Source organism: Aquarana catesbeiana, linkage group LG09, assembly GCF_042186555.1.
Source record: "Aquarana catesbeiana isolate 2022-GZ linkage group LG09, ASM4218655v1, whole genome shotgun sequence".
NCBI classification, from domain to species: Eukaryota; Metazoa; Chordata; class Amphibia; order Anura; family Ranidae; genus Aquarana; species Aquarana catesbeiana.
The window spans coordinates 237,546,690-237,835,047 of record NC_133332.1 but is presented as its reverse complement, the minus strand read 5'-3'; the positions used below and the strand labels follow the sequence as shown (position 1 = coordinate 237,835,047).

At 46.5% G+C, this 288,358-nt stretch overlaps 1 protein-coding gene across 3 annotated transcripts; it reads left to right on the top strand.

Moving 5' to 3' along the window:
* Nucleotides 1-83,781: 83,781 nt before the first annotated feature.
* On the top strand, nt 83,782-263,916 carry LOC141108404 (phospholipase A and acyltransferase 2-like). Of its 3 annotated transcripts, none has more exons than XM_073599994.1 (6): nt 83,782-83,891; nt 123,326-123,389; nt 138,811-138,828; nt 168,806-168,905; nt 210,258-210,535; nt 263,087-263,916. In XM_073599994.1, exons 4-6 carry the CDS (start codon nt 168,830-168,832, stop codon nt 263,225-263,227), a joined length of 495 nt encoding a protein of 164 aa, XP_073456095.1. In that variant the 5' UTR covers nt 83,782-83,891; nt 123,326-123,389; nt 138,811-138,828; nt 168,806-168,829; the 3' UTR covers nt 263,228-263,916. The 3 variants fall into 3 exon arrangements, with proteins under 3 accessions (XP_073456095.1, XP_073456093.1, XP_073456094.1); XM_073599992.1 differs by having other exon boundaries at nt 138,811-139,096; XM_073599993.1 differs by lacking the exon at nt 138,811-138,828.
* Nucleotides 263,917-288,358: the final 24,442 nt, after the last annotated feature.

Below are 288,358 nucleotides of genomic sequence, written 5' to 3'. Positions count from 1 at the left end.
CTATGTGCAATAGTCGTGGTCTTAACAAGAGTCATGGTTTGGGTGCTATTTGTTTTCAGGAAGCTATAGTAAATTCGTTTTTGAGAGTATTTTTAGCATTAGCGCTATAGTGAACACCATTTTAGCGCTAATTATTGTGATTAGCGCTAATTAGTGGTAATTAGCGTGCGGCGCTACAGTAAATGACCTCCTATTTCTCCTGGTGGCACCAATGATGGGACACTACTCCTCCCACTGACACCAATGATGGGGTAGTTATCCTACCACTGACACCAATGACGGGGTGCTATTTGCCCCTTTTATACCAATGATGGGGCACTATTCCTCCCACTGACACCAACAATCGGACACTATTCCCTGTACTGTGACACCAAGAACGGGGCGCTATTCCTCCTCCTAATATCAAAGCTGCATCATTTACTCCTAATGAGGCCAGGATAATATCTTTTCCCACTGGCCCCAGTCCGGCCCCCCTAAAGTCTGAAGAATGGTAAACTGGTCCTTTGTTTAGAAAGTTTGAAGATTCCTGCTCTATAGCAAAGGTGCCCATACTTTCTAAACAAAGGGCCAGTTTACTCTCCTTCAGACTTGTGGGTGTAAAGAATAGTGCCTCATTAGTGGTGTCAGTGGAAGGAATGGTGCCTTATTGTTGGTGTAGCACTTTGGTGTTTAGGCAGGGTTGCTCCTAAATGTATCTGCCAGGTATAGTTACCTTGGCTCATTGTTAGGGATCAATTGAGTTCACCCTAAGTCTGGAATTGCTGCACTCCTCTCTCCTGCCACTAGGTGGCCGGGTACCTGGTGGTATTAGATATGTGAAGGGCAAAGGAAGGACAGATTAGGAGTATATGGGGTATCTCAACCAATGGGCAGGGGTTTTCTTGGATCCCTTGGCCTGCTGGGAGAACCTATATATTTGGACGGAGTCGGGTGATCACTGTTCTGTGACACTTGGACAGCTGTCTGGGTGGACATGTGTTGTATCGCCTGGGCTGCTAGGCCATAATTTGGGCCTATCCTGGGAACATCTGGCTGCTAGTCTGTCTGAGGGCCTATCCAGAAGCAAGAGAGCAGTGCAGGGTTGGGATTGCGGCTTGCAGTCCAACCAGAATTGAAGGTTCTGCCGGCCGGAGAACCTGTCATGGTGGGAGGTAGAGGGGAAGCTGTCGCCACTAAGAGACCAACTACCTTATTACCAGGGACCACAGTGAGTAGCTGAAGCAAGTACTGGAGCAGAGTTCTCGCCAACTGGGGATGGTGAAGAATCGGGAAAATTCAGCAGGTATCAAGCCAGGGACCCAGCCAGCGGAGGTGACTCTTGCAGAGCAGCCTTGTGTGTCAAGCCAGGGACTGAGCAGGCCAGTGGGGTGAAACTTGAGAAGTATCTGGAGTGCCAAGCTAGGGACCCAGCAGAGAAGCGGGGGTGACGCTTGAGGAAGATACTACAGTGAAGATTGGAGGAGCTCAAGGAATTCAGTGGCAGTGAATCATCTAGTCTAGTGAGAGAGACTGGCAGCTTAGTGGGTTGAAGAACTACAAGAAGTGATTGTAGTGGAAGTGAAGGAACTGTTACACTTTGTGTTAGAAACTGCTAAAGACTGTTGCCATATGAGACACAATTCCTACACATGCCTATGTGGTGTCTTGCTGGATGCCTTTCCCTGCATGGCTGTCCTCCTGTAGAAGTCTCAGAGTCTGACAATTGATATTGCAACTGCTTAAGGGTGTCCTGGCCCTAGCCCCCACCCCCAAGTTTTGTTTAAGAGAAATAAAATCTCTTTGCATTTAAGAAGTGCCTGGCGCCCATTAATCTATCTTGCATTACACCCACATTGCCTCACAACCCACTCTGTATGGAAGAATGTCAGCAGTTCTTTGCTTTAAAGGTTCTCATTAGACTAGAGGAGGCCTGGGACCTTGCTACATTTGCGCCCAACGTGGGGCAAAGGCGTTATCCTTGCTGCAGTCATCCCTAGCAACCGGCTACAGCTTCATCAGGATTTCGTCTGGCTCCGTGGGAAGGTGGCAAGTAACATTTGTACTTCTCATAGACTGTGTTGTCGTGCATGCTAACAATATGGGAAAGAACCAAAAGTCTCATTGCTCATGGGAGAGGATCAGCCTGGTCTCACTTCCCGCCAGCACTGTGAAGGTTAAAATAGACTCCAAAATAGACTCTATTACAGTTTTGCTGCTCCGCAGCATGAAGAAGGCGGGCATTACAGTTCCCAGAAAGTATCTGCACCAATCCGATGGCAGGGGGAGGAGTTCCCGCTCTGCAGAGGAGGATAAAGATGTGCTGCCAGGTGTGCCTGGTTGTGAGTTGGAGAGAAAAAAGTACGCTCCGGGTGTTTGTTTTGGTCCGAGCAATGCGAAACCTGTCATGACGGACACCGGAGTGCGGTATACACCGAAGGGTAAGCCTGCCCTGTATTCGGCTGGAGGCTATGAGGCCTTGGAACTGATTTCTGAGAAATGTTCCAGCCTGGTGACGCAATTGAGGCCTTGGATCGTCTGTAGATGCTGCGGAGAGCACCTATTTGAAGTTGTCTCCCCAACTCAACCTCTGCAGATACTACAGGTCGATTGGGATAAGAATGTCGCTATCCCAACTGGAAGTGATATCCAGAGCCCACCAGCCATCACCAGAGTCGTGCAGGAAGCTGCTACCCCTGCCTCAACGGCCACCCCAGGACCCAGAGCATCAGTCGCTCCTCGAGGCCGCGGTCGGGCCCAACTGCTCACCTTAATGTCTACGCCACAGGAAAAAAGAGTACCGGATCCGTGTAAGCCAGCGAGGAGTGAAAGCAGTGTGCCTGTAGGGGAGGTGATGTCTGGCAATTAAGGGGGATAACACAGTTGTGCCAGTTAAGGCAAGCACAACTATATTCTGGCCGAAGAGTGTTCTACAATTACAGATTCAGACATTACGTCTGACGGTCTATCTGAACTATTTTCGGATACTTTATCCTGTACTGGGAAGTGGAGTGACAGTGAGGAGGAGCGGATGAGTGATGTTCAGGAGGATAAAGTTCCCTCTATTACTGCCGCTGTTGTGCAAATTAAGTTGTCTGCCAGTGCGGCTCCGCTGATAAGAATTACTAGGTCCTTTCAGGAGGATCGTTAGGCTTGATGAGTATCTAAGGTTCGCCCTACCAAACCAATGCCTGTAACCATGCCTGATTATAAGCCAGATGTTGTTGCTGGGTGCTTGGTTCAGCGTGCCCCAGAGGCTCGGGTCCTACCCGGGTATGGAGACCCTAAGATCCTGTCTCAGCTGCCCAAGGTACAGCGGATCATAATAAAGAAAGTGGCAGAAGAATATGGGTACCTATATCCCTAAAAACCTGCTCACCTGGAAGAGGAAATCTTGGAGAAAGAAACCCAATGGGTGAATGAAGCTGTGTTTCCTCCAGATCCCTCTCCAAATAGACTTTCTGAAGTTGTCGTCCAAGGTGGCTGAAAGATAGACCTTTGTGCTACACACTGGGAGCTTCGGCCGTAAGATTAATATAGACAGTGTAGTTATCCGAGGGCCATACCAGAAGGACATCAAACGCTTTGTCACTATGGTGAATGCAAATGGAGAGTCCTCGATCTTGCCTGATCCCGGGTATTACTGGTAAATGCCATAAAGATGCACGTTTATTTTTCCCTGTGGATTACAAATGTGTCTGGTGTAATGTCAAGAACACTATACTGAGAGCCACTTCACACTCACATACAAGTTGTTGCTAGTGGAGAACATTTCAGAGGGCTGTACTGCCAGGATTGTGCTGGATTGAATGCTACCGGCAGATACAGGGAGTGCCCACCTGAGTCACGTTGGCTAGTATTAAAGTTGTTGGGGTGCCCCACCCTGAAAAGTGACCTGTGATCTTTTGAAGGTTGTTGTTCCTCAAATGATGAGGAAAATCTTCTTAGTCCCTGGCTGTCAAATGGACAGAATGAGGACGTCATTGCAAGGGGACCTATGTCCTTAAGTGCGTTCCCTTGCATCATGGCCTAGCTGCTTGTAATTTGAAATACAGCTGGGCTTCCTTGTCCCTGGAGTTGTCTCTAAAGAAGAAGGGAAACTGGTGGGAAATGTTGTCCACCCCAAGTTAAATTGATGGACAGTGACATGTCATGGACACTGGGTGTGTAGTTAGATAGAATAGGCTGTGGCAAAAGGGGCAAATTCTTACTTTTCTTCGATTAATGGACCCATCCATGCACTAGGACTGTTACTTGATGAAACCTGTGACAGACCTAGCCGGGACAGAGGCTTTTGGAGGGGACTGAATGCTAGCCTCCTGCCTACTGACTATGGGCCCATTTGAGGAAGCTACAAGCATTTAGTAAGATATTCTGTTATTTAATGCAAAAGAACATTATTAAGGAGGTCATGATGGTCTCTGCATGCTTGGGACTCATATAGCAGATGTATGGGAAAGGAATGCTGATTAATGAGATCTGGAAAGCCCTGGGTCTCCTGTTGTCTACTTCTAAGAGTATTTCGCCCATTGTTGTTTGTGCTAATTAACCTTGCTATTGTTTGAAGGAGTTCTGTGTTGATAATGTTGATTGTGTCTTCTGAGCTAAAAGATGACAAGTCTATCCTAAAGGTTATGTCTTTTAGTCCCTTAGGCTGTCTAAAGGATTAAATAATTAGCTCATGTTAATTAGGTTTCTGGTTACAGTTTGTCATCCTGCTGTATATATTTGTGTGAAATCTCAAAAAAAAGGCTATTCCTGATGTACTCCAAGACTGGTGTGGTCTGATGTTTTACCCTACACTGAGCTACGACTAGTGAATGGGAAAGCTAAGGGGTCTTAGATTGTGTGGTACCGGACAAAGGAAGCATTTACGGCGGACATCTTGAGTACGGGTCCGTCACAATTGGCTGGCAGCGGTGGGATCGTGCTTCCTTGCCGTGAACACATCCAAACCATCACCTGGATCCAAGATCCAGATAGCAGGAGAGGAGAGGTACAGATACGTCGTCATGGAAGAGGAATTCCAAAGGAGGTTGCGAGAGATGCGGATACAGCACAGAGGACCAGTATCAGTGCAGGTCCTGCTGGGATGGTATGATTCTGTCTGCCTACAACTCTGGAAGAAAGCGCTAGCTCTCTAGCAGCGACACCCGGGAAAAGTTCTTTCCTTCATCCATGTAAGGTACTGGTCACAGTATGAAGTAGGAATGCTGTTATTGGGGGAACAACCGAACCAGGAGTGGACAGCTGAGTTAAGAAGGCTGATCTGGGCAGAAATGAGGTTGGACGAGAGCTACAGAGCCCTCCAGTGGTATGTAGCCCAAGTATGGCCGTGGACAGCGGATGACACCCCCACGGAAGGCTTTGACTACGATGGCCTGTAAAAGGGGAGTTTTTTTACTTTAAATGAGGCACGGATTAGCGCCTCCATCCCTATTAAGGTACATATCAAAGGAAAGGAAATTGGGACTTTAAAATGAAGCAGTTGGAATGCGGAGGTATAGATAAATGATTTTTATTCATAGCGTAGTATAGGCAGAAAATTATTTCATATTCCATATTTCATATATGTACATGAATGGGATATGCACAAAATATAGCATATTGAGTAAAATACACATCAGTAAATACATATCATAGGTGGTTAAATAGCGCACATAACATAATAGCATGGCCTACAGGTGCCAGGGGTGGCATGCCCGATAACTGCATCCGTGATCACATGATAAAAGGGATAAAACATGATTAATCATATAAATATGGCATCAGAGATTGCTTAAGCTTGACGCGTTTCGTGAATACGTTCACTCATCAGGAGCAGATGCGACAATTGCCTGTAGAATATATAGATAAATAAACCAACTCTGTATTAGAGAAGGATAAAAATAAAGGATATTTCATATATAAATGGTTAGCCAAGCACACTTACCAGGGCGAACAGTGAAAGTGGCATGTGGTAACCGGCACAGGATGCGCAGGGGGTACAGACCTCGCTGCGGGGGGCTGAGGTTATTTTCTGCCTATACTACGCTGTGAATAAAAATCTTTTATCTTTACCTCCACATTCCAACTGCTTCATTTTAAAGTCCCAATTTCCTTTCCTTTGATATATACCTTAATAGGGATGGAGGCGCTAACCCGCGCCTCATTTAAAGTCCTAAAACTCCCCTTTTACAGAATTTACAGGGATGGAAGCGGTTGGATTAGCAGTGTTCCCCTGCTATCCACGTGTGAGGTTGCTCTTAGATGCTCATGCTTTGATGGGATTTGCACATTTGGGATAGCTAACCATTATGTTTACCTTTATGTAAGCAATTATTAGTTCTATAGTTATATATCATTAATAGATGGCATTCCCGGCACTGGTACTGTGTTTTCACATGCATATTAGGTTTTATTCCATACACGCTTTTCCTCTTCCCAGTGTCATGTGCCTTTGTTGGATAACTAAGCCTCTCGGTGCTGCTTAGGGGTTTCTCCTTGATGCAAGGGCTGCGATGCGCTCTGTGGGTCCTCCCCTCCTCCCCTTACACTTAGATGTTTGGGAGGTGCGGGTGGACGCCCCTCAGTGCATCGGCGTCACAACATCTGTGTCGTGCATATGACGTCACTTGTTGGCGCCACTGCACTGATGCCTTGAGCATCATCTACGTGCTTCTAGTGAGAGAATTTCGGCGCCAACCGCTGAGCAACTAGTTAGCTCAGGTGCAGATGCCGTCCCTCCTCACACGCACGCATGTGGCGTTGGTGGCGGGTACACATATACCCCACTTGGAGCAAACTGTCCTGGCGGTCGGTCTCCTCCTGGGGTTCCTTGTGTACCAGCGGATTGTTCCGCTGGTATTGCATGCATACAGCCCATGGGTAAGTGTTTCTTGTTTTAGTTTTTGGTTTTGTTTTGGTTCACTTTGGTGTATATGTCACATTTACACCACACTATTTTTATTTTTTTTTCTGGCACCAGCATGCACATATCTAAGCAATTGACAACCATGTCCCACACACAGATTGGTTCATTCCATTCAAATTCCTCTACACCAGCACTCCTCATGGAACCTATTGGGTTTATTTACACATCACTACACACCAGCTCATTCCCATTACATACACACACCACCATTATCCACATGGAACCATACAGGGTTCATTTTTTACACACCACTCACTATTAATCTAAGATTGTCCTATTATTTACACTTATCACAACATTTGTCTCTAGATAATTTGTGTGATGAGCCACACACCATCACTATTTGTTATATGGATACCATTCATGCACCCACGCGCTTCCCACTACCACCTGAAGCTGCAATTTGTTTACACGCCACCTCAGCCCCCAAGGCGAGGTCTGTACCCCCTGTGCATCCTGTGCCGGTTACCACATGCCACTTTCACTGTTTGCCCTGGTAAGTGTGCTTGGCTAACCATTTATATATGAAATATCCTTTATTTTTATCCTTCTCTAATACAGAGTTGGTTTATTTATCTATATATTCTACAGGCAATTGTCGCATCTGCTCCTGATGAGTGAACGTATTCACGAAATGCATCAAGCTTAAGCCATCTCTGATGCCACATTTATATGATTAATCGTGTTTTATCCCTTTAATCATGTGATCACGGATGCAGTTATCGGGCATGCCACCCCTGGCACCTGTAGGCCATGCTATTATGTTATGTGCGCTATTTAACCACCTACCATATGAGTTTACTGATATGTATTTTACTCAATATGCTATATTTTGTGCATATCCCATTCATGTACATATATGAAATATGGAATATGAAATAATTTTCTGCCTATACTACGCTATGAATAAAAATCTTTTATCTATACCTCCGCATTCCAACTGCTTCATTTTAAAGTCCTAATTTCCTTTCCTTTGACTACGATGGCCTGGGACTGTTGTATCTGAAGCTGACAGGGGACCCTGACTTTGGGAGTGATCTGGAGTGGCGTTTGGAGGAAATAATGGAGCACAGAGAGCAAAGACTGAATGTCTCGGAAGTGCTCTGAGCACAGGAAGATTTGGAGTTTCTGGCAGTTCAGGAATGGGAGCTGGAGATCGCTTACAGACAGCTGCTAGACTCTGCTCAGCAGCAGGGTGGGGCTCCCTTTGCCTGGGACTATCAGGAAATACCAGTTGACAACTCTGAAATCCTGGAGAGTAGGGATGAGCTTTGAGTTCGAGTCGAACTCATGTTCAACTCGAACATCGGCTGTTCGCAAGTTCGCCGAACAGCGAACAATTTGGGGTGTTAGCGGCAAATTAGAATGCTGCGGAACACCCTTTAAAAGTCTATGGGAGAAATCAAAAGTGCTAATTTTAAAGGCTTATATTCATGGTATTGTCATAAAAAGTGTTTGGGGACCTGGGTCCTGCCCCAGGAGACATGGGTCAATGCAAAAAAAAGTTTTTAAAACGGCTGTTTTTTCGGGAGCAGTGATTTTAATAATGCTTAAAGTGAAACAATAAAAGTGTAATATCCCTTTAAATTTCGTACCTGGGGGTGTCTATAATATGCCTGTAAAGGGGCGCATGTTTCCCATGTTTAGAACAGTCTGGCAGCAAAATGACATTTCAGAGGAATAAAAGTCATTTAAACTACTTGCGGCTATTAATGAATTGCCGGTCCGACAATACACATAAAAGTTCATTGATAAAAACAGCATGGGAATTCCCCACAGGGGAACCCCGAACCAAAATTTAATAAAAAAATGACGTGGGGGGTCCCCCTAAATTCCATACCAGGCCCTTCAGGTCTGGTATGGATATTAAGGGGAACCCTGGCCAAAATTTAAAAAAAAATGGCACAGGGTCCCCCTCAAAATCTATACCAGACCCTTCAGATCTGGTATGGATTTTAAGGGGAACCCCATGCCAAAATTAAAAAAAAAAACGGTGTGGGGTCCCCCCAAAGATCCATACCAGACCCTTATCTGAGCATGCAACCTGGCAGGCCGCAGGAAAAGAGGGGGGGACGATAGAGCGCCCCCCCTGAACCGTACCAGGCCACATGCCCTCAACATTGGGAGGGTGCTTTGGGGTAGCCACCCAAAACACCTTGTCCCCATGTTGATGAGGACAAGGGCCTCATCCCCACAACCCTGGCCTGTGGTTGTGGGGGTCTGCGGGCGGAGGGCTTATCAGAATCTGGAAGCCCCCTTTAACAAGGGGACCCCCAGATCCCGGCCCTCCCCCCTGTGTGAAATGGTAAGGGGGTACTTGTACCCCTACCATTTCACTAAAAAAGTGTCAAAAATGTTAAAAATGACAAGAGACAGTTTTTGACAATTCCTTTATTTAAATGCTTTTTCTTTCTTCTATCTTCTTTCTTCTTTCTTCCTTCGGTTTCTTCCTCCATCTTCTTCTTCTTCTGGTTCTTCTGGTTCTTCAGGTTCTTCCTCCGGAGTTCCAATCTGGCATCTTCCTCCGCGGCGTCGGCATCTTCTTCCCTTCTTCTCCGGGCCGCTCCGCATCCATGATGGCATGAAGGGAGGCTCCTGCTGTGTGGCGCTTCTCTCTTCATCTTCTTCTCTTCATCTTCTTCTCTTCATCTTCTTGTCTTCATCTTCTTTTTGGGCCGCTCCGCATCCATAATGGCATGGAGGGAGGCTCCCGCTGTGTGACGCTTCTCCTCTTCTGACGGTTCTTAAATAACGGGGGCGGGGCCACCCGGTGACCCCGCCCCCTCTGACGCACGGGGACTTGACAGGACTTCCCTGTGGCATTCCCCGAAAAAAACTGACATTTTTAAAAAATTTTTTTGCATTGATCCTTGTTCCCTGGGGCAGGACCCAGGTCCCCAAACACTTTTTATGACAATTACTTGCATATAAGCCTTTAAAATTAGCACTTTTGATTATTCATGTTCGTGTCCCATAGACTTTAATGGTGTTCGAATGAATTTTTTGCCTGAGTTCTGAGTTCGCAAGTTCTGGAGCGAACCGAACAGGGGGGTGTTCGGCTCATCCCTACTGGAGAGTAACAGTGTGCTTTGCCAACCTGCCCCCGCAGCTATGGACGCGGAGGTCTTATGGCGGATGAAGCAAGTGCTGACTGACCTTGATGACCCTGTTTCTGCAAAAGATGAAGTTGGATGGAGGAATGTGCCTGTTCAGCAGCATGCATGAGAATTGGTAGTGGAAAATCTAGAGATTGCCATCCCCAAAGTTGAAGTGCTGACAACAAGGCAGAGCTCTGCTAACTTCTGCCCAGCACCGATAGCATGTTCTGAGTTCCACGGACAGATGGTGAACCTCTATCCCCAGACACCAGTTGCAGAAATAGGGGATTTGATAGACTTTTCTGCTGAGGAAGAACAACCTGGCAAGCACCCAGCAGAAGAGCTGGTATTAGGGCCAAACTTCACTGTGCTCTGCCCAGCACCAACAGCAGTATCTGTGGAGTTACAAGGAACTTCCCCAGCTGAAGCGCTGGCCACTGGACAGAGGGTCTATGGCCTCTGCCCCACATCTGTGGCAGTTCCGGAGGCTCAGGGTGAGAAGGTGGTGGTCACTTCCCAGCAGAAGATCAGGATACAGGGGAGAAGGGAGTCGAGGTGTTTGTCGTTCCTCCCCAACAGTTGGCCAGGGTGGAGGAAGCGGTCTTTCCTCCCCAGCAAAGATCCGTGCACCTGGGAGACAGTACCACAGACAAGTCATCCCAGCAGCCAGGGAGGGAATGGAAAAGGAAGCAGCCGGCTCACCTCCCCAATGGCAGCTACACAGTTTGGGAGTGGAGGAAGCCAGCCTCCTGCCCCAACGGTTATCTGGAGCGGAGGATGTGATGTTCCCAGCAGAAGTGCTGGCATCAAGGCAGAGTGCCACCAACCTCTGCCCAGCACTTGCAACAACTGTGGAGTTACAGGGAGCCAGGGCAGTTGGCCCCTCTCTCCATTGACAGGCTGAGGTAGTAAAGCTTCCACTCCCAGCTGAATCACTGGCAACAGGGCAGAGTGCCACTGGCCTCTGCCTAGCACCTACAGTGTCTCTACGGCTTCAGGAAGCTGGGGCGATCGGCCTCACTGTCCAGCAGCAGATGGCGCCCCAGAATGATGACACCAACCCAGATAAAGCACTGGCACCTGGACAGAGGGTCCAAGACCTCTGCCCCACGCCTGTGGCAGTTCTGGAGGCTCAGGGTGAGGAGGTGGTGGTCACTCCCGAGCAGCAGATCAGGACCCAAGGAGAGAATGCAATGCACCTCACAACTGCAGCTTGAGCTGATATCCCGGTAGATGGGACTGCTGTCTCCACTCGCAGGAGCCCAGCAGAAGGGCTGGCAACTGGGCAGAGTGCTGCTGGACTCTGCCCTCAACTAACATAAGAGGGAGTTCCTGTGGTAGTGGATGGGACTTCGTTCTCCACTGACACAACCCCAGAAAATGGTGCGGCACTGAGATAGGAGAATGTCAGCAATGCTTTGCAAGCACTAGGGGGTTTTCACCTACTAAAAGTGGATGGGACTTCAGTCCCCGCTTGTATACCCCAGGGATGCTGGGCAGTCGGCCCAGATCCCCAACAGCATGACGGAGTGAGCCCAGTCACCCTGTCTTCTCTCCAGCGGCGGGCATGTTCTCTGAGAGAGGCAGAGGTTGGCTGGGTAAGTAATGCTATGTTTGGGACAATTTGTTTGAGGTACTGTGTGGGTACAGGCATTAGGGGACTGGAACTATGGACTTACTTCGGAGTCAACTCGTCTGGGGTCTCTTCCTGCATTAGTCTCTTGCTGAAAGGGGAGATGTGTGGCAGACCTAGCCGGGACAGAGGCTTTTGGAGGGGACTGAATGCTAGCCTCCTGTCCACCGACTATGGGCCCTGGCATTTGAGGAAGCTACAAGTATTTAGTAAGATATTCTGTTATGTAATGCAAAAGGACATTATTAAGGAGGCCATGATGGTCTCTGCATGCTTGGGACTCATATAGCAGGTGTATGGGAAAGGAATGCTGATTAATGAGATCTGGAAAGCCCTGGGTTTCCTGTTGTCTACTTCTAATGCCACGTACAAACGGCCGGACTTCCCCACAGAAAAAGTCAGATGGGAGCTTTTGGTCAGACATTCCGACCGTGTGTATGCCCCATCTGACTTTTTCTGTCAGCATTTCTGACGGACTCAGATTTAGAACATGTTCGATATGAGACGAAGTTTAGCCCGTTGGCAAGTCCGCTCGTGTGTACGTAAGAGTATGTCACCCATTGTTGTTTGTGTTAATTAACCTTGCTATTGTATGAAGGAGTTCTGTGTTGATAATGTTGATTGTGTCTTCTGAGCTAAAAGACAACAAGTCTGTCCTAAAGGTCATGTCTCTTAGTCACTTAGGCTGTCTAAAGGATTAGATAATTAGCTCATGTTAATTAGGTTTCTGGTTACAGTTTGTCATCCTGCTGTATATATTTGTGTGAAATCTCAAATAAAAGGCTATTCCTCATGTACTCCAAGACTGGTGTTGTCTGATGTTTTCCCCTACACTAAGCTATGACTAGTGAATGGGAAAGCTAAGGGGTCTTGGATCGTGTGGTACCGGACAGAGGAAGCATTTACAGCGGACATCTTGAGTACGGGTCCGTCACAAAACCCTAACAAAGTTTATGTTTGATTAGGAAAGGCATAGGCAAACTGCCATTCTATCTCTATACCTAATGATCAGCAGGTGCTGGCAGACAGTCTGTGGTACCCGTTCATCAGCTCCCGCTGTGAAAAATCACAGCAGGAGCGAGTCGGCGGCCGTGTGCATTCAAGCCCGCTACCCGGAAGTGCGGGATGACGTATATATATCCTGCACAGCAGCCGCCCTGTAGCAGTAAATCTGCTAAAGGGAGGTTGCTAACTGGTTTTAAAGAAGAACTTCATCCACCCCTACCCTAATCCTTCAACCTCCTAGGATATATGACCGGGTCATCCCACAAGGCTGCAGAAGCAGGGACATGCCAATTTTGCCTAGGAAAGAATGGAGGCAGGGGGTGGGCTGCAGGAAAAACATATAAACAAATATAGGCTTCTTCAAATAGCAATAGGAGAGGGTTGCAGTGAGGAAAAGCGGAGCTCCACCCAAAAAGAGAAACTGTTTCTCTGCCTCCTCCCCTCCCCATCCGCTGCCACATTTGGCACCTTTTGGAGGGGACCAGGTACCTGGTTTTAATGGGTACCCGCTCCCACTTCTGGCAGAACTGAGCGAACTCAGTCAGAAGCTCCCCTCCTCCTTCCCCGCAGCCGGGCCATTCACAAAGCGCAGCGCGCTTTGCACATGCACAGTAGGGAACGGGCTGTGAAGCCGCAAGGCATTTACTGCTGGTTTCCATTAGCCGAGATGATGGTGGCAGCACCCAAGAGCTGATTGAAAAATCAGCTCGGGTGAGGACATCGCTCAATTTGTGAACAGGTAAGTGCCCTAATATTAAAAGTCAGCAGCTACAGATGTGGATACTCTCTGTCCTTTAATGTCCCGTACACACGGTCGGACTTTCCGACGTAAAATGTTCGATCAGTGCTTGTAGTCGGAAATTCCGGCCGTGTGCAGGCCCCATCGGACAGTTTCCATCGGAATTTCCGTTGCACAAAATTTGAGATCTGGTTCTTCAATTTTCCGACAACAAAATCCGTTCGTGCGAATTCCGATCGTGTGTACACAATTCCGACGTAGAAGGTGCCACGCATGTTTAGAATAAATTACAAGACGGAAGCGCTCGGTCTGGTAAAACTACTGTTCGTAATGGAGGTAGCACATTCGTCACGCTGAAAATTTTAAAATCTTTTAATGCAGCGCATTCTCTTCTTCTTTATAATGCTAGAAGAATTAAGTTGTTTTGCTGCATATATTCACACAAACTGATTTCTTTATTATTTCTCGTGATTTTATGAATATATATTTTTTTATTTTCGTCGAATCTCCAGAAGAATTCGTTTTTTTGGTTTTTATAGTGAATATTTTTTTTTTGTTGTCTTTTTAATCAAGATATCCTGTTTTATTTTTATTTTTTAATTTTTTTGGTGATCTCCCTAATTTTTTTTGGTGGGTTTTATGTGTCAAGTTACCACAACACCATTATTATCTTGTATTTTTTAACCTCAAGGAGGTTGCTTGGTGTTGGTGTCCCTTGTTAAGACTTTGTATTTTTTAAATGTACCTGCCTACTCACAAACAAACTGTCCTTTTTGAAGAAAAATACACATAAAAATCCCTTTATTAGGGGTCATAACCAAATTAAGAGGAAGGCAACGCTGGAGAAACTGCTGAATTTGGCAAAGCCTTTGTACCCCAGGGCACAGATCAATTATTTGCCAGCCAAAATTGGTGGGCTGAGTCCTTATAATAGTGAGCACAATTCGATCCCAGACTACAAGAGATCAGGAACAGCAGCAGATGACATATATGTCCCCAGGCTGTGGTCATACCACAGCCTGCGCCTTTTGTCAGACCAGACTGAACCCAGGCCATCACTTTCTTGTCTTCCTTCCACTCTTCCTTCCAGGCTTACATCCAGGCTGTGGCTGAGGTGTTGGAGGTGTGGCAGGAGGAGGATGAGAGGAGGATGGTCCAACTCACACAGGTGGGTTTTGTTGGTGATTTCGCCCCTCAAACCTTTATTTAGTGTGAGGTACATGATTTCCTCACACAAGAGGCATTGGCCCTTCTCCATTTCCTGCAGTTTGCATGCAGCCATGGAGGCAAAGGCCTCTTGAAGAGTGGGGGTGGTTCTGAGGGCAGCAGAAGCCTCCTCAATCAGCCTGAGTGCTGACTCCTCCACGTTCCTCCCCTTCCTGGGCCTTTTTGGTGGAAGGCTGAGGGGAGGGACCTGTGATTCTGCCAGGCTACTGGGCCCGGCCACCTCCTGGCTGCCACTAACCCCTGCCTTCTCGTGGCTGCCACATTCCACAGCCTCCTCCTGGCTGCCACATTCCACGCCCTCCTCCTGGCTGAGGCTTTCCTGTGTATGAAAAAGGGACATAGTTTTAGTTTTTTGGTCATCAACCACACACAATTTTCAGCTCATGACTGTTGCAAATTAAATGTTAACAAATAGAAAAGACTATCATTCTGACCCCAGCATTTTTCATTCTTGTCACAATCATTTTTGGACACTACTGTCTATTGATATGTAAAACACTTTATTAAATCAGCAATTAGTGATCAATAATAACATCTAGTTAACATCATTAATTTTTTGACAAGAAATATGTTAAACAATGCTATACCTGGCTCAAGCTGGGCTCCTCCACTTCTTCCTGGCTGGAAGGCCCAGGTTGGGTGTCGGAAGCCTCAGCTGAGGTGGAAGGTAGCGTGGAAGGAAGGGTGGAAGGAAGAGTGGAGAGTGATTGCCTGACTTCAGTCTGGTCTGACAGAAAATTCAGTCTCTCATAGTACCACAGCCTGGGTACATAAATGTCATCTGCTGCTGCTCCTGATCTCTGGGAATCCTGGACCTTCTTGCGCTCTCTAAGATATTGTCAGGGCTGGGCTCAGCCCTTCCTTCTCTGAGCTGGCCGCTCAGCTGTTGACTAATTGCCAGCTTCCATCTCTCTCCACAGCTACCCAATTATCTCTGACATTTGCTTGGCTGACTGCCCGATCCGGTTACTGAACTCTGGCTTGTTTTGACTACGCTTACTCTGTTTACCTTATTATTATTATTATTATTAAACAAGTGTGATTTAACTTTACTTCTGTCTCGGGCCATTAATTCAGAAGATACAGTCAATCCACTTGTTGGTAATATTTTTTCCAGATTGGATGAGCAAGATCACCGCATGGATCAGTTTGCTATAGCTACAAACGCTCCTGAGTCACACGGCTCACCTGGAAACTCCCACTGTGGCTGCCCCGGTACAACCTGAGTTGCAGGCCATCCCATCTGCTGCGCCAGTCTCTGTGCAGGCACCAGCCTTGAGTGGGCGTTTCCCACGGACAGAAGCAAAGTAGGTTTTATGATATCTTTGTTTTCTGAGAGAGCCTTGGCCTGGGCAAACCCTCTATGGGAGACGCAAAAACCTGTTGTCTTGAGTTACCCTGACTTTGTGGCCTCCTTTAAAAGGGTATTTGATGTTCCCGCATGTTCCGCTTCTGCTGCCAAGTGCCTCATGTCCATCAAACAGAGTACAAGAACTGTTGCCGACTACGCCATTGAATTCCGTACTCTGGCAACAGAGGTTGCTTGGAACAACGAGGCCCTCGTGGCTGCTTTTTCTCATGGTCTCTCAGATTCCATCAAGGATGAGATAGCAGCCCGAGATATACCCACTGAGCTGGAGAGGTTGATCACGTTTGCCATCCTCATTGACTCCATACTCAGAGAAAGACTCTCTTTTAAGGAGCACTTGCGGAAGCCTTCTCTATGTTTGCCTCCGAGCTTTGCAGTCCCACCCGTGCCTCCCTCACCTTCCATGCCTCCTGGTACCGAGTCGGTCAGTGAAGATGAACCCATGCACTTGGGCTTCACACGTCTCTCTGCAGATGAGAGAGCCTTTAGGAGGAGGGAGAGATTGTGCCTTTATTGTGGCCAGCCAGGTCACTTTTTGAAGTCCTGTCACACCCGTCCAGGGAACGCCCGAACCTTAAGGTCCTGTCATGGACAGACCTTAGGTGGCGTTGTTTCGTCCCCAGTTATCCTGAAGGATAAGCCCCTGGTTTCGGTCACCCTTTCTTGGGCTGAGTCGTCCATCAAGATACAGGCTCTAATCGACTCTGGGGCTGCAGGCCTGTTCATTGATGCTGCCTTTATATCGTAGCATTCTATTCCACTGCAGCTGCGTGGCATTCCACTTGCCATTGAGGCTCTTGACGGGAGACCTCTACAGCCTCATGAGACTGTTCCATTGTCCATGGCCGTAGGGGCTCTTCACCATGAGATAATCCAATTCCAAGTTATTTCCTCACCTAGGTTTGGGCTGGTTATTGGTTATTCTTGGTTACAGAGGCACAACCCCTCTTTTGATTGGCTCTGTGCTGAGGTTCTCTCTTGGTCTCCACAATGCAGTAAGACGTACTACCAGAAGGTAGCCAAGGTCCTGTGCACCTCTTCACTCTCCTCCCTGCCAGAGGAGTACCACGATTTTAGCGATGTCTTTGACAAAGGTCAAGCCGATAGTTTGCCTCCACAACGGCCTTATGATTGTGCAATTGACCTTCAACCTGATGCCATACCCCCTTGTGGCTAGGTTTACCCTTTGTTGGTCTTGGAGGATAAGGCCATGGAGGAGTATGTTGCAAACGCACTTTCTCGAGGTTTCATCTGCAAATTCTCATCTCCTGCTGGTGCTGGTTTCTTCTTTGTGAAGAAGAAGAGCGGTGAACTGAGACCTTGTATTGATTATAGGGGTCTCAATTGTTTCATGATTAAGAATGTCTACCCGATTCCGTTGATTACAGAGTTATTTGACCGCCTCAAGGGAGCAACGGTTTTCACGAAGCTTGATTTGAGAGGGGCATACAATCTCATGTGGATTAAGGAAGGCGACGAGTGGAAAACTGCATTTAATACCAGAACAGGCCATTATGAGTATCTCATAATGCCTTTTGGCCTTTGTAACGCACCAGCAGTTTTCCAGGAATTTATTAACGATGTCCTCCGAGATTTGTTGCAGTTATGTGTGTTGGTTTATCTGGATGATATCCTCATATTTCCCAAGTCCCTGGAGAGCCACCACACAGATGTCTGTCGTGTGCTTCTGAAACTAAGAGAGAACAATCTCTATTGTAAACTGGAGAAGTGCGAGTTCCATCGTGAACAGGTTAAATTCCTGGGCTATGTCATTTCCACTGCTGGTTTTTCGATGGACCCAGAGAAACTTTCGGCAGTCCTACAGTGGCCTCGATCCGTGGGTTTACATCCTCTGCAGCGTTTCCTGGGCTTTGCCAACTATTATCAGAAGTTTATTCGTAACTTCTCGTCTCTGGTCAAGCCCCTGACTGAAATGACCAGAAAGGACGGTAACCCACAGAGTTGGTCTCCAGGGTCCATTAAGGCCTTTGAGACTCTCAAGGCTGCCTTTGTTTGTGCTCCTGTGTTGGCACATCCTGATCCTACGTTGCCTTTTATCCTAAAAGTTGAATCTTCTGAGACTGGAGTTGGCGCCCTTCTGTCTCAGCGTCCTAACTCTGAGAGCTATGCATCCGTGTGGCTACTTTTCCAAGAAATTGTCACCTGCAGAGTGCAATTACGAGATTGGTGATAGAGAGCTGTTGGCGATCATTTTAGCCCTGAAAGAATTGAGACATCTCCTTGAAGGTACCACTGTGCCGGTTCTCATTCTTACTGACCATAAGAATCTCGCATTCTTGTCTGAGGTGCCTCTCTCCCAGAGGGGCAGGATGAGCTCTTTTCTTGTTGAGTTTTAATTACATTGTCTCATTCTTACCTGGTACTAAGAATGCAAGGGCTGACGCCTTGTCACGACAATTTTCCTCCACTTTCAAGTTGGAGTCGGTTCCAGTTCCTGTGATTCCTCCTGATCTTATCGTGGCTACGGTTCGCACCAGTCTTACTTTTCCTTTGGGTGACAAAATTCTTGCTGCTCAGGTCTATGCTCCTCCTGAGAAACCTTGTGACCACTGCTTTGTCCCAGAGAGTCTTCGTACTGCCGTGCTCCAGACTTACCATTCTCCCAAGGCAGCTGGCCACCCTGGCAGGAATCAACTCGTTTGGGCCATTTCCCAACAATTCTGGTGGCCTAGTCTACGGGCTGATGTAACTGCCTTTGTAGCTGCCTGTTCCGTGTGTGCTTAGAGTAAGACTCCACGACACCTTCCAGTGGGCCTCCTACAACCCATACCCAATTGAGAGAGGCCCTGGACCCACCTGTCTATGGATTTCATTGTGGAGTTACCCAACTCCCAAGGAAACACTGTTATCCTTATGGTGGTTGACCGGTTCTCAAAGATGTGTCATTGTATACCACTTAAGAAGCTGCCCACTTTTAAGGAACTGGCTTCCATTTTTGCTCGGGAGATCTTTCGATTACATGGACTACCCAAGGTGATTTTCTCGGACAGGGGTAGTCAGTTTTTCTCCCGGTTCTGGTGATCCTTTTGTGCACAGTTGGGAATTCAGCTTGCTTTCTCCTCTGCGTATCACCCGCAGTCTAATGGGGCCACAGAACGAGCCAATCAGTCCTTGGAGCAATTCTTACGTTGCTATATTTCTGACCATCATAACAACTGGTCAGACCTATTACCATGGGCAGAGTTTGCTCACAACAGTGCCTTGAATTCTGCTTCCCGATTGTCCCCGTTTATGACGAATTATGGCTTCCAACCTTCTATGTTGCCTGACTTGTTTATTACGCAGAGTATTCCTGCGTTAGAGGTGCATCTCTGTGGTCTTCGTTCCACTTGGGCACAAGTTCAGGAGGCTTTGCAACATGCTAACGATAGGTACAGACTCCATGCTGACCGCAGATGCCTGCCTGCACCTTCCTACCAGGTTGGGGACAGAGTCTGGCTGTCGTCTCCCAACCTCCGACTTCATGTTCCTTCTTTGAAGTTCGCACCTCGTTTTATTGGGCCTTTCCGTATCCTTCGCAGGATTGACCCAGTGGCTTACGCCTTGGACCTTCCTCCTAGTATGCGCATCTCAAATGTGTTTCATGTCTCATTATTGAAACCTTTGGTCTGCAATCGCTTTACCACCTCGGTGCCATGTCCTCACCTTATACAGGTTGAGAACCATGAGGAGTATGAAGTACAATCCATTGTTGACTCCCGTAGGCTCCGTGGGGGCATACAGTACCTGGTGCATTGGAAGGGGTACGGTCCAGAGGAACGCTCTTGGGCCTCGTCCTCAGACGTACATACCCCTGTCCTCCTCTGTGATTTCCATAGACATTTTCCCCTCAAGCACGGTGGTCCTCCGAGGGGGAGGGGTCATTGAGGAAGGGGTACAGTCAGGGCTGGGCTCAGCCCTTCCTTCTCTGAGCTGGCCGCTCAGCTGTTGGCTAATTGCCAGCTCCCATTGCTCTCCACAGTTACCCAGCTGTTGTTGATTCTGCTCGTCAGTCCTGCCTACTTAAAGTCATCCAGCTCACTTGATCTCTGCCTTCGCCTTTGTCAACATCACAGAAACTTTCTCCTGCGTTCCTGTTGAAGACTTGCTCAGCTGACGTTCCTTCTGGCTCCTGATCCTGCTTGCTGTACTACTATGTTTATCTCTGGCCCTCTGGCATTTGCTTGGCTGACTACCCGATCCGGTTACTGAACTCTGGCTTGTTTTGACTACGCTTACTCTGTTTACCTTATTATTGTTATTATTATTATTAAACAAGTGTGATTTAACTTTACTTCTGTCTCGGTCTGATTCATGGTTTCTGATAGATATGTGCTCCTCAGGCCACCAATTTTTGTTTTTAAATAGGGGATATTTGCCGTGGGGACACCAACTCCAGCAGTTTCTCCATCGCTGCCTGTCTCTTTATTTTGTTATTATATTGTGGATGTTTCACCTACCACAGATAGGACAGCTCCCTGTACTTGTCTATGAAGATTGGGAGAAAGCTGTGGTCTTTGAACCCATTCATTTTCTCTGCAAGACACAACACAAGACAAACCCTAATGTCAGGCTAAACTCTCCTAATCTTGACCCAATATAGGCCTCAATCTATAAGTAGTAGAGGGCCAGTGATGCACCAAGTTAAAATTGTACCTTCGTTAGAATGATTGTCGCTTCCGTTACTTCATCCTCCACTCACAGATTGTACGTATGACGCACGCCTGTTACACTTTATATACACTGCACATGCGTGAAACTCTGCCCACCCCTGAAGTTCTTTCTAGTCTATTCCCTGCCCCTTGTCTTAGCGGCACAGTGGGGAGAGAGAGCACATGGTGGAGACACAGCAAGTGCATGATAATCTCAGCAATGAGTACAAAGAAAGCCTGGAGCCACGAACGTCCTGATCCCAGAGGAGATTGAAGGCCTCAAATATGTTCTTTGTAGAGATGGTGGAGATGGTGGACATCTTGAAGAGGGCCGACTATGACGGGAAGTATGGACCGTACCTAAGCCCAAATGTGAGAAAGGCCAACTACAACTTTACAACTAAAGTTGTAAAGAGTCTGCAGAGGAATTTTGGGGTACGATGATCCAAGGATCAACTGAGGTCAGACCTCAAATTGAGGGAGCACGATCAGTACAGAAGAATCAAGAGAGTGCTTCTAAAAAGTAAGTAGTTGTCCTGTGTTCCTATTATTATTACTATTATTATTACTTGCATGCTGCTCCATGTGCTTTTCTTTACTGTTGTACAGTTTAAAATGGCAACTTTCATGGTCATGGGCACATTAATCGGTCGTAGGAAACATCGTTCGTTCACCCACTAAATTACGATGTTTTGGGCACATGGGGGTTAACTACATTTGTTCAGGCCTATTTGTATTAAAAGAAGTTTGTTGTCTAGATGGGTTTGTAACACTCGGTAGCTGTTTACACATCTGGACGCAGGAGCACTAGTGTGGGTCACCAGAACAAACTTTTTAGGGTGTCCCACACCCTAAAGGGGGCTCCCGGGTTCCAATAAGCCCTCAGCCCGCAGACCCCGACAACCAACGGCCAGGGTTGTCGGGAAGAGGCTCTTTTCCTCAGGGCAGGGCACCCCCCCGCCGCAAAGCGCCCACCCCCCATGTTGAGAGCATGTGGCCTGGTACAGTTCAGGAGGGGGGGCGCTCGCTCATCCCCACCCCCTTTCCTGACCGGCCGGGCTGCGTGCTCAGATAAGGGTCTGGTATGGATTTTGGGGGGGACCCCTACGCCGTTTTTTCGGCGTAGGGGTTCCCCTTAAAATCCATACCAGATCTAAGGGCCTGGTATGCCTCTGGGGGGAACCCATGCCGTTTTTTTTATTTCAAATTTGGCACGGCGTTCCCCCTCATGATTCATACCAGACAGCTGTCAGCACTGCCCGTCGCTCATCGCGAAAGGAAAAAAACAGTTTTCCTTTGCCGATGAGCGAGCCAGCTCGACATGCACAGTACCCTGTCGCCGAAAACCAGCGCGATGGGATCGCGCTGGAAACATAATCTCGCACTCAGGTACTGTATACAACAAAGATGTTGTTTTGTTCAAAAACCCTTTTATAAACACATATGTAGATGTGCTTTGAGTAAAAAGTTTTAGACTCAACAATGTGTGGCTTCTTATTTCAATGCTCAAAAGCATTTTTTGGAGTAAGATGGTGTTTACAGTGACAATGGGGGTTATTTACTAAAGGCAAATCCACTTTGCACTACAAGTGCACTTTCAGTGCAGTTTCAAGTGCACTTGTAGTGCAAAGTGGAATTTTCTTTAGTAACTAGGACCCACAGTGCTTTATAATTTCCAACAGTCACGCCATTTTCGTGACTCCCAAAAATTACTTCATGGTGCTTACAATCAGGGGCGGACTGACCAGTCGGTCCATTCGGACATGGACCGAGGGCCCGGCCACTAAAGGGGGCCCGCCAGCACCACCTGCTGGACCCTTTAGGGCTGGTGATCACACGGGCCCCAGCGCTGCCTTGGAGGGTAAGGGGAGGAGGGCAGGCGCTGCGCTGCCGGATCATCTAGAGCGGGGATTTCCTGCTTACCGCTGTCATCCGAAGTCCCGCCTCCTTTGATAGATTTCTCACTGGTCCAATGCCGGGACGCGTGACATCTAACAAAGGAGGCGGGACATCTGATGACAGCGGTCGCCAGGTGTCACAGCGGAAGTTACCCGCTCTGTGTGATCTGGCAGCTATCCCCCATGCACTGATCAGGCTGCATGGAGGGTGCACTGTAGGTGAGGCTGCATGGAGGGGCCACTCTAGGTGAGGCTGCATGGAGGGGCCACTCTAGGTGAGGCTGCATGGAGGGGGCACTGTAGGTGAGGCTGCATGGAGGGGACACTGTAGGTGAGGCTGCATGGAGGGGGCACTGTAGGTGAGGCTGCATGGAGGGGGCACTGTAGGTGAGGCTGCATGAAGGGGGCACTGTAGGTGAGGCTGCATGGAGGAGGCACTGTAGGGGAGGCTGCATGGAGGGGCCACTCTAGGTGAGGCTGCATGGAGGGGCCACTCTAGGTGAGGCTGAATGGAGGGGCCACTCTAGGTGAGGCTGCATGGAGGGGCCACTCTAGGTGAGGCTGCATGGAGGGGCCACTCTAGGTGAGGCTGCATGGAGGGGGCACTGTAGGTGAGGCTGCATGGAGGGGGCACTGTAGGTGAGGCTGCATGGAGGGGCCACTGTAGGTGAGGCTGCATGGAGGGAGCACTGTAGGTGAGGCTGCATGGAGGGAGCACTTTGGTGAGGCTGCATGGAGGGGCCACTCTAGGTGAGGCTGCATGGAGGGGCCACTCTAGGTGAGGCTGCATGGAGGGGGCACTGTAGGTGAGGCTGCATGCAGGGAGCACTCTGGTGAGGCTGCATGGAGGGGCCACTCTAGGTGAGGCTGCATGGAGGGGCCACTGTAGGTGAGGCTGCATGGAGGGGGCACTGTAGGTGAGGCTGCAAGGAGGGAGCACTCTTGTGTGGCTGCATGGAGGGAGAACTCTGGTGAGGCTGCATGGAGGGAGCACTCTGGTGAGGCTGCATGGAGGGGGCACTGTAGGTGAGGCTGCATGGAGGGAGCACTCTGGTGTGGCTGCATGGAGGGAGCACTCTGGTGAGGCTGCATGGAGGGAGCACTCTGGTGAGGCTGCATGGAGGGAGCACTCTGGTGAGGCTCCATGGAGGGGGCACTCTGGTGTGGCTGCAAGGGGGGGGCACTCTGGTGAGGCTGCATGGAGGGTGCACTCTGGTGAGGCTGCATGGAGGGGGCACTCTGGTGAGGCTGCATTGAAGGGGCACTCTGGCGAGGCTGCATTGAGGGGCACACTGGTAAAGCTGTATTGAGGGGCACTGGTGAGGCTGCATTGAGGGGCACTGGTGAGGCTGCATTGAGGGACACTGTTGAGGCTACATTGAGGGGAAATGGTGAGGCCGCATTAAGGGGCAATGGTGAGGCTGCATTGATGGGTACTGATCAGGCTGCATTGATGGACACTGATTAGGCTGCATTCACGGGCACTTGTGAAGCTGCATTCATGGGCACTGGTGAGGGTGCACTGATTGGCACTGGTGAGGCTGCATTGAGAGGCACTGGAGAGGCTGAATTGATGGGTACTGATGAGGGCTTTTTCTAACATAGACTCTCAAATGGGCACAGAACCGCACACGCAGGCAACGTCATTATGTGTTGCGCCATGTGTCTCCGCGCACAGGGTCTGCTGCAAACCTTCTAGATTTACTGTCCCGGATAGGGCAAAGGTGACCAGTTATCTCCAAGTACCTCCCTCACCTCTGCAAACAGTGCCCAAAATGGCGGAAGAGGAGAGGAAACACCAGCTAGGGTGCCAGCCAGCCACCCACCCACAGCAGGGCCAGGGTGCCAGCCAACCACCCATGGTGACCCACCCACAGCAGGGCCAGGGTGCATGCCACCCAACCATTCATGGTGACCCACCTACAGCAAGGCCAGGGTGCCAGCCACCCGCCCACGGTGACCCACCCACAGCAGGGCCAGGGTGCCAGCCAGCTAGCCACCCACGGTGACCCACCCACACCAGGGAGCCAGCCACCCACAGGAGCCAACCACAGAGGACGCGGGAACCAGCCACAGCTACAGTACCCATAATTAAGGTAAGAGGAGCTCTACACAGTGCCAATTTTATTTCTACTTTATGAGAGGTTGGGGCAGGGGTGAGAGTCATGGCACAAGGAGGGGGTCCTGTGAGGACAAGAGGGAATGAAGGTGTTCACTGTACACTCTGTTAGAAAGAGGCCCCCCTCCAGGTCCCATTATATTCCTTTGTAGTCTCTAATAGGTCTTGGAGGGGGGTCTCTCGCTCTCTAACAGAGACTCTCTAATGGACACTGTTAGAGAGAGACCCCCCTCCAGGTCCCATAAAAAAAAGGCAGAAGTTGTACTTTGTGCAAAATGTAGGGGTGAGGTCGGGGCGGGCCATGGGCGGGGTTAGGGGTGGGTCATAGGCGGGGCCTGACAGGGGGCCCTTGCTTTATTTGGTCCGGGGGCCCTGAGTGTTGTCAGTCCGCCCCTGCTTACAATTATGAATATTTTTAGCATTAATGCATTACATACATTAACAACAAAAACAAGGTGTGTGTGTAGCAGACCCACAACATAATAGTTAGCTGAAGAAGAGATTGTCACCTCATGTATCAAAGAAATTACGTTTGCACTATTGAAGAAAATGGCCAAAAAAAGCCCATTGGAGAACCTAGGAGACAGCTAAAAGAAACACAAGCAGTAAATCAAATGAAATATTATTTCAGATTCTAAAAAATATTTATTGAAAAAATGTCTCAGACATTTGCTGGCATATCAATGTCCCCCCCCCACCTGCAAAGTATTCCAGATATTTTTGTCTCACTTTGCGGGTGCTTTGGGGGGGCAAGTCAGGACGGCCAGCTTCAAGAGCCACCAGAGTTGAAGTATCAGGAAAGCCGGCCTCAGGCCCAACTGAAGCCACATAGTTTGTTGCGTTTTTTCGAAGAACATTGTGCAGAATGCAGCAGGCAAGCACAATATGGTTCAGTTTAAATTCCGCTATGCGGATTGGTGTCAGAAATAGCTGGAACTGGCTGGCCATTATTATCCCAAAAGCGTTCTCCACCACTCTTCTAGGTCTGGCCAGCCAGTAATTAAAAAACCCTCTGGTCCGGAGTGAGGGTCCTCATGGGAAATAGCCTCATCAGATGTTCACTCAGCCCAAATGCTTCATCAGTAACAAAGCATCAGTAACAAAGACAAATGGGAGTCCTTCCATGTTCTCTTCCGGAGGTGGCAATCCCAAGCCACCACTCTGGAGATGCTTGTAGAACTCCATCTGGGCGATGACTCCACCATCCGACCATTCTTCCCCACCTCCACATAGAGGAAGTCATACACCGCCAACATCACAATACTATTAAACCCCTTATAGTTATAATAGTATGACCCCAAGTTGGGGGGGGTGGAACTATGTGGACGTGTTTCCCATCAATTGCCCCTCCACAGTTGGGAAAGTCCCAACGATCGGCAAAGTGGGATGCCACAGTCTGCCATTCCTGTGGCAAACAAGAAAAAAAATTAGTAATTTTGCACAGAAACATTACCAGCAGATTAGACACAAACATTCTTGGCCAACATCAGTATAACATTTATTTGAAGGAGTTTCTAAAGACAAAAGTATAAGGTCCAATTATCAGATTACCCCCCCCCCCACCACCTCTCATGGCCCAAAATTTAAAAAATTTGAGGGGTGGGAGATGTTTTGGACAGGTAACCCTCTCCACTTCATTGAGAGCTGAATGCATACATAATGTGTGTTACTTTGGCCAGCCTCTCCTTACTTACACTATTGGCAGCCCACTGGACAGGTAAGGAGTGTCATAATACAAAAATAAAAATACACACTGTACAAATGGAAGCACATTTTTACATTCTGCAATTACCTATCAAGATAATAGGAGAAGAAAACTTTAAACAGCACCATTTGAAAGTATTCAGGCAGGCCCTTTCACTACATGCTTTGGTGAATTCATCTATAAATATGACAAAAGAGGTAGGTATAGTGTGCATGGGTTTGGCAAAGTCAGCAGATACAGGATTGGTATCGGTAGACTTAGCGGTTGGGTGAGAGAAGGTTACAAATTATTTTGGGACACCAAAAAAAGCCTCTGGCCCTCTGCATGAATTTAAGCACACAAATAACATTTGGACACATTTTAGGGGGTGTTTAGGGTAAAGCACTACAATGAATCTGCCAAAAACATTGTTAAGTGACTAGGCTAGGTGTGTATGGGCCCAGGATAGCATTCTGGGGAGGTTAGTGAAGGCAAATATGCATGAAGGACAAAAAAGGAAGTTTAAAAAATTCAAGAATGCATGAGGACAAAGGGGACATTCACAGCATATTACAATCATGGTATGGAATGATGAAAGAAATACAATACATTAGCAAACATTAAATACATAGAATGTGATGTTAAAGGATAAAACTTACCCTAATATAGTCCTTCTGCAGGACCTGAATGATGGCAGAACAGGTCTCTGGAATAATGATCCCCATGGCCTGGGGGGAGATGCCTGTCAAGAACTTGATGTCCTGCAGACTTCTCCCCGCCGCCAAGTACCGCAACATGGCGACTAGCCTCTGCTCGGGAGTGATGGCTTGCCGCATGCAGGTATCCTGCTTTGTAATATAAGGTGACAGCAAAGCCAAAAACGGTGAAAAACGGGGTCTGTCATCCGGAGATAATTACTGAAATCATCAGGATTATTCTCACGGATCTCCCGCAACAAAGGCATGTGCGAGAATTGGTCACGCTGGAGTAACTAATTCTTGGTCCATGAACTCCTCTTCCCCGCCCTGTTCATGGATTGGGCTTGGGTCAAAGTAATGACCCCAACACCAAGCCCCTGCATAGCACGAACTCTACGACCAGTATGTAACCGCAACATGGCTTCAAAACGGTCAGCTGATCAGAATGAACAGAACGCACTGAAAAACAGCAAGGCCTGCGAAGAGCGAGCTGAAAATCAAATAAGAGCGGACAAGAACGCACTGAAAAAAACAGATATGAACTGACTACACCCACTGAAAACCAGATACAAACCCACAAGCACAAACTGAAGAGCAGTAAGGGACTGAAAAGCATGAGTCTGAAAAGCGCAAATCGTCTCTCACCAAACTTCTACTAACACGAGATTAGCAGAAGGAGCCCAAAGGGCAGCGCACTTGTAATTGAACTTCCCTTTTCTAGTCCCGTCGTACGTGTTGTACGTCACCGCATTCTTGACGTTCGGAAATTCCGACAACTTTGTGTGACCGTGTGTATGCAAGACAAGTTTGAGCCAACATCCGTCGGAAAAAATCCATGGATTTTGTTGTCGGAATGTCCAATCAATGTCTGATCGTGTGCATGCGGCAGTACAGGAACAGTCCTTTCAAAAGGGGACACAGTAGGGCCCCAAAACTTGTAGGGTTCTCTGAATCCTCAGCACAGCAGCTGGACACACAGCTGTGGACTAGGGATGAGCCGAACACCCCCCTGTTCGGTTCGCACCAGAACATGCGAACAGGAAAAAAAGTTTGTTCGAACACGTGAACACCGTTAAAGTCTATGGGACACGAACATGAATAATCAAAAGTGCTAATTTTAAAGGCTTATATGCAAGTTATTGTCATAAAAAGTGTTTGGGGACCTGGGTCCTGCCCCAGGGGACATGGATCAATGCAAAAAAAAGTTTTAAAAACGGTCGTTTTTTTAAGAGCAGTGATTTTAATAATGCTTAAAGTCAAACAATAAAAGTGTAATATCCCTTTAAATTTCGTAGCTGGGGGGTGTCTATAGTATGCCTGTAAAGGGGCGCATGTTTCCCGTGTTTAGAACAGTCTGACAGCAAAATTACATTTCAAAGGAAAAAATCATTTAAAACTACTCGCGGCTATTGCATTGCCGGTCCGACAATACACATAAAAGTTCATTGATAAAAACGGCATGGGAATTCCCCACAGGGGAACCCCGAACCAAAATTTAAAAAAAAAATGATGTGGGGGTCCCCTAAATTCCATACCAGGCCCTTCAGGTCTGGTGTGGATTTTAAGGGGAACCCCTCGCCAAAATTTTTTAAAAAACGGCGTGGGGTCCCCCCAAAAATCCATACCAGATCCAAGCACGCAACCTGGCAGGCCGCAGGAAAAGAGGGGGGACGAGACAGCGCCCCCCCTCCTGAACCGTACCAGGCCACATGCTCACAACATTGGGAGGGTGCTTTGGGGTAGCCCCCAAAACACCTTGTCCCCATGTTGATGAGGACAAGGGCCTCATGCCCACAACCCTGGCCGGTGGTTGTGGGGGTCTGCGGGCGGGGGGCTTATCGGAATCTTGAAGCCCCCTTTAACAAGGGGACCCCCAGATCCCGGCCCCCCCTGTGTGAAATGGTAAGGGGGTACTTGTACCCCTACCATTTCACAAAAAAACTGTCAAAAATGTTAAAAATGACAAGAGACAGTTTTTGACAATTCCTTTATTTAAATGCTTCTTCTTTCTTCTTTCTTCTATCTTCTATCTTCCTTCATCTTCTTACATAGTTACATAGTTACATAGTAGGTGAGGTTGAAAAAAGACACAAGTCCATCAAGTCCAACCTATGTGTGTGATTATGTGTCAGTATTACATTGTATATCCCTGTATCATTCATTCAGGTGATTATCTAATAGTTTCTTGAAGCTATCAATGCTCCCCGCTGAGACCACCACCTGTGGAAGGGAATTCCACATCCTTGCTGCTCTTACAGTACAGAACCCTCTACGTAGTTTAAGGTTAAACCTATTTTCTTCTAATTGTAATGAGTGTAACTCTCTTCTGCGAAAAAGTTTTATCCCTATTGTGGGGTCACTACTACAGTATTTGTAAATTGAAATCATATCCCCTCTCAAGCGTCTCTTCTCCAGAGAGAATAAGTTCAGTGCTCGCAACCTTTCCTCATAACTAAGATCCTCCAGACCCTTTATTAGCTTTGTTGCCCTTCTTTGTACTCGCTCCATTTCCAGTACATCCTTCCTGAGGACTGGTGCCCAGAACTGGACAGCATACTCCAGGTGCGGCCGGACCAGAGCCTTGTAGAGTGGGAGAATTATTGTTTTATCTCTGGCGTTGATCCCCCTTTTAAAGCATGACAATATTCTGTTTACTTTGTTAGCAGCAGCTTGGCATTGCATGCCATTGCTGAGCCTATCATCTACTAGGACCCCCAGGTCCTTTTCCATCCTAGATTCCCCCAGAGGTTCTCCCCCCAGTGTATAGATTGCATTCATATTTTTGCCACCCAAATGCATTATTTTACATTTTTCTACATTGAACCTCATTTGCCATGTAGTCGCCCACCCCATTAATTTGTTCAGGTCTTTTTGCAAGGTTTCCACATCCTGCGGAGAAGTTATTGCCCTGCTTAGCTTAGTATTGTCTGCAAATACAGAGATTGAACTGTTTATCCCATCCTCCAGGTCGTTTATAAACAAATTAAATAGGATTGGTCCCAGCACAGAACCCTGGGGAACCCCACTACCCACCCCTGACCATTCTGAGTACTCCCCATTTATCACCACCCCCATTTATCCCCATTTTGAACTCGCCCTTGTAGCCAGTTTTCAATCCATGTACTCACCCTATGGTCCATGCCAACGGACCTTATTTTGTACAGTAAACGTTTATGGGGAACTGTGTCAAATGCTTTTGCAAAATCCAGATACACCACGTCTACGGGCCTTCCTTTATCTAGATGGCAACTCACCTCCTCATAGAAGGTTAATAGATTGGTTTGGCAAGAACGATTCTTCATGAATCCATGCTGATTACTGCTAATGATACCGTTCTTATTACTAAAATCTTGTATATAGTCCCTTATCATCCCCTCCAAGAGTTTACATACTATTGATGTTAGGATAACTGGTCTGTAATTCCCAGGGATGTATTTTGGGCCCTGTTTAAATATTGGTGCTACATTGGCTTTTCTCCAATCAGCTGGTACCATTCCAGTCAGTAGACTGTAAAAATTAGGAACAACGGTCTGGCAATCACTTGACTGAGTTCCCTAAGTACCCTCGGATGCAAGCCATCTGGTCCCGGTGATTTATTAATGTTAAGTTTCTCAAGTCTAATTTTAATTCTGTCCTCTGTTAACCATGGAGGTGCTTCCTGTGGTGTGTCATGAGGATAAACACTGCAGTTTTGGTTACTGAAGCCCCCCGATTCACTCGTGAAGACTGAGGAGAAGAATAAATTCAATACCTTTGCCATCTCCCCATCCTTTGCAACCAGATGTCCTTCCTCGTTCTTTATGGGGCCAATATGGTCTGTCCTCCCTTTTTTACTGTTTACATACTTAAAGAATTTCTTGGGATTTTTTTTGCTCTCCTCCGCTATGTGTCTTTCATGTTCTATCTTAGCTGTCCTAATTGCACCCTTACATTTCTTGTTGCATTCTTTATAAAGTCTGAATGCTGAGGATGATCCCTCAACACTGTATTTTTTGAAGGCCTTCTCCTTTGCTTTTATATGCATTTTTACATTGGAGTTAAGCCATCCAGGATTTTTGCTCGCTCTTTTAAATTTATTACCCAATGGGATACATTGGTTAATGCCCTTATTTAATATGCTCTTAAAGCAAACCCATCTCTCCTCCGTATTCTTTATTCCTAATATTTTATCCCAATTTATGCCTTTTAGCAAGGTTTGTAGTTTAGGGAAGTTGGCTCTTTTGAAATTCAGTGTCTTTGTGTTCCATTTATGTTTCCTATTTGTGTGATAATTGACCTGTGATCGCTGTTACCTAAATTGCCCCGTATTTCCACATCCGTGATCAGGTCTGTATTGTTGGTAATCAGTAGATCCAGTAATGTTTTATTTCTAGTTGGTGCGTCTACCATCTGACCCATAAAATTGTCCTGCAAGACATTAAGGAACTGGCGAGCCTTAAATGAATGCGCGGTTCCCTCCGCCCAGTCTATGTCTGGATAATTAAAATCCCCCATTATGATAACACTTCCCATCCTTCCTGCTAATCCAATTTGTGATAGGAGATCCGTCTCCACTCCCTCCCTCAGGTTAGGGGGCCTATAGCATACTCCCAGTATTATTTTCCTCTTAGCTTCATCCCTTTGGAGCTCTACCCATAAGGATTCCACCTCTTCTCTAGCTCCCTCAGTGATGTCATCTCTCACATTCGCTTGTTCATTATTCATCTTCTTCTTCTGGTTCTTCTGGCTCTTCTGGTTCTTCCTCCAGCGTTCTCGTCCAGCAACTCCTCCGCGGCATCTTCTATTTTCTTCTCCTCGGGCCGCTCCGCACCCATGTCATGACATCACGGGGAATGCCACAGGGAAGTCCCGTCATGTCCCATGCGTCAGAGGGGGCGGGGTCACCGGGTGGCCCCGCCCCCCGTTATTTAAGAACAGTCAGAAGAGGAGATGCGTCACACAGCGGGAGCCTCCCTTCATGCCAGCATGGATGCGGAGCTGCCTGGAGAAGAAAATGAAGAAGAGAAGAAGATGAAGAAGAGAAGAAGATGAAGAGAAGAGCGGGAGCCTCCCTCCATGCCATGGGTGCGGAGCGGCCCGAGAAGAAGAAGATAGAAGACGCCGCGGAGGAGATGCTGGATGAGAACGCCGGAGGAAGAACCAGAAGAAGAAGAAGAAGATGAAGGAAGATAGAAGAAAGAAGAAGCATTTAAATAAAGGAATTGTCAAAAACTGTCTCTTGTCATTTTTAACATTTTTGACAGTTTTTTTGGGAAATGGTAGGGGTACCCCCTTACAATTTCACACAGGGGTGGGCCGGGATCTGGGGGTCCCCTTGTTAAAGGGGGCTTCCAGATTCTGATAAGCCCCCCGCCTGCAGACCCCCACAACCACCGGCCAGGGTTGTGGGGATGAGGCCCTTGTCCTCATCAACATGGGGACAAGGTGTTTTGGGGGGCTACCCCAAAGCACCCTCCCAATGTTGAGGGCATGTGGCCTGGTACGGTTCAGGGGGGGGCGCTCTCTCATCCCCCCCTCTTTTCCTATGGCCTGCCAGGTTGCGTGATCGGATAAGGGTCTGGTATGGATTTTTGGGGGGACTCCACGCCATTTTTTTTTTATTTTGGCGAGGGGTTCACCTTAAAATCCATAACAGACCTGAAGGGTCTGGTATGGAATTTAGGGGGACCCCCACGTCATTTTTTTTTTTAAATTTTGGCCGGGGTTCCCCTTAATATCCATACCAGACCTGAAGGGCCTGGTATGGAATTTAGGGGGACCCCCATGTCATTTTTTTTTTTTAAATTTTGGTTCAGGGTTCCCCTGTGGGGAATTCCCATGCTGTTTTTATCAATGAACTTCTATGTGTATTGTCGGACCGGCAATGCAATAACTGCGAGTAGTTTTAAATTACTTTTTTCCTTTGAAATGTCATTTTGCTGTCAGACTGTTCTAAACACGGGAAACATGCGCCCCTTTACAGGCATACTATAGACACACACCCCCCCCCCCCCCCCCGGCTACAAAATTTAAAGGGATAATACACTTTTATTGTTTGACTTTAAGCATTATTAAAATCACTGCTCTTAAAAAAATGACCGTTTTTAAAACTTTTTTTTGCATTGATCCATGTCCCCTGGGGCAGGACCCAGGTCCCCAAACACTTTTTATGACAATAACTTGCATATAAGCCTTTAAAATTAGCACTTTTGATTTCTCCCATAGACTTTTAAAGGGTGTTCCGCTGCATTCGAATTTGCCGCGAACACCTCAAATTGTTTGCTGTTCGGCGAACTTGCGAACAGCCAATGTTTGAGTCGAACGTGAGTTTGACTCGAACTGGAAGCTCATCCCTACTGTGGACCATGTGTAGAACTTGGAATACAAAGAGGCAGCCGATTGGATGACCACACAGTCAAAATGAGATAGAAGTAGCCAGTTCTACCCTGGCTCACAGATAGAATTCCAGATTAGGGACCTGGACCATCTGTTTATCTGGGCCCCAAATGCTTATAGACTTTACTTGGTCAGGCCTGTCACATTTGTTTATTAGGACACAATCCTTAAATATTAATCTGCCCCATCTACAGTTGCATTTAATACTACAGAATTCCTCCCAAAACCCTTTGGCTCCTCTGTGATGATGAGGCTTGGGCACATGTAAAAACTCCCATATTTCAGCCTCACACCAGCCTTCTCTAAGCGTGTACACCTCGTCCATAACTTCTGGAGGCACATATGGGAATTCAAATCCATAACACTAACTAATACTAAGATACTAACAATAACTTACAAAGCCATCCACAACCTGGTCCACAGCTACATCACTAACCTGGTCTCAAAATAACAACCAAATAGTTCTCTTCGCTACTCCCAAGACCTCCTGCTCTCTAGCTCCCTTGTAACCTCATCCCATACTCGCCTTCAGGACTTCTCCTGAGCCTCTCCCATCCTCTGGAATGCTCGGAAGAAGCAGATTTCTCACAAATCTGTCCGACTATTGCCTACTTTGTCCACCTTCAGATGATCCCTGAAAATTGTGCAGAGTGCATGAATACAATGCTAATAGCACCCTGATGAATCTTCTATATATACGGTAAGTAAATTGTGACATACACAATAATGGGTGGTGATATCATAGTGCAAAGTGCAAAAATAAATTGCTAATAACACTGAGATAAGTCTACTGGGTATATGATATGTGCAAAAAATAAACTGTGCAAAATTGCAAGATTGTGCAAAATCAGCAACATAAACCTTCCTGTGAAAAGTGCAAATGGCCTGTGTAAAAATGCAATAAAGTGTGCAAAATAAACTCAAATCTAAAATTGTGCCGGCTGCAATTAGCTATGAGACGTCCAATCAAGTCCAAGGTGTGCAAAATGCAATCAAACTGTGGATGAAATCTTCTCTTCTTTGTGCAAATGAGCATTCCAATGTGCAAGTATCAAAATAAGGTGCTGGAGGAATAGATATCTCCTCTTCGTGCAAACACACACGCTAGTGGGAAGTGGCCTCTTACCTTGCGGTAATAAGGTAACCGCATATAAATATACACTTGCAGTGGCTGCTTCTCCCTTGTATTCCTGGACCAGAGTTGGTCTGTACTTGTCTTTGTCCCTCAGTGGATACAAGGAGGAGTAATAAAAGAAAGGGGGTTCTGGATAGTGTAGTAGTTTAAACAGTAAGTATTTTTTATTAATGTAGCAATGAAGGTACTCACATAACATAAAGTATTAAAAAACTTATCTCCACGAGTGGCGAGTGGCGAGCTTGTTTGCCTATGTCAGCTTTAAGTGCCTATCCCGTCCGACACGTGCACATAAATTAAAGGCCTAGTTAGGCCCCACTCCATTCTTTGTGATTAGCTACATACTGAAAAGTACAAGGGTAGGTACGTATCCTGCCATGGTTTGGCGTCAGGAAAGGAAAATTACGGTAAGTATTTGATACAATTTTCTGTTTTCCTGATGCCACTATGGCAGCATACTAGTGATAAATAACTAGCTGACAGGGTGGGTTCTACTTGTCGAATCAATTTTTAATCAGAATGGGACAGAAAACGGAACAGTCCTTCCTCTGCAGTCCACTAATGGCAATACCCCTGGATTTACTCCGTACCGCTTGAAAGGGTATCCTGGGGTGACCATGATACTTCCCCGCAGATGGATTCCATGGACGCCTTCGAATGGGCAGCCCATGAGACCAAAACCGCTCTGGGAGAGTATATATCCACTGCTGAAGGAGGTTCACGACCCCTCGCCCTATATGCACAACCAAACCTACTAAGTCCAGAAGGTAACCTCTTTTCCCTGACGAATTCCAGCTGGAAAGATGAAAGGCTTATTACATGATCTGAAAAGGGCAATTGTGGATAGGGACTTCAAGTTCTGTACACGCCCAATTTGTGTGATCCTCCTGAGTAATCCTCTGGGAAGTTAGGCAATGCCCAGATCACTGTTAGATGGAGGGCTGTCACTACCCTTGATACAAGATGATCTATCAGACACAAGACTAGTCCTTTTGGAAAGAAAATAATATCTTTTTCTGAAGCTCTCGGAGCTTGAATCTGTCAGAAACCATGAACTAGACCAAGACAGAAGTACAGTAAAATCACACTTGTTTATTATTAAAAATAAAAAGGTAAATAGAGTAAGCGTAGTCAAAGCACAGCCAGAGTCCAGTAACCGAATCGGGTAGTCAGCCAGGCCAGAGTTCAGTCACCAGATCAAGTAATCAGTCAGGCCATAAGTCAGGGATCCAAACACAGGAACAGCAAGCAGGATAAGGAGCCAGAAGGAATGTCAGCAAAGCCAGTCTTTAAACAGGAACGCAGGAGATGGTTTCTTGTGATGTGACCAAGGAGAAGGCAGGAATGAAGTGAGCTGGAGATCTTTAAGTAGGCGGGACTGACAAGCAGATCCACAACAGCTAGTTAACTGTGGAGAGAGATGAGAGCTGGCAATTAGCCGACAGCTGAGCGGCCAGCTCAGAGAAGGAAGGGCTGAGCCAGCCCTGACAGAATCTCAGACATCCTTCTGCTTGAAGATCTAGCGATAGATACTGCCTAGTAGATAATGTCAAACTGAACACTGTTCTGTTGGAGCAAATGGTCGAACTGATTTGAAATTTCAGCAACACCGATAGTTTCCACTGGGAAAGATCCTCCGTCGTGGTGGTCGAAACCTCCTGTCTTCAAAATTTGTGCAAACAAAAGAATTTCCAGCACATTTAAGCCTTGTTATTGCCAACCTAGTCGACACTTGCAATCTCAAGGACTATAGGCTAAGGCTCATGTCTAATCTGGTCTACAAGAAGTCTAGAACAGCTGTCACTGGAGGTGCATTAGTGTCAATATCTCACCCTGCTGAGAAATAATGCAAACTTGTTCCAGATTTTGGCATAGATGTTGTTAGTAGAGAAGTGCCTTCTCACACTCCACAAGGTAGAGATCATCCTGGAGCAGGCTAGGTTCTCAAGCTTCCCCTATCAGTCTTCCTGTTTGGAGCCACAGCCAGCGTATGTATCAAGGGGAATTGGCTTCTGTCTCATGAGATGAATGGCCATGAAAATTCAAGGCCCTCATTGTCAAAATGGAGGAATGGATATGACTACCATGTTCACTCTCGACAGCCTTAAGAGGAATCTCATTACAAGAAATGTTGTTGGAAAATATATAGGCTAGATTGCAGATCCATGGAAAAAATCAAGGCATTTGTCCCCTCTACCTTGGGGTGCAGAACTGATTCAGACATCCTCCTAAGTTTGAAATTGCTGTGAGAAGCAATGTAGTCTGTCTGTGGTTGGCCCCACCTGTGGACCAGCTCATAGAAGACCTACAGTGTAGGGCCCACTCGTGCTCTGGAAAGTTTGCATGATGGTCAGTCTGTCTGTGTGTTCAAGTCCCCTAGGAGGTAAACCGCTTTCGGAATTTGCAGGTGATTTCCTGACCCCAACAGCGTGGGGTTCACCTCTCTAAATAACATATTGCCACAAGTTCCTCTTTGGTGATGAATATAGGCAGCTGCTGCCATGCTGTTAAACTGCAGAGAGACTAATCTTCCCTTGATTCTGTGTAGTAAGGCAAAAGGTGCTAAAGAAGGTGCCTGGATTACTAGGGTATTTAAGACTACCCCGCTTGGCTGGGAATCTCCCATTGGACTGAACCGATGGTTTCTCGCGATGAATAGTAATTGTGATCTAGTCTAATGGTTCTAACGGGGTGACTTCATTTGATTCTCCCTCTTCAGCCACCACCATATACTCCTATTTATACTGAGTGACAGTTCATAACCGTGCCAGACTCTGTTTCCTCTATTGTGCTAAGAATCCTAGCTCAAACTGTCAAAGTCAGAGCACCCAAGGGATTATTGGTATGATAACATTGTGCTCCAAAGATTGAAGCACTGAGAAATGGTCAAACAAGTGGAGATTACTTTCTTCAGCATTCCTACTTTGACTGCCACCGTTTTCTCTGGTGGAAGCCGAGCAGAGGAATTGGCAGAGTACCTCCCAGCATACTAACTGTTAAGTTAGAGAGAGTTAATAAACCGGCCATATCCCCGCAGGTTGTTTATGAGAATCTCTTGCTGCATCAGCAATTGTTTCAGACTTCTGGATAGAAGAATAAAGTTGTCCAGATAGCGGCGCACCCGGAGAACTTGTTCTCTTAGTGGAACTAACACTGCACCGAGAACCCTTGTGAACAGTCTCGGAGACCTGCATAGACCAAAAGGCAGACTGTTAAATGTGAAATGCATCTAGTCGATCGCAAGCTTACCAATTATGAAAGAAATAAATATTTTGGGATGTTTAGACCATTGCAAAGATCCAAAAATAGCATTTTGCCATCTGGCTGCGCTGGTTTAATGGACTCCATTTTGAAGATCTCCCAAAGTTTAACGTCTTCAGATCTACAACTGGACGCTAGCCACCATCCCTTGCAAACTACATACAGGATTGAATTGAAACCTGTATATTCTTTTTGTGAATGGAATCAGGACGAAAACCCCCCTAGGTCTGATATATATGTACTATAGCAGCCCATCTGCCTAGAAGAATGGAACCTGCTGAGAGGAGGAACATTCCCTATCCCTTTGCTTACTAACTTGCGGGATCAGGACGGACTTCCTGTCACTCCTGCTATGGCTGTGTTAAGTTTCTTACCAACACAGAGATTTCCTGTTATAAGGTATCTTACACTGAACTTGCCTGAGGAAAACAAACGCAGCCCAACGTCTCAAACATTGTATCTACTGTACGCAGGGATTAAAGTGATGCTATCCAATCTCTAACAAGGATAAAACCTGACAAATAAGGGAGATTTTTTTCTCTTCGGACATTGCCGTTCTGAAGAAAGGGTGAATATGACTTTAAACACACGTTTGGCCTGCTTGACTGCCCCTGCCGAGGTGCCAGGATGCTCTACTAGTGACAGGCAACTAGGAGGGGTCTGCCTGGCCGAGATAAGTGAAATAAGTACAGCATAAAATTTCACGCCACCCTCTTCAAAAACAATGATATTTGAGTGTTACCTATCAACTGCGAACTCCTCCAGGCAGTCTTTACTCACCAGCCTATTGGGCATAGGTATTGCGCCACAGGCACTGCAGGACTTTTGCTAGGATGGTAGCGTTGCTCTAGGAAGAAGCGATAAGACATCATCCTTGGAACTCCCCTTGAATGGGAGCGACCTCTAGGGCTACATTCTTCCAAAGAACGTCCGTCTTCTGTGGCTCTTGAACTTAGAGAGTAGGGATGAGCTTCGCGTTCGAGTCAAACCCATGTTCGACTCGAACATCGGCTGTTCGATCGTTCGCCGAATTGCGAACGTTATGGGCCGTTAGCGCCAAATTAGTGTGGCGCGTCACGGCTCATAATTCACTGCGGCATCGCAGTGCATTGCTGGCTGATGATTGGCCAAGCATGCACTATGACCCGCATGCTTGGCCAATCACAGCGCCATCGGCAGAGAGAGCTGTAATTGGCCAAAGCCAGGGTGGCCCCACACTATATAAGGCCGCCTACACGGCGGCCCTGTGTAGTGTGTTCCGGCGTGCTCAGAGATAGAGAGAGAGACAGTGTCATTTCATTTGAGTTAGCTAGATTAGGCAGGACAGTCAGTGAGTTAGCTGCACTTACAGTGTATTGTGTATATATATGCATCCCAGGTGTTGCATATATATACACTGTACTCAGTTTAGCTAGATCCGTTCCTGTTATCTTCCTACTGACAGGCAGGCTTGTCTTGTTACAGTATTTACAGCTACCTGAAGAAAATTGCTGGTGTTCTTTTGATCCTATTAGTACCACAGTCAGGCAGCTAGACTATTTACAGTTAGTGTAGTGCGTCCTCCTCACAGTGTTCAGCTAAAACTACAAGTTAGTATAGTGAGACCCCTGCAAAGTGTTCAGCTAAAGCTACAAGTTAGTGTAGTGTGTCCTTCTCACAGTGTTCAGCTAAAACTACAAGTTAGTGTAGTGCGACCTCTGCACAGTGTTCAGCTAAAGCTACAAGTTAGTGTAGTGAGACCTCTGCACAGTGTTCAGCTAAAGCTACAAGTTAGTGTAGTGCGTCCTGCTCACAGTGTTCAGCTAAAACTACAAGTTAGTGTAGTGAGACCTCTGCACAGTGTTCAGCTAAAGCTACAAGTTAGTGTAGTGCGCCCTCCTCACAGTGTTCAGCTAAAACTACAAGTTAGTGTAGTGAGACCTCTGCACAGTGTTCAGCTAAAGCTACAAGTTAGTGTAGTGCGTCCTGCTCACAGTGTTCAGCTAAAACTAAAAGTTAGTGTAGTGCGACCTCTGCACAGTGTTCAGCTAAAGCTACAAGTTAGTGTAGTGAGACCTCTGCACAGTGTTCAGCTAAAGCTAAAAGTTAGTGTAGTGCGTCCTGCTCACAGTGTTCAGCTAAAACTACAAGTTAGTGTAGCGCGACCTCTGCACAGTGTTTAGCTAAAGCTACAAGTTAGTGTAGTGCGTCCTCCTCACAGTGTTCAGCTAAAACTACAAGTTAGTGTAGTGAGACCTCTGCACAGTGTTCAGCTAAAGCTACAAGTTAGTGTAGTGCGTCCTCCTCACAGTGTTCAGCTAAAGCTACAAGTTGGTGTAGTGTGTCCTCCTCACAGTATTCAGCGAAAACTACAAGTTAGTGTAGTGCGACCTCTGCACAGTATTCAGCTAAAGCTACAAGTTAGTGTAGTGCGTCCTCCTCACAGTGTTCAGCTAAAACTACAAGTTAGTGTAGTGAGACCTCTGCACAGTGTTCAGCTAAAGCTACAAGTTAGTGTAGTGCGTCCTCCTCACAGTGTTCAGCTAAAGCTACAAGTTAGTTTAGTGTGACCTCTGCACAGTGTTCAGCTAAAGCTACAAGTTAGTGTAGTGCGTCCTCCTCACAGTGTTCAGCTAAAGCTACAAGTTAGTTTAGTGTGACCTCTGCACAGTGTTCAGCTAAAGCTACAAGTTAGGGTAGTGTGTCCTCCTCACAGTGTTCAGCTAAAACTACAAGTTAGTGTAGTGCGACCTCTGCACAGTGTTCAGCTAAAGCTACAAGTTAGTGTAGTGCGTCCTCCTCACAGTGTTCAGCTAAAACTACAACTTAGTGTAGTGAGACCTCTGCACAGTGTTCAGCTAAAGCTACAAGTTAGTGTAGTGCGTCCTCCTCACAGTGTTCAGCTAAAACTACAAGTTGGTGTAGTGCGACCTCTGCACAATGTTCAGCTAAAGCTACAAGGTAGTGTAGTGAGACCTCTGCACAGTGTTCAGCTAAAGCTACAAGTTAGTGTAGTGCGTCCTGCTCACAGTGTTCAGCTAAAACTACAAGTTAGTGTAGTGCGACCTCTGCACAGTGTTCAGCTAAAGCTACAAGTTAGTGTAGTGCGTCCTCCTCACAGTGTTCAGCTAAAACTACAAGTTAGTGTAGTGCGACCTCTGCACAGTGTTCAGCTAAAGCTACAAGTTATTTTTTTGCGAGCTCTGCACAGCTTTCAGCTAAAGCTACCTGTAGAAGGTGGGTGGTGTTTTCCTGATCCTATCACAGCTAAAACTACAAGTTAGTGTAGTGCGACCTCTGCACAGTGTTCAGCTAAAGCTACAAGTTAGTGTAGTGCGTCCTCCTCACAGTGTTCAGCTAAAACTACAAGTTAGTGTAGTGAGACCTCTGCACAGTGTTCAGCTAAATCTACAAGTTAGTGTAGTGCATCCTCCTCACAGTGTTCAGCTAAAACTACAAGTTGGTGTAGTGCGACCTCTGCACAATGTTCAGCTAAAGCTACAAGGTAGCGTAGTGAGACCTCTGCACAGTGTTCAGCTAAAGCTACAAGTTAGTGTAGTGCGTCCTGCTCACAGTGTTCAGCTAAAACTACAAGTTAGTGTAGTGCGACCTCTGCACAGTGTTCAGCTAAAGCTACAAGTTAGTGTAGTGCGTCCTCCTCACAGTGTTCAGCTAAAACTACAAGTTAGTGTAGTGCGACCTCTGCACAGTGTTCAGCTAAAGCTACAAGTTATTTTTTTGCGAGCTCTGCACAGTGTTCAGCTAAAGCTACCTGTAGAAGGTGGGTGGTGTTTTCCTGATCCTATCACTACCGCAGGCAGCTAAATAAGCTACAAGTTATTTTTTGGCAAGCTCTGCACAGTGTTCACCTAAAGCTACCTGTCGAAGGTTGGTGGTGTTTTCCTGATCCTATCACTACCGGAGGCAGCTAAATAAGCTACAAGTTGGTGTAGTGCGAGCTCTGCACAGTATTCACTTAAAGCTACCTGTAGAAGGTTGGTGGTGTTTTCCTGATCCTATCACTACCGTAGGCAGCTAAAGAAGCTACAAGTTATTTTTTGGCGAGCTCTGCACAGTGTTCACCTAAAGCTACCTGTAGAAGGTTGGTGGTGTTTTCCTGATCCTATCACTACTGCAGGCAGCTAAATAAGCTACAAGTTAGTTTTTTGCGAGCTCTGCACAGTGTTCAGCTAAAGCTACAAGTTAGTGTAGTGCGTCCTGCTCACAGTGTTCAGCAAAAACTACAAGTTAGTGTAGTGCGACCTCTGCACAGTGTTCAGCTAAAGCTACAAGTTAGTGTAGTGCGTCCTCCTCACAGTGTTCAGCTAAAACTACAAGTAAGTGTAGGGAGAGCTCTGCATAGTGTTCAGCTAAAGCTACAAGTTAGCGTAGTGCATCCTCCTCACAGTGTTCAGTTAAAGCTTCAAGTTGGTGTAGTGTGTCCTCCTCACAGTGTTCAGCGAAAACTACAAGTTAGTGTAGTGCGACCTCTGCACAGTGTTCAGCTAAAGCTACAAGTTAGTGTAGTGCGTCCTCCTCACAGTGTTCAGCTAAAACTACAAGTTAGTGTAGTGAGACCTCTGCACAGTGTTCAGCTAAAGCTACAAGTTAGTGTAGTGCGTCCTCCTCACAGTGTTCAGCTAAAGCTAAAAGTTAGTTTAGTGTGACCTCTGCACAGTGTTCAGCTAAAGCTACAAGTTAGTGTAGTGCGTCCTGCTCACAGTGTTCAGCTAAAACTACAAGTTAGTGTAGTGCGACCTCTGCACAGTGTTCAGCTAAAGCTACAAGTTAGTGTAGTGAGACCTCTGCACAGTGTTCAGCTAAAGCTACAAGTTAGTGTAGTGCGTCCTCCTCACAGTGTTCAGCTAAAACTACAAGTTAGTGTAGTGCGACCTCTGCACAGTGTTCAGCTAAAGCTACAAGTTATTTTTTTGCGAGCTCTGCACAGTGTTCAGCTAAAGCTACCTGTAGAAGGTTGGTGGTGTTTTCCTGATCCTATCACTACCGCAGGCAGCTAAATAAGCTACAAGTTATTTTTTGGCAAGCTCTGCACAGTGTTCACCTAAAGCTACCTGTAGAAGGTTGGTGGTGTTTTCCTGATCCTATCACTACTGCAGGCAGCTAAATAAGCTACAAGTTAGTTTTTTGCGAGCTCTGCACAGTGTTCAGCTAAAGCTACAAGTTAGTGTAGTGCGTCCTGCTCACAGTGTTCAGCAAAAACTACAAGTTAGTGTAGTGCGACCTCTGCACAGTGTTTAGCTAAAGCTACAAGTTAGTGTAGTGCGTCCTCCTCACAGTGTTCAGCTAAAACTACAAGTTAGTGTAGTGAGACCTCTGCATAGTGTTCAGCTAAAGCTACAAGTTAATGTAGTGCATCCTCCTCACAGTGTTCAGTTAAAGCTTCAAGTTGGTGTAGTGTGTCCTCCTCACAGTGTTCAGCGAAAACTACAAGTTAGTGTAGTGCGACCTCTGCACAGTGTTCAGCTAAAGCTACAAGTTAGTGTAGTGCGTCCTCCTCACAGTGTTCAGCTAAAACTACAAGTTAGTGTAGTGAGACCTCTGCACAGTGTTCAGCTAAAGCTACAAGTTAGTGTAGTGCGTCCTCCTCACAGTGTTCAGCTAAAGCTAAAAGTTAGTTTAGTGTGACCTCTGCACAGTGTTCAGCTAAAGCTACAAGTTAGTGTAGTGCGTCCTCCTCACAGTGTTCAGCTAAAACTACAAGTTAGTGTAGTGCGACCTCTGCACAGTGTTCAGCTAAAGCTACAAGTTATTTTTTTGCGAGCTCTGCACAGTGTTCAGCTAAAGCTACCTGTAGAAGGTTGGTGGTGTTTTCCTGATCCTATCACTACCGCAGGCAGCTAAATAAGCTACAAGTTATTTTTTGGCAAGCTCTGCACAGTGTTCACCTAAAGCTACCTGTCGAAGGTTGGTGGTGTTTTCCTGATCCTATGACTACCGCAGGCAGCTAAATAAGCTACAAGTTGGTGTAGTGCGAGCTCTGCACAGTGTTCACTTAAAGCTACCTGTAGAAGGTTGGTGGTGTTTTCCTGATCCTATATCACTACCGCAGGCAGCTAAAGAAGCTACAAGTTATTTTTTTGGCGAGCTCTGCACAGTGTTCACCTAAAGCTACCTGTAGAAGGTTGGTGGTGTTTTCCTGATCCTATCACAACCGCACGCAGCTAAATAAGCTACAAGTTAGTTTTTTGCGAGCTCTGCACAGTGTTCAGCTAAAGCTACCTGTAGAAGGTTGGTGGTGTTCTCATACTACAGGCAGGCAGTTGATTTTGCTAGCTGCAGTATCAGTACACATATATATATATATATATATATATATATATATATATATATATGTCCCAGCTTAGTGCAGCTACAGGCCATTAGTATGTCTGGAAGGCCAACAAGGTGAGGCAGACAGTCACAAGCCAATAAGAGAGGGCAAGCAGGCTCTGTGTCTAGATGCAACAGTGCTGGTCGTGGGGACGGGGCATCCTCATCAGCACGTGGCCGTGGGACACACTTGGCCTTTTTTTCGGCAGCTGGCCGTGTTGAGCCGCAACATGTGAAAGACTTGGTCGAGTGGATGACCAAGCCGTCCTCACCCTCCTCATCCTCTCTCACCCTTGCTCAGGGTACTTTGTCTGGCAAAGCAGCGGCCTCTTGCCTCAGCTCAATGTCATCAGTGACTCCTTCCCTAGCCCCACCATGTCCTCCTGAGGAGTCCCTCGAACTGTTTGACCACAGTGTTGGGTACATGCTCCAGGAGGATGCCCAGCGTTTGGAAAGCTCTGATGATGATACTGAGCTAGATGAAGGCAGTAACGTGAGCACGGACAGAGGGGGTGCCCAAGAAGGACAGCAATCTGGCAGTCATGCTCCCCCTGCTGCAGCATACTGCCAGGTTTGCTCCAGTGATGAGGAGGGAGGGGATTATGAGGTCACTGACTCAACGTGGGTGCCTCATAGGAGAGAGGAGGAGGAGAAGGAGGCGGCACATCAACAACGAGGCAGGATGTCCTCCAGGGGCCAGCCTAAGGGCAGCACACTGACTGCATCACACCCCAAAGCTCCGCATGTGCAGGGCGCTGCAGTCTCTGCGCGTTATTCAAAAAGTTCTTTGGTGTGGGCCTTTTTTGAGACGAGTGCATCAGATCGCACTGCTGCTATTTGCAACATATGTCTCAAGCGTATCTCGCGTGGCCAAAACATCTCCCGCTTGGGCACCACATGCTTGACCAGACATATGTTGACCTGCCATGTAGTTTGTTGGCAAGCGTATTTAAAAGACCCACACCAAAGAACAAAGAGGACCTCTCCTTGCTCCTCATCAGCTGAGATCTCCAACCCCACTATACCTTCAGTCCTCTCTGAGACCTGCACTGAGAGGAATGAAGGTATAGAATTAAGTGTGTCACAGCCAAGTACTTGTGGGCAATCTGCTTTCGGTACACCGACGTCAGATTGTACCAGGCAAATTTCCCTGCCCCAGCTGCTGCACCGCCCAAAAAAGAAGTTCGCTCCCAGCCATCCACATGCCCAGCGGTTGAATGCTAGCTTGGCAAAATTGCTAGCACTTCAACTGCTGCCTTTTCAGTTGGTAGACTCTGTCCCCTTCCATGAGTTTGTGGAATGTGTGGTTCCTCAGTGGCAGGTACCCAAACGCCACTTTTTCTCACGGAAGGCGATTCCGGCTCTCTACCGGCATGTGGAAGGCAATGTCTTGGCCTAGCTGGACAGAGCGGTCAGTGGTAAGGTGCATATTACCGCTGACTCATGGTCCAGCAGGCATGGACAGGGCCATTACCAAAGTTTCATCGCGCGTTGGGTGACTCTGCTGGCAGCTGGGAAGGATGCAGGACAAGGTGCAGTAGTGTTGGAGGTTGTTCCACCACCACGCCTCCAAAATGCCACTACTAATGATCGTGACACACCTCTCTCCTCCACCCCCTCTTCTTCTTCTTCCTCCATGGCCTCTTCCTGTGCTTTCTCCTCGGAACCAGCGGTGCTCCGTAGCCGTTCAAGGGGCTACGCAAGTATGCAGGCCAAAAGATGCCATGCGGTGCTTGAGCTGGTGTGCTTGGGGGACAGGAGCCACACTGGGGCAGAGGTTCTGTCAGCTCTGCAGGGGCAGGGTCAGAGGTGGTTGACGCCACGCCAACTTAAGGCAGGAATGGTGGTTTGTGACAATGGCACCAACCTCCTCTCTGCCCTCCGACAGGGACAAATGACCCATGTGCCCTGTTTGGCTCACGTCCTTAACTTGGTGGTGCAGCAGTTCTTGGGCAGGTACCCGGGCTTACAGGATGACCTGAGGCAGGCCAGGAAAGTCTGTGTGCATTTCCGCCGGTCATATAATGCCAGTGCTCGGCTGGCAGACCTCCAAAAGGAGTTTAACCTGCCCAAGAACCGCCTAATCTGTGACATGTCCACCAGGTGGAACTCAATGTTGGCCATGCTGCAGCGGCTGCACACGCAGCAGAGGGCCATCAATGAGTACCTGTGCGACTATGGCACCAGGACAGGGTCAGGGGAGCTTGTTTTTTTTCCCCACGCCAGTGGGCCATGATCAGGGATGCATGCACTGTCCTGTCACCATTTGAGGAGGCCACGAGGATGGTGAGCAGTGACAGCGCATGCATCAGTGACACTGTCCCCCTTGTCCACCTGTTGGAGCACACGCTGCGTGGAATAATGGACAGGGCACTTGAGGCAGAACAGAGGCAGGAAGAGGAGGACTTCCTTAGCTCTCAAGGCCCCCTTTATCCAGACAGTGTTCCTGCGTGCCCGCCGATCACACAGGAAGAGGACAAGGACGAGGAGGAGGATTGTGTCAGTATGGAGGTGGAGCCTGGCACTCAGCATCAGCAGCAATCTTTAAGGGATCAGTCCCAAGAAACACATGGACTTGTACGTGGCTGGGAGGAGGTGGCTGCGGACCATGTCGTCCTTAGTGACCCAGAGGACTCCAGACCGAATGCCTCAGCAAACCTACGCTGCATGGCCTCCCTGATCCTGCAAAGCCTGCGTAAGGATCCTCGTATTCGTGGTATCAAGGAGAAGGACCAAAACTGGCTGGCAACCCTCCTTGATCCACATTACAAGGGTAAGGTTGCGGACCTTATCTTGCCATCGCAGACGGAGCAGAGGATGAAACATCTTCGGGAGGCCTTGCAGAAAGGTCTGTGCAACGCGTTCCCAGAGACTGGGAGGTTACAAACTCCTATTTCTGGACGTGTTGCTGAGACTTTGGTCAGTCAAAGAAGGAGCGGTGGAGAAGGTGGCTGTCTGACCGATGCGTTTAGACAATTTTTTGGTCCGCAGCCCCAAGGTATGATCGGTTCCAGCAACCATCGCCAGCATTTGTTTTACATGGTGCAGGAATACCTAGGGGCAAGATCTGACTTGGACACCTTTCCCACTGAAAATCTTCTGGGTTACTGGGTCTTGAGGATGGATCACTGGCCAGAGCTTGCACAGTATGCAATTGAGCTACTGGCCTGTCCTGCATCCAGCGTTCTTTCGGAACGCACATTCAGTGCTGCTGGAGGCTTTGTAACCCGATCACAGGGTGCGTCTGTCCACCGACTCGGTTGATCAACTGACCTTTATAAAAATGAATCAGTCTTGGATCACCACCAGCTACCAAGCACCTGATGCTGATGTAACCGAATAATTTTTTTTGAAATCTCAGATCCCTTCAAAGACTGCCTATGCTGATGCTGAGTGACTATCCTGAGTAATTACCCTCTTCCTCCTCAATGATCACGCTGATAGCTTGTAAGAACATTTTTGGTTCTTGGCGCCACCACCAATGTCTAAGGCCCAATTTTTCAGCCCCTGTTTAACAGGGGCGTGTAATTACAATTTTTGATGCAATACTTTGCAGCAGGGCTCCTTTCTGCGTTCCAACTAGAGTATCTGTGAGGGATTGCAGTGTTGTGGCACCAGCACCAGTGCCTAAGGCCCAATTTTTCAGCCCCTGTTTAACAGGGGCGTGTAATTACAATTTTTGATGCAATACTTTGCAGCAGGGCTTGTTCCTGCGTTCCAACTAGAGTATCTGTGAGGAGTTGCAGTGTTGTGGCACCAGCACCAGTGCCTAAGGCCCAATTCTTCAGCCACTGTTTAATAGGGGCGTGTAATTACAATTTTTGATGCAATACTTTGCAGCAGGGCTCGTTTCTGCGTTCCAACTAGAGTATCTGTGAGGGGTTGCAGTGTTGTGGCACCAGCACCAGTGCCTAAGGCCCAATTTTTCAGCCCCTGTTCAACAGGGGCATGTAATTACAATTCTTGATCTAATATTTCATAGCAGGGCCCGTTTCTGCGCCCACCAAGAGTGAGTGAGGACTTACAGTGTTGTGGCACTAGCACCACCACCAAAGGCCCAATTTTTCTGCCCCTGTTCAACAGGGGCATATAATTACAATTCTTGATCTAATATTTCACAGCAGGGCCCTGTGAGGGCTTACAGTGTTGTGGCCACAACAACACCTAAGGCCCAAATTTCTGCTTAGTATATAGGGCAGTCCCCTACTTTCAAACATCCAACTTACAAACGACTCCTACTTGCAAACGGAAGCAGACAACGGGAAGTGAGATGAAATCTACCCCTAGGAAGGGAAATTCTCTCCTGTAAGAGTTAATATGGGAAAAACGTTTCTCCTTTCCACTGATCCTTTATCACCAATCCTTGTTTCACAAAAAACCCAAATTTTCAAAAAACATTTGTCATTGGGACAAAAAATTAGGTTAAATCTTCTGAAGAGGAGCACAGACAGCAAAACAAATGTCACAGGGGTGATAACCCTTCCCTATGTTTTCCAAAAAGCTTAAAATAGATTTTTTGGCTGGAGCTAAACACGTTAAAATTGTACCAGTTCAAAATTACAAACAGATTCTACTTAACAACAAACCTACAGTCCCTGTCTGGTTTGCACCGCCTGTATACTGCTGTTCAGAGTATATAGGGCCCGGTGGCCCCACACCTTTCCTTTTGTTAATTTAGGTGCGGGGTTCCCCTTAATATCCATACAAGACCCAAAGGGCCTGGTAATGGACTGGGGGGTACCCATGCTGTTTGTCTCACTGATTTTCATCCATATTGCCAGGACCCGACATTACATTAAAGCCGCAAGCAGTATTAAATGACTTTTTTTCCTTTAAAGATGACATTTTGTGCAGGGACTCTTCTAAGAACGGGAAACACGCGCCACTTTACAGGCATACTATAGACACCCCCCAGGTATGATATTTAAAGGAATATTTCACTTTTTTTTTTTAACTTTAAGCATCATTAAAATCACTGCTCCCGAAAAAACGGCCATTTTTAAAAGTTTTTTTTGCATTGATACATGTCCCCTGGGGCAGGACCCAGGTCCCCAAAACCTTTTTAGGACAATACCATGCAAATTAGCCTTTAAAATGAGCTCTTTTGATTTTGAACGTTCGAGTCCCATAGACATCAATGAGGTTCTAACGTTCGTGCGAATTTTCGGTCCGTTCGCAGGTTCTGGTGCGAACCGAACCAGGGGCTGTTCGGCTCATCGGCTATTAGAGAGCATGAGAATACCCATGCAGGACAGAAAAAAAATTCAAAGCAATACACAAAGGGAGGCACTCTTTTCCTGAAACTTACCATATGATGGTCTTCCACCTTTGAATTTGAGGGTCTTTTGTATAAATGGTGACTGACTCATGGTTTGAGGACAGATAGGATGGACAGCTGAAAAGGAAAATAGCACCAGAGAGCGAAAGGTTTAGAGATGAAAGAGAAAAAAATTGGTAACAAAAAAAAATGAAAAAGTTTTTTTTTTTTAAACAAAATAAATAAATAAATTATTGCCCATACATACACATACGAATATGTGTATACACACACATATATACAAACACAGGGTTTTTTGTGCCATACCTGAAACAAACAGCAGGGGGCATTGAAGGAAAGCTCACCTGTCCCAGGAAGCAGAGGAAAGAGCGATCCAGAGCCAGGCAAAGGAGGCTCTTCCTGACCAAACCTCCAGGGCCGTTTGAGCCCCTCCAATGATCCCTGGAAATCTATAGATTTACCCTGTGATTCTGACCCTCATTATTAACAAGAGAGCAGGTTTTCCCAACAAAAAAAAAAATGGTGGCCGGTACTCCCGCCAGCCACTGTGCATGTGCAGTCCGTGCAGCCCGATGATGTCATTAAGAGCGTTCCCAGCATAGAGAAAACAGTCCAGCACAGAGAAAACAGTCCAGCACAGGATCCAAAGTCATGTTGGTAGGTTAATTGGCTCCTGTCAAAATTGTCCCCAGTATGTGTATGCATGTTAGGGACCTCAGAGTGCAAGCTCCTTGAGGGCAGGGACTGACGTGAACATACAATGTACATGCAAAGCGCTGCGTAAATTGAAGCTATATAAGTACCTGAAATAAAAAATAAATAAAACAAGCAAAAGGGCAAACATAATCAAAAAATTGAGCCAAAGAAGGCACAGAAAAGGAGAGATCAAGGTAAAAAAGGGGAAACATATAGAATAGAAAAGTAAAACAAAAAGGGATAGTCAGCCCTGTGACATACAACAGACCAAAGGAGTGAAATGAATGAACTAGCTTCCCCCCCCCAAGCCTCAGCCCGCAGACACTTACTTACTGGCAGATTTTGTTCCCTATGAGGAAACACTGCCGGACCCCATCAAGACCCACAGAAGGGGTTCACAGGCTGTTTAGCGCAATTTAGCAGCCCAAGCCCTGGGACTTCGCACTGGAAGAGGTGGGGACATTGTACTGTTTACTCTTCACTGGTACATGGAGGTATGGGGAAAAAAATAAGAAAGAATGGGTGGGGCCTAACTAGGCCTTTAATTTATGCTATTCACTGGCCCTGAGGGAGTGGAAGAGAGGCGGAGCCTATCACTAATATGCTGCCATGGTGGCATCAGCAAATAATACTTACTGAGTAGTTCCAAATGCTCCTTAATACGTAGTTTATTGCTACCTCAGCGATCATCATTTTGTCAATCTCTAAAAATTCCAAACATTTAAAGTAGAGGGCCACCCTAACATAAAATATAGCATGAAAAATCTCAAAAAAATTTGAAAAAAAATTTGAAAAAAAAATTTTTTTAAACTTACCTGAACCCTTGTTGCTAGGTAGTCTTCCTAATCTGCCTCTTCCTATTCCACGGCGTGTCCTGCTCCTCGGTGAGCGGCCCCGTTGCCTTCTGGGAACTGTGTGTGTTCCCAGAAAACCACGGGGCCATTCACAGAGCACCGCGCCACTCGCGCGTGCGCAGTAGGAAACTGGCAGTGAAGCTCCACTGCCTGTTTCCCTTAGTTAGGATGGCGGTGCCGGGACCCCAGACCCGAGGGGACCGGTTGGCCTCGGGCGGCCGACATCGCGGGCACCCAGGTCAGGTAAGTGTACTTATTTAAAGTCAGCAGCTACAGTGTTTGTAGCTGCTGACTTTAAAAAAATTTTTTGCTGGCCGGAATCCCGCTTTAAGAAACAATCTGAAACAATCTGCTCCTGCAAAGCGAAAAAAGAAAAGAAAAATAAGATTCCTTTTCTATTCCGGCGAAAACATTTTTTTTTTTTTTTTGATCCTAGTATTATTGCTAATGTAATTAAAATAAGAGTATACAATGATCTTGATATATGGTTCAAATATATAAATTCCTTACTGTAATATTTAATTCCTCCGTTTGTGCCCGTTTCCATTGTTAATGTGGGCATGTGAAGTCCAATCGATATCGCTTCCTGGAATATCTTTGGAGAGGTGCATGCTGGGTAACTAGCATGCATCTCTCGATCTCGCGCATGCACGAATCAACGGCGGCCATAGCACCGATTGTTTGTAATGTTGCCATAACAATGGGCGGCGACGGAGGAAGGTCGCGCCTCGTTGTTATGACAACATAGATAATAAAACTCAGAACAAAGTAAAAAAAGGAATACCTAACCTTCCAAGCAGCTATTTATTTGCAGCGCTTGGATAAGGTGGGTTATTCCTGTCATCATGTCATCATTGTATTTAAATAGTATTTAAATAGATAGCTATATATATAGATATAGATAGATAGATAGATAGATAGATAGATAGATAGATAGATAGATAGATAGATAGATAGATATATATATAGATATATCTATCTATCTATATATATGCAAAAGTTTAGGAACCCCTGACAATTTCCATGATTGTCATTTATAAATATTTGGTTGTTTGGATCAGCAATTTAATTTTGATCTATCAAATAACTGAAGGACACAGTAATATTTCAGTAGTGAAATGAGGTTTATTGGATTAACAGAAAATGCGCAATATGCATCAAAACGAAATTAGACAGGTGCATAAATTTGGGCACACTTGTCATTTTGTTGATTTGAATACCTTTAACTACTTAGCACTGATTAATTGGAACACGCAATAGGTTTGGTGAGCTCATTAAGCCTTGAACTTTATAGACAGGTGCATCCAATCATGAGAAAAGGTATTTAAGGTGGCCAATTGCAAGTTATTGTTCTCTTTGACTCTCTTCTGAAGAGTGGCAATATGGGTGCCTCAAAACAACTCGCAAATGACCTGAAAACAAAGATTGTTCTACATTATGGTTTAGGGAAAGGCTACAATAAGTTATCGCAGAGATATAACCTGTCAGTGTCCACTGTGAGGAACATAGTGAGGAAATGGATTCTTGTTAAGACCAGAAGTGGCAGGCCACATAAAATATTGGAGAGGCAAAAGCGAAGGATGGTGAGAATGGTCAAAAACAGCCCACGGACCACCTCCAAAGACCTACAACATCAACTTGCTGCAGATAGTGTCACTGTGCATCCTTCAACAATTCAGCGCACCTTGCACAGGGAGAAGCTGTATGGGAGAGTGATGCGAAAGAAGCCTTTTCTGCACACACACCACAAACAGAGTCGCTTGAGGTATGCAAACGCACATTTGGACAAGCAAGCTTAATTTTGGAATAAGGTGCTGTGGACTGATGAAACAAAGATTGAGTTATTTGGTCATAACAAGGGGCGTTATGCAGGGGCGGCGCCAGGTGGGTGCTTGGGTGTGCTAAAGCACCCTCAAAAATTGTTTAAGTACCCTCATAGCACCCCCAAAATGTAGACACTTGAATTTCCAATATATGTCATGAAATTTTTTTAAATACATATTTACCTGTGTGCTCTGTGTGAGAAAAAAAGTCTGGGGACTCTTTCATATAGATGAAGGATACTGCAGCTCTAGCCGCATAAGCCGCTGATCTTCAGTGAGTCCCGGCATCATTAGTGGCGGATTGATCTCAGTACTGTACAGAGGCGCTAGGTTTTGAAAGCACTGGGACATGTGGCGCCTCTGTACTTGCCAGCCGCACTAAGGAAAGGAAGGAAGGAGAAGCTCTCAGCCCAGCCGAGCCGTGGAGGAAGGAATTAGTCTCTCTCTCTCCTTGCATGGAAGCCACGCCCACCCCTCCTCCTCGTCACCACCTGGCAGACAGGAGCTGTGTGCGCTTCTATGGAGCTGCTGTGGGCTGAGCCAAGATCAGGACAAGAGGGAAGTTTCCTATCCCAGCCCCAGAGAAAGAGGGATTTCTTCTGGAAATGTAAGTAGAGTGCACCCGCCCCCTCACATCACATTATCACCTGTCTGGCCCTGATCCTTATTATGGAGCTGCTAAGCTGGGAGGGGATAGGGACAGGCAGTGTTACTCTAGTCTTAATCAATGGAGGAAGGATAAGGATTGTTTCTCTGTCAGTAAGCTGTGCCAGCCCCTCCCACACCAGGCAGTGCCAGCCCCTCCCACACCAGGCAGTGCCAGCCCCTCCCACACCAGGCAGTGCCAACCCTGCCCACACCAGGCAGTGGCAGCCCCTCCCCACACCAGGCAGTGGCAGCCCCTCCCCACACCAGGCAGTGGCAGCCCCTCCCCACACCAGGCAGTGGCAACCCTCCCCACACCAGGCAGTGCCAGCCCCTCCCCACACCAGGCAGTGGAAGCCCCTCCACACACCAGGCAGTGCCAGCCCCTCCACACACCAGGCAGTGCCAGCCCCTCCCACACCAGGCAGTGGAAGCCCCTCCCCACACCAGGCAGTGCCAGCCCCTCCCCACACCAGGCAGTAGAAGCCCCTCCACACACCAGGCAGTGCCAGCCCCTCCCCACACCAGGCAGTGCCATCCTCTCCCCACACCAGGCAGTGCCATCCTCTCCCCACACCAGGCAGTGCCAACCCTCCCCACACCAGGCAGTGCCCGTTCCTTATGGAGCACCTGAGCTGAGACAAGGGGAGTCTGGGGGGGACTCCTAATCTCCTCTATGGTGGTGGCAGACACTGATCTAGGGGCATACCCAGGGGTCAAGTCCTGGGGAAAAAAGTGTGGGAACTCACCCAAGATTCCACCCCCCCAAAAAATAAATGTATCCACATCCCTTTCCACAATGTATCCCCATCCCTGCCCAACATCATCCATCCCTCTCTACAATGTATCCCCATCCCCGCCAGAATCCTGGAGAAGGATGGATGATACTGGGCGGGGATGGGGATACATTGTAGAGAGGGATGGAGGGGGTCACTCTCCTGCTCTGGGTACACTTAGGAAGGTCACTCTCCTGCTCTGGGCACTCTGAGTGGGTCACCCTTCCGCTCTGGATACACTTAGGAGGTCACTCTCCTGCTCTGGGTACACTTAGGGGGTCACTCTCCTGCTCTGGGTACACTTAGGGGGTCACTCTCCTGCTCTGGGTACACTTAGGGGGTCACTCTCCTGCTCTGGGTACACTTAGGGGGTCACTCTCCTGCTCTGGGTACACTTAGGGGGTCACTCTCCTGCTCTGAGTACTCTGAGGGGGTCACTCACCTGCTCTGGGTACTCTGATGGGGTCACCCTCCCGCTCTGGTTACACTTAGGAGGTCACTCTCCTGTTCTGGGCACTCTGAGGGGGTCACTTTCCTGCTCTGGGTACACTTAGGGGGTCACTCTCCTGCTCTGGGAACTCTGAGGGGGTCACTCTTCTGCTCTGGGTACAATGAGGGGGTCACTCTCCTGTTCTGGCATAAAAAGGGAAAAGAGGGGCAAAAAGGGAAAATGGGACTTTGTATGAAACAAGGCACTTGGGATAGATAAATCAATCAATATAGTAAAATAACAATAATAATTTATTGGTAACACAGATATATTTCTCATAAACTGATCAGGGATGGAAACATTGCACTTATCTATCATGTTTACCTCATGGTCAATTGTGGGCTTATCATCCAGTTTAGCCAGCTTGGGTTCATGCTTTTTTTTTTTTTCTCAACAATCCTGCTTTTTATGAGGTATTATTTGCTACAAGGGGAGTGATTTCATCCACATCCAGGAGCTGCGACGCGCACCGCGGCTATCCCCCACCCCCCTGGCCGGCTGGTCATGTGGGGTGGCGGCTCGCCCTCGCTGCGCGTCGACGCCACGCCCACGCGCCTTACGTCTGGCGTCATCTGTGACGCCACACGCCGACGTGTTTGTTTTCCAACTGCGCCCAGCATGAGGGACGCCGGGTTCCTACATATGAGCGCAAGTCGCTCGGACGTAGGGGCTCTCTCCCTTTGAGCTGTGGACATCAAGCGTGACGTTGGTTACATCCTCGGCGGTGTTTGCGGGCCAATCTCTCCACTCATTTCTTTTGCAGTGTTTTTCAGTTCCTGTACACTTTTCACGTTCACACTACACACTTCCATGTGTAGCTTCAGGTAACCACTACTTATATGCTGGGTTTCCTTTTCATTCTTATGGTGGATCATCACTCTGATTTTCCAATTCTGGCTCACTCTTAGCACATTTCTCTTCACTTCTTTACTTGTGTTCTGGGCTATTGTATCCCTCACCCACTTTTCTCCTTTCCTCTCATATCCTTGTCTACCTAGTCCCTCATTTTCACATTCCACTAATACTATCCCATTATGTGTTTTTCACCAGTTCCTCGGATTCATTTCTGCCACTCCAATCTGGGTAGAGTGAACCCCACCCACTATTTGTGATCCATTCCACCAATTGGCCAGCTTGCCGACCTTTGGCTGTTACCTCAGCTCCCGGGGGATGTTAATTCCACTTCCCAGTGCTTTTTGAATTTTAGCATTACTATCATTATCTACCTGTATACTAATTGCTACCCATAGGTAAGATTTGCTAGGACCATTGCTTATGCTCCCTCTCTTTCCCCCTTTTTTACTATCAATTATCATTGATCTATATTATATTACTTACCACAGGTACCCCCAATTCATAGCTGCTCCTGATGAGTGGAAATAATCCACGAAACGCGTCGAGCTTTTTACTATTGGATGCTATGCCCCAATGACCATGATTCTACTATGGGTTTGATCTATTTAAATCATCAATTTAATTTATTGGTTTTTACTGTATACACACTTTGGAATAGTTTATTATTAATCATGTGTAACAATGCTATTGTACTATGAATTTTATTGTGTTATGTCATTATCATACCTTTTAATTCTGCCAATTACATATTGATTTACCAATAATTTATCGACTGTACTACCTCCCTCTGTGTTACCAATAAATTATTATTGTTATTTTACTATATTGATTGATTTATCTATCCCAAGTGCCTTGTTTCATACAAAGTCCCATTTTCCCTTTTTGCCCCTCTTTTCCCTTTTGTGCCAAATTATCGGGGATGGAGTCCTGTGTACCGGATGGTCACGGCTCATATAAAGTCCCACCCATATATATTTCTCATTAACACTCTCCTGTTCTGGGCACTCTGAGGGGGTCACTTTCCTGCTCTGGGTACACTTAGGGGGTCACTCTCCTGCTCTGGGTACACTTAGGGGGTCACTCTCCTGCTCTGGGTACACTTAGGGGGTCACTCTCCTGCTCTGGGTACACTTAGGGGGTCACTCTCCTGCTCTGAGTACTCTGAGGGGGTCACTCTCCTGCTCTCAGTACTCTGAGGGGGTCACTCTCCTGCTCTCGGTACTCTGAGGGGGTCACTCTCCTGCTCTGGGTACACTTAGGGGGTCACTCTCTTGCTCTGGGTACACTTACGATGTCACTCTCCTGCTCTGGGCACTCTGAGGGGCTCAATCTCCTGCTCTAGGCAGTCTGAGGGGGACACTCTCCTGCTCTGGGTACACTTAGGGGGTCACACTCCTGCTCTGGGAACTCTGAGGGGGTCACTCTCCTGCTCAGGGTACACTTAGGGGGTCACTCTCCTGCTCTGGGTACACTTAGGGGGTCACTCTCCTGCTCTGGGTACACTTAGGGGGTCACTCTTCTACTCTGGGTACACTTAGGGGGTCACTCTCCTGCTCTGGGTACTCTGAGGGGGTCACTCTCCTGCTCTGGGTTCTCTGAGGGGGTCACTCTCCTGCTCTGTGTACACTTAGGGGGTCACTCTCCTGCTCTGGGTACGCTTACGGGGTCACTCTCCTGCTCTGGGCACTCTGAGGGGGTCACTCTCCTGCTCTGGGAACTCTGAGGGGGTCACTCACCTGCTCTGGGTACTCTGATGGGGTCACCCTCCCGCTCTGGTTACACTTAGGAGGTCACTCTCCTGTTCTGGGCACTCTGAGGGGGTCACTTTCCTGCTCTGGGTACACTTAGGGGGTCACTCTCCTGCTCTGGGTACTCTGGAGCAGGGTTTTTTTTCAGGGGGAACTTGGTGGAACTCAGTTCCACCACCTCTGGCTCAGACCCTTGGGGAGGGGGGGCCTGCTCACTACAATCACTTGTAAACAAAGAAGTCCGGTTTCTGTGTTTACAAGTGACAGCTCTGCACTCTGTTTGTAATGCAATCCTGGTATTTAATGCCCCTGTAAGACCCTCCTACTGTTTGTGAAATTTGACTGACCACACCCACTATTTGATGTGATTTGGAGGGTGTGTGTGGGTGGAGGGGTTTTGGGGGGTCGTGGTTGAGTTCCAGCACCTATTGTTTGAGAAAAAAAGCCCTGCTCTGGAGTGGTCACTCTCCTGCTCTGGGCACTCTGAGGGGGTCACTCTCCTGCTCTGGGCACTCTGAGGGGGTCACTCTCCTGCTCTGGGCACTCTGAGGGGGTCACTCTCCTGCTCTGGGCACTCTGAGGGGGTCACTCTCCTGCTCTGGGCACAATAATGAGAAAGCCTGATCTATATACGCACTGTGATCTAAGGGGTCACTCCTATTCTGGGCACTCTAATCTTGACATTCTATGGGGGAAGCTCGAAAGGGGCACTCCTAATTGTGGCACTTTTAAGAGGGAAGCATGGTCTATATGGGCACTGATCTAAGGGGTCACTCCTGCTCTGGGCATTTGAAGAGGACATTCTGCTGCTCTGGGTACTCTGAGGGGACACTTTTTTTGCTCTGTACACTCTGAGTGGGCACTCCTCTTCTGGGCTTTCTAAGGAGCAAGCCTGATCTATATGGGCACTGTGATCTTAGGGTTCATTCCTGCTGTGAGCATTCTCGGGTGTCACTCCTAATCTAGGCACTTATGGTGACCACATATAGTGCTGACCTCTTCACTGTATATTCTCTGTTGTAAGTTTTACAATAAAGGGGGCTCACTGACTGCTATTATCCTGGAGGTTAATTATTGTACATTGTTGGCGGTTAATTGTGTAATTCTGGTAGTTATTTACATTATTACATTTTTACATTATTGTGCCATGCTGGGATTTAATGCTAAGGGGCTAATTATTGTGCAATATTGGAGGTTTATTGTGTCATGCTTGTGGTTTAATATTGTGTCATGCTTGTGGTTTAATATTGTGCCATGATTGTGGTTCATTTTTGTGCTATGCTGGGGGTATTTTTGTTCTGTGCCGGGGGTTAGTTATTATGTTTTGCTGGTTGTTATGGCTGGCCCTAACATGTACTGGAGATTATCTGGCCCTTATACTTACTGGGGAGCTATTGCTGACCTTGACACTTGCTGGGGGTTATCATTGTTATTCCCATTTTGGCTTGTTTTACTCCATCAATTCTGTGTGTCCAAAGGCACTATTTTGTCTATATAAAGGGGAGGGGCTGTGAAGAAACAACCAATTTTCAGTCATGCCTACCTTTGGCCACACCCACTTCTGGCCACACCCACTAGACTGTGATGCACTGCGTGCTCTGCATTAGCTCCACCACTTTTTCTCACAGCACCCACACAGCACCCCCCAAAAAAATTGTCTGGAGCCGCCCCTGGCGTTATGCATGGCGGAAATAGAACACAGCATTCCAAGAAAAACACTTGCTACCCACAGTAAAATTTGGTGGAGGTTCCATCATGCTGTGGGGCTGTGTGACCAGTGCCGGTACTGGGAATCTGGTTAAAGTTGAAGGTCGCATGGATTCCACTCAGTATCAGCAGATTCTTGAGAATAATGTTGAGGAATCAGTCACAAAGTTGAAGTTATGCAGGGGCTGGATATTTCAACAAGACAACGACCCAAAACACTGCTCAAAATCTACTCGGGCATTTATGCAGAGGAACAAGTACAATGTTCTGGAATGGCCATCCCAGTCCCCACACCTGAATATCATTGAACATCTGTGGGGTGATTTGAAGCAGGCTGTCCATGCTCAGCAACTAGGGATGAACCGAACACCCCCCGGTTCGGTTTGCACCAGAACCTGCGAACAGACCGAAAATTTGCACGAACGTTAGAACCCCATTGACGTCTATAGGACTCGAACGTTCAAAATCAAAAGTGCTCATTTTAAAGGCTAATTTGCATGGTATTGTCCTAAAAAGGGTTTGGGGACCCGGATCCTGCCCCAGGGGACATGTATCAATGCAAAAAAAACTTTTAAAAACGGCCATTTTTTCGGGAGCAGTGATTTTAATGATGCTTAAAGTTAAGTGTGGCCACAACACTGTAAGCCCTCACAGGGCCCTGCTGTGAAAATATTAGATCAAGAATTGTAATTACATGCCCCTGTTGAACAGGGGCAGAAAAATTGGGCCTTTGGTGGTGGTGGTGCTAGTGCCACAACACTGTAAGTCCTCACTCACTCTTGATGGGCGCAGAAACGGGCTCTGCTGTGAAATATTAGATCAAGAATTGTAATTACATGCCCCTGTTGAACAGGGGCTGAAAAATTGGGCCTTAGGCACTGGTGCTGGTGCCACAACACTGCAACCCCTCACAGATACTCTAGTTGGAACGCAGAAACGAGCCCTGCTGCAAAGTATTGCATCAAAAATTGTAATTACACGCCCCTGTTAAACAGGGGCTGAAAAATTGGGCCTTAGGCACTGGTGCTGTTAGGTACCTGGTAGTAGAGCCTGACTTGTAGGAGAAGACCTCTCATACAACGCTGGTTCAGGAGCCACTGGAGTGGGGACAGTGGTCTCCTGAGCACAGTGGGGTAGGAGTGCCTGTTGAGCTGAGTCTCTGATGCTGAAGTGATGAGAGATCCCACAGGGATGGCTGGACTGCAGATCAGGTGAGACTGGAGGCAGCAAACTGGAACACTTGGAGATGCAGAGGTCTCTGGAGCTGAGGCTGAAGGTGCAACAGCAAAGACTAAACAGGAACAAGCAGGGTCAGACGGTCCGGGTCAGCAAGGATATGAGACAGGCAAAAACAGCAGGCAGAGGCAGAGTCGGTAGGCAGGCAGAGATCGTCAACGGTATCAGGCAGGTAGTAGAAGAATAGTCGGACAGGCCGGGTCGGATTGGAGCAGGACGGATGGTCAGACAAGCCGGGTCAGATAGGTAGCAAGCAATCAGGTTCAAATACAAGGATCACGAAGCTGAGACGAAGCAGCAATGTGCCAGAGGCACAGGGGGACTTTTATGTGCACTTTGGCACCAAGCCGGCGCTATCGCGAACGCGCGCACGCCCGTATGCGCGCACGTGCACACGCGCGCACAAGCACCGCGCGCCCTAGCGCCACGCCGACGCCCGGGAACAACAGGGATTTGCTGAACAGCGCGCAACGGAGCGCGCCGGCGCATAGGCGTACGCCGACGCCCCGGTTCGGTGCCAATGGTACCCTGACAGGTGCTGGTGCCACAACACTGCAACCCCTCACAGATACTCTAGTTGGAACGCAGGAACAAGCCCTGCTGCAAAGTATTGCATGAAAAATTGTAATTACACGCCCCTGTTAAACAGGGGCTGAAAAATTGGGCCTTAGGCACTGGTGCTGGTGCCACAACACTGCAACCCCTCACAGATACTCTAGTTGGAACGCAGGAACGAGCCCTGCTGCAAAGTATTGCATCAAAAATTGTAATTACACACGCCTGTTAAACAGGGGCTGAAAAATTGGGTCTTAGGCACTGGTGCTGGTGCCACAACACTGCAACCCCTCACAGATACTCTAGTTGGAACACAGAAATGAGCCCTGCTGCAAAGTATTGCATGAAAAATTGTAATTACACGCCCCTGTTAAACAGGGGCTGAAAAATTGGGCCTTAGGCACTGGTGCTGGTGCCACAACACTGCAACCCCTCACAGATACTCTAGTTGAAACGCAGGAACGAGCCCTGCTGCAAAGTATTGCATCAAAAATTGTAATTACACGCGCCTGTTAAACAGGGGCTGAAAAATTGGGTCTTAGGCACTGGTGCTGGTGCCACAACACTGCAACCCCTCACAGATACTCTAGTTGGAACACAGAAATGAGCCCTGCTGCAAACCACCATTCCTGCCTTAAGTTGGCGTGGCGTCAACCACCTCTGAACCTGCCCCTGCAGAGCTGACAGAACCTCTGCCCCAGTGTAGCTCCTGTCCCCCAAGCACACCAGCTCAAGCACCACATGGCATCTTTTGGCCTGCATACTTGCGTAGCCCCTTGAACGGCTACGGAGCACCGCTGGTTCAGAGGACAAAGCACAGGAAGAGGCCATGGAGGAAAAGGAAGAGGAGGGGGTGGAGGAAAAAGGTGTGTCAGAATCACTACTAATAGCATTTTGGAGGCGTGGTGGTGGAACAACCTCTAACACTACTGCACCCTGTCCTGCATCCTTCCCAGCTGCCAGCAGAGTCACCCAGTGGGCTGTGAAAGATAGGTAATGTCCCTGTCCATGCCTGCTGGACCATGAGCCAGCGGTGATATGCACCTTACAGCTGACCGCCCTGTCCAGCGAGGCCAAGACATTGCCTTCCACATGCCGGTAGAGAGCCGGAATCGCCTTCCGTGAGAAAAAGTGGTGTTTGGGTACCTGCCACTGAGGAACCGCACATTCCACAAGTTCACGGAAGGGGGCAGAATCTACCAACTGAAAAGGCAGCAGTTGAAGTGCTAGCAATTTTGCCAAGCTAGCATTCAACCGCTGGGCATGTGGATGGCTGGGAGCGAACTTCTTTCGGCGGTGCAGCAGCTGGGGCAGGGAAATTTGCCTGGTACAATCTGATGTCGGTGTACTGAAAGCAGATTACCCACAAGTACTTGGCTGTGACACACCTAATTCTACACCTTCATTCCTCTCGGTACAGGTCTCAGAGAGGACTGAAGGTATAGTGGGGTTGGAGATCTCAGCTGATGAGGAGCAAGGAGAGGTCCTCTTTGTTCTTTGGTGTGGGTCTTTTAGATACGCTTGCCAACGAACTGCATGGCAGGTCAACATATGTCTGGTCAAGCATGTGGTGCCCAAGCGGGAGATATTTTGGCCACGCGAGATACGCTTGAGACATATGTTGCAAATAGCAGCGGTGCAATCTGATGCACTCGTCTCAAAAAAGGCCCACACCAAAGAACTTTTTGAATAACGTGCAGAGACTGCAGCGCCCTGCACATGCGGAGCTTTGGGGTGTGATGCAGTCAGTGTGCTGCCCTTAGGCTGGCCCCTGGAGGGCATCCTGCCTCATTGGTAATGTGCCGCCTCCTCCTCTCTCCTATCAGCACCCACGTTGAGTCAGTGACCTCATCATCCCTTCCCTCCTCATCACAGGAGCAAACCTGGCAGTATGCTGCAGCAGGGGGAGCATGACTGCCAGATTGCTGTCCTTCTTGGGCACCCCCTCTGTCCGTGCTCACGTTACTGCCTTCATCTAGCTCAGTATCATCATCAGAGCCTTCCAAACGCTGTGCATCCTCCTGGAGCATGTACCCAACACTGTGGTCAAACAGTTCGAGGGACTCCTCAGAAGGACATGGTGGGGCTAGGGAAGGAGTCACTGATGACATTGAGCCGAGGGAAGAGGCAGCTGCTTTGCCAGACAAAGTACCCTGAGCATGGGTGAGAGAGGATGAGGAGTATGAGGACAGCTTGGTCATCCACTCGACCAAGTCTTCCGCATGTTGCGGCTCAATACGGCCAGCTGCCGAAAAAAAGGCCAAGCGTGTCCCACGGCCACGTGCTGATGAGGATGCACCGTCTCCACGACCAGCACTGTTGCCTCTAGACACAGAGCCTGCTTGCCCTCTTTTATTGGCTTGTGACTGTCTGCCTCTCCTTGTTGGCCTTCCAGACACACTAATGGCCTGTAGCTACACTAAGCTGGGATATATATATATATATATATATATATATATATATATATATATATATATATATAGATATAGATATAGATATAGATATATCTATATCTATATCTATATCTATATATAGATATATAGATATATATCTATATATCTATATATATATATATATATATATATACTGATAATGCAGCTAGCAAAATCTGCCTGCCTGTAGTATGAGAACACTACCAACCTTCTACAGGTAGCTTTAGCTGAACACTGTGCAGAGTTCGCAAAAAACTAACTTGTAGCTTATTTAGCTGCCTGCGGTTGTGATAGGATCAGGAAAACACCACCAACCTTCTACAGGTAGCTTTAAGTGAACACTGTGCAGAGCTCGCCAAAAAATAACTTGTAGCTTCTTTAGCTGCCTGCGGTAGTGATAGGATCAGGAAAACACCACCAACCTTCTACAGGTAGCTTTAAGTGAACACTGTGCAGAGCTCGCCAAAAAATAACTTGTAGCTTCTTTAGCTGCCTGCGGTAGTGATAGGATCAGGAAAACACCACCAACCTTCTACAGGTAGCTTTAGGTGAACACTGTGCAGAGCTCGCCAAAAAATAACTTGTAGCTTATTTAGCTGCCTGTGGTAGTGATAGGATCAGGAAAACACCACCAACCTTCTACAGGTAGCTTTAGCTGAACACTGTGCAGAGCTCGCAAAAAAATAACTTGCAGGTTTAGCTGAACACTGTGAGGAGGACGCACTACACTAACTTGTAGCTTTAGCTGAACACTATGCAGAGGTCGCACTACACTAACTTGTAGTTTTAGCTGAACACTGTGAGGAGGACGCACTACACTAACTTGTAGCTTTAGCTGAACACTGTGCAGAGGTCGCACTACACTAACTTGTAGTTTTCGCTGAACACTGTGAGGAGGACACACTACACCAACTTGTAGCTTTAGCTGAACACTGTGAGGAGGACGCACTACCCTAACTTGTAACTTTAGCTGAACACTGTGCAGAGGTCACATTAAACTAACTTGTAGCTTTAGCTGAACACTGTGAGGAGGATGCACTACACTAACTTTAGCTGAACACTGTGCAGAGGTCTCACTACACTAACTTGTAGTTTTAGCTGAACACTGTGAGGAGGACGCACTACACTAACTTGTAGCTTTAGTTGAACACTGTGCAGAGGTTGCACTACACTAACTTGTAGTTTTCACTGAACACTGTGAGGAGGACACACTACACCAACTTGTAGCTTTAGCTGAACACTGTGAGGAGGACGCACTACCCTAACTTGTAGCTTTAGAGGAGGACGCACTACACTAACTTGTAGCTTTAGCTGAACACTGTGCAGAGGTCGCACTACACTAACTTGTAGTTTTCGCTGAACACTGTGAGTAGGACACACTACACCAACTTGTAGCTTTAGCTGAACACTGTGAGGAGGACGCACTACCCTAACTTGTAGCTTTAGCTGAACACTGTGCAGAGGTCACACTAAACTAACTTGTAGCTTTAGCTGAACACTGTGAGGAGAACGCACAACACTAACTTGTAGCTTTAGCTGAACAGTGTGCAGAGGTCTCACTACACTAACTTGTAGTTTAAGCTGAACACTGTGAGGAGGACGCACTAACTTGTAGCTTTAGCTGAACACTGTGCAGAGGTCGCACTACACTAACTTGTAGTTTTAGCTGAATACTGTGCAGAGGTCGCACTACACTAACTTGTAGCTTTAGCTGAACACTGTGCAGAGGTCTCACTACACTAACTTGTAGTTTTAGCTGAACACTGTGCAGAGGTCGCACTACACTAACTTGTAGTTTTAACTGAACACTGTGAGGAGGACGCACTACACTAACTTGTAGTTTTAGCTGAACACTGTGAGGAGGACGCACTACACTAATTTGTAGCTTTAGCTGAACACTGTAAGGAGGACGCACTACACTAACTTGTAGCTTTAGCTGAACACTGTGCAGAGGTCGCACTACAATAACTTGTAGTTTTAGCTGAACACTGTGAGGAGGACGCACTACCCTAACTTGTAGCTTTAGCTGAACACTGTGCAGAGGTCACACTAAACTAACAGGAACGGATCTAGCTAAACTGAATACAGTGTATATATATATATGCAACAGCTGGGATGCATATATATACACAATACACTGTAATGGCAGCTAACTCACTGACTGTCCTGCCTAATCTAGCTAACTCAAATGAAATGACACTGTCTCTCTCTCTATCTCTCAGCACGCTGGAACACACTACACAGGGCCACTGTGCAGACGGCCTTATATAGTGTGGGGCGTGTTCTAAACCCCTGAGCCATAATTGGCCAAAGCCACCCTGGCTTTGGCCAATTACAGCTCTCTCTACCGACGGCGCTGTGATTGGCCAAGCATGCGGGTCATAGTGCATGCTTGGCCAATCATCAGCCAGCAATGCACTGCGATGCCGCAGTGAATTATGGGCCGTGACGCACCACACAAATTTTAGCGCGAACGGCCCATATCATTCGCAATTCGATGAACGATTGAACAGCCGATGTTCGAGTCGAACATGGGTTCGACTCGAACATGAAGCTCATCCCTACTTTTTAATAAGAGGACAGGTCCAGAACATGTGCATGTATGTGCTATCAGAGGATTGACATCTGGGGCAGTCCGGTGACCTATTAGGGTAAATCCGGTGCAGTCTCTGTGGCGTGTAGTATACTCGATGCATAAACTTAGTTTGCAGCAACTTATCCCTAGAAGATATCACCAATTTAGCCCCGTCCTCAAAGCATTCCTCCCATGTTTCTCTGTCCAGGCTGGGAATGTCAGCATGCCACTTAGCCCAGAGGGTGTTTATTTTAGGTGAATCGATTTCTAATAGGGCAAGATATAGAGTAGAAAGGGTCTTTTTGAGAGTCTCTTGTGCCAGAATTGCTTCAATGGTGTCCGTTTTTAAGCTTATGGGGTAGGGCAATTGAGCCCTGGCTGCATGCCTCAACTGGTAGTATCTAAATAGCATTCTTTCCCGGGAGTCCATATTTCCCTGCTAAAGCCTGGAAGGAAAGCAGTGTCCCTGAATGGATGACATCCTGAAGAACCTTGATCCCAAATCGGGCCCATATCTGCGGATCCGGTATTGTCCTGAAATGAGGGAGGGAAGGGTTTCCCCATAAAGGAGAAAAGGGAGAGTATTGGTGGGGACGTATGAATCGTTTCCTGGCCACTGCCCACACTTTGAGGGTTGCTTTGGTGGGGCCTGGAAGCGAGGGATATGCAGAGGGGTCTCTGTATACTAAATTCCCTAGTTCCGTGAGGGAGCCCAAAATAGCAGCTTCCAAACATGTAGCTGCATTCGATCTGGACTGCTCAAACCACCATCTCACGGTGACTAGTACTGCTGCCCAATAGTAAACCAATAGATTAGGTAGTGCGAGACCCCCACAATGCCCCGGGAGCTGTAGGGTCGACCTAGCCAATCTGGGGGAGGACCCCTTCCATAGAAACGAGCTAATGCACACCTCCAATTCCTTAAAAAAAGAACCAGGGAGCCACACTGGGCAGTTTCTGAATACATATTTAAATCTAGGCAAATATAGAATTTTCTATATTCTAATGCGTCCTAGCAGATTAAGTGATAAGTCCTTCCATTTAGCGCAATGCTCTTTTAGCCTTGTGACAATGGGCTGAAGATTGAGACGACGAAAATTCTGGAGGTCCCTGGTTACTATAATCCCCAGATATTTAAACTCCTCCACCCATAGCAGCGGGGTCGATGGCGGCGCTGCACAGGCCTGGGGATCTATCGGAAAAATGACCGATTTGGACCAGTTAATTTTAACCCCCGAAAACCTCCCGAACTGATCAAAGATCTCCAGAGCTGTTTGCAAAGAGGTCTCGGCGTCATGCAAATACAGTAATGCGTCATCCGCATATAAGGAGATTTTCTCCTGCAGAGGGCCAACTCTGAGTCCCTGTACGCCACGGGACTCCCGTATCAGGATAGCTAACGGTTCAAGAGCCAATGCAAATAAGCTGGGTGACCTTTTCCTTATTTTAGGTTTACATAATAAAGGTCAGACCTAAACCGAAAAGATTAAACTAAGAAAAATAAAAAGGAAAAAACTTTGTCCTAGGAGGTGCACAGGAGTGATCCAACAAGTAGCATGGGGAACCGTGGGGGGGAACCCCAATTCCCTTTGTCACCTCTACTAGGTGTAACCAACTTGTTTTACTTTTAAGTGGACCCAGGGACCTCAATTGGTCCATGGACCCTCAGAGGCAAATTCTGATCGAAAGAAAAGAGAGAGGAAAGTAATAATAGAAAGAAGAGTGGAGGATATGGGGGGGGTGCACTCCGACCCTGGAGAAAAGTACTCCCGAACCATTCCCATCTCATTATGTAACCGAGAGATAATTAATCCAAGGGTCCCATATTTTGTCACACAGCTATTTTATCATTTAAAGTCGCCGAGATGCGTTCGTTTACCATTATCCATGACAGTTTAGATTTTAGCAAATAAAAAGGGTTAGTTGGCGATTTCCAAGATTTAGCTATCGCTATTCTTGCTGCAACAAATATGAAAGCGATGAGTCTCTTCATGTGTTTCGATGTCCCCTCCACTGGGCGTCCCAGCAGTGCCTGCAGGGGTGACTTAGTGAGATTCGCTTGAGTCAGTGAATATATGAAATTGTATCTGCGTATCCAGAACCTTCGCACTTTCGGACATGTCCACCATGTATGGAACATGGTGCCGTCTATAGTACATCCCCTGAAGCACTGCAGGGAGGCCCCCGGGACAAAGGTTGCTACCCTCGCTGGGACCATATACCACCTCATCAGGACTTTATAGTTTGCCTCTATCAACGAGGTATTGATATATGATCTGGACGCACATTGTGTCATTTTGCTCCATTCCTCAACTTCTAAGTTGATTTCTACATCTTGCTCCCATTTTTGCATATAAAACAGTTTTTGAAAAGTCAAGGTTAAAATACTATAAATCTGCGATATGTGACCAGTGTGTCTGTCGAGGGTCCTGCAAAAATTTTCCATTGAGATGGATGTGGTTAGATCAGAAGTGCGATTTAATGTTGCTAGGAAATGAGCTATCTGAGTATAGCGATATAGTTCTGAATTTGGGAGATGGTACTTTTCCTGGAGGACCTGTTTCGACAGAGCACCTCTATGGTCACAGAAGTCCGCTATTTGTAGTAGACCTTTGTTAGTCCACCATGCAAATTCATGAGGATGAAGACCCGGGTGAATGAAGGATTATTAAACAATGGGGCCAATGGGGTGTGTGGGAATTTAAATTTATATGTAGCTACCATTCTGTCCCATAAGTTTAAAGAGAAGGATAGAGTCGGGCACAATATTGTCGCTCTATGTCTCCCTTTCATCCACATTAAGTGGCTAATCTCTCTATTTGGGTACAGGGAGGATTCCATCATCATCCAGAGTGGTTTGGACTGTCGTGTGTGAAATTGAATCAGTTGGGACAATTGCGCTGCATGGTAGTACTTGATCAGGTCCGGTACCCCTGGGCCTCCCCTCAGTTTTGGTGTATATAATGTTCGTCTATTCACCCTGGGTCTTTTGTTTCCCCATATAAATTCCAGCAGTTTTTCTAAAACTTCCCCAGATCCGATATTGCTATTGGAAGAGTCTAGAACAGGTACAGTACCTTAGGTAAAATGGTCATTTTAACAGAGTACAATCGACCGAACCATGATGGGGGGGTTGTGTGACCACCTTTTGAGATCCTCTGATAATTTTTTAAACAGTAGAGGGTAGTTTTGTTTATATAGTGTGGAGAGGGTGGGGGTTAAAAAGATTCCCAAGTATGGAAGGGCCTCGTTCTGCCATTTAAATAAGAATGAGCTTCTTAAAGCCCGGATTATATGTGTTTGTAAAGATACGTTGAGTGCTTGGGATTTTGAATAGTTCACTTGTAGGCCTGTAATTGAAGTGAAATGTTTTAGAACTATGTTTAGAGTGGGCAAAGAGGTGACTGGGGAGGAGAACAGCGGATGTTTTTCTTACAGGAAATATATATAGGAAAAGGTTACAAATTACACTACAATATGACATACTGAAAGTGAAATCAAGATTCAAACATACAGAACAGTCCATTAGAAAGCCTTGGGGTGTGAAGCTGGTAAGTCCAGAAACATTTGCTTCATTCTTTTCTTTCTCTCCATTACTACAGTATATGACTTAATCTGAAATGACATCAAGCAGACCATATTGCCACATTTTGCTCTTGAGATATGATTTAATGAGTATTCTGCACAGTGTGTACTGTGTTCAGTGAGGACTATTAGAGAGAGAGAGAGAGAGTACATGTTTAAGCCTTATGGAAAAGCTTGTCTTGCGTTAGTTTAGTGTAGGGCTGCAACTAAAGATTATTTTCATAATCGATTAGTTGGCCGATTATTGTTTCGATTAATCGGTTAATAACCTTTAAAAAAGCGTGGTGTATAATTTAGTTAATATGTAAAGTTTTAAAAAAGGCAATTTATTCTTAAATATCTCTATGCAGTGGTAAATAAAAATAACCAACTATATGGTTAGGGAGTAAAATATCTAATCCTCTCTGAGAATAACAGACAGAAGAGATATACTGTATATACTATAAGAGGAGATATACTGTATATACTATTAGAGGAGAGATAAGAACGTTCGTTCGATTTTCTAATCGTTAGTGGGGTCAAATCGACCTTCATTTTCAACCACAGTGATGGGAAAATTTGGAAATAGAAAACTTCTTGGTGAAAGGAATTATCAGACAGTGTATGTGGTTTTCGTTCAGAAATTACAATTGTTTTAAAAACAGAATGTTAAAAACAAGTGAAAATTTCAAACATTCTTTCATTCATCGAATGTACAAAGATTTTTCGTCTGAATATTCTCATCTGAAAATTGATCGGTGTGGCCAGCATAAGGCTCGGGGCACACCTATGCAGTTTGCTTTTGATCTGTTTTTCGAGTGCTCTTTGCTGTGCGTTTTGATTTTTGCGCACTTAATTTTGCTGCGATTTGCGTTTTTGCATTTTTTTTGGCCAATTTGTTGTTAGGCAGATTAAAAAACACAAATTGCTGCAAAAATGCATTACATGCTTTTCTGCAGCTTCTCCACTGAAGTATATTGAAACAAAAAAGCACTGTTTTGCAAAAAAGTCACTGACGCTTTCCAAATACGCAGCGGCTGAAAAAGCATAGATGTGAACGTGTCCCATAGGAAACCATGTAAATGAACTGTAGTGCGTTTCTGCAAAAAGCACCAAAAAACACATAGATGTGAACCAGGTCTAAGACGATTAGTAACATAATGGGGTTAAAAAAAACTAATATTAGCCCTTTATAGTACAAAAAAAGCTAATAATCACTACTGTAAGGGGTTCATTTTTTTACTGTAGAACTGTGAGAGAAATAGTTACAGTAGCGATTATTTGCTCTTTTTGTACTATAAAGGGCTCATTTAAGTTTTTTTTTTAACCACATTATGTTACTGGCCAATTAATCTATTATGTAAATAGTAATCGATTAATTTCATAATCGATTAGTTATCGTTTAGTTGTTTCAGCCCTAGTTTAGTGTATGTCAAAGTAATTAGGAGAACACTATACAGATTTTACATAAATAAAACACAGAAAATAGCCATTTATCGGGTGATTATGTATCATTACTGCTAGGTAAAACTGTGCCCGTCAATTGCAGCTTCTCTGTGCCCACTATGAGATGCTCCCACGATTCCTGTACTGTGTTCCCAGGTCTGTACACCTGCTGTTCCCACCATCCCTTTGCTTAGTTCCCGAGTCTGTACACCTGCTGTGCCCATTATGAGGGGTTCTCACCTTCTCTGTACTATGTTCCCGGGTCCGTACACCCGCTGTTCCCATTATGAGGGGTTCCCACCATCCCCATGCTGAGCTCCCGGGTCTGTACACCTGCTGTGCCCATTATGAGGGGTTCCCACCTTCCCTGTGCTAAGTTCCTGGGTCTGTACACCCGCTGTGCCCATTATGAGGGGTTCCCACCATCCCTTAGCTGAGTTCCCGGGTCTGTACACCTACTGTGCCCATTATGAGGGGTTTCCATCATCCCTGTGCCGAGTTCCCAGGTCTATACACCTGCTGTGCCCATTATGAGGGGTTCTCACCTTCCCTGTGCTAAGTTCCTGGGTCTGTACACCCGCTGTGCCCATTATGAGGGGTTCCCACCATCCCTGTGCTGAGCTCCTGGGTCTGTACACCTGCTGTGCCCATTATAAGGGTTTTCCACCATCCCCGTGCTAAGTTCCTGGGTCTGTACACCTGCTGTGCCCATTATGAGGGGTTCCCATCATCCCTTTGCTGAGTTTCTGGGTCTGTACACCTGCTGTGCCCATTATAAGGGGTTTCCACCTTTCCTGTGCAGAGTTCCCGGGTCTGTACACCCACTGTGCCCATTATGAGGGGTTTCCATCATCCCTGTGCTGAGTTACCGGGTCTGTACACCTGCTGTGCCCATTATGAGGGGTTCCCACCATCCCTGTGCTGAGTTCCCGGGTCTGTACACCCGCTGTGCCATTATGAGGGGTTAATTTTGTTTATTGAAAAATCTTACAAACAACAACTTATATACAATAGAACCATAATAAATAAATAAAACATATTTACAAAATAATTGAATATGACTACATGAAACAGAAAGAACAAGAACAAAATAAATGGTGCAAACTCCACCACTCCACCACACTCCACTCTCGGGCAGCCCCGATCACTCATGGAAAGAAACTTCAAGTTGCCCTTCACATATAGTTTTCAATGAAAGGCAAGCCAAACCTGATCCCTAAACTTCATTGGGATTCTCTCCAAATTAATCAATCGCAAACCCACCCCCAAAACCAGGCTTGGGCAATCCCTCAAGGCCAGTGGCTCGCAAAAAGCAGAGCCCATGATCCACTTCTCAAGAAGTTTCCTTGGAAGAGATCTGACTTTTCCTGCTGTTATTAGCCACTGCCGAAACATTTTCAAACACGGGGCAACATAAGCCGGGAGCTTATCATGCTTGACCCTCAGGATTTTCACTGGCCCACTATTTTCCCAGTCCCACAGAAAGGGCCTAAACCAGGACTGGAAAGTACCATCCCACCCAGGAGGTCTCTCTGCCAACATGTTACCAAGATTGTACTTCACAAACATCAGAGAGAAAAAGACTACAGGGTTGATCATCCCTAGACCACCCTCCCGCCTAAGAAGGTAAGTCACATTCCTTTTGACAAGGTTTATTCTGTTCCCCCATAACAGCTGGAAGAAACAACTATAGACCCTGGTATTGAGAGAAACTGGCAAAACGCAAACAAAACTGACATACAGAAAAATCGGAATCAGGTATGTCTTGAGCAGATCAACCTTTTCCCTCAAGGAAAGCCACCAACCTTTCCAGCTTGCCACCTTAGCATCGGCATTCTCCAGCCTGTTCACCCAATTTGCATGACCATAGTCACCTGGGCCGAAATCAATGCCTAGAACTCTAATTTTTTGTTGGGGCTCCGGGAAGTCATCCGGGAGAACAAAGCTCTCACCTTCCACGCCCATCCAGAAAGCTTCACAATTGTCCTGGTTGACCTTTGAACCTGATGCCTCTGCATACTGCCTTATTACTGAGACTACCCCCTGCACCTCCCCAGTCCCAGAGACAAAAACAGAAACATCATCAGCATAGGCCACAACCTTCAAAGGAGGCTCACCAGCGATGCCCAAAGGTACCCCACACAATGGTCCACTCTATACCCTTCTAATGAAGGGGTTGATTGCAAACACATATAGCAGAGGACTCAATGGACACCCCTGACGCACACCCGAGCCGACCACAAAGGGCTGCCCGACCCAACCATTAACCAGAGGAAAGCTTTCAGCCCCTTTGTACAAAATCCTGAGCCAATCAATGAAACCCCCCTCCAGGCCATATTTGTCAAGAAGGAGCAACAAGTACTCATTATTAACCCGATCAAAGGCCTTAGCCTGATCCAATCTCAGCAAAAATTTACCCCAACCAGCAGCCCTACAATGCTCCAAGGCCTCCCAGACAGCTAACACCGCTGAGAAAGTGCTTCTACCTTGGACCGAGCAGTGCCGGTGGCGGGATAACAATCTGCCTGCCACTGGTGATAATCGCCAGAAAAAAATATTTGCCAGTATCTTTCTATCGACATTAAAGTGGTTGTAAACCCTTACAGACCACTTTTACCTACAGGCAAGCCTAGATTAAGGCTTACCTGTAGGTGCAAGAAATATCTACTAAACCTACATGGATTAGGAGATATTTGCAAAAGAAAGGCACCGATGTCTATGGCGCATGCGCCGTAGACAACGGCGCACAGGCGTGCCGTTTCTAACGGCAATCATGCCGTTAGTGGCGGCACCAGCGCGCATGCGCAGTAGAGATGTCATTGCGGCTCCGGCCAATCACAGCGCCGGAGCCGCGATACCCGGAAGGAAGATGGACGCTTCGTACAAGAGGGGACAGTGGTGACATCGCAGGTTCCTATGTCAGGTAAGTGACACATAATGGGCTACATCTCCTGGGGCAGAGAAGCAACTCTAGCCCCTGGTCTCTGGAAGCACAGGAGCAAAGGAACCAGCAGCCTCACACCTCACTGTCAAGGAGCAGAATGGCAGTTTCCCACCATCCCTGTGCTGAGTTCCCGGGTCTGTACACCCGCTGTGCCCATTATGAGGGTTTCCCATCATCCCTGTGCTGAGTTCTTCTTTATAAGTGTGGTCTCAGATCTGAGCATTCCTCTCTAGGGGTCCAATCACTGACTGTCTGACTGACACCCTCTCCATCCAACATTACTTTGTATCTCTTTCAAACTGTTCAGTAGCTCAGTACATTCTCTGCACTCATTTAAGATGGCCATAGATGATTCTTTTTTAATTTCATTCCTACTACGGCCACCTTAAATGAGTGCAGATAATGTACTGAGCTGCTGAACAGGTAAAAGATATAAAGTAATCTGGGAAGGAAAGGGTGGCAGCATAGGTGTGCGCAGCCTATTGCATTAGGGTGTGCACCAAATGTCAAAAGCACGTGAGTGTGTGTAGGTGTATATATCTATCTATATATATATATAGAGAGAGATATATATATATCTATAGATATCTATATATCTATAGATATCTATAGATATATCTATAGATATCTATAGATATATAGATATATATCTATATATAGATATATCTATATATATATAGATAGATATATATATATATATATATAGATATATATATATATATATAGATAGATATATATATATATATATAGATAGATATATATATATATATATATATATATATATATATATATATATATATATATATATATATATATATTTTTTCTTATAAATAAATGTAAACAAACATTTTATAATGTAAGAAGGTCTTTCCCGTCTCCCTGCCGGCACAGTGAAAGAAAAGTGCAAAATGTGGAGGGTATGACAGTGAGCACTATGTACAGGAGAGGAGTGTGGGGGGTATGACAGTGGGCGCTATGTGCAGGAGAGGAGCGTGGGAGGTATGAGAGTGAGCAGTATGTACAGGAGAGGAGCGTGGAAAGTATGAGAGTGAGCAGTATGTGCAGGATAACAGCATGGGAGGTATGAGAGTGAGCAGTATGTACAGGAGAGGAGCATGGGAGGTATGAGAGTGAGCAATATGTACAGGAGAGGAGCATGGGAGGTATGAGTGTGAGCAGTATGTACAGGAGAGGAGCATGGGAGGTATGAGAGTGAGCAATATGTACAGGAGAGGAGCATGGGAGGTATGAGAGTGAGCAATATGTACAGGAGAGGAGCACAGGAGGTATGAGAGTGAGCAATATGTACAGGAGAGGAGCGTGGGAGGGATGAGTGTGAGCAGTATGCACAGAAGAGGAGCATGGGAGGTATGAGAGTGAGCAATATGTACAGGAGAGGAGCATGGGAGGTATGAGAGTGAGCAATATGTACAGGAGAGGAGCGTGGGAGGTATGAGTGTGAGCTGTATGTACAGGAGAGGAGCGTGGGAGGTATGAGAGTGAGCAGTATGTACAGGAGAGGAGCATGGGAGGTATGAGAGTGAGCAATATGTACAGGAGAGGAGCATGGGAGGTATGAGAGTGAGCAATATGTACAGGAGAGGAGCATGGGAGGTATGAGAGTGAGCAATATGTACAGGAGAGGAGCACAGGAGGTATGAGAGTGAGCAATATGTACAGGAGAGGAGTGTGGGAGGTATTAAAGTAGCAGAATATCGGTATATGACAGTTGGACAAAACACTCTGGTATGGGAGATTTTATTCCATCTTTCTGGCCAGAAAAGAATGGAAGCTCCTGACCCGACTTGTGTCTACACGTCAAGAGTTCCAGATACCGTGAATACAGTGTAGATATAATTTTTAGCATATTACGTCACAAGCGAACAGGCGGAACACTTCTTTATACCAGACATTCTAACCTTTTAAAAATCAACATATGCATCCTAAAATCAGACAAGTTCTGCAAAAATATATATTTTTAGCTTTTTTTTACTAAACTTTTGTTTCTCTGCAGTATGCTATTGGGGTTCCCTCATCTGTCTTAAATGATGTCAGCAAGCAAGCTTTTTGCACAGAAAGAGGAATGTAGCAGATTCCTGTGATGAGGAAGTCACAAATAGCTTCAACATAAAATACAAGAAATATGATTCTTAGCTGAAATTCTAAATCAGTCTTACTACACACATAACTATGGCCATATAAACTGACCCCTGTTCCTACTTCATTCCCTCCCTTTGATCATAATCATAGCGATTAATATGAGCGAGATTAAGCATCACTAAATAGCATACAGTTTTGTTTTTTTCTATGATGACCTCACTAGCAGGCACAAAACATTCTTTTACCGAGATTATTCCCCATTGTCGGCTCCAGCTGGGTCTCTCATTAACTTATAAAACACTGGGATAGTGACCCTTGGCCCATGGTAACAATAAGAATGCAAAAAGAGTAAAAATATTAGCACTCCATACACTATAGGGAGAATCAGAAAATAATTAAAACTTGTCTCTGCAATACTTGAGTTGGTGATCAGGGTATGGTTTACCAGCTTACCGGTGGAGCTAAAGCTCCGAATGGTTAGCCAAGTTTTATAGGGAGCATAAGTAGGGTTATAACAGGTTATCTGATTTTCAACGGAGCACATTGAATAGGTAGTCCCATTATGTATGCAAGTACCAGTCTCTGTGCCCTTGCATTGATAATGAGAGTGCCATAGTAACATCTTGGTAGCTATGGATCCTACTCTGGTTGTCCTTATACAAGGGTCACATGAATTACCCTCCCCCCTTTTTAGCTCGGCCAGTATCACTGCAATGGCTATCAACAGTCTCGTTATAAAGATTTTAGTAAACATTACACTGATGAATATCCTCAAGCTTCAGCTTGTGCGTAGACCAACCAGCGTTCTGGGTGTGGTTGGAGCAGAGCTTAGTAGATATCCTTTATCTTCCACCGTGCGTTGAGCCAGCAGCTTCCAGGAGTGTGTTGGCCACAGGGCTGCAGTCTGTCTATCTTCTGCCGTGCGTAAATTCAGCAGCTTCCAGGGGTGTGCTGAACACATGGCTGGAGTTCTTCCTTCTGATTTCTCTGGTCAATCTCAATCTCAAAGGATCTTGGGGATCTACTGTACTGTGCCAGGAGTCTGTGAGGTCAGCAGCTTGTTTTACCCTGGAGTGGTGTATGCAGGGTGTCACCTCAGCTACCTTAATGGCTGTTGGGGTAGATAGCAGAACAGTGTAAGGACCTCTCCATTTTGGCCCTAGTGGGGTTAAGTTCCACTCCTTTACCCACACTGTGTCTCCTGGTTTAAAGGGGTGTACTGAGGAGAGGTCCTCTTTGTTCTTTGGTGTGGGTCTTTTAGATACCCTTGCCACTGAACTGCATGGTAGGTCAACATATGTCTGGTCAAGCATGTGGTGCCAAAGCGGGAGATATTTTGGCCACACGAGATACGCTTGAGACATAGGTTGCAAATAGCAGCGGTGCGATCTGATGCACTCATCTCAAAAAAGGCCCACACCAAAGAACTTTTTGAATAACGTGCAGAGACTGCAGCGCCCTGCACATGCGGAGCTTTGGGGTGTGATGCAGTCAGTGTGCTGCCCTTAGGCTGGCCCCTGGAGGGCATCCTGCCTCATTGGTGATGTGCCGCCTCCTCCTCCTCCTCCTCCTCCTCTCTCCTATCAGGCACCCACGTTGAGTCAGTGACCTCATCATCCCTTCCCTCCTCATCACTGGAGCAAACCTGGCAGTATGCTGCAGCAGGGGGAGCATGACTGCCAGATTGCTGTCCTTCTTGGGCACCCCCTCTGTCCGTGCTCACGTTACTGCCTTCATCTAGCTCAGTATCATCATCAGAGCCTTCCAAACGCTGGGCATCCTCCTGGAGCATGTACCCAACACTGTGGTCAAACAGTTCGAGGGACTCCTCAGGAGGACATGGTGGGGCTAGGGAAGGAGTCATTGATGACATTGAGCCGAGGGAAGAGGCAGCTGCTTTGCCAGACAAAGTACCCTGAGCATGGGTGAGAGAGGATGAGGAGGATGAGGACAGCTTGGTCATCCACTCGACCAAGTCTTCCGCATGTTGCAGCTCAATACGGCCAGCTGCCGAAAAAAAGGCCAAGCGTGTCCCACGGCCACGTGCTGATGAGGATGCACCGTCTCCACGACCAGCACTGTTGCCTCTAGACACAGAGCCTGCTTGCCCTCTTTTATTGGCTTATGACTGTCTGCCTCTCCTTGTTGGCCTTCCAGACACACTAATGGCCTGTAGCTGCACTAAGCTGGGATATATATATATATATATATATATATATATATATATATATATATATATATATATATATATATATATATATATATATATATATATTGATACTGCAGCTAGCAAAATCAACTGCCTGCATGTAGTATGAGAACACCAGCAACCTTCTACAGGTAGATTTAGATGAACACTGTGCAGAGCTCGCCAAAAAATAACTTGTAGCTTATTTAGCTGCCTGCGGTAGTGATAGGATCAGGAAAACACCACCAACCTTCTACAGGTAGCTTTAGCTGAACACTGTGCAGAGCTCGCAAAAAAATAACTTGCAGGTTTAGCTGAACACTGTGAGGAGGACGCACTACACTAACTTGTAGCTTTAGCTGAACACTGTGCAGAGGTCGCACTACACTAACTTGTAGTTTTAGCTGAACACTGTGAGGAGGACGCACTACACTAACTTGTAGCTTTAGCTGAACACTGTGCAGAGGTTGCACTACACTAACTTGTAGTTTTCGCTGAACACTGTGAGGAGGACACACTACACCAACTTGTAGCTTTAGCTGAACACTGTGCAGAGGTCACATTAAACTAACTTGTAGCTTTAGCTGAACACTGTGAGGAGGACGCACTACACTAACTTTAGTTGAACACTGTGCAGAGGTCTCACTACACTAACTTGTAGTTTTAGCTGAACACTGTGAGGAGGACGCACTACACTAACTTGTAGCTTTAGTTGAACACTGTGCAGAGGTTGCACTACACTAACTTGTAGTTTTCGCTGAACACTGTGAGGAGGACGCACTACACCAACTTGTAGCTTTAGCTGAACACTGTGAGGAGGACGCACTACCCTAACTTGTAGCTTTAGAGGAGGACGCACTACACTAACTTGTAGCTTTAGCTGAACACTGTGCAGAGGTCGCACTACACTAACTTGTAGTTTTCGCTGAACACTGTGAGGAGGACACACTACACCAACTTGTAGCTTTAGCTGAACACTGTGAGGAGGACGCACTAACTTGTAGCTTTAGCTGAACACTGTGCAGAGGTCACACTAAACTAACTTGTAGCTTTAGCTGAACACTGTGAGGAGGACGCACTACACTAACTTGTAGCTTTAGCTGAACACTGTGCAGAGGTCGCACTACACTAACTTGTAGTTTTAACTGAACACTGTGAGGAGGATGCACTACACTAACTTGTAGTTTTAGCTGAACACTGTGCAGAGGTCTCACTACACTAACTTGTAGTTTTAGCTGAACACTGTGCAGAGGTCGCACTACACTAACTTGTAGTTTTAACTGAACACTGTGAGGAGGACGCACTACACTAACTTGTAGTTTTAGCTGAACACTGTGAGGAGGACGCACTACACTAACTTGTAGCTTTAGCTGAACACTGTGCAGAGGTCTCACTACACTAACTTGTAGTTTTAGCTGAACACTGTGAGGAGGACGCACTAACTTGTAGCTTTAGCTGAACACTGTGCAGAGGTCGCACTACACTAACTTGTAGTTTTAGCTGAACACTGTGAGGAGGACGCACTACACTAACTTGTAGTTTTAGCTGAACACTGTGCAGAGGTCGCACTACACTAACTTGTAGTTTTAACTGAACACTGTGAGGAGGATGCACTACACTAACTTGTAGTTTTAGCTGAACACTGTGCAGAGGTCTCACTACACTAACTTGTAGTTTTAGCTGAACACTGTGCAGAGGTCGCACTACACTAACTTGTAGTTTTAACTGAACACTGTGAGGAGGACGCACTACACTAACTTGTAGTTTTAGCTGAACACTGTGAGGAGGACGCACTACACTAACTTGTAGCTTTAGCTGAACACTGTGAGGAGGACGCACTACACTAACTTGTAGCTTTAGCTGAACACTGTGCAGAGGTCGCACTACAATAACTTGTAGTTTTAGCTGAACACTGTGAGGAGGACGCACTACCCTAACTTGTAGCTTTAGCTGAACACTGTGCAGAGGTCACACTAAACTAACAGGAACGGATCTAGCTAAACTGAATACAGTGTATATATATATATATATGCAACACCTGGGATGCATATATATATACACAATACACTGTAAGTGCAGCTAACTCACTGACTGTCCTGCCTAATCTAGCTAACTCAAATGAAATGACACTGTCTCTCTCTCTATCTCTCAGCACACCGGAACACACTACACAGGGCCGCCGTGCAGGCGGCCTTATATAGTGTGGGGTGTGTTCTAAACCCCTGAGCCATAATTGGCCAAAGCCACCCTGGCTTTGGCTAATTACAGCTCTCTCTATCGACGGCGCTGTGATTGGCCAAGCATGCGGGTCATAGTGCATACTTGGCCAATCATCAGCCAGCAATGCACTGCGATGCCGCAGTGAATTATGGGCCGTGATGCACCACACGAATTTTAGCGCGAACGGCCCATATCGTTCGCAATTCGATGAACGATCGAACAGCCGATGTTCGAGTTGAACATGGGTTCGACTCGAACATGAAGCTCATCCCTACTTTTTAATAAGAGGACAGGTCCAGAACATGTGCATGTATGTGCTATCAGAGGATTGACATCTGGGGCAGTCGGGTGACCTATTAGGGTAAATCCGGTGCAGTCTCTGTGGCGTGTAGTATACTTGATGCATAAAATTAGTTTGCAGCAACTTATCCCTAGAAGATATCACCAATTTAGCCCCGTCCTCAAAGCATTCCTCCCATGTTTCTCTGTCCAGGCTGGGAATGTCAGCATGCCACTTAGCCCAGAGGGTGTTTATTTTAGGTGAATCGATTTCTAATAGGGCAAGATATAGAGTAGAAAGGGTCTTTTTGAGAGTCTCTTGTGCCAGAATTGCTTCAATGGTGTCCGCTTTTAAGCTTATGGGGTAGGGCAATTGAGCCCTGGCTGCATGCCTCAACTGGTAGTATCTAAATAGCATTCTTTCCCGGGAGTCCATATTTCCCTGCTAAAGCCTGGAAGGAAAGCAGTGTCCCTGAATGGATGACATCCTGAAGAACCTTGATCCCAAATCGGGCCCATATCTGCGGATCCGGTATTGTCCTGAAATGAGGGAGGGAAGGGTTTCCCCATAAAGGAGAAAAGGGAGAGTATTGGTGGGGACGTATGAATCGTTTCCTGGCCACTGCCCACACTTTGAGGGTTGCTTTGGTGGGGCCTGGAAGCAAGGGATATGCAGAGGGGCCTCTGTATACTAAATTCCCTAGTTCCGTGAGGGAGCCCAAAATAGCAGCTTCCAAACATGTAGCTGCATTCGATCTGGACTGCTCAAACCACCATCTCACGGTGACTAGTACTGCTGCCCAATAGTAAACCAATAGATTAGGTAGTGCGAGACCCCCACAATGCCACGGGAGCTGTAGGGTCGAGCTAGCCAATCTGGGGGAGGACCCCTTCCATAGAAACGAGCCAATGCACACCTCCAATTCCTTAAAAAAAGAACCGGGGAGCCACACTGGGCAGTTTCGGAATACATAATTAAATCTAGGCAAATATAGAATTTTCTATATTTTAATGAGTCCTAGCAGATTAAGTGATAAGTCCTTCCATTTAGTGCAATGCTCTTTTAGCCTTGTGACAATGGGCTGAAGATTGAGACGACTAAAATCCTGGAGGTCCCTGGTTACTATAATCCCCAGATATTTAAACTCCTCCACCCATAGCAGCGGGGTCGATGGCGGCGCTGCAAGGGCCTGGGGATCTATCGGAAAAATTACCGATTTGGACCAGTTAATTTTAACCCCCGAAAACCTCCCGAACTGATCAAAGATCTCCAGAGCTGTTTGCAAAGAGGTCTCGGCGTCATGCAAATACAGTAATGCGTCATCCGCATATAAGGAGATTTTCTCCTGCAGAGGGCCAACTCTGAGTCCCTGTACGCCACGGGACTCCCGTATCAGGATAGCTAACGGTTCAAGAGCCAATGCAAATAAGCTGGGTGACCTTTTCCTTATTTTAGGTTTACATAATAAAGGTCAGACCTAAACCGAAAAGATTAAACTAAGAAAAATAAAAAGGAAAAAACTTTGTCCTAGGAGGTGCACAGGAGTGCTCCAACAAGTAGCATGGGGAACCGTGGGGGGGAACCCCAATTCCCTTTGTCACCTCTACTAGGTGTAACCAACTTGTTTTACTTTTAAGTGGACCCAGGGGCCTCAATTGTTCCATGGACCCTCAGAGGCAAATTCTGATCGAAAGAAAAGAGAGAGGAAAGTAATAGTAGAAAGAAGAGTAGAGGATATGGGGGGGGTGCACTCCGACCCTGGGGAAAAGTACTCCCGAACCATTCCCATCTCATTATGTAACCGAGAGATAATTAATTCAAGGGTCCCATATTTTGTCACACAGCTATTTTATCATTTAAAGTCGCCGAGATGCGTTCGTTTACCATTATCCATGACAGTTTAGATTTTAGCAAATAAAAAGGGTTAGTTGGGGATTTCCAAAATTTAGCTATCGCTATTCTTGCTGCAACAAATATGAAAGCGATGAGTCTCTTCATGTGTTTCGATGTCCCCTCCACTGGGCGTCCCAGCAGTGCCTGCAGGGGTGACTTAGTGAGATTCGCTTGAGTCAGTGAATATACAAAATTGTATCTGCGTATCCAGAACCTTCGAACTTTTGGACATGTCCACCATGTATGGAACATGGTGCCGTCTATAGTACATCCCCTGAAGCACTGCAGGGAGGCCCCCGGGACAAAGGTTGCTACCCTCGCTGGGACCATATACCACCTCATCAGGACTTTATAGTTTGCCTCTATCAACGAGGTATTGATATATGATCTGGACGCACATTGTGTCATTTTGCTCCATTCCTCAACTTCTAAGTTGATTTCTACATCTTGCTCCCATTTTTGCATATAAAACAGTTTTTGAAAAGTCAAGGTTAAAATAGAGGTGTTTCGACAGAGCACCTCTATGGTCACAGAAGTCCGCTATTCGTAGTAGACCTTTGTTAGTCCACCATGCAAATTCTTGAGGATGAAGACCCGGGTGAATGAAGGATTATTAAACAATGGGGCCAATGGGGTGTGTGGGAATTTAAATTTATATGTAGCTACCATTCTGTCCCATAAGTTTAAAGAGAAGGATAGAGTCGGGCACAATATTGTCGCTCTATGTCTCCCTTTCATCCACATTAAGTGGCTAATCTCTCTATTTGGGTACAGGGAGGATTCCATCGTCATCCAGAGTGGTTTGGACTGTCGTGTGTGAAATTGAATCAGTTGGGACAATTGCGCTGCATGGTAGTACTTGATCAGGTCCGGTACCCCTGGGCCTCCCCTCAGTTTTGGTGTATATAATGTTCGTCTATTCACCCTGGGTCTTTTGTTTCCCCATATAAATTCCAGCAGTTTTTTCTAAAACTTCCCCAGATCCGATATTGCTATTGGAAGAGTCTAGAACAGGTACAGTACCTTAGGTAAAATGGTAATTTTAACAGAGTACAATTGACCGAACCATGATGGGGGGTTGTGTGACCACCTTTTGAGATCCTCTGATAATTTTTTAAACAGTGGAGGGTAGTTTTGTTTATATAGTGTGGAGAGGGTGGGGGTTAAAAGATTCCCAAGTATGGAAGGGCCTTGTTCTGCCATTTAAATAAGAATGAGCTTCTTAAAGCCCGGATTATATGTGTTTGTAAAGATACGTTGAGTGCTTGGGATTTTGAATAGTTCACTTGTAGGCCTGTAATTGAAGTGAAATGTTTTAGAACTATGTTTAGAGTGGGCAAAGAGGTGACTGGGGAGGAGAACAGCGGATGTTTTTCTTACAGGAAATATATACAGGAAAAGGTTACAAATTACACTACAATATGACATACTGAAAGTGAAATCAAGATTCAAACATACAGAACAGTCCATTAGAAAGCCTTGGGGTGTGAAGCTGGTAAATCCAGAAACATTTGCTTCATTCTTTTCTTTCTCTCCATTACTACAGTATATGACTTAGGCCTCTTTCACACGGGGCAGATCAGTCATGATCCGCCCCGTGAACATCCGCTTGCTCAGCGGGGATAGCTCCGCCGATCCCCGCTGAGCAGGAAGATGACAGGTGCATCGCTGCACACTGTGCAGCGACGGACCTGTCAGAGCGCCGCTCTCCCCTATGGGGGGATCGGATGATGACGGTCCGTAGTGTCCGTCGTCATCCGATCCGATCCGAAAACGGAGGAAAAAGTAGGTTTTTCCTCCGTTACACTTTTCGGATCGGAGCGGGTCGGATGTCAGCGGACATGTCACCGCTGACATCCGACGCTCCATAGGGATGACTGTATGTCCGTTTTTCATCCGAAAACGGATGGATGAAAAACGGACATACGGATCATCCGTGTGAAAGAGGCCTTAATCTGAAATGACATCAAGCAGACCATATTGCCACATTTTGCTCTTGAGATATGATTTAATGAGTATTCTGCATAGTGTGTACTGTGTTCAGTGAGGACTATTAGAGAGAGAGAGAGAGTACATGTTTGAGCCTTATGGAAAAGCTTGTCTTGCGTTAGTTTAGTGTAGGGCTGCAACTAACGATTATTTTCATAATCGATTAGTTGGCCGATTATTGTTTCGATTAATCGGTTAATAACCTTTAAAAAAAAAAAGCGTGGTGTATAATTTAGTTAATATGTAAAGTTTTAAAAAAGGCAATTTATTCTTAAGTATCTCTATGCAGTGGTAAATAAAAATAACCAACTATATGGTTAGGGAGTAAAATATCTAATCCTCTCTGAGAATAACAGACAGAAGAGATATACTGTATATACTATAAGAGGAGATATACTGTATATACTATTAGAGGAGAGATAAGAACGTTCGTTCGATTTTCTAATCGTTAGTGGGGTCAAATCGATCTTCATTTTCAACCACAGCGATGGGAAAATTTGGAAATAGAAAACTTCTTGGTGAAAGAAATTATCAGACAGTGTATGTGGTTTTCGTTCAGAAATTACAATTGTTTTAAAAACAGAATGTTAAAAACAAGTGAAAATTTCAAACATTCTTTCATTCATCGAATGTACAAAGATTTTTCGTCTGAATATTCTCATCTGAAAATTGATCGGTGTGGCCAGCATAAGGCTCGGGGCACACCTATGCAGTTTGCTTTTGATCTGTTTCTCGAGTGCTCTTTGCTGTGCGTTTTGATTTTTGCGCACTTGATTTTGCTGCGATTTGCGTTTTTGCATTTTTTTTGGCCAATTTGTTGTTAGGCAGATTAAAAAACACAAATTGCTGCAAAAATGCATTACATGCTTTTCTGCAGCTTCTCCATTGAAGTATATTGAAACAAAAAAGCACTGTTTTGCGTTTAAAAAAAGTCACTGACGCTTTCCAAATACGCAGCGGCTGAAAAAGCATAGATGTGAACGTGTCCCATAGGAAACCATGTAAATGAACTGTAGTGCGTTTCTGCAAAAAGCACCAAAAAACACATAGATGTGAACCAGGTCTAAGACGATTAGTAACATAATGGGGTTAAAAAAAACTAATATTAGCCCTTTATAGTACAAAAAAAGCTAATAATCACTACTGTAAGGGGTTCATTTTTTTACTGTAGAACTGTGAGAGAAATAGTTACAGTAGTGATTATTTGCTCTTTTTGTACTATAAAGGGCTCATTTAAGTTTTTTTTTTAACCACATTATGTTACTGGCCAATTAATCTATTATGTAAATAGTAATCGATTAATTTCATAATCGATTAGTTATCATTTAGTTGTTTCAGCCCTAGTTTAGTGCATGTCAAAGTAATTAGGAGAACACTATACAGATTTTACATAAATAAAACACAGAAAATAGCCATTTATCGGGTGATTATGTATCATTACTGCTAGGTAAAACTGTGCCCGTCAATTGCAGCTTCTCTGTGCCCACTATGAGATGTTCCCACGATTCCTGTACTGTGTTCCCAGGTCTGTACACCTGCTGTTCCCACCATCCCTTTGCTTAGTTCCCGAGTCTGTACACCTGCTGTGCCCATTATGAGGGGTTCTCACCTTCTCTGTACTAAGTTCCCGGGTCTGTACACCCGCTGTGCCCATTATGAGGGGTTCCCACCATCCCTATGCTGAGCTCCCGGGTCTGTACACCTACTGTGCCCATTATGAGGGGTTTCCATCATCCCTGTGCCGAGTTCCCAGGTCTATACACCTGCTGTGCCCATTATGAGGGGTTCTCACCTTCCCTGTGCTAAGTTTCCGGGTCTGTACACCCGCTGTGCCCATTATGAGGGGTTAATTTTGTTTATTGAAAATCTTACAAACAACAACTTATATACAATAAAACAATAATAAATAAATAAAACATATTTACAAAATAATTGAATTTGATAATACAAAACAAGAACATAATAAATGGTACAAACCAAATTGCGCACTACATAATCCCTATGGGAGAGCCAGACTAAGGAACATCACCGTCACCATGCATGTAGCCTTTTATCAAAAATATATTTCATCTTGAAAATCTAGGGGAGTGAATCAAGAATACAAAGAAAAGCCACACACCCCGAGATCAACAGGCAGCAGCTACAGAGTCCTGATATTCCTCCACGCCCTTATCCAGGCCTCCTGCTGCCACCTGCCTTTCTCAAGACCCCGAATCTTCCCAACCTCACCCAGAATGTCCTGCACCACTACTTCGACAGGGAGGATTTTACCCCGTAAGGATACCTGACACCGTGCACTCCACGTGAAATAACGGACTACCAGACTAACTAAAAAAAGTGTTTCCAAATCATAATCCCGACGAGTCTGGAATGCCCCATACACCCACTCTGCATAACTCATATGGGGGAGGAAGGGTATACTCAGAGCCCTCCCAACCCTCTTGTACACCTCTATATTAAAAGGGCATTGAAGTAGAAAGTGATCCATGGACTCCACCACTCCTCCACACTCCACTCTCGGGCAGCCCCGATCACTCATGGAAAGAAACTTCAAGTTGCCCTTCACATATAGTTTTCCATGAAAGGCAAGCCAAGCCTGATCCCTAAACTTCATTGGGATTCTCTCCAAATTAATCAATCGCAAACCCACCCCCAAAACCAGGCTTGGGCAATCCCTCAAGGCCAGCGGCTCGCAAAAAGCAGAGCTCATGATCCGCTTCTCAAGAAGTTTCCTTGGAAGAGATTTGACTTCTCCTGCTGTTACTTGCCACTGCCGAAGCATTTTCAAACACGGGGCAACATAAGCCGGGAGCTGTTCATGCTTGACCCTCAGGCTTTTCACTGGCCCACCATTTTCCCAGTCTCGCAGAAAGGGCCTAAACCAGGACTGGAAAATACCAACCCACCCAGGCGGTCTCTCTGCCAACATGTTACCAAGATTGTACTTCAGAAACATCAGAGAGAAAAAGACTACAGGGTTGACCATCCCTAGACCACCCTCCCGCCTAGTAAGGTAAGTCACATTCCTTTTGACAAGGTTTATTCTGTTCCCCCATAACAGCTGGAAGAAACAACTATAGATCCTGGTATAGAGAGAAACTGGCAAAATGCAAACAAAACTGACATACAAAAAAATCGGAATCAGGTAAGTCTTGATCAGATCAACCTTTTCCCTCAAGGAAAGCTGCCAACCTTTCCAGCTTGCCACCTTGGCATCGGCATTCTCCAGCCTGTTCACCCAATTTGCATGACCATAGTCACCTGGGCCGAATTCAATGCCTAGAACTCGAATTTTTTGTTGGGGCTCCGGGAAGTCATCCGGGAGAACAAAGCTCTCACCTTCCACACCCATCCAGAAAGCTTCACACTTGTCCTGGTTGACCTTTGAACCTGATGCCTCTGCATACTGCCCTATCACTGAGACCACCTCCTGCGCCTCCGCAGTCCCAGAGATAAAAACAGAAACATCATCAGCATAGGCCACAACCTTCAAAGGAGGCTCACCAGCGATGCCCAAAGGTACCCCACACAATGGTCCACTCTCTAGCCTTCTAATGAAGGGGTCGATTGCAAACACATATAGCAGAGGACTCAATGGACACCCCTGACGCACACCTGAGCCGACCGCAAAGGGCTGCCCGACCCAACCATTAACCAGAGGAAAGCTTTCAGCCCCTTTGTACAAAATCTTGAGCCAATCAATGAAACCCCCCTCCAGGCCATATTTGTCAAGAAGGAGCCACAAGTACTCATGATTAACCCGATCAAAGGCCTTAGCCTGATCCAATGTCAGCAAAAATTTACCCCAACCAGCAGCCCTACAACGCTCCAAGGCCTCCCGGACAGCTAACACCGCTGAGAAAGTGCTTCTACCTTGGACCGAACAGTGCTGGTGGCGGGATAACAAACTGCCTGCAACTGGTGATAATCGCCAGAAGAAAATCTTTGCCAGTATCTTCCTATCGACATTAAGAAGGCTAATAGGGCGCCAATTCCCAATCATGGAAGGATCTTTACCCTTTGACAGAAGGATCACTGCAGATTGCCTCATGGAGGGAGGGAGAGAACCCTCATTCAAACAGCCATTAAAAACCTCCGCAAGGTAGGGAGCCAGGATCGTCTTAAAACATTTATAGAACTCGGCTGTCAAACCATCTGGCCCTGGAGTTTTCTTGATGGCTAGTTTATCAATAGCCTGGATTACCTCATCTGCAGTGATTTCATCTGTCAAATTCATCAAAGGAACATTACTTTCCAGTCCTGGTGTAGAGTCCAAAAAACCCAACATCCTTGTCCGATCAAGGTTCCTTCCTCCCAGGAGATCGGCATAGTATGACCTGACAACCTCCAGGATCCCTGACCTAGACTTCGTCAGAGAGCCCGTACTGTCCCTCAGGCCATTGACCGTCTTAACTGCTACGCTCTGTTTACAGTTCTGGTAAGGGTCAGGCGAATGGTATTTCCCATAATCCCTCTCCTGAACCAAAGAGGCGTGCCGGTCATATTGATGTCTCCTAAGGAGGAGCTTCACCTCAGAGATCGCCCCTGAATCTCCTCCATTCGAAACAAGGCGGTCAAGTTTCCTCCGCAAACGCTGGTAGGTGATATACTTATCTTGCTGCTTCTTTCTTCCTATGGCCTTGAAAAGCCCAACAGTCCGCTGTTTAACAAGCTCCCACCATTCTGACTTGCTGTTGCAAAAGTCTAGGATCGTTACCTGTGCTTGAAAAAAATCCTCAAAGGATTGTCTTACTTTCTCGTCTTCCAGGAGGGCCGAATTCAATCTCCAGATACCCCTCCCCCTAGGTGGCATGTCTGGGGCATTCAGAGTCACAGATAGAATACAGTGATCAGAAAACTCCACTGCCCGACACACAGGTGCCGAAAAAGCGGAGTCTCCCTTTAAAAAAAAACCTATCTATCCTACTCTGACTACTACCTCGCTGAAAAGTGAACCCCGTGCTGTCTGGGCAGCGCTTAATGTGCGCATCTACTAGACCTGCTTCCCTAACTATCGCATTAAGAAAAAGGGTGTCATAGCCCAGCTTATCTCTGAAACCTCTCCTGTCTTTAGACCTAGTAATGGTGTTGAAATCACCTCCAAAGATAACCTGCTGGGCCGTAAAAAGAAAAGGCTTAATCTTTGTAAAGAGGCATTTCCTGTCCCACTTCGTCTGGGGACCATAGATGTTAATCAGGCGCAAGTCCTGCCCCTTCACAGAGACGTCTAAGACCATGCATCTCCCTATCTCTACCTCAATTACCCGCCGGCACGTTACCATACCAGAAAAAAGGACTGCAACTCCGCTGTAAGGCTCGGCCGCAAGAGACCAAAATGAGGGACCTCGTCTCCACTCCTTCTTTGCCAGATGTATATCGGCCAGACTACTCAGATGGGTCTCTTGTAAAAACAAAATGTCAGCATCAAACTCGCTGAGCAAAAATAAGGCCACATGACGAGCACTTACTGATCTTAAGCTGGCAACATTAATGGTTGCCACTTTTAACGGAGTGGGAACTACCATTAGGGTAGTTGAGGCAGCCGTTTCTTAGCCTGACTACTCCCTCTTCCTGGAGAACCAGCGCGCTTTGTTGCACCCTGGCACTCATCATCCATAGAGGATGCAGAACTGAATGAGTCCCATTCATCCTCATCATCATCATCATCATCAGACAGGACCTTAAACTTATTTTCTAAAGGCAAAAATTTAGGATTTAAGGTAACTGAACCCCCTTTTTTCCTTCTTTTGCCCCTCCTCCTCCTATCCTCCAACCACTCCATATCATCCTTAGATAAACCAGACTCAACAGCCTCCCCACCCCTATCCTCCCCTTCACCCCCCACCCCCCCCCACTCCCCCTTCCCTTATCTACCACCAGGCCAGCCTCTCCACCATCCACCCCACTCCTCTGCACCCCACGATCCTCAATAGAAACCCTGCAGCGTCAGGGGAGGGGGGTTGGCACCACACCTGACGCACCTGCCTCAGCACCTCTTGCTGCCTCTGCAATTTTAGAAGACACAGACACAGAAGGATTGGACACATTTTTGGCAACCGATACCTTACCTACAGAAGACATGGGCACACTAGGTAAACGCACAGACTGAGGAGACACAGACACATTAGGTATTGGCACAGACTGGGGCACCACAGATTGGGGAGACACATTGGGTATTGGCACAGACTCAGATGGACTCACAGGCACCCCAGCTGCTGAGCTCCGAGCATCCTCCATGTCCATGCGGAAGAACTCTCTCATGAGCTCAGGATTGTTGTGCATTGCCTCAGGACACTGACTGTAAGGATGTCCCACCGCATTGCACAGATTAGACATGTGCAGGATGAAAAAATTTGTTTAGTTTAGTTTCGTTTCGATACGTTATTTAACTTAATTCATTTAGTTAAATTCGTTGCATTCATTACATTCGTTTTCGGAATTCGTTTCGTTTCGTATTCGAATTCGAAAAAATTCGTCCGCATTCGAAAAAATTCGACCGCATTCGAAAAAAACTATCAAATTCGAAAAAATTCTAACACATTCGAAAAAAACTGTCAAATTCGAAAAAATTCTACCACATTCGAAAAAAACTGTCAAATTCGAAAAAATTCTACCACATTCGAAAAAAACTATAAAATTCGAAAAAAACAATAACTGAATTTGAAAAAGTAAACTATATATAACCATTTTGCGAAATTTGAAATTCGTATAGAATGAAATCGAATTCCAATAGAAAAGATTAGGATAGAATAGAAAGTATAAAAGAATAGCATAGAAAAACAATAGATCAGAATAGAAAAAAATATAATATATTGTATTCTAAGCTTTTCTATTTGAATTCGAATTCATTCTGTACCAAATTCCAATTTTGGAAGATGGTTAAATATATATATTATATTTTTTTTCTATTCTGTTCCATTGTTTTTCTATGCTATTCTTTTCTATTCTATTCTAAACTTTTCTATTCGAATTTGAATTAATTCTATGCGAAATTCGAATTTCGGAAGATGGCTTCTAAAATTAGAATTTCGTATAGAATGAATTCGAATTTGAATAGAAAAGATTAGAATAGAAATAGAATAGACTAGAAAAACAATAGAACAGAAGAGAATAAAATATAATATATATTTTTTTTTCTATTCTGTTTCATTGTTTTTCTATGCTATTCTTTTTTATTCTATTCTAAACATTTCTATTTGAATTTGAATTCATTCTATACGAAATTCGAATTTCGGAAGATGGCTTCTGAAATTCGAATTTCGTATAGAATGAATTTGAATTTGAATAGAAAAGAATAGACTAGAAAAACAATAGAACAGAACAGAATAAAATATAATATATATATTATATCTTATTCTATTCTGTTCTATTGTTTTTCTAGTCTATTCTTTCTTCTCTATTTTAATCTTTTCTATTCAAATTAATTTTATACGAAATTCGAATTTTGGAAGATGGTTTTATATATATATATATATATATATATATATATATATATATATATATATGTATATATATGTATGTATATATATATATGTATATATATGTATATATATGTATATATATATATATATATATATATATATATATATATATATATATATATATATATATATATATATATATATAAAAATATTTATTCTATTGTTTTTCTATTATTTTCTATTATATTCTGATCTTTTCTATTTGAATTCAAATTCATTCTATACAAAATTCGAATTTCAGAAAATAGTTATATAGAAATAGAATGAAATAAAATTCTAATAGAAAAGAATAGAATAGAAAAACAATAGAACAGAATAGAAAGAAATATTTTATATATATATAAAAATAAATAAAACCATCTTCCGAAATTGGAATTTGGTACAGAATGAATTCGAATAGAAAAGATTAGAATAGAATATTTTATATTTTTTTCTATTCTGTTCTATTGTTTTTCTATGCTATTCTTTTATATTATTTTCTGTTCTATTCTAATCTTTTCTATTTGAATTCATTCTGTACCAAATTCCAATTTCGGAAGATGTGTGTGTGTGTGTGTGTGTATATATATATATATATATATATATATATATATATATATTTTTTTTTTTTTTCTATTCTGTTCTATTGTTTTTCTGTTCTAGTCTTTTCTATTAGAATTCGATTTCATTCTATTTCATTCTGTTTCTGTATAACCATTTTCGGAAATTCAAATTTCGTATAGAATGATTTCGCATTCAAATAGAAAAAGAATAGAAAAACAATAGACCAGCATAGAAAAAAAATAAAAATAAAAAAAAATATATAAATATATATACCGTATTTATCGGCATATAACACGCACTTTTTTCTCCTTAAAATCAGGGGAAAATCATGGGTGCGTGTTATACGCCGATCCCTTGCGATCCTGAGCTGACAGATCTTCAAAATCGCCGACCGCGATTTGAAAATGGCGCCGAAATACACAGAGCCGGTCCTCGGCTCTTCTCGGCCACTTTCGGCTTCACTCGAGTGCCGCCCGAACCTAGCCGAGTGTACTCGGCTAGGTTCGGATAGCTCCGCTCACAGTCACGCCCATCCCGGGCGGGACTACGAGTGGAGCCGAAAGTGAACGAGAGCCGCCGAGAAGAGCCGAGGACCGGCTCTGTGTATTTTGGCGCCGGCGGCACCATTTTCAAATCGCGGTCGGCGATTTTGAAGCTCAGGATCGCAGGGGATCACAGGATTTTCAAACTGCGAGCTGCAAGGCTGCACTGGGGCAAGGCTGCACTGGGATAAGGCTGCAATGGACACTGGGAAGGCTGCACTGACAAGGCTGCACTGACAAGGCTGCACTGACAAGGCTGCACTGACAAGGCTGCACTGACATGGCTGCACTGGGGCAAGGCTGCACTGAGAAGGCTGCAATGATGGGCATTTAAATGTAAGTTTTTTTCCCTTAAACTTCCCTCCTAAAAGTTTTTTTGATTATGTTTTCGAATTCGATTCGAATATGTTTTCGAATTCGATTCGAATATGTTTTCGAATTCGATTCGAATATGTTTTCGAATTCGATTCGAATATGTTTTCGAATTCGATTCGAATATGTTTTCGAATTCGATTCGAATTCGTTCGTTTTTTTCGGATCCATTTAAATTCTTTACTTTTGTCATTCGGAAATTCGGATAATGAAAAATTTGTCCGAATTTCGATTCGGAACGAAACGAAATGCACATGCCTAGCACAGATTGCACCTGATGATATTACAGTCCATCGCCAAATGTCCTATACCCTGACACAGAGAGCACTTCATCACTGGACAGGAGGATGCAAGATGTCCTTTATCTCCACACTTATTGCAGAGCTTTGGCTGGCCTGGATAGAAGATGGTCAGCCTGTCCCTTCCCAGGAAAGCTGAGGATGGCAGATGCTGGACAACATTATCAACAACCTTTAATTTTAGCTGCACAGACCATCCCCCCGTCCATATTCCCCGATCGTCCACAATCTTTTTTAGGGGGCTCAGGACATCTCCATACCTCCTCAACCATACAGATAAATCCCCTTGCGGTATGGATTCATTGCGGACCAAAATTGTGACCATTTTAATGAGGGGCTGTCGTGATATAAGCTTTGGGATGAGCCCTTTCCAGTCCGGCAGGCCCCTACACACGTGTTCATACTTCTCCCAAAATATGTCCAAAGACTCCGGACGGATAAAGGACAAATCATATTCATAGGAACCTGCCGGACTGATCAGGGCGAAGATATCTGTGGGTGTAAACCCCATCTGCAGGATTTTATCCACCACTGCCCTCCTATGTGGGGGGATTCCACCGCCTTCCCATTTTAACTGCACAACATTCCTCCTTTTAAACATGGAGGAAGATAAAACATTTTCATGCTCCTTCCCTGCTTGCTGCCCCTTCCCAGATCTTGTAGCAGCAACACCAGCATAGCTTTTTCTTATACCAACAGCATTTGCAGTTTTGTCCTTAGACACAATCAAACCTGCTGGCAGAGAGTCTGAATCAGCTGGGATAGCAGTCTTCTGATTAGAGGCAGGACCCTCCCCCTCCCCCGAGCACATGGTTTCTTTTCTGGGATCAATCACAGTCATGGCTGCTGCAGACTCCTGGAAAGTTGTAGCACTACTGCACCCAGCATCTCCTCCACCATTCACAGGAACAGCCGCTGTGCCTGGTCCAGGCAAAGTCTCTGTATTGTCCATGGACCTCTCTGCAGACTGAAGCTGACAGTTATTAGCAGATGTTATTGCATGTTGTGTATTGTCTATGGGTCTGGGCTGACTGCCTGCAGCACTACAACCCTCAGCCAGAACATTGTCATTAAAGTTCACACCATCCTGCACACACATTGTACCTGCACCTTGTCTCTCCACAGGTCTTTCTTCCACAGGGCTAGGAACGGCGTCCATCTTTTCCTCATCATCCTGGGAAACCACACCTGGAGGGGATTCAAGTTTATTGATGAAATCCAGCATGGCAGAACCTTCAACCTCCTGCTCAGATGTTCCACATTGCTGGGGAGTGAAGGGGACAGAGGCCTCCACCATTGAGGGCTCAGCAGATGTCTGAGGTGTTGAAGAGCTGGGCTCATCCTCCGGGCCCACTTTCTCACTCTCTGCTGTCTGTAGCTGCATCTCCTCACTGGTCTCCTCACCCTCCATGCAGGAAGCGGCTCCTCTTCTCATTTGGCTGAATCTTTCTTCATTCTTATATTTTTCTTTAAATGCTCCACTACTCTCCTTCAGAGAACTCACCAGTTCTTTCTGCTTCTGCAGAGCTTGTTCCAGGTCTTTCAGCTCAGGCCTCAGAGCCGGTCTTTTCTTGCTGAACACTTTGGCACAAATCTGCTTTTTCTTTTTAAATTCATTTTTCAAAGCCACCAACTTCTCCTCTTCCTTCTCAATCCGCTTCAGCGTTTCAATAACCCTCCGTCTAAAGGCAGACAAGGACTCATCTTTCCTTGGGCCAGGCCCAGTGTCGTCCACAGGCTGAGGCCTATCCAGGGGGCCTCCACCAGGGTCCTCCCCAGGATCCTGCATCACTCCTGGGGCAGAGGAGCAACTCTAGTCCCTGGTCTCTGGAAGCACAGGAGCAAAGGAACTAGCAACCTCACACCTCGCTGTCAGGGAGTGGAATGGCAGTTTCCCACCAATCCTGGGCTGAGCTCCTGGGTCTGTACACCTGCTGTGCCCATTATAAGGGTTTTCCACCATCCCCGTGCTAAGTTCCTGGGTCTGTACACCTGCTGTGCCCATTATGAGGGGTTCCCATCATCCCTTTGCTGAGTTTCTGGGTCTGTACACCTGCTGTGCCCATTATAAGGGGTTTCCACCTTTCCTGTGCAGAGTTCCCAGGTCTGTACACCCGCTGTGCCCATTATGAGGGGTTTCCATCATCCTTGTGCTGAGTTACCGGGTCTGTACACCTGCTGTGCCCATTATGAGGGGTTCCCACTATCCCTGTGCTGAGTTCCCGGGTCTGTACACCCACTGTGCCATTATGAGGGGTTAATTTTGTTTATTGAAAAATCTTACAAACAACAACTTATATACAATAGAACCATAATAAATAAATAAAACATATTTACAAAATAATTGAATATGACTACACGAAACAGAAAGAACAAGAACAAAATAAAGGGTGCAAACCAAATTGCGCACAACATAATACCTACGAGAGAGCCAGACTAAGAAACATCACCGTCACCATGCATGTAGACTTTTATCAAAAATATATTTGATCTGAAAATCTAGGGGAGTGAAACAAGGATACAAAGAAAAGCCACACACCCCGAGATCAACAGGCAGCAGCTACAGAGTCCTGATATTCCTCCATGCCCTTATCCAGGCCTCCTGCCGCCATCTTTCTCAAGACCCTGAATCTTCCCAACCTCACCCAGAATGTCCTGCATCACCACTTCGACAGGGAGGATTTTACTCAGTAAGGATACCTGACACCGTGCACTCCACGTGAAATAACGGATTACTAGACTAACTAAAAAAAATGTTTCCAAATCATAATCCCGACGATTCTGGAATGCCCCATACACCCACTCTACATAACTCTTATGGGGGAGGAAGGGTATACTCAGAGCCCTCCCCACCCTCTTGTACACCTCTATATTAAAAGGGCGCTGAAGTAGAAAGTGATGCATGGACTCCACCACTCCACCACACTCCACTCTCGGGCAGCCCCGATCACTCATGAAAAGAAACTTCAAGTTGCCCTTCACATATAGTTTTCAATGAAAGGCAAGCCAAACCTGATCCCTAAACTTCATTTGGGATTCTCTCCAAATGAATCAATCGCAAACCCACCCCCAAAACCAGGCTTGGGCAATCCCTCAAGGCCAGTGGCTCGCAAAAAGCAGAGCCCATGATCCACTTCTCAAGAATGTTACTGGCCAATTAATCGAACATGAAAATAGTAATCGATTAATTTCATAATCGATTAGTTGTCGATTAAGCGATTAGTTGTTTCCGCCCTAGTTTAGTGCATGTCAAAGTAATTAGGAGAACACTATACAGATTTTACATAAATAAAACACAGAAAATAGCCATTTATCAGGTGATTATGTATCATTACTGCTAGGTAAAACTGTGCCCGTCAATTGCAGCTTCACTGTGCCCACTATGAGGTGTTCCCACGATTCCTTTACTGTGTTCCCAGGTCTGTAAACCTGCTGTGCCAATTATGAGGGGTTCCCACCATCCCTTTGCTTGGTTCCTGAGTCTGTACACCTGCTGTGCCCATTATGAGGGGTTCTCACCTTCTCAGTACTAAGTTCCCGAGTCTTTACACCCGCTGTGCCCATTATGAGGGGTTCCCACCATCCCCATGCTGAGCTCCCGGGTCTGTACACCTGCTGTGCTCATTATGAGTGGTTCCCACCTTCCCTGTGCTAAGTTCCCGGGTCTGTACACCCGCTGTGTCCATTATGAGGGGTTCCCACCATCCCTTTGCTGAGTTCCCGGGTCTGTACACCTACTGTGCCCATTATGAGGGGTTCCCATCATCCCTGTGCCGAGTTCCCAGGTCTGTACACCTGCTGTGCCCATTATGGGGGGTTCTCACCTTCCCTGTGCTAAGTTCCCGGGTCTGTACACCCGCTGTGCCAATTATGAGGGGTTCCCACCATCCCTGTGCTGAGCTCCTGGGTCTGTACACCTGCTGTGCCCATTATAAGGGGTTCCCACCATCCCTGTGCTAAGTTCCTGGGTCTGTACACCCGCTGTGCCCATTATGAGGGGTTTCCATCATCCCTTTGCTGAGTTTCTGGGTCTGTACACCCGCTGTGCCCATTATGAGGGGTTAATTTTGTTTATTGAAAAAATCTTACAAACAACAACTTATATACAATAAAACCATAATAAATAAATAAAACATATTTACAAAATAATTGAATTTGATAATACAAAACAAGAACATAATAAATGGTACAAACCAAATTGCGCACTACATAATCCCTATGGGAGAGCCAGACTAAGGAACATCACCGTCACCATGCATGGAGCCTTTTATCAAAAATATATTTCATCTTGAAAATCTAGGGGAGTGAATCAAGAATACAAAGAAAAGCCGCACACCCCGAGATCAACAGGCAGCAGCTACAGAGTCCTGATATTCCTCCACGCCCTTATCCAGGCCTCCTGCTGCCACCTGCCTTTCTCAAGACCCCGAATCTTCCCAACCTCACCCAGAATGTCCTGCACCACTACTTCGACAGGGAGGATTTTACCCCGTAAGGATACCTGACACCGTGCACTCCACGTGAAATAACGGACTACCAGACTAACTAAAAAAAGTGTTTCCAACTCATAATCCCGACGAGTCTGGAATGCCCCATACACCCACTCTGCATAACTCATATGGGGGAGGAAGGGTATACTCAGAGCCCTCCCAACCCTCTTGTACACCTCTATATTAAAAGGGCATTGAAGTAGAAAGTGATCCATGGACTCCACCACTCCTCCACACTCCACTCTCGGGCAGCCCCGATCACTCATGGAAAGAAACTTCAAGTTGCCCTTCACATATAGTTTTCCATGAAAGGCAAGCCAAGCCTGATCCCTAAACTTCATTGGGATTCTCTCCAAATTAATCAATCGCAAACCCACCCCCAAAACCAGGCTTGGGCAATCCCTCAAGGCCAGCGGCTCGCAAAAAGCAGAGCTCATGATCCGCTTCTCAAGAAGTTTCCTTGGAAGAGATTTGACTGTTACTTGCCACTGCCGAAGCATTTTCAAACACGGGGCAACATAAGCCGGGAGCTGTTCATGCTTGACCCTCAGGCTTTTCACTGGCCCACCATTTTCCCAGTCTCGCAGAAAGGGCCTAAACCAGGACTGGAAAATACCAACCCACCCAGGCGGTCTCTCTGCCAACATGTTACCAAGATTGTACTTCAGAAACATCAGAGAGAAAAAGACTACAGGGTTGACCATCCCTAGACCACCCTCCCGCCTAGGAAGGTATGTCACATTCCTTTTGACAAGGTTTATTCTGTTCCCCCATAACAGCTGGAAGAAACAACTATAGATCCTGGTATAGAGAGAAACTGGCAAAATGCAAACAAAACTGACATACAAAAAAATTGGAATCAGGTAAGTCTTGATCAGATCAACCTTTTCCCTCAAGGAAAGCTGCCAACCTTTCCAGCTTGCCACCTTGGCATCGGCATTCTCCAGCCTGTTCACCCAATTTGCATGACCATAGTCACCTGGGCCGAACTCAATGCCTAGAACTCGAATTTTTTGTTGGGGCTCCGGGAAGTCATCCGGGAGAACAAAGCTCTCACCTTCCACACCCATCCAGAAAGCTTCACACTTGTCCTGGTTGACCTTTGAACCTGATGCCTCTGCATACTGCCCTATCACTGAGACCACCTCCTGCGCCTCCGCAGTCCCAGAGATAAAAACAGAAACATCATCAGCATAGGCCACAACCTTCAAAGGAGGCTCACCAGCGATGCCCAAAGGTACCCCACACAATGGTCCACTCTCTAGCCTTCTAATGAAGGGGTCGATTGCAAACACATATAGCAGAGGACTCAATGGACACCCCTGACGCACACCTGAGCCGACCGCAAAGGGATGCCCGACCCAACCATTAACCAGAGGAAAGCTTTCAGCCCCTTTGTACAAAATCTTGAGCCAATCAATGAAACCCCCCTCCAGGTCATATTTGTCAAGAAGGAGCCACAAGTACTCATGATTAACCCGATCAAAGGCCTTAGCCTGATCCAATGTCAGCAAAAATTTACCCCAACCAGCAGCCCTACAACGCTCCAAGGCCTCCCGGACAGCTAACACCGCTGAGAAAGTGCTTCTACCTTGGACCGAACAGTGCTGGTGGCGGGATAACAAACTGCCTGCAACTGGTGATAATCGCCAGAAGAAAATCTTTGCCAGTATCTTCCTATCAACATTAAGAAGGCTAATGGGGCGCCAATTCCCAATCATGGAAGGATCTTTACCCTTTGACAGAAGGATCACTGCAGATTGCCTCATGGAGGGAGGGAGAGAACCCTCATTCAAACAGCCATTAAAAACCTCCGCAAGGTAGGGAGCCAGGATCGTCTTAAAACATTTATAGAACTTGGCTGTCAAACCATCTGGCCCTGGAGTTTTCTTGATGGCTAGTTTATCAATAGCCTGGATTACCTCATCTGCAGTGATTTCATCTGTCAAATTCATCAAAGGAACATTACTTTCCAGTCCTGGTGTAGAGTCCAAAAAACCCAACATCCTTGTCCGATCAAGGTTCCTTCCTCCCAGGAGATCGGCATAGTATGACCTGACAACCTCCAGGATTCCTGACCTAGACTTCGTCAGAGAGCCCGTACTGTCCCTCAGGCCATTGACCGTCTTAACTGCTACGCTCTGTTTACAGTTCTGGTAAGGGTCAGGCGAATGGTATTTCCCATAATCCCTCTCCTGAACCAAAGAGACGTGCCGGTCATATTGATGTCTCCTAAGGAGGAGCTTCACCTCAGAGATCGCCCCTGAATCTCCTCCATTCGAAACAAGGCGGTCAAGTTTCCTCCGCAAACGCTGGTAGGTGATATACTTATCTTGCTGCTTCTTTCTTCCTATGGCCTTGAAAAGCCCAACAGTCCGTCAAGCTCCCACCATTCTGACTTGCTGTTGCAAAAGTCTAGGATCGTTACCTGTGCTTGAAAAAAATCCTCAAAGGATTGTCTTACTTTCTCGTCTTCCAGGAGGGCCGAATTCAATCTCCAGATACCCCTCCCCCTAGGTGGCATGTCTGGGGCATTCAGAGTCACAGATAGAATACAGTGATCAGAAAACTCCACTGCCCGACACACAGGTGCCGAAAAAGCGGAGTCTCCCTTTAAAAAAAACCTATCTATCCTACTCTGACTACTACCTCGCTGAAAAGTGAACCCCGTGCTGTCTGGGCAGCGCTTAATGTGCGCATCTACCAGACCTGCTTCCCTAACTATCGCATTAAGAAAAAGGGTGTCATAGCCCAGCTTATCTCTGAAACCTCTCCTGTCTTTAGACCTAGTAATGGTGTTGAAATCACCTCCAAAGATAACCTGCTGGGCCGTAAAAAGAAAAGGCTTAATCTTTGTAAAGAGGCATTTCCTGTCCCACTTCGTCTGGGGACCATAGATGTTAATCAGGCGCAAGTCCTGCCCCTTCACAGAGACGTCTAAGACCATGCATCTCCCTATCTCTACCTCAATTACCCGCCGGCACGTTACCATACCAGAAAAAAAAAGGACTGCAACTCCGCTGTAAGGCTCGGCCGCAAGAGACCAAAATGAGGGACCACGTCTCCACTCCTTCTTTGCCAGATGTATATCGGCCAGACTACTCAGATGGGTCTCTTGTAAAAACAAAATGTCAGCATCAAACTCGCTGAGCAAAAATAAGGCCACATGACGAGCACTTACTGATCTTAAGCTGGCAACATTAATGGTTGCCACTTTTAACGGAGTGGGAACTGCCATTAGGGTAGTTGAGGCAGCCGTTTCTTAGCCTGACTACTCCCTCTTCCTGGAGAACCAGCGCGCTTTATTGCACCCTGGCACTCATCATCCATAGAGGATGCAGAACTGAATGAGTCCCATTCATCCTCATCATCATCATCATCAGACAGGACCTTAAACTTATTTTCTAAAGGCAAAAATTTAGGATTTAAGGTAACTGAACCCCCTTTTTTCCTTCTTTTGCCCCTCCTCCTCCTATCCTCCAACCACTCCATATCATCCTTAGATAAACCAGACTCAACAGCCTCCCCACCCCTATCCTCCCCTTCAACCCCCTCCCCCCCACTCCCCCTTCCCTTATCTACCACCAGGCCAGCCTCTCCACCATCCACCCCACTCCTCTGCACCCCACGATCCTCAATAGAAACCCTGCAGCGTCGGGGGAGGGGGGTTGGCACCACACCTGACGCACCTGCCTCAGCACCTCTTGCTGCCTCTGCAATTTTAGAAGACACAGACACAGAAGGATTGGACACATTTTTGGCAACCGATACCTTACCTACAGAAGACATGGGCACACTAGGTAAACGCACAGACTGGGGAGACACAGACACATTAGGTATTGGCACAGACTGGGGCACCACAGATTGGGGAGACACATTGGGTATTGGCACAGACTCAGATGGACTCACAGGCACCCTAGCTGCTGAGCTCCGAGCATCCTCCATGTCGAAGAACTCTCTCATGAGCTCAGGATTGTTGTGCATTGCCTCAGGACACTGACTGTAAGGATGTCCCACCGCATTGCACAGATTGCACCTGATGATATTACAGTCCTTCGCCAAATGTCCTATACCCTGACACAGAGAGCACTTCATCACTGGACAGGAGGATGCAAGATGTCCTTTATCTCCACACTTATTGCAGAGCTTTGGCTGGCCTGGATAGAAGATGGTCAGCCTGTCCCTTCCCAGGAAAGCTGAGGATGGCAGATGCTGGACAACATTATCAACAACCTTTAATTTTAGCTGCACAGACCATCCCCCCGTCCATATTCCCCGATCGTCCACAATCTTTTTTAGGGGGCTCAGGACATCTCCATACCTCCTCAACCATACAGATAAATCCCCTTGCGGTATGGATTCATTGCGGACCAAAATTGTGACCATTTTAATGAGGGGCTGGCGTGATATAAGCTTTGGGATGAGCCCTTTCCAGTCCGGCAGGCCCCTACACACGTGTTCATACTTCTCCCAAAATATGTCCAAAGACTCCGGACGGATAAAGGACAAATCATATTCATAGGAACCTGCCGGACTGATCAGGGCGAAGATATCTGTGGGTGTAAACCCCATCTGTAGAATCTTATCCACCACTGTCCTCCTATGTGGGGGGATTCCACCGCCTTCCCATTTTAACTGCACAACATTCCTCCTTTTAAACATGGAGGAAGATAAAACATTTTCATGCTCCTTCCCTGCTTGCTGCCCCTTCCCAGATCTTGTAGCAGCAACACCAGCATAAGTTTTTCTTATACCAGCAGCATTTGCAGTCTTGTCCTTAGACACAATCAAACCTGCTGGCAGAGAGTCTGAATCAGCTGGGATAGCAGTCTTCTGATTAGAGGCAGGACCCTCCCTCTCCCCCGAGCACATGGTTTCTTTTCTGGGATCAATCACAGTCATGGCTGCTGCAGACTCCTGGAAAGTTGCAGCACTACTGCACCCAGCATCTCCTCCACCATTCACAGGAACAGCCGCTGTGCCTGGTCCAAGCAAAGTCTCTGTATTGTCCATGGACCTCTCTGCAGACTGAAGCTGACAGTTATTAGCAGATGTTATTGCATGTTGTGTATTGTCTATGGGTCTGGGCTGACTGCCTGCAGCACTACAACCCTCAGCCAGAACATTGTCATTAAAGTTCACACCATCATCCTGCACACACATTGTACCTGCACCTTGTCTCTCCACAGGTCTTTCTTCCACAGGGCTAGGAACGGCGTCCATCTTTTCCTCATCATCCTGGGAAACCACACCTGGAGGGGATTCAAGTTTATTGATGAAATCCAGCATGGCAGAACCTTCAACCTCCTGCTCAGATGTTCCACATTGCTGGGGAGTGAAGGGGACAGAGGCCTCCACCATTGAAGGCTCAGCAGATGCCTGAGGTGTTGAAGAGCTGGGCTCATCCTCCGGGCCCACTTTCTCACTCTCTGCTGTCTGTAGCTGCATCTCCTCACTGGTCTCCTCACCCTCCATGCAGGAAGCGGCTCCTCTTCTCATTTGGCTGAATCTTTCTTCATTCTTATATTTTTCTTTAAATGCTCCACTACTCTCCTTCAGAGAACTCACCAGTTCTTTCTGCTTCCGCAGAGCTTGTTCCAGGTCTTTCAGCTCAGGCCTCAGAGCCGGTCTTTTCTTGCTGAACACTTTGGCACAAATCTGCTTTTTCTTTTTAAATTCATTTTTCAAAGCCACCAACTTCTCCTCTTCCTTCTCAATCCGCTTCAGCGTTTCAATAACCCTCCGTCTAAAGGCAGACAGGGACTCATCTTTCCTTGGGCCAGGCCCAGTGTCGTCCACAGGCTGAGGCCTATCCAGGGGGCCTCCACCAGGGTCCTCCCCTCAGGATCCTGCATCACTCCTGGGGCAGAGGAGCAACTCTAGTCCCTGGTCTCTGGAAGCACAGGAGCAAAGGAACTGGCAACCTCACACCTCGCTGTCAGGGAGTGGAATGGCAGTTTCCCACCTTTCCTGTGCCGAGTTCCCGGGTCTGTACACCCACTGTGCCCATTATGAGGGGTTCCTATCATCCCTGTGCTGAGTTCCCGGGTCTGTATACCTGCTGTGCCCATTATGAGGGGTTCCCACCATCCCTGTGCTGAGTTCCCGGGTCTGTACACCAGCTGTGCCATTATGAGGGGTTCATTTTGTTTATTGAAAAATCTTACAAACAACAACTTATATACAATAAAACCATAATAAATAAATAAAACATATTTACAAAATAATTGAATATGACTACATGAAACAGAAAGAACAAGAACATAATAAATGGTGCAAACCAAATTGCGCACAACATAATCCCTACGAGAGAGCCAGACTAAGAAACATCACCGTCACCATGCATGTAGCCTTTTATGAAAAATATATTTGATCTGAAAATCTAGGGGAGTGAAACAAGGATACAAAGAAAAGCCACACACCCCGAGATCAACAGGCAGCAGCTACAGAGTGCTGATATTCCTCCACACCCTTATCCAGGCCTCCTGCCTACTCAGTAAGGATACCTGACACCGTGCACTCCACGTGAAATAACAGACTACTAGACTAACTAAAAAAAGTGTTTCCAAATCATAGTCCCGACGAGTCTGGAATGCCCCATACACCCACTCTACATAACTCATATGGGGGAGGAAGGGTATACTCAGAGCCCTCCCCACCCTCTCGTACACCTCTATATTAAAAGGGCACTGAAGTAGAAAGTGATCCATGGACTCCACCATTCCACCACACTCCACTCTCGGGCAGCCCCCATCACTCATGGAAAGAAACTTCAAGTTGCCCTTCACATATAGTTTTCAATGAAAGGCAAGCCAAACCTGATCCCTAAACTTCATTGGGATTCTTTCCAAATTAATCAATCGCAAACCCACCCCCAAAACCAGGCTTGGGCAATCCCTCAAGGCCAGTGGCTGGCAAAAAGCAGAGCTCATGATCCGCTTCTCAAGAAGTTTCCTTGGTAGAGATCTGACTTTTCCTGCTGTTACTTGCCACTTCCAAAGCATTTTCAAACACGGGGCAACATAAGCCGGGAGTTTATCATGCTTGACCCTGAGGATTTTTACTGGCCCACTATTTTCCCAGTCCCGCAGAAAGGGCCTAAACCAGGACTGAAAAATGCCAACCCACCCAGGCGGTCTCTCTGCCAACATGTTACCAAGATTGTACTTCACAAACATCAGAGAGAAAAAGACTACAGGGTTGATCATCCCTAGACCACCCTCCCGCCTAGGAAGGTAAGTCACATTCCTTTTGACAAGGTTTATTCTGTTCCCCCATAACAGCTGGAAGAAACAACTATAGACCCTGGTATTGAGAGAAAATGGCAAAACGCAAACAAAACTGACATACAGAAAAATCAGAATCAGGTATGTCTTGATCAGTTCAACCTTTTCCCTGAAGGAAAGCCGCCAACCTTTCCAGCTTGCCACCTTGGCATCGGCATTCTCCAGCCTGTTCACCCAATTTGCATGACCATAGTCACCTGGGCCGAAATCAATGCCTAGAACTCTAATTTTTTGTTGGGGCTCCGGGAAGTCATCTGGGAGAACAAAGCTCTCACCTTCCACGCCCATCCAGAAAGCTTCACACTTGTCCCGGTTGACCTTTGAACCTGATGCCTCTGCATACTGCCTTATCACTGAGACCACCCCCTGCACCTCCCCAGTCCCAGAGACAAAAACAGAAACATCAACATAGGCCACAACCTTCAAAGGAGGCTCACCAGCGATGTCCAAAGGTACCCCACACAATGGTCCACTCTCTACCCTTCTAATGAAGGGGTTGATTGCAAACACATATAGCAGAGGACTCAATGGACACCCCTGACGCACACCTGAGCCGACCACAAAGGGCTGCCCGACCCAACCATTAACCAGAGGAAAGCTTTCAGCCCCTTTGTACAAAATCCTGAGCCAATCAATGAAACCCCCCTCCAGGCCATATTTGTCAAGAAGGAGCCACAAGTACTCATGGTTAACCCGATCAAAGGCCTTAGCCTGATCCAATGTCAGCAAAAATTTACCCCAACCAGCAGCCCTACAATGCTCCAAGGCCTCCCGGACAGCTAACACCGCTGAGAAAGTGCTTCTACCTTGGACCGAGCAGTGCCGGTGGCGGGATAAAAAACTGCCTGCCACTGGTGATAATCGCCAGAAAAAAATATTTGCCAGTATCTTTCTATCGACATTAAATTGGTTGTAAACCCTTACAGACCACTTTTACCTACAGGCAAGCCTAGATTAAGGCTTACCTGTAGGTGCAAGAAATATTTCCTAAACCTACATGGATTAGGAGACATTTGCAAAAGAAAGGCACGATGTGTATGGCGCATGCGCCGTAGACAACGGCGCGCAGGCGCACTGAGCGTGCCATTTCTAACGACAATCATGCCGTTAGTGGCGGCACCAGCGCGCATGCGCAGTAGAGACGTCTTTGCGGCTCCGGCCAATCACAGCGCCGGAGCCGTGATACCCGGAAGGAAGATGGACGCTTCATACAAGAGGGGACAGTGGTGACATTGCAGGCTCCTGTGTCAGGTAAGTGACACTTAATGGGCTATATCTCCTGGGGCAGAGAAGCAACTCTAGCCCCTGGTCTCTGGAAGCACAGGAGCAAAGGAACCAGCAGCCTCACACCTCACTGTCAAGGAGCAGAATGACAGTTTCCCACCATCCCTGTGCTGAGTTCCCGGGTCTGTACACCCGCTGTGCCCATTATGAGGGGTTCCTATCATCCCTGTGCTGAGTTCTACCCCTTCCCGCCGACCGTACGCAGATATGCGTACTCGGCTTTCCGGGGTTATACCGGGATGATGCCTGCAGCTGCAGGCATCATCCCGGTACCGTTGTTTCCAGCGGGCGATCGGCTACCCGTCTATAACAACCGATGCGGCTAAAAGCCGCTCGGTTGTTATACCGGAGGAGCGGGAGGGGACATCCCCCCCCTCCCGCCGCCTCCCGCCGCTGTTACCGGGCCTCCCGTGCGATCGGGAGGCCCGGTGTTTAATCGGGAATCTTCGGCGGCTGGGGGCGGGCTGGAACGAAGCTGTGAGCGGCTTCGTTCCAGCCTTCTTGTTGTAAACGCGGAAGCGACGTCATGACATCACTTCCCGTTTACTCGGCTGCCAATGGCGCCGAATTTTAAAAAGTACACAGTATTCAGAATCGCCGTTTTCGGCGATCTGAATACTTTGAAGTGTAAAGGAGGGATGGGGGGTCTTTTAGACCCCCCATCCCTCCATAAAGAGTACCTGTCACCACCTATTACTGTCACAAGGGATGTTTACATTCCTTGTGACAGCAATAAAAGTAAAAAAAAAAAAAAATTTTTTTTAAACACAGTTTATAAAGTAAAAAAATAAATAAATAAATAAAATTTTTTTTTTAAAGTGCCCCTGTCCCCGCAAGCTCGCGCAGCGAAGAAAACGCATACGGAAGTCGTGCCCGCATATGTAAACCGGGTGTTCAAACCACACATGTGAGGTATCGCCGCGATCGTCAGAGCGAGAGCGAGCAATAATTCTAGCCCTAGACCTCCTCTGTAGCTCAAACCTGGTAACCGTAAAAAATTTTTAAAGCGTCGCCTATGGAAATTCATAGGTACCGTAGTTTGTCGCCATTCCACGAGTGCCTGCAATTATAAAGGGTGACATGTTTGGTATCTATTTACTCGGCGTAACATCATCTTTCACATTATACAAAAAAATTGGGGTAACTTTACTGTTTGGATTTTTTAAAATTCATGAAAGTGTCCCTTTTCCAAAAATTTGCGTTTAAAACACCGCTGCACAAATACCGTGTGATAAAAAATATTGCAACAATCGCCATTTTATTCTCTGCTAAAAAAATATATATAATGTTTGGGAACTCTAAGTAATTTTCTAGCAAAAAATACGGATTTTAACTTGGAAACACCAAATTTCAAAAATAGGCTTAGTCATGAAAGGGTTATAAGTGTGGTCTCAGATCTGGGCATTCCTCTCTAGGGGTCCAATCACTGACTGTCTGACTGACACCCTCTCCATCCAACATTACTTTGTATCTCTTCTAAACTGTTCAGTAGCTCAGTACATTCTCTGCACTCATTTAAGATGGCCATAGATGATTCTTTTTTAATTTTATTCCTACTACAGCCACCTTAAATGAATGCAGAGAATGTACTGAGCTGCTGAACAGGTAAAAGAAGTAAAGTAATCTGAGAAGGAAAGGGTGGCAGCATAGGTGTGCGCAGCCTATCGCATTAGGGTGTGCACCAAATGTCAAAAGCATGTGAGTGTGTGTAGGTGTGTGTGTATATATATATATTCTTATAAATAAATGTAAACAAACATTTTATAATGTAAGAAGGTCTTTCCCATCTCTCTGCCGGCACAGTGAAAGAAAAGTGCAAAATGTGGAGGGTATGACAGTGAGCAGTATGTACAGGAGAGGAGCATGGGAGGTATGAGAGTGAGCAGTATGTACAGGAGAGGAGCGTGGGAGGAATGAGAGTGAGCAGTATGTACAGGAGTGGAGCGTGGAAGGTATGAGAGTGAGCACTATGTACAGGAGAGGAGTGTGGGGGGTATGACAGTGGGCATTATGTACAGGAGAGGAGTGTGGGGGGTATGACAGTGGGCACTATGTACAGGAGAGGAGCGTGGGAGGTATGAGAGTGAGCAGTATGTACAGGAGAGGAGCGTGGAAGGTATGAGAGTGAGCAGTATGTACAGGATAGGAGCGTGGGAGGTATGAGAGTGAGCAATATGTACAGGAGAGGAGCATGGGAGGTATGAGAGTGAGCAATATGTACAGGAGAGGAGCATGGGAGGTACGAGAGTGAGCAATATGTACAGGAGAGGAGCATAGGAGGTATGAGAGTGAGCAATATGTACAGGAGAGGAGCGTAGGAGGTATGAGTGTGAGCTGTATGTACAGGAGAGGAGCATGGGAGGTACCAGAGTGAAAGCACTCTGTGTATGTGGTTTCCAGATTATGTGAAGTTAATGTATAACCATTCAAATTTAACCCTGTGTTGATCCAAACTCTGTAAAATCCAAAGTGTAAATTCACCATATAAAAACAAAACACTCTAAGGCTAAGTTCACATCTATGCGTGTGGGTAACGCATGCAAAATTGCATGCCTTCCCAACGTGCAAAGAAATGTGCCTTCCTTATCCAGATGTGCAGCAGTGCCATTATTTGTTATTGGCATCTCCATGCATCTGCAAACATGTGGACCAAACTACAGGGTGCCGCACACTTTTGGAAAAGATTCAGGACTTCTTTTCCATGTTGCTCGTGCGTAGGGCAGCCCATTGAAATGAATGGACTGCCCTACACGTAATGCATGAAAACCATGCCTGTACGTGCGGGTGTGAAAAAAGCCTAACTGAGTAGATGCAAAATAACAATTCTCAATAAAAAAAAAATCATTATTCTCTAAATAATCAGTGTTCATACAATTGCACTACCACGTAAATAACTGTGAACACTGTGCTCTGCTCTGTTTATTGAGGACAGTTAAAGTGGGGTTCCACCCAAAAAAACAAAAATACATGAAAAATCCTAAAAAAAATAAAACATTTGGATATTTTTTTTTTTTTAACTTACCTCTAAATGCCTGTTGCTAGGGGGTCCCTCGTAGTCTGCCCCTTCCAGTGCCTGGGCTGGTGACATCACTTCCCCCTCGGCACAGGAAGGGCTCCGCTCTGCTCCCTCCCTCCTATCAATCATCTGGGACCCATTACAGGTCCCAGGTGACTGAGCGGCCAATCATGGCGCGCGGCGCTGCTCGCGCATGTGCAGTGGGTGCCAGGCTGTGAAGCCACAGCCCGGCGCCCACAGTTGCAACGTTTTCCCTGAACGGAGGGGGAAACGAGCGGGGCTTCGATCCCCCGCATCGCTGGACCCAGGGACAGGTAAGTGTCCAATTAAAAGTCAGCAGCTGCAGTATTTGTAGCTGCTGACTTTTAATTTTTTTTTTTTTCATGGGCCCCCTGGGTGGAACTCCTCTTTAACTTGTGTATAGAATGTTTAGTTTATGTGGGGAATTTACATGTTGATTTACAGAGTTTGGAGAACACAGGGTTAAATTGAATGGTTATAAAGTTTCTTCAGATTATCTGGACATACACAGAGTGTGGGGGTTGTTTATATAGTGATATGTGCTTCCAAGATATCTGTTAGCAAGGCTGAAGATTTAGCCGACTCCCCCATACACACTCTGCTCTTCCGATCCTTTGTATTAGCTTAATCATTCTCATCAAACTGCAAACAAATCCTCCTGAATAGTTCTGATGTGAAACTGCCAGCTTACCTCTCCAAATTGACTTTTCTTAGAAAGCTCCGGCGAAATTTTTTTTTTTAAAAGTCAGCAGCTACAAATACTGCAGCTGCTGACTTTTAAAACATGGACAACTACCTGTCCAGGGCGCCCGCGATGTCGGCACCCGAGGCCGAACCGTCTCTCGGTCCTTAGGTGCTGCTGCCTCCATCTTCGGTAAGGGAATCAGGAAGTGAAGGCTTGCGGCTTCACTTCCCGGTTCCCTACTGCGCATGCGCGAGTCGCGCAGCGCAATACGGATGGTCCCTGCTGTCTCTGGGACCTGTGTGTTTCCCAGCAGACAGGGGGGGGAGCAGGAAGCGGCGTAAATACCCGCAGATTCTGCAGATATCTATGCCGGAAGTGGGTGCAGATACCTGTATAATACAGGTATCTGCACCCCCCTCCCCCCTGAAAGGTGCCAATTGTGACACCAGAGGGGGGGAGGAATCCGATGAGCGGAAGTTCCACTTTTGGGTGGAGCTCCACTTTAGAACATCAGCTCAGCTCACCCCCTTCCCTGCACAGTGTCAGCAGCACCTGGCAGACATAGAATAGCAGAGCAGGCCTGGTAATCTGATCCTAGAGTGAGAGAGCTCCGCCCCTCCCTGCAACCAATCAGCTGTATCACAGCACACTGAACTGGATACAAACTTAAAGTGGAGTTCCACCCAAAAGTGGAACTTCCACTCATCAGATTCCTCCCCCCCTCCGGTGTCACAGTTGGCACCTTTCAGGGGGGAGGGGGGTGCAGATACCTGTATATTACAGGTATCTGTACCCACTTCCGGAATAGATAGCCGCAGAATCTTATTTACGCCACTTCCTGTCCCCCCCGCTGTCTGCTGGGAAACACATGGGTCCCAGAGACAGCAGGGACCAGCCGTATTGCGCTGCGTGACTCGCGCATGCACAGTAGGGAACCGGGAAGTGAAGCCGCACGGCTTCACTTCCTGATTCCCTTACCAAAGGGGGGGAGAGACGGTTAGGCCTCGGGTGCCGACATCGCAGGCGCCTTGGACAGGTAAGTGTCCATGTTTTAAAAGTCAGCAGCTGCAGTATTTGTAGCTGCTGACTTTTAAAAAAAAAATTTCGGCGGAGCTCCGCTTTAAAACAGTTCTGAGTCCACAGTACACCAAGTAAAAGAATCATATGAGTTGTTAGAAGACAGTACACTGAAAGAATCGTAAGTCCCCACCAGCAGAACAATACACTAAATCAATGATCAAGTAGGAGCAGTGATAAGGTACGGACAGCCTGAGGCCCCTTTCACACTGGTGCGATTTGTCCTGCGACTTGGGACTGCAAAGTCGCATGACAAGTTATACTCCATGATTTACAATGAGTAAGATTCATATCTGTGTGACTTCAAGCCACAGCGCCTTCAAAGTAGTCCCTGCACTACTTTAGTGTGTTTTTTATGCGACTTGAGGCAGAGACCTCAAGATTACACAGACATTGCTTCAAGTCACGGCAAAAATCGTTTTCAAAATCACGCGACTTTCAAGTCGCACAAGTGTGAAAGGAGCCTTAACGATTGGATTTTATTACCGTGGGTACTTAACCCACGGTAGTAAAATCCAATCATTATTCCTGCGCATGCGCTGTAAAGACTACGGACAAATCTGATGGCTAGCAATCAGAATGCAGTTCACATGCACAAACACCAGCTTTTCATTTAGGCTCCGTTTCCACTTTTGCAACTTGTCCTGCGACTTGGGACTGCAAAGCCGCATGACAAGTCGTACCCCATGATTTCCAATGAGAACCGTTCATATCTGTGCGATTTCAAGTCACAGCGACTTCAAAGTAGTCCCTGTACTACTTTGGTCCCACATTGATGCGACTTGAGGTCCATAGACATCAAGAATACACAGGCATTGCTTCAAGTCGCATCAAAATTATGGCAGAATCGTGCGACTTTCAGGCTGCAATAGTGGAAACATAGGCTAACATAGCTGTTTGTGTGTCACCAAAATTGATGATGCTGGCTAATCTGACAAATTGTGGTCTGACAGTCTGGCACAACAATAGACTTGTGCTTTGAGCCAATGAACTAAATCCAAGTAAACGTCCTCAGGAGGACCTGCCAACCTTCTGTGTATCAGTCTTCTGATTCTAATCATTTAATAAGGTTGAGTGAGAGCTTTGGTTTCAATTGCTTGTCAGCAGACTCAGCAAGTGAAACGAAGAATCCAAGAATTGATTCATTGAATCGGTTTATATCAGTGAGTAGTTCGAAATGAACCGATTCACTTTAAAGATCTGGACTTCCTATCACTACTGGCAGTAGGAGTGCCCCGCCTCCAGGTTCTCTGGGCAGACGGCACTGGAGATAGGGGGGAGGATCCAAGTGAATGAGGACACAGATCGAACATACATGAGACTTTGGGGGGAGATAGAAAAACGAGATTGGAAGCATCTAAATGCATACACTACCTCGATCTAGCAGCAGGCTGCAGCCACTCGTCTGCTGCTCTCCAGGCTCCGCTAGTCCACTGCTTCCATTCCAAGGGAGAGAGAGGCCGGAGGGGGGGCGGAGTGCAGATGTAGATCACTCCGCTGGCACCTGTGGAAACCTGCAGCCGGAACTAAAGAAGCTGCATCGGCAAATGCGCCTGGGTTACTCCGCGGCTGAGGTCCTAGTTCCCTGCTCAATCACCTCCCACTCGCAGCACAGCTGTTTTTACTGGCCCCAGTGGTGGTGACTGCGTTACACAGGGACAGGACAGATGTTGCAGGCATTTAGCACTGACAAAACTTGTGAAACACAGACAGGGCTGGATTATTAGGGTGTGCCTGGGCACACCCCGTGAGCATGCCTATGGGTGGCAGTCAGTGATTGGAATGGTCAGATCTGAGACCAGAGGATGCAGGATGAGAGCAGTGAAGATCTATGCAAACAGGAGATAGTGAAGGAGGGGGGAGGGGGAGGATCGATGTGATAGGGAAGAGAGAGGGGAAGTAAAGTTGAAGATTAAAAGTTTTGCTGTGGAGTCAGTCAGGACACAGTGATAATAGCCCCTTCTGCCCCCCTCCAGTCCTGGCATGTACTGTACCTGGAGATCTGTGTGATCCCTCTGTGTGCACTGCTGGATGCCGAGTCTGTGTCACAGGGAGAAGAATTAGCAGCTGCCTCTACCTCTGCACAGGCCTATCGCTCCCAGTCTGCCCTGAAGCCCGCCACCATTCTTCTGCTGGTGATTCCCCTCACTTGCTGTAGGAGACTGGCAGCATGTGAGCCAATGACACTGCAGGTCCGATAAAAGCCCCACCCTAGGGACCTGCCAATCAATTACAATAACAGGAAACCTAATGCTAGAGGTGGAGTTTTTGGGGGCGCAGAGATTATAGCCCCGAGCACACTCTAAACTACGCCAATAGAGCTTCTTAGCCCCAATCATGTGTTTACACACACGTCATGCCTCCAATAGCACCCCTGTGTCCGGCGCCCTTAACACACCCACTTAAAGGGACACTTTAAAAAATAAGTTTTTTTTTTTTGAGAATATTTTTTTTAATAAGTAGCTTTGGGGAGGGGTGGCTCCCCTGCGCCCCTTATTGACGGGCCGCCACCGATATTTACTGTATGTAGGTTCATTTGTTGGCAAAGGGTTTGACCTGTCTCCCCAACAGGACTTTATTTTGCGGAGAAGGGTCTAACCCTTTTTTTCAGAAATTTTACCACCTCTCTTATTCACTTGTTGATAAATATAATAAGCGATTACAACCTTTTGACTATATTTTGTCTCGCCAGTCTTGAATGCAGCTCTTACCATGCAGTTAATAACAAATGATAACAACTGTGCTAAAAATAAAGATTGAATTTATTTACACAGAAATAAACAAATAATTGAAGATAATAGGGGACTTTATGCGTGCTTAACTAACAAGGATACATTCATATATTCCATAAAATCATGAAACAATTTTATTCCAAATCCATTTAAAAACATAATAAAATCAGTAACATATCATGGTCTTTACTACCAGTAAGCAGTTATAGTGACATTTTCCATGCTACAATGATGTTACTTTCTCAACATGTTTCATGAGAATGGTTATTGTAGCACTTAAAACTGTACAAAAAAAACAAAAAATTATATAACAGTAAGTATAACTACAATTTTAAATGATTGTTTCTACCTTGGAACACGTCTTGGACACATACCTGTTCAATAATTAAGTAAATTTTATTCAAAAATGGAACATATATGTATTATAATTGCGTAATGAAAAATATAGTACTTAAACCAGCAAACCCCTCTAATTTAAACATTAAAGTGATATTAAAATATTATTATTTTTTTGCACAGAGCAGCCCAGACCCTCCTCTTCTCAGGTCCCTTGCCAATGATTCTGGCTCCTCCCACCTGCTGTGGCACCAGGGCTGAGCTGCTGTTCTGTGTGTCCATTCAGACACAGAGCTGTTGCCCGGCCCTGCCCCCTCTCTCTCCTCATTGGCTCACTGACTTTGATTGGGAGCCATTGGAGCCCGCTGCTTTCTCAGCCAATGAGGAGGGAGAGTGCCCGACAGCTGAGCCTCATGTGCAACATCACTGGTTGGAGATGGGGCTCAGGTAAGTATTAGGGGGCCTGAGGGGTGTGCTGCACACAGAAGTTTTTTTTATCTTTATGCATTCTATGCATAAAGATATAAAAAACCTTCTGCCTTAAAAAACCTTCTGCCTTTAGAACCATTTTAAAATAAACCAGTTCCAGCCCTATCATGGGTCCCGATGGGCCCATCGGTCCCACGCGACAGTTTGAGAGGGTCTGCAAATTGACGCCCACATTTAGGTGTCAATGTTGCCTTCCGAGCACTGCCACTAACCCTCCCTCCCAGCACTGCCACTGACCCCCCCAGCACTGCCACTGACCCCCTCTCCCTGCACTGCCTCTCCCAGCACTGACCCCCACCCCTTCCCAGCACTGCCTCCCCCAGCACTGCCTCCCCCAGCATGACCAGAAAATGTGTAGGATGGTTCCTCGATCTTTCCGGCATCTCCAACAGAGGTCAGATGTTGAGGGAAAATATTTATGTAGCTGTGATGGGGTTCTATACCATCTCGACAGAATTTTAAAATTGGTCTCCTGCGCTTTTGTACAGATGGAGGATTTGTGTGTGAAATGGAGGATATGGAGTCGCTGTTTTGGGTTGAAGCTGCGATTTAAATCTCATTCCCACCCGGTCAATCCTGGGGGTTGGAAGTCATCTGGGGGCGTATTCAACAGGTTGTATGTGAGTGATAGCGTGTGTGGGTAGAGTTCCCGTGTCCGTGCAGTATTCCTCAAAGGTCGTGAGAGGCTGGCTAGGTTCTCTAGGGTTAATGTGAAAAATTCAATAAAATCTTTGGAAATAAAAAACAAAGGGGAACTTATAGTTATTGACCGATGGCGGTATAGTCAACTAAAACATTTTATCGAAACACTCCCTCGACCCGTCAGATCTAATAAAAATGTACGCCCCTCAGAGAAACTGTGTATTGATAAAATAGGGAAGAAGGGGATTTCTAGGATCTATAGAGTGTTAATAGAATTGAAGGGAGCAGAAACACTGCCATTTATTAAGAAGTGGGAGTTGGAATTGGATTCAAAACTCAAAGAACCAGAGATCGGGATTTTATTAAAGCGGGTACACGCAACATTGGTTAATTACAAGATGTCGGAGCTAAATTACAAGTGCATGGCGAGATGGTATATTACTCCAGATAGAGCATATAAGTACCAGAGCGAAACATCGCAATATTGTTGGCGGGGATGTAAAGAGATCGGGACAATGGCGCATATTTGGTGACATTGTCCGGAAATCAAAAAATTCTGGGGTGAGATCAGGCAAATCATTAGTGAGATAACTCACATTAGAGTCCCTGACGATCCATGGGTGTGCTTATTTCATGGGTTTAGATTGCCAACTAGGACATATCTGAGAACACTATTACCACAACTCTTGAACGCAGCCAAAAGCCTTATACCCAGATACTGGCGAGAAAAAAGGTGTCCTACATTGCAGGACTGGTATAATAAAACAAACGAAATCCAAAGTCTTGAATATCTGAGGTATAGTAAGGGAATGGGAATGGAAGAGTACAAAGAAAAATGGAGGGATTGGTTAGAGTTCAAGTGTTCATCAAGGTGTGCTGAGACAATGGGAATTTAAAATAAAAACGTGGTCTTGCCCCTTAAACAGTTAGACACTTGGAGGAAGTAAAAGGAGTGTAGAAAAGAGTAGACTAGTACTGATAGGTGTCAAGGAGCGGGGTGGATGGGTAGGGTTGGGAGGGGTGACATTTGGGGGGGGGTGTAGAATCATGGATGGATTTATGGGAGCCTTTATATTCCTTGTATTAGATTTTTCGACTGTTCCTAGTGAGGAGAGGCTCCATTAAAGGAATTGGTCATATGTGCTGGGGACATCTATACTTGTAATTAAGAACAAGAGGAAAGGAAAAAGAAAAAAAAAAACAAAACAAAAAAACGCCACAATGATGTGAAAACGAGTCGGGATAAGATTGAACTGTAAAGTTGAAACATGCCCTTATGGTCACTGACGTGGTTAAAAAAAAAAAAAGGAAGGGGCCTGCAGGGTCTGTAAGTTCTGATAAGGACAGCCATCTGCCCACTGTTCGGAAGTGTGAGGCTTGGAAATGACCTGATCTGATCTTATTTTGAAAAACGACGTCACTAAGTCCGGGCATGAATTGCAGATTACCCAAAATATGGGTCAGGGGCGAATTACTAGACGAGATTGCGGTCCGGTGTAGGAGATTGGCGCAAATACATGTTGTGGGCCCAATGAGAGCGTGTCGTTTGACACATGTTGAAAGCGAAGCGTAACACCACGGTACGGGACTTTGTGCCTGTTCCAATCGAGGCCACAACTTAGCGTTGTGATGTAGGCACCAGTCTACGAGCCTACTGAGATGTGATGCATAATAGTAGGTTTGTATGTCCGGCATAGCCAGGCCACGTGGTGTTTGGGTAGTGAAAGTAACGTCCTGCTTAGCCGTGGTCGTTTACATGCCCAGATGAACTTTATAAATAGTGAGTGCGTCAGTTTAAAGTAACTCGTCGGGATATGGATAAATAAGGCCTGGAGGAGATATAAAAATTTAGGAAGGATGCTCATTTTCAGTATGTTACAGCGACCGAACCACGAGTGGAGGCCCATGTGCCAAACGTTGAGAAGAGTTTGAACCGATTTTAGAAGGGAGGGGGGGAGTTTAGGTCGAATATTTTGGGAAATTTCGGAGGAATGAAAGTGCCCAGATATTTCAGCGCGGTGTCTGTCCATTTCAAGTTGAAGTTGTAGGAGTTACGTCTGGGGTATACCAACTCCCATTGCTTCTGATTTAGTAAAATTGTTTTTTAGATTGGACAGCGCTCTGTAGATTTAAAATTCATGTAGCAGATTTGGAAGGGAAATGACAGGTTTTGTAAGTGAAAACATCATATCTGCGTATGCAGATACTTTTTGTTTGCGAGTTTCCCACACTAACACCGGTGACGTCTGGTTTGAGCCGCATATGACACAGAAAGGGCTCCAGGGACAGGGCGATTAGGAGGGGCGACAAGAGGCATCCCTGTCTAGACCCGTTGGTGATCTTGAAGGGTTCTGATAAAACCCCATTTGCCCTGACCCTAGCTGACGGGCTGGAGTAAATGGACCCCACCCAGTTCGCCATATTGCTGCCCAGTCCTAGACTGAAAACATGAAGGGCCAGTGGACTGGGTCAAAGGCCTTTTCCGCGTCCATCCATAGAAAGACACATGGAGTTTTAGTGGTGTTGGCTATATGGAGCAAATTAAGGTACTTGGTTGTATTGTCCCTGGCTTCTCTGAGTGGGACGAAGCCAACCTGGTCTAAGTGGATCAGGTCAGGGAGGTGTTGCTGTATTCTAGTTGCAATGATTTTAGTGAACAATTTAAGGTCGGTATTCAGTATGGGATATGGGCCTTTAACTCCCGCACAGGGAGGGGTCTTTACCGCCTTTTGGTATTACTGATATGTGCGCCTGGAGGGTAGTCTCGTGAAGTGGTTTCCCCGTACCCAGAGTGTTGAAAAGTTTGACCATGTGGTTTCCAAGGGCGGGGAGTAGGGTTTTGTAATATTGGAGCTGTGAGGCCGTCAGGTCCCGGTGCTTTTCTTGGTTTGGTGCTTCTTATAGCCAGTTGAAGCTCTGACAGTGTGATGGGTTCTTCCAGGTGCTCACCTGCGTCTTTTGTCATAAAAGGCATGTGGGATGAGGATATGTATTCTAATATTCACTCCTGGAAGGGGGTAGTTGTATTTAAATTATAGAGTGACTCATAGAAAAGATGGAATTCCCTAGTGATATGTTGAGGCATGGTGGTTTTACGGCCAGAGGGGGGCGTAATGTGGGGTAAGCAAGACGCTAATTTCTGTGTGCGGAGAGACTGAGCCAACAATCTACCACATTTGTTGCCCGACTCAAATGTTCTTTTGCGGCAAACCTGAATTGCCACCTTAACTCTGAAGTGTAGGAGGTCAGTAATTTGTGTTTGTAGACTGTTAAGTTCTCTTTCCAAAGATTGTGATGGGGAATGTTTATGTCAGGCTTCCACGGACTGTAGCACACATAGAAGGGAGGTCAGTTGGATGGTGCATTGATGTTTGAGCCTAGCTCCGTGTTTGAGTACCCCCTTATGACCGCCTTGTGAGCTTCCCAGACCGTGCCCATGTTGCTATCGGTTGTGTCATTTGTGTGGAAATAGTGCCCTATTTTTTTGACTACATCTGTCAGCACGTCTTGTTCTTGAAGGAGGCTCTCATTTAGCCTCCATGTCCTACGTCGAGCTGTAGGGCGATCAGATAGGGCATACAATATCATCACTGGAGCGTGGTCTGTCCATGTAATGGAACCTATAGAGGTGTCCTGGATCGTGTGCAACTGGGTGTGTGGGATCAGGAAATAATCGATATGGGAATATACTTGATGTGGAGAAAAAAGTATAGTCTCGTTCGCCGGGGTGGAATAGGCGCCAGACATCTACCAGTTGTGCGTTATGGAGGGATTTTGCTATACGCTTCTGGGTACCTGACAGGACCGAAGAGGACCCCGATGAGGCATCTTCTGTAGGGATCAATGGAATGTTAAAATTGCCACCCAGGATTAAGTGTCCCTCTGTGAACTCGAGGAGTGGTCTAAGATGTCGGCTAATGAAAAGGTCCTGTTGACTATTAGGGATGTAGAAATTCGCTAGGGTCACCTTGACGCTACCAACCATGCCTTTCAAGAATAGAAAGCATCCCTCGGGGTCTGTCCTTGTGTCAATGTGTATCCAAGGTACTCACATGGATAGTAGGATGGATACTCCTCTAGCTTTTGCTGTCGGGAATGTAGAGTGTCATAGGAAAGAATTTGTTCTTTAGTATCGGTAGTTTGTTGTATCTGAAAATGCGTTTCCTGTACTTTTTTCAGGGGCATTGAGCCCTCTCGCATTAAGTGAGACTATTCTGAGTATGTTCATGGGAGGGAACAAGGAGAGGGGGAGGGGGGGGGGGGAGGGGGGATAGAATAGAATAGAAAAAGGTAGCGAAGGTCAGGTATACCTGAGAAGAGGCCGCCACAAGAGGTAGTGACCTGAGTCTAAGCAAAAGCAGGTAGCAAAAGTTTGCTAAGACGCTCACCAGTAAACGACTGGGAATTGAGCGTATTCCTATATGGGGAAGTGTCTAGACAGAGCTGGGAAGAGATCTCCCAGCCCCCCTCACCTCCCCCGGCATCCATAGTAAAATAACATAACATAACTTATCGGCATGCAATCAACATTATTATCAATACTTGAGGTAATGTAAGGCAAATACAAAACAGAAAAATATAAAATTGAGCGGTCTGTAAGCCTCATTATATATCTGGGGTCCCCCACCAGACCACAAAAGCACCACCACCACCCACAGGTCCACCTCCAGAGTGACATAAGCTCCGTCAGCGGCGCGGCATTCCCGTCACCCACTATAAAAGAGGAATAGCTGTGGCAATATTTTACGTGTATAGGGATAGAATGATAAAACGTTCCCCCTCTATATCTAGCGACTGTCCAGGGACCTCCCCACCCATGAAAGATCCGCTCCAGGAGCTAGGTCCTCACCGTGCCCAATCCTCAAACATGTCCCCCCTATCTCAGCCCAGGGCAGACATGAGAGGGTGCCCTAGACTCCGGCTCGGCGGATCTCAGATGTACCCATGGGCTGTCAGCAAGCATCCGTATCACGGCGCGCACAAGGCGTCCCCTTCTCGAAGTGATCAGGGGAGGCCATATGAGACAATCCTACCTGTGGCTATGAGCGGGTGGAGGTGTCCCTGCGTGGAAGCCCGTGCAACCCGTATCTAATTGGAGCGTATGTTCTGAGAGTAATCCTGTTAGATTACATCCTGTTGTTCTGCATGCAGAGATAAAACATACAACATTAAGTCATTCAAGGCACATAGACTTGCAATTCAAGATACAGGAGTAATATTGTAATAAGCATGCCTTGGCGTTAGTGCTGCAAGAACAAATCCCGACATACTGTGTAGCAGGTACAGTTTATAGGTTCAGGAGTACTATCACTCATCTGGAGGTTGCGTCGCAGCAGGAGTGGAGCAGTGGGGATAAGAACAAAACAATGGGAAACAGAACCCCTACACACACACATTTAGATCACTCCACAATGTTTAGGGGTAAGAGGTGCTGGGTTCCTCGCAGAGAGTCCACAGGCTGACGTGAGGCATGGCGCTACTCGGTTCCATGGCTGCAGGCTGCTATGAGATATATGGTAGCTTTTACCACAGGGAGGGAAGTGTCAGGAGCTCCAGATGGAATGATGGGAGGGTTGGCAACCCCAGTAATGGGGCAAGAGGGGGGGATCCAAGCACAGAGGGTCCGCAGTATAGCAATTGTTACTGGACGGCAGTGGGGCGCTCATGGGTAGAATGAGCAGAGAGGGTACATGCGGTCGGGGGGGAAAAGAATACCAAAAATGGTGCTCAGCTCAGGACTCACGTGCTCCTTCTCCAGATGGCTCCAGGATCATCTCCTGGATCTGCTTGGTAGGTAGATAGGCCCTGTCTGCCGGTGGGATGCGGGAGGTATACAAGCCAGTCCGGTACCTGTATGGGGGCAGTGCAGAGGAAATAAAACAGTGCTCATAGCTCCGCTGGTGTATGCAGGGTAAAGGCAGCCGTATCTTTTCTGAAGGTAACGGCCAGCGGGTATCCCCAGCAATAGGTACAGCAACACTGTTTCACCAGCTCCAGGATGGGGCGCAGGAGAGCTCTGCGTTTCAGTGTAGCTCAGAAGCGATCCGGTAAGATCCAGATGGGAGCCCCATCAAACTCCATGTCTCCCTGTTCCCATGCTTTATGCAATATGCTCTCCTTCTGGGTGTAGCGATGCAATCTACACACCACATCTCCCGGTCTGGCAGGGTCCAGGGCTCTGTGTATCCTGTCAATAATCAGCGTCTCAGAGGGGGACTCCAAGACCCCGTGGAAGATCGCCACTGCCGTCTTTCCCAGATCCTCAGCCCCCGTGGCCCCTGGGAGGCCCCGGAGCCGTAGGTTGTTTTGGAGGCTCTGGTCCGTGATATCCTCGAGGTGGAGTTGGAGGGCGATTGTCATGTCCTGGGGAGTGTCTCGGGTCTGTTCCAGAGCTGTCACGCAGCTTGTCAGGATAGAGGAATTGGCTTTCCCTGTAGCCACCCTGTCTTTGAGTACAATCACATCCTCCCGTACCTCCTGGATGTCCCGACGGTGGGTTTCCTCCAACCGGAGGATCAGGGCTTCAATGTCCGTTCTTGTGGGGAGTGCCTGTAGTAAGGCCCGAATGTCCTGGTCCAGCTGGCTTACTCCCGGTAGTTGTGGGGTGAGGGACATCTCTGGCCAAAAGGCCGTCGGGTTTTCCGAGAAACAGTCTGGTGTAGTTGAGGGGCCGTGTCTGTGACCTGGGCCTCTTGCGGGGAGCCACGTGGAGCCGCCACTCTCATGCCTGGGGAAACTTTCTGGAGTTGCAATAAATAGTGGTTTATGTCACCCTTGGAAATGCTGGAGCAGGTCACTCGGGTAGCTGCTCTTGTCCTGTTCCGCTTAGCCAATAGCATACTGGTGTTAGGAGGGTGAATTAGCTGGGAAAGGCAGGGCCAGGCCGGGAGCTCTCACAAGATACGACTTCACCATGTCCAGGCCACGCCCCATCCACGAATGTCTAAGCCGTCCGGGACACTCCTACTGATTGGTTGAGACACAGCGGCGCCATTGGCTCCAGAGGCTGTCAATCAAAGTCACTCAGCCAATCAGGGGAGAAAGGGGGAGGGACCAGGTTGGAGCTCCTTGTCTGAATGGAAACGGAGATCTGACTCCGGTGCCCCGATAGGGAGTTGCTGACTGAGGGGGCACTCGATAGGAGGGAGGGGCCAGGAGCAGCAAAGAGACTCGAGAAGAGGAGGATCCAGGCTGCTCTGTGCAAAACCAACTGAAACAGAGGAGGTAAGTATAACATGTTTGGTATTTATTTTTTTTAAAAGAGACATTACAATCACTTTAATATCACTTTAAACATAGAAAAGTGATGGCAGAAAAAGACCGCGTAGTCCATCAAGTCTGCCCATTTATTTTATTTTTTTGCATTTTTTTCTTGGGTATAGTTCTATGTTTGTCCCAAGTATGTTTGAAGCCATTTACTGTTGACTGTCTCACTACCTCTGCTGGAAGTTTATTCCAAGCATCAACTACCCTTTCAGTAAAATAATACTTTCTAAAATTAGTTTTGAACTTTCCTCCAGTTAGTTTGAGGTCACTTCCCCATGTTTTTGATTTTGGTTTTATACTGAAAAAACTGCCCTCCTGAACCTTATTCACCCCGTTGATGTATTTAAAGGTATTAATCACATTGATTCTTTATTGGCAGAAGGCAAGAAGAGATTTACGTGGTCATAAAGTAGCTGAAGACAAGAGAGACGATGCCTCTGGTTGTAAGTGTAAAACTTACCTTTTTAACATATAATACAATTTAGCAATGATATTTAGGTGTGGTAACTAACTTGCAACATCTAAATTGTATAAAAAGTAATATGTATATATCTTTATTAATATGCAGACCTCTAATAGGATTGGTTGCATCCAGGGACATTTTATGAAATCAGCGGGCCTGTGTGTAGGATAATAAAACTGGAGTAAAGAAGTCTGTGCAAAGGGTAACAATGTAAAAGTGGCAAAGAATGGATAAAGGTCGTTGTCTTCCGAGCAGGAACTCGTGTAGCGACGTGAAGCTTGTCACACACACCGTTAGGCAGGCGACAGGAGTGGTACTGGAAAGGATGTCTGACTGCGAACAGAGCTAGGTCCCTCAGGCCACGGGTTGGAAGTAAGACTCTGCATGGTAGGCCAAGACCTCTCTCTCCCTGCTGCAGAGAGGTCTGACTTGCGTCAGGCCCAAGAGGAAGAGAGCTATGCGCGGGCCTCTGCTGCTTTTATAGCTACTCCCAGCAATCTTCAGGTGGCAGCAAAGATCCCTGGGATATATAGTCCTGGCACACAATCGTCTGACGGGAGGACTATTCATCTCACAATCCTTTTATTTGGCACACAGATATTTGGCACACAGATATGATGTCACTGGATGCACTGATCACTAGAGGGACAAGTGATACTTTGAAGGGCTAAAAGGTACGGTGCTTTATACTTGTAGTCCATATTGCTACATCCTCCCCCCACTTGAAAGTCTTTGGTCCCTAAAGACACAGCACCTGGAATCACTTTACTGCATTGTGAAAGCTAAACAATTAACTATCTAATAGACTAGAAGTGGCAACAGCTAATAACTGACTTAGTGAAGGGTCCTCTGATAACAAATAATATACATCAACAGGAGGAAGTCATATTAAAGCGGAGTTCCACACAAAAATGGAACTTCCGCTTTTCAGAACCCTCCCCCCCTCCGGTGTCACATTTGGCGCCTTTCAGGGGGGAGGGGGGTGCAGATATCTGTCTAAGACAGGTATTTGCACCCACTTCCGGCATAGACTCCCATATGAGTCTACGCCACTTCCCGTCCCTCCACGCTGTCTCCTGGGAATCACACAGCTCCCAGGAGAGAGCGGGGACCACTTGGGACGCGCAGCCCGACTCGCGCATGCGCAGTAGGGAACTGGGAAGTGAAGCCGCAACGCTTCACTTCCTGATTCCCTCACCTAGGATGGCGGTGGCAGCTGCCGAGAACCAAGCAGGTTCTCGGCGTCCTCTGCCAACATCGCTGGACCCTGGGACAGGTAAGTGGCCATGTATTAAAAGTCAGCAGCTGCAGTATTTGTAGCTGCTGGCTTTTGATATTTTTTTTTTTGCGGTGTGGGTGGACCCCCGCTTTAAGTTCATGACAGGCCAGTAATAAATTAGTGGCCCACCCAGTAGTGCCAGGGGGTGGATCAAGGTCATCCTTTACTAAAGACTCGGTAAAGGAGGCAAGTGCTTGACTGGGACGTTGCGATGTGGGTATGAGTTCATCGGAATTTTCTCCAAGAGTGTCATAAGTCAATCTCTTTGAGGGACATATCTTTTGTCTCAACCGAGAATGTATGTCTTTCAGTGACTCAGGTCCCCGTTCAGCTTCCCAAAAACTGCATCCAGCTTCCTGTTCGGGTTCTACTTCAGGCTCTTACCCCGGCTCTGAGACTGTCTCTCTCCTTGTTGTATTAGTAGGAGGGATGAGTGTATCAGCTGCATTGGACATTTCATGGGGTTCCAAATTGACTTCTTTATTTCCCTTAAATGTGTAGGGGGCTACCACGTCAGTGTTGGGCAAGTGGGAGCCTGTCCCTTGACCAGTGTAGGAACTAATGTCCCCAACTTCCACTACCCACTCTTTATTTACTACTCCCCTTTCCCTTTCTTATCTATAATAATTAGATAACGCACACAGGAGTTGTTTTGGAGTAAAACCGGCCATAGCAGCCTCCTTTATTATAAAATATAAAACCAACTTTTAAATAACTTTAAATAACTCTTTTAATGAACATTTTGTACAACTATGTATAACCTTTAACCGACAGTTCTTACACCTCCCAATCTTTGGTCTTCTGATGGCACTCTTAACTTCATCTCCTCCATTTTAACAACTTCACCAAACACCATACACTGCGGTACATAATTTTTACCATACCAGGCCACCAGCCGTATTTAAAAAACAGCTCAGTGACAACACCCTTCCCGCAGTGTAACATCTGTCTTCCAGCCTCGCCTTCCGCTGTAAGAACAGAACACACCAGAGGGGCCCAGAATACTGAAAGCCCCCCACCATTTACCATCACCTCTTTGCATTTTTACCACCATCAGAGACCAAAGATGCCGCCGATAAATTGCTGCTATGACGACCACGATCCATTCACCTGTAATAAAGAAAAACAGAAACAGCAAACCAGAAAATACCCACAACAAACCAAAAAAGGGAGGGTGGGTGGGCAACTTCCCCTTTGTCTGTCTCCTCACACTGCTCCTGCTTAAACCCCGCCTATTCCTTTTATATCTCCCCACCCCTAAAGTTAACTTCAATCCCCTCCCTCTTACTTCCTTTCCATTTTAACCCTCCGTTGTCTCCTGTTCCACCTTGTCATGCCCAGCCCTTCATTACCATTCCATATTTCCATTACCATTCCGGGCTTCCCTTGACCAGTGTAGGAACTAATGTCCCCAACTTCCACTACCCACTCTTTATTTACTACTCCCCTTTCCCTTTCTTATCTATAATAATTAGATAACGCACACAGGAGTTGTTTTGGAGTAAAACCGGCCATAGCAGCCTCCTTTATTATAAAATATAAAACCAACTTTTAAATAACTTTAAATAACTCTTTTAATGAACATTTTGTACAACTATGTATAACTTTTAACCGATAGTTCTTACACCTCCCAATCTTTGGTCTTCTGATGGCACTCTTAACTTCATCTCCTCCATTTTAACAACTTCACCAAACACCATACACTGCGGTACATAATTTTTACCATACCAGGCCACCAGCCGTATTTAAAAAACAGCTCGGTGACAACACCCTTCCCGCAGTGTAACATCTGTCTTCCAGCCTCGCCTTCCGCTGTAAGAACAGAACACACCAGAGGGGCCCAGAATACTGAAAGCCCCCCACCATTTACCATCACCTCTTTGCATTTTTACCACCATCAGAGACCAAAGATGCCGCCACAGCCCGCAAGGATGACCCCTTAGCCTTAAGGGCACCTCCACACCCGCAATGCCCTCTCAATGCCATCTTGAAGCCCGAGAGCCCAAAGATCAATGCCTACTGCGGTAAGGTGCACCCCATCTCCCCTTAGATACATCCCCACATTAACCTCCAACTCCGTGTGCCTCACCACCAATCCCCCCTTATTAACCACAAACTTTCCAATTGCCTTGTTTACTTTAATTCTCGCTTTGTTGATCCTAGGTACCGATTTAGCCATGCGCCATGACGTCCTTGCCACTATGTCAGACCAAACTATGATCATGCCCGGGAAGGCCACCCGAAGTGCCAAAAAATCGCACTTGACGGCCGACACCAGTTCCCTGGTAGATCGGACCCCCAGATCATTCCCTCCTGCATGTATCACTAAAACATCCGGGGGTCTATCGAGTCGAGTGTATCGTTCAAATTCCTGAACCACTCTACCCCACCCCATGCCTGGAAAGCCCAACCAGCGAATACATGCCTCCCTCCTGGAAATCCCCAGTTGCCTGCCTTCTGGTCTGACGTCCCCCCTTTTTGCACCCCAGAAAACATAGGAGTGCCCCAAGATCCAAACGAGGCGTGGTTGACCCCCATCTGCAAAGACATAACACAACAAAAGACAAATTGAAACATGTGAACTTCCCCTACCCCTGTCCTCAAATGCATGTAATCATAAAATATCTATGTATATTATTATTTTTTTTTTTTTTTATATCGCATCTGATGACAATTGAGGGCGCACATAAGACTGGAACCTCCTGGATTCCCACCTCCCAATCCTCTTGATTGCTGCCTCATCCAACCCACACCTGGCAGCTTCAGTAGCCGCCCCGATACGGAAGGAGTGTGAGGCGAATTGCCTACTATCCAACCCTGCAGCCCCAATGCATTTTCTAAACACTGCAATGAATTGAAACCTAGATAAGAAAGTTCTATCTTCATGCACAAACAACGGCCCTTCCCCGACCGGGCGAATTAGCAGAAATTCCTCAACTACTTGAACCGGGCAAATTCCCGACCCTGGTAACCTGAACAGTTGCACTTTTACCCCTTTTCCGGCTTGGTCTGTTTTTGACCTGCCCAGTTTCAGCAACACCCTATCCCGTTTTACTTCCACATCCTGCATCTTCAAACCCCCTGCTACTTGTTTTGCTGGACTCACCAACTCGCCAACCCAAAACGCTCCAAAAAACGCGATAGAAAAAACCGCCTTGAACAAAATCACTTCATAACCCGACTTACATACCCCACCTAACTTATTACACAATACCTGCAATAATGAAAAAGATACCGGCCTCCTCGAATCCTTCTTCGCATGGCTCTTCCTATAACCTTTTAAGGCCTGTTTTACCCAGAAATCCTTGGTAAAATCAGTCAGGCCCTGTAACTTGAATAAAAAGGCCAACCCCGCCAATTTCCGCTCAATTGCGGACACTGAACCACCCCCTTCCATGTGTCGTGACACAAAATACACTACCAACAACCTCAAGTCCTGTTCTCCCAGCCCGGCGTCCGCCAGCCGTGTAAACGTGGCCCATTCCGACCATACTTTTCTATATGCCGCCCATGTCGACCCACTCACCAATTTCCTGATCCATCCTGCGGCGATTCCAATACCGTCTCCCAAAGCCACCCCGGACAAGGAATCCCCTCTGTTTCCGCGGCGGGCGCCAGCTCCCTGAATCTGTCCCACTGGAACCGAGACAAGGAATCAGCCAAAGTATTATCTACGCCCGGGATATGCACAGCATATAGAAAAACATTAATTTGTAAGCACCTCAACACCAGGTGACGCAACAATCGTATTACCGGCGGGGATGATGCCGATAGCCGATTGATGACCTGAACTACCCCCATATTGTCACAATTTAAACGTATTTTCAAGTTCCGCCAACTCTCCCCCCACAATTCTACTGCTAATACCACCGGGAATAATTCCAATAGCACCAGATTCCGAGTAAATCCCGACTCTACCCAAAAATCAGGCCATGCCTCCGCACTCCACTGCCCTTGGAAAAAAGCCCCATACCCCGTAGATCCCGTGGCGTCCGTCACCAAATCCATGTCACAGTTACTTACCGGTCCTTCCATCCACACCGAGCGCCCGTTGTAGCTTTCCAGGAACGTGTGCCACACCTTCAAGTCCTCCCTATGTTCCCTGGTAAGCCTGATAAAGTGAGTCGGAGACTGTATCCCCGCTGTGGCAGCTGACAACCGGCGGCAAAAAACTCTACCCATTGGAATAATGCGACACGCAAAATTCAACTTACCTAAAAGGGATTGTAATTGCTGCAGCTGCACTTTCCTCTGTCCCATCAAATCCCTGACATCCCTTTTTAACCCATCCACCTTATCCCCTGGCAACCTGCACTCCATGTCTCTGGTATCTATTTCGATGCCCAAAAAACTCAAAACTGTCGTCGGGCCCTCTGTTTTATCCGCTGCCAATGGTACCCCAAACTTACCTGCAATGTGTTCCAAGGTTGCCAACAGAATCGCACACCCCTTGGACTCACGAGGCCCCACGCAGAGAAAGTCATCCAGATAATGAATCACAGAATCCATCCCTGACACATCCCTAATCACCCATTCAAGAAATGAGCTAAACAGCTCAAACTTGGCGCAAGATATCGAGCAACCCATTGGCAGGCACTGATCGACGTAGAATTCCCCCTGCCAACGGCAACCCAACAGCCAAAAGCTGTCCGGATGTACTGGAAGCAAACGGAATGCCGCCTCAATGTCTGCTTTTGCCATGAGTGCCCCCTGACCGTAATGTCTCACCCATCCCACCGCTGCATCGAACGATGTGTACGACACTGAACAATCTTCAGGATTGATACCATCATTCACAGACGCCCCTTTTGGAAACGAAAGGTGGTGAATAAGGCGAAACCTGTTTGGTTCCTTTTTAGGCACCACTCCCAACGGTGACACTACTAAATTCTGTAACGGCTTAGTTGCGAAAGGCCCACTCATTCGTCCCAACGCAACCTCCTTGGCCAGTTTTTCCGAAACCACCCCAGGATTCTGCAGTGCAGACCGCAAGTTCTTGGCCATCGGAGGTATAGCTGTCAGAGAACATGGAATTCTGAAACCCACTGAAAAACCCTCCCCCAACTCCCTCGCTGCCTCTCTGTCCGGGTACCTATTTAAAAAAGGCCGCATCCTTACCTCCTTCACTGGCGTTATCCCTCTTCTGAGCAGGTTCCCCTGTCTTCTTTCCTCTTTTGAAGCAGCGTGACAAAGCGTGGTTCCCCCCACATCCTGAGCATTCATGTTTAAAACGACAGGATCCCCCAAACTTGCAGGATCCTTCGTTAAACTGCCAACACACCCCAAATTTTTTCCCGGCCGGGAGTCCAAAGGTAGACGATCCCCCGGCCCCCCCATGAAAAGGCTGGTTTGGTGCCCTGGCGGAAGACATCAAACGCATCCATAAGCTTATATCCTTATGGTCCCACCTAAGGGCCGGCCTCACCGCCCTGCGTTGCCTAAATTGCTCATCGTATCGAAGCCACGCAGTGCCCCCATACACCCTTTGTGCCTCGCCTATGGCATCCATGTAGCAAAACAACGCAGAGCAATGCTCCGGGTTCTTTTCGCCAATTACACTCGCCATAATGGCGAACGCCTGTAACCAATTACTAAAGGTCCTAGGGATCAGACAATACCTTCGCTTCTCCTCATCCTCTTTTTTGGAATCGTCCGGCTTTACCCTATCCAAGTTGAACTTCTCTAACGGTAACAAGGAAAAAATTTCCACATACTCACCTTTTACTATTTTCTCCCGCACTTCTTGTTTTAAGTGTGCTCCCAGCGGGCCTTCATAGCAGACGTACACTTCGCATTTAGCCGCATCCGCTATCCTGACCACATCCTTCCTGACCGCCACTGCAGATTCCCCCGTGGCGGTGTTTTCCGCCACCCCTGCGTCTGAGTCGGCGACAGCCTCACCCCTTGTCCCCGTTGTTCCCCCAACACCCGACTGCTCCACCTGCCCTCCAACCCACGGCGCCACTATCGCTGGCGCCGTCTGGTTGGTTGCAAATCGTTGCACCAAATCCCTTAATCCTCCTAACAATTCCTGCAATGTTCCCCCTGTCCCAGCGGCGACAGGCTGAACGCCCGTCCCCCTTAAGCCAGGCGATCCCCCCGCCACGGCCCCTAGAACTCCCCCAGGAGCCGTCGTGTCCCCCCCATCACCCCTATCTACCCAATTACCACCATCAACATTGATAACAGAATCAGTTAAAACATGTGACTCACCAGGCTGACTGGGTCTGCTTCCCATCGCCGCTGCACTGGATCCTCCAGAAGGCGCGATGTCCTGGCGCACGTCCTCATCCGAACCCGACAGCTCTCCTTCCGACCGAACTTCCGTGGCTTGGAGCATCGGCGTGAGTAACCTCCCAGGTGAAGCTTGCCTAGGGGCTGTGGATTCCCATCTTGTGGCTGTTCTCCCCCTTTCCTTGCGACCACCTGCTGCTGTGCTCTGCTGTCCCACACTGCTGTCTCCTCTGCTGGCCCCTAGACCTCTCCTTCTGTCTTCCACTGGCTCTCTTCCGATCCTGGCTGCATAGGGGCTGCCAGCAGCGTCTGGTAGCTGACCTCCAGCCGTGCCCCTGCTCCTCCCCGTCGGATCTCCCCCCTAGCAGATGCCTGTGCTGCGGGGGGGGACCGTTCTGCTGCTGTCCTGTCTTCTGGGTGGCGAAGCCCGGGCGCCATAACGGCCCGAAGCCCCGCCCCCCGCGCTCCGCCGTTGTGGAGGATTCCGCCCGGTCCCCCCAGGGGTGACGGCGGCCACCCGTTTTGCTGGTGGGGCCGACGGGTCCGTTCCCGGGCTCCTATGAGGGCGAGCTGAGCTGGATGAGGGGCCTGGTGAAAAACGCTCAGGCGGCCTAGACCGCCTGGCGCGTGGCGTCGCTCCCCCCCCCCGCGCCGGACCCCCCCGCTTCGTCTAGCAGTAACGGTGTTACCTGAGCCTGTAGCCATTCCTGTCCCCTCGTGGCCGCCGCCGACCGCAGCCTTGCTAAGAGCAAATCTATGTCTGCCATGCTGCTGGAAAATGCTTCTCTCCCCTTGTGTCCAACTTCCCCTTTGTCTGTCTCCTCACACTGCTCCTGCTTAAACCCCGCCTATTCCTTTTATATCTCCCCACCCCTAAAGTTAACTTCAATCCCCTCCCTCTTACTTCCTTTCCATTTTAACCCTCCGTTGTCTCCTGTTCCACCTTGTCATGCCCAGCCCTTCATTACCATTCCATATTTCCATTACCATTCCGGGCTTCCCTGGACAGCCTTCTTCTTCAACATCAGGACCAATGGCATCATCTTCCAAAGAGGGAACCCACAACCAATCCAAAGGTAATTCCTCATCACTTTCCTCTTCCGGAAGTGCGGGTGGAAAGGTTTTCCTAACCCTAGGCCTCAACATTGGGGACTAGGGATGAGCTTTCTGTTCGGGTCGAACATAAGTTCAACTCGAACATTGGCTGTTCGCCCATTCGTTGAAAACCGAACATTATGGGCCGTTCGTGCCAAATTCGAGCAGCGTGTAATGGCCCATAATGCACTGCGGGAGCGCAGTGCATTGCTGTATGATTGGCCAGAGCATGCACCATGACCTGCATGCTTTGGCCAGTCACAGCGCCCTCAGCTAAGAGAGCCATAATTGGCCAAAGGCAGGGTGCCTTTTGCCAATCATGGCTCAGGGGGACTAAGTCCACGCCCCACACTATATAAGGCTGCCTGCACGTCGGCCTCGTGTAGTGTGTTGTTGGCGTGGATGGAGAGAGAGTGTCATTTAGATTGAGCAGGCAGGCAGAATATTCAGTTAGCTGCAGTGTATTTAATATATATACAGCCAGTCTCGTATAGATAGATAGCGATATCTCTCTATCTCTCGTATCCAGTTCAGCTATATCTGACTGCAGGCCTTTCCTGGTGTACTGTTTCTAATATACTTCAGGCGGTGTACACAGTATACAGTGCTGTGCACCCATAGTGCAATTGCTCATACTTTTCTGGTGGTCAATACAGTGCACCCATAGTTATTACACTTCTGTTGGTGTACACAGTACTGTGCACCCCTAGTGCAGTTGCTACTACTTTCCTGGTGGTGTACACAGTACACAATACAGTGTAGTGTTTTTTTGCTAAACAAAATTTACAGCATGTCTGGAAGGCCACCAAGGAGAGGCAGATGCTCACAGGCCACTAAAAGAGGGATAGCAGGCTCTGTGTCTACAGTCGACAGTGCTGGTCGTGGACATGGTGCATCCTCAGCACGTGCCCGTGGGGCACGCTTGTCCTTTTTCTCAAATCGCCTTTCAGGACAACCTTGGAGAGAGCATAGCTCTGCCTTCTTCACAGGAAACACATGTAGCCTTTAAATCACTCCTCTTCCACCATGGCCTCAGTTATTGTGTTTCCTCCGCCATGGTGGAAGCATGTGCAGGGAACCAAGGAGCTGCACTCTCTCCAGGGTTGGAAGGGCGTTAGGCTTACCTTTTTTACTAGTTCAGCGACCATCCCAGCACCCCTCCAGGGGTGGGGGATGTTCCTGAGCTCTTGGTCTCTCCATCTCAGGGGGCCCTCAGGTGGTGCGGCGTCTGGTGCCAGAGTCCGCTTTTTACAGGATCTAAGTAAATGGCTCCGAGGGACGAGCGGGGACGGCTGCTGGTCAGCGGCATGTCCCGCATCTCGGTTCTGGGTCCCGGCTGACGAGTGCGTCATATCCGGTGACGCGGCTGCCTGAGGGGGCGTGGCACCAGTGGTTCCAAGCGCCTGGAATGCAGGGACCAGAGAACGGGTCTATAGACCGGCGCTTCCGGCCCTCGCTGATGACGCGGGGACCGGGAAAATGAAAAAAAACCTGTGGTTTCTTTGTCACTTTGCTGCGATTTCTCTGCAAAATGGATGAGAGCAGACAGCAAAGGCAGATACAGGTGCCTTTAGCACCGGTCAAGCCCAGGTAAGAGAGGTACAGTTGTGCCTTTTTTCTGATACTTATGGGCTTTGTTGGTTTTTTGTTTGTTTCCTCCCCAAGGGAGCCTGTAGCTACACGGTCAGAGGTTACTTCTCTCGGACCCTGTAGCATGGACTTTCTTTGGCTTGGTGGTGGCTTTGCTATATACTAGTGTTGTGGATTCTTGGGACACTAGGTTTAGTTGAAATTATTTCTCTTTACAGGAAAAAGCGTTAGAAAAGACTAAACATGCAAATCCACCAAGGCAAAGGAAATGTCCTTCTTGCAAGAACCCCCTTAGAGATTCATGGCAGAAGGCATTGTGCAGATCCTGCATTAAGGACATGGTGGAGGAAGAAACGTCCCAACAATACAAGGACTTATTTTCTTCTGTAAAGGAACTTACGAACTCGCTGAGTTCTGTCAGGTCCATATTGGTACAGAACCCAGCAGCTCAGGTTGAGTCCCAGAATCCACCACCTAGTCCAAAAGCATCCTCATCCAGACTAGTTGAGACTGAGGACTCAGGTGATGAAGGGGGAAGTACTCTTCTCTCACTCAGGGATTCCGATGAGGAGGAAGAGGAAGATGATAGTAGAACCTCTCGGTACAAGTGATAAGGTCAGGGATTTAATTTAGAGTTCTCACTTAATATGATGCCTACATGTAAATCTGTTTTGAATGTAACTTTTTGGCTGTTGAACTCAATTGAAGCTGCTTTTGTTTTCTTGTAACTGTATTGCCATGGTGTTGAAGCTTGTGTTCGTAGCCCAGGTGACTCCTGTTGTTGTTTACCCTTGCCCTGTGTGGGGGGGCTGTGCTGATGCTATTGTTTGTATAATTGCCTATAAAAGGCCTTTGAAAGAAGTAAAGAGCGGCAGTCCATTATGCTCAGAACTTTGATACAGACATACCTGACTCTGTGTCTTAATTCCTATATGAAGCAATAATTTGACACAGCAATATAAACTTAAGCAACTTATTTAAAAGTTGAACCTAACATTTTGGCGCCCGAATAGCAGGGACCCACCAAGTTGCTACAAGAGGTGGCTGAGCTACGCTGACGGAACCAAAGGACAGGCATTCCGGGAACCACAGATCAAAAAACCTGGCCAGGTAAGAAAAAGCTTTATTTTTCTTATATTCTGTGCTCCCCTGATTTGTGCCTATCCGTTCTGTCAGTTACGGTTCTCCTGGTTTTAAAACACCAGCCTCTGTAGTGGTGAGTCTAGAATTACTGCATATTTTCGTTTATATTGCTGGAATTATTTGTTTGTTTTGTTATCTGTGTTTGTCTTGTCTGTCTTGTTGAGAAAGTGAATGAGCCTTGTCAAGGATGGTATGAGTTAGAAGGGGATTGCCGAACTAAGCAACGGAATGCGCCTTACCTCACACGATTGGGAACCTGAGGGCTTGTGAGCTTGGGGGTCTGACGCTTATGCTTAACCTCACATCTAACTCATAAACCATAGACGGGTTGAGAGTATAAACCCTGTCTGCTCCATAAAGCAGGGATAAGAGTGTATGAGAGGGATTCCCAGATACGGGGAGGGTAAAAAGGTCTCGACAAAAGTCCGGAGATCTAGTCGGATACCTGGCCACTTAAAGGAATGCTTGTATATGTTGTAGCCGCATTTTTTTGTATATGTTGTAGCCGCATTCTGGTTTGTTATTGGGCTAGCATATAAAGTAATTATTTGTTATTGGGCTAGCATATAAGGTAATTCGGTTTCAGAAATCTCATTCCGGAGAGGTTTTTAGAATTCTAGCACCCTAGGAGGAAGGCAACGAGGAACTAGTGTAACTTAGCTGGTTTGCTATTGGGCTAGCATATAAAGTAATTATTAATTCTTGTATATGTTGTAGCCGCATTATATTGTACACTAAGTGTCCCACACGCTACCTAGGCAGGACTGTTAGAATGGGCCAGAGGAACACAAAACCCCGTCAGGGAATTGTGGCGCACTATACGGTGCCACAGATAATTAAGAACATTTATGGGAAAACCGAAGCACAGGACTTAAAGGATGTCCTTCGTAAATTTAAGGTGAAAGGAGCAGCGGGTTTAGACCCGGATGTATGGAGTGAAATAGTGAAAAAAAAAAAAAAAGTGAAATAAAAAGGGACAGACAAGGAGAGGTGTTAGAGAAGCAATGGATGAGTCAGGTTCAATGCTTAATTAAGGTTTCAAATAGAGAAAAAAGAAGGGGGGTGGAAGTATAATCCAGACTGTGATGGTTGGGATATGAAAGACAGAAGAACAAAAAATGTTGAAATTTTAAATAATCTTAGTTCAACCATCCCACCCCCATATACTGACATAGAACGTAAACCACACAAGATATATCCTGTACTTAAGGGTAGAGAATGTTTTTTTTTTTTTCAGGTTTGTGGAGTATAAGAATTTCATTCAGAAACTGTAGCTCCCGTACGCACTGATACATGCATTATAGTAAAGCCAGCTGTTTTCTGTAGATTTGTGACACAGTTAATGAATACACATGAAGCAACCTGGCAGGATGGGGAGGATTTATGCAGACATAAAATGACTCTGACCCTGTTTAACCAGTTTATGACTGACCTGCAGACCGAGCTGAGGGGGATGGCAATACTGGAGACAGGACATGTCAGACATATAGACTCAAGGGCTCCTTTTATTGCTAGATTAGAAGCTTTTTGTCAGGCAAAACAACAGGAGAGGGGGTCAATATCACCCATGAAACAAATGCCAGGACAGACTGTATCAGAATTTTACTTGTCTATGGAAAGTATGATGGCAGATGAGAGAATGGATTTAGAGCTGCCAGTCACGATCCGAGCCTTCAATAGACAGTTTATGGAAGGATTAATTCCACAGATAAGTGAAAGACTGAAAGCTTGCACACCACCCTTAATTTGTTGCGATTTTTGGCAGAAAAAGGTTGCAAGGTTAATAAGAAAAAGTTGCGAGTGTGTCAGGAAAAAGTTATCTTTTTGGGACATTGTATATCACAGGGTACAAGACATCTCACTGAGGAGAGGGTTCAAGTGATAAAGGGAATGTTACCCCCACGGAATTTCAAACAATTGCGTATGTTTTTAGGTATCGTGTCATATTGTAGACAGTGGATACCACATGCTAGCGCTTTGATGCAGCCATTATACGATTGTTTGAAAATTGTACCGTATATGCTTACAGAAGTAGCTTATGAGTCGTTTATCACTTTGAAAAAGTTGATTTCTGCCCTGGCTATTGGTATACCAGATTACACCAAGATATTTAATCTGTACATTGCTGAGATCACTGGACATGCCACAGGTGTTCTGACACAGGCACATGTAAAACAAAGACCAGTCGCTTACTTTTCAGCAGCATTAGATCCAGTATCTAGAGGTTCACCGTCCTGTGTACGGGCGGTAGCTGCAGTGTCAATTATCATAGATAAGTCATCAGAGATTGTTCTAGACAATCCAGTCGTAGTGCATACCACACATGACATACATGCAATCTTGTCTCAGGTACAGCCCAAACACATTTCAATGGCTAGGCAATTAAGGTTACAGTGTACTTTACTTTTACCTCCAAATGTCACTTTTCAACGCTGTACAACCTTAAATTTGGCTACCTTTTTGCCTCTTCAGTCACCAGATTTGGCAAGGGGGAATGATAATGATAGTGCTAATAGTACTAGTGAGAAAGGAAATTAGGTACCTGACACTCTTTTGTTTAAAGAAGTAAATGAACATGATTGTTTTCAGCTCATGGAACAGGAGACAATGGGATTCCCACATGTTACAGATACACCGATTTTAAATGCTGAGCACACTTTGTACATAGATGGCAGTAGGTTTGCTGATGACAAGGGTAAATATCACACAGGGTATGCCGTAGTGACTGATACACAGGTGATTTAAGCATAGCCCTTACCAGCCCACATGTCAGCACAAGAAGCAGAATTAAAAGCTTTAGAACAAGCCCTAGAATACTTAAAAGGACGAGAAGGGAATATTTACACTGACTCCGCTTACGCTTATGGCGTAGCGCATGATTATGGCCATATATGGAAGGCTAGAGGTTATCTGACAGCAGCAGGTACACCTGTAAAACATGGTGAAGGGATTAAGAGAGTCCTGAACAATCTTCAAAAGGTTAAACGAGTAGCCATCATGAAGATAGCGGCACACACGAGCGCAAAAACAATTGAGGCAAAAGGAAATGCATTTGCAGATTTGACTGCAAAACAGGCAGCTCTAGGGGAAGGAAGCCCTGAGACCTTAGCAGCGGTAGAGGTGAGTATCCCAGAACCAACATGGCAGCAGCTGAGTAAATTACAGGAGCAAGCAGGAGAGAGCGAGAAAGATAAGTGGGTCAGAATGGGAGCAGCACCAGACCTTGACAATGTATGGAGGGAAGGGGGCAAAATATGCCTACCTGCCTCTCTGTACCCAGCAATGGCAGCGGCAGTTCACCTACCCACACACGTCAGTTCCAATTCCATGTATAGGATTGTGAACCAAGGATGGCTCGCCCCCGGATTCAGTAGCACTGCAAGAAACTACTGTGCAGCCTGCCAAATCTGTCTCCTGAATAACCCAGGACAGAGAGTAAAAACCCCACGAAAACACCAGGTCCGGGCCCAATACCCCTTCCAGAGACTGCAAATTGACTACATACAAATGCCCAAGAGCGGCCCCTTTGAGTTTGTCCTCGTGTGTATCGATTTATTCTCAGGTTGGCCCGAAAGTTATCCAGTAAAATCGGCTACAGCTAAAGCCACAGCTAAGAAACTGATCACTGAGTTAATACCTAGGTTTGGTCTTCCTGAAACCATAGAATCAGATAGGGGGACACACTTTACAGGAGAAATCATGCAGAATGTGATGACCATGTTAGGGGTTCAACAAAGTTTTCACACCCCTTACCACCCACAGAGTTCAGGATCAGTGGAGAGAGTAAATGGGACAATAAAGTTAAAAATACAAAAAGCCATGCAAGAGTTAAACAAGCCTTGGCCAGAATGCTTGCCTTTGGCTTTGTTCTCTATAAGGTACACTCCAACAGGAAAGACAGGATTATCCCCATATGAGATACTTTTTGGGAATGCACCTAGATTAGGTTTATACTTTCCACAGAGTATGCAATTGCAATGTGATAGTTTGACTGCATATGTGATACAATTACAACAACGTCTAACTAAGATCCACAAAAGTGTGTATTCTTCTCTTCCAGACCCTAATTCAATAACAGGTACACATACGCTGCTACCAGGGGATTATGTATATGTAAAGAAACACACCAGAAAGACATTGGAACCCAGGTTTGAAGGTCCTTACCAAGTACTCTTGACCACAGCCACCTCAGTAAAGCTGGAAGGAAAACCTACCTGGATACACGCATCACATTGCAAGAAACAACCCGAGAAAACAACATGATGAAATATCTACTTACATATTTTTTGTTGAAGATTGTTGTATTACAAATATATGCATGGACTCCTGGTATTAATGTACTTGAGGTAGAGGAAACAATGACTTTCGAATGGAGCATAGATGACCCTAAGGTGGCAAATGTATCAGGATATGAGATAAATAAGGATTACACTGTGGGTAATTATACTGTTGAAGGACATAGGCGACCGTTTCATGTAGATGTAGGTATAGCATGGATACAGGCAGACCCACTCTCAGAAGTAACTGTAACTTTCCAGTGGAACGATAATATGGGTTTCCCCTTTAACAACCATAGGTGTCATAAAATATCCCTTTCACAGACATGGAAACAAGCCCGGGAACGGGTAGTGGGACAAATGTACCAAATATTAACAGTCATGGCAGAAGGAGGGAATATAACCGAAGGGATGTTTAATCTGACAGATATTACCGTTAATCAATCCAGTACTTTCCTCTGTGCCTCTTGGTGGAGGGAAGAGAGAAATGATGGGTGGTATTGGAGTGCAGAGGCCTATGGATTTCACATACAAATGGAGGAAGACGTAACGCCAATAATTGAATCTTCCATATTAACACCCGTTAAACACTTGCATAAATGTATCAACATCACAACAGAAAACAAAAATAAAATTCAATATCACCTTTCCCTCTATACCGGAGTGTAGGTATAAGCGGGAATGGTATGATACTCTATTGGGATTAACAGGTACAGGGATGGGAATTTTAAACTCGGTCGAGATAGAAGAAATGAACAACAGATGGAAGCATGCAGGGGGACACATAGCTGACAGCTTGACTATCACAAGCAAATGGTTACCCACCACTTTTGAAACCCAACTGCAAGAAATACCCCTATTACAATTTTTGGGAGGGTTAATAAATCACACGATAGGAACAGAGCTCCAGCTGTGGAATCAAAGTCAACAGTTTGTAAATTTCACACAGTGCTCTTTTAACCTCTTATCCTATCATATACAAATAAATAGGGCCAGGACTGAACTACAGTTGGGAAATTATCATACCTGGATGAAATATTTTAAGGGTTTAACTGACGATGGTGTATGGTTCCAAGTAAAAGGGGAAAAGATAGAATGCGAGGAGAAATGGTGTGTAGGAAGGTTCGAAGCATATCGGGTAGCAGATGTAATGGAAATGTGTAAAATAGTGGTCATGCCATTAGTAATTAATGACGAGTTTTGGTATCCAGAAATATATGGGAAATATGTAGATAAAGGAAACAGAACCCATGATTTAACTCTATGTGAAGGAACTAATAAGGGAATAGTGTGTGGCAGAAGTTCCCCAGTATATGAACCTTGCTTGTTAAAATACCAAACTAGCATATGCAAAATGCAAAGAACACCAATAAATGTGAACAATAGATTCATAGAAATAGGACCCCAGCATATTTGTATCATTACTAATGACAACCGCACCATGTTAGCGTTAAATAGATCGGCGCCGTTTGCGGGATGTATAAAAAAGATTAAAATATTACAATGGGGTAATGATACCTACCTTTTTGAACCAGACGCCGATAAGGTATTCTCTTCAGTTCATGAGGTACATAATCTCACTGACACTACACCCTTTATAATTTCTTTAGACCCACTAAAACAGGTTTTGGAACAATCAGAGTTGTTAAGACAACACATAGAAACACTAGAACATACCCTACAGAATAACCTTGTATCCGCAATTATTGACAAAGGTAGACTAGTACATCTTTCCTCACAGATACAACAGGATACTGCACCACATTGGTGGGATATATTTAGTGGAATGTCCTCTACAGCAACCAATACCTTTCACTGGTTGTTAAGTCCAATGGTAATTATTATTCTAATATTAATATCACTTACAATCACGAATATATGTGTATACAGGAAAATAAATAGGAAAATTAGGAGAATAGATAGGGCATACCGATAAATGTGTATTGACATCACCCTACTCCTATAAAACTCCTCTTCTTGAATTTTAAGATGTTGGTAATACCTAGGGGGATGGGTTCTACCCCTCTGACAACTCGCGGTCAGGGAAAGGACTCTGGGGAAAAACTGACTAGAACTTATTCATGAGGACCCAGGGGGAAGGAGAGGATGATGTCAAAGGGGGAAATTGATAAGGTCAGGGATTTAATTTAGAGTTCTCACTTAATATGATGCCTACATGTAAATCTGTTTTGAATGTAACTTTTTGGCTGTTGAACTCAATTGAAGCTGCTTTTGTTTTCTTGTAACTGTATTGCCATGGTGTTGAAGCTTGTGTTCGTAGCCCAGGTGACTCCTGTTGTTGTTTACCCTTGCCCTGTGTGGGGGGGCTGTGCTGATGCTATTGTTTGTATAATTGCCTATAAAAGGCCTTTGAAAGAAGTAAAGAGCGGCAGTCCATTATGCTCAGAACTTTGATACAGACATACCTGACTCTGTGTCTTAATTCCTATATGAAGCAATAATTTGAGACAGCAATATAAACTTAAGCAACTTATTTAAAAGTTGAACCTAACACAAGCTATCCCTAGAGGAAATGGACGACCTCTTAAGAGCAATCTACACTACTCTTGAAATTCAGGAAGAAAAGGTACAACTGTCAGTACACGACAAAATGTACCAGGGTCTGGATGAATCTAAACGCAGAGTGTTTCCAGTTCATAGGGTCCAATCAGAGTCAGTCAAGAAAGAATGGAAGGACCCTGAGAGGGCCCCTTTTTTCTCCAAGACCCTTAGGAGAAGGTTTCCATTTGAAGATAAAGACTCTGAAGTTTGGAATAAGAAACCACGGGTAGATGCTGCTTTCTCACAGGTTTCTAGACGCACAGACCTTGCGTTTGAGGACATGGGGGTGCTGAAGGATCCGATGGACAAGAAGGCAGACTCCTTTCTTAAAAAAGCTTGGGATGCTACATCAGTCAGTCTCAAACCTGCTATGGCTTCCACGGTTGTGACAAGGAACCTGGAATGCTGGGTGGAAAAGCTGAGAAGCCATGTTGAAGCGGGCACACCACGTAAAGATTTATTAGAATCTTTTCCCTTAATACTAAAAGCTGTTAAGTATATGGCTGATGCATCAGCTGAATCAGTTAAATTGGTGGCAAGGTCATCAGCACTGGTGAACTCAGCCAGACGTGCGGTCTGGCTAAAGACCTGGTCTGGTGATAACAGCTTCCAAGGTCAAGCTGTGTAGTTTACCCTTTTCAGGTGATTTTCTTTTTGGTCCAGACCTTGAAACAGTCTTGGATAGGACAGCCGACAAGAAAAAGGCTTTACCTGCCAAAAAGAAACAGCCGATTAAAAAGAATTTTTGTGCTGTTCAACAGCCCCATGAGATTAAGGAGCAGGACCGTAAGAACCGTTGGGTCTCCCAAAGGGGTAAGGGAAGAGGAGGAGTTCTTTTCAGATCTCCCGAGACCAGCCCTCTAAAAGTAAGTGACAATCTCACCCCAGTAGGGGGAAGATTGTCAACTTTTCACCTACAGTTGAACATGACATCTTTAAGCCTGTTCGTGAAAAGCATCATAACTCAGGGATACAGGCTGGAAATTCTCAGAGCCACCCCCAGCAGATTTTATGTTACAGCCCTACCAGGAGATCTGGAAAAAGCTTCTGCAATGATGAGCCTACTACAGGTTCTGATTCAGCAAGAAGTAATCATCCAGGTCCAAAAAAAATCAGGAGGGCAGGGGCTTCTACTCTCATATATTCCTGGTAAAGAAGCCTTCAGGCAAGTACCGCTTGATCCTGAATTTAAAAATCCTGAACAAATCAATACGGTACAAGAATTTCAGGATGGACACAATTTTTTCAATTACGAAGTTGCTGACTCCAGGCTGTTTGATGGCATCCCTGGATCTGAGAGATGCTTATCTTCATGTTTTCCGATAAATCAGACTTCTCAACAGTTTCTACGCCTGGCAGTGGATCTGGGGAACTCGGTATGGCACCTCCAATTCAGAGCTCTACCATTCTGACTTTCATCCTCCCCCAGGATCTCCCACAAAAATTATGGCGGAAGCTCTGGAACCTCTGAAGTTGAGAGGGATTTCAGTTGTCCCCTATCTGAACGACCTGTTCTTCACAGATTCCAAAGAACAAGTCTTGTCAAATCTCCAGACGTCCCAGGATCACCTGAAGAACTTGGGGTGGCTCCTAAATTGGGAAAAATCCAATCTGGAACCCTCACAGGAGATGAAGTTTTTGGGGTACACCATAAACTCTGTGCTGCAAAAAGTTTTTCTACCGCAGGAAAAAAGGGAAAAGATCCAATCAGAGGTGAAACAGGTTCAGAACAACCTGTCAGTGTCGGCCAGATCAGCTATGGCAGTGTTGGGTCTTCGTACAGCATCGATTCCCACCATTCAGTGGGCCAGATTGCATTCAAGGCCACTCCAGTTAAACATTCTGCGCAGTTGGTGATACCAGGAACCATTAGAAAAACAGATAAACCTTTCCTTAAAGGTAAAGAAGGCTCTCTGGTGGTGGAGAAATCCATCCAACCTGACAAAAGGCCTTTCTTGGGCCTTTCCCCTGGACAAGCGTCTAACGACGGACGCGAGTTCCTGGGGCTGGGGAGCCCACCTGGACGTCAGACCTCTTAGGGGGTCTGGTCCAAGTCGGAAGCCCAAAATTCCTCAAACTGGCGGAAACTGAAGGCAATTTTTCTGGGTCTCCTAACCTTTCAAGATGTAGTGAAGGGCTATCATGTTCACGTAGTCAGACAACACAACTGCAGTAGCCTACATAATGAAACAAGGGGGAACCAGGAGCAAAAGGCTCCTGGAGTTGACCAGTCAATTACTGACCTGGGCGGAACAGAACGTGGCCTCATTATCAGCAGTCCACCTGAAAGGCTCTCAAAATCTGCTAGCAGATCTTCTAGGCAGATGGAAGTTGGTGGAAGCAGAATGGAGCTTAAATCAAGAAGTATTCCTGATGATCTCCAAAGCTTGGGGGCAACCCCAAATAGATCTGTTTGCCAACCAACAAAACTCAAAAGTTCGCAAATTCTTCTCTCTCCACCGAGGAGATCACGCAGTAGGCATAGATGCTTTCGCCCATCCGTGGCATTACCAGCTGTGCTATGCTTTTCCCCCCTTTCCTCTGATACCACTAGTCTTAAGGAAGTTCAGAGAAGAAAAGACCAATCTGATCCTGGTCACTCCCTTCTGGCCAAAAAGGCCTTGGTTCGCGGCTCTGTTAAATCTAGCCATGGAACCTCCTTGGAAGTTAACATCCAGAAAAGATCTTCTATCGCAAGGGTCAGTGAACCATCCAGAAGTGGACTATTTTCAGTTAACAGCTTGGTTTCTGAAGAAGACCTCTTGAAGGCAAAAGGACTATCTGACAAAGTAGTAAAGACCCCTTTTTCAAGTAGAAAAGAGGTCACTCGGGCCATATACATGAAGGTATGGAAAAAATTTAACTCCTGGTGTGCTCCAGGTTAAGAGTACAGTATCTGTTCTTGAATTTCTCCATGAGGGAATGGAGAAGGGACTGGCAGCCAGCACCCTGAAAACCCAGGTGGCGGCTTTATCTATTTATTTTGAAAGAACTTTATCTAAAGAAGCTTTCATTTCAAGATTCTTCAGGGCACTCACACGAAATAGGCCAGTAGCCCTTAAAGATTTTCCCAGTTGGGACTTGTCTATTTTGCAGGGTCTCTCGGGAGCTCCGTTTGAACCCTTACATGAAGTATCCTTGCAGAATTTGGTTCTCAAAACAATTTTTCTGGTGGCCATCACCTCTACAAGAAGAATCAGTAAGCTCCAAGCTTTGGCAGTTACAGACCCTTTTCTGAAAGTTTTTGCAGACAGAATTGTCCTTCAAACGGACCCAGCGTTTCTTCCTAAGTTTTCTTCTACCTTTCACCAATCACAAGAAATAATCCTGCCCACTTTCTCTTCAACTCCGACCAATCCAGGAGAAGAAGTTTTTCATACTCTGGACGTGAGGAGATGTTTGTTACACTTCCTTACAGTAACCAAAGAATTCAGAAAATCAAATGCTCTTTTTGTGGTTTTCTCAGGCTCACGCAAGGGAGAGAAAGCTTCCAAAAGTACACTGGGCAGATGGCTTAGATTGGCAATCACAGAGGCTTATAAAGCTAAAGGAGAAATACCCCCTTCAGCTATTGCTGCTCATTCTACAAGATCTATGGCAGTTTCCTGGGCTGAAAGGGCCGGTGCTACGCCTGAACAAATCTGTAAGGCTGCTACTTGGTCCAGGTATTCAACATTTCTCTGACAGTATTGGTTGGATTTACTGTCCGCCACAGATCAAGCCTTCGGCAGGAAGGTACTGCAGGCAGTAGTCCCACCCTAGGGTAAGTTTCTCGGTTATCCTCTCCAAGTTTGTCCTGAAAGGCGATTTGAGAAAGGCATAGTTAGACTTACTGGTGACGGTATTTCTAAGAGCCTTTCAGGACAACCGTTACTTCCCTCCCTTTGTTTATCTTAGAAGTGGTTTTAAGTGTCTATCATGGTTGTTTGGCGGTTATCTGTGCTTTGTTTTCCAGTTGTCGGAGACCACAATAACTGAGGCCATGGTGGAAGAGGAGGGATTTAAAGGCTGCATGTGTTTCCTGTGAAGAAGGCGGATCTACACTCTCTCCAAGGTTGTCCTGAAAGGCTCTTAGAAATACTGTCACCGGTAAGTCTAACTATGCCTTTTCCTGCAGCTGGCCGTGTTATTGAGCCACAACATGCAGAAGAGTTGGTGGAATGGATAACAAAGCCGTCCTCATCCTCCTCATCCTCTGTCACCCAGGCTCAGAGTAGTTTGCCTGCCAATGCACCTGCCAAAGCGACCTATTCCATTGACTCCATGTCAACAGTCACTCCTTTCCTAACCCCACCATCATGCACGGAGGAGTCCCCCGAACTATTTCACCACAGTGTCGGGTACATGCTGCAGGAGGATGAGCAGCGATTTGAAGGCTCTGATGATGATACCCGGGTTAAGGGTATCAGACATCAGTCTAGAGAGAGGGGGTGCCCAAGAAGGTCAAGAAATTGGCAGTCATGTTCCCCCAGCTGCAGCATACTGCCAAGTTTGCTCCAGTGATGAGATGGGAGGGGATGATGAGCTCACTGACTCAACTTGGGTGCCTGATAGAAGAGAGGAGGAGGAGGCACATCTCCAATGAGGTAGGATGCCCTCCAGGGGGCAGCTTAATGGGAGCCACCCTATTGCATCACACCACGAAGCTAAGCAGGTGCAGGGTGCTGCTGACTCCCTGCATATTTTGAAAAGTTCTTTGGTGTGGGCCTTTTTTGACCCGTGTGCAGCAGATCGCACCGTTGCTGTTTGCAACATATGTCTGAAGCGTATCAAGCGTGGCCAAAACAGCAGCCGCTTGGGAATCACATGCTTGACCAGGCATATGACGACCTCCCATGCAGTCGGTTGACAACAGCACTTACAAGACCCACATCAAAGAACAAGGCAGACCTCTCCTTGCTCCTCATAAGCTGGGATCTCCAACCCCACTATACCTCCAGTCCCCTCAGAAACCTGCACTGAGAGGAATGAATGTATCTGCTAGCGGTACACCAACATCGGATTTTAGCAGGCAAATTTCCCTACCCCAGTTGCTAAACTGTCGAAAGAAATTCGGTCCCAGCCATCCACATGCTCAGCGTCTGAATGCTAGCTTGGCCAAATGGCTAGCACTGCAACTGCTGCCTTTTTAGCTGGTAGACTCTGCCCCCTTTCGTGAATTTGTGAAATGTGTGGTACCTCAGTGGTAGGTTCCCAAACGCCATTTCTTTTCACGGAAGGCCATTCCAGCTCTCTACCAGCATGTGGAAGGCAATGTCTTGGCCTCATTGGACAGGGTGGTCAGCAGTAAGGTGCATATTACTGCTGACTCATGGTCCAGCAGGCATGGACAGGGACGTTACCTTTCTTTCATGGCGCACTGGGTAACCCTGCTGGCAGCTGGGAAGGATGCAGGAAAGGGTTCAGTATTGTTGGAGCTTGTTCCGCCACCACGCCTCCAAAATGCCAGTGGTGATTCTGCCACAGCTCTCTCCTCCACCCCTCTTCTTCTTCCTCTATGGCCTTTTCCTCTGCAGATTTCTCCTCTGAACCAGCGGTGCTCCGTAGGTATTCAAGGGGCTACGCAAGCACGCAGGCAAAAAGATGCCATGCGGTGCTTGAGTTGGTCTGCTTAGGGGGCAGGAGCCACACTGGGGCAGATTCTGGCAGCTCTGCAGGGGCAGGCTCAGAGGTGGTTGACGCCATGCCAGCTTCAGCCAGGAATGGTTGTATGCGACAATGGCACCAACCTTCTCTCTGCCCTCCAACAGGGACACTTGACCCATGTTCCCTGTTTGGCTCACGTCCTGAACTTGTTGGTGCAGCGGTTCTTGAGTAGGTACCCAGGCTTACAGGATCTCCTGAGGCAGGCCAGGAAAGTCTGTGGTCACTTCCGCCGGTCATATAATGCCAGTGCTCGGCTGGCTGACATTCAAAGAGAATGCAACCTGCCCAAGAACTGCCTCATTTGAGACATGCCCACCAGGTGGAACTCAACGTTGGCAATGCTGCAGTGGCTGCACATGCAGCATAGGGCCATCAATGAGTACCTGTGTGAGTATGGCACCAGGACAGGGTCAGGGGAGCTTGGCTTTTTTTCCCAACGCCAGCGGCTACTGATCAAGGATGCTTGCACTGTCCTGTCACCATTTGAGGAGGCCACGAGGATGGTGAGCAGTGACAGTGCATGCATCAGTGATACTGTCCTTCTTGTCTTCCTGTTGGAGCACACACTTTGTGGAATAATGGACAGGGCACTTGAGGCAGAACAGCGGGAGGAAGAGGAGGACTTCCTTACCTCTCAAGGCCCCCTTTATCCACATACTAGTATTCCTGCAGGCCCGCCGATCACACAGGAAGAAGAGGAGGAGGAGGATTGTGTCAGCATGGAGGTGGAGGATAACACTCAATTTCAGTAGCAGTCTTCAAGGGATCGTTTGCAGTCCCCAGAAACCCATCGAGTTGTACGTGGCTGGGAGGAGGTGGTTGAGGATCATGTGATCCTTAGTGTCCCAGAGGACTCAGGATCGAATGCCTCCGCAAACCTACGTTGCATGGCCTCCCTGATCCTGAAAAGCCTGCGAAAGGACCCTAGGATTCGTGGTATCAAGGAGAGGGATCATTACTGGCTGGCAACCCTTCTTGATCCACGTTACAAGGGTAAGTTTGTAGAACTTATCCAGCCTTTGCAGAGGGAGCAGAGGATTTTGTGCAATACGTTTCCAGAGCCTGGGAGGTTACAATTTCCTGATGCTGGACAACTTGTTGCTGAGGCTTCGTTCAGTCACAGAAAGAGCGGCAGAGAAGATGGCCTGCTGACCGATGCCTTCAGGCAATTCTTCAGTCCTCAGCGCCCAGGTCTGATCGGTTCCAGAAACCATCGCTAGCGTCTGAATTCCATGGTGCAGGAATATCTAGGGGCAAGATCAGACTTGGAGACCTTTCCACCAGAACGTCCACTGGGTTACTGGGTCTTGAGGATGGACCACTGGCCAGAGCTTGCTCCATATGCAATTGAGCTACTGGCCTGTCCTGCATCCAGCGTTCTTTCTGAACGCACATTCAGTGCTGCTGGAGGCTTTGTAACCGATCACAGAGTGCGCCTGTCCAGACTGTTGATCGGCTCACATTCAAAAAAATGAATCAGTCTTGGATCACCAGCTACCAAGCACCTGATGCTGATGTTACCGACTGATTTTTCTATGGATGTGGGATCCCTTGAAGACTGCATATGCTGAGTGACTATCCAAATGTTACAGGGGTGATGATAACCCTTCCCTATGTTATCCAAAAAAGCTTAAAAATATTTTTTGGCTGGAGCTACACTTACAAAATGTACCTGTTCCAAATTACAAACAGATTCAACTTAAGAACAAACCTACAGTCCCTATATTGTTTGTAACCCAGGGACTGCGTGTATACTGCTGCTGTTCAGAGTATATAGGGCCTGGGGGCCCCACACCTTTTTTTTTTTATTTGGGTGCAGGGGTTCACCTTAATATCCATACTAGACCCAAAGGACCTGGTAATGGGCTTGGGAGGGGGGGGGGCAACATTACATTACAGCCTCAAGCAGTTTTAAATGACTTTTATTCCTTTAGAAATGTCATTTTGTGAAGGGACTGTTCTAAACACAGGAAAAATGCACCACTTTACAGGCATACTATAGACACCCCCCAGGCACGATATTTAAAGTCTGGGGCAAATCCTGCCAACCCTCCTGGCTGCAGCAACTTGACTTCAATGATACCACAATCTCTCCCTCTGGCTTCACAACCAATCCTGGTATGTCCTTCCCAGAGCTTCTCACTGTGCTTCTCACTCATCGACCCTGGAATGGATCTCTCCTGAATGACTTTATAAATAAAGGACAATCAGCGCAAACAATTATTAATGTGAAAAATTTCAAGCTGGACACTACAGGCTAATCACATCACCTCAGACACATAGGAAAATAAAAATGAGTGCAGTGCAATATGATAAAATGAGTCCATATACATATATGAAAGAACTACAAGTCCCAGGATGGAAGATGAAGACACCTCGTGGGAAGATGAATTCTGAGTAGGGATGAGCCGAACACCCCCCGGTTCGGTTTCCAGCAGAACATGCAAACAGGCAAAAAGTTTGTTCGAACACGCGAACACCATTAAAGTCTATGGGACACAAACGTGAAAAATCAAAAGTGCTAATTTTAAAGGCTAATATGCAAGTTATTGCCATAAAAAAGTGTTCAGGGACCTGGGTCCTGCCCCAGGGGACATGTATCAATGCAAAAAAAAGTTTTAAAAATGGGCGTTTTTTCGGGAGCAGTGATTTTAATAATGCTTAAAGTGAAACAATAAAAATGAAATATTCCTTTAAATATCGTGCCTGGGGGGTGTCTATAGTCTGCCTGTAAAGTGGAGCAGTTTTCCCCGTGTTTAGAACAATACCACAGCAAATTGAAATTTTTAAAGGAAAAAAGTCATTTAAAACTGTTTGCGGCTGTAATGTATTGTCGGGTCCTAGCAATTATAGATGAAAATCATTGAGTAAAACGGCATGGGTCCGCCCCCCCCCCCCCCCCCCCCAGTCCATTATCAGGCCCTTTGGGTCTGGTATGGATACTAAGGGGAACCCCGCACCCAATTTTTTTTTTTAAATGGCGTGGGGGTCCCCCCAGCCCCCATAAACTTTGAACAGCAGTATATATACATTATATGGCCTGCCCTATATACTCTGCAGAAAATTGGGCCTTGGGTGTTGGTGGTACCAGAACACTGTAAGCCCTCACAGTTACTCTTGGTGGGCGCAAGAACAGGCCCTGCTGTGAAATATTATATCAAGAATTGTAATTACATGCCCCTGTTAAACAGGGGCAGAAAAATTGGGCCTTTGGTGGTGGTGCCACAACACTGTAAGCCCTCACAGATACTCTTGGTGGGCACAAGAACAGGCCCTGCTGTGAAATATTATATCAAGAATTGTAATTACACGCCCCTGTTAAACAGGGGCAGAAAAATTGGGCCTTTGGTGGTGGTGGTGGTGCCACAGCACTGTAAGCCCTTACATTTACTCTTGGTGGGTGCAGGAACGGGCCCTGCTGTGAAATATTAGATCACAAATTGTAATTACATGCAGTGGCGTATCCAGGGTATGGCAGATATGGCAAGTGCCATGGGCGCCATATGAAGGGGGCACTCCTGAGTGGCTGGGCAGCAAGGCACTTGCAGAGATCTCTTCTTAAAATGGCCCTGATATCGCCACTGTTACTCATTGTCAGCCTGGGGTGGGATCCTGGCCAGCGGAGACTGCTTTAGGTCGTTCACCACTGGCCCCTGGCTCACTGCCCAAACTGGTTGCTAGGCATGGCCCGCCTGGCGTCTAACAACCAGTGACGTCACGGAGGAGAGAGGCAGAGATCAGCATTCAGAGCAGAGATTTAACTTCCTCCTCCGCCCCCACTGCTTAGCTCCGCCCAACTCCTCCCTGCATCTTCTCTGACAGAGAAGTTTAGGCAGTGATGTCCCCCTAGGTTATTTGCAAAATAGGCTGCCTTGCAGGAGTGGGGAAAGGTGCGCTGTGTTCTCCCTCCTCTCCATCTTCACAGTCCTGACACTGCAGCTCTTCTCTCCCAGTGGCTCTCATCTTGCTTCCAGGTTCGCAGGCTCTGTGACTGGCCTGAGCCATGATGAAGTCACTCCCGTGCATGCGCGCGGGAGTCACCGTTTATGGCACAGGGTTCTAAAGGAACAGCACCAGTGGCCATTCCTTCAGAGCGCATGCGCCAGTGATGTCACTGGCTCCATGTAATGTAAATATCTTCTAAACTGTACATGTTTAGGAGATATTTACTGTACCTAGTAAGGCAGTAAAGGAAGTTTACTTCCACTTTAAGTGACGGTGGAGCCCACCCTCTGAATACCATATACTGTATATGTGGTGTCCTGTAAACCAAATATACAACTTGATATCTTTCAAACAAATAACAATATCAAAATATAAAATTGCAGCATATTAGTGACATTGACACCCCTCAAAAGATTTTTGATAACAAGTTGCAATATATAAATAATGGTAACACCCCCTCAAGAAATAAAATAACTCCACTTACAATAGGGGGTGTCACCATCACTAATATACTACAATTTTATATTTTGAAATTTTGCCTTGTCATTTTGTTAGGTGTTTTTTTTTGTTAAGGTTATCTGAAAGATGGGTTTCAAATGTTTTGACAGGGGCGCAGTTTCAGTGCTTGCCATAGGCGCCATTTTCACTAGATATGAGTCTGATTACATGCCCCTGTTAAACAGGGGCAGAAAAATTGGGCCTTTGGTAGTGGTGCCAAAACACTGTAACCCCTCACAGATACTCTTGTTGGGTGCAGCAACGGGCCCTACTGTGAAATATTGGATCAAAATTGTAATTACATGCACCTGTTAAAAATTGGGCCTTAGGCAGTGGTGGTGGTGCCCTAAACCAAAAATATTCTTAGAAGCTAGCATCATCAAGATTGAGGAGGAATAGGATAGTCACTCAGCATAGGCAGTCTTCAAGGGATCCCACATCCATAGAAATTTAAATCGGTTACATCAGCATCAGGTGCTTGGTAGCTGCTGATCCAAGACTGATTCATTTTTTATTAATGTGAGCCTATCTACGGAGTCTGTGGACAGGCGCACTCTATGATCTGTTACAAACCCTCCAGCAGCACTGAATGTGCATTCAGAAAGAACACTGAATGCAGGACAGGCCAGTAGCTCAATTACATATTGAGCAAGCTCTGACCAGTGGTCCATCCTCAAGATCCAGTAACCCAGTGGATGCTCTGTTGGAAAGGTCTCCAAGTCTGCTCTTGCCCCTAGATATTCTTGCACCATGTAATGCAGACACTGGCGATGGTTGCTTGAACTATCCTCTGCTCCCTCTGCGAAGGCAGGATGAGTTCTGCAACCCTACCCTTGTAACATGGATCAAGAAGGGTTGCCAGCCAGTAATGATCCCTCTCCTTGATACCACGAATCCTAGGGTCCTTTCGCAGGCTTTGCAGAATCAGGGAGGCCATGCAGCGTAAGTTTACAGAGGCATTCAATTCTGAGTCCTCTGGGTCACTTAGGATCACATGATCCGCAACTACCTCCTCCCAGCCACGTACAACTCCTAGAATTTCTGGGGACTGAAAACGATCCCTTGGAGAGTGCTGAGTGATATCCTCCACGTCCATGCTGACACAATCCTCCTCTTGAGAGGACTGGAGGTATAGTGGGGTTGGAGATCCCAGATGAGGAGCAAGGAGAAGTCCGCCTTGTTCTTTGATGTGGGTCTTTCAAGTGCTGTTGCCAACGGACTGCATGGGAGGCTGTCATATGTCTGGTCAAGCATGTGGTGCCCAAGCGGCTGCTGTTTTGGCCACACTTGATCCGCTTCAGACATAGGTTGCAAACAGCAATGGTGCGATCTGCTGCACACGTGTCAAAAAAGGCCCTGACCAAAGCACTTTTTAAAATCAGCAGCGAGTCAGCAGCGCCCTGCACCTGCGGAGCTCTGCAGTGTGATGCATTAGGGTGGCTGCCCTTAAGCTGCCCCCTGGAGGGCATCCTGCCTCATTGGAGATGTGCCTCCTCCTCCTCCTCTCTTCTATCTGGCACCCAAGTAGAGTCAGTGACCTCATCATCCCCTCCCTGCTCGTCACTGGAGCAAACTTGGCAGTATGCTGCAGCTGGGGGAACATGACTTCCAGTTTCTTGTCCTTCTTGGGCACCCCCTGCTCTCTAGGCTCACGTTTCTCCCTCAGCCTGGGTACCAGAGCCTTCAAATCGCTGTGCATCCTCCAGCAGCATGTACCCGTCACTGTGGTCGAATAGTTTGAGGGACTCCTCTGTGCATGATGGTGGGGCTACGGAAGGAGTGACTGTGGACAAGGAGCCGGTGGAATAGGTCACTTTGGCAGCTGCATTAGAAGGCAAACTACTCTGAGCCTGGGTGACAGAGGATGATGAGGACAGCTTTGTTATCCACTCCACCAACTCTTCTGCATGTTCTGGCTCAATAACACAGCCAGCAGCAGAAAAATAGGACAAGCGTGCCCCACGGCCACGTGCAGAGGATGCACCATGTCCACGACCAGCACTGTTGACTGTAGACACAGAGCCTGTGTGCCCGCTTTTAGTGGCATGTGAGCGTCTGCCTCTCCTTGGTGGCCTTCCGGCCATGATGTATATTTTGTTTTGCAACACCACACTACACTGTATTACATACTGTGTACACCACCAGAAAAGTAGTAGCAAGTGCAATACGGCTGCACTGTATTGTGTACTGTGTACACCACCAGTAAAGTAGTAGCAACTGCACTACGGCTGCACTGTATTTTGTACACCACCAGGAGTGTAGTAGCAACTGCACTACGGGCGTGGACTTAGTCCCCCTGAGCCATGATTGGCCAAAGGCATCCTGCCTTTGGCCAATTATGGTTCTCTTAGCAGAGGGCACTGGGATTGGCCAAAGAACGCAGGTCAGGTGCATGCTTTGGCCAATCATCATACAGCAATGCTGTAATGATCTCGCAGTGCATTTTGGGGCGTTCCGCGGCTCTCAAATGTTCCGCGAACGCCCCATAATGTTTGTTTTTCGGCGAACACCCGATGTTCAAGTCGAACTTATGTTCAACCCGAACATCGAGCTCATGCCTAATTCTGAGTGACAGTCCCTCCACCAGCAAAAGAATGCTCTTACCAAATAAGGTGAACCCCTGAGCTAACAGAAGGTCAGACACGCTTACATCCACAATGGGACGGAGATGAATCGCCAGCAAAGTAGTGAGACCGGATTATCCAAATCAAGTAGGAAAGAAATAGACACAATCAAAGTGCTCTCCATTGGGGGGAGTGGCTTGCCCCATGGAGAAGTAAGATGTGCAGTGTCTCGGCTCCTGGATTCCGTGGCTCTACAGGGCTCCTACATGGTGAAAAACTCCCATGGGGAAGGATAAGTACAAAGATCAGAAGGGGTCTCGCCAAGGGGGTGATTTGGGGCATTTTTTCACCCGAACTTTGGCCGCGGCCCAGCGCCAGCCTGTATCCAAGATGATGCCGGTGTCTCCATCCCTGGCCCGTTCTGAGTCAGCCCTGGACTCTCTGTCACATACACAGGCTTGCCATCCCCCTCCTGGAGACAAGGATCGCTCCACTAGACACACCAGGAGCCACTCTAACACCTCCCTGGGATCTGAGGACGGATGGGACATAGAATCCCTGCATGGCTATATCCGCTCTCTTCCCACAAAAGCTGATTTTGAGCAGTGTGTAAAATGGATCGAAAAGACCTACAAGCAGGAGAGCTCTGCGTGGACTGGTCCTTTATACGAGCCACCCTGGAACACATTGGCCTCCGGTCATCTATGCTGAGATGGATATTGTCTCTTTACTCTCACCCCACTGCAGTGGTCAAAGTTAATGAGACTAGGTCTGACTTCTTCAACATCCGCAATGGCACACGGCAGGGTTGCCCCCTGTCTCCCCTGATCTTTATACTGTCACTGGAGCCCCTTCTGTGCAGAATAAGTGCGGATGCGGGCATCGTTGGGTACCAAAAATCTTCAGGGTCCCACAAAGTGGGCGCATTCGCGGATGACCTAATTTTCTTCCTAACGGAACCGCTTACCTCCCTCCCAAACCTGCTTCGATCTTTTCAAGAATATGGCGCTCTCTCCCTCTTTCAAATTAATCTATCCAAATCCTCCATTCTCTAAATAACAGTGGGTAGAGACATTGTCTGCATTCGGCCTTCCCTCTGAGATGGGCGACCGACCTCATCCGTTACCTAGGAGTCGATATCACCCCAGACCCTGCTGATTTGTACTCGGCGAATTTCGCCCCGTTACTCCTTCGCCTTAAGGCGGATCTTCTTCACTGGCACTCCCTCACGTTGACGTGGTTTGGACGTTGCAATGAACTTTAGATGACTCTGCTTCCGAGGGTACAATACCTGCTGCAGGCGCTTCCTATATGTCTGCCCCTAGTATTTTTCAAGCAAATCGACTCTATGTTTTGCAATTTCGTTTGCCACGCATTAGACTTCAACTCCTCCACCTAGCAAAAAGTAGGGGCGGGGTTGGCCTCCTGGACATGAAAGCCTATTATAGGGCGGCCCACCTCACCAGGTTGGTGGACTGGCATTGCCACGATGAGGCAAAGCACTGGGTGGCCATGGAAATGGAGGATTCCGGGGACACGGCAAAGAGCTGGCCCTGGATCACCACACCTCTGCTGAGGGACCTCGCTGACCACCTGTCACGTACCTTGTGGACGAGCCCGACTTGCAGGGGATGGCCTCTCTTGCGGCGCAGACTCGAGGGCCCTGGTAGGGTGAACAGCAAGCACAGGAGTCGGGAGTGGCACGAGTGCCTGGCAGGATCAACAGCAGAAGGTGGGTCTGGAACTCAGGAAGCACTGTGCAGTAGAGCCTCAGACTGCCCCTGTTGAAGACCCCTAGGGCCCATACACCACCCTCCACGTTGCCCATTCATATTTGTTTTTATTTCTCGTGATCACGTTTTTATTTGTACACGGCTGTTTTATCAATAAAAACACCCTTTTACCTGCACTATGTGGAGGCATATCTTTTTTGTCTTTATATCCACTGCATGAGGCCCAGTACCTCCAACTGCTCCTTAAGTGCCTTTCTGGACTCTCCTGATCCACGTCGGCCGTCCCCTGTGAGGACCCATCTGGTCGTTTTCCGAGATCCATGCAGACCGCAACCTAGAGGATTTGATGGTCCAGACCTTCCACTCCACGTCATTGGTGACAAACTGCGCATGCGATTCCCTGTCGCTGACATTGGAATCCACGGGATCTGGTAAGAGTCTTTTTTGTATTTCTGTTTATCGACTCCTGCTGAGTGGTCGGTTCATGATACAAGGTGACTTCTGACAACCATCAGATTACCACCATCCCTTGAAGTACCTTCATCTCCTGTGCAGTTGGACATTCACATCCTTTCATGGACATTATGTTTAATTCACCCTTGGCTTGTTAATTTTTTTGAGCACCAATTCACAACCTTATTTATTTAGTTCCTTTGCACATGTGCTGCATTTTTTCCACATATGAGCCGGAAGTTAGACTGGAACCTGGAAGGAGCCTGATCAGCAGGCTGGTGCAGCAGACTGGAACTGGACAGCAGACTGGAACTGGACAGCAGACTTGAGCCAGATTGCAGACTGGAACTGGACAGCAGACTGGAACCAGATGACAGACTGGAACTGGATAGCAGACTGGAACCGGATTGCAGACTGGAACTGGACAGCAGACTGGAACCAGATGACAGACTGGAACTGGATAGCAGACTGGAACCAGGATACTGAGACTGGAGAATCAGGCAGGCCGGGTCGGTAATCAGGCAGACAATGGATGTACCAGAGGATCAGGCAGAAGAGTAGTCAGACAAGCCGGGGTCAGATGCAGTCAGATAACAGGGATGGTCAGAGACAAGCCGGGATCAGATGCAGGCAGACAGCAAGAATAATCAGGAATAGGGATGAGCCGAACACCCCCCGGTTCGGTTCGCACCAGAACCCGCGAACGGACCGAAAGTTCGCACGAACGTTAGAACCCCATTGACGTCTATGGGACTCGAACGTTCGAAATCAAAAGTGCTCATTTTAAAGGCTAATTTGCATGGTATTGTCCTAAAAAGGGTTTGGGGACCCGGGTCCTACCCCAGGGGACATGTATCAATGCAAAAAAAACTTTTAAAAACGTCCGTTTTTTCGGGAGCAGTGATTTTAATGATGCTTAAAGTAAAAAAAAAAAGTGAAATATTCCTTTAAATATCGTACCTGGGGGGTGTCTATAGTATGCCTGTAAAGTGACGCGTGTTTCCCATGTTTAGAACAGTCCCTGCACCAAATGTCATTTTTAAAGGAAAAAATCTCATTTAAAATTGCTTGCGGGTTTAATGTCATGTCGGGTCATGGCAATATGGATGAAAATCAGTGAGACAAACAGCATGGGTACCCCCCAGTCCATTACCAGGCCCTTTGGGTCTTGTATGGATATTAAGGGGAACCCCGCACCCAAATTAAAATAAGGAAAGGTGTGGGGCCACCAGGCCCTATATACTCTGAACAGCAGTATACAGGCGGTGCAAACAAGACAGGGACTGTAGGTTTGTTGTTAAGTAGAATCTGTTTGTAATTTTGAACATTTTTAACGTGTTTAGCTCCAGCCAAAAAATCTTTTCTAAGCTTTTTGGAAAACATAGGGAAGGGTTATCACCCCTGTGACATTTGTTTTGCTGTCTTTCCTCCTCTTCAGAAGATTTCACCTCACTTTTTTGTCCCAATGAAAAATGTTTTTTGAAAATTTGGGTTTTTTTGTGGAACAAGGATTGGAAAGCATCAGTGGAAAGGAGAAATTGTTTTCCCATATTAACTCTTACAGGAGAGAATTTCCCTTCCTAGGGGTAGATTTCATCTCACTTCCTGTTGTCTCCTTCCGTTTGCAAGTAGGAGTCGTTTGTAAGTTAGATGTTTGAAAGTAGGGTCCTGCCCTATATACTCAGCAGAAATTTGGGCCTTAGGTATTGCTGTGGCCACAACACTGTAAGCCCTCACAGGGCCCTGCTGTGAAATATTAGATCAAGAATTGTAATTACATGCCCCTGTTGAACAGGAGCTGAAAAATTAGGCCTTAGGCACTGGTGCTGGTGCCACAACACTGCAACCCCTCACAGACACTCTAGTTGGAACGCAGGAACGAGCCCTGCTGCAAAGTATTGCTTCAAAAATTGTAATTACACGCCCCTGTTAGACAGGGGCAGAAAAATTGGGCCTTAGGCACTGGTGCTGGTGCCACAACACTGCAACCCCTCACAGACACTCTAGTTGGAACGCAGGAACGAGCCCTGCTGCAAAGTATTGCTTCAAAAATTGTAATTACACGCCCCTGTTAGACAGGGGCAGAAAAATTGGGCCTTAGGCACTGGTGCTGGTGCCACAACACTGCAACCCCTCACAGACACTCTAGTTGGAATGCAGGAACGAGCCCTGCTGCAAAGTATTACATCAAAAATTGTAATTACACGCCCCTGTTAAACAGGGGCTGAAAAATTGTGCCTTAGGCACTGGTGGTGGCGCCCAGAACCAAAAATGTTCTTACAAGCTATCAGCGTGATGATTGAGGAGGAAGAGGATAATTACTCAGGGATAGTCACTCAGCATCAGCATAGGCAGTCTTTGAAGGGATCTGAGATTTCAAAAAAAATTATTCGGTTACATCAGCATCAGGTGCTTGGTAGCTGGTGGTGATCCAAGACTCATTCATTTTTATGAAGGTCAGCCGATCGACCGAGTCGGTGGACAGAAGCACCCTGTGATCGGTTACCACGCCTCCAGCAGCACTGAATGTGCGTTCCGAAAGAACGCTGGATGCAGGACAGGCCAGTAGCTAAATTGCATACTGTGCAAGCTCTGGCCAGTGATCCATCCTCAAGACCCAGTAACCCAGAGGATTTTCGGTGGGAAAGGTGTCCAAGTCTGATCTTGCCCCTAGATATTCCTGCACCATGTAAAACAGACGCTGGAGATGGTTGCTGGAACCGATCATACCTTGGGGCTGCGGACCAAAAAATTGTCTGAACGCATCGGTCAGACGGCCACCTTCTCCACCGCTCCTTCTTTGACTGACCGAAGCCTCAGCAACACGTTGTCCAGAAACAGGTGTTTGTAACCTCCCAGTCTCTGGGAACGCGTTGCACAGACCTTTCTGCAAGGCCTCCCGAAGATGTTTCATCCTCTGCTCCCTCTGCGATGGCAAGATAAGGTCCGCAACCTTACCCTTGTAACGTGGATCAAGGAGGGTTGCCAGCCAGTATTGGTCCTTCTCCTTGATACCACGAATATGAGGATCCTTACGCAGGCTTTGCAGGATCAGGGAGGCCATGCAGCGTAGGTTTGCTGAGGCATTCGGTCCGGAGTCCTCTGGGTCACTAAGGACAACAACGTCCGCAGCCACCTCCTCCCAGCCACGTACAAGTCCATGTGTTCCTTGGGACTGATCCCTTAAAGACTGCTGCTGATGCTGAGTGCCAGGCTCCACCTCCATACTGACACAATCTTCCTCCTCCTCCTCCTCCTCCTCCTCGTCCTCTTCCTGTGTGATCGGCGGGCACGCAGGAACACTGTCTGGATAAAAGGGGCCTTGAAAGCTAAGGAAGTCCTCCTCTTCCTGCCTCTGTTCTGCCTCAAGTGCCCTGTCCATTATTCCACGCAGCGTGTGCTCCAACAGGTGGACAAGGGGGACAGTGTCACTGATGCATGCACTGTCAGTGCTCACCATCCTCGTGGCCTCCTCGAATGGTGACAGGACAGTGCATGCATCCCTGATCATGGCCCACTGGCGTGGGGAAAAAAAACCAAGCTCCCCTGACCCTGTCCTGGTGCCATAGTCGCACAGGTACTCATTGATGGCCCTCTGCTGCGTGTGCAGCCGCTGCAGCATGGCCAACGTTGAGTTCCACCTGGTGGGCATGTCACAGATTAGGCGGTTCTTGGGCAGGTTAAACTCCTTTTGGAGGTCCGTTAGCCGAGCACTGGCATTATATGACCGGCGGAAATGCACACAGACTTTCCTGGCCTGCCTCAGGACATCCTGTAAGCCCGGGTACCTGCCCAAGAACCGCTGCACCACCAAGTTAAGGACGTGAGCCAAACAGGGCACATGGGTCATTTGTCCCTGTCGGAGGGCAGAGAGGAGGTTGGTGCCATTGTCGCAAACCACCATTCCTGCCTTAAGTTGGCGTGGCGTCAACCACCTCTGAACCTGCCCCTGCAGAGCTGACAGAACCTCTGCCCCAGTGTGGCTCCTGTCCCCCAAGCACACCAGCTCAAGCACCGCATGGCATCTTTTGGCCTGCGTACTTGCGTAGCCCCTTGAACGCCTACGGAGCACCGCTGGTTCCGAGGAAGAGGCCATGGAGGAAGAAGAAGAGGAGGGGGTGGAGGAGAGAGGTGTGTCACAATCAGCATTTTGGAGGCGTGGTGGCGGAACAACCTCCAACACTACTGCACCTTGTCCTGCATCCTTCCCAGCTGCCAGCAGAGTCACCCAATGCGCCGTGAAACTTAGGTAACGTCCCTGTCCATGCCTGCTGGACCATGAGTCAGCGGTAATATGCACCTTACCGCTGACCGCCCTGTCCAGCGAGGCATGGACATTGCCTTCCACATGCCGGTAGAGAGCCGGAATCGCCTTCCGTGAGAAAAAGTGGCGTTTGGGTACCTGCCACTGAGGAACCGCACATTCCACAAACTCACGGAAGGGGGCAGAGTCTACCAACTGAAAAGGCAGCAGTTGAAGTGCTAGCAATTTTGCCAAGCTAGCATTCAACCGCTGGGCATGTGGATGGCTGGGAGCAAACTTCTTTCGGCGGTGCAGCAGCTGGGGCAGGGAAATTTGCCTGGTACAATCTGACGTCGGTGTACCAAAAGCAGATTGCCCACAAGTACTTGACTGTGACACACCTAATTCTACACCTTCATTCCTCTCACTGCAGGTCTCAGAGAGGACTGAAGGTCTAGTGGGGTTAGAAATCTCAGCTGATGAGGAGCAAGGAGAGATCCTCTTTGTTCTTTGGTGTGGGTCTTTTAGATACGCTTGCCAACGAACTGCATGGCAGGTCAACATATGTCTGGTCAAGCATGTGGTACCCAAGCGGGAGATGTTTTGGCCACGCGAGATACGCTTGAGACATATGTTGCAAATAGCAGCGGTGCGATCTGATGCACTCGTCTCAAAAAAGGCCCACACCAAAGAACTTTTTGAATAACGCGCAGAGACTGCAGCGCCCTGCACATGTGGAACTTTGGGGTGTGATGCAGTCAATGTGCTGCCCTTAGGCTGGCCCCTGGAGGGCATCCTGCCTCGTTGGTGATGTGCCGCCGCCTCCTCCTCCTCCTCCTCTCTCCTATCAGGCACCCACGTTGAGTCAGTGACCTCATCATCCCCTCCCTCCTCATCACTGGAGCAAACCTGGCAGTATGCTGCAGCAGGGGGAGCATGACTGCCAGATTGCTGTCCTTCTTGGGCACCCCCTCTGTCCGTGCTCATGTTACTGCCTTCATCGAGCTCAGTATCGTCATCAGAGCCTTCCAAACGCTGGGCATCCTCCTGGAGCATGTACCCAACACTGTGGTCAAACAGTTCGAGGGAATCCTCATGAGGACATGGTGGAGCTAGGGAAGGAGTCACTGATGACATTGAGCTGAGGGAAGAGGCCGCTGCTTTGCCAGACAAAGCACCCTGGGCATGGGTGAGAGAGGATGAGGAGGATGAGGACGGCTTGGTCATCCACTCGACCAAGTCTTCCGCATGTTGCGGCTCAACACGGCCAGCTGCCGAAAAAAAGCCCTGCCCTCGCTGACGAAGTCCCGTAGGACATAATGCGTATGGGGGGAGGAGCTATCTTGCAGACATCACCCTCTGCCATCTCTGGATTTTTGTATTTTTAATCTTTCATTGGCATATCATTTTCTATATGCAGCACTAATTAGTGCTACCGCTTCAAGAGATTGTGGCTTTCTTTCCTACTTGATTTGGATGATCCAGTCTTACTACTTTGCTGGCGATTCATCTCCGTCCCATTATGGATACAAGTGTGGCTGACCTTCTGTTAGCTCAAGGGTTCACCTTATCTGGTAAGAGCTTTCTTTTGCTGGTGGAGGGTCTGTCACTCAGAATTATCAGTGGATTGGAATTCATCTTCCCACGAGGTGTCTTCATCTTCCATCCTGGGACTTGTAGTTCTTCCATATATATTGCTACACTCACCCCCCCCCCCCCCCACCAGAATACAGCTGGCCCCCAGCTGTGGAAAAAATTGAAAAATGACTCCTGGGCCAAGGAGCAAGGCTATCCATGAATAAGTTGGATGGGGGAAGGGACACAACTTGGATGGGGAACTGTACAAATAAACTGCATACAAAAATAGATATATACAATTTTAGTAGGTATTTACACTGTACATCACAACCAAACATTCCTAGCTACAGGTCCCTGCAGCTAAAACACATACAATATTTCTGAGCTGGAGCATTTCTCCCTCAGGAAAAATACTCTGTTGCAGCATTCTTGTCTTCTGGAATGGTGGGGATGGACAGCCATCCCATCCTTGAAGAACCTAAGAGAAAACATAAACCATCACATCCTACACTTACATTCTACCTATACACTGTACAGATCTCCACTGAAAGGGGGTTATTATCCTTCCAGCAAAGAAAATCAGCAACATAACGGAGCCCAAGATGCACCACCTGGCACCCGACATGGCTTGGTGACCTGCAAATACTCCCAGACCATGTCATCCTCCCATCCAGTCCAGGAGCTCTCGATGTACTTAATGATCTGAGGGGGACATATGGGAAGTCCAAGCCCCACTCCAGGGCCACTCTGTTCTGTACCATCCTCTGGAACCGAGAGAACCTAGGCAACTCCTTTGGTTTCCCCCTTCTGGGCATGACACAGGCAGTAGGAACCTGACTGACCCACTGCACTGAGAAAGTTCCCTGGTCTGGGTAGTGATGGGCTTGGGTTTTGGTAATTGCCTGTTGGTGATTGGGGTTAGTATGACCAACTTAGGTCTCACAGCTAACTCTGGTCCACCTTCTGCTTCAAGGACCTGGGATTCCCTGGTCTCCTATTCCTCTTTCACAGGGGGACAACCACTTCGTCAACCACTCAAGGGACCCAAATTCGGCCTGTACGCTGGGGGGAACCCCAATCTATGACCTAGCCCTCGCTTACCTTGTCCAGCTGACCTGGAGGAACACCTCCCTCTAGCATGGGCTCCTTACCGATGGGTGCCGCAAGGGATTTAGAGCTGGCCGGCTCTTCAGGGAAGGCATCCGGCTCCTGCACACTAGCACATGCAGTCACCAGGCCCTTGGCCAGGTCACGGCAATTTCCTTCCCGACGTCCTCGGTATGCACGGAGGGGTTTCCAGGCCGCAACACCTCTCCGCCTTTGGCTGATGATCTTTGGCCCTCTCCGGCCTTCCAAAACTTCCGTGGCTGTGGTGTACAAAGTCCTGAGAGCAGGTTGACATCATAGTACCGCAGCTCCTGCTGAACGGAAACCCAGTCTGGTAAGTGGCTCCCCACAATGGCCGCACCGGGCCCAAGCAGTCACCTCCGCCGTCGAAATCTGACACTCCGGACAGAGCAAACAGAGCCGCTCCACTCCATCAATCACTCCCAAGGCGAGCCCTCCGCGTAGCTCCAACCGGACACCAATATCCACCAGCGACTGCTCCTGCACATCAGGTAACCACTGCAATGTGGGCATCAGCCAATTGCCCTCCGCCATCTTCAGCTGCCTCATGGTGTCTGCTGCTAGCAGGAACGTGCTAATTTCCTCCAGGGTATGGGTCTGCCCTCCAACTCTCCCTCTGCACGGTGCCTGAGGAACTGATAAGCAGGCACCAATCTGCATGTGCTGCTTTAACCCCTTGTTGAACAAGCTGGAGTTTGCAGGCATGCTGATTGTAACGAGCCCCTGCTCGCTCGGTTCCACTCTCCCGACACTCCTCTGCTGCTATAGAATCAGATTGCAGATCGCAATGTCTAGCAGGATTTGCAGACATGTTGCTCAGCACGGACTGCGCCAAAGTAACTAGAGACTGATAGCAGGTGAATTGTCCAGTGGTTGCCTATGGCAACAAAAAAGTCAATAGCCAATGCCTCCCTGTAAAAAACTGACTTAATATAGTCCCGCACGCAGGCACCCCCAAGCTGCTTCCTATCACCCAGGGTAACAGTAGACGTTCTTCGGCACACTTTACTGTCTTTAACCACTTACGGACTGCCCGCCTTAGGAATACATTGCTACTTTGAAGAAGAGTACCGTTGTTATGGAAGCAGCTAGCTACCATAACCTCGGTACCCTCTTCAAGAGCGGGTGGTCCGCTTTCAAGTAAAAGTAGTCTCTGTGGCGGATTTGCAGCAAGATCACTTTTATCGGCGGCGGGAGAGGGCCACCCTCCCGCCGCTCTCTGGTGCCCTCCACCGCTTACTGGAGCTGTCGGCAGTGGCGGAGGCGAGTATGGAGACGAGTGAGGGGAAGATGGCCCCCACCCGTCTCCATATAATTGCAGGGCGGAAGCAACGTCAAAACGTCACTTCTGCCCATAGCTCTTAAAGGGACATTTTTAAAAAATGTTTTTTTAAATGACATAAAAAATAAAAATGAATTATTGCATTTTAGTCTAAATATGAGATCTGACGTCTTTTTGACCCCAGATCTCATATTTAAGAGGACCTGTCATGCTTTTTTTCTATTACAAGGGAAGGTAAAAAATAAAAGGTAATATATATAAGAATTTTTTTTTTTTTTAAAAGCGCCTGTCCCGCCAAGCTCGCGTGCAGAAGCGAACACATATGTGAGCAGCGCCCGCATGTGAAAACGGTGTTCAAACCACACATGTGAGGAATCGCCACGATCCTTAGAGTGAGAGCAATAATTCTAGCCCTAGACCTCCTCTGCAACTCAAAACAGAATTTTTTAAACGTCGCCTATGGAGATTTTTAAGGGTAAAAGTTTGTCGCCATTCCACAAGCGGGCGCAACTTTGAAGCGTGACATGTTGGGTATCAATTTACTTGGCATAACATTATCTTTCACAATATAAAAAAAAAAATGGGCTAACTTTACTGTTTTCTTATTTTTTTATTCAAAAAAGTGATTTTTTTCCAAAATGAGTGCGCTTGTAAGACCGCTGCGCAAATACGGTGTGACAAAAAGTACTGCAACGACCTCCATTTTACTTTCTAGGGTGTTAGAAAAAAAATATATAATGTTTGGGGGTTCTAAGTAATTTTCTAGCAAAAAAAACAAACAGTTTTTAACTTGTAAACACAAAATCTCAGAAAGAGACTCGGTCCTTAAGTGGTTAAGCAGGAGTTTGGAGCAAAGTTCAAGTTTCCTGTAATCCAGTGGGAAATGTCCATGCCGTACAGAACGCTGGACATATTTGTAATCCATGGGCACGATCGCCCACCGTGGTTGCTACGGGTGACGGCACACATTTTACAGTCACGGAATTGCAGGATTGGTACAAGTGTCCACCCCAGCACTGGTTTGGGGTAACTGGGTAGCAGGAAAAGCGATATTGACAATCCTGGATGGATGCTATTGACAACGGCACTTGTTAAAAGCTGAATTGCAGGCAAACCTACAAGTACTTTCACTTGAATCTTCAATGCTACAGGACAAGCAAAGTCCCCCTCTTTTGCGTTGCTAGGGGTGACGGCCAGCAGGTTAACCGTGAAGGTGGATCTCAGTGGGACCTCCAAAATGTAGCGGTGCCGCTGCGTGTAGTAGTTCCACACGTCGCCCTGCTTGGCCAGGCATTCACTTCAGACACACTTTGCCTGTCAATGAACAGTCCTTTAGCTTGTTTTTTATGTTTTTATTAGGGGGTTAAAATTGGATGGGGAAAAGGGACATGGGATGCCCAAATAATGAATCTTGCTTGTTTGATCAAAGATCGTCTAATCTATATTGACAGTCTCTAAAGCTTCACACTCCTCGAGCACACTACTTGAGATCTCTTTGCTTTCTCTCCTGCACAATCCTAGATTCCTGTCACCATTAGTACATGGTTAGGCCTCACTCTGAATAATCTCAACAGTTTACCAATAGCCATTTACTGGCAGGGATCTGCAGTCCCCTTTGTTGTAGCAACCAAATAGCGATGGAAAGGACATTTGTGCTAACAGAAACTTGGTGGACTACTGATCCCAGAAAGTCAGATGCAAATCCTGCCAACCCTCCTGACTGCAGCAACTTGACTTCAACGACACCACAGTCTCTCCTTCTGGCTTCACATCCAATCCTGGCATGTCCCTCCCAGAGCTTCTCACTGTGCTTCTCACTCATCGACCCCAGAATGGATCCCACCTGAATGACTTGCTCGGCAGTGCTCCCCACTGTCCTCCTCCTGCTCCTGTTCCAGGACACCTCTCGATGACCGTGTAAAGAGAGGCTCCCGAGCTCCAGGCCCAAGGTCACCCCCCCCCCCAGAAAGGGGGTTCCCTCAAGGGCCACAACAGTCTAACACTCCATCACTCATTTCTTCCACCCGACAACTCCTCCCACAACAGGCTGACCATGAGTATATATAGGAGGCCTGCCCCCTGCCAATCCTAGTTGGGGATTAGTCAGGGCTCCCAGATACACTCCATGCCACCCTCATGCTCTGCCCTGCCTCTTTTCCAGAACCCTCTAGAAACAGAGGAGGCGCCAGAGAGATGAAGTAAATGTCAGTCATCTGCTGCTACACTAAACCACTCCCCAGCCGCCAGATCAAAAATAACAGGCCTAGCTGCTAGGCCTGCCTAAATTTACCTGCAATGACTGTAACAAAAACACAACTACTCTACCAACCTACCTACCTAAGTAGAGGGTGCTACACAACTTTGCTGCATTTGGCTGAATTTGGGCTGACAGTATATCTCTAAACACTGTGGAGTTCATCCGACTGCTTCTGTCTTCTGTCACATCATCAATAAACCCCAATGACCCAGTGCCACTGGAAGCCATGCATGCCCATACCATCACACTGCATGCTCCACCATGTTTTACAGATGATGTTGTGTGCTTTGGATCATGAGCTGTTCCAAGCCTTCTCCACATTTTTTTTCTGGTACAGATTAAGCTTAGTTTCATCCGTCCAAAGAATCCTTTTCCAGAACTGGTCTGACTTTTTTAGAAGTTTTTAAGCAAATTCTAATCTGGCTTTTCTATTTTTCAGGCTTATGGATGGTTTGCACCTTGTGGTGAACCCTCTATATTTGTTCTCGTGAAGTCTTCTCTTGATTGTAGACTTTGACAATGATATACCCACCTCCTGGAGAGTGCCCTTCACTTGTCTGGATGTTGTGAATGGGTTTTTCTTTACCATAGAGAGAATCCTGCGATCATCCACCACTGTTGTCTTCCGTGGATGTCCAGGCCTTTTTATGTTGCTGAGCTCACCAGTGTGTTCTTCTTTCCTCAGATTGTACCAAACTGTTGGTTTGGCTACTCCTAATGTTGCTGCTATCTCTCTGATGGAATTGTTTTGTTTTTGAAGAATTACAATGGCCTGTTTCACTTGCATGGACAGCTGTTTTGAACACATGATGTAGGTTCACAGCGATAGATTCAAAATGCCAATACCACACTTAGAATCAACTCCAGACCTTTTACCTGCTTAATTGATGAAGAAGTAACGAAGGAGTAGCCCACACCTGGCCATGAAACAGCTTTTGATTCAATTGTCCAATTACTTTTTGTCCCTTTAAAAAGGGGGTGGTGGCCATTCTTAAGAGCTGTAATTCCTAAACCTTTCCTCCAATTTGGATGTACATACCCTCAAATTTAAACCTGAGAGTGTGCACAGGTGTGCACAGCCCATATCCATTATATAACTATAGCTTGAATATGTTTTGGTAAATACCTGAAAAACTAAAATTGTGCCTGCGTGCAAATATATATGGACCTAACTCATAGGTGTGTGCACGGGGTGTGCCAGGTGTTCCTGGGCACACCATAATCACCCCATATGCATTAGCATTATCCAGGGGTGGCACCAGGTGGGTGGTTGGGGTGCCGGTGGCCAGTGTAAATGCCCCCATTATATTAAAGGCTAGGTTCAACTAGGAACACATTATACCTATACTTAGGATGTAAGGTAATATGCTCCCAATCAACTGTCTCCCACCATCAGAGCCTCCTCCCTGTGACAGAAGGTGGCGTTCATGTGTGTTTGAGCTTTGCGGTGCACACCCTAATGCAATAGGCTGCGCACACCTATGACCTAACTGTATATGCGGCTTCATGAAAGTGGGTCTTTATCCATAAGCATATCTGCAAACTGTCGGCAGGGAAGGGGTTCAATAAGGGCCGGTTCACCCCATGCCCACAGGAATTTATATGCAGTTCGATTTCAGCCACATTCATTTTTAATGGGCTGAAATCGCACCGCACCAAAAGTAGTGCATGCACTACTTTTAGAAACCCACTGCACCTGGATCACATGGTATAAAAGTATGTAGTGCAGAAAAACGCACTGCGTTTGTGGCCTGCATCACATTTCAGAGGTCCGAACCACCCTGAGCAATCTCAAAGTTAATGGTAGTAGTTCAGTACAGCATAGGCCTAACTCACATTTAAGTGAAAATTGTATATAATCCAAGTTTAACCACCTCAATTCTTCACAGGGAAAAAGACCAAAGCCAGGAGACATGATTCGATTTAGGGGCAAAGTAATAGACCACTGGGGTGTATATGTTGGAGATGACTTTGTTGTACATTTAACAGGTAAGAATACATGAATGTAAGAACATACAGATTTTGTTCTGTTTGTTTTGTTTAGGCAAAAGTATTGTTTAATTACAGTGAAAAAATATATAATCAGCACAATATTCAATATAGTAATGTGAATACTAATAGGCTTAGCGTGATAGCTGCCCACACAACTTAGAGTGTATCCACATGTGACTCTCAATATATCAAACAAAACAAAATATAGTGTAGCGCAAGATCAAATCATGTCCAAATATTACAAAATGTCACTGTTTTGCAACTTTCAGTGACAGTTCATACATTTTCAGTGACCACCACCTCTAGCTGGAATGCCTGCTCACCTCCAAAAGTTGACCCCACTACAAAGTCACACACGCCTGTGATTGTGTCTCTCTGGATGCCTTGGGAAAACAACAACTCCTTCCGGTGTTCCTGGGCAAGAAGACCTCCTCCTGGATTTTCACTATGTAGACAACACTGCAGAGTCACACACGCTTGATGTAATATCTCCCAGGATTTTTCAGGAACACAAATCCTCATCACAGTGCACCTAGATAGCTCAGACCTCCTCTGGGGATCTCATTCAATCATGTGTGGCCATATAAAACAAAGGCAAACCATAATGCTCTTTGCTAATAACATTTATTGAAACTATAACTTAGGCTACTTTCACACTGGGGCGGATGGGCGCCGGCGGTAAAGCGACGCTATATTTAGCGCTGCTTTACCGTCGTTTTAGCGGCGCTGTTCGGCTGCTAGCAGGCGGTTTAAAAAAAAAAAAGGGTTAAAACCGCCCGCTTAGCGCTGCTCTTTTCAATGGGAAGGGGAGATTTAGGAGCGGTGAATAGCGCTGCAAAGATGTGGCTTGCAGGACTTTCTGTACAGTCCTGCAAGCGCACAGCTCCATTGTGAAAGCCCTCGGGCTTTCACACTGGAGACACAGGAGAGGCGCTTTACAGGCGCTATACAGGCGCTATTTTTAGCGCTGTAGCGCTTGTAAAGCGACTCAGTGTGAAAGTAGCCTTAGGGATAAAATACTCACATAAAAATGTGAAAAACATGCATATCATCAATAATGATGTAAACGGAGAAAATGTCCTGAATGGTGGCACCTCACACCTGCACCATGTTCATTCATGGGTCAATATCTTGAGGTGAGTGGCTTGTATTACTACTGGTGGTGGAGTCTACACCTGAGTTGGCTGATTTGCTTCCTCCCACTCTCTCACCACATATCGGACATCTTTTTAGTGGATGAACTTTCTAATCTGGGATTTCTGTCTTCCCTGGTCTTTGTAATCTGTTGCGCTGCACCTTGGAATCACATAACACTTTTTGTTATTTATTTTTTTTAAACCAAAGCTTTAGAATTACATTAAGGTAGGCAGACATTTACCCCACAGCTGTTTCCTTGGCTAATAGCCAAGATGTAAAACAATGCAAAACAGTCCCATTTAAGGGTTAACGATTTCACAATTAAAAAATAAAAGGAGAAGGGAAGAGCTCCAGATACTCATAGTTCCATACAGACAGCAGTTTTTAAACTCTCTGCCAAACAGAAAACTTGTATTCTATCTTGCAGTACTTTAGTGAGGGAGTTTATGGCTCTATTACTTCTCCCAGATGAGTTACCAGTCTCCCTGCAAGGTTCCAGCTTTTCACAGTTTTCCAGGACACCTCTTGCATCAAAGGCAGAGGCGGCTCTTTAATTAGGCAAATTAGGCAATTGCCTTAGGCCTCGCCTCCTTAAGGGCCTCGCGGACCGCGGCTGCCTAATTTGCCTGACATTCTGAATCTGACAAGATGGATGGGACTCGGGAGTGCAGGAAATAACCCCCCATCATTACGTGACCGTGTTGTGAACAATAGAACTGAAGCCGGCAGTGTGGGGTGAGCGAGCCTCAGCCGAGCACTGTCTGCACCGCACGAATGACGCCGCCGCTGGCGCCGCCTGTGTGAGCTGATGACTCTGAGCCAGCTCAGCCAGGCTCCGCAGACGGCTCTCGGCTCAGGCTGCAGCATCCTCCAATAGCATGCTCCACCGCCGCGGCGCCGTCCTTTTAGCCTGCCCCCCCAGTGCATGGCGGCGGGAGTTGTAGTTTTTCACAGCACAGAACAGACTTGGCTCTCTGGTGCCTGTGCTGTGCAGAGACTACAACTCCCAGATTGCACTGCAGCCTGCAGGGAGGAGCTTGAAGAAACATCACCTGTCCAGTGTCCAGCTTCTCATGCTGCCTAGTGCCTTTAGAAGGATAGGGGACCGAGGAGCAGGTATAGTGTATTGTACACACAGGAGGAGAAGTGAGCATTCAGCTGCTGCAGGAGGAATATAAAAAGTTCAATTCCACTATATGCAGCCACCCACCGCTCCTCCTATCTAACTTCTTCTGCACCCCCTGTGCTCTCCGACCCTCATTGTGCTCCCTGGCTCCTCCCCCAGTGCTCTTCATTTCCCCCTGCTTTCCCCTCGCATTCTTTCTGACTCCCCTCCTCTCAAGCTCCCCCGCACTCTCCAGCCCCCACCCAGTGCTTTCTGCCCCCACAACCCCAGTGCTCTCCAGCTCCTTCCTGTTCTTTGCCCCCTCTCCTGCTCCTGCCCAGTGCTGTCACAGACTGGGACATGGAACACAGGAGGGTCTGAAGACAGGGACAGGGCTAGGGATCTCTCTCACCCCCCCTTTCCCTCACCCTCCTTTCTCTCACCCCTCGTCTCTCTCCCTCGTACCACCCCTCTCTTTCTCACCTCCCTCCTCTGTGTCACCCTCATACTCTCTCACCCCCTCCCACCACTCACTCCCTCTCTCCCCTCTTTCTCCCCCCCTCTCTCTCCCCCCTCTCTCTCCCCCTCCCCTCTCTCTCCCCCTCCCCCCTCTCTCCCTCCCCCCTTCTCTCTCCCCCTTCTCTCTCCCCCTTCTCTCTCTCTCTCTCTCTCTCTCTCTCTCTCTCTCTCTCTCTCTCTCTCCCCCTTCTCTCTCTCCCCCTTCTCTCTCTCCCTCTTCTCTCTCTCCCTCTTCTCTCTCCCCCTCTCTCTCCCCCTCTCTCTCCCGCCTCTCTTCCCTTCTCTCCCACCCATCGTCTCTTTCTCTCTCGTGCCACCCCTCTCTTCCACAACCCTTCTCTCTCTCCCTCACCTCCTCTCTTATTCACCTCCCTCCTCTGTGTCACTCCCAGTCTCTCCCACCCTCACTCACTCCCTCTATCCCTCCCTCTCTCCCCCTCCCTTCCCCTCTCTCCCCCTCTCTCCCCACCCTACCCCTCTCTCTCTCCCCCTCTCTCTCTCTCTCTCTCTCTCTCTCCCCCCTCTCTCCCTCCCCTCCTCCCCTCTCTCTCTCCCCTCTCTCTCTCTCTCTCTCTCTCTCTCCTCTCTCTCTCTCCCCCCCCCCTCTCTCTCTCTCTCCCCCCCCTCTCTCCCCTCTCTCTCTCTCTCCCCCCTCTCTCTCTCCCCCCACTCTCTCTCTCTCCCCACTCTCTCTCTCTCCCCCTCTCTCTCTCTCCCCACTCTCTCTCTCTCCCCACTCTCTCTCTCTCCCCCTCTCTCTCTCCCCACTCTTTCTCTCTCCCCCTCTCTCCCCCTCTCTCTCTCCCCTCCTCCCCTATCTCTCTCTCTCCCTCTGCTCCCTTCTCTCCCCCTTTCCCCCTCTCTCTCCCCCTATCCCCCCCTCTCTACCCCCTCTCTTCCCTTCTTTCCCACCCCTCCCCCTCTCTCTATCCCTGTCTCTCTCCCTCCCTCCTCCCTATCTCTCTCTGCACTATGTTGGGATTCCCCCACTCTCCTTCCTCCCAAGGCATGGGAAATTCTTAGAAGGGTAGGTTGCCACCTTGCTGGGTCCCAGATGTTTTATTGGCTGCATATGTCTGATGGGTGAGGAGGGTGCCCTGGAAGTGGTGGTGATGAACTGTGTGCTAAATACGTGCATCTTTCTGCAGCCATTTTAATTGCTTGAATTTTTTTTCCCATTATGGGTGTGAGTGGGGCCTCATGTGTAAAATTCGCCTAAGGCCTCACAAAGCCTAGAGCCGCCTTTGATCAAAGGTCTTCTCCTGGTACACTATCTTCATACCATCTTCACTCCATATAGGCAGGGCCACCTTTAGGTCTAAACTGCAGACCTATCTTGTAAAGTAAGAGTATTGAATCAATCTGCTCCGTAACATTTTCTTTCAGTAGTGGTCCAAATGTCATGTTTGTTCTATGATTTAGATGCTTTACATCTCAACCTCCTGTTCATATCTCAGCCCTCCCATTTAGGGCTTGATTACCCTGGTCCTTATGGTAAAACCCAGGGTTCTGCTGTGTAAGCACCTGTTAGCTTGAAGTCCAATAAGTGGTGGTGAAATGTGCATTTAAGTGCGTTGCACTGTACTTCCTTTTCTTTCATCTTTATTGAAATATAAAAATTACATTTCATTTATTTTTACGCACTGCAGCTCAGTTATGTTGCATTGAAACAGACTGTACACACCTTCAGGTCAGTTTCAGTTCATTGCAGAAAAATGCACTCCGTATGCATTTTTTCGCACTGCACTGCTCAGCACCCAGAGGCACTATTGCAGTGCAAACACAGCACATAGAAAACAATTGTTTCTGTGTGCCCTTAGCAGGGACGCATTTTTCTAGTGCAGAAAAACATAGATCTCTGCCAAGTGTGAATGAGCCCTTACATAAGTGTGCTTAATCCCTCCTACACATCACAGTCCCCCTTTTAGATCACAGACCCCCTCCCCTTCACATCACATTCATTCATCACATTAAAGATCCTTCCTCACATCCCCCTTTCTATATCACAGTCCGCCCTTTTACATCACAAACTCTCCTTAACACCACAGCCCTCCCCCATTTATGTCAGTGCCCTCAGTCCCCCATCACATCACAGTCCCCCCATTCTTACACCACAGTCTCCCCTCCATCCTTGCATCACAATTCTCCTTTCATATAACTGCCCCCTTATATTACAGTACCCCTTTATATCACAGACCCATTTCACATCAGTCTCTCCCCTTTACATCATTGCCCTCAGGCCCCCTTTCAATCACATTTCCCCCCCTTATATATCACAGTTCCCTCATTACTTCACAGTCCTCCTTTTATATCACAGTCCCCTCTTCATATAACAGACTTCTGTCCTTATAGCACAGTCCTCCCTTCATATGATCTGAGGGCAGGAGTTTTAGGGTTGCATCCTTTTGTTTAAGCCAAACCCAAACACTTTAGCGGCACATGGCAAATTAATTTTTCAGTGTCACCCCCCCTTTTATAATACAGGGGTCAGTGTCACCCCCTCCATACCACAGCCCCCCCCCATTGAGACCCTTATTAGATCAGAGTCCCCTTATATGAGTGCCCCCCCTTAGAGAATCCCCATTACATTAGAGTCCCCTTATATCAGTGCTCCCCTTAGAAACCCCCAAAAAATGTTTAAAAATGCATATTGATACACTCCAATCTTATTCAGATATATATAATGTGCAATATTGATACACATAATACTATATGAATAGTGGTGGAAATCTCCAATCCATTCCAAAATGTGATGTGCCAATATCCAACTTATCCAACTCAAAGGGACTTTATAAGTTGGATATTAGCCACAACACATTTTGGAATGGATCGGAGATTTCCACCAACATTCATATAGTTATAAGGGGAGGTTACGCTGCATTTTTTACATTTTTAGTTCACTTACTGAGTTTTTTCTAGTTTTTTTTTTAGATCAGAGTCCGGTTATATCAGAGACCCCTCATAGAGACCAATTGCTGGGGACTCTGATCTAATGGGGGGGCTCTAAGGAGGTGCTATTATAAAGGGACTCTGATTTAATGGGGATCTGTAGCGGGGGGTGCTTATATAAGGTGATTCTGATATAATAGGGGGGCTTTAAGGGGGGCACTGATAACAGGAGACTAAACTAATGGGGGGGGTCTCTAAGGAGGGGGTGCTGACAGTGACCTCCCCATTAGCTCAGTGACCTTTTACATCAGTGCCCTCCTTAAAGACCTCCATTAGAGAGACCCCCACTTATTTTATTTATTTTTCACTAGTACAGTGGAACCTCGATTTGCGAGTAACCCAGTTAACGAGCGTTTCGCAAAACGAGCACTATTTCTAAAAATCCTAACTTGGTTTGCGAGTGTTGTCTCGCAAAACGAGCAGGATTCAGGCCAAAAGCGGTGTGCAGTACCGCTTTTGGCCTGAGGTGGGGGGGGCCGGAGCCGAGCAGAGCCGAAAGTCGCCGATCGTCGGCGTTTGGAAATGCATGGAAAGGCCCAGGGACAGTTCGGCTGACCTCGGCAAACCTCGGAAAGACTCGTGAACAGAGTCTTTCCAAGGTTTGCCGAGGTCCGCCAAAGTGTGCTTGGGCCTTTTCGGCAATTTCCGAGGCTCTCTGGTGCCCCCACCTCTGGCCGCATGCGGTATTGCATCCCATGGAAGTCAATGCGGAACAAATTATTTTCGTTTCCATTGACTTCAATGGGAAAACTCGCTTTGATATGCTTTATGGATTACGAGCATACTCCTGGAACAGATTATATAACTTCAGATCTCATCGTAACATCCCCAGCTCGCAAGTGGATAAGTATGACACAAGGTTGCACTCACATTGTATTAGTAGAAACAGTGCCTGTATGTCTGGTGCCCCGGGCGATGAGCACTCAGACAAGCCCGTCCTACTGGAAACAGCAACAGCGATGAGAGGTGACGCAAGCGCGTTGCTCCTCCCTAAGCGTTTCGTAATAGAATTACGTCATCCAGGGGCACAGGTGGCGCACTGCATCATATACCATAGTAACCCAACCAAGCCTCATTCTGAGCCTCAGTCTGCCGATGGAGATGCACGGTGGTGCTTAGGCCAGCTAAACCGTCCGTATACTACATAGCAGCGGATCCAGATCGGGATCCATAATTAAATAAATATCGCCAAATTGATGTTAATGAAAAAAAAAAAGCAGTAACACACCGGCGACTAATACCGAACTGTGAAGGCCATAACAAGAATAAATTAAAAACTAAATATAAATGAACATTCAAATTACCCATCATCGCCCATCCTGGGCGAAAGTGGGATAAGTTTGCGTACCCGTGTCACCAGTAGCCGCGAGATCGGGCGACACCCAATGGTCAAACTAGGAATGAAATAAAAAGAACTGCAAAGCTAGAGTCCATGACAGTATTTATAAAACAGGCATGGATTCATAAACCGCAGATTCCACTTCATAACCGTTTTTTCCCTCTGTCCGATTTAGAGACCCTGGGGCGTCATAGATCGGGCACTGGAGGGTATGGGTATAGTGGTCCCGAGAGAAATTCGGGTGCACACTACTCAGGCAACTCCCAACAAGTATATAACTACCCGAGATCAACACAACATTCTGGCCCCCCTGGCAATAGAAACAACCAGAATTGGGGTTTTCCCAGGAATTCTCAAGGCATCAAACGGCCCGTAGAACTAAGAGAGGATTTAGAGGGGGGAGGCGGGTCCAGTCAATTAAAAAGAAAAAGGACATAGGAACTGGCGTCTTTAATTTGAGTAAAGAATCATTAACTGACTCTGAGAAAAAGTTGTTGGATAAGGGTTTGAAGTTTGCTCTGCCCAGAAGCTTAAGCAAATTTCAAACATATATGGACGTACATAAATACGTCCGTAAGCAGAATATCAAACGTTACATGATATCCAACCCCACTAGGGTGGAGAATACAACTAGAGTAGAGTATCAACACTCTAATCTTTCTAACGCATCTCTCTTTAGCCCCCCCGGCTCTTTGGCACCAGCCATTCGGGTCTTTAGAGACATTTTCTTACGGGACCTTGACCTGATAAAAGTCAGGAAGGTGAGGATGCAGAGGGACTTGGAGGTTGGTCTAGAGTCCCTCTGCAATAACAAATCCCTAGTCATTAGACCGGCCAATAAGGGCGGGGGGATTGTTACTTTGGACCGATGCGACTACTTGAAGGAGATGCACCGGATTGTGGATGATAAAGACCTACACCACTCTGAATAGGAACCCAGTCGTTAAATATAAAAGAGAACTTGAGGTTATTGTTGATATAGGTTTTCGGAAGGGTATTTTAAATGAAAAAGAGAGGTTATTTATGGTTCCTAGTGCTTCTCACACACCAGTTATCTATTACCTTCCTAAAATACATAAGGATCAGACTTACCCCCCCGGGACGTCCCATAGTGAGTGGAATAGATTCAGTTACGTCCTGGGTGGGCAAGTATATTGACCACTATCTGCAACCTTTGGTTTGAAAAATTCCATCTTATATTAAGGATACTAAACAGGTGATCAACTTACTTACTCCCAAAAGAGGACTTTGGATGGTTACTGCGGATGTAGCTTCACTCTACACCATCATCCCCCACCACTTGAGCCTTGAGGCAGTTAAGTTATTTCTAGTTAGAGGCTCTGGTTTAGCTCTCCCCCAGATAGATTTCATTATGGAATTATTACAATATGTTGCCAGTCATAATTATTTTTGGTTCGAGCATCAATTCTATCGTCAGGACAGGGGGGTCTAAATATAAAGTGAATGTGATAGAGAGCTGGAAAACAGCTCCAGAAAGGGGCCACAAATAAAAGGAAGGTAACAATATACAAAATGGTGAACTCAAGTGTGGTGTGTATAATAAATAAGTGTGGCGATTATGATAAATGTCTCAAAAAGTAAGTATAAAATATATGGAGTTGAACAAATTTAAGTGAAAAAAACTCAACAAAACGTCCCAGTAGCTCTAGTCTCCAGACTAGCACAAATTACACCGTGATGACCAGAGGGGGGGTGGACCAAAGGAAAAGGGTACACTCACTTGTTAAAAGTGAGTGTGGCATCACAGTGTATATACACCTACCTTTTCTAATGAGCATTGCGGAGCTGGGACCAATTGAGGACATCTACTGAGGCATACGAACTCGGCGTTCGTGGATTGATGCCCACACTCACTTTTAACAGGTGAGTGCACCCTTTTCCTTTGGTCCACCCCCCCTCTGGTCGTCACGGTGTTATATTTGATATACAGCTTATGTCATTTTTATTTATCATTCTATATATCCATCATTGGAACCATTTGCAACACCGGATGGGATATCCATGTCCGCCCGTGGTCTCTAATTAAGCACATGCTGTACACCTTACAGCAGTAAGGTGAGCTGCTTAAAGACACAGAGGTGTTCACACTGAAGAGTTGCACATTGTTTGGTGGTGGGACTGTTATTTATTCACTCATATGGACTCATTGTATCCAGTCTTCATATTTATGTTAGTTAATTTGTGCTAGTCTGGAGACTAGAGCTACTGGGACGTTTTGTTGAGTTTTTTTCACTTAAATTTGTTCAACGCCATATATTGTATACTTACTTTTTGAGACATTTATCGTAATCGCCACACTTATCATTTATTATACACACCACACTTGAGTTCACCATTTTGTATATTGTTACCTTCCTTTTATTTGTGGCCCCTTTCTGGAGCTGTTTTCCACCTCTCTATCACATTCACTTTATATTTAGTCCCTCCCACTATTCCACTTCCTCTTCCCTCTTTTCATCACAGCGCAAGTACCATTCTTTTTGTTTGTTTATTTTTTGGGAACAGTCACACAGGTGTTGCAGCAGTGTCCCTTAGTATAGGTCCTTTGCGACAGTGCAAGAGTTACTCATATCGAATAGAGGGGGGTCGCTATGGGGGCTAAATATGCCCCCAGTTTGGCCAATTTATTTATGGCCAAGTGGGAGGAGGACGTCGTGGATGCCCCCAGGAGACCAGAAGTGGTCCTGTGGGCTAGGTACATCGACGACGTTCTCCTCCTATGGGATGGCAATGAGTCTGACTTACATAGTTTTATGGCAACCCTCAACAACAATAGAGGCATCAAACTGAACTTTGAAGCCAGCTTTAATGAAATTAATTTTCTTGATTTAAAGATTAAGATTGTGGAGGACAGATTTGTGACATCTACGTTTTTCAAAGCAACTGACAGGAATTCATATATTTCGTTAGACAGTTGTCACTATGAGCCGCGGTTGAGAGCAGTTCCTCAGGGCCAGTTTTTACGCCTTAGACGTAACTGCATGGAGACCAACACTTTTGAAGAACAGGCGGCCATTCTCTCCAGCAGATTTATTGAGAAGGGCTATGACCAAGGTTTTCTGTCCCAGGCGGTTAAAACAGCACGGGACAGGGATAGATCTTCACTCCTGTTAGATGTACCTCCTAATAGGGAAGACAATTCCATTATTGCACCATTTATTACAACTTTTTTGGTGCAACACCAGACTATTAAGAGACTGATCCAGAAGCACTGACATGTTTTAACTAGTGACCAAGTGCTTAATACCATTTTACCTGCTAGGCCCAGGGTTGTTTTTAAGGGGGCATCCTCTTTGGGAAGTAGGAAAATAGGTGTTTTCTTCAGAACCTTACAGGCTATTACAGATGTGGGAAGTGCCAGGTCTGTTTTCTTAATAAATGCAAAGAGAGAAGGATTCGCAACTTTGTATCTACCAGCACTTCACGATCTGATGAGGTTGAACCCTTTATTACGTGTACATCTGAAGGTGTGGTCTACCTCATACAGTGCCCTTGCGGGCTACAATATGTTGGGAGGACCAAAAGGGCACTTTGTGTTCGATTGAACGAACACATTGGCAATGTAAGGAGAAGTTATGACAAACATCCAGTATCGAGACATTATGACCAGGTACACAATAGGGATCCATCTAACACATTATTCATAGGGATTGACAAATATAGACCCCACTGGTGGGGTATCCTATTGGTCAGAGAAATTTCAAAACAAGAAATGGCCTGGATTCATAGACTCAAAACTTATGTCCCCTTTGGCCTGAATGTCGATACAGATGTGAACGCCTTCATCAACAATTCTTGATGTGGGGTTCACAGTGTATCATGTATGACCATTCTTTCGTGGTCTTTTTAGTTATTATGTTTATCCATTTTTGAATTGTGTCTTGTTGTAAGACTGTGTAATTACATGCAGACTAATTTTTACATGTATTTTTGAAACAGCCTAACACGGTTTATGATATTATTCCTAATATTTTTTTACTTCTGTCCCTTATTATAATGGTGATTTGTTTGGGGTGAATTAAATACTCAGCCTCTAAAGTTCTGAGCCTTCATCTGTTTGGATGTTTTTGTATGCACATACGTGCTCCTTTACGTTATATACTTTTTGACAAAATATAGTTTTATTTATTTTAAATGGATGATTGTGAAATTGCAATTCATAATCTATCCACTGGGGGTCTCTCATATTTATCAGCATGTCCCCTATATATTTTCTGGCGGCATTTTCGGTTTTTATATTCATACTCTGACGGCCGTGAGCAATTTTAAGTTTTTATCATTGCCATTGTGTATTTACGTTCAAGAGTTAGTGGTTTATGAATCCATGCCTGTTTTATAAATACTGTCATGGACCATGGACTCTAGCCTTGCAGTTCTTTTTTATTTTATTCCTAGTTTGACCATTGGGTGTCGCTATGGGTGACATGGGTACGCACACTTATCCCACTTCCACCCAGGATGGGCGATGATGGGTAATTTGAATGTTCATTTATATTTTGTTTTTAATGTATTCTTGTTCTGGCCTTCACAGTTCGGTATTTATTAGTCGCCGTTGTGTTACTGCTTTTATTTTTCATTAACATCAATTTGGCAATATTTATTTAATTATGGATCCCGATCTGGATCCACTGCTATGTAGTATACAGACGGTTTAGCTGGCCTAAGCACCACCACGCATGTCCGTCGGTGGACTGAGGCTCAGAATGAGGCTTGGTTGGGTTACTATGGTATAAAGGGAGGTGACGCAGCGCACCGCCCATGCCCCTGGACGACGTAATTCTATTACGAAATGCATAGGGCGGAACGACGCTCTTGCATCACCTCTAATCGCTGTTTCCAGTAGGACGGGCTTGTCTGAGTGCTCACCGGCCGGCGCACCAGACATACAGGCGCTGTTTCTACTAATACAATGTGAGTGCAACCTTGTTTTTTTAACATTTAATAAAGTCTTAAGGTTTTACATTATCGGAGCCTCTTATATCTCACATGTCATACTTATCCACTTGCGAGCTGGGGATGTTACGATGAGATCTAAAGCTATATAAGCTCCGTTGGGTGTGTTTTGGATACCACACGTATACCATCAACAAATCCAGGTTTTGGCTGTGTCTGTTATGCCCCGGAGGACAGCTTCCAATACAGGCTTTCCCTGATCCTCTGTAGTGGGGGATCATGGGTCTCTGGTAAGTGGCAAACCTATATTCTTTGGTGATGGACCAGGCACTAACTTTCCCTTCACTATCGAGGATTCCATAATTTTTGGATGGACTTTTTTGATCAATCTATCATCCAATTGCATTTTCACGTGTGATATTGCCACTATATGTTCTGGACCCACTTCTACATGTTTTAACCGTTGATTGTACCAACTATTGTTTGTTTAGTTTTGGTGCTACGACATTTTTCACAATTTGCTCACATCAATGTGATATTTATATATGGGTACTTCACTATATTATTAAGTGTATGTGTGTGTGTAGAAAAGTCATCATTCCTCCTGATATATGGGGGGGGATAATAAATGCCACTAAAGATCACTTCTACAATGGAAGAAAGCAATCTGATCTCCAGGAATCACTACAACCAGACATTCCATAATTTACACTGATTGGAATCCTGAAGTCAATGTAATCATTAGGACAACTAGGAAGCCTGGAGGACAGAAATCCACTCATGCCACCATGTGTCCGACCCTCAGGAGGAGATCACATAAGCTCCACTACAGTGATGGCCCCTCTAGGATTCCCTGTCACTGGATGAGCTGCGACTCGTTTCTGAGCATGCACACTGGCGAAGGCCGGCTAGCGTGCACTCCTATCTGAGGTTCGGCTGCTGGGGGGTAGAGATCACTACTTATCTCGGTGTGCCCACAGAGCGGGCTCTGTGTGCCAGCTGTGGCACACATGCCATTGGTTCACCATCGCAGCTATAGAGCAATATGTTTACAATCACTTTAAAGTGGATCTTCAGCTTCAAACTTTATTCCTCCATCCCACCCCTCCACTGGTCCCCTACACGATAAGCAGGCTTTTTTTTCTTTACTTTTTCTTTTTATTGAGAAAATGGTCAGCCTTGCCCCCCTTACACATCAGTCACCTAGGCGAATGACATGTTCTGTGCCCCCTTTGCCTCCTGCGATATGCATGTAACATATCCCATAGCTCAGTGGCGGCAGGTGCTCCATTAGTCGGGGGGGCAGCAGAAGGACCTGACCACGGATTCCCCCCCCCGCTGCTCCAGCCCCCCCACCGTGCACCATACACCCCCCTCCTCCATGGCCAGCTCTCTTACCCTGTACATCTCTGGATAAAGGGTGCCCACTTGCGGCGGCTTCCCCCCTCCATGTCCCAGTCTCCTTGTCTTCCCTCCGTCTTCCAGAAGCCTACCTGACAGGGGATGGGTACAGTGGGCACAGCACACAGACATCCCCGGCTTTGTACTGAGCTGCGACTGGAGGGTGATGACAGTCTATAGAGCTCTCCTCCATGGTGGCTGGTGGGTCGGGCTTCCCCTGTGTCATCTTCTCCCTCCTCCTCCTAGGCCAATAGGATCACTTCTCCTTTCGGCCAATCGGGAAATGGGTCTTAGGACCCTCTTCCTGATTGGCCAGGAGAAGAATCAGTGTGACAATAGTGAATATTCATTCGCTATTGTCACACAACTGGGTGGGCTCAGGCACAGTGCTCTGTGCCCCAAGCCCATCCTTTTTCAAAGCCTATTAGAGCCTTTTTCAAAGCCTATCACGTTCCTTTAAAAAAAATCCTTATTGGAATCCATGCATCCGGCGCCCTGCATCGAAATTAGGGGGCTGGACCCATGGATAGGGGGAGCGACACCATGCGCCCCTAATGGACAGGCTGCCACTGCCATAGCCTGTCATTGAGGAAAGGAGGACGGAATGAGCCTGTTGGTTGCCTTATCTGTAGGCGCACCAGCTGAACCCAGAACAGCCAGCAGCCTATCGATGATGTCACAGGAAAGCATGGCAGGACCAAGCACTGCCAGAAGAGAAGAGGATCTGTCAACTGGACAATGCTGGATCTACTGGGTGGGTGAGTTTCTAAAATGTGCTGAACTCACCTCCCAGGTAGGGATGGGCTGTCTGTTCGGGTCGAACATGAGTTCGACTCGAACACTGGCTGTTCGCCGGTTCGCGAACAATTTGGGGTGTTCGCGGCAAATTCGAAACACCCTTTAAAAGTCTATGGGAGAAGTCAAAAGTGCTAATTTTAAAGGTTAATATGCAAGCTATTGTCATAAAAAGTGTTTGGGGACCTGGGTCCTGCCCCAGGGGACATGTATCAATGCAAAAAAAGTTTTAAAAATGGCTGTTTTTTTCGGGAGCAGTGATTTTAATAATGCTTAAAGTGAAACAATAAAAGTGAAATATTCCTTTAAATTTCGTACCTGGGGGCTGTCTATAGTATACCTGTAAAGTGGCGCATGTCTTGTTCCATGGTACTCCCCCTCTGGTATCTGGAGGTACCACTATTACTAACTATGTGGTACAAAAACAAAACAACAGTGCATCAGACATCCCAACCTGCATTTCAGGGAGGTGGCAAACTCATTTCAGGGAGGTTTTGCGCTGCCGCTGAAACCCCCACCCCCCAATTAAATGCAGCCTTACCGTGCCCATCATTGCAGCCTTACCGTGCCCATCATTGCAGCCTCACTGTGCCCATAATTGCAGCCTTACCGTGCCCATAATCCCAGCCTCACCATGCCCATAATCCCAGCCTTACAGTGCCCATAATTGCAGCCTCACCATGCCCAAAATTGCAGCCTTAATGTGCCAATAATTGCGGCATTACCAAGCCCATAATCGCAGCCTCACCGTGCCCATAATCGCAGCCTCACCGTGCCCATAATCGCAGCCTCACCATGCCCATAATCGCAGCCTTACAGTGCCCATAATTGCAGCCTCACCATGCCCATAATCACAGCCTCACCGTGCCCATAACCGCAGCCTTACAGTGCCCATAATCGCAGCCTTACCATGCCCATAATCGCAGCCTCACTACGGTCAGTGCCTGGATTACACACAGTAGGCATCCCCAGCTGTGTCTTGGAATTCAGTGTGAAAACTTTGGCTGCACTGTGACAACAGTCCCGTCCTCCTCCTAGACCAGCTCATGTGATAGACGCAGTGTTCTGTCTATCACACAAGCTGGTCTAGGAGGAGGGCGGGACTTTTGTCACAGCGCGGCCAAAGTTTTTTTACACTCAGCTCTGACTGCTGTGTGTGACATGTAGTGGAGGAGGAGGGAGGGGAGTGCTACAGGCAGCCACAGCTTAGCCCAAAGCGGCCTCAGGACAGGCAGCCTACCGGGAAATGTCCCGGTATCCCGGTAGGCCAGTCCGGCCCTGCCTCCTGTCACTCAGCCACAGACAGAGCAGCCCGAACGGCCTTACTCCATTCGGCCGCCCGGGCTGCTCTGCCTGTGGCTGAGTGACAGGCTCAGCCGGGAGATCGCCCAGCACTCGCGGGGTACCGGGAGCCCGCACCCAAATGCAGGAGACTCCCGCGACTCACGGAAGAGTTGAGATGTCTGGTGCATAACATCATGTACACATAATAATGCAATATCAAGTCTCCAAAGTCCCTTCCAGCAATTGAGGCCAGCGGGGTGCACTGTTCAGGATGCTTGAGTGCGCCACAATGTCTTTGAAGATTCCCAGAATAGGTGTTCAGTCCTTTTCTTTGTTATAGTCTGCTTTGGCCATTAAAAGGATGGTTTCTGTAATGGGCCTTGTAAAGATTTTCACAGTCCCTTGTCTGACAATTTGTACTTTGACTTTGCGGACCTTCCCATCTGCACTAGGGATGGATTTAATGATGAGACCTGTAGGCCACTCGTTTCGCGGCACCTGCTTGTCTCTTAACAGAACGACATCTCCTTCTTGAATGTTCTGTTTGACAGCTTGCCATTTGCGACGTTCCTGAAGTGTCACAAGATATTCGCGTCTCCAACGGTCCCAAAAGGTGCTAGCGAGGCACTGCACTTGTCTCCATTGACGTTTTTTGAATTGAAGTCCCTGACTGGAGTGGGAATGTCTCCTATCTTCTGTGTGAGCAGCATTCCTGGGGTCAGAATGCTTGGTGATTCTGGATCTGTAAATACTGGAATCAAAGGCATTGCATTGACAATGGCTGACACTTCGGCCATAAATGAGGTTAGCACTTCATGGGTAAGTCGAGCTAAACTAGAAGTCATCATCATAGAGTCCAAAATGTGTCGAGTCACTCCGATCGTTCCCATGCTCCACCCATGTGAGAGGAATGAGGAGAGTTGAATATCCACATGCACCCTTGATCACGCAGATACTCTTGGATGCTGTTATCTTCAATGTCTATTTGTAATTCTTTACATGATCCAATGAAATTGGTTCAACGATCAGAACGTATTTGTTTGACTGGTCCCCTGATTGCAAAGAATCTTCTGAGGGCATTTTTAAAACTGTATGTATCCATTGATTCTATGACCTCAATGTGTATGGCCGGTGTACTCATAAAGGTGAAAAGCACCACCCATCGTTTGCAGCTAGCTTGCCCACCCCTTGTTTTACGTGAGATGATCATCCATGGTCCAAAAACATCAAGTTCTATGGAGTAAATGAGGGTTCTGTGCTAAGTCTGTCTGGTGGCAAGTCGTGGCATTCTTTGTTCTTGGCTTTTTCCCCTCAACATGGGGCACCTAATACACTTGTGGAGAAATCTGGCTATGCACCTCTTGGTGCCAATGATCCATATTCCCGATGCTCTAATAGCTCCTTCAGTAAAGTGTCGTTCCTGATTCATGACTTGTTCATGATAGTGCCGAACTAATAGAGTAGTGATGTGATGTTGACTGGGAACAATAAGAGGATTTCTTTCTTCTCTGCATAAATAGGACTTACAAAGGCGACCCCCTATTCTCATGAGGCCATCTTCGTCAATCATAGGATTTAACTTCCAAAGAGGGATTTTTTTTAGAAATGCTCCTCTCTTCGTAGATGCAACAGATCTCCTCTGCATACGTTTGTCTCTGAACGTGATGGAGCACAATTTGTTTTGCTTTCTTGACTTCCTCTACAGTGTGTAGTTTTTGGCAGATATGCCAACTGTGGCAGTTGGTTGTTTTCTCACCAAGCGTTTGGCAGAAGGAGATGGCTATGTGTCTAAGGTGCGCTATTGCTCGCAGGAGAGCCATCCACCTTGAGAAGCAATGAAAACGATAAGAACCAAATACATTTCTGGGCTGTACGTTGGCAAGTAGGACAGACACTTGGTGTCTTACTTCAAGGTCTCTTTCGGGATATACGAGATCAAAATCATTAATTAGGGTTAATGGCATACCATCTACCTGTGTTAGGAATGTTGGTCCTGTGAGCCACGACGTATCCTGTAGATGTGCTGCAGGCACTGATCTGGTCGCAATATCTGCAGGGTTTCGGTCTGTGGGCACGTAGTGCCATTGTTTTGATTGGGTAGACTTCCTGATCCTTTCCACCCGATTTGCCACACATGTATAGAATCTTCTCTTCGTATTGCATATGTAACCAAACACCACTTTACTGTCTGTGTAGAACCTGATAGCATCTAATTTACAGTCTATTTCATTTTCAATGAGTTCCGCCAACTCTACTGCCAATACTGCGCCACATAACTCAAGTCTGGGTATGGTATGGTTGGATTGTTGTGTCAGTTTAGCTTTACCTAGGATGAACCTGGTATGGTGTTTACCACTTGCATTTTTAGCTCTTAAGTAGGCAACCCAGTGCTGTGTTTTGGCCTAGGCCAACAAGGCCCAGGCCTAGGGCGGCACTTTGTGGGGGGCGGCAAAAAAGCCACCCCCCCACCAAAACGGCACCCGCTCTCCTCCCGCACAGGAGCCGTCAAGCCGCCCCGTAAAGCCGTGATTCTCTCTCTCTCTGAATGGCCCTCTGCTGTGGCCAATCATGGGGAGGGAAACAGCGGGGAGGAAGCTGGGTGGTGGCGCGGCGAAACCAATTAGAGCCGCTCTCTCTCTTCTCCGTTCAGCTGACAGAAAGGGGAGGGGGGGCGAGCGGGGGAGTTCTCTGGTAAATGGAGCAGCAGATCTGTGACAGGGAGAGGAGAGATGTGGGCTGTCAGGGGAGGGGGAGGCGAGCGGGGGAGATACACAGACAGCCCGCATCTCTCCTCTCCCTGTCACAGATCTGCTGCTCCATTTACCAGAGAACTCCTCCGCTCGCCCCCCCTCCCCTTTCTGTCAGCTGAATGGAGAAGAGAGAGAGTGGCTCTAATTGGTTTCGCCGTGCCGCCGCCCAGCTTCCTCCCCGCTGTTTACCTCCCCATGATTGGCCACAGCAGAGGGCCAATCAGAAGACTCTGGGGGCATCATAGGAAAAGTAATCCCTAAAGAATGGCGCCCCTGTGTGTATCCACAGACATCATGCTACGGCCCCCAGCATGCATGCACTCTGCTGGGGGAGGGTTACAGGAGGAGTAAAAGAGAATACTGTGCTGGGGGAAGCCAGATAGGGAGCCACACTGTACCCCTATACCCGCACCACCAGAGCGCCACGCTGTACCCGCACCACCAGAGCGCCATGCTGTACCCGCACTACCAGAGCCACGCTGTACCCGCACCACAAGAGCCACGCTGTACCCGCACCACCAGAGCCACGCTGTACCCGCACCACCAGAGCCACGCTGTACCCGCATCACCAGAGCCACACTGTACCCGCACCACCAGAGCGCCACGCTGTACCCGCACCACCAGAGCCACGTTGTACCCGCACTACCAGAGCCACGTTGTACCCACACTACCAGAGCCACGCTGTACCCGCACCACAAGAGCCACGCTGTACCCGTACCACCAGAGCCATGCTGTACCCACACCACCTGAGGGCCACGTTGTACCCGCACTACCAGAGCCACACTGTACTCACACCACCAGAGGGCCACGTTGTACCTGCACTACCAGAGCCACGCTGTACCCGCACCACCAGAGCCACACTGTACCCGCACCATCAGAGAGCCACGTTCTACCCGCACCACCAGAGCCACGCTGTACCCGCACCACCAGAGAGCCATATTGTTCCCGCACCACCAGAGAGGGAGCCACGATGTACCCGTACGACCAGAGAGGGAGCCACGATGTACCTGTACCACCAGAGAGGGAGCCACGCTGTACCCTCACCACCATTGAGGGAGCCACGCACCACCAGAGAGAGAGCCATGCTGTTCCCGCACCACCAGAGAGCCACGTTGTTCCCGCACCACCAGAGCCACGTTGTACCCGCACTACCAGAGCCACGTTGTACCCGCACTACCAGAGCCATGCTGTACCCGCACCACTAGAGCCACGCTGTACCCGCACCACTAGAGCCATGCTGTACCCACACCACCTGAGGGCCACGTTGTACCCGCACTACCAGAGCCACGCTGTACCCACACCACCAGAGGGCCACGTTGTACCTGCACTACCAGAGCCACGCTGTACCCGCACCACCAGAGCCGCGCTGTACCCGCCCCAGAGCCACACTGTACCTGCACCATCAGAGAGCCACGATGTACCCGTACCACCAGAGAGGGAGCCACGCTGTACCCTCACCACCAGAGAGGGAGTCACGCACCACCAGAGAGAGCCACGCTGTTCCCGCACCACCAGAGAGCCACGTTCCCGCACCACCAGAACCACGATGTGCCCACACCACCAGAAAGCCACGCTGTACATGCACCACCAGAGAGCCATGCTGTACACGCACCACCAGAGAGCCACGCTGTACCCGCACCACCAGAGGGGAAGAAAGATGAAGCCACTGCCAGGGTAGAGACATGCTACACCACTGACTAGAGTTGGCCTGGGCAACCCAGAGTGAGCGAACGTCCAGCCGGAGGAATCACTGTTGCAGTTTCACCGGGTCTGGTAAGAGAGCCTGTTGGCCATTATACATTACTGTTCCCAGGAACTGAGCCATTAGGAAATACCTAACCTGATATCCTCTAGGCCAACCCTAGTGACGCCACTGTCCCAGAGCCCACAAGTTACGGCACTGAGTTTCGGTAACTGGCCAGACAGGGATGCGCCAGCGTGGGCACCCATGACATCTGCCGCCCGGAGTCCCACAAGCGGCAATGGGCTTTCCGTAGCAGCCGACGCCTCTCTCCCCACTGTCAGCCACACACACTCAGTGCACAGCCAGGAGGAGGAGGAGCCACAGAGGAGGGACACGACTTCAGTGCAAGAGCCTCCCAAAGCACCCAGCACATATCCCCTTACCCCCCAAATGAAAAGATGCTGTATCGCTCACTGTCCTCCTCCCGCGGTGTCCCTCTGTCCTCCCATGAAGATGACAGGGTGGATCTTAAAAAGGAAGGGGTGTGGCCTTGACAGGAAGGGGTGGGTCATAGTTAAATTAGGGGGTGCGCGAACTTAGTCAGGCCTAGGGCAGCACAAAACCTAAATACACCACTGAGGCCACCGCTACTATTGGGGTATGAATAAGTGCAAATACAATAAAATTATTAAACCACAATATTGTTGAAGTGTAGATCAACAGTGATAGTGTATATAAAGTGCATATAGTCCATGTATGACATCAAAATGGTGACTATAAATGAGTGTGAACTGGTTGTCTGTAGATAATATTGTGGCTCAACAATACACTATCTACAGACAACCAGTTCACACTCATTTATAGTCACCATTTTGATGTCATACATGGACTATATGCATTTTATATACACTATCACTGTTGATCTACACTTCAACAATATTGTGGTTTAATAATTTTATTGTATTTGCACTTATATATACCCCAATTTTCCATTGGGATATCCTCACTGTTTTTTTCATTGCATTAGCGCTGCCCTATACTATCTTATTTGGTTTACTTTTCCACAGACCATCTGATGTGCTGGCAGCTACTATTTTTTGTTTAAGACAGCGCGGTTTCTTTCATATTTTTTTTTATACACACCGCTACTATTGCCTTGGTTGAGGCATCCGAGAATACACAAAGTTCTTTGTTGCGTACAGCGGTGAGAGATGTTGGCGAGTAGGGGCGTGGGATCTTAAGTTGTTCAAGGAACTTCAAAGAATCCTTCCATGTTTCCTATTCTTTTGGTCTTTCTGGAGGCAATGGGGAGTCCCAGCTACCCGATTTGTCTTTGTAGAGCTCCTTGTCCATCAACCTCAGGGGTTCTCTATCTTCTATCGAAGGTGCTTGTTTTTTATCGTCCCTTGTAGTCTGGAACGCTGTGCACCCTAGGTTATCGGTGTATTTCTCTAACCCAGGAATCTCTTGTTGTGCTCCGATGACATGCCTATGTCTCCCTTTGATCCCGAGCATCTCCTTAACATGAAAGTGGTTCAGACATGGCTTAAAGATAGATGCACCACTGTTTTCCAGCAAGTTTGTACATAGGGCTTCTACATTGTCAGGCCTGCGTGTCCCGTCAATGCATACTTCGCCTACTATCACCCATCCTAGATCAAGCCTTTGGGTGCATGGGTCATCATGTTCCCCATCCCGTTGTTCATGGATTTTATGAGCTCTCATGATGTCCCTACCGAGTAGGAGCAATATCTGGGCGCTTTCGTCTAGTAATGGGCTGCGGTCAGCTATTGCTTTAAGATGAGGGTGGTGGCGTGCCAAGTCGGGATTTCGCTCCTATCCTCCACCATGTGATTACACTCGATAAGTGTGGGGAGTGGCATTTTACCTTCCCATCCATTGATCATATGATGTAGCTGTGTACTCTCCTCCCTGTTGTCTCCATTCATCCAGCGCACGTTTGGAGCGTGTAAGGGGAGGCCTTATCTTGTATGTTGAATAGGTTAAAGAAATCTGATCTAACCAACAATCGATTGCTTTGATCGTTGATGATGGCATACATTCTTACAGCTCTTTCCGGTTGTCCCTCTGGGTGCACTGCCACAAGGCATATCTTCGAACAAGATCTACCTTCGCCTCTATCTCCACAAATCTCAGTACATTTAGATGTTACCGATGGGGGAGGTGTCTTAACCTCTTCTTCCTCCCCGTCCTGCCTTATTATAGGGTTAGGGGTCTTAACTGTTTTAGGCTTAAATGTCTCTGGGTGATGTCTCTGGGTGTAGAGCTGTCACATGCCTATCACTGTTACACTCAGTGCATTTTATGGCTTCTTTACATTCCTTGGATAGATGTCCTGTAGAAGCACAGCATTTAAAGCAAGCTCCTAACTCTCGTAGTAAGTTTTTGCGTTCCTCTATGGATTTCATCCTGAACCCGATGCAATTGTTAAGCGGATGTGTTTTTTTATGTATGGGACATTATTTGTTTATGTCTCTCTACTTCTGGACTCCAGCGGCCGACTGGTCAGGGTTTGTGTGGGTTGTGGGCAGGGCCGGTCCTAGACGGGGTGCACGGGGTGCAGTGCACCCAGGCGCCAGAGAGGTGGGGGCGCTGAAGCGCCAGAGTGCTCCCTTCCCTCCTCCTCCTCCTCTTGATTGCATCCGGTGGAGGCGCTCTCCGCCGGTGTTAAAAAAAGAAAGGCGCCGCCGCCGCTGTGTGTGTGCGCTGCTCAAGTCCCTCCCTCCTCCTGTCAGAGAAAGAGAGATATCGGAGGCAGAGCGGCTGGTCTCTGCGTGGAGAGAGACCAGCCGCACAGTGATGTCGCACGGGGGGGAGGGGAGCGGAGCGGAGGAGCGGTCCGTGCCCAACACATTCTGCTCTGTGTCTCCCACTCCTGCCTACTTTAAACTCCTCTGCTCTTCACCCGGGCGGCGCGGCTGGCTGCACACTGTTCTCTCCTCTTCAGCTGCCGCCCGGGTGTATATATGTACCCTAATGGAGGGGGGGCTGTACTAATGGAAGGGGCTGTACTAATGGGGGGGCTGTACTAATAATGGGAGGGGACTGTACTAATGGGGGGGTCTGTACTAATGGACAGGGGGTCTGTACTAATGGGGTCTGTACTAATGGAGGGGGGGTCTGTACTAATGGAGGGGGTTTCTGTACTAATGGAGGGGGGTTCTGTACTAATGGAGGGGGGTCTGTACTAATGGGGTCTGTACTAATGGAGGGGGGGTCTGTACTAATGGAGGGGGTTTCTGTACTAATGGAGGGGGGGTCTGTACTAATGGAGGGGGGTTCTGTACTAATGGAGGGGGATCTGTACTAATGGAGGGGGGGTCTGTACTAATGGGGTCTGTACTAATGGAGGGGGGGTCTGTACTAATGGAGGGGGGGTCTGTACTAATATGGGGGTCTCTACTAATGGAGGGGGGTCTGTCCTGGGGGGTCTGTACTAATGGGGGGTCTGTACTAATGGAGAGGGGGTCTGTCCTGGGGGTCTGTACTAATGGAGGGGGGTCTGTCCTGGGGGGTCTGTACTAATGGAGTAGGGTCTGTCCTGGGGGGGTCTGTACTAATGGAGGGGGGTCTGTACTAATGGGGTCTGTACTAATGGAGGGGGGTCTGTACTAATGGTGGGGTCTGTACTAATATGGGGGTCTCTACTAATGGAGGGGGGTCTGTACTAATGGGGGGGTCTGTACTAATGGGAGGGTCTGTACTAATGGAGGGGGGGTCTGTACTAATGGAGAGGGGGTCTGTCCTGGGGGGTCTGTACTAATGGAGGGGGGGTCTGTCCTGGGGGGTCTGTACTAATGGAGAGGGGGTCAGTACTAATGGGGTCTGTACTAATGGAGGGGGGTCTGTCCTGGGGGGTCCGTACTAATGGAGGGGGGTCTGTACTAATGGAGGGGGGTCTGTACTAATGGAGGGGGGTCTGTACTAATGGAGGGGTGGTCTGTACTAATGGAGGGGGGTCTGTACTAATGGAGGGGGGTCTGTACTAATGGAGGGGGGGGGTCTGTACTAATGGGGTCTGTACTAATGGAGGGGGGGTCTGTACTAATGGAGGGGGGGTCTGTACTAATGGTGGGGTCTGTACTAATATGGGGGTCTCTACTAATGGAGGGGGGTCTGTCCTGGGGGGTCTGTACTAATGGGGGGGTCTGTACTAATGGAGGTGGGGTCTGTACTAATGGAGGGGGGTCTGTACTAATGGGGTCTGTACTAATGGAGGGGGGTCTGTACTAATGGTGGGGTCTGTACTAATATGGGGGTCTCTACTAATGGAGGGGGGTCTGTACTAATGGGGGGGTCTGTACTAATGGGGGGTCTGTACTAATGGAGGGGGGGTCTGTACTAATGGAGAGGGGGTCTGTCCTGGGGGGTCTGTACTAATAGAGGGGGGTCTGTCCTGGGGGGTATGTACTAATGGAAAAGAAAAAAGGAGCAGAGAAGAGGATTGTGGGACATATAGTCCCGAGAACTGGCAGCCCCACTGTAACACGGAAACTGCAGCCCACACAGCATGCTCAGCTGAATGGGAAAGAGAGAGAGAGAGAGACAGGAGCCTGGGAAAGTTTTCAGGGAAGTACACCCAGGACTCCAGAGGGAGAGGACAGTGCTGAGAGAACACCATCAGAGAGAGAACCCTGCTGCCCTGCGCCACCAGAGGGAAAGCCACACAGCCTAGCGCCATCGCTGGCATTGAAAGGAATGGAGTCATTGCAGGAATACAGCGGAGTCACCATGGGCAATTCAGAGTGAGCTGACTCCTGATCAGAGGAACCGTTGCTGTATCGCTGGGTCAGGTGAGAGGGCCGATCGGCCAATATGTAGTATGTCTGCAGTCTCTGACCATCTCCTGTAGTATGTCTGCAGTCTCTGACCATCTCCTGTATTATGTCTGCAATCTCTGAGCATCTCCTGTACTATGTCTGCAGTGTCTGATCATCTCCTGTAGTATGTCTGCAGTCTCTGGCTATCTCCTGTACTATGTCTGCAGTCTCTGATCATCTCCTGTACTATGTCTGCAGTCTCTGATCATCTCCTGTACTATGTCTGCAGTCTCTGATCATCTCCTGTACTATGTCTGCAGTCTCTGATCATCTCCTGTAGTATGATTGCTTTCTCTGACCATCTCCTGTACTATGATTGCAGTCTCTGATCGTCTCTTGTATCATAACTACAGTCTCTGGGCATCTCCTGTACTATGTCTGCAGTCTCTGACCATCTCCTGTACTATGTCTGCAGTCTCTGGGCATCTCCTGTACAATATCTGCAGTCTCTGATCATCTCCTGTACCATGTCTGCAGTCTCTGACCATCTCCTGTATTATGTCTGCAGTCTCTGACCATCTCCTGTACTATGTCTGCAGTCTCTGATCGTCTCCTGTACTATGTCTGCAGTCTCTGACCATCTCCTGTTCTATGATTGCAGTCTCTGATCATCTCCTGTATTATGTCTGCAGTCTCTGACCATCTCCTGTATTATGTCTGCAGTCTCTGACCATCTCCTGTACTGTGTCTGCAGTCTCTGATCGTCTCCTGTACTATGTCTGTAGTCTCTGACCGTCTCCTGTACTATGTCTGCAGTCTCTGACCATCTCCTGTACTATGTCTGCAGTCTCTGACCATCTCCTGTATTATGTCTGCAGTCTCTGACCATCTCCTGTACTGTGTCTGCAGTCTCTGATCGTCTCCTGTACTATGTCTGTAGTCTCTGACCGTCTCCTGTAGTATGTCTGCAGTCTCTGGCTATCTCCTGTACTATGTCTGCAGTCTCTGATCATCTCCTGTACTATGTCTGCAGTCTCTGACCATCTCCTGTACTATTTCTGCAGTCTCTGACCATCTCCTGTAGTATGTCTGCAGTCTCTGATCATCTCCTGTATTATGTCTGCAGTCTCTGATCATCTCCTGTACTATGTCTGCAGTCTCTGACCATCTCCTGTACTATTTCTGCAGTCTCTGACCATCTCCTGTAGTATGTCTGCAGTCTCTGATCATCTCCTGTAGTATGTCTGCAGTCTCTGATCATCTCCTGTAGTATGTCTGCAGTCTCTGATCATCTCCTGTAGTATGTCTGCAGTCTCTGATCATCTCCTGTAGTATGTCTGCAGTCTCTGATCATCTCCTGTAGTATGTCTGCAGTCTCTGGCTATCTCCTGTACTATGTCTGTAGTCTCTGGCTATCTCCTGTACTATGTCTGCAGTCTCTGGGCATCTCCTGTACAATATCTGCAGTCTCTGATCATCTGCTGTACTATGTCTGCAGTCTCTGACCATCTCCTGTTCTATGATTGCAGTCTCTGACCATCTCCTGTATTAAGTCTGCAGTCTCTGACCGTCTCCTGTACTATGTCTGCAGTCTCTGACCGTCTCCTGTACTATGTCTGCAGTCTCTGACCATCTCCTGTACTATGTCTGCAGTCTCTGATCATCTCCTGTACTATGTCTGCAGTCTCTGACCATCTCCTGTTCTATGATTGCAGTCTCTCATCATCTCCTGTATTATGTCTGCAGTCTCTGACCATCTCCTGTTCTATGATTGCAGTCTCTGATCATCTCCTGTACTATGTCTGCAGTCTCTGACCATCTCCTGTTCTATGATTGCAGTCTCTGATCATCTCCTGTACTATGTCTGCAGTCTCTGACCATCTCCTGTTCTATGATTGCAGTCTCTGATCATCTCCTGTATTATGTCTGCAGTCTCTGACCATCTCCTGTTCTATGATTGCAGTCTCTGACCATCTCCTGTACCATGTCTGCAGTCTCTGACCATCTCCTGTACCATGTCTGCAGTCTCTGACCATCTCCTGTACTATGTCTGCAGTCTCTGATCATTTCCTGTACTATGTCTGCAGTCTCTGATCATCTCCTGTAGTATGTCTGCAGTCTCTGGCCATCTCCTGTAGAATGTCTGCAGTCTCTGGCTATCTCCTGTACTATGTCTGCAGTCTCTGATCATCTCCTGTAGTATGTCTGCAGTCTCTGATCATCTCCTGTAGTATGTCTGCAGTCTCTGGCCATCTCCTGTAGTATGTCTGCAGTCTCTGGCCATCTCCTGTAGTATGTCTGCAGTCTCTGGCCATCTCCTGTAGTATGTCTGCAGTCTCTGGCCATCTCCTGTAGTATGTCTGCAGTCTCTGGCCATCTCCTGTACTATGTCTGCAGTCTCTGGGCATCTCCTGTACAATATCTGCAGTCTCTGATCATCTGCTGTACTATGTCTGCAGTCTCTGACCATCTCCTGTTCTATGCTTGCAGTCTCTAATCATCTCCTGTATTATGTCTGCAGTCTCTGACCATCTCCTGTATTATGTCTGCAGTCTCTGACCGTCTCCTGTACTATGTCTGCAGTCTCTGACCGTCTCCTGTACTATGTCTGCAGTCTCTGACCGTCTCCTGTACTATGTCTGCAGTCTCTGACCATCTCCTGTACTATGTCTGCAGTCTCTGATCATCTCCTGTACTATGTCTGCAGTCTCTGACCATCTCCTGTTCTATGATTGCAGTCTCTGATCATCTCCTGTACTATGTCTGCAGTCTCTGTCCATCTCCTGTTCTATGATTGCAGTCTCTGATCATCTCCTGTATTATGTCTGCAGTCTCTGCCCATCTCCTGTTCTATGATTGCAGTCTCTGACCATCTCCTGTACCATGTCTGCAGTCTCTGACCATCTCCTGTAGTATGTCTGCAGTCTCTGGCCATCTCCTGTAGTATGTCTGCAGTCTCTGGCCATCTCCTGTAGTATGTCTGCAGTCTCTGGCCATCTCCTGTAGTATGTCTGCAGTCTCTGGCCATCTCCTGTACTATGTCTGCAGTCTCTGGGCATCTCCTGTACAATATCTGCAGTCTCTGATCATCTGCTGTACTATGTCTGCAGTCTCTGACCATCTCCTGTTCTATGATTGCAGTCTCTGATCATCTCCTGTATTATGTCTGCAGTCTCTGACCATCTCCTGTTCTATGATTGCAGTCTCTGATCATCTCCTGTACTATGTCTGCAGTCTCTGACCATCTCCTGTTCTATGATTGCAGTCTCTGATCATCTCCTGTATTATGTCTGCAGTCTCTGACCATCTCCTGTTCTATGATTGCAGTCTCTGACCATCTCCTGTACCATGTCTGCAGTCTCTGACCATCTCCTGTACTATGTCTGCAGTCTCTGACCATCTCCTGTACTATGTCTGCAGTCTCTGACCATCTCCTGTACTATGTCTGCAGTCTCTGACCATCTCCTGTATCATGTCTGCAGTCTCTGACCATCTCCTGTACTATGTCTGCAGTCTCTGATCATCTCCTGTATTATGTCTGCAGTCTCTGACCATCTCCTGTATCATGTCTGCAGTCTCTGACCATCTCCTGTACTATGTCTGCAGTCTCTGATCATCTCCTGTATCATGTCTGCAGTCTCTGACCATCTCCTGTACTATGTCTGCAGTCTCTGATCATCTCCTGTATTATGTCTGCAGTCTCTGACCATCTCCTGTATCATGTCTGCAGTCTCTGACCATCTCCTGTACTATGTCTGCAGTCTCTGATCATCTCCTGTGCCATGTCTGCAGTCTCTGACCATCTCCTGTATTAGGTCTGCAGTCTCTGACCATCTCCTGTATTAGGTCTGCAGTCTCTGATCATCTCCTGTATTATGTCTGCAGTCTCTGATCATCTCCTGTATTACGTCTGCAGTCTCTGACCATCTTCTGTATTATGTCTGCAGTCTCTGACCATCTCCTGTATTATGTCTGCAGTCTCTGACCATCTCCTGTATTATGTCTGCAGTCTCTGACCATCTCCTGTACTATGTCTGGGGGTTCTTTCTAACAGACTCTCTAACAGAAGCCCTCTTTGTGTGCATCAGAGAGACTCCCCTCCAGGTCTCATTAGTGTACGCTCTTCCTGTATTTTTTTTTATTGTTAAAAGATCATGGGAGGATCCTAGGGTAACAAAGAGTTCTTAGGAGAGCATCTCTGTGTTTGCGTCATTGCCATAGCAACATTTGTAAAGGGGAGGAGTTGGTAAGATGACCACGCCCATGTGGGGGCGCCAGAAATATTTCTGCACCCAGGCGCCGGTGACCTTAGGATCGGCCCTGGTTGTGGGGAACAAGTTCGTCCTGTGAACCGAGGGATGTTCTATCACTGCCAAGTCTTGCCGTTGGTCTTTCATCCTTCAGGCTACTTGTACTGAGTGTGGTCTGTGCACCCACAATGAAGCTGGGATCATTCTTTGTGCTCAAGAAAAAAGAGAAAGGGGGGTAGGTGACCTGCTTCTCCCTTTTGTATCTGGAGCCTTGCGAAATCCATTTTTCTTGGAGGTTGTAGGGTAGCTTCTCCAAGATTGGTCTTACTCCGCGAGTGGAGTCCAGGACGTTGAGGACTGTTAGGGATTGATCTGTTCTTGCAGACTCCAGTTCCTGCAGCAAGTCCCTGAGTTCTCGTAACTTCGTATAGGCTTTGGCAGTAATTCTGGGAAAATTGTCGACCCTCTTGAAGAGTGCACCTTCCACTGCCTCGGGGCTACCATAGCACTCCTCTAGCCTTTCCCATACTAAGTCCAGACCTACTTGGGGGTGGTTCACGTTGGCTACCCTGAGCCTCTTAGCATGTTCCATGGATTCTTTCCCCAGCCATTGGTCAGCAGGCTGAGTTCTTCCCTGGTGGAGAAGCCCAGACTCTTAATAGCTTCCTTGAATGTGAACTTCCATATCCTGTAATTCTCGGGACGGTCGTCGAAAATGGCGAGTCCTGTCTGCACCATGTCACGCCTGAACACATACTTCCCCATGTCGGTCAGGCCTGGTACATTGGTGTGCTGATCTTGTTCTGCCTTGGTTCCCTGGAAGGGTCTTGTGATCGCCTCTTCTTTGATGCAAGTGTTTGATGATTGCTGGCCAGTTTGTATAGCTGTATCTCTGTGTTAGCGCAGCCACATGGCGAGCCTGTGGTGGTGCATCCATGAGCACATTGGTGTGTGGATGATTTCTTTGCTGATATCCCAGGCACTTAGTACCCTTGGAGGAACAGCGTTTTCTCTCGGGTCTAGCAAGTCTTTGGTGTCATATGTGTCGCCCTCACTGCACTGAGATAGTGCACCAGTGTTGAAACGGAGAAGGCTCCTCACGTAATCTGCCGTATGACTGCCTGGACCCTCTGGCGGCGTCAGGTCGTACCTTTGCTCCCCCCCATCCAGTTGCACAGCTGCTTCCAAGACTTCAGCCTGGGCTATGGCGGCTGCTGCATCCTCTTCCTTACATAGGGCTTCTAAGATTGCATCCAATTCGGCCTTTTTACGTGCAATGGCAGCGGCTGCTCTGGCGGCTGTCTACTCCTCCTCTTCTATGCGTGCTCTCTCAGCTCTTATGACTGCCTCTTTCTGGGCATATTTGGTCATAGCATGTGCAGCCTCCGTGGTGACTCGAGCCTTGATAGCATTTGCGCTTCCACTGGATATATTTGACTGCACTGATTTGCCTGACCTTGAGGAGTGTCTGGATGTGCTAGAGCGCAGTGACACTGTCTCCAGGAGGAGCTCCTTTCTTTTTGCGCTTTTGTGATGGCGGTCTGCACAATGCCTTCTCGCTCCAGATCAATCGCTTTTTGCACATCACGTTCTTGCAGGCTGTCCTTTGTGTTCGTCTAGTCAGATAAGTGAAGTAAGTTTGTAACAACGCTGTGTAACGTCCATGACGTGACTTAATCTGAGTTATGGCTTGCATAATTTGTCCTTCTTGACTGCTAACACCCGTGGCATTACATATTTCAAATTTTGTGTCATCCCAAGCCCTCTCTAGCGTGGCGCGGTGTGCGTCAATGTTAGTTTCATAATTTTCGCGGGCCTTTTGTGTATGAGTGATTGTTCGTTTAGGCACTGCGCCTTCTTGCTTTGCTTGCAGTTGTGTAATGGTCTTGATGTCCAAGTTATCACTGTCCTGTGCGGTGTCTAGTGAGGGCCTGCGTTCTGCCATGCTGCTCGTGTGTGTAGGCCTTTAGCCAGCATGTGTGGCGTGCAGTCTGTTACCTAATCAGCGATGGGCGACAGTTTCAGATGTTGCCGTTCAGTGTCCTGCAACGGTCAGCATAGCGGTAGCTGAAATCACAGGTATCCTGGTGCTTGACCCTGATCCTGGCAGCTGAATAGTGGCATGCGTAGGGGTAGGTAAGATGGCTGCTCCTCACTGTAACACTACGCAGAGAGAGGATTCTGGAAAGACAGAATTGTTGTTTGTTTTTTTGTTCCACTTCAGCAAACTTTTCCGAGAGACATTATTTCAACTTTATAGTTCAGTTTTGTCCCATCTCATAATCACATCCTAGTAGCTTATTCAAAGTATCCTTATTAGTTATTTAATTATTAATTTATTCTAGTTAAAAAAAAGGATGAGGTATACAGGATCTAGATCTACTCTTACTGCCCTATCTATTTCCTATCTCTCTTTCTCACATCCCCTACTCTCCTTCCCACCCCCCACCCCCCCATCTATCTGGTTTGCTTTTTACTCAGGTCTCTTAGATTCCTATCTTATGGCCCTTCTCCTTCTTTCATCTTATTTAGATATGTGTCCAAGGTTTTAAATTGTTTCCAAGCCTTCCAGGTACTGATATGTTTATTGTATTGTCCACCCTCTCTACTACTCAACAAATACATCTTACAGTAATAGTCTATTTGTTCATACCACTCTCTTATATCTGGTTTTTTACTTTTTAACCATTTTTTGGGGATCAAACCCTTTGCGGCATTTAGGAGATTTGGAACCATTCAGGGGCAGATCCGGGGGGGGAGCAACAGGGCAATTGCTCCCCCCGAGTAAATAATGAGTCGGCGGTGAGTCGGCGGCTGACTGAGCAGGTCGGCGGGTGAGCGATCGGACGGGCAGGGCGGGCAGTAAACAATAATGCCGGTCGGCTGGCGTGTGACTGAGCGAGGCGAGCAGGCAGGTGTTGTCAGGAAGCCTTTCCCCTTCTGAATATGTGATTGAAGGGACGTTGCGTCGCGGCCATCTTGGTACTCCCGCACTCATCCACAGTAAGCCTAGAGTTATATGTCGGCAAGCGGACATCTTTATACACCCACCAGAGTCTTGCTTTTCACAGTTATTTCTAACAGTAAGCTCAACTGATATTTCACTAAATAAGCTGAGATTACTGTTTAACCGCTTCAATGCAGGGCATTTTCACCCCCTTCCTTCCCAGACCAATTTTCAGTTTTCAGTGCTGTCGCAGTTTAAACGACAATTGTGCGGTCGTGCGACGTTGTACCCAAACAAAATTGATGTCCTTTTTTCCCCACAAATAGAGCTTTCTTTTGGTGGTATTTGATCACCTCTGCGGTTTTTATTTTTTGCACTATAAACAAAAGAAGAGCGACAATTTTGAAAAAAAAACACAATACTTTTACTTTTACTATAATACTTTTACTTTTTGCTATAATAAATATCCCAATTTTTTAAAAAAAAAAATAAATTTTTTCCTCAGTTTCGGCCGATACGTATTCTTCTACATATATTTGGTAAAAAAAATCGCAATAAGCGTATATTGATTGGTTTGCGCAAAAGTTATAGCGTCTACAAAATACGGGATAGATTTATGGCATTTTAAAAAAAAATGTATTTATTTATTTTTTTTACTAGTAATAGCGGCGATCTGCAATTTTTTTTTTTCGTGACTGCGACATTATGTCGGACACATCGGACACTTTTGACACATTTTTGAGACCATTCACATTTATACAGCGATCAATGCTATAAAATTGCATTGATTACTGTATAAATGTGACAGGCAGGGAAGGGGTTAACCACTAGGGGGACACAAGGGGTTAATTATGTTTCCTAAGGTAGTGATTCTAACTGTAGGGGGAGGGGACGCTCAAGGAGAGGAGACCGATCAGTGTTCCTCTGTACTGGGAACACAGATCGGTCTCCTCTCAACTCACAGGACGTGGATCTGTGTGTTTACACACACAGATCCACGGTCCTGCTCGGTTAACGGTCAATCGCGGGTACCCGGCGGCAATCGCGGCCGCCGGGCACACGCACCGGGTCCCGAGCAATGCCGCGGGCACGCGCGCGCGCCCCCTAGACGGCCGGGAATCCCAGGACGTAATATGACGGCCACCCAGGTTGGGAGATCCCATCCGTGGCCGTCATTTGACTATGGTCCGGTAATGAAGTGGTTAAATAACTCTGAAAAGCAAGACTCCGGTGGGTGTATAAAGATGTCCGCTTGCCGACTTCTAACTCTAGGCTTACTGCTGACAAGTGGGCGTGTACCAAGATGGCTGCAATGCAACATCACTTTGGTTGCATATTCTGATGAGTAGCGGCTTTCTGACATCATCTCTCACCCTGCATCACCACAGCTCAGCTTCTGACAGAACACCGCCATCGGTGTGCAGGCGTAGGCAGCAGAGAGATAACATTATCTCTCACTGCCCGCCCTGACTCTGGGACACAGCCACTGGCAAGTGACAATCCGCATCTTGTGGCAGGCGACATTGGCAAGTGACAATCCACATCTTGTGGCAGGTGACATTGGCAAGTGACAATCCGCATCTTGTGGCAGGCGACATTGGCAAGTGACAAATCTCATCTGGTGACAGGGGATGTGGCAAGAGACATGGCAAGTGAATATCCGCATTTGGTGGCAGCCGACAGTGGCAAGTGACATGCTGCATCTGGTGACAGGCGACGGTAGCAAGTGACACACTCAGGGCTCCCACTGATTCAGCATTATGGTGAGTTGAACTATTTAATTCTATATTACAATGTAATAATAGAAATAATGCGCTTCAATCATCCTGACACCATATCAACCATAGTACTGTGATGATTGAAGCGCCAACACCAGCCATTGCCCCGACAAACTGCCCGCAAAATTTTCTGGCAGTGCCCCTCCCAAGACTAGGCTCTGGATCCGCCCCTGGAACCATTGTTTTCACATACTGTTTCTTTGGTCCCATATGGTCGTGAAACAAACAGGTCCAAATATTTTGTTCTATTTTCTCATCTGTTATCTCCTTTATATTGTTTACCACTTCTTGCCAGTAGTCCTTTATTATTGGACACTCCCACCATATATGTGTCATCGTTGCTATTTGATTACAGTTTCTCCAGCACAAAGGTGATTTTTCTTGTTGGTATCTATGGGTTCTCACTGGTGTCAGGTACCACCTTGCTAGAAATTTATAATTCATTTCTATGGTATTCATATCCCAAACATTGTTATATCCCATTCCAATCACCTTTTCGATTTTTTATCATCTATCTTTAAATCCAGTTCTTTTTCCCATTGTTCAATTAAATCAGGTGTTCCCTGGCCTTCTAGATCTGTCAAAGTTTTGTAAACTTTTGATATTCCATTTGATATTCCATTTTTCAGAGGCGTTCGGGTACAGCAGAGTTTTTCCAGTGGACTTAATTTCTCTTCTTCTCTAAGTGGATGTGGTAATGTGTTTACTAAGTGTCTTAGTTGATAGAAATTCCATTTGCTTATCTTCCACCCTGTGGATTTCTATTTTCATATCCAGCGAATATCTCCTTCCCTGGTGTGAAAAGATTTGTTCCCATGAGAGCTATTAGCGGTGAATTATGTATCCATTTGTTTTTTGCATGTACTGTGTCCCACATTTTAAAAATATTTTTAGTTATTTCGTGAGTTTCCACGTCCATCTCCCTGAACTTTCGTGGTATCCAAATATTTTTGTGCAGTCTTACTTAACGTGTTTTCTTTTTTCTCCGTTTCCATTTGTCTGCTCAATCATTTGTGACAAAACTATTGCTTTGTAATATCTATATATATCTGGAGTTGCTAGTCCTCCGTGTTCCCTATTCCTCATCATTTGTGCAAATTTAATTCTCGGCTTTTTATTACGCCAGATGTATTTTATCAATATTGTTTTTATTATCTTGAAAAAGCTCTGTGGAATCCCAATTGGCAACATCTGAAATTTGTATATTATTTTTGGTAGTATCGTCATTTTAAACATATTTATTCTTCCAATCCAAGATGTTGGTTGTGTACTTATTTTTTTTATGTCTTCCTTGATCTCGTTAATTAATGGAATATAATTTGCCAGGTAAATTTCTTCTACCGTTGATGTTAATTTGATTCCAAGGTATTTTAGTTCTTCTTTTACCCATGTAAATGGGAATTCTTTTTGGAGGGACTGAACTTCCCTTTTTCCTAATCCGATATTTAATATTTCTGTTTTTACCGGATTTATTTTGAAATTTGAGAGTTCCCCATATTCTTTTATTTCCTTGATTATGTTTGTCAGAGTCACTCTTGGGTTGGTTACATACATCAAGATGTTATCCTCATATGCCGCGATTTTGTGCTCTTTTTCTCCAACTCTCACTCCTATCACATCTTGGTTATTTCAGAGTGCCGCCAAGAATGGTTCCATTGCCAGTACGTATAGTAATGGGGAAAGCGGGCATCCCTGCCGTGTTCCGTTTTGCATCTTAATCACAGGCGAAAGTCTCCTGTTGACCTTCACTCTTGCTGTTGGGCCGTTGTATAAGTTTTCGATCCACTTTATAATTTTTGGTCCCAATCCCAGATGCCGCAGCGTGTCCAACATGAATCCCCAGTCTACCCTGTCAAATGCTTTTTCTGCATCTATTGACAGGAGTAGAGCTGGGGAGTCACCCGGTTTCCCCCTACGTAACATCAAGATTGTTTTTAGACTATTTTCCCTTCCCTCTCTACCCGGCACAAATCCAGTTTGGTCAGGGTTTATCCATAATGGTATTAATTTTTTCAATCGGGTGGCTAGAATCTTTGCATAAAGCTTTGTATCAGCGTTTAGGAGAGCGATCGGCCTATAACTCGAACAATTAGTTCCATCTTTCCCCTTTTTGGGTATAATTGTAATATATGCTAACAATGATTCTCGTCTTACTCCTCCTTCTCCAATGTTATTCAAATATTCATGCATCCTGGGCATCAGTTGTTCTTGGAATTTTTTATAATATTTAGTCGTGAACCCATCTGGTCCTGGGCTTTTTCCTACTGGGGTTTCTTTTAAGGCCAATTTGATCTCTTCTTGCGTTATTTTTTTTCCAGTTCTTTTAATTGCTCGCGTTGTACTTTTGGTAGTTTTGCTTTCTTTAAATAGTCTTGTATCTTCTTTTTTTTTACTTCTTCTTCTGATTGTGTTCCTTGTTTTTTTATCGCATATAGTGAGCTAAAATATTTTTGAAAGGCTATTGTGATATCCGTTGTTTTAGTTACTAATTCTCCTTTCTCGTTTTTGATCTTTTCAATATAATTTAACGACTTCTTTTTTCTTATCATTTTTGCAAGATATTTTCCTGGCTTGTTACCCAATTTAAATCTCTTCTGTAGTACTCTATTAAGTTCCCTCCTCTCTTCTTGTTCCATCCATTCCTTTAATTGTTCTCTTTTCAGGATTAGGGTCTGGTATATTTCCTTTTCTGATTGCTATTTATGCCTTTGTTCCAGTTCATATATTTCCTTTATAGTTCTCATCATATTTTCTCTTCTTTCCTTCTTTTTCCCTGCTCCAATAGATATTAATTTACCCCTAATGACGGCCTTATGCGCCTCCCAGATGATTGCTTTTGATCATTCTGGGGTGTCATTCTCCTGGAAATATTTTTGGATTTCTTCTGTTATATTTTTTTCTGTTTCCCTATCTTCAATTATATCTTCGTTTAGTCTCCATGTTCCTTTCCCAGAGGATTCTCCTTGTAGGTTGATTTTCAACATTACTGGGGAATGGTCTGAAGCTGTTATTCCTATTTTTGTTTCTATTGTTTCTTCCAAGTTTCGATGTTCTATCATGATATAATCCAACCTGGAATATGTTCCATGTACTGTTGAATAGAAGGTGTAGTCTTTTGTACTTGGTTGCTGTATTTGCCCTGGATCTATATTCGTATATTTTAGCTTCCTTAGTAATCTTATTTCTCTATCTATTGCATTGGAAGTACTTTCCAGTCTATGGTCCATGGAGAAATTGAAATCTCCTGCCAAGATTAGTTTGGCTTGTTTAAATTCCATTAGATCTTTTAATATTTCCAGGACATATTTTTTAGGATTTGTATTGGGGCAGTATACATTAGCAAGTGTATATTTTATACCCTGTATGGAACCTATAAGAAAGAGGAAGTGTCCCTCTGGGTCCACTTTTCTTTGTTCTATTGTAAAACGAATATTTTTCCCCACCCCGATAGCCACTCCTTTAGCCCTTCTTATTGGTGAGTCTCCATAAAACCATGTTGGAATAATTTCTTGAGTATATTTTAATGTTTGAGTTTTGGGTAATATGTGTCTCTTGGAGAAATATTATTTCAGCCTTACTTCTTTCCGGTTCTTGGAGTATTATGCTTCTATTTCCTGGGGAGTTTAATCCTTGTACATTGTATGACAACATTTTTATACTATTTATATTTTCCATTTCTTTCTAAACCCCCCGTGTCTTCCCCAGGACCCCCCCGGTCCAGCCAGAGGGCCGGGAGGGGGACCCCCCGGGTCGACACGCATGGGTATCTTGATTTTAATCCAGGGCACTGGGGGACTATATCTACTCATATAAACAAACCTCTTCCCTCCCTCCCCCCTCCCCCCCTATTCCCACTCCCTCCTCCCCCCCACCCCCTCTTTGGTGTTGATAGTTTGACCTCATGGTCTCGAGAGCAGAAAATAGTTTTATTTTTATTTTATGGGGTGCACCCTTGTCTCCTCTACTCTCTTTTAACCAAGGTGGAAATCTATATGGCGCGCTGAGCCCCTCTCTCTTGTATTTAAGAAAGGGTGACCCCCTGAGAACACTGTAGGTCCCAACCTCTCCTCCCACCCCCACCCCCCGCCTCTAAGTAATAAGGATAAGGTATCTCGACATCGTAAATCTATAGCTTTGTTTTGTTTTCTTAGGCTGAAATTCCATTTGATTTCAGTCTATGTTGCTATTTCATGTGGTCGGTTTCTTGAGCTCAGTTGCCATTGTGTTCCTATATTCCTAAAATCTACTGGTATCAGGATTTCTAGTTTATTGCAAAAGTCCGGGATCTCTTCTATAAATCTTAGTCTGGCACTTCTACCATTTCTCCTTGCGATCAGGCATGCAGGGAAACCCCAGTTATATTGTATTACCTGTTCTTGGAGGATTTTCAGTAAAGGTCTTAGCATCTTTCTTCTTCTTAGCGTTTCTTGCGATAAATCTTGAAAAATTTGTAGCATGTTTCCTACATATTTGATTGGTGGTTTTCTCTTCAGATTCATCCAGATTTGATTTTTTTCTTCCCATTTTTAAAACGAACAATTATATCTCTTGGTTTCTCTGTTGATAGTCCTTGGGGTCTTCTTATTCTATGAACTCTTTCTATTTTTATTATGTTGGTTTCTTCTTTCCCCAGGATAGGGTTAAAAATCTTGTTCATTATTTCTATTAAATTTTCTTCTTGTGTAGGCTCAGGAAGGCCTCGAATTCTCAAGTTTTTCCTTCATTCTCTATTTTCCTGGTCTTCTATTTTGTAGATTTGTACCTGTTGTTCTTTTTTTAATATATTTATTTCACCTCTCAGTTCTTTTATCATTCTTGAGTGAGAATCTGCTTTAACCTCCACTTCTTCCACTCTTGAGAGGATATGACTCAGATCTTTGTATTGTTGTTATCTCTACCTTCAGAGAGTTTTCCAAGGCCGCAAACATTTTTCCCATATCAGATTTTGTTGGTAATTGTGTTGCATGCTGATCTTCTTCCCCTCCCCCTTCTCTTTCACCACCTACTTCTAGATCTTGTTCCATTCTGGATTCTGAGAGTAAGCTGTTCTCAATTGCTGTCTTGTTTTGGCCCTTTTTTCCTCTCTTCTCCTTCTTTTCGTTAATGTCTGTCTGTCGGCCCTTTGTACCTTGTTGTCTCTCTCCCTCTCCGTTTCCTTGTGATAAGTATCTATTCATACGGCCAGGACTGGGGCCTAAACTAGTCCGAGGTGATTTTGCTATTGCTCCCGCGCTTTTTGCCGTTTTACCCCTCATTTAGTATAGATCAGGGACCCTCTAAAAGGGTTTTTCCAATCAATCGTTCATATATCTTCCCAATCTTAAATCAACCGTTTAAACATTTCTTATTTACAGTCTCTGGGTGGTTTTCATAGTATTTCTCTGTTAGTTATTACAAATATAACAACTATCCAACCAAGTATATCACCGCATACCCTTAACAATCATGTGTGCCTGCATTTGTGCATGTGTGCCCACATCTATGTTCCATCACATCCATGTACCATCATCTTGTAACATCTGATTTTGGTTTAGTGTTTTATATGTTTTATGTTGTTACTCTAACTTTCTCTTTTTCCTTCTTTCCTTTCCCTCTCCACCTTCACCTTTTGTCTCACTATTTCTCTCTTCTCTTTTTCTTCCTTATAGGCACTTTTTAATTCAATTATTATTAAATATTAGATATTCTCTCTTCTGTTCTTCCTCTTCTTTCTTCCCACTTTTACAGAAAGAGAAAAACGAGAAAAAGGTCATTTCTATTGGGACATGAGGCTGCATGGACACAGCCGCTGTATCCTAATATGACATACAGGTGCGGGTCCCAATAGAAGTAAATAGGAGGTTGGCACAGGGATGCACACACTGTACTGATAAGAGAGCCCTGCACAGGACACACATGTCTGCATTGCATGTGAATGGACCCTAAAGAACTCCTGTACATGGATGCTTGGTGAGCTCCCCGGCTCCCCAGGCATAAGAAAACAACAGGGATTTTACACAGGAGCTGATAAAGCTGGCCATAGATGGATGGATCTGCTCAGTTTTTTTTATTGGACATGGACAGATAAATAAAAAAAAACCTGATCCATACACTATATAAGCTGATTGTACAATATCTTTTGGATCTACCACGAACTATGTAGTACAAAGGCCTGCCTGATTGGATACTACTTAAATTAATTGTTTAGGTTTGTCCATACAGTATATTACAAAGTTTTGGTAAATCTAAAGGAGATTGTACAATGTCTGCACAATCAGATTGTATAGTGTATGCTCACCTACAGCATAGTGTTCTTGTGCATGAGTACTAAAATTGACAAATGTTTTCCCTCTTATCTTTATAACACCTATATATCGTTAACACCCTGACACATTGTATAAAGCTGGTCACACACTGGGTTTGTGCCAATACCTGTTTTGTACTGGCAATTACGAGTACCGATACGTGTGCTCAAGTACTCACTGATACCACTTATTGAAACCTTTGTGGTGAGATTTGAGCCCATACAAAATGAATGGGCTCATATCACACTGCAAAGAATCTTGTGGAATGTGGTGCGATTCCTGCGCATTTTGGCATCCTTGCCCTGGGCACTGAAATACCCTGTCCCGTCACTGCCAGGCTGTATGGGGTATCATAAGAGAAGGGGTCGTCGGATTATGACGTTGGTATGCTGAAACTTGCAGAAATGCAAAGTGGTCCAAGGAGGAGGCATTGTAAGTCTCTTTAATAGTATCGAGGGAGGACAATTGGTCATTAGTCGCTAGATCCTGAAGAGGGCTTAGGTTTAGAGAGATCTTTTTTTACATGTGGTTTCAGGCAGCGCTCCTATGTGAACCCAGGCTGAAGTCACTATGACAAGCCTAGGCTCACACAGGAACTGTGTTGGAAACCACATATGATTCGGACAGGAATCATACCGTATTGCATGCAATTCTTTACAGTGGGATTTGAGCACATTCACTTTGTATGAGCTCAAATCACAATGCAAAATATTGGTTCTAGGTATAAGAGCATTTGAATGAGTACAAGTACTCGTGCAAATACTTAGTATCAGCACCGATATCTATATCAGTGCAACCCTAGTACATGCTATTTTTTTAATTCCAGCAGGCTGAACATATCTAAGCATTCCACTCAAACAAGGTGGATGGAGGAATCCCCCCTCTGTGTCCTATGCCTGCCTACATACTTTTTCTAATAGGTGTCCCTTGTTCCCATCTCAAAAAGTTGGGAGGTATGCACTGTATATGACCCTGTTGGTGTTGGAGCAGGGCTGAACAGTGACTTCAACCAATCAGCTGCAGTCACTGTTCGGGTATTCTGACAGCCATGGGCACCAGCTGTCATAGACTACAATATCCCAGCAGAGGAGTTTCTTCGGCCTGCTCTGCTTAGAGTGGAGTAAGAAGTCAAGTGTTCTCTCTCATTCAGTCTGTACGGCCGAACAAGAAAAATCATTTACTGTTTGGCCAGCATAACCCAAATAATATAAAAATAGCTTTCACAGACACAGACATGCATGGTCCTTTTATTAGATGCCCTGTACGCTTTTCTGTCATGTGTTGACACAGTCAGTGATATGAGTACTTATTTTTCATTAAAGCAGCCATACTCAGAACATTTACATAGTGCTGCATGCACTCAAATATAAGAACATATCATACAAACTGTGCCTGTTGGATTACTCCTTTACCTTTATCCCTTTTCACTCAGCTGATGCTGGTCAGTCGAGTTTATGCTCAGGATCTGGAAGCAGTGGCTCAACAGGAATTGGAAACAGAGCTATAGTGAAAAGACAGCGTTTGGAGGAAGTTGCTGCAGGGCGTAAATATGAAGTTATGAATCTGAGCATTAATGGGAGAACACCCAGATCACCAGATGAAATTGTGAAGGCAGCGGAGAACGAAGTTGGGAAAAAGAAGAAGTATAACCTCACTAGTGATAATTGTGAGCACTTTGAGATGAGATATGGAAAGAGCGCCTGTTCTCAGGTAAGGAGACACAAATATTAAACAGAACAATGCAGTTATAGATGTAATAAAAACACCTGCATTCTTTAACTGCAAAAAGGTGGTCAATACTAGGGATGCACTGATATATTTTTTTTTTTTTTTTACAGCGGGTATGAGTTCCAATACTTTTTATGTGTACTCACCAATACCAATTAGTGATACCTGCCAGCAATTGTTTTGTTTACACTTCAACTGTCACCAGGGGAGCCCCACTGACAGCCGAATTAGTGATCGGTTGTTAAGGACACAGCTGCCCCGCTCCTTAACCACTTTGGCTCTCACACCTGTTCACCCCTTACGGACCTGTGTCCCATTGCAGAGATTTCCTATCACTTCTGTTTGGCTGTGGGACAGGAAGTGAGAGGAAATCCCTGCAAATGAAGGGAGTTTCCTGGTGCCTCCATGGCAGCATACATGTGATATAGCTCCTCCTTCAGGACTAGTGAATAGCATAAATTAAAGGGCATAGCTCCTCCCCCAATGTACCTTCATTCTCCTTTTTTCCCTCATACCTCTGGAACTGGTGAAGAGTAGCAGTATGTCCATACCTCTGCAGTCGGCAGCGTCCGCCGGGTTAAGCCTCTCCCGTGCGCAGTCCCTGTTCTTGGGCCGCTATTGGTGCTGATAAGACTGGGGACCCCTTCTGTGGATCTTTTGGGGTCTTGCAGAGTTTCCTCATAAGAAAGCAGTCTGCTGGTGTTTCAAACACAAACGAATAATTGGTGAAGGCAGCAGGAGGATCAGCTTTTTCGGTTCCTTGGTCAGGTTTGATTTTCTGTAATGTCAAAGATCAGGTATATAGAAAATCCGCCCCTTCTTACACCCAAAAACGCTGCGCTGAAGGTAAAATTAAAGCTTGAGACTAAGCTGCTGCTTAAATATTAACAACTATATATGCAAAAAAATTTTGATTCACTATAATCTCGCCCCAAGTGAACTCAAAATGGCAGCGCTAAATAAAATCCTAATCATAAAAAAGTGATAAGATAAAATAATCCACCAGTGATAAATCTATATAATCACTCCTTCCTATTCCTGTGCATCAAGAAATAATATATAAAAAAATCACAAATGTAGTGCGCATAACCAAATAAGTGAATGTTATAACTGTACACAAAGGTATATATAATTGAAAATATATATGTGTATAAACACCAGTGAATAAAAATCCACAAATGTGAAAAAAAAAGAAGAAAGTCCAAAAAAAAACGTTAATATTCCGTGACGTATAACAATGTAGATTTCCACTTTAAGTGACTCTTCCACCGCACCTCTGTGACCGTGAATCCACTCCCCTTATGTTAATGAACTCACCAGCTCCTTTTGCCCACACTCTCGTGTTGAGCCTTAAAGCCTTATCCCACACAGAAAGGGGAAAAAAAATGAACTCCAATAATTCACCTTTGCATATACAGAGTGTGATGCTAAAGAGCTCTCTCCACATGAAAAAAAGAAAATGATCCAATAGTGCAATAACGTAATGATAATTTATTAAAATCACATACTCCTCCACCATTAAACTCACATCTTTGTAATTCACTGCAAACTCAAAACAGCACAGCATAGCAAGCTGGCACAGCACAAAACTCCAAACAGCAGTAACCAGTGTATGGTGGTCGTGGTGGACCAAGGTAATGCGCTCTCCTATACCCGTCTCACCCGATCCCTGGTGTTGCTCGGACCCACTTCCACACTTCCTCGTATGGCGCTCCCTGTCACAGCGTCCTACGTCACAAGCGTTTGATTGCCGTGTAGCCACGCCCCGACATGTTTCGTCATGAAGACTTAATCATGGGATTGGCTACACGGCACGGCAATCATTCCTTTATACCCTCCGCTCCCAATATGAGCGGAAATGATCTTACTGTGCCTGCGCGCTCCCTGTGTCCCCGCTCGCAACATACACTGCCATCATAATGCAGCAGAGACAGTACAATTCTATTAACTATATTATTGATACAAATGTCAAAATATTTAATCCAACAATACCAATACTATCATTACTAATAATAAGATGAGGATTTCTCCTCCACACAAGGTTTCAAACGGGCTAATTCTCCCTTATATAAATTAAAACTAAATAAAAACTGCGGGATTTTGCATCATTTCCTTGACAAAGTGGTTAGATATAAAAAATTGAGAAAAATAAAATAAAAATAAAACATATGAATTACAATCCATTAATACTACCCTATCAACGAATTAATCTAAATCATTAACCCAGTGAGTATCTCAAAGGGACGAAGAAACGAAGGGGATGTCGAGCAGGACAACGTCGACAATCCAAAAAAAAGAATGAGGGACACATAAAAACTGGCATATACAATTTAAGTAAGGTAGAATTAAACCCGAAAGAACAGAATATATTAAATTTGGGCCTTAAATGTGCACCCAAAAAAATGCTCAACAAATTTGAAGTGTATATTGATACACATAAATTTATACAGACTTTGAACATTAAAAAATATTTCTTGAGCCATCCGCTAGCCCCCAGGAATAATGATGTATCATCTTTGAGGAAAGTGGATAGTGGCTTAAGGAATAAGTCCGTATTTAATCCCCAAAACTCTAGCAATCATTGCATAGAGGTTTTTAAGAATCTGGTGTTGAATGATATAGAAAAATTAACTGTGAAAGAAAATGTGAATCCAAAATATATCAATGAGGGAATTCGATCCTTGGAAAAAAGGAATAACATTATTATACGCCCAGCCGACAAGGGGGGGGGAGTTGTCATCATGGATAAGACCTTTTACCATGAACAACTCACTGATATGCTTGGGGACTGCTCAACATATGAGAGACTTACTAGTGACCCCACGGAGAAATATAAGGATCAACTCAGCTTACTAGTAGAGTGGGGGTATGCTATAGGCGCCCTAAATACGAGAGAAAGGAGATATCTGGTCCAGAGCGCCTGCAGGATTCCAGTAATATATACGTTGCCTAAAATCCATAAGGATGTTAAATCACCCCCAGCACGTCCTATCGTGAATGGGATAGGATCGGTAACGGCGAGGCTTGGAGAATATTTAGATAAATTTCTCCAACCCAGTGTGAAAACTACTAGGACGTATCTTAGAGATACCACTGACCTTCTCCAACATTTGAGTGAGATTCATCTTAATCCTACGGCCGAGACCTATTTGGTCACGGCCGATGTGGCCTCGCTTTACACCATCATTCAGCACGAGGATGCGTCCCTGTCGCTGAATTGGGCACTAAGTAGGAGAGAGGACATCCCCGACATGCAGAAGCGTTTTTTGGGTCATGCCTTGACCTTCTGTATGTCGCACAATTATTTTTGGTGGAATGGCCATTTTTTCTCCCAACGGGTTGGCGTGGCTATGGGAGCTAGATATGCTCCCAGCCTCGCCAACCTGTTTATGGCTGAGTGGGAGGACAGATACATATTTAGTAGGCGTCTGGCCCAACTTAAACTCTACCGAAGATTCATAGACGACCTCCTATTTGTCTGGGAGGGATCTAGGGATTCTTTGGATGAGTTTTTAGTTTATTTAAACACCAATGGAAATAACATTAGATTGGAAGCACAAGTGAGTGACTTGAGTGTCAACTTCCTGGATGTAACAATTGAGAAAAAAGGGAACTCTCTAGGAACATGTGTATTTTTTAAACCAACTGATCGAAACAGCTTTTTGTCCATCAGGAGTGGTCACCACCCTGTTTGGATAACAAATATTCCAAAGGGCCAAATGCTCAGGATCCGTCGAAATTGTTCTGAACAGGAAAAATACTACATGCAGGCCAATGTATTAAAGGAGAGGTTCCTGCAAAAGGGATATTCAGAAGGATCCCTGGATAGGGTTATAGAACAGGTGGCCAATATCCCAAGGGAAGAGTGTTTAAAAAGCAAAGAAAAAGAATTGACCACCTCCAATGAACAACACCAGTGGGGATGTATTTCTAATTATCACTACCAATACAAAGAAATCGAAGATATTTTTAAGAAATATTGGTATATTTTTTGTAGAGATCGCCATTTGGGGGAGGTTCTGCCTGAACTCCCTAGGTTTATTTATAGAAGGGCTCCCAGTTTTGGGGATAGGGTGGTGAGGAAGATTCTTGATCCACCTGCTCGCCCTTCTATAAAAGTAGACGTAAATGGTTTTTTCCCATGCAGGAAGTGTGTATGCTGCAGAACAGCTAGAACCAGCAATAGAGGGATGAAGAGCATCACTAATTATGAAAATGAGACCTTTGAAATAAGAGAGTTCATCACTTGTAACTCGACGTATGTGGTGTATCTAATGTGGTGCCCCTGTGGCCTGTTTTATGTTGGGCGCACAAAGTGACTTCTAATGCCCCATACACACGGTCGGACTTTGTTCGGACATTCCGACAACAAAATCCTAGGATTTTTTCCGACGGATGTTGGCTCAAACTTGTTTTGCCTACACACGGTCGCACAAAGTTGTCGGAATTTCCGATCGCCAACAACGCGGTGACGTACACCACGTACGACGAGACTAGAAAAGGCTGGTTCAGAACCAAGCGCGGCACCCTTTGGGCTCCTTTTGCTAATCTCGTGTTAGTAAAAGTTTGGTGAGAGACAATTCGCGCTTTTTCAGACTCGTGGCTTTCAGATCGTTTTCTGCCGTTCAGTTTGTGCTTGTGGGTTTGTATCTGCTCTTCAGTGCGTGCAGTCAGTTCGTATCGGAGTTTTCTGTGCGATCTTGCCCACTCGTTGCTGTTTTTCAGGTCGCTCTTCACAGGCCTTGCTGTTCTTCAGTGCGTTCTGTTACTTCGTTCTGAGCAGCCGACCGTTTTCTAGCCATGTTTCGTATGCGTACTCCTTACACCCCATGATCTCCCCGATCATGATCTGGGCACTTTCTGATGTGAAAGGATCTTCATCCACAACCTCACGATCACCTAAAAAGAGAGGAAACCCAAAATAAATTAGGTATAAAAAAAATGCCGCCATCCATCTCTTATCTGAGCCTGTGGTCGCAGACACTCACCTGTTGTGGTGACTACTTCCACCACGTCTTCTTCCTCCTGCTCATCTTGTGTTGGGTGGATTTCCCCTTCTTCCAGAGGGGGGGGGTCTCTGGTCTCCTCGGATGAGGGGTGTCCTCCGAGTCTTTTCTCCCCTATGTAAAACAAAAATGGTATAATTAGCACACAGATATTTGATGGCAGAACTATAAAGATGAAACATTGCTTGAAAGTGGGGTACAATGATCTATTTTCGCAGAGTTCCAAGATGTAGCATTTTTAGTGTCCTTTGTCAAGCTGCAATACTTTACCGGTTTAGTACAAGCTTCACTGATGGAGACCCCCCTATAGTATACACTGGAGCACCTGTGTGGCCCCCCTAATAAAAATGGTGTTCTTGTGTCCCACACTAGTGCTCCAGTGTCCAGATGTGAAAACAGCTGCTCAGTGTCCTCTCCTTACACAGAATCCAGTTTGCATTTCATTCTAGTAACAAAGCCATCTACACAACCCAATTCTTTGAAGACAAGTATAGGGCCTCAAAATGGTGGCCAAATGCATATGGCCTAAACAATGTTATTTTATAGTCCGAAATAAAAATGTGTGATCAGAACGAATAATGTGCCCATGAACATGCCATTTTAAACTGTACAACAGTTCCTAAAAGCACATGGAGCAGCACGAACGTAATAAACAAAAGAACAATAGGAACACAGCACAACTACTTACTTTTTTGCAGCACTTGTTCTTGTAATTTCAGGTCCGACCACCGCTTCCTGAGCTGATCTTTCAATCGTCGTACCCTGAATTTCCGGTGCAGACTCCTGACCACTTTCGCCATGATCTTGGCCTTTCGGACATTGGGGTTGGGGTAAGGCCCATACTTTCCATCATAGTCGGCCTTCTTCAGGATGTCCACCATCTCCAACATCTCCCCAAAGGACATATTTGAGTCCTTTAATCTCCTTCTGGATTGGGACGTTTCTGGCTCTGGCCTTTCCTCCTCCTCCTCCTCGTTGCTGTACTTAGCACGATCCTGCTGTCTATCCGCCATGTGCTCTTCCTCCACTGCGCCGAACGAAAAAGGGCGGTGAATAGAATAGAAAGAACGTCAGGGGCGGGCGGAGTTATACGCATGCGCAGTGTGTATAAATCGTAACGCGCGCGTCTTACGTAGATCTGTGAGCGGAGGAAGGAGCATCGGAGACGCCGATAGTGCTAACGAAGGTAGGATCTAAACTTGGGCCTATACTGCTTCGAAATGGAAGCCTATATTGTAACAAGATTAGGGGAGTTTGGCCTGACATTAGGGTTTGTCTTGTGTTGTGTCTTGCAGAGAAAATGGATGGGTTCAACGACCACAATTTCCTGCCCCTGTTTATAGACAAGTACAGGGAGCTGCCCTGTCTGTGGCAAGTGAGACACCCCCACTATAACCATAAACAAAAGAGGCAGGCAGCGCTGGAGAAACTGCTGGAGTTGGTGAAGCCGGTGGTCCCCACAGCAACCATCCCCTATTTAAAAGCTAAAATTGGTGGCCTGAGGAGCACATATCTGAGGGAGCGCAAGAAGGTCACAGATTCCCAGAGGTCCGGAGCTGCAGCAGATGACATTTATGTCCCCAGGCTGTGGTACTACGAGAGACTGTGATTTCTGTCAGACCACACTGAAGTCAGGGAATCCCTCTCCACTCTTCCTTCCACGCTTCCTTCCATACCAGCTGAGGCTTCCGATGTCCAACCTGGGCCTTCCAGCCAGGAAGAAGTGGAGGAGCCCAGCTGGAGTCAGGTATAGCATTCTTCTACAGATTTCTAGGCAATAAAGAAATGATGTTTACTATAGATGTTATTATTGATCATTAATTGCTGATTAAAAAAAGTGTTTTACATATCAATAGACAGTAGTGGGCACCCAAAATTGGGACAAGAATGCAAAATGCAGGGCTTTAAGATGTTTTATTCCCGGTCCACGCATGCGGGACCCGGGCATTGTATCCTCTTTTTCTTAAAAGCTGTATTGTACCTTCAGATTAGGGTTCCTACCGTGTCCTTAGTTTATTTCCTCTCCCCACTCGCGGTATGAGCGGTAGAGAGAGAGGGGGTACAGCAGCTTCTCTCCTGTACGATTGCAGTGTGTTCCGGGTCTCTGAGTGCCTACGCGGCTTGAATACACGGCAGCCTGCTGTTGTCAGTAGGATCGTCTGGTAGACTCTACTGCGCTTGCGTGCGCACAGGCGCACATGACTCTGAAGCCTCGGCCGCCATCTTTGTTGAGGGAAAAAGGTCTCCCTATCAGTATAGGTTGCCAGGAGGGAGTTGGTTGATTGATTAATTGATTAGGTGATTCCCACTCTCTTTCTTAAATGTTGGCTCATTTTGGAGCTCAGGGCTGCTCGTCTTAGCCAGTGTGTGCCCTGCAGCTCAGAAATTTTTTTTTTTTTCCCCAGCTAAAGGTATGGTTCATCTTTTTCATTACTTCGCTGGTATGGGATTTGTTTGATTTTTTTCTCTTTTGGGTTCTATTCTGTTTCTTTTCCTATTTCTACAGCTGATCCTCCTGCCCATTTCACCATGAGCCATTCGTGTCACAGTCAAGATCTTCTTGTATCCAATAGGTATGGGACCACCTATACGTGAGTATTTAAAAAAAAAAAAAAAGAGTGCGCCACTTTTAAGCAAACTCTGTTTGTTGCAGCCCTGTTCCCGCCAAGCGGTCCAGAAAGTCTTCAAGACGTCATAATGCCCTGTGGATTTTCCAATGGAAAAAGTGCGATCGGATTGTGTTGTCGGAAATTCCGATCGTGTGTGGGCTCCATCTGACTCTTTTCGTCAGAATTTCCAACACACAAAGTTTGAGAGCAGGCTATAAAATTTTCCGGCAACAAAATCCGATCGGTTAAATTCCGATCGTGTGTACACAAATCCGACGCACAAAGCACCATGCATGCACAGAATAAGAGACAAAAGCTATTGGCTACTGCCCCTTTTATGGTCCCGACGTACGTGTTGTACGTCACCGCGTTCAGAACGATCGGATTTTCCGACAACTTTGTGCGACCGTGTGTATGCAAGACAAGTTAGAGCCAACATCCGTTGGAAAAAATCTGTGGATTTTGTTGTCGGAATGTCCGAACAATGTCCGACCGTGTGTACAGGGCATAAGTCTTCCAGGAGATCTGGGTCTAGAAGACGTCATCACTCTCCCTCACCCCCATCTGGAGGGTTAAACAAGAAGTGTTGGGCATGTGGCGCTGTACCACTCTCTGATAAATTGGTCTGTAAGGACTGTTTCAGGGAATACGCAGCCAATCGAGAGCTAGAAAGCCGTCAGGTGGTCAATCTGCTCATGCGACTTCTGAGGCTGTTCAGGCTCAAGGCCTAGACCCCGACACTCCGGGTCCTTCATCGGGCAGTAATCTGCTACCTACTTCGGGAAGCACAGCCAGACACTCTTCCCCTGAGGATCCTTCTGGAGAGTCGTCGGCAGAAGCTGAACCATCGGCTTTCAGTTTTTAACTTGGTCCAACCATTTGTTGAGGCAATCTAGCCACAGGAGAAGTCTGCTGACCTGCCATTGCATTGACGTCTGTTTCCAACGCCATTAGGTCATGGACAGAGAACATTGAGGCAGCCCTCTGCCAGGATGTCCCCAAGGACGATATAATCAAGGTTCTGGAGGAGCTTAAGTGGGCAGTAGATTTTGTGGGTGAAGCAGCTATTGATACGGTCCGCTGTTCGGCCAACTCAATGCATCACTCAGTCATGGCAAAAAGGGCCCTATGGCTGAAGCCATGGACTGCTGATCTTGCGTCCAAAACAAAATTGGTGCAAGATTCTGTTTGGCAAATTCCTCTTCGGAGAAAGGCTGGATAAAGCAATTTCCCGAGTAACAGGAGAAAAGTCCGGCTTGCTTCCTCAGGACAGGAGGGTCAGGAGAACAAGAAATTATGCATCTCTCTTCTGGCAGTCAATCTCCAGAGATTTTAGGCAAACTCGTCCTTTTTAAGGACAACAAGAGGTCATGGCAAGGCACTCAGTCTTCCTTTCTGGGTGCCAGAAAAAAACAAGACTCTCATTGCTCCCCAGGAGGGGACGAAGTCTTTTTGACATCAAAGGGGTGGAGACACCCCCAGTAGGACCCCGGTTAAAACCTTTTTTCCCAGTCTGGGCTGCCAGGTGCCAGGACCCATGGGTCCTATCAACAGTTTGGCACAGACATTTCTGGATTTTCTGTCATCAGCCTTCACACACTTCCTTCAAGGAAACCCAGGTTCCAGCCTCCCCAGAGAAAGCTCAGGCCTTAGGTCAGTTTATGCAGTCGCTTCAGCTTCAGGGGGCCGCAGTACCCGTCCCTCCATCGGATGGAGAGATTCAACAAATACATTCATCTCAAGAGTTTCAAGATGGAGTCACTGCAGACAATCATTCAGGTCATACAACCAGAAGATTGGTTGATATCAGTAGACCTGCAGGACGCCTACTTTCATGTCCCTATCCTACCATATTTCCAAAAATATCTAAGGTTCGCAGTGTGTCATGTCCACCTGCAATTCCAGGCTCTACCTTTCAGGCTGTGCACCTCCCCTTGGATGTTTACAAAGGTGCTAATATCTGTCCTGGCCCCTCTAAGGGAGAGAGGGCTAAGAATTTGCCCCTATCTGGACAACATCCTATTGTTATCAAACAATCAGGATCAACTTATAGCCCCCAGAGAGATACTTCTACAGTCATTGTCAGATCTAGGTTGTTTGGTGAATCACCGGAAGAGCCAGCTGATCCCAACACAACAAATGGTCTACCTAGGAGCAATTTTCAATACAGATCTGGCCACAGTTTGTTTTCCTCAACAGAAGATGGAGGGCATTATTCAAAAGATGTTGAAGACTTTACAGAAGTCCCACTTGTCAGCCTTACAATGTCTGAGTCTTATAGGCACAATGTCTTCCTGTATTCCTATGGTCCCGTGTTCTCACTGGCAGCTGAGACACTTCCAGACAGGTTTTCTAGCACAATGAAAAAAGCAACATCTATCCCAGACAATTCTGTTGTCAACCCTGATGTCCAGAAGCTTGCACTAGTGGACCAGGCTGGAAAATCTCTCCCATTCTCATCATCTGGGTTCCCACTCTTGAACCACAATTACTTCAGTTGCGAGTGGTCAGGGGTGGGGTGCCTATTGCGGAGAAGTCAGGATCCAGGGGAGATTGTCCTTTCCCACCAGGGGGATAGTATCCAATGTATTGGAGATCAGAGCAGCTTTTTTAGCTTTAACTTCATTTGCACCCCAAATCAAAGGATAGAGGGCGCTTCTGCACCTGGACAACAAAGCTGCAGTTTCCTATCTTCAGAAACAGGGGGGCACCCACAGCCGGACGCTTCTATGGGAAGTGGAACCTATAATGATCTGGGCCGAAAGAAACCTGGTGGGCCTCAGAGCAATATATCTCCCAGGCAAGATGAACACAGAGGCGGACATCTTGTCGAGGAGATTTGGGGACAACAACGAGTGGTCACTCCACCCCATGTGTTCGATCATATTTCCCACCTATGGCAAGACCCCACAAGTGGACTTCTTTGCCTCCCAGGAGAATTCCAAACTCAGGAATTTGGGACTTCAAGATGGCTTACGCCTTTCCTCCTCGTCCGCTCATATCAAAGTTTCTCCTCAGACTCCTAAGGGAACCAGTATTGCCTTACTGGCCGAAGAGGCCTTGGTTTCCCCTACCCTTGCACCTCAGTGTGAATCATGCTATAAAGATTCCCCCCTTCCCGCAGTTGTTAACCCAGGGCAGGCTAATCCATCCAGACTCACAAAAGCTGGATCTTCGAGTATGGAGGTTGAAAGGAGGAGGTTTGAGCTGTTCCCAGGAAGTTACATCCACCTTGCTGAAAGCCCGGAAACCAGCAACCAATGCAATATATGCTAAGGTTTGGGACAAGTTCCTAACTTACGCCACAGGAAAGGGTTTTGATCCATTCTCTCTTCTTCTCTCTCTTATATTTTGAGTTTTCTATAAAGGTTTTGGTTTGGGCCTCAGCCAGAGTTCCCTTTAAAATTCAAGTGTCGGCAATCTCAGCAGCAACCAACACATGGTGGGCTAAAGATCCACTAATGGTCACATTTCTCAAGGGTGTACTGAAGATGCACGCCCCAACCAGGCGTTCCTTTCCAAAATGGGATCTTCCCCTGATACTAGAGGTATTATCCGCTCACCCTTTTGCACTGGTAGATAAAAATCTCAATTTGGATCCTAACCCTGAAAACAACCTTTCTCCTGACTATCACATCCGGCAGGAGGATTTCGGAGTTTCACTCCCTGGGAGTGGGAGATGAACAAATTTCTTTTCTTCCAGACAGAGTAGAACTTCACCCTCTTCGAGGATTCACGCCCAAGGTCACCTCAATGGCAAATCTATCAGAACCATGGCCATTCCCAGTCTTCTCTGACCCAGAATCAAGTTCCTGTTGTGAGTTAGATCTCTCCAAAGTTCACAGGGCCTAATTGGAAGCCACAGTGAGTTTTAGAAACTCCAACAGACTTCTCATCATCCCATGGGGCAAAAACAGAGGAAGGGAGGCTTACCCCAGAACCTTGGCCTCTTGGGTCATTAAATTAATATAGAAAGCATACAGGGTGAGGAACCTGGACCCTCCAGGTCAGGTGAATGCTCATTCAACAAGAGCGGTATCGGCATCTTGGGCAGCAAGAGCAAATGTTTTTCTTGAAACATTATGCAGAGCCGCCACTTGGTCTTCCCAGCACACGTTCGTCAAAACATTATCGTATTGATCCCGGGGCTCTTACAACCGTAGAGTTCGGGAGAAAAGCGCTTCATGCTGCTATCTCTGTGTTTGATTAAAGTTTATTTTTTGTTAAAGCATTAAACCCACCCATGTGAACTAGGTATTTATCACATGTATGCTGCCATGGAGGCACCAGGAAAACGGAAAATTGTATCATACTTACCGTAATTTTCCTTTCCTGGTGCCAATCCATGGCAGCATAAGCTCCCACCCTCTGTGTTCTATATTACGAAGCATGTTGGGGGAGGGGCTATGCCCTTTAATTTATGCTATTCACTAGTCCTGAAGGCGGAGTAGAGGCGGAGCTCTATCACATGTATGCTGCCATGGATTGGCACCAGGAAAGTAAAATTACGGTAAGTATGATACAATACCCCAAGGTCACCAAAACTAGCATCCTCATATGAAGATTTCCCCTCTATTACTTTCCTGGGGACAACACAAAATATGGGATTTCTTTTTACTTTCACACTCTATTCACACTAATGCATTTTTTGATGCATTTTGCATTTTGCAGAAATGCAGGGAAATTTTTTAACATGGGTTCCTATGGAACATGTTCACATCAATGCATTTTTGTGCCTCTGCGTTTTTGGAAAGGGTCAGGGAAATGCAGCATTTTGCATGTAATAGACTTCAGTGGACCCGCATCCAAAACACAAGTACCACGTTTTTGCCGTGATTTGGGTTTTTTTTTTACACTGTATATAGCTGGTTGTTAAGGAGGGGGCCGGGACGGCGGCCATCACATCCTTAACCACTTCAGCCCTGGAAGGATTTACCCCCTTCCTGACCAGAGCACTTTTTACAATTTGGCACTGCGTCGCTTTAACTACTAATTGCGCGGTCATGCAATGCTGTACCCAAACGGAATTTGCGTCCTTTTGTTCCCACAAATAGAGCTTTCTTTTTATGGTATTTGATCACCTCTGCGGTTTTTATTTTTTGCGCTATAAACGGAAAAAGACCGAAAGTTTTGAAAAAAAATGATGTTTTCTACTTTTTGTTATAAAAAAAATCCAATAAACTCAATTTTAGTCATACATTTAGTCCAAAATGTATTCAGCTACATGTCTTTGGTAAAAAAATGTCAATAATTGTATATTTATTGGTTTGCGCAAAAGTTATAGCGTCTACAGACTAGGGTACATTTTCTGGAATTTACACAGCTTTTAGTTTATAATGGCCTATCTCATTTCTTGAGGTGCTAAAATGGCAGGGCAGTACACCCCCCCCCCCCCCAAATGACCCCATTTTGGAAAGTAGACACCCCAAGGAAATTGCTGAGAGGCATGTTGAGCCCATTGAATATTAATTTTTTTTGTCCCAAGTGATTGAATAATGACAAAAAAAAATAAAAATTTACAAAAGTTGTCACCAAATGATATATTGCTCACACAGGCCATGGGCATATGTGGAATTGCACCCCAAAATACATTCTGCTGATTTCCCTGAGTACGGGGATACCACATGTGTGGGACTTTTTGGGAGCCTAGCTGCGTACGGGGCCCCGAAAACCAAGCACCGCCTTCAGGATTTCTAAGGGCGTAAATTTTTGATTTCACTCCTCACTACCTATGACAGTTTTGAAGGCCATAAAATGCCAAGATGGCACAAACCCCCCCAAATGACCCCATTTTGGAAAGTAGACACCCCAAGCTATTTGCTGAGAGGCATGGTGAGTATTTTGTAGCTCTCATTTGTTTTTGAAAATGAAGAAAGAAAAGAAAAATGTATTTTTTTTTTCTTTTTTCAATTTTCAATACTTTGTGACAAAAAGCGAGGTCTGCAAAATACTCACCATACCTCTCAGCAAATAGCTTGGGGTGTCTACTTTCCAAAATGGGGTCATTTGTGAGGGGTTTGTGCCATCTGGGCATTCCATGGCCACTGAAACTGTGATAGGCAGTGAGGAGTGAAATCAAAAATTTATACCCTTAGAAAGCCTGAAGGCAGTGCTTGGTTTTCGGGGTCCCGTACGTGGCTAGGCTCCCAAAAAGTCTCACATATGTGGTATCCCTGTACTCAGGAGAAGCAACAGAATGTATTTTGGGGTGTCATTCCACATATGCCCATGGCATGTTTGAGCAATATATCATTAAGTGACAACTTTGTGCAAAAAAAAAAAAAATTGTCTTTTTCCCGCAACTTGTGTCACAATATAAAATATTCCATGGACTCGACATTTTGGGGGGGTTTGAACTGTCCTGGCATTTTATGCACAACATTTAGAAGCTTATGTCACACATCACCCACTCTTCTAACCACTTGAAGACAAAACCCTTTCTGACACTATTTGTTTACATGAAAAAATATTTTTTTTTGAAAGAAAATTACTTTGAACCCCCAGACATTATATATTTTTTTTAAAGCAAAGGCCCTACAGATTAAAATGGTGGGTGTTTCATTTTTTTTTCCACGCGGTATTTGCGCAGCGATTTTTCAAACGCATTTTTTTGGGGAAAAAACACACTTTTTTTCATTTTAATGCACTAAAACACACTATATTGCTCAAATGTTTGATGAAATAAAAAAGATGATCTTAGGCCGAGTACATGGATACCAAACATGACAGAGGAGGTCTACTGCTAAAATTACTGCCCTCAATCTGACCTTTGTGGTGATACCTCACATGCATGGTGCAATTGCTGTTTACATTTGACGCCAGACCAACGATTGCGTTCGCCTTTGCGCGAGAGCAGGGGGGGACAGGGGGGCTTTTTTTTTTTTTTTTAATTATTTTTTTTGCTTTTTTATCTTATTTTTAAACTCTTCCTTTCATTTTTTTTTTTTTTATCATTTTTATTGTTATGTCAGGGAATGTAAATATCCCCTATGATAGCAATAGGTAGTGACAGGTACTCTTTTTTTATTTTTTTTTAAATGGGGTCTATTAGACCCTAGATCTCTCCTCTGCCCTCAAAGCATCTGACCACACCAAGATCAGTGTGATAAAATGCTTTCCCAATTTCCCAATGGCGCTGTTTACATCCGGCGAAATCTAAGTCATTAAATGCTCGTAGCTTCCGGTTTCTTAGGCCATAGAGATGATTGGAGCCATTCTGGTCTCTGATCAGCTATATGGTCAGCTGGCCGAATCACCGGCTGCATTCTCAGGTTCCCTGTTGGGACAGGAGAGTCAGAGAAAAACATGGAAGACGGGGGGGGCATTCCCTTCCACTGCTTGTAAAAGCAGTCTAGAGGCTAATTAGCCGCCTGCTGGCTGAAAAGAATGATACCAAGATGATACCAAAACCTGCAGTCATCATTCTGGTATAACCACTCAAAGTTCAGCAACATACCAGTACGTTGCTGGTCCTTGTTGGGCATATATTGTAATCTTTTTTTTTTATGCAGCCTGTGGGCTGAACGAAAAAAAGAGATTAGAATACCTCCCTTCATCCACCCACTTCTAATGATGGGCATACATGCACCATTTATATATGCCGAAGCATGGGGGCATCTGCCCCAAAAGTTAGGAGCAAATCGCTCCTCCGCCCCTGCTGCCCCCATGCTTCGGCATATTTTACCTCCGAGAGCGCTGGAGTCATGGCTTTATGTATCGTGGGAGCAAACATGGTTAACAATAAAACACAGTAAACAGTAAAGTATAAAAAATTTTAAAAAATTACATACCTGAAAAGCAAACAGGATAAAACATGATAACAATAAAACATTGCAGAATAGAATACAGTAAAAAAGAGCAGAACAATAGAGAGAGAGAGAACAATAAAACAACAACTATTTTTGTTTTTTTTATTATATATATATATATATAATTTTTTTTACACTTTTTTTTGTAACTGCTTTTATAACTGTAACCGGTTCCAGGTTCGGGTCTCTCAAAATGCGATGGCATCTTGGGAGACCCTGTGAAAGTGTGACTAGTCTGTGCAATGCTGTACCCTACACTAATACCCAACTAGTATATGGTAGCGTTCAAAACATTCACCAATGCAAAGACCAGGATTGTCAGGACAGGAGGGACAATAATAGCGGGTGTCACGCCTATATCCGCGCTTGCTGCAGACACGACATCTTTTTTGGGGGGGTTCGTTGGGTAGGGGTACTCGGGAGGACATAAAGAAAATGCCTCTCATGCAGCCGACTGCATTTGGTTGGGGATGTGAATGGGGGAAGTACGGGTGCTGCAGAAATGGTGGGTTCCCAATTAGGATCGGCGAATGCAGCAGGAAGGGTACTATGGGCACGACGGGCCTGTGTTTGTCTTCTTCTTGGTGACAGTGGAACACTACTTGTGCTTGCCGCCTCACCAGCTTGAAATGCACTTATGGGACTCGCCACGTCACCAAGTGTTACTGCAGTGCTGGTTTGACTATGACCGGGGTGTACTAGGTCGCTGGTGCTTGCCAGTTCACCAGAAGGAATAGCGGCACTAGTACTGCTCTGCTCCATAAGAGGGACCTGTGGTTCCTGCACCTCAACAACAGCAGAAGAAGATTGGGGTTGGGTACGCCTGACCTTGGCAGGGACCACAACTCCGTCGTCAGAGCTATCTGTCATGGAGCCGCTGTCGTCTACAGGATCGTATTCTGAGCCTGAATCTGACAGATGAGTGACTTCCTTTTCATTATCTGTCATGCTCAGAAACGTGTAGGCCTCTTCACTAGTGTACCTTCGATTTGCCATTTTGGGCTCTAGATTTAGTGGTACAGTAGTGAGACTCACAGGCAAAAAAGCTCCTGACTGTTAGCAACTGATTCAAACACTACCAAAAAAACTGTTAGCGATCGCAGGGATCAGGCCTGACTCTGCGAACGCTGCAGTTATGTGTTTAGTGTTTTGTAAGTGACAGTGATCGATCAATACTGCACTTGGGTGGGCTGGGCTGGGCCGGGCGAAGGGGCAAAACACAGGTGCTAGCAGGTATCTGGGCTGATCCCGCTAACACTGCGTTTTTGGGAACCCTAAACTGCTGGGGACGCTAGTATAGATCTGATCAGATCAGATATTGATTCGTTCAGATACTATACCACTAAGGGAGGTGTATGCTGCGTGCGTGGGTGTTAGCGCTACTGGCACTAACCTGACGCTGCCTGGGGCAACGCAGACCCTATCTGACCCTAAAACCTAACTTGTATCACCCGCCGGGTGATCAGGGGTTAAACCTTTATTAGGTAATAAACGGCGGGTGCCCTGACACTATAAAAAATAAACTAACTAACCAGCGTCACCCGTAACAGTTATACGGTTATCACTGGTGAAAGGGTTAACTAGGGGGCAATCAGGGGGTTAAAACCTTTACTAGGTAGTATATGGGGGTCCCTGACGCTATAAAACACTGACGGCGAACCTAAATACTTATCTCCCTAACTAGCGTCACCAGTGACACTAATACAGCGATCAGACAAATGATCGCTTAGTTACACTGGCGACGGGGGGTGATCACGGGGTTAAAACTTTATTAGGGGGGGTTCCCTAGACCTAAAGGGGGCCTAACACTAACTGCCCTACCACTTATAACTGTCACAAGTGCAGTAATCAGTAAAAAAAAAAAAAAAACTGCTATTGGTGTCACTGTGACAGGGGGTACAGGGGGGTGATCGGGGGTGAAATGTGTGCCTACTGTGTTTTACTGTTAGTGTAGTGTTGGTGCACTTACTTGCTGTCTTCTCTCCTCGGTGCCAGAACGAAAAAGACCGACGCGAGGAGAGGTGACATCACTTCCTCTGCCACTGTTTACATTACAGCAGCAAAGGAAGATTTTCATTTGTTGGGAGCGATCGCGAGGGGGTGGCCATGAATGAGTGGCCTCCCCCTCAGCATGGATTGCCCCCTTAATGATGCCGACTGCCTCGGGCACCGGGGGGGTGCGATGAGCCCCCCGCCCGCGGGAAGCAGATCACGTACCAGGTATGCGATTTTGCCTGCCCGTGCCATTCTGCCGCAGTATATCTGCGTTAGGCAGTCGGCAAGTGGTTAACAACCGATAAGTCGTCAGATGGCTTCCCGCTGAATGTAAAAAAAAAAAAGAATTGCCGGCTAAAAAAAAAATTGTGAAAAAAAAAAAACAGCGTGGGGCCACCCCCCCCCCAGGTCCATACCAGGCCCTTGGGTCTGGACCCCCACACCAAAATTTCAGGAAAGGGAGGGGACGAGCGAGCGCCCCCCCTCCTGAAACATACCAGGCCGCATGCCCTCAACATGGGGGGATAGGTGCTTTGGGGCAGGGGGGCAAGTTGATGTGGACAAGGGCCTCTTCCCGACAACCCTTGCCCAGTGGTTGTTGGGGTCTGCGGGTGGGGGCTTATCGGAATCTGGAAGCCCCCTTTAATAAGGGGAACTCGCAGATCCTGGCCTCCCCTACGTAAATGAGTATGGGGTACATTGTACCTCTACTCATTCACCAAAAAAAAGTAGTGTAGTGTTAAAAAATACAGTAGACAGTTTTTGGCAAGTCTCTTATTAAAAATATCTTTTTCTTCTCCGCATTTTCCTCCAGTCTTCCTCCATCTTCTTCTGCATCTTCCTCCTCTGGGCTTCGCCTTCTCCCGCTCTTCTTCTTCCGCTCTTCTTAATTTTTCTGTCTTCTTTATTCAGTGTTCTTCTTCCTCTGCCGCCGCTCAACATGGGGACAAGATGCTTTGGGGTGGGGGGTGCAGGGTGTTGAGGGCATGCAGCCTGGTATGGTTCAGGGGGAGGGCGCTTGCTCGTCCCCTCCCTTTCCTGAGGCCAGGCTGCATGCTAAGGGTCTGGTATGGATTTTGGGGGAACCCCCACGCAACTTTTTAAAAAATTTTGGTGTGGGGGGTCCCGTCTGAATCCATACTAGACCCAAGGGCCTGGTATGGACCTGGGGGGGACCCCACGCTGTGGTTTTTTTTTTTAGCCAGGAATTCTTTTTTTTTTTTTTTTAACATTCAGCGGGAAGCCAGCTGACAGCTGATGACTCATCGGTTGTTAAGGACGGCTTCAAAACGCAAATCGCTGCAAAAATGCATACACAGTGTTTTCCATGTATTCCAATGGCTCCAGTTCACACCAGTGCAGTCAGTTCCTGTCAGTTTGACCGGAAACTGACCGGAACTGACTGCACTGGGCCAGTTCACACCACAAAAATGCACTCTGGATACGTTCTGGATATGTTTTTGCTTACAGTTCACACCACACGTAGTTCCAGTGTGTTTTTGATACAATTTGCTAGGTTCCAGTACAGTTCTGTGCAGAAAAAGTTCAGCACGCTCTACTTTTTTGTCTGCACTGGAAACTGACTGCACTGGTGTAAACTAGAGCCATTGGAATACATGGAAAACATTGCATGCATTTTTAGGCTCGATTCACATCTATGCACGTTGCTTTTGAGGCTGTATTCACACCTATGCAGTTTTAGTGCTTTTTGCATTTTGGAGATTTGTACTACAGTCCATTTAACATGGTTTCCTATGGAACATGTTCTGTAGTGCAAATCTGCAAAATGCAAAAAGCACTAAAAATGCATAGGTGTGAATCAAGCCTGACTGTTTCTGCAGTGCTTTTTGTGGTGCTTGCCGTGTTTTTGGACATGCGTTTTTACAGCGATTTTGCGTTTTGCATTTTCTTTTTATCGGAATCTAAAATACAATAGGCGGTCTTCCTCCCTCCATCTTCTCACGCATCTTCCTCCTCCGGGCTTCTCTTTCTCCCGCTACTGCTTCTTCCGCTCTTCTTCTTTCTCCTGTCTTCTTTCCGACAACCCTTGCAGCGGGAGAAGGAGAAGCCTGGAGGAGGAAGATGCTAGGATAAGATGGAAGAAGACCAGAGGAAGCTTGGAGGAAGAAGCGGGGAAGAAGATATTTTTAACCGCTTTAGCCACGGAAGAATTTACCCCCTTCCTGACCGGAGCACTTTTTGCGATTCGGTACTGCGTCGCTTTAACTGACAATTGCGCGGTCGTGCGACATGGCTCCCAAACAAAATTGACCTCTTTTTTTCCCACAAATAGAGCTTTCTGTTGGGGTTATTTAATCACCACTGCGATTTTTATTTTTTGCGCTATAAACAAAATAAGAGCGACATTTTTGAAAAAACGCATTTTTTTTACATTTTGCTATAATATCGCCCAAAAATATATAAAAAACCTTTTTTTTTCCTCAGTTTAGGCCGATCGTATTCTTCTACATATTTTCGGTAAAAAAAAATCGCAATAAGTGTTTATTGATTGGCTTGCGCAAAAGTTATAGCGTTTACTAAATAGGGGATAGTTTTATGGCATTTTTATTAATAATTTTTTTTTACTAGTAATGGCGGCGATCAGCAATTTTTATTGTGACTGCGACGTTATGGCGGACATGTCGGACATTTTTGACACATTTTTGGGACCATTGTCATTTATACAGCGATCAGTGCGATTAAAAATGCACTGATTACTGTGTAAATGACACTGGCAGTGAAGGGGTTAACCACTAGGGGGCGGGGAGGGGTTAAGTGTGTCCTAGGGGAGTGATTACTAACTGTAGGGGGATGTGCTAGCAGTGTCTTTACTCTAATCACAGCTCCCGATGACAGGGAGCTGTGATCAGTGACACTTGTCACTAGGCAGAATGGGGAGATGCTATTTACATCAGCATCTCCCCGTTCCTCCTCTCTGTGAGGCGATCGCGGGTATCCCCGTGCCGTCGAGTCCGCGGGACCCGCGACCCGACTCACAGAGCTCCCGGCCGGCGGCGCGCACGCAATGGCATGGCGGGGAATTCAAATGGACGTACAGGTACGCCCATTTGCCCAGCCGTGCCATTCTGCCGACGTACATCGTCCTGCACTGGTCGGGAACCGGTTAATAAAAGACTTGTCAAAAACTGTCTACTGTATTTTTTCACACTACACTACTTTTTTTTTAGTGAATGGGTAGGGGTACAATGTACCCCTACTGACGTCATCGGCACATACGCACTAAAGAAACGGCCCACTCGTGCCATTTATTCGCATGCGCAGGAGTGATGTCATTGCAGCTCAATCACAGCACCGGAGCCTGCAAACTCCGGGAGACATGCGGTGTGTGGGGACCACTGCAACAGCATCAATCTAAGGTAAGTATTTCATAATGAGCTAGTACTACTCATACATGCTAACTCATTATGCCTTTGTCTTGCAGGTTTTGTTTTGTTTTTATTTATTTTTTTTTTACAACCACGTTAAACAATAAAATGTAACAAAACTTTAGAAAAAAACACAGCGTGTTACTGCTCATAAAACAAGTGCATTTTTTCTGTAAATTGCCCTGTTTAAAATGACACTAAAATTATGATCCTGGTAGAGAGCATTGAAAAAGGAAAATTTATTATCAAATACTTACCGTAATTTTCCTTTCCTGATGGACTCCATGGCAGCCTACGTGTGGGTTAACCCCGCCTCCTCTCCAATGCTATAGGACCCCCTACCCTATAAGAATGAGCTCACCTGTACAGACTGTGTTCCGTAACTAGCCTACTCATTGACCGATGGGTGGGAACTCCGTCTGCCATGGAGTCCATCAGGAAAGGAAAATTACGGTAAGTATTTGATAATAAATTTTCCTTTTTCCTGACAGACTCCATGGCAGCCTACGTGTGGGAAATAACTAGCCATTCCACACGGGTGGGTATGCTGAACAGCAATAATATAATTTGACCCGTCAACCGACAGGATTTATAAACCAAAGCTCACAGAAGAAAGCGAAGCAGGCTCAGTAAAGTAATCTGACATTAAGGTTTTAATAGGGGCCCTTGAGGTCGCTTGCAGATAACGCCTGAACACACGTACCGGGCTGCTGCCCATGAGGCCGCTATACCCTTGGTGGAACGTGCCGTCATCGCCTCCAGAGGAGTCAGGATCCTATCTCTATAAGGCTGATGAACAAACTGTACAGTTCTGGACGAGGCTTGATTCAGTTTGTTACTGCCGAAATGCAGGATGGACAGGTAGACAGAATGTCCAGAAGGAAGGAAGTAGCTTGCAGGTATACCTTCAGAATATCGTCTATGACCAGAGTATAGGACGATTTCCTGGATCCTATGGAACCTTGAGGTAATTCTTGGATTTGAGCCGAGCATGGGAAAAAGGACCATCTGGTCCGGGAAGAAGGACAGAAAAAAGATTCTTCGTAACCTATGGACGTGACCTCCGAGACCCTCTAGCCAAGGTAATGGCTACTATGGCATTGATTTTAGTTAAAAAGGCCTCCAATAGAAAGCGGGGAGGACCCCGTATTACTGAGTTCAGAAAGTGAGCCAATGACAAGGGGAAGGTCTCAATTGGGAAATCTTGGTTTCCTTTTGAGGGCTAAGCTTTAGCTGCCCATGGGATGGTTGGTGGACTAAAGGGTAAACAGCCCACGAAGTTCTGGAGAAGGCCAACAAGGCTGAGACTTGGACCCTAAGAGAGCTGATGGATAGAGATAAATCTAGGCCGAAAAAGCTGAAGATATCCTGAGCTTTTGGATTTCTACATGACCTGCTCAGAGAATGAGAACTCAACCGACTTGTCCTGAATTCTCCTGTCGACCTAATTCATGCTCGTCCCAGTAGAGTTCATGAGAGTGGCAATCACCCTTGAAGCGCATCCGAGCCGGACAAGGGTGCAGAACTGTCCCTTGAGAAAGAAGGACCAGCCTGAGAGGGCGAGACACCGGATCCCGGAAGCTGAGCTGGCTCAGGAGGGGGAGTCAAGGGCGATTGGCCAGTAAGGGGCTACTGCCACCACTTTGACTGCTTCCACATGAGATCTTCGTAAGAACCTGAGAATTATTGGGATTGATAGAAAAGGCGTATGCCCTCTTGAAGCTAAAAACGATCTGTCAGGGCATCCACTCCAGAGGCCTAGCTGTAATGACCCCGGGTTGTAACACCTCACCAGCTTGAGGTTGCCTGTGAAGAAAAAGAAAAAGATCCACTTCGAGATTGACTCCTAGGAACAGAATCCGCTTGAATGTCTGCACACGAGAAGACCATTCTTTAGTGTTTGCGTATAGAAATACGATCAGACGATCTAGATTCGAGGAATATAGGCCATTGAAATGCCAGTCAGGCTGGGCCCAAGATATGATGGGCTTGATCTTCCGGCATAGTGTGGAGCTTCGAGTGCCCCTATGACTCTTTACATAGAAGATCGCCATTGTGTCATTCATTCTTTATAATACTGACTCTCCCTTCCGGAGATGGGCGAGGAACTGAAGGGCACACTAGGCTTTCCGAAGATCCGGGACATTCTAGCCCGGGTTGAGAAGACGCGTACCCAACTTGCCTTAAGCCAGATCCTAACTGCAGATGGCTCCCCAACCGGAACCGCTGGCATCAGTCGTGACCTTGACCATGAGATGGGGCAATGAAGAGGCAATTGAGCAGATTTTGCGCTGAAGACACCAGAAGAGGCTGCTCCACGCCGTTGATATGTAAATAGGTTGACTGTTGCCCCTTGATCTCCCTCGCTGCAGAAAACCTGACTGGAGCGGGTATAACCTCTGCAGAGACCACTTGACCATAGGGGTCGTGAAGACCGTCGAGGCGGTAGTTCTTTTTTTTTTTTTTTTTTTAGGAGCCACCTGAAGCTGGTCAGGGTGGAGATAACCAGTTCCCTGAGAACCAGCAACTGGTCTTTGTGTTAGGATAGCAAGGCGAGGTCACCGAAATAGTGATAAAGACGTACCCCTCTAGTTTAAATGAGGGCCACTATGGCCGGAGAAATTTTAAGAAGACACGTGTGAGGTCATCAGCCCGATAAGGAAGAAGAAGAACTGTAGATGGTCTCGCCCAATTTGGAACCAGAGGTAACATCTTTTAAGTCAATTGGGATTAGCCAATGTCCTGGCCGTATAGAAGGTCGACAGAGCCTTCCAACGTATCTACAAATTTTATATACTTGTATAGGTAAGATAGATCTAATACTAGACACCAAAACTGTTACTTTTGTGTTTGGGAAGAGAGGAAAGTATACCCCTGGAATTCTACGTCCCTCGGGGCGTGTACAGTAACACCTGCTCCTGCTCTTCCAACTGAGTTAGCAGAGTGGAATAAATCTGGGGAAAGGGGTATTAGTGAAGGACCATATGTGGATCGATAAAACCATCTTGACAGACCAGTAACCAGTGATGGAGGCCACCCAGACATGCCGGAAGAGGAGCAGACGAGCCTCCCCGCCCAGGCACCCGTGGGCGGGTGTAACCCAAAAGTTTCGGCTGGTTCCCGACCAACAGACGCCCTACTCTTAGCGGGTTTTACGGAAGGATGCTTGCACTCTGCTCCAGTTCTTTATGAAGACCCAACCGGGACTTAAAACACAAGCTTCTCACGAGCGTTCGACACCTCCCGTACTGGGGATTCTTCTGACCGAGCAGACGCTTAATCTGGGGAAGACGTAACTATAAGGCCCGTTGAACCATGACCGAGGATCATTTAGTCCAGGCCAACAGGTGAAGCAGATTGTCGCCGGCTTCAGCTCCTTTACTGCTAATCTTCTGGAGAACTCTTCCGAAGCTCCCTGAGTACGAAGACTGCAATCTCCGTCCAGGCTTCCATAACCTTTGGACATAGCTGCTAGGTCAGGGTTACAAGCCATACTGGCAAACCTGTAAGCTTCCTTGAGATCTTGATCTGACTTCTCTCGAGCCTGTCCTGCAGGACACGGCATCTTCTAAGGTAGAGCAACCTGTAATGTCAGACGCAACGACGCTGCATTTATAAGGGGAGTGTTTCCCCGACACTCCACTTCTTCTGACTTGAAGGGATACACTCTGGAGGTATAGTTTGATGTGGAAGTTTTCTCGTCCACTTAGTTGCACTCCTCATCTTTTCATCCGTGAGGAGCAGAAAGAGAGAGAGAGAGAGCGCCCTTCCCCCAGGTGCTTAAAGAACTACTATGCTTAGGGGGGGAGGAAGGATCTACTCACTTAAGGGCTTCCTTAAATCGCTTTGACTCGTGAAGGAATCAGAGAGACATCAGAGCTTCCGACACATTCATCCCCTTCCAACTTGATGTCAGAAGAATCCGGAGAAGCAGCGTAGGGCTGGGTGAAACCCTTGGGCTATACCAGTCAAGGAGCCGGGTGGAATGGACAACTGGCTCCATGTGAGGGATGTCTCCCATCTCCTAGGGATTGCTTCCTCACCTCTTTCACAAGAGCCTCCATAATCTTGTTTTCTGTTTCTTATCCCCAACCGCCCAGGCACAACAGTGGACACATACAGACTCGCCCTCCGAGACTCGTGTCCCACATCTCCAGCAGGCTCTGCCATCCGAGCGGCTGATAGGGCGGTGGGTACGGTGACTGGAGGAGGAATGGCACCATCTCCTCTAGATGAAGGAGGAATGGCAACATCTCCTCTGGATGGAGGAGGAATGGCAACCTCTCCTCTGGATGGAGGAGGAATGGCAACATCTCCTCTAGATTGAGGAGGAATGGCAACATCTCCTCTGGATGGAGGAGGAATGGCAACATCTCCTCTGGATGGAGGAGGAATGGCAACCTCTCCTCTGGATGGAGGAGGAATGGCAACATCTCCTCTAGATGGAGGAGGAATGGCAACATCTCCTCTGGATGGAGGAGAAATGGCAACATCTCCTCTGGATGGAGGAGGAATGGCAACATCTCCTCTGGATGGAGGAGGAATGGCAACATCTCCTCTGGATGGAGGAGGAATGGCAACATCTCCTCTGGATGGAGGAGGAATGGCAACCTCTCCTCTGGATGGAGGAGGAATGGCAACATCTCCTCTGGATGGAGGAGGAATGGCAACATCTCCTCTAGATGGAGGAGGAATGGCAACATCTCCTCTGGATGGAGGAGGAATGGCAACATCTCCTCTGGATGGAGGAGGAATGGCAACGTCTCCTCTAGTTGTAGGAGGAATGGCAACATATCCTCTAGTTGGAGGAGGAATGGTGACATCCCCTCTTGTAAATGTTGTGGCCTGGCAAGGTCTCTGTCATCTGATCTCAAAAAGGGCTGAAAAAAAAAGAATGGGGGGGGGGAACAAAACGCAATCTCAATCCTTTGAGACTTCAACCTCGGCCCCTCCCCTCGCCTGCACGCACCTTGTGCATAAGGGCTGGCTGTATGAAGGCAGTGACCTATCCATAACCGCTGGACAGAACGTCACCATGACACTGATGGTCTACAGATGACCCGGAAATGCTACACAAACCGAGCCAACCAGAAATATTATATAAGATATATATATATTTACATACATATTTTATTTATGATTATTATTATATATATATATCTATTTTTTTTTTTTTTTTTACTCACAATCCAAACAGGAGTGTAGATACATGCTGTATAAGGTAAGGACGAGTACATAGAAGTATAAAGTCCACTTTATTTCTTTATATATTTTCTTCAATATATGCATATATGTTTATAAATTTTTATTTATTTTATCTTCAATTTTACCCTTAAGGGGAGAAAACACAGTTAGACCAACACTGACCAGGCTGGGGGAAGTTGCCGCTTACTGTCTGCGGGAAATCCCGTCCTTGACAGGCGATGACAGACAATCTAGTCCCCCGCCTGAGTGACGTCACCGCTCCTCCACCACGCGCCTGCGCCGTGGGAGACAGCCATACGGTGCCTGTGCGGCCGCCGGAAGATTCGCCACTCCGCGCATGCGCGAGCCAAGCATGCGCACGAGCCAAGGCCCCGCGCATGCGCAGAACGACTGCGGCGGCCGCTACCCGGAAGCACCGCAGCGGCCTGGAATGCAGAAGCGTTCCGAATGCCATGAGGGGACACAGAGGTACCGGGGAGTACCGCGGAGAACCGGGAGACAAACAACATAATAGTATATACAAAGAAACGACTGCCATGGAAGAAGTAAAAAATTTGCAGACCTTGCCAGCCGATAATGCGTCCACCTTCAAGCATAATGAGGCATCCACCCTCCACGAGTGGGGTATTTTGGTGCCATGAAAGCTACTCGCCCGCTCATAGCTGGGCCCTGAGCCACACCGTACCATGGTATGCTAGATTCTGGAACAATCCGACCGGACGCCAACAGGAACAATTGTGATGTAGGTCCATGGAGGAGGACAAAAAAGGAACACAGTCTGTACAGGTGAGCTCATTCTTATAGGGTAGGGGGTCCTATAGCATTGGAGAGGAGGCGGGGTTAACCCACACGTAGGCTGCCATGGAGTCTGTCAGGAAAAGTTATTTACAAATAAAATAAATATTTTTTCATTTTTTTGTGCTTTTTTTCAATGTGAAACATGTAAATATATGTTAAAGGTGTAAAAAAATTATTCACAAACAAGAAAAAGTTTGAATTATTAGTAGTTTATAAAATAGATAGGAACATTTAATTTAAAAAAAAAAAATTTTTTTTTTACTTGACCAGTTGCTTTTAACTGACTTCATCTGCAGATCAAAGTCCATCCCTTTGATCTGTAGATGAATAAACAGAAATATACAAAATTAAACAATGTTTCTTTTTAATACTTCTCCATGCAGAAGTATAATACTGTATATTATGTATGACAGACTCCCTTGACATAGGCAGGAGGCTTGATAAAAGCTCCCCGCGCCTGCTGTCACTTATGCTGGCCATACAAAAACAATGTCTTAAAATTTAAGTGACGGAATAATTCAAAGGAGCAGCATAGAAAACTTATTGGTCAAAGGAATTTTCAGACAGTGTATTGCCGCGTACACACGCTCGCACATTCCAACAACAAAATCCATGTTTTTTTTCCGACGGATGTTGGCTCAAGCTTGTCTTGCGTACACACGGTCACACAAATCTTGTCGGAAATTCAGAACGTCCAGAACGCAGTGACGTACAACACGTACGACGAGACTATAAAGAGGAAGTTCAATAGCCATTGTGCCACCCTTTGGGCTCCTTTTGCTAATCTCATGTTAGTAGAAGTTTGGTGAGAGGCGATTCGCGCTTTTCAGCCTCGTGCTTTTCAGATCGTTGCTGCTCTTCAGTTTGTGCTTGTGGGTTTGTATCTGGTTTTCAGTGCATGTAGTCAGTTTGCATTTGTTTTTATAGTACGTATTTGATTAACAGTGCATTCTTGTCCGCTCGTTTCTGATTTTCAGCTCGCTCTTCTCAGGCCTTTCTGTTTTTCAGTTCGTTCTGACCAGCCAACCGTTTTGAAGCCATGTTGTGGTTACGTACTCGTCGCAGAGTTCGTGCTGTGCAGGGGCTTGGTGTTGGGGTTCTTACTTTGACCCAAGTTCAGTCCATGAACAGGGGGGGGAGGAGTTCATGGACCAAGAATTGGTTGCACCAGCGTGACCAATTTTTGCGCATGCCTTTGTTGCAGGAGATCCAGGAGAATAATCCTGATGATTTCAGAAATTATCTCCGGATGACGGACCCCGTTTTTCTCCGTTTGTTGGCTTTGCTGTCCCCTTATATTACAAAGCAGGACACCTGCATGCGGCAAGCCATCACTCCTGAGCAGAGGCTAGTCGCCATGTTGCGGTACTTGGCGACGGGGAGAAGTCTGCAGGACATCAAGTTCTCGACAGGCATCCCCCCCCCCGGCTCTGGGAATCATTATTCCAGAGACCTGTTCTGCCATCATTCAGGTCCTGCAGAAGGACTATATTAACGTAAGATTTTTCCTTTAACATCACATTATATGTATTTAATGTTTGCTAATGTATTGTATTTCTTCCATCATTCCATAATTACCATGATTGTAATATGCTGTGAATGCCCCCTTTGTCCTCATGCATGCTGGAAGTTTTTAAAGTTCCTTTTTTGTTCTTCATGCATATTTGCCTTCACTAACCTCCCCAGCATGCTATCCTGGGCCCATACACAGCTAGCCTAGTCACTTAACAATGTATTTTGTCAACTCCTTAGTAGTGCTTTACCCTAAACACCCCTAAAATGTGTTTTGGGTAGTCCAAGGACCTGCCTGAATACTTTCAAATGGTACTGTTTAAAGTTTTGTTCTCTTATTATCTTAATAGGTAATTGCAGAATGTAAATATGTGCTTCAATTTGTACAGTGTGTATTTAATTTTTTTATTATGACACTTCTTACCTGTCCAGTGGGTTGCCAATAGTGTAAGTGAGGAAGGGCTGGCCAAAGTTAAACACATTATTTATGCATTCAGCTCTCATGGAAGTGGAGAGGGTTACCTGTTCAAAACATCTCCCCCCACCCTAAAATTTTTACAATGGGCCATCAGAAGGGGTGAGGAATCTGATAAGTGTACTTTATATATTTGTCTTTAAATACTCCTTCAAATAAATGTTAATCCTGATGTTGGCCAAGAATGTTTGTGTTTAATCTGCTTGCAATGTTTATGTGCAAAATTACTAATTTGTTTTTTGTCGTTTGACTCCACAGTTTCCTTCAATGTCACAGGAATGGCAGACTGTGGCTTCCCAGTCTTGCTAGCGGTGGGACTTTCCCAACTGCTCAGGGGCAATAGATGGTAAGCACATCCACATAGTCCCACCCCTCAACTCGGGGTCATACTATTACAACTATAAGGGGTTTAATAGTATTGTGATGTTGGAGGTGGTGTCTGCAACATATGAGTTTCTCTATGTGGACGTGGGGAAGAATGGCCGGATGTCGGATGGTGGAGTCATCGCCCAAACCGAGTCCTACACACGGCTCCAGAATGGTGGCTTGGGATTGCCACCTGCTGAAGATAACATGGAAGGACTCCTGTTTGTCTTTGTCGCTGATGAAGCGTTTGGGCTGGGTGATCACCTGATCCGGCCGTTCCCCATGAGGATCCTCACCCCGGATCACAGGGGTTTTTAGCCAGAAGAGTGGTGAACGCTTTGGGGATAATGGCCAGCCGGTTCCGCCTATTCCTTACGGCAAGCAACATGGCGGAATATAAACTGAATCACATTGTCCTTGCATGTTGCATACTCCATAATTTGTTACGGAAAAATTCGACAAACTATGTGGCCTCAGTTGTTCCTGAGGCCGGATTTCCCGAAAAAACAACAACCCTGATGGCACTTGAATCAGGCCGCCCTGGCTTGCCCCCCCCAAAGCGCATGTGAAGTGAGACAAAAATCTATGGAATACTTTGCGGGTAGGGGGGCCATTGATATGCCAGAAAATGTTTAATAAACATTTTAAAAACTATTTTTTTTTTTTTAAATGAAATAATATTTCCTTTGTTGATCCTTCAATCGCCGTACCCCAAAATTCCGGCACAGACTCTTCACAACTTTAGTCATGATCTTGGCCTTTCTCACATTTGAGTTTGGGTAAGGTCCATACTTCCCATCATAGTCAGCCCTCTTAAAGATGTCCACCATCTCCACCATCTCTACAAAGGACATACTCCACTGCACGGAAAGACAAGGGGCGGAGAATAGACTAGAAAGAACGTCAGGGGCGGGCGGAGTTTCATGCATGCGCAGTGTATATAAAGCATAACACGCGTGCGTTGTACGTACGATCTGTGAGCGGAGGAAGGCGTATTGGAAGCACCGATCGTTATAACAAAGGTACAATTTTAACTTGGTGCATCAGTGGCCTATACTGCTTATAGATTGAGGCCTATTTTGGGACAAGATTAGGAGAGTTTAGCCTGACATTAGGGTTTGTCTTGTGTTGTGTCTTGCCGGGAAAATAGATCTATTGAATGATCAGGATCAGCCCGTATTCATTGATATGTACAGGGAGCTGCCCTGTCTGTGGCAGGTAAACCACCCCTTTTATAACAATAAAACAAGGAGGAAGGCAGCGCTGGATCAATTGCTGAAATTTGTGAAGCCGGTGATCCCCACAGCAGACATCCCCTATTTAAAGGTCCTAATTGGTGGCATGAGGAGCACTTATAATAGGGAGCGCAAGAAGGTCCAGGATTCCCAGAGATCAGGAGCTGCAGCAGATGACATTTATGTACCCAGGCTGTGGTACTATGACAGACTGCATTTTCTTGCAGACCAGAGGGAACCCAGGCCCACACTCTCCAGTCATCCTTCAACGCTTCCTTTCACCTCAGCTGAGGCTTCCTGGGCCTTCCAGCCAAGAACAACTCGGGGTCATACTATTACAACTATAAGGGGTTTAATAGTATTGTGATGTTGGAGGTGGTGTCTGCAACATATGAGTTTCTCTATGTGGACGTGGGGAAGAATGGCCGGATGTCGGATGGTGGAGTCATCGCCCAGACCGAGTCCTACACACGGCTCCAGAATGGTGGCTTGGGATTGCCATCTGCTGAAGATAACATGGAAGGACTCCTGTTTGTCTTTGTCGCTGATGAAGCGTTTGGGCTGGGTGATCACCTGATCCGGCCGTTCCCCATGAGGATCCTCACCCCGGATCACAGGGGTTTTTAGCCAGAAGAGTGGTGGAGAACGCTTTGGGGATAATGGCCAGCCGGTTCCGCCTATTCCTTACGGCAAGCAACATGGCGGAATATAAACTGAATCACATTGTCCTTGCATGTTGCATACTCCATAATTTGTTACGGAAAAATTCGACAAACTATGTGGCGTCAGTTGTTCCTGAGGCCGGATTTCCCGAAAAAACAACAACCCTGACGGCACTTGAATCAGGCCGCCCTGGCTTGCCCCCCCCAAAGCGCATGTGAAGAGATTCAAAAATCTATGGAATACTTTGCGGGTAGGGGGGCCATTGATATGCCAGAAAATGTTTAATAAACATTTTAAAAACTATTTTTTTTTTTTTTAAATGAAATAATATTTCCTTTGTTTTACTGCTTCTGTTTCTTTTAGCTGTCTCCTCGGTTATCCAATGTGCTTTTCTTTTTGGCCATTTTCTTCAATAGTGCAAGCGTAATTTCTTTGATACATCAGGTGACAATCTCTTCTTCAGCGAACTATTATGTTGTGGGTCTGCCACACACACCTTCTTTTTGTTGTTAATGTATGCAATGCATTACTGATCAAAATATTCATCATTTTCAGCACTATGAATGAATTTTGGTGAGTCACGAAAATGGCATGATTGTGGCAAATTATAAAGCACTGTGGGAGTTATTTACTAAAGGAAAATCCACTTTTCACTCAAAGTGCACTTGAAACTGCACTTGAAACTGCACTGAAAGTGCACTTGTAGTGCAAAGTGAATTTGCCCTCATTGTCACTGGAAACAACAACTTACTCCAAAAACTGCTATTGAGCATTGAAATAAGAAGCCACACATTGTTGAGTTTTAAATTTTTCACTTAGTGCACATTCACATGTGCATTAGAAAAGGGTTTTTGAACAAACCAAGATATTTTAGTAATAACATTTTTGGTATAGACGGTACAAATAGAATTTTTTGTGTTAAATAGGTATGTTTAAAACCATAAAACAATACCCAACTCAGGAACTTACAAAGTTCAACTTTGAAAAAATTAAGGCAAGATCAGACATTATTATGGCCAAACTGTGTTGATCTTGCCTTCATCAGAGGGGTGATGTCACCCCTGTGAAAGCCAAATTTTGAAGATGCACACAAATTGAGACTCAAAATGGGGATTTCCCTCCTGATCCCACACCTAATGTCAACATGTGCTAGCTCCCATCATGGGGGATCAATGGACGTGTTTTAGGGGTGCAACCCCTTCCTCTCATCTACTACTTTAGTTACGAGGAAGGGGTTGCACCCCTAAAACACGTACATTGATATCCCGTGATGGCAGATAGCACATGTTGGTACACTGTGTGCATCTTCAAAATTTGGCAAAATGAAGACTTTAGGTGTGTTTTAGATTCTGCCTAAAACATCAATTATGTTTTTGAGTCTTTTTTCAACATCGATGTCTTCCTTGATCTTCTGTAAATCACGATTGCAGACCATGATCTCCCCAATGAGGATCTGTGCACTTGCACTTGTGAAATGAGTTTCTTCTTCAACAACATCCACATCACCTTAAATTAAAAAAACACACCATGTGTTATAAATATGCAGGCATACATCTATTAACTGAAGCCGTGGTCTCAGACACTCACCTGTTGTGGTCACTATTTTGCCCACTTCATAAACCTCTCCATCCTCCACATCCTCAGATTGTGTTGTTGGTATTTCCCCTTCTTTATGAGGTTGGGGGTCCTTGGTTTCCTCCGATGTCCCGTTCGAGTCTTTTATCCCCTATGTGAATCAAAAAAGGTATACTTGGCACACAGATATTTGAGTCAAGAAATAGGAATATGAAACATTGCTTGGAGGTGTCGTATAATTGTCATTATGGGCAGAGATCCAAGCTAAAGACCTTTTTTTCCCTTTCTAAAGCTGGAATACTTACATTTTTTGTACAATTTTCACACATGGAGAAACCCCTAGTATCCACTGGAGCACCTGTGTGGGACACCCTAAAAAGTTTGTTCTGGTGTCCCACACTAGTGCTCCTGCGTCCAGATGTGTAAACAGCTGCTGAGTGTCCTCTCCTTACACTGAATCAAGTTTACATTTCATTCTAGTTACAAACCCATCTAGACAACAATGTAATAAACTTCTTTTAATAAAAATAGGCCCAAACAAATGTAGTTAACCTGCATCTGCCAAAAACATCGTGTGTATTAGTGGGCGAACGAACAATGTTTAGTACGAACGATTATGTGCCCAGAAACCTGAAAGTTGCCATTTTAAACTGTACAACAGTAAAGAAAAGCACATGGAGCAGCAAGCAAGTAATAATAATAATAGGAACACATGACAACTACTTACTTTTGCAGAACTCTCTTGATCTTTCTGTACTGATCCTGCTCCTTCAGTTTCATGTCCTCAGTTGATCCTTCAATCGCCGTACCCCAAAATTCCGGCACAGACTCTTCACAACTTTAGTCATGATCTTGGCCTTTCTCACATTTGAGTTTGGGTAAGGTCCATACTTCCCATCATAGTCGGCCCTCTTCAAGATGTCCACCATCTCCACCATCTCTACAAAGGACATACTCCACTGCACGGAAAGACAAGGGGCGGAGAATAGACTAGAAAGAACGTCAGGGGCGGGCGGAGTTTCATGCATGCGCAGTGTATATAAAGCATAACACGCGTGCGTTGTACGTACGATCTGTGAGCGGAAGAAGGAGTATTGGAAGCACCGATCGTTATAACAAAGGTACAATTTTAACTTGGTGCATCAGTGGCCTATACTGCTTATAGATTGAGGCCTATTTTGGGACAAGATTAGGAGAGTTTAGCCTGACATTAGGGTTTGTCTTGTGTTGTGTCTTGCCGAGAAAATAGATCTATTGAATGATCAGGATCAGCCCGTATTCATTGATATGTACAGGGAGCTGCCCTGTCTGTGGCAGGTAAACCACCCCTTTTATAACAATAAAACAAGGAGGAAGGCAGCGCTGGATCAATTGCTGGAATTTGTGAAGCCGGTGATCCCCACAGCAGACATCCCCTATTTAAAGGTCCTAATTGGTGGCATGAGGAGCACTTATAATAGGGAGCGCAAGAAGGTCCAGGATTCCCAGAGATCAGGAGCTGCAGCAGATGACATTTATGTACCCAGGCTGTGGTACTATGACAGACTGCATTTTCTTGCAGACCAGAGGGAACCCAGGCCCACACTCTCCAGTCATCCTTCAACGCTTCCTTTCACCTCAGCTGAGGCTTCCTGGGCCTTCCAGCCAAGAACAAGTGGAGGAGCCCAGCTTGAGCCAGGTATAGCATTGTTCAACATATTTCTAGGCAAATAAATAATGATGTTAACTAGATGTTATTATTGATCATTAATTTATGATTTTACAAAGTGTTTTACATATCAATACACAGTAGTGGCCACAAATGATTGTGACAAGAATGAAAAATGCTGGGGTCAGAATGATAGTCTTTTCTATTTGTTAACATTCAATATGCAACAGTCATGAGCTGAAAATTGTGTGTGATTGATGAACCAAAAACTAAAACTATGTCCCTTTTTCATACACAGGAAGCCTCAGCCAGGCTGTGGAAAGTGGCAGACAGGAGGTGGCCGGGCCCAGTAGCCTAACCGAATCCCAGGTCCCTCCCCTCCGCATTCCAAAAAAAAGTCCCAGGAAGAGGAGTAACCTGGAGGAGGCTGCATTTGGCCTATTTCGGAAGGCTACTGCGGCCCTCAAAACCCCCAATATTCAAGACGACTATGTCTACATGGCAGCCTGCAAAATGCAGGAAATGGAGGAGGGTCAACGCCTCTTATGTGAGGAAGTTATCTTACAAGCCCTACATAAGGGGTTGAGGGCCACAGCCTGGAAGGAAGACAAGAGAGTGATGGCCTGGGTTCAGTCTGGTATGACAAAAGACGCAGGCTGTTGTAAGACCACAGCCTGGGGACAGATATGTCATCTGCTGCTGTTCATGATCTCTTGTAGTCCTGGACCGGATTGTGCTCACTATTAGGGATTAGCCAAACGCCCCCCAGTTCGGTTCGCAGCAGAACTTGCAAACAGGCAAAAAATTTGTTCGAACACACGAACACCCACAGTCTATGAGACACGAACATGAATAATCAAAAGTGCTCATTTTAAAGGCTTATATGCAAGTTATTGTCATAAAAAGTGTTTGGGGACATGGGTCCTGCCCCAGGGGACATGTATCAATGCAAAAAGAATTTTTAAAAACTGCCTTTTTTTCGGGAGCAGTGATTTTGTGAAACAATAAAAGTGTAATATTCCTTTAAATTTCATACCTGGGGGGTGTCTATATTATGCCTGTAAAGGGGCGCATGTTTCCCGTGTTTAGAACAGTCTGACAGCAAAATGACATTTCAAAGGAAAAAAAGTAATTTAAAACTACTCGCGGCTATTAATGAATTGTCGGTCCGACAAAACACATAAAAGTTCATTGATAAAAACTACAGGGGAACCCCAAACCAAATTAAAAAAAAAAAAATGGCGTGGGGGTCCCCCTAAATTCCATACCAGGCCCTTCAGGTCTGGTATCGATATTAAGAGGAACCCCGCGCCAAAATTTTTTAAAAAAATGGCGTGGGGGTCCCCCTCAAAATCCATACCAGACTGTTATCTGCCATTTTTATTAATGAACTTTTATGTGTATTGTCGGACCGACAATTCATTATAGCCGCGAGTAGTTTTAAATGACTTTTTTCCTTTGAAATGTCATTTTGTTGTCAGATTGTTCTAAACACGGGAAACATGCGCCCCTTTACAGGCATACTATAGACACCCCCCAGGTACGAAATTTAAAGGAATATTACACTTTTATTGTTTCACTTTAAGCATTAATAAAATCACTGACCCCGAAAAAACGGCTGTTTTTAATGCATTGATACATGTTCCCAGGTCCCCAAACACTTTTTATGACAATATCATGCATATAAGCCTTTAAAATTAGCACTTTTGATTTCTCCCATAGACTTTTAAAGGGTGTTCCACAGTTTTCGAATTTGCCGCGAACACCCCAAATTGTTCGCTGTTTGGCGAACAGCCGATGTTCGAGTCGAACATGAGTTTGACTCGAATTCGAAGCTCATCCCTACTCACTATTATAAGGACTCCTCAGGCCACCAATTTTGACTGTAAAATAATTGAGGTGTGCCCTGGGGTACAAAGGCTTCTCAAATTTCAGCAGTTTCTCCAGCATTGTCTTCCTCTTTATTTTGTTATGACCCGTAATAAATGGCTATTTATTTTTCAGAAATACTTGCCTATGTGTTTTACTTCAAAAGGGACAGTTTGGTTGTGAGTAGGCAGGTACATTTCAAAAATACAAGGTCAAATTAACAAGGGACACCAACACCAACCTCCTTGAGGTTAAAAAATACAAGATAAAAATGGTGTTGTGGTAACTTGACACAATACGAATAAAAAAATTATGGAGATCACTATAAATAAAATAAAAAAATAGGAGATCGGGATAAAAAAAGAAAAACACTATAAATAAAAATTTTAAACATTATTATGGAGATCTGACGAAAAAAATAAATAAAACATTTATTCATGAGATCACGAGAAATAATAAAGAGAACTCTGTGTGAATATCAGCAGCAAAAAAAAACGTGATTATTCTAGCATTCTAAAGAAGAAGAGAATGCGCTGCATTAAAAGATTTAAAAAATTGCAGCGTGACAAATGTGCTATCTACATTAGGAACGCTAGTTTTACCAGGCCGAGCGCTTCCGTCTCGTACTTGATTCTGAGCATGCGTGGAACTTTGTGCATCGGAATTGTCTACACACTCTCGGAATTTACGAGAGCGGATTTTGTTGTCGGAAAATTTGAGAACCAGATCTCAAGTTTTGTTTGTCAGAAATTCCGATGGAAAATGTCCGATGGAGACTACACAGTGTCGGAATTTCCGACAACAAGCTACCATCGAACATTTCCCATCGGAAAATCCGATCGTGTGTACGCGGCATATGTGTTTCTTGTTCCGAAATTACATTCATTTTAAAACTAATTGTTAAAAGCAAGTGAAATTTTCAAACGACATTCTTTCATTCAACAAATGTACAAAGATTTTTCGTCATAAATATTCTCATCTAATAATCGATACGTGTATGGCTAGCATAAGACTTGCAGTTTGCTTTTGATTTGTGTCTGCAGTGCTTTTTGCTGTGCGTTTTTGCACATGCAATTTTGCTGCGATTTGCGTTTTGCATTTTTTTTGCCCAATTTGTTTTTGGCAAATTAAAGAACGCAAATCGCGACAACGCACTGCATGCTTTTTTGAACATTCTCCATTGAAGTCTATTGAACCAAAAAAAAAGAAAAAAGTCCTTCAACCCTTTCCAAATATTATCATTATTTCAGGTACTTATATAGCGCCGTCATTTTACACAGCACTTTACATATATATTGTACATTCACATCAGTCCCTACTAGGGATGGGTTCGACTCGAACATCGTGTGTTTGACCGTTCGTCGAATTACGAACGTTATGGGCCGTTCGCGCCAAATTCGAGTGGCGCGTCATAGCCCATAATTCACTGCGGCATCGCAGTTCATTGCTGGCTAATGATTGGTCAAGCATGCACTATGACCCGCATGCTTGGCCAATCACAGCGCCGTGTGTACAGAGAGCCGTAATTGGCCAAATCCAGGGAGGCTTTGGCCGATTATGGCTCAGGGGGTTTAGTACATGCCCCACAATATATAAGGCTGCCTGCATGGCGGCCTTGTGTAGTGTGTTGTGGCGGCGGAGAGAATCAGACAGAGAGAGAGAGACAGTGTCATTTGATTTAAGTTAGATAGAGTAGGCAGGTCGAGTCAGTGAAGCCAAGTGCTTGTGTGCTTCTTCTGATCCTATTAAAAGCACAGGCAGGCTCTTGAAGTATTTACAGTTAGTGTACTGTGTAACCCTGCACAGTTGCACCTACAATATAGCTACCTGAAGCCAAGTGCTTGTGTGCTTCTTCTGATCCTATTAATAGCACAGGCAGGCTCTTGAAGTATTTACAGTTAGTGTACTGTATAACCCTGCACAGTTGCACCTACAGTATAGCTACCTGAAGCCAAGTACTTGTGTGCTTCTTCTGATCCTATTAATAGCACAGGCAGGCTCTTGAAGTAATTACAGTTAGTGTACTGTGTACCCTGCACAGTTGCACCTACAGTATAGCTACCTGAAGACAAGTGCTTGTGTGCTTCTTCTGATCCTATTAATAGCACAGGCAGACTCTTGAAGTACTTCCAGTTAGCGTACTGTGTACCCTGCACAGTTGCACCTACAGTATAGCTACCTGAAGACAAGTGCTTGTGTGCTTCTTCTGATCGTATTAATAGCACAGGCAGGCTCTTGAAGTATTTACAGTTAGTGTACTGTGTAACCCTGCACAGTTGCACCTACAATATAGCTACCTGAAGCCAAGTGCTTGTGTGCTTCTTCTGATCCTATTAATAGCACAGGCAGGCTCTTGAAGTATTTACAGTTAGTGTACTGTATAACCCTGCACAGTTGCACCTACAGTATAGCTACCTGAAGCCAAGTGCTTGTGTGCTTCTTCTGATCCTATTAATAGCACAGGCAGGCTCTTGAAGTATTTACAGTTAGTGTACTGTGTACCCTGCACAGTTGCACCTACAGTATAGCTACCTGAAGACAAGTGCTTGTGTGCTTCTTCTGATCCTATTATTAGCACAGGCAGGCTCTTGAAGTATTTACAGTTAGTGTACTGTGTACCCTGCACAGTTGCACCTACAGTATAGCTACCTGAAGACAGGTGCTTGTGTGCTTCTTCTGATCCTATTAATAGCACAGGCAGGCTCTTGAAGTATTTACAGTTAGTGTACTGTGTAACCCTGCACAGTTGCACCTACAGTATAGCTACCTGAAGACAAGTGCAGGTGTTCTCATACTAATAATACTACAGGCAGGCAGTTGATTCTGCTAGCTGCAGTATCGGTATATATATACATCCCAGTTTTGTGCAGCTACATCTCACTGCAGGCCATTAGTATGTCTGAAAAACCAACAACAAGGAGAGGCAGTCACAAGCCAATAAAAGAGGGCAAGCAGAGTCTGTGTCTAGAGGCAACAGTGCTGGTCATGGACACGGTGCATCCTCATCAGCACGTGGCCGTGGGACACGTTTGGCCTTTTTTTCGGCAGCTGGCCGTGTTGAGCCGCAACATGCGGAAGACTTGGTCGAGTGGATGACCAAGCTGTCCTCATCCTCCTCATCCTCTCTCACCCAGGCTCAGGGTACTTTGTCTGGCAAAGCAGCTGCCAACACAGCCTCTTCCCTCGGCTCAATGGCATCAGTCACTCCTTCCCTAGCCCCACCATGTCCTTCTGAGGAGTCCCCCGAACTGTTTGACCACAGTGTTGGGTACATGCTCCAGGAGGATGCCCAGTGTTTTGAAGGCTCTGATGATGGTACTCGGCTAGAGGAAGGCAGTAACGTGAGCCCAGACAGAGGGGGTGCCCAAGAAGGACAGCAATCTGGCAGTCATGTTCCCCCAACTGCAGCATACTGCCAGGTTTGCTCCAGTGATGAGGAGGGAGGAGATGATGAGGTCACTGACTCCACGTGGGTGCCTGATAGGAGAGAGGAGGAGGCACATCACCAACGAGGCAGGATGCCCTCCAGGGGCCATCTTAAGGGCAGCACACTGACTGCATCACACCCCAGAGTTCCGCATGTGCAGGGCGCTGCTGTCTCTGCGCATTATTCCAAAAGTTCTTTGGTGTGACCTTTTTTTGAGACGAGTGCATCAGATCGCACCGCTGCCATTTCCAACATATGTCTCAAGCGTATCTCGCGTGGCCAAAACATCACCCGCTTGGGCACCACATGCTTGACCAGACATACGTTGATCTGCAATGCAGTTCGTTGGCAAGCGTACCTAAAAGACCCACACCAAAGAACAAAGAGGACCTCTCCTTGCTCTTCATCAGCTGGGATCTCCAAACCCACTATACCTTCAGCCCTCTCTGAGACCTGCACTGAGAGGAATGAAGGTGTAGAATTAGGTGTGTCACAGCCAAGTACTTTCGGGCAATCTGCTTCCGGTACACCGGCGTCAGATTGTACCAGGCAAATTTTTCCCTGCCCCAGCAGAAAAAAGTTCGCTCCCAGCCATCCACATGCCCAGCAGTTGAATGCTAGCTTGGCAAAATTGCTAGCACTTCAACTGCTACCTTTTCAGTTAGTGGACTCTGCCCCCTTCCGTGAGTTTGTGGAATGTGTGGTTCCTCAGTGGCAGGTTCCCAAATGCCACTTTTTCTCAGGGATGGCTCTCTACCGGCATGTGGAAGGCAATCTCTTGGCCTCGCTGGACAGGGCGGTCAGCGGTAAGGTGCATATTACCGCTGACTCATGGTCCAGCAGGCATGGACAGGGACGTTACCTAAGTTTCATGGCGCATTGGGTGACTCTGCTGGCAGCTGGGAAGGATGCAGGACAAGGTGCAATAGTTTTGGAGGTTGTTACGCCACCATGCCTCCAAAATGCTACTATTGGTGATTCTGACACACCTCTCTCCTCCACCCCCTCCTCTTCTTCTTCCTCCATGGCCTCTTCCTGTGCTTTGTCCTCAGAACCAGTGGTGCTCCGTAGGCATTCAAGGGGCTACGCAAGTACGCAGGCCAAAAGATGCTATGCGGTGCTTGAGCTGGTGTGCTTGGGGGAAAGGAGCCACACTGGGGCAGAGATTCTGTCAGCTCTGCAGGGGCAGGTTCAGAGGTGGTTAACGCCACGCCAGCTTAAGCCAGGAATGGTGGTTTGCTACAATGGCACCAACCTCCTCTCCCCCCTCCGACAGGGACAACTGACCCATGTGCCCTGTTTGGCTCACGTCCTTAACTTGGTGGTGCAGCGGTTCTTGGGCAGGTACCTGGGCTTACAGGATGTCCTTAGGCAGGCCAGGAAAGTCTGTGTGCATTTCCGCCGGTCATATAATGCCAGTGCTCGGCTGGCTGACCTCCAAAAGGAATTTAACCTGCCCAAGAACCGCCTAATCTGTGACATGCCCACCAGGTAGAACTCAATGTTGGCCATGCTGCAGTGGCTGCACACGCACCAGAGGGCCATCAATGAGTACCTGCGCGACTATGGCACCAGGACAGTGTCAGGGGAGCTCGTTTTTTTTTCCCCACGCCAGTGGGCCATGATCAGGGATGCATGCACTGTCCTGTCACCATTTGAGGAGGCCACGAGGATGGTGAGCAGTGACAGTGCATGCATCAGTGACATTGTCCACCTGTTGGAGCACACACTGCGTGGAATAATGGACAGGGCACTTGAGGCAGAACAGAGGCAGGAAGAGGAGGACTTCCTTAGCTCTCAAGGCCCCCTTTATCCAGACAGTGTTCCTGCGTGCTGCCCGCCGATCACACAGGAAGAGGAGGAGAATTGTGTCAGCATGGAGGTGGAGCCTGGCACTCAGCATCAGCAGCAGTCTTTAAGGGATCATTTACATTCCTAAGAAACCCATGGACTTGTACGTAGATGGGAGGAGGTGGCTGTGGATCATGTCGTCCTTAGTGACCCAGAGGACTCCGGATGGAATGCCTCAGCAAACCTATGCTGCATGGCCTCCATGATCCTGCAAAGCCTGCGGAAGGATCCTCGTATTCGTGGTATCAAGGAGAGGGATCAATACTGGCTGGCAATCCTCCTTGATCCACGTTACAAGGGTAAGGTTGCGGACCTTATCTTGCCGTCGCAGAGGGAGCAGAGGATGGAACATCTTTGGGAGGCCTTGCAGAAAGGTCTGTGCAACGCGTCCCCAGAGACTTGGAGGTTACAAACTCCTGTTCCTGGACAACATGTTGCTGAGGCTTCGGTCAGTCAAAGAAGGAGCGCTGGAGAAGGTGGTCGTCTGACCGATGCGTTCAGACAATTTTTTAGTCCGCAGCCCCAAGGTATGATCAGTTCCAGCAATCATCGTCAGTGTCTGTTTTACATGGTGCAGGAATACCTAGGGGCAAGATCTGACTTGGACACCTTTCCCACCGAAAATCGTCTGGGTTACTGGGTCTTGAGGATGGATCACTGGCCAGAGCTTGCACAGTATGCAATTGAGCTACTGGCCTGTCCTGCATCCGTTCTTTCGGAATGCACATTCAGTGCTGTTGGAGGCTTTGTAACCGATCACAGGGTGTGCCTGTCCACTGACTCGGTCGATCGACTGACCGTCATAAAAATGAATCAGTCTTGGATCACCACCAGCTACCAAGCACCTGATGCTTATGTAACCGAATAATTTTTTTTTAAATGTCAGATCCCTTCAAGACTGCCTATGCTGATGTTGAGTGACTATCCTGTTTTGCTGAGTGATTATCCTCTTCCTCCTGAATGATCATGCTGATAGCTTGTAAGAACATTTTTGGTTCTGGGCGCCGCCCGCCACCAGTGGCTAAGGCCCAATTTTTCAGGCCCTGCTTAACAGGGGTGTGTAATTACAATTTTTGATGCAATATTTTGCAGGAGGGTTCGTTGCTGCACTCAACTAGAGTATTTGTGAGGGGTTGCAGTTTTGTGGCACCAGTGCCTAAGGCCCAATTTTTCAGCCCCTGTTTAACAGGGGTGTGTAATTACAATTTTTGATGCAATACTTTGCAGCAGGGCTCATTCCTGTGCTCCAACTAGAGTATCTGTGAGGGGTTGCAGTGTTGTGGCACCAGTGTCCAAGGCCCAATTTTTTAGCCCCTGTATCAGAGAGGTACTTACCGAGGCCGAAATGCTGAGAGCGGTTCACCCTTGCGACTAAGCGCAGTCCGCCCCCTGGAGGTGAGACAGGGAGTAAATGCACAAAGAGGCACAGGCTACCCAGGAGGCAGGGGGTCACTTGCATGTAGGCCTTGCAGGGAGGAGTAGCTGTGCAGAGACTGGCAGATGGATGATTTGTCGGAACGGGTACAAGAGAGTCCAGAACCAGGCTGAGGGTCAAACACACACAGGATCAGTATTTCCAAAACAAGCTGAGGTAGTGTGTCAGGAAGACACAAGGAAAGTCCAGGATACAAGCAGAGGTTCAAGGGCAAGGAGACAGTAGGCAGATCCGGGTCACAGGCAGAGGGTCAAACACAGGAGAGGAGCGAAATCCGTATAACAAACCAAGGGTCAGGTCCAGGAGAAAAGCAGAAGAGTTGAGGTCAATCCGGGTCACAGCAGGCAATCAGGTATCAAACAACAGGAAACAGAGAATCACAGGAAGCTGAAGACAAACCAGCAATTGGTCTGTGTGCCAGAGTCCTTTTTATAGGCCAGCCCAAGGGTCACGTAGGGCATGCACATGTGCGTGCGCCGGATTGCCTGGCCGCGAATGCGCATGCGCCGGAGCACCGCTCCGCCGCGCATGCACACAGTGACACAGCTGAAGCGCCTGGAAGCAATATTCTCCTGAGAGTGCCCCCCCCCCGAGGGGTGGCCTCTGAACACCCAAACTGGACATCAATTCAGGATGTTCCTGATGAAAGGTCTGGACCAAACGTGGGGCATGCAAATTTTTAGAAGGTTCCCAGGAATTGTTCTCAGGGGGATACCCCTTCCACTTAATTAAATACTGGAGCTGTCTTCCCCTCTTCTTCCAACTCAGTATGCTTTCCACCTTGAATTCGTCTTCTCCGTTAACTATGACTGGTGGAGGAGGTGGTTCTTCCCTGCCAGGGAAAGGGCTAGGGGTAACAGGTTTCAGAAGAGATGCGTGAAATATTGGATGCATTTTGTACGAGTTAGGTAAGGCTAATTCAAAAGCTACAGGATTGATCATCCTTTTGATCTTGAAGGGCCCTATGAATTTTGGCCCTAATTTCCGTGCTGGAACTGGCAATCTAAGGTTAACGGCTGACAGCCATACTTCTTCACCCACCCTGAAGACTGGATTCTCCTTCCTTCCTTTATTGTAATACTTGCTGTAGTCATCTTGGGCCTTTTGCATAGCTTCCTGAATCCTCCGAAAGTTCAGCTGGATGGAGATTACACGGTCTTGTACCACAGGGACAGATATGTCCGAAAGAGAATTTGGGAGAAATGAAGGACGAAAGCCAAAATTTGACCAGAAAGGTGTCTGATTAGTGGCAGAATGAATGGAATTATTGTACGCAAACTCGGCGTATGGTAGGAGAGTGGACCAGCCATCTTGGGAATCGGAACAAAAGCATCGGAGATACTGCTCCAGGGTTTGGTTCGTTCTCTCCGTCTGGCCGTTGCTCTGTGGGTGGTATGCAGAGGAGAGGCATATTTTTACTTCCAAAGATTTACAGAGTTCTTTCCAAAACTTGGATGTAAACTGGACCCCTCTGTCTGAGGTAATACTGACAGGAATGCCATGGAGTCTAACAACTTGTTTGATGAAAATATCAGCTGTAGCTGAAGCAGAGGGAGTACCCACCATGGGCAGGAAATGTGCCATTTTAGAGAGACGTTCAATGATAACCAGGATAGCGGTGAACCCTCCTGAGGGCGGTAGATCCATGATGAAATCCATGGAAATGTCTGCCCATGGACATTCAGGAATGGGTAGTGGTTTTAGTAGACCCCAAGACTTCATGTTTGACCCTTTACTGCGCTGGCATGGAATACAGGAAGCCACATAGTCCTTACGTTCTTGTCTCCAGCCCGGCCACCAAAAGGAACAGGACACTAATTCAGCAGTCTTTAGCGTTCCAAAGTGGCCTGCTAGTTTATGGTCGTGAAATGTTTTTAGGATTAGAGGTCTTGCTTCCAGCGGGACAAAGATTTTTCCCCAGGCCCAGAGAAGGTCATCATGTTTTTCCAAAGAGAGCATTTCAGGGTCAGAAAAGTGACTGGCAGCTGTAAATGCAGCTTTAATGGCGGTCAACAGGTCGGTCTGTGTGATCATACAAAAATTTTGTGGAGACAAAATGGTGCTGGTTTCAACTTCTTGAGAGGTTTCATGGAACATCCAGGATAGTGCATCTGCTTTACTGTTTTTTGAACCGGGCTTGTATGCAATGTGGAAATTAAATCTGGAGAAGAAGAGACCCACCGGGCCTGCCTGGGTCTTAAACGTTTGGCTGTCCTGAGGTACTCCAGATTTTTATGGTCTGTAAAAATCATGACAGGGTGGGATGCTCCCTCTAGCAGATACCTCCACTCTTCTAGAGCAAACTTGATGGCCAACAATTCTCTATCGCCAACATCGTAATTTTTCTCTGGTGCGCTTAACTTCCGGAAAGCAAAAGCTACAGGGTGCAGGAGGGCCTTGGGACCTTGCCTTTGAGAGAGGATGGCTCCAGTGGCCGTTTCAGAGGCATCAATTTCTAGTACAAATGGCAGGGAAGGATCAGGATGCCGTAAGATTGGTGCGGAAGAAAATAAGGCCTTTAATTTGGTAAAAGCTTCCTGAGCTTCCGAGGACCACAGAAACCGGCTACGTTGGCGTTTGAGCTGGGTGATGGGTGCTACAACTGCTGAGAAGCCAGCGATAAATCTCCAATAAAAATTTGAAAACCCTATAAATTGCTGTACTCCTTTTTTCCATGGGAGCTGGCTACTCCTGAATTGCCTTGACCTTTTGAGGGTCCATTGCGACCCCGTTGGTGGAGATGATAAATCCCAAGAACTGAACCATTGTTTTTTCAAACTCACATTTTTCTGCCTTGAGATACAATTTGTTTCTTAAGGATTGCGAGGACCAGTTTAACATGGACTTGGTGTAGTTCAATAGTGGCAGAAAAAATGAGGCTATCATCCAAGTAAACGACTAGAAAGTCATCAAGGTATTCCCGAAAGATGTCCAGGTGCTGGAAGGTATCCGGGTACCAGGTACTCGTAATGCCCGAACCTGGACCTTAAGGCAGTCTTCCACTCATCGCCAGCCCGGATCCGAATGAGATTATAGGCCCCGCGAAGATCTAACTTGGATAAGACTCTGGCAGATCGGAACTGTTGAAACAACTCCGAGATAAGAGGGAGCGGGTACTGGTTTTTAATGGTAATTTTATTTAATTCTCTGTAGTCAATGCAGGGTCTGAGAGAGCCGTTTTTTTTTCTACAAAGAAGATGCCAGCTCCGGCCGGTGATGAGGAATGACGAATGAACCCTTTTTCCAGGTTTTCGTCAATGTAAGCTTTGAGAGCCTTTAATTCGGTTTCGGATAGCGGGAAGATGCGACCAAACGGGACTTCAGAGCCTGGTAAAAGATCAATAGGGCAGTCGACCATCTACCACCCCACGACTAGTGGGGTGGTAGATGGTCAGCCTGTTGTTTGTCGAAGACATCCTTATACTCAAGGTAAGCCGAAGGTACATGCTGAATGCATTGATACAACAATGGAACAAGAGGCTGGAACTGAGAGGAAGCAGTGGTGGAAGCAGTATTTGGAGGAAAAAGAGACTTCCTTTTTTTTCCAACTGATTTGGGGTTCATGTGCCTGTAGCCAGGGAAGTCCCAATATGATGGGGAACATCGGTGACGGAATGATGTCAAAACGCAGGAACTCCTGATGACTGGAGTCTGTGGTGATAAGAATGGGTCTTGTTTCTTGGGTGATAAGTCCGGAGCGGGGGAGAGACCCATCAGCCAAGTGTACCCAGAAGCTTTGTTTCTTGGTTAACAGAGTGATATGTAGGCTAGCAGCTAGTGCAGCATCCAGGAAGCAGCTGCATGCTCCAGAGTCAATTATGGTTGGCGGGGGGTTTACTTTTCCGTTAGCTGTAGGGAAACAAAGAGGGTAACATAAGTCTGTGAAAAACCAGAGGCTTGATAGTTCATGATAACTGGTGTGTAGGACTTACTAGGTCTCACAGGGCAGGTGCGGAGAAAATGACCAGTCCCTCCACAGTAGAGGCACAGGTTGGCCTGACGCCTGCATAGTCTTTCTTCTGGGGTGAGAGGAATCCCAATTGCATGGGCTCGACCTCAGAAGTGGTGGAGGCTGGAGAAGCAGCAAAAGGTGGATGGATGGGAGTTGGTTTAGGAAGCATCCAGCTGGGACGAGGGACCTGGAGGCATTCTGAGCGCTGCTCTCGCATGCGCCTGTCCAGTTTGGTGTCCGTTTGGATCAAATCCTCCAAAGTCGCAGGAGTCTCCATCCTAGCCAACTCGTCTTTAAGGACTTCAGACAACCCTTGGCAGACTGATACTTAAAGGGGTTATAAAGGTAATTTAAAAAAAAAAATAACAAACATGTTATACTTACCTTCACTGTGCAGCTCATTCTGCACAAAGTGGCCCCGAACCTGCTCTTCTGGGGTCACCCGGTAGCTGTTTCAGCTCCTCCCTGCAAGAACTAACCACCTTAATGCGAGCTCCCTCGCATGGTGGTTAGTTATTGCGGGCGCGCTCCCATGATATAGCCGCTCGCTGTATCACTCGGCCCCGCCCCCCGGCGCGCCGCGTCATTGGATGTGATTGACAGCAGCGCGAGCCAATCCCTGCTTTCAATCCATCCACTATAGCCAATCAGCGACCAGGCTGGGCGGTGAAATGGAGGTCGGGAGCGAGCGGCTGAGTTTCGAGGTGTTAGGTAAGTAAAACGGGGGGGCTGGGGGCGGCGGTATTGTCAAAAGTTTTTTTCACCTTAATGCATAGAATGCATTAAGGTGAAAAAATGTATACCTTTACAACCCCTTTAAGGGCAGGCTCGTTCCAGCCGGTGTGAGCCGACCATTTCCGAAACTCAACCGTATAGTCCTCTACAGGCCTGCGCCCTTGGAACAAATTATGTAAAGTAGCTTCGGCTGTAGCCATGCGTTGGGGGTCATCGTAGAGTTGTCCCATACTTTCAAAGAAAGAGTTTATTGTGTTTATTACCGGGCTTCTCTGTTCCATCAGGCTGTGGGCCCAGGCTTGTGGTTCATCAGCTAGGAGAGAAATAACAAAGCCCACTTTTACCACCTCAGGGGAGAAAGTCCTGGGCTGTAAAGCCAAATACAAAGAACAGGCATTTTTGAAAGCTCGGAACTTCTTGCGATCGCCAGAAAATCGCTCGGGTATGGAGACCCTGGGTTCTGGGGTAGCCATGATTACCGTGGGGTTAGATTCAACTTGAGAGGAGCACCCGCTGACGGTTGCAGGAGCAGAGATATGTGCTGCGGATGGACCAGCAAGTTGTTGGAGACGACCATCTATTTGGGTGTAGCCATCTTGCAATTTCTGAACTGCATCCGTAAGTGCTGATGCTTGCTGGCAAAGTATCTCGAGGGGAGAAACATGGCTGGTTTGTACTATCAGAGAGGTACTTACTGAGGCCGAAATGCCGAGAGCGGTTCACCCTTACGACTAAGTGCAGTCCACCCCCTGGAGGTGAGACAGGGAGTGGATGCACAAAGAGGCACAGGCTACCCAGGAGGCAGGGGGTCACTTGCGTGTAGTCCTTGCAGGGAGGAGTAGCTGTGTAGAGACTGGCAGATGGATGATTTGCCGGAGCGGGTACAAGAGAGTCCAGAACCAGGCTGAGGGTCAAACACACACAGGATCAGTATTTCCAAAACAAGCTGAGGTAGTGTGTCAGGAAGACACAAGGAAAGTCCAGGATACAAGCAGAGGTTCAAGGGCAAGGAGACAGTAGGCAGATCCGGGTCACAGGCAGAGGGTCAAACACAGGAGAGGAGCGAAATCCATATAACAAGCCAAGGGTGAGGTCCAGGAGAAAAGCAGAAGAGTCGAGGTCAATCCGGGTCACAGCAGGCAGTCAGGTATCAAACAACAGGAAACAGAGAATCACAGGAAGCTGAAGACAAACCAGCAATTGGTCTGTGTGCCAGAGTCCTTTTTATAGGCCAGCCCAAGGGTCACGTAGGGCATGCACCAGTGCGCATGTGCATGCACCGGATCGCCGGGCCGCAAATGCACATGCGGCGTTCTGCCGCGCATGCACGCAGGGACACGGCTGAAGTGCCTGGAAGCAATATTCTCCTGACACCCTGTTTAACAGGGGCGTGTAATTACAATTTTTGAGCTCATTCCTGCGCTCCAACTATAGCATCTGTGAGGGGTTGCAGTGTTGTGGCACCAGTGCCTAAGGCCCAATTTTTCTGCCCCTGTTCAACAGGGACATGTAATTACAATTCTTGATCTAATATTTCACAGCAGGGCCCATTCCTGCGCCCACCAAGAGAAACTGTGAGGGTTTACAGTGTTGTGGAAACACCAACATCTATTTCTGCAGAGTATATAGGGAAGGCCCCTACTTTCAGACATGCAACTTACAAACGACTCCTACTTGCAAACGGAAGGAGACAACAGGAAGTGAGATGAAATATACCCCTAGGAAGGGAAATTCTCTCCTGTAAGAGTTAATATGGGAAAAACGTGTCTCCTCTTCACTGATGCTTTATCACCAATCCTTGTTTCACTAAAAACCCCATATTTTCAAAAAACATTTGTCATTGGGACAGAAAGTGAGGTGAAATCTTCTGAAGAGGTGCACAGACAGCAAGACAAATGTTACAGGGGTGATAACCCTACCCTATGTTTTCAAAAAAGCTTAAAAATAGATTTTTTGGCTGGAGCTACACTTTAAAAATGTACCAGTTCAAAATTACAAACAGATTCTACTTAACAACAAACCTACAGCCCCTGTCTTGTTTGCACCGCCTGTATACTGCTGTTCAGAGTATATAGGGCCTGGGGGCCCCACGCCTTTCCTTTTTTTAATTTGGACGCGGGGTTCCCCTTAATATCCATACAAGACCCAAAGGGCCTGGTAATGGACTGGGGGGGGGTACCCATGCCGTTTGTCTCACTGATTTTCATCCATATTGCCGGGACCCGACATTACATTAAAGCCGCAAGCAGTTTTAAATGACTTTTATTCTTTTAAAAATGTCATTTTGTGCAGGGACTGTTCTAAGCACGGGAAACACGCGCCACTTTACAGTAATACTATAGACACCCCCAGGTACGGTATTTAAAGGAATATTTCACTTTTTTTTCACTTTAAGCATCATTAAAATCACTGCTCCCGAAAAAACGGCCGTTTTTAAAACTTTTTTTTTGCATTGATACATGTCCCCTGGTGCAGGACCCGGGTCCCCAAACACTTTTTAGGACAATACCATGCATATTAGCCTTTAAAATTAGCACTTTTTATATCGAACGTTTGAGTCACATAGACTTCAATGGGGTTCTAAAGTTTGCGCGAATTTTCGGTCCGTTCGCAGGTTCTGGTGTGAACCGAACCAGGGGGTGTTCGGCTTCATCTCTAATGTATATATATACATACACACATATATACACACACCAATATAAATGGGTATGTTGTATGTGTCAAAAAAAGAAAGGGCTAAGAAAAAATGTGCATAACTTACGCGTGTATGTATCCAGTGAATGGGCTGTGTGTGCTACCTCCGGTGGTGGATTTTACTGTCAACTCCTTGTGCATGACGTTGGTCGGGGACCCACCCCACACCTGGACTACATAAGCAGGTGAGCTTGATTGCCTTACCATTTCACTATGTGGTTTACACCAGGGAGGTAGCATACACAGCCCATTCACTGGACATGCACGCAACGCACGCACACACACGCAGAATCGGGGGCTTTTCAGGTTCAGTGGTAGCTACCCTGATTAATGCAAGGAAGCCGGCTTCCAGGACCATTTATTATAGGGTCTGGAAGGCCTATATTTCTTGGTGTCAAACCAAAGGATGGTTTCCTCTGAAGTTTTTCAGGGGTAGAATTCCTGCCTTCCTACAGTTGGAGGTAGAAATAAAGCTGGCCTTGAGTACAATCAAAGGTCAGACTTCAGCCTTGTCAGTGTTTTTTTCAAAGGCCGCTTGCTTCGCATTCTTTGGTCCGGGCCCTTTATATTAGGGGTAACACATACGGCTCCACCGGTTAGGACACCCTTGTGCCCATAGGATTTGAATCTGGTTCTGTCAGTTTTACAAGGACAGCCTTTTGAGCCGATGCGCGAGATTTCCTTGGTTCTTTTGACAAGGAAGTTAGTGTGCTTAGTTGCGGTAACTTCCGCAAGAAGGGTATCAGAATTAGCAGCTTTTTCTTGTAAAGAGCCATACCTAGTTGTTCATAAGGATAAGGTGGTGTGTCCTCACCCAACCTTTCTGCCTAAGGTAGTGTCAGGTTTCCTCTGAATCAAGATGTTGCCCTGCCTTCCTTTTTTTCCAGAACCTCGTTCTGCGGAAGAAAAATTGTTACTCTCTCAGGGTAGTGAGGGCAGTAAAAGCCTATCTAAAGGCGACAGCTCAGATAAGGAAAACTGATGTTTTGTTTTAGCTGCCAGATGGCCCCAGAAAAGGGTAGGCAGCATCAAAATCGACTATTTTCAAAGTGGATTTGACAGGTTGTTATTCAGGCCTATGGTATGAAAAGAAAGGTTTCACCTTTTCGGGTTAAAGTGCACTCTACCAGGGCAGTCAGTGCATCTTGGGCAGTGCATCAGCAGTCTTCTGTGACTTAGGTATGCAAGGCAACTTGGTCGTCAGTGCATACATTCACTAAATTCTATCAGGTGGATGTAGGATGGCAAGAGGATACCGCCTTTGGGCGCAGTGTGCTGCAGGCAGCAGTATAGGTCCTCGCATCTGATGGCAGCCTGCTTTGATTTGTGGCTCCCTCCCCTCAGATGGCATTGCTTTTGGACATCCTACATAGTAATTACTATGGTGCTCTGTGTCCTGTGATGTACGATAAAGAAAAAGAAAATAGGATTTTTTATAACAGCTTACCTGTAAAATCCTTTTCTTGGAGTATATCACGGGACATAGAGGTCCCGCCCCTCTTATTGGGATATATATATATATATATATATATATATATATATATATATATATATATATATATATATATAGCTTTGCTACAAAAACTGAGGTACTCACTGTATGGGAGGAGTTATATAGGGAGGGGGACTTCCTGTCTTTTGATTGTACCAGTGTCCATTCACCTATAGGTGGCGTATAACCCACATAGTAATTACTATGGTTGCTCTGTGTCCCATGATGTACTCCAAGAAAAGAATTTTACAGGTAAGCAGTTAAAAAATCCATTTTTTTTTTTTAAATACACATAGTGTAAATACCTGAATTTAACTTGGTATCAACCTCTTGCTGACCCCAGTATAGCATTATTTAGATAGGGGGAGAGAAAGTGGCAGGTATGGAAACCAGACAAGCGTGCTACATGCAAATGACCTAACAAGGAGTGTGTCAATGTGTCAATTTGCAGGTTCTCCTTTCACTGTCCATTCACAGTCTGGAGAAGGAAGATCTATATATTTTACTCAACTGCAGCAGAAAAAAAATCCGGTCTCCCACTATTCCAAATAGAGCTGTCCTGTGTGGTAGAGCTGTGTAAATTTCAGAACTGGATGGATAGAAATATCAATCCTTTGCTTGGTAAAACAGTTCCCCTATATGTATTTCATGTATGTACTGTATTTAGCTGTATGCCTGGAGTTTAGCTTTAAATGATCATTTCACTCTATATACAGTATGTTAGTTTTACAATAAGACACAGTTGCATCTAAAATAAAATAAAGCCTATAATAAACATGTGATTACTTTTTCAACAGATGTTGAACGCAACAATAAGCGCGACTGAAGGAGTTATAAGTGCTTTTATTGTTACTACTGGTTTTGCTGTTACTGCTGCTGTGCCCGTAGGTATTGGAGTTGCTGTGGGAACCTATTTTTTAAAACGCCTTGTATTCTGATCGTCCATCGTAGATGTCCAGACACTTTTCCTTTTAATAGATGTTTATTAAAGTTCTACAATAAACAATATGGAGTACAGAAAAACAGGCAATACTGTTGTCATTTTATATTGAAATTGTGTAAAATACTGAATATGGACAGAAAGACAAAGCATATTGAAGTGCAACTCCAAGGTAGAGCTGTGCAATGTCATCTACAGTAGAGTAAAGAAAAGAAAAGGAAGAGGAGCGCGGCCTCAAAAATTCCTGGAATAAAGCTTGAGTTTTGGAGCCAAAAAAGTTTGTAAATATCCTATTGGACTGGTACAAAAAGGGACCAATTAGGAGTACAGCTCTGAGCATAAGAAGCAGATCCAAGGATTCTAGACCAGATATGTCCAGATAATTCTATCAAGCCATTGTAGAATCAAAGATCTCTGGGAGACTCTAATCAGGCAATAGCTGATAAAGTCAAACCATCCAGGGAACAAGTGAAAGGAACCTCTGAAATGCTAATGCTATTCTGGAAATATTGTCACTATTGAGAGAACAAAATTTTAAGTCCCCATTACCTTAAAGTGGTTATAAAGCCTTAGGCTGGGTTCACACTGTGTGCGGATGCGGCTCACAGCAGGGGTCTGGTGCGTCCCTGTGTTCTGTTTCAGGGTAGCTACCACTGAACCTGAATTTTCCTGAATTCGGACCTGAAACGGAGCCAAAGATGCATAGGACAATCCGCTCCATTGAGAGCCGGTCACGGTCTCCTGTCATGCATGAAGGTGAAAAACCTTCCTTCTATGCTGCAGCTGCCCCCCAGTCCCCCCTTTTCCTTATCTGAGCCCATCCACTCCAGCAATGTGCACGAGCGCAGCGACTCCCACCACTGTCTCTCTCCTCATTGGACAGATTGATAGCGATTGGCTCCCGCTGCTGTCAATCAAATCCAGTGACATGGGAGTCGGGGCGGGGCCAAGTCTAACTGTCTGTGTCAATGGGCGCAGCAGCCGGACACAGGAGCGAGAAAACATGGTGTCCCTAGGGAAAGTGGATTTCCCTGGGGGCACCCAATGAAGAGGAGAGGAAGGGCCTGAAGCGCAGGCGGGGGGCCCCAGAAAAGGAGCATCGGGGCTGCTCTGTGTAAAACCATTAAACAGAGCAGGTAAGTATAAGCATCTTCCTAATGGGGACACAAATAGCAATAAAAACTGTCAGGTATTCTAAAGCCTCTCTCCTCTATGCAAACCTTTAAAAAGAAAAGTTTGGCCTTTATTTTACTTTAAAATAACAAAATATAGAGCATTATAGTGTAATGTATCAATAAATAAATATGGTGTATCAAACGTTACAAGTTATCACAAAACATTGACTAACTATAAACACATATTTTCTAAGATCGCTAATGATATACAAAGTAAGGCCCCTTTCATACGAGCTGTCCGATCAAGTCCGCCTGTCAATTTTGCAGGCAGACCTGATCGGACCTTGCACTCTCTCCTATGGAGGGGCAGATGTCATTGGACACATGTTTTATGGTCTGTTTTCACCCGATATCCCTATAGAGGAGAGCGGGACTGTGTCCGTCTCCGCTCTGCACGGTGAGCGGAGATGGACCTGGTATCCTTCTGCTCAGCGGGGATCAGCTGATCAAGCGGAGTTGCCCAAATGGAGGTGCTTGTGTGAAAGGGGCCTTACTTTGATAAGCTCCTGATTGTACACATGCTACAGAAGGGTTGTATCACCATCTAGTGTCCTAATATGAGTATTACACAATAAACCACAATGTCTAGTTCTGTTTTGTCTAAAATACACATTTAACTACTTCAGCCCCAGAAGGATTTGCCCCCTTAATGACCAGAGCATTTTTTGCGATATGGCACTGCGTTGCTTTAACTGACAATTGCGCAGTCATGCAATGCTGTACCCAAACAAAATTGAAGTCCTTTTTTCCACAAAAAGAGCTTTCTTTTGGTGGTATTTGATCACCTCTGCAGTTTTTATTTTTTGTGGTATAAACAAAAAAAAGACTGACAATTTTGAAAAAAACATTTTTTTTACTTTCTGCTAAAATACATATCCCAAAAAAATATATAAAAAAACTAATTTATTCATCAGTTTAGGTCGATATATATTCTACATATTTATGGTAAAAAAAAAATCGCAATTGGCGGATTGATTTGCACAAAAATTATCATGTCTACAAACTACGGGATAGATTTAGGGACTTTTATTTTTTTCTATTGTTTTTACTGGTGTAGCAGTACCCCCATGGGGGCTGCTGATTGACTCTATACCCGACTGGCCCCCCGACTCTGCAGACCCTCTCTTACCTCTGACACCTTGGGTTCCATTGTGAAATACCACGTTAATAATGAAAAAATCACTGAACCAACTCAAAGAACGTTTAATATGGTAAAGAATAGCACAAAGCAATGGTATGGTTAAGCAATGAATGAACACAGGTTATGATTGGCAGAGGTATTTGTTCAATGCAATAATATCATACACTTGTACCCAGTAATAACCTCATGGGGGTATATGTGAACAGGTGCACAGGGAGATAGATCTTCAGTACTTTAAGCACATGTATTAAATACCTTCTCACTGAGGCCTCAGCACACAGACCAATGCACAAAGAGAACACACAAACAGTTAATACAGTAATACAATATAAGATCTAACTATATCTCACTAGGAGGAAATAAATGGTAAATGTTACCTAATTTCAGTTGTCTTCAGCTAGCTTAGATTATACTGGAGTGTTGAATTGTGTAATTATTTGTAATCCAAGAGAAAAAAAAGAGCAATAACTGTAGAATAGGATGCTATGACTTTCTTAGCTGAAGAACTGTTCCCACTTGTAACTTCCTCCTGTAATGGAAATTTGTAAGTTCTGTATATAATTGTATTGTATTTTGTATGTATTGCACTCTGCCCTCACTGTGCACACGGCACTAATAATGTTTTCAGTAAATGTTTACATTCTTTTGAGTCCTGATTAGAATAAGCCTGCCTATGTAACGCCCCTTGTTACGATAAACCTACAATTGTAATATTATTGTGATACCTACGTAATCATGTGCATAAAAACCTTCAATTGCGTCATAATAAAGCAGAACAGTAATTTGGATAGATGCTGAGCGTATCTTTTGTGTCTGTTCCCTACTGCAGTAGTTATTATTAATTTGGAACCACTAATCAATATGAGGATAGGAGTTGCCTATCATCAATTCAACCGAGTCAGCATGGCGAGCTTTGCCTTAGGAGGGGATTCCAGGTGACCCTGAGTATCCGAAACGAGGAGCTTGAGACGATCCGGGAATTTCTGATAATCAGCCGGCTGAGGTAAGCCTTTTGCTTACGTTTGAGTTATCAGACTTCCTTGATCGGTAAGGCATTTTCGGGACAAAGGGTACCTATTTTACTCCCCTTAATTGAACTGTATTGATTGGTGGTTATATGTTATGTTGTCCCTGTCTATTGTCCATCGGAGTGTTATAAATAAGAAAGGGAAGAATAGTACTGTTCACAGGTATATGTAGTAAATCTGCTAGATAAAGTAGTTTAGAGGCAAGAGGGTATAGGCACAAGTAGAGAAGAGATAAGACTGGCCAGTCATTATGGGCATTGAATTAAGTAAGGGAATGAAGGGTAAGAGACCCTCAAAAATGCCCAGCGCAAGAGGAGCGCTATATATGAACCGAAGGTGCGGTTCCGCCTATACTGAGCCCCTAGATTAATGGTTAGAGTGGACAGGGATCCACAATGGGTAACTGGGTTACCAAGGTCCACAGGGACTAAGAATCATGCAGAGTAAATAGCTAAAGAAACAGTTATCTATGTGAGCAGGATGGATCAAGGGTGACATTAGAACTAGACAGAAAGGGACATTTTCATGTTAAGTTGTGGGATGAATTTGGGATCAGGCACTACAACTAGTAAAAGTCAGAAACAGAGAAATGAGAGGTAAAACAGAATACTTTATATGTTGTCAGAGAGGGAAGATGGGATGAGCACTGTGGCTCCCCATCTGATCATAGAATCATAGAAGCTAGATATAAAAGTTATTTAAACAAAATAAGGAAAGTAGAATTTAGACAGGAAAATATTAATGAGAGTTAAAAGAAATTGAGAGAATGATATGCATGTGTTGTGTACAAATGGGAAAAATGTAAGCGATTTTAGAGAGATATTGGTGTGTGTGTGCGAATGCTGGGACCTTTAGTTCTATTGCTTGTGTGTGTGTCATGTACGCAGATGTGACCCCCTCCTTTGTGCTCTCATGAAAGAAATGTGGCTGGGATGAGAGGTTAGTGATAAGCTGGAAGGACATCATGCCAATTCCAGTTTTTTAGACAAAACATTTATAACAAAATGTGCCGGGTTAACGAATCTAATGGTAAACAATGTGATCACAATTATTTTGAATCTGTTTTCCAAACATGGTAAAATGAAGGTTACATTTAACCGTGTATTACACAAATTGAATATCCTTTGATAGTGGAAACAGTGCATTTAAAAAAGGGAAATTAAGTAAAATTAAGTAATAATGAGTATTAATTTCTAATATGAGTTTAACAATTTTATTAATAATATAGATATATTGAAACTGGTTTAGACAACCTTTGGTTGGAAATGAAGTCGAGGTTAATGGGGAAATTTGTAATGAATGAGATTAGATTAGATCAGCCTTTCTCAACCAGTGTGCCGCGGCACACTGGTGTGCCGTCAGAGGTTCTCAGGTGTGCCGCGGGATCAGGGGAGAGAAGGGCTGTCAGATGAGCCTGATCTCCCGATCCCCTGCCAAACTTTACATCGGCACTGTGAGAAGCTCTGTCAACCTCAGCAAAGTGAAAGTAAAGTACAGGGGAGTGTGCTCTGCTCTCTGCTTCCCCCTACAGTGCAGTACCTGGCTGAATGAGGAAACTGGAAAGGTACAGTACTGTGCTACAAGCTAGATTTGTTTTAAAAGGGCTTTATACATGTGTCTGTGTGTGTGTGCATGTGAGTGTCTGACTGTCTGTGTGTGTGTACATGTGTCTATATGTGTGTGTGTACATGTGTATATATGTGTGTGTGTACATGTGTATATATGTGTGTGTGTACATGTGTATATATGTGTGTGTGTGTGTACATGTGCATGTGTATATATGTGCATGTGTCTGTATGTGTGTGTCTGTATGTGTATGTCTGTATGTGTGTGTGCATGTGTCTGTATGTGTGTGTGTGTGTGTGTGTGTGTGCATGTGTCTGTATGTGTGTGTGTGCATGTGTCTGTATGTGCGTGAGCATGTGAGTGTCTGTCTGTCTGTATGTATGTTTGTACATGTGTGTGTGTGTGTGCATGTGAGTGTCTGTCTGTATGTGTGTCTGTATGTGTGTGCATGTGTCTGTATGTATGTGTGTGTGCATGTGTCTGTATGTGTGTGTGTGCATGTGTCTGTATGTGTGTGCATGTGTCTGTATGTGTGTGTGTGCTCATGTGTCTGTATGTGTGTGCGCATGTGTCTGTATGTGTGTGTGTTTGAATGTGTGTGTGTGTGTGTGTGTCTGTATGTGTGTGCATGTGTCTGCATGTGTGTGTGTGCACATGTCTGCATGTGCGTGTGTACAAGTGCCTGTATGTGTCTGTATGCCTGTGTACACATGTATGTGTCTGTATATATATGTGTGTGTGTGTATATATCTTACTTTTAATCCGGACACCCCCCCTCCATTCCTGTACCATCAGAACTGCTTTTGTAGGTCTTGTTTGTGATAGCAGCAAGGACTGCTTCTCCTCTGAAAAGCAACCCATGTACAGATCGCTTTTCAGAGGCATTTGACAGACGGTAAAGAGGCATTATGTTGCCTCCTCACCACCTGTTTTAATGCAGCATCAGTACACCGAAACCGTGCAATGAACACAGTTGCAGGGTAGTTGCAGTGCAGCCCCATTCACCCTGGGTATACCTCCAGCTCCAGCCACAGCATGTGTACACCCCCAGCTGCTGTCTCTGCAGCTAAAGGGGAAGAAGTTGGGGGTGGTAAAAACAGCTTAACTATGTGCTTTTACCATCCCTCCAACCTGACATGTGAACAAGCCCTTGGTTCACATCTGTGTGGCTGCGTGTAGGGCAGCCCATTCATTTCAATGGGCTTCCCTAACCACAAAAATTCAAGGAAGGAAGTCCCCGACCTTTTTTTTTTCTTTAAATTGCACGGCACCAAAAGCACATTTTCCAATGTGTGAGGTACCATTAAGAATTAATGGCACCCCTAAATAGCAGAGCATTTGTCTGTGTGTCAGGAACAAGTGCGATTTTGCGCATGTTCCGCGACACACAGTAACGTGAACTAAGCCTTGGACTGGGGTGCCTCAAGACTGAAAATACTTTTTAAGGGTGCCCCGACTGAAAAAAGGTTGAGAAACACTGGTTTAGATTAAGATAACAATTTTGTAATTTTACATTTATTCAATAAGCCCTTATTGAGAGAAAAAAAGATTAAGATGAGGTTGTTATTTTGAATAAAGCTGCCATAATATTTAACAAAGCCGAGATGGATGGAATACATAAGAAGTTTTTCTACAAAAATGATATTGTAAGGTTTTTGATGAAAACTTGATGTGCGGTCCATGATGTAAGAGTAATATTAAATAAAATTTAAATATAACAGACCCATCACATCAAGTCCACACACCCTGTTAGGATAGATGCCGCCTGCAGCCAGTTGTTTTATAGTTTTTGATGCTTTCTGGTCCATCATACAGATTGTTGGTCCTTTTTGTTTTTATTTATTTTTATTTTTGAAATCCAAAGCAGAATGTGTGGATTGTGAAATGATGTGCCCATTTTTCTTGTAAGTACAGTGGTATAAGCAGAAGAATAGTTTGGATTTATGGGCATCTCTCCATGACCGCAGGGTATTGTTATCATTTATTATAATATTGCCAGGAAGAAGTTGTCTTTTGAAACATGAAACTGGAGTTCTTACACAAACAGTGTGATAGAAAACAAGCCATTGTAATATATTTATGCAAGCTGGACCCAGTAATGAAGGGTTCACCCCGATATATCAGAGCTGTAGCTTTTATGCAAAGGTGCTATTAGACAAAGTTAGATATTGTTTTGGTCAATGGTCCGACATTCTGTGCAGCAAATTTACAGCTAACTAAATGTTTGTCTAATGAAAGGTTTAAAATATGAGTTTGTTTATGTACAAATCTAACAATGAAAAATGCGTACATTTATTCAAAAGAAAGGAAAAGACGCATGTGTTAAATTGATGACATAGGAATCAGCTGCTGTGAGCCCAGTACAGGACACACTCCCTGAAGACCCAGATATTACATTTTTTGTAGATTTGAGTATGCAGTTTATCACCCAGAAGGATACTCTGTATTCAAAGTCATTGGATCCTTTTTCCCCAGCTCAAGAAACAGAGCTCCATGTTTTAGCAAAGCCTGTGAGCTGTAAAAAGAGTGTATATTTATATAGATAGTCGAGATATAGAGAGCTTTTGGTTCCATTTAAAGGGCCAGAAGTTTGTTTTTACTTCGGCAGGTAAACCAATAAAGCATGCTAAGTTAATTTGATCGGCTGTTTTCAGCCTTCCAGGTTCTTGCTGAGGTAGCCATATTAACTTTCACACATTGAAGCAGACCAGGTGACTCTAAGGATGCTGCATTTACAGCCCCGGACACTTGATGGGTCTGTGCAACTCACAGATTCCACCCTAGTTCTGGCCCAGTATAGCTGGGATTAATAATTCAACTTTAAGGACCCCAGAACGAGAAGAACAAGTGGTCCACAGGGGGCAACTTCTTATGAAACAGGACTTTGGAAAATGTGATCATTTATGTCTGCCAGCCACTCTTTTCCCTTCAGCTTGACACATGGACCGTGTCATGAGTCACAAGCAGTTATGGCTGCCTTAGTAAATGAGCGTGGGATAGAGCCAGGGTTCTCCACAGTTGTTTTTATAACATACCACTTCTTGTTTTACCTGTTACCAAAGGTGTTACCAAAAGCTGAACATCCCTCCCAGAGATTACAAAAAGATATATCCAGATGCCCAAGTTAGGATCTTACGAGTATGCATTTTGTCTGTATGGACATGTTTTTTGGATGTCCAGTGGCAAATGCTACTGCAAAGGCCACAGTAAAAAGTGTTATCAGAAGTAGTTTGTAAGTACAGAGTGCCAGAAAGTACAGAGAGTAACAGAGGAAATCATTTTTTTATAGGAGAGTCCTTACTAGAAGTTTTGAGGTTTTATTTTTACACCCCTTACTGTCTACAATGTAGCGGACAAAGTAGAATAAGAAACTAGAAAACTTTTGCCTGAATGTTTTCTTATATTTTATGAAGCCCCTAAGGGGGATATTGGACTCTCTCCCTATGAGATTTTGTTTGGGAGTGTGTTACTCACTTGCTTATATTTTGTCTCAGCAGCTGAAGTCCTCCATTCGGATCTCACGGAGAATGCTGATGATCTTTTAAGGTTTTTTACAAACTCATTTATGTGTTTTCTCCCTAATTCCAGATCCTAAAAGTTTGGAAGGATCTAAAACTAAAGCCAGGTTACTTGTGGAGTGTTAAGAGACATTTATATATAAGGAAATGTTTGGAGACTCAATACAGCATCTATTTCATGTACAGTTTTTGCAAAACTTGAAGGAAAAGTCACCTGGATCCACACCAGACACTGCAAAAATGACTAAATTAAAGAAATCTCTGTGTTTGATTTGTTTCCCTCTTGTGATCACAGTCTAGGGTACTTTTTGATTAAATTACTTTAATTGTAAGGGATATATATATATTTGAAAAGTAGTTTAGCCATGTTGAAGTCATATCTTGTCTTTTGTATGTCTTCCATTTTATGTAGAATTGTCTGTGTTTACATATGCTGATAAGTCAGCATGCCAACAATTAAGCTAGAAGGCCATTCTGGCCACAGGAGTGTACAGCCAGTACTCTGTAAATATGTCTTATCAATCATTTGTTTTTCACAATGAAAAGTCATTTGGTAATGAAAAAGTTGCTCAGCTATTATTTTCTCCACAATGGAGTTTTTTTTTTGCCTCTTTGGCCAGGACTACCTCCACCTAAGCATGTGGAGGTTCCAGGTTAAAGGTGATAGCAGGTATGGTTAGTGATTGTAATGGAAATTTGTAAGTTCTGTATATAATTGTATTGTATTTTGTATGTATTGCACTCTGCCCTCACTGTGCACACGGCACTAATAATGTTTTCAGTAAATGTTTACATTCTTTTGAGTCCTGATTAGAATAAGCCTGCCTATGTAACGCCCCTTGTTACGATAAACCTACAATTGTAATATTAATGTGATACCTACGTAATCATGTGCATAAAAACCTTCAATTGCGTCATAATAAAGCAGAACAGTAATTTGGAAAGATGCTGAGCGTATCTTTTGTGTCTGTTCCCTACTGCAGTAGTTATTATTAATTTGGAACCACTAATCAATATGAGGATAGGAGTTGCCTATCATCAATTCAACCGAGTCACTCCTTATATGTAAGTATTATAGTACTGACCTTACAGCACAGGGGAGAAAAGCAAGGCCCCAGAGTCTGGTTGTAAGATGTTCAGGTGCAGCAGATCCACAGCCGTAGAACTACATGTCTCCCCAGCAGTCTGTAGGAAAGAAACTCACTCAGCAATACTGCAGTCACTACTTGGATGGGCAGGTACCCTTTCACCACTGTGGATCTCAGTGGGCTGGCAGACTCCATCCGGAATTTCCTTCTGGTGCTTCCGTCAGTGAAGATGGCGCTGCCGCGCCATGCTGCTGCTCCCGATGGGCAGGAAAGCAGATGGCTTCAAATGCTCTGAAGCGCAGGCCGATCCACCTGCTCGATTAGCAGGGCCGTCCACCAAAGATCCCTCTGGGGCGGATGATCCAGCTCTCCCCTGTAGGCCGCAGTCTCTCACTTTTGGTCACACACACAGACCTCCTGCTAGCAGTTAAATAGCATCCAGAGAGAGGACGAAAGCAGGCCACGCCTGTCCTTTTATCTCTCTTCCCAGCAGGCTGTTCTGTGACTTAGAATGGTGGTCTGTGACTTGGCATTGTGGGTCCTGTAGTCCCCAGACTGATTTAACAACATGAGTCACTTCCCCATTCAAACTACATATCCCGCAATGCATGACTGTTTGCTTCTTAAACAGAAGGAAAAATCCTGACAGAGTTCAGTGGTCACTAGAGGGAGCCAAACCTTTACTTAAGAAACAATAAACTACTCAACATAATAACTTTAGTAGCAACCCCTGGGCTACACTGGTAATGGCGCCGATCTGCCATTTTTTAGCAGGACTGTGACATTGCAGCAGACAAATCTGACCCCAGATTACACTTTTTGGGGACCAGTGACAATATTACATTGATCACTGCTATAAAAATGCACTGATCAATGTAAACATGACACTGGCAGGGAAGAGGTTAACACTAGGGGCGATCAAGGGGATAAGTGTGTTCTCTAGGTGTGTTCTAACTGTAGTTGGGAAGGGCTTACTGAAACATGACAGAGATCACTGTTCCCGCACACCGGGAACAGTAGATCTCTCTCATGTCACTCGGCAGAACGGGAAAATGCCAGTTCCCCGTCCTGCCTCTCCTCACCACGATCACAGGTGGACATCAAGTCCACAGGACCCGTGGGCACGCTCGCACACCGTCATGCTATACTGCTTTTACGGACTGACATACAGGTACGTCAGTTTGTGCAGGAGAGCCGCCTACTGCAGTATATCTGCGTGAGCAGGTCAGTAAGTGGTTAATACTGTAATGAAGCACATACAGGCCTAATATGCATGCATAGATACACTATACAGTGGAACCTTGGATTATGAGCATAATCCGTTCCAGGAGAATACCTGTAATCCAACACTGAAGAAATTACACTTTGCTACAATGTAAAGTAGTGAGTGTACAGCGTAAATTTGCTGTCCCCTCAAAATAACTCAACACACATTAATGTCTAAACCGCTGGCAACAAAAGTGAGTACACGCCTAAGTGAAAATGTCCAAATTGGGTCCAATTAGCCATTTCCCCTCCCCGGTGTCATGTGATTCGTTAGTGTTACAGGGTCTCCGTTGTGAATGGGGAGCAGGTGTGTCAAATTTGGTTTTAGCGCTCTCACTCTCCCATACTGGTCTCATACTGGTCACTGGAAGTTTAACATGGCACCTCATGGCAAAGAACTCTCTGAGGATTTGAAAAAAATAATTGTTGCTCTACATAAAGATGGCTTAGGCCAAGGATATGCAATTAGGGGACCTCCAGCTGTTGCAGAACTACAAGTCCCATGAGGCATAGCAAGACTCTGACAGCCACAAGCATGACACCCAGAGGCAGAGGCATGATGGGACTTGTAGTTTTGAAACAGCTGGAGGTCCACTAATTGCATATCCCTGGCCTAGGCTATAAGAAGATTGCCAAGACCCCGAAACTGAGCTGCAGCACGGTGGCCAAGACCATACAGCGGTTTAACAAGGCAGGTTACGCTCATAACAGGCCTCACCATGGTCAACCAAAGAAGTTGAGTGCACGTGCTTAGCATCATATCCAGAGGTTGTCTTTGGGAAATAGACGTATGCGTGCTGCCAGCATTGCTGCAGAGGTTGAAGGGGTGGGGGGTCAGCCTGTCAGTGCTCAGACCATACGCCGCACACTGCATAAAATTGGTCTGCATGGCTGTTGTCCCAGAAGGAAGCCTCTTCTAAAGATGATGCACAAGAAAGCCCACAAACAGTTTGCTAAAGACTAGGAGATGGATTACTGGAACCATGTCCTGTGGTCTGATGAGACCAAGATAAACTTATTTGGTTCAGGTGGTGTGAAGCGTGTGTGGCGGCAACCATGTGAGGAGTACAAAGACAAGTGTGTCTTGCCTACAGTCAAGCATGGTGGTGGGAGTGTCATGGTCTGAGCCTGCATGAGTGCTGCCGTCACTGGGGAGCTACAGTTCATTGAGGCAACCATGAATGCCAGCATGTACTGTCACATACTAAAGCACAGCATGATCCCCTCCCTTCAGAGACTGGGCCGCAGGGCAGTATTCCAACATGATAACAACCCCAAACACACCTCCAAGACGACCACTGCCTTGCTAAAGAAGCTGAGGGTAAAGGTGAATGACTGGCCAAGAATGTCTCCAGACCTCACCAGGAACAGTAGATCTCTCTCATGTCACTCGGCAGAACAGGAAAATGCCAGTTCCCCGTCCTGCCTCTCCTCACCACGATCACAGGTGGACATCAAGTCCGCAGGACCCGTGGGCACTCTCGCGCACCGTCATGCTATCCTGCTTTTACGGACTGACATACAGGTACGTCAGTTTGTGCAGGAGAGCCGCCTACTGCAGTATATCTGTGTGAGCAGGTCAGTAAGTGGTTAATACTGTAATGAAGCACATACAGGCCTAATATGCATGCATAGATACACTATACAGTGGAACCTTGGATTATGAGCATAATCCGTTCCAGGAGAATACCTGTAATCCAACACTGAAGAAATTACACTTTGCTACAATGTAAAGTAGTGAGTGTACAGCGTAAATTTGCTGTCCCCTCAAAATAACTCAACACACATTAATGTCTAAACCGCTGGCAACAAAAGTGAGTACACGCCTAAGTGAAAATGTCCAAATTGGGCCCAATTAGCCATTTTTCCTCCCCGGTGTCATGTGATTCGTTAGTGTTACAGTGTCTCCGTTGTGAATGGGGAGCAGGTGTGTTAAATTTGGTGTTATCGCTCTCACTCTCTCATACTGGTCTCATACTGGTCACTGGAAGTTCAACATGGCACCTCATGGCAAAGAACTCTCTGAGGATTTGAAAAAAAATAATTGTTGCTCCACATAAAGATGGCCTAGGCCAAGGATATGCAATTAGCGGACCTCCAGCTGTTGCAGAACTACAAGTCCCATGAGGCATAGCAAGACTCTGACAGCCACAAGCATGACACCCAGAGGCAGAGGCATGATGGGACTTGTAGTTTTGAAACAGCTGGAGGTCCGCTAATTGCATATCCCTGGCCTAGGCTATAAGAAGATTGCCAAGACCCCGAAACTGAGCTGCAGCACGGTGGCCAAGACCATACAGCGGTTTAACAGGACAGGTTACGCTCAGAACAGGCCTCACCATGGTCAACCAAAGAAGTTGAGTGCACGTGCTCAGCGTCATATCCAGAGGTTGTCTTTGGGAAATAGACGTATGCGTGCTGCCAGCATTGCTGCAGAGGTTGAAGGGGTAGGGGGGTCAGCCTGTCAGTGCTCAAACCATACGCCGCACACTGCATAAAATTGGTCTGCATGGCTGTTGTCCCAGAAGGAAGCCTCTTCTAAAGATGATGCACAAGAAAGCCCGCAAACAGTTTGCTGAAGACTAGGAGATGGATTACTGGAATCATGTCCTGTGGTCTGATGAGACCAAGATAAACTTATTTGGTTCAGATGGTGTCAAGCGTGTGTGGCCGTGAGGGGTGCAAGGAGTACAAAGACAAGTGTGTCTTTCTCTGTACTCCTTCCTTTATTTATTTCGGATACTTATACTTCATGTACTCTTACTACTTAGACCCCCACCTATTCACTCCTTTCTTATCTCTAAGGCCCCTTTTTCACAGGTTGGGCTCTGCCAGGAGTCCGCCTGCTCAGTAAAGAATCTGTCCACTGATCCCCGCTGAGCTGGCTGGTCGATGTCAACTCCACTTATGCAGAGCAGACACAGCCTGTTCTCCTCTATGGGTGGGCGGATGCCTGTTTACACCCAACTGCCATCCACCAGACAGATGGGGATCCCCATCCGTCTGTTTTTAATGGATCGGATTGGATGTCAGCAGGTGAAAACGGGCGCATTTCTGTTTACACCTGTCACTCCATAGAGGAGAATGGAGGGTCCAATTGGGTCTGCCTGAAAAACTGACATGCTGACCCAATCAGTCCACTCATGTGAAAGGGGCCTAATAGTGGACTCACATCAGTGTGCTGCAGTTTGGCCACAGTGTGATTGTATGAGCAGTTTACATGAGGTTTATGGTACACTACTAATGAATTCTTTTAGGACATGCGTTTTCATGAAAGTACATTGAATTCCTGCATGCTACATATTTGATGTGCTTTCAGAAAACACACTGCCTAATAGAATTCAATGGGAGCGCACCTAAAACCACATGTAAAACACATACAATCACATGGCGGCCAAATTGCAGCACCCTGATGTGAGCCCACTATGAGGCTAGTTTTGTACCTTTTGCATGACAGGATTGTGGACAAATTTGTGGCTTTCCTGACACACACAAACGCACTGTCCTTTGATAGACACACAGCAGTGCCATTAATTGGTAATGGCACCCCCACACATCTGCTAACACATACATTTTCATAAACATGGTGCTATAGTGATATAGTATCCTTGTATAATGTAGTGATATGATGTATAGTGGGTAGATAATTAATTAGTAGTTATTATAATGATGATGTAAGTACTCTTGCGCAGCAACCCAATTCTTCCAGAGAGATGCACTTTATTGACTTCCAACACAGAACAAAGTCCAAAGTCCACAGATGACAAAAATCCAACAGAGTAGATATAACTTAGAGTCCCATTTTTCCTAGACCTGCACCTTCATAGTCACACACAGACAAGACTGAATATAGACTGAACGCCCTGTTATATTCACTAGACACTGAATGGCTGAGCAATTTGATTGGCCGTTTCCATTTAGGCCTTCTGCCTTTCAGACAGACAATGACCCCTTGCCGTGAACAGCTGCAGTCATAAACTGCCCTAATTTGCATTCTTGCATATTAACATCAACAAGTCCTCTTTGATATGTGTAATTAGATTAACAGATACCAACATGGCCTGTTTCACTCACCCCTTCCTGGCCTGGTCAATCTTGTACTGTATGTGTACACATATACAGGGCTTTTTTTCAGCCGGAACTCACCGGAACTGCATTCCGGAACCTTTGGCGGACTTCTCAATAGTGCCCTGCGATCTCCCGGCAGGGCCAATCCTTATTGAGATTACAGGGTGGGGGGCGGTGTCAGGCTGTCTGCTGTAGTATAATCTTCTGATCCTGGTTGGTTCCTCTGCCTTCAATCCACACCCCTCCTCTCTCATTGGCTCTGGAAAAGCTCTGAATTTTCGGCGCGGAGAGAGGAGAGGAGCCGAGGATGTGAAATGTCAGCACAGCACTGACAACTAGTGCTGTCACACAGCTAAGCGAGGGAGGGAGGAGGGGAGTGTTACACCACAGCCTGGTCATGCCAATGTTCAGATAACACACCCCATCCCCTCGGGTCCATGGATAAGGAGGAGCGGCTTGAGAGCATTGCAGAGTAATGTCCAGAAAGGAGAAGCTGATTTCTGCCTGTCTTCATCGTTGTCAACAGTCCCGATTTTCCCTGGACAATACCGATTTTGGGACCCTCGTCCCGATTTAATCTTGTCCCGGGTGTTTTCCCGAATTTTTGGGATTGTCCTGAGAAAATCGTGAGTGTTTTTGTAAAAAAACGTCAATGGCTCCACAAAAATGGAGTGTGTGACAGTGTCTCGTCTTTGACGAGAAGAGAGGGGGGGCTGCTGGGGAGCAGCCACTCGTGAGTCACTGTGACAGAGAGAGAACTTACTACAGACGCTTCCTGCGCTACTCTGCATACTGGCTAGTTGGTAATGTGCCCCCTGAGGTGCCCCATGCCCTAATGTGCCATGTGCTATGTGCCCCGATGAGCCCCATAATGTGCCATGTGCCATAATGTGCCCTGATGTGATATGTGACCTGACGTGCCCCATGCCCTGATGTGCTATGTGCCCCATAATGTGCCCTGATGTGCCATGTGCTATGTGCCCCGATGAGCCCCATAATATGCCATGTGCCATAATGTGCCCTGATGTGATATGTGCCCTGACGTGCCCCGTGCCCTGACGTGCTATGTGCCCTGACGTGCTATGTGCCCTGACGTGCCATGTGCCCTGACGTGCTATATGCCCTGACGTGCTAAGTGCCCTGATGTGCCCCATAATGTGCCATGTGCCCTGACGTGCTATATGCCCTGATGTGCTATGTGCCCTGACGTGCTATGTGCCCTGATGTACCCCGTGCCCTGACGTGCCATGTGCCCTGATGTGCCCCGTGCCCTGACGTGCTATATGCCCTAATGTGCTATGTGCCCTGATGTGCTATATGCCCTGACATGCTATGTGCCCCATAATGTGCCCTGATGTGCCCCATAATGTGCCCCGTGCCCTGATGTGCTATATGCCCTGATGTGCCCCGTGCCCCATAATGTGCCCTGATGTGCCCCATAATGTGCCCTGATGTGCCCCATAATGTGCCATGTGCCCTGATTTTTCCATAATGTGCCATGTGCCCTGATGTGCCCCGTGCCCTGATGTGCCCCATAATGTGCCATGTGCCATGATGTGCCATGTGCCCTGATGTGCCCCATAATGTGCCATGTGTCCTGATTTTTCCATAATGTGCCCTGATGTGCCCCGTGGCCTGATGTGCTATGTGCCCCGTGCCCTGATGTGCCATTTGCCCCGTGCCCTGATGTGCCATGTGCCTTTATGTGCCCCATAATGTGCCGTGTGCCCTGATGTGCCCCGTGCCCTGATGTGCCATGTGCCCTGATGTGCCCCATAATGTGCCATGTGCCCTGATGTGCCATGTGCCCTGATGTGCCCCATAATGTGCCATGTGCCCTGATTTTTCCATAATGTGCCCTGATGTGCCCCGTGCCCTGATGTGCTATGTGCCCCATGCCCTGATGTGCCATGTGCCCCGTGCCCTGATGTGCCATGTGCCCCATAATGTGCCCTGATGTGCCCTGATGTGCCCCATGCCCTGATGTGCTATGTGCCCTGATGTGCCCCATAATGTGCCATGTGCCCTGATGTGCCATAATGTGCCCTGATGTGCTATGTGCCCTGATGTGCTATATGCCCTGATGTGCTATGTGCCCTGATGTGCTATATGCCCTGATGTGCCCTGATGTGTTATATGCCCTGTTGTGCTATGTGCCCTGATGTGCTATATGCCCAGATGTTCCCTGATGTGCTATGTGCTCCGTGTTCTGATGTGCTGTGCCCCGATCTCCTATGCCCTGATGTGCCCCTTGACCTAATGTGCCTTGTGGCCCGGTGCCCCATGCCCTGATGTGCCCCGATGTCCTGTGCCTCAATGTCGTGTGCCCTGATGTGCTGTGTCCTGATGTGCTGTGCCCTATACACTGATGTGCTGGGCTCTGTACCCTGATGTGCTGTGTCCTGACGTGCTGTGCCCTATACGCTGATGTGCTGGGCTCTATACCCTGATGTGCTGTGCCCTGTACCCTGATGTGGCCTGGTGTGCTGTACCCTGATATGCTGTGCACTGATGTGCCTTTGTATCCTGATGTGCCTTGGGCCCTGATGTGGCCTGATGTACTGTACCCTGATGTGTTGTGCCCTGGGCCGGTCTGGATGAAGTCCAGGGCCACATTTTTGTGCCAGTCCAGCCCTGGCCCCCTCCCCCATATCACCACCATACCTGCCCCCCCCATATCACCACCATACCTGCACCCGCCTCCCCCCCATGACAACACCATGCCTGCATCCCCCTCCCCCCATGCCTGCACCCCCTCCGGCCTAGTCACCACCATGCCTGCACCCCCTCCGGCCTAGTCACCACCATGCCTGCACCCCCTCCGGCCTAGTCACCACCATGCCTGCACCCCCTCCGGCCTAGTCACCACCATGCCTGCACCCCCTTCGGCCTAGTCACCACCATGCCTGCACCCCCCAGGTCACCATCATGCCTGCACCCCCAAATCACCACCCTGTCTCCACCCTTCCCCAAGTCAACCTGTAACACCCCAAGTCACCATGCCTCCACCCACACACCTCTCTCCCCTTGTCACCACTCTTGAGGAGATGTAGCTAGACTGTAGCCAACACTCCATCTGCAGCCAACACTCTGTTGGGGACACCTAACGTAAGAGGTACTGTACTGGGAATGCCTGATGGAAGGAGGCAATCTGCTGGGGCACCTGATGCAAGGACAGACTCTGCTGGGGGCACCTGATGTAAGGACAGACTCTGCTGGGGGCACCTGATGTAAGGACAGACTCTGCTGGGGGAACCTGATGGCATCTGGTGGCAGGCGACATAGCAGGTGACACGCTCAGTGGTCCCGCTGATTCTGCATTATGGTGAGTTGAATGATTTCATTTTATATTACAATGTAATAATATAAATAATGCGATTCAATCATCCTGACACCATAACAACCATGGTGCTGGGATGATTGAAGTGCTAACACCAGGTGTTTGGAGTATCTTTATCTGCTGATTGTTAAACTTTCTAGAATACACATATTTTTATTGTGTAGGATCTGGGGCTGCTGTCCCGTCACTCCCCTCTCCCCCTTTCCCCCTCTCCCCCTATCCCCCTTTCCCCCTCTATCTCTCATTCATCTTAAACTCTAACCACACCCTCTTGAGCCACGCCTATTTAAGCCACGCCCACTGTTCCGCATAAACTACGCCCATTTTTCAGCGCGACAAATGCCCCACCCCCTAATTATTGTACGGCTCCGCCTACAGCCAAAAAAGTGTCCCACATTTTTTTTTTTGCAATGTTGGAAACTATGTGTCTTGTGTTCCTGTCAGCACCCTCTCCTCTCCCCCCTCCTCCCCAGGGAGGACAGAGCAAGCAAAAAAACACAGTCATCGGAGCTCTCCCCAAGGTAAGATGGGACTTTTCAGGTGGATGCATTTCACAAAATCATTCTTTTTAATATATGTGTATGTAGAATATCTCTGTAGCACCTGAAAAGTCCCAGTATATTCCTAACATATTCTGGAATTTGAGCAATAACAGCAAAGGATGTGGTTCCATAATACAACCCAACTCCAGGTTTAAAAAAAATAAAAATCCAATTTGTGTGCGTTTTCAGGGTAAGTGAAAGACTATTCTTTCTGACTATGGGGTGTGACCATAATCAGTAAGACATACACAGGCACTGTGGGGAACCAGCAAGGAATTCGGTAAAGTTGAGTACACACATCAAAATTCAGTTTAGCAGGGAACGGCCAAATATTGATCTCTGTGTAGCCCTCCGTGTAGACAGAAGCCAATCATTAGACCACCTTAGTATATTTATGCCATCCCACATACTGACTCCTACCACCTTGACCACTTCAAATCACTGAAGTGGTCATTGTGGTTAGTGTTCCTTTAATATCTCTCAAGAGAAGTAAACCTGTGAATACTGATTCCATTTCATTCGATCATCCTCTAGATGTGTTAGATTGAGGGGGGGGGGGCATCGCAAAGCGCCACACCACCTCCCTGAAATTAGTTTGCCACCACCCTGAAATGAGTTTTGTCAGGTTGGGATGTCTGCTCTGGCAGCCCTCTCCTCTCCAGCCTCATTTAATACTGAAGTCAGTAGAGGAAGTTTTCTGCAGAGCTCACTTCCTCTACTGTCTTCTCTGTGCTAGCGCTGCACAATTAGGGCTGCTGCCCTCAATCACTGGCCAGGTCCCAACCTTCATCTCCTGCAGTGATTTGGGAGGAAGCTTCCATCCCTGCCTGCTTCTGCTACTCAGCCTTTGTAGTACGGAGCTGAGGAGCCCTGACACACCTCCTCAGCTCTGTGCTACAGTATGGGAGCTCTCCAGTCCACTGCACTGTGCAGAAAAAAAAAATGCACATACCATGGAGAGCGGTGACAGCAGAAGAAGTGAAGGACCTGTCACAATGAGGGAAAGCTTTGCAGAGACTGAGTTAAAGCGGGGTTCCACCCAAATTTTGAACAATATCTGTATGTATTCTCTTCCTTGCCTAGATGCTGACATGCCGTCAAATTTAAATCGCTGTAATTACCTTTTATTTTTCTATTCTTCTTTGCACTTCCTGGTTCTCCTCCCGTGGGAGTAGGCGTGTTTCTAGCCTCTCCCAGACTCCTGGGAGCTAGTCTCAGGCTTCCCAGGATGCCACTAAGCATGTGCGGGAACGAGCTGTGAATGCTGGGAGCACAGCATTCACCACATCCAGGAAATAAATGCTTGTGGGCTTCAAATGCCCACAATGAAGATGGAAACCGCCTGCAGTGAATAATATGTTATTCTTTCCGACGAAATCTGACACAGGCGGACATATTACACACAATATGTGAGTATGTAATGCTGAGAAGAAAAGTTTGTGAATGAACTCAAAAAAAAACGATAGATAGGTGGACCCCCGCTTTAATTCAGAGAGGAGTGCACTGTGAAAGTGTGTGGGGGAGGGGGATGTGGAGAGAGGTAAAGTTTGTGTTTGTTTAGTAGAGGGGAGAGCATTGTACACAGAGGAGAGCCTTGGGGGATTTGTGATGAGAGGGGAGCTGAGAAAGTATGTATGTGGAGGAGGAGGAGGGGGAGGTCAGCAGAGAGGAGAGCTGGGGGGATTTGTGATGAGAGGAGAGCTGGGGGGATTTGTACAGAGAGGGGAGCTGGGTAGATTTGTACAGAGAGGAGAGCTGGGGGGATTTGTGATGAGAGAGGAGCTGGGGGGATTTGTGATGAGAGGGTAGCTGGGGGGATTTGTGATGAGAGGGGAGCTGGGGGGATTTGTGATGAGAGGGGAGCTGGGGGGATTTGTGATGAGAGGGGAGCTGGGGGGATTTGTGATGAGACAGGAGCTGGGGGGGATTTGTGATGAGAGGGGAGCTGGGGGGATTTGTGATGAGAGGGGAGCTAGGGGGATTTGTGATGAGAGGAGAGCTGGGGGGATTTGTGATGAGAGAGGAGCTGGGGGGATTTGTGATGAGAGGGGAGCTGGGGGGATTTGTGATGAGAGAGGAGCTGGGGGGATTTGTGATGAGAGGGGAGCTGGGGGGATTTGTGATGAGAGAGGAGCTGGGGGGATTTGTGATGAGAGGGGAGCTGGGGGGATTTGTGATGAGAGGGGAGCTAGGGGGATTTGTGATGAGAGGAGAGCTGGGGGGATTTGTGATGAGAGAGGAGCTGGGGGGATTTGTGATGAGAGGGGAGCTGGGGGGATTTGTGATGAGAGGGGAGCTGGGGGGATTTGTGATGAGAGGAGCGCTGGGGGGATTTATGGAGAGGAGAGCTGGGGGGATTTGTGATGAGAGGAGAGCTAGGAGGGGATTTGTGATGAGAGGAGAGCTGGGAGGGGATTTGTGATGAGAGGAGAGCTGGGAGGGGATTTGTGATGAGAGGAGAGCTAGGGGGGATTTGTGATGAGAGGAGAGCTGGAGGGGATTTGTGATGAGAGGAGAGCTGGGAGGGGATTTGTGATGAGAGGAGAGCTAGGAGGGGATTTGTGATGAGAGGAGAACTAGAAGGGGATTTGTGATGAGAGGAGAGCTGGGAGGGGATTTGTGATGAGAGGAGAGCTGGGAGGGGATTTGTGATGAGAGGAGAGCTGGGAGGGGATTTGTCATGAACAGGTGTGACCAGAACCGTGTGATCTGCGACAGAGGACACCAAAACGTATATAAGTGAAAATATAATAATTTATTAAAGTAAGTACAACCACTTCCAATATGACACAGTACAATAACCAACCAACAGACAGAGACCCACAAATAACAACAGACAGATAAGTACAATAAATGGGAAATACCAGGATCATAAACAATTGCCAGGCCGGGGTCATACACAGCAGATGGACAGGGGATGTTCCAGAGACATAAACGTAAGCCAGGCCAAGGTCATACACAGGGAGATCAGCAGATGGGGTAAGTAACACAGGACAGGGAGAGGATGGATGGATCAGACTGCAGGCAGGGATGCAAGGTAACAGGTGGGACAGGATAGGGATCAGGACAGGGAGACAGGATCAGATACACAGGTCACAGGTTCAGGGCACAGGAACAGGTTCAGAATCAGGATCAGATCACAAGCTAGCAGGTCAGGGCGCAAAGAAGAGACCTAGGCAAACATGTGAGTGCTTGCCGAGTATTTATAGGCCTGTGATTGGCCTCAAGTGACACCTGATTGTAGGAGGTACTGTCTGCTCCACACTGCCAGGATCCATCCGCTGGTGGACGCCAGTACTGCGGCCCAAAGATGACATAGCATCAGCAGGGAAAAGCTCTCCTGACAGTTCCAAACTGCCAGGAGACACCTGCTGGTGGACCTCAGTACTGCATGCCAAATGACAGATATTACCAGCGGATGGAACATTTCCTGTCAGTATTTGTGATGAGGGGGGAGCTAGGAGTGCAATAACCAACCAACAAACAGAGACCCACAAATAACAACAGACAGATAAGTACAATAAATGGGAAATACCAGGATCATAAACAATAGCCAGGCCAGGGTCATACACAGCAGATCAGCAGATGGACAGGGGATGTTCCAGAGACATAAACGTAAGCCAGGCCAAGGTCATACACGGGGAGATCAGCAGATGGGGTAAGGAACACAGGACAGGGAGAGGATGGATGAATCAGACTGCAGGCAGGGATGCAAGGTAACAGGTGGGACAGGATAGGGATCAGGACAGGGAGACAGGATCAGATACATGGGTCACAGGTTCAGGGCACAGGAACAGGTTCACAATCAGGATCAGATCACAAGCTAGCAGGTCAGGGCGCAAGGAAGAAACCAAGGCAAACATGTGAGTGCTTGCTGAGTATTTATAGGCCTGTAATTGGCCCCAAGTGACACCTGATTGTAGGAGGTACTGTCTGCTCCACACTGCCAGAATCCATCCGCTGGTGGACGCCAGTACTGCGGCCCAAAGATGACATAACATCAGCAGGGAAAAGCTCTCCTGACAGTTCCAAACTGCCAGGAGACACCTGCTGGTTGACTTCAGTACTGCATGCCAAATGACAGATATTACCAGCGGATGGAACATTTCATGACAGTACCCCCCCTCAAAGGAGCGGCCTCCGGACGCTCTAACTGGTTGTAATTGTCCATAGTCTATGGCATCAAGCAGAACAACAGATGGGGGTACGTCAGGCTGGGCAACAGGCACTTCAGGCTGGCATCAGGCACCTCAGGGCAGACAGAGGGTGCATCAGAGCAGACAGCGGGCACATCAGAGCAGACAGCGGGCTCCGGGTCGTCGAGCTGGGCAGCAGGCTCCAGGTCGACAAGCTGGGCAGCAGGTTTCGGGTCGTCGAGCTGGGCAGCAGGCTCCGGGTCCTCGAGCTTGGCAGCAGGCTCTGGAACATTAGGCTGAACAGCGAGCACTGTAAGGGCAGGCTGGATCACAGGCACCGGCTCAGCAAGCTGGGTAACGGGCCCCGGCCCAGTGGGCTGGGTAACAGGCCCGGCTCAGCGAGCTTGACACTGGGCACTGGTCCGGCAAGCCGAATAACGGGTGCTGGCTTTACAGGCCGAGTGATGGACTCCGGTTTAGCAGACTGGATAACGGGCACTGGTTCAGCAGGCTGGGTAACGGGCACCGGTTCAGCAGACTGGGTAATGGGCACCGGTTCAGCAGACTGGGTAACGGGCACCGATTCAGCAGGCTGAGACATGGGTACCAAAACTTCAGGCTGAGACACAGGCACCGATTCAGCAGGCTGAGACACGGGCACCGAAACTTCAGGCTGAGACACGGGCACCGAATCTTCAGGCTGAGACATGGGCACTGAAACTTCAGGCTGAGATACTAATTTCAAGACATCAGGCTGGAAGGCAGGCAACGAGACACCAGGCTGGAAAGCATACACCGAGACATCAGGCTGGAAGGTGGGCACATTAGACCGGGAAGTGGGCACATCAGGCTGGAAAGCGGGCACATCAGACTGGGAAGCGGGCACATCAAACTGGGAAGCGGGCACATCAGACTGGAAGGCAGGCTCATCGGACTGGACAGCGGGTACCGAGACATCAGACCAGGCAGCAGGTACTGGAACTTCAGACTGGGCAGCAGACACAGGCGCTGGCACATCAGACAGAACAGCAGGTGCTGGCACAACAGGCTGAACAACAGGTGCATCGGACTGGATAGCAGGTACTGGAACTTCAAACTGGGCAGCCGGTACTGGAACTTCAGACTGGGCAGCAGGCCCAGGTGCTTGCACAACAGGCAGAACAGCAGGTACTGGCACAACAGGCTGAACAACAGGTACATCGGACTGGGCAGTAGTCACTGGAGCGTCAGACTGGAACATGGACACTGGGATGTCAGGCTGAGCAGCAGGCACTGGGACCTCAAACTGGACAGCGGGCACAGGCATTGGTACAACAGGCTGAGTAGCAGACACTGGCACATCAGGCTGGGCAGCAGACAAGAGCACATCAGGCTGGGCAGCGGACAGGAACACATCAGGCTGGGCAGCAGACGGTGGCACATCAGGCTGGGCAGCAGACAGTGGCATATCAGGCTGGGCAGCAGACAGGAACACATCAGGCTGGGTAGCAGACAGGAACACATCAGGCTGGGCAGCGGACAGGAACACATCAGGCTGGGCAGCGGACAGGAACACATCAGGCTGGGCAGCAGACAGGAACACATCAGGCTGGGCAGCAGACAGGAACACATCAGGCTGGGCAGCGGACAGGAACACATCAGGCTGAGACACTGGCTGGATAGCAGGCAGAGATTTAGCAGAATCAGATGGGTTATCAGGTTCAGCTGGCATGCAAGCAGACTGGAGCAGGTTGGTTGGTGTGGAGGCAGGTTGGGTTACTGGCAGGATCGTGTGGGTTGGAAAGAACTTCCGTTTCTTCTTTGGCATAACTGCTGGAGATCTGTAGGTGACTGCAGGACTGTAGGTAGGAGGTGAGGCGTACTGAAGAGAAGGGCTGGGATATGGCAAGGAAGAGGGAACAGTGGCCAGAGGAAGTTCTTGTGGGGAAGTTATATCTTATATCTTGCAAGCATTTTACAATTCTGCTTCTTTCCATTTCCTATTTGAGCAATGATGACCTGTTGTGTACCTGTCCAGTACCAGAAGTTGTTTATTGCCAGCTACAATTTTTTTTTTTTTTTGTAATTTGCTGTAGGCTGACCCCACATTGCCTCCAATAGAGCAGTTACTTGTATTCAGTCCATAATTCCACCTGAATGGTATACCAACATATACGCATACCCCCACACGATGGTTCAGATAGAATCAGCTTGACATCAGTGTTTATCAGATCTTCTATCCAGACAAAGCAGCAGTGGAAATTCTTGCCAGTATGCTCACC

Excerpts from the sequence above, each read along its gene's own strand:
- LOC141108404 (XM_073599992.1), top strand. The coding sequence starts at position 139,010 with ATGATGAAATATCTACTTACATATTTTTTGTTGAAGATTGTTGTATTA. Across the intron at positions 139,097-168,805 it reads CTGGTATTAATGTACTTGAG|GGAAAAAGACCAAAGCCAGG; the intron begins GTAGAGGAAACA and ends AATTCTTCACAG. Across the intron at positions 168,906-210,257 it reads CTTTGTTGTACATTTAACAG|CTGATGCTGGTCAGTCGAGT; the intron begins GTAAGAATACAT and ends CTTTTCACTCAG.